At 38.5% G+C, this 288,358-nt stretch overlaps 1 pseudogene; it reads right to left on the reverse strand.

Annotated features, from left to right (window-relative positions):
- Nucleotides 1–130,990: 130,990 nt before the first annotated feature.
- Nucleotides 130,991–133,656, reverse strand: LOC126058082 (abl interactor 2-like; annotated as a pseudogene).
- Nucleotides 133,657–288,358: the final 154,702 nt, after the last annotated feature.

The raw sequence follows: 288,358 nt of genomic DNA on the forward strand, positions 1-288,358 counted from the left end.
CCATGGTCCCCAGACCCCCACTCCTGCTACTCTGTCTCTCCATGTATTTGGCTGTATTCAGGAAACTTCTTAGCTTTTGATTTAGTCCAGTTGTGCTGACTTCCTCTGTATTGTGTGTTGTCCTTCCCTTCACCTAAGATAATTCTTGTCTACTATCTACTTAGTGAATTCCACCCTCGTAACCATCAAAGAATGTTTTCTTCTGTGTTTAAACCTCTTCTTGAGTTCTTACAATAGTGTTCTCTTACAATATTTGTCCTTTTGCAACTAATTTCACTCACGGGTTTGATTTCACTCAGCATAATGCCTTCCAGATTCATTCATGTCGTGACATGTTTCACAGATTCATCTTTGTTCTTTATCATTACGTACTATTCCATTATGTATATGTACCAAAATTTGTTTATCCATTCATCTGTTGACGGGCACCTAGGTTGTTTCCATCTTTTTGCTATTGTGAACAGTGCTGCAATGAACATGGGTGTGCATATATCTATTCGTGTGAGGGCTCTTATTTCTCTAGGATATATTCCGAGGAGTAGGATTGCTGGATCATGTGGTACTTCTGTTTCTAGCTTTTAAGGAAGTGCCAAATCCATTTTAAAAAGTAGTTGTACCATTTTACATTCCCACCATCAGTGTATAAGTGTTCCAGTTGCTCCACAACCTTTTCAACATTTACTATTTTGTGTTTTTTGGATTACTGCTAGACTTGTTGTGGTGAGATGGTATCTCATTGTAGTTTTGATTTGCATTACTCTAATGGCTGATTATGAGCATTTTCGCATGTATCTGTTAGCCTCCTGAATGTCTTCTTTGGTGAAATGTCTGTTCATATCCTTCGCCCATTTTTTAACTGGGTTATTTGTCTTTTTGTTGAAGTTTTACAGTATCTTATCTATTTTAGAGATTAGACACTGATCAAATACAACTTAGCCAAAAATATTTTTTTTTCCCAGTTTGTAGGTTATCTTTTTACTCTTTTGGTGAACTCTTTTGATGAGCATAAGTATTTGATTTTTAGGAGCTCCCAGTTATCTAATTTTTTTCCTGGTGTTTGTTCATTGTTAGTTATGGCTTGTATTCTGTTTATGCCATGTATTAGGGCTCCTAGCATTGTCCCTATTTTTTCTTCTACGCTCTTTATCATTTTAGATTTTATATTTAGGTCTTTGATCCACTTTGAGTTAATTTTTGTGTATGGCGTGGGGTATGGGTCTTGTTTCATTTTTTTGCAGATAGATATCCAATTATGCCAGCGCCAGTTGTTAAAAAGATTGTCTTTTCCCCATTTAATGGACTTTGGGCTTATCAAATATCAACCACTCATAGGTGGTTGAATTTATGTCTCGACTCTCAATTCCCATTGGTCTATGTATCTGTTGTTGTACCAGTACCAGGCTGTGTTGACTACTGTGACAGTATAATAGGTTCTAAAATCAGGAAGTGTGAGACCTCCCACTTTGTTTTTCCTTAGTAATACTCTTCAGTTTCCATATGAAGTTAGTGATTTGTTTCTCCATCTCATTAAGGAATGCTGTTGGAATTTGGATCAGGGATTGTATCTGCAGATGGCTTTGGGCAGAACTGAATCTTCCTATCCATGAGCAAGGCATGTTTTTCCACTTAGGTAGGTCTCTCTTGGTTTCTTGCAGTAATGTCTTATAGTTTTCTTTGTATAGATCTTTTATGTCTCTGGTTAGATTTATTCCTAAGTATTTTAACTTCTTGGGGGCTATTGTAATTGATTTGGTGATTTCTTCTTCAACATTCTCTTTGTTGGTATGGAGGAATCCAACTGATTTTTGTATATTTATCTTGTATCCTGATATTTTGCTGAAATCTATTAGGTCCTGTAGTTTTCCTGTGAATTCTTTCAGGTTTTCTGAGTATAAGATCATATCCTCTGGAAATAGGGATACTTTTACTTCTTCCTTACCAGTTTGGGTGCCCTTTATTTCTTTCTCTTATTGCTCTGGCTAGGACCTCCAGCACAATGTAGAATAAGAGTGGTGATAAAGGGCATTCTTGTTTGGTTCCCCTTCTTAAGGGAAGTACTTTCAGTCTCTCTCCATTTAGGATGATGTTGGCTGTCGGCTTTGCATAAATTTCCTCTTTTATGTTGAGGAATTTCCTTTCTGTTCCTATTTTGTTGAGAGTTTTTATCATGATTGGGTGTTGGACTTTGTCAAATGCCTTTTCTGCATCAATTAATAAGATCATGTGGTGCTTGCCTTTTGTTTTATCATTGTAATGGATTACATTGATTGTTTTTCTAATGTTGAACCATCCCTGCATACCCGGTATGAATCCCACTTGGTCATGGTGATTTATTATTATTATTTTTGATATGTTGTTGAATTCTATTGGCTGGAATTTTGTTGAGGATTTTTATGTCCATGTTCATGAGGAATAGCAGTCTGTAATTTTCTTCTTTTGTGGTGCCTTTACCTGGTTTTAGTATCACAGTTATGCTGGTTTCATAGAATGAATTTGGGAGCATGCCATCCTTTTCTATGCTCTGAAATACCTTTAGCTGTACTGGCATTAACTCTTTTCTGAAAGTTTGGTAGAGTTCTCCAGTGAAGCTATCAGAGCCAGGGCTTTTGTTGTTGTTGTTGTTGAGAATTTTTTAATTACCTCTTCAATCTCTTCTTTTGTTATAGGTTTATTTAGTGGTTCTACCTCTGTGCTAGTTTAGGTAGGTAGTGTGTTTCTAGGAAATCTTCCATTTCTTCTAGGTTTTCAAATTTGTTAGAGTACAATTTTTCATAGTACTCTGATATGATTCTTTTAATTTCAGTTGGGTCTGTTGTAATACAGCCCATCTCATTTCTTATTGGGGCTATTTGCTTCCTCTCCTGTTTTTCTTTTGTAGTTTGGCCAATGGTTTATTGATTTTATTGGTCTTTTCAAAGAACCAGCTTTTGGTCTTAACTCTTTCAACTTTTTTTCTATTCTGTATTTCATTTATTTCTGCTCTAATTTTTATTATTTCCTTTCTTCTGGTGCCTGAGGGCTTCTTTTGCTGCTCTCTTTCTATTAGTTTGAATTGTAGGTTTAATGTTTGATTTTGGCCCCTATTTTTGGACGTGCTCATTTATTGCTATACACTGACCCCTGAGCACTGCTTTTGCTGTGTCCCAAAGGTTCTGGTAGAATGTGTTTTCGTTCTCACTTGATTCTGTGAATTTCTTTATTCTATCCTTGGTTTCTTCCATAACCCAGTAGTTTTTCAGCAAGCTGTTGTTCAGTTTCCATGTATTTGATTTTTTTTTTTCCTTGCTTTTTCTGTTATTGATTTCTTCTTTTATGGCTTTATTGTCAGAAAAGATGCTTTGTAATTTTTGATGTTTTGGAGTCTGTTAAGTCTTGCTTTGTGGCTTAATATGTGGTCTATTCTGGAGAATGTTCCATGTGCGTTGGAAAAGAAAGTATACTTGGTTGCTGTTGAGTGCAGTGTCCTGTATATGTCTATGAGATCAAGTTGGTTGACTTTGGCATTTGGATCTTCTGTGTCTTTTATTCAGCTTCTTTCTAGATGTTCTGTCCTTCACCAAAAGTGGTGTATTGAAGTTTCCTACTATTATTTTGGAGCTGTCTATTTCTCTTTTCAGTGCTGTTAGAGTTTGCGTATGTATTTTGGAGCCCTGTCATTGGGTGGGTAAATATTTATTATGGTTATGTCCTCTTGGTGTATTGACCCTTTAATCATTATATAGTGTCCTTCCTTATCCTTTGTGGTAGCTTTTGCTTTGAAGTCTATTTTGTCAGAGATTAATATTGCCACTCTTGCTCTTTTTTTTATTGTTATTTGCTTGATATATTTTTTTCCATCCTTTGAGTTTTACTTTGTATCTTTAAGTCTAAGTTGTGTCTTTTGTAGGCAGCATGTAGACGGGTCATGTTTTTTCTTTTTTAATCCATTCTGCCACTCTTTGTCTCTTTATTGGTGCACTTAGTCCACTTACATTCAGAGTAATTATTGATAGACAAGAGTTTAATACTGTAATTTTGATGTATTTTGTGTGTGTGTTGTTGACAGTTTCTTTGTTCTACTTAATTTTCTTTGCTGAGTTGTTTTTCTTTATGCATTTTCATCTTTTTCATTGTTGTTGATTTTGTATTTGCTAAGTCTTTATGTTTTTCTTCTTTTTTATTTTGATGTTAGTTATTTGGTTGTTAGTTTCCTTTGTGGTTACCTTAAAATTTACTTCTAATTTTCTAAGTTTAAACATATCATTTACTTCTTGATATTGCCTTAACTTCCTCTCCATATGAAAGTTCTATGAGTACACTATTTAGTCCCTTTTTTTGTTTGTTTTAACGTTGTCATCTTTTACATATAGACGTCTCTGTTTCCCTATTTTCAGTGTTTTAGCTTTGACTTATTTTTGTGACTTCCCTATCTAGTTTGATATCTGGTTGTTCTGTCCTGTGTTCTAGTCTTGAGTTGTTATTGATTCTTTAACTGGAGGACTCTTGTCTTTTTTGTAATTTTGGTTTGTTTTTTACAAATTTCCTTAACTCCTGTTTATCCGGAAATGACCTGATTTCACCATCATATTTGACAGACAGTTTTGCTGGATATATAATTCTTAGCTGGCAATTTTTTTCCTCCAAGTCTTTATATATGTCATCCCATTGCCTTCTTGCCTACGTGGTTTCTGCTGAGTAGTCCAAGTTTAGTCTTATTAACCCTCGTTTGTAGATGATTTTTCATTTATTCCTAGCCTCTCTTAAAATTCTCTATCTTTGGTTTTGGAAAGTTGAATTATTATATGTCTTGGTGACTTTCTTTTGGGATTTACTCCTGTGTGGGTTTTGATGAGCTTCTTGGATAAACATTTTCTCATCTTTCACAATATCATGGCAGTTTTCCGCCAAAAAATCTTCAACAATTCTCTGTATTTTCTGTTACCCTCCCTTGTTCTGGTACTCCAATAACTTGTAGGTTATTTCTCTTGATAGAGTACCACATAATTCCTAGGGTGTCTTCTTTTTTTTAAATACTTTTATCTGATTTTTTCTCAGATATCTTGGTGCTAAGTGCTTTATCTTCAATCTTACGAATTCTGATTTCCATTGCCTCAGTTCTACTCCCTTGACTTTCTATTGAGTTGTTTAGTTTTGAAATTTTATTGTTAATCTTTTGATTTTGTTTGGTGTCTCTCTATAGATTCCTACAGCCTGTTAAATTTGTCATTTTGATCTTCTATGACCTTCTTAAATTCCTCTATTGCTTTGTCTGTGTGTTCCTTTGCTTGGTCTGAATTTTGCCTGATCTCCTTCCTGATCTCTTGGAGAGCTCTCTATATTAATCTCTTGAATTCTACCTCCAGTAAATCCAAGACCTTCTCTTCCTCCAGGAGGTTTCCAGGTTCCTTGTTTTGTTCACTTGCTGAAGCCATCATGGTCTGCCTGTTTATGTGATTTGATACTGACTGTTGTTTCTGAGCCATCAATTACTTATTATACTTGTTTTATGTTTTCTTACTATGTCCTAGCTTCTTGTTTTGTTGTCTTTAGATATGCCCGAATAGGCTGATCATGTAAGCTACTTTGATTATTGAAGTCTTTGAACCTCTCACATCCTGTCACCAGGTAGTTAGAGCTGCTGCTAGGTGTGTGAGCCCAGGCATCTGTTTACTTTTCTTGCATGGATTCAGCTTAGGTGTCCAGGTTGTCAGTCACTGGGTGTGTGGTGCAGGCTCTCACCTACAGTCTTAGATAGGCAGAGCTACGTAGGGGTGATTGGAGCAGACACAGGTATCTCGGTGCAGTAGAGGGTTATGTGCTGAGCAAGGTGGGGGTTGATGGCTGTCCCTAAGTGTCTGGGTGGAAGGCCTATCCTTGTTCCCTAGAGTACGTAGGTGGGTGGGTTTTGTAGCCAGATTCTGGGGGCCCAATGTTGTTGACTGTAAGAACTGGCAGGCACTACTTATTCTCCGACCCCTGTCATGGGAGGCTAGGTGGAGTGGGTGGAACCACCAGTCCTCAGGCCCATGACGTGGGTAGGTGAGGACCCTGCTTGATGGGCAGGGCAGTGTCAAATGTCATGAATCTGCCACTTCCTCTTAGCTCTGAAGTCGAAAATAGGCTTCAGGTATATATCCTGTAGTACCATGCTAATGAGTGCCTATGCTGTTGAAATGGGCCCAAACAGGTTTAGGCAGAGGTGAAAGACACTTGAAGTACATGGATACCTTATGCCTGTGCCTAGGCAAAAGGGCTATGCCTGCCCTGAGGCCCTGGCTTGGGAGAGTTGGCAACTATTTTTTCCTATTTGTTGTTTGTTGGCTTATTTTGTTCCCTCTTCAAAGCTGGGAGACTGGCTCGGGCATGCACAATAGGTCCCACTTCTGGCCGAGAGGGTGCAGCTATTACTGAAGCTGGACCAGGACAGGAGCAGAGTGGGGATGGGATGGGTGAAGGGGAGAAAGGCAGAAGGATTATTTTGATCCCATGCAGTAGGTTAGATGCTTGCACTTAACTTTCACAGATTCAGTGCCACTTCCCCTGGGTCCAAAGGCTTGTGCAGATTCTCCACTGCTCGGTTTCTTCTGATGTGGAAAACACATCCAGAGCACTACTGTTTGCCTCAGCCCACACACCTGCTGACCCAGGCAGTTCTGGCAAATCCTTGCTGCTTCTGAACTGTCTCTCCCTCCCCCTGCCACTCAGTCGAACTCTTCAACTGTGTCTTTGATGTTCAGAACTCTTCGATTGTCATATACAATTGATTCACTTTTTTTTCAGGTCTTTGTTGTAAGAGGGAATGCAGGAAGCATCTGACTATTCCACCATCTTGGCCCCACCCTCAGGGAAATATTTTTGATATATTAACAGATGCTTTTTAATTTCTCCTCCCTATGTTTCCTTTTTCACCCATCCCTTCTTACATTCAAGTAAATCATTAGCTTAGTAATTTTTGCCTTAAGATAAGGATGACCAAGGGAACAAAGCCATATACAGGTTTAGGTCCCCAAAACCTGGTTCTTTTAAGGAGATTGTTCCCATAAAGTGAATGTCCCCCAGATATAATATTTTCCCAAAGTACAGAGGAGTGAAAAGGAAATGAGAGAGAACCCTCACTGGGCCCAGGAGACAAGGGCAAGGGTTTGTTTTCAGGAGGAGCTCTGGGGAGGCAGCATAACAGAAGAGGGTATGAAACCTAAGGGCAAAGGTGATTAGTGCTACTTTCTATATGGAGACCAAAAAAAAGAAGTAGGAAAACTGAGTGAGTGATGGCTATGGGACCAGTCAAGAGGACATGCCATAGACACACTATGCATCAAAGCAGCAGCAAGACCCCCAGACTTAAGGGGGCCACTGGGACAGGATCATCTCAGTAGCAACTGTGTGGGGTGACAGCAGGATATCGGGCAGGAGGATGGACAGGTCAGTGAATGCTCATAAACATGAGTGAAATAAGGACCACATAAGCCATGCCATTGCCTTGACACTGTGTAATCTCCAAGGAGCAAATTATCCGTAATTGTGTAGTAGAATTGTTGTTGTTAGTTACCCATCACATTGACTCTGACTCTGACCTTATGTACAACAGAATTAAATGTTGCCGTGTCTTTCACCATCCTAACAATTTCCCGCATGTATAAGTCCATAAAAAAAAATATATATTTTGTCAATTCTCCTTACCATGGGTCTCCCATGCCCTCCTTTGCCCTCTAGGGATTGATTCCTTCTGATGACGTATCCAAAGCAAACGAATCAGGCAATATTCTGCTGTGATCCATAAGATTTTCTTTGGCTACTTTTCTGAGGTAGACTGCTGGGCTTTTCTTCTTAGTCTGTCCCAGTCCGAAAGCTCTGCTGAAGTTTGCCCTCTTTGAGTGATCCAGCTGGTATTTGAAATACTGGCAGCATAGCTTCTAGCATTATAGCAATACGCAAGCTACTACAGTATGATAAACTGACATATGGGTGGTGGGTAGTAGAGTAGGGGTCCCAAATATAAATTAAGTTGTCTCTTAAGATTCTTTGGTGATATAAGCTGTTATGCTAACTCCTTTTGATAGAAGTAGAAGATACAAATGAGTCACGAAGTGTAGTTTGACAAGTACATCTACAGCCATGTATGACTGGAATAGCAGTCAGAATTCTGTGAAGTATTAAAATGGATTCCCATTTAAAATGAATCCTGAGTCTGTTCAGAGATTTCTGTTGCTTTAAATGAAAGGCAAACAGTAGAGGAGCAGAACAGGAAGAGATAATTCCATTTGCAAGAGAAGAAGGCTAATCTATTTTCATGCCAAAGTGTAGAGAACTTTTCACTTTATTCATGACTTCATTAATCTAATTTCAAAAGGGAAGGCCCAGACTGAAAACAGAGGTTATTTGCATTTCAGGCAAATTCCTTAGGCATAATGAATAAGCAAGCATTCAACTGTTAAACTTTGTTGCTTCTCTACCAGCTAAAGACAAGTACAATGACGGTTGTGCTATTTAATCACACATACGGGGAGATGTATATAGTTTGGGTTGGAGAAGGAATTATTTTGAAAAATGGCAAACAATAGATCCGTTCTGCACTGGATAACATGAAGTACTTCAGTGGTATCTATTTCCATATTGCCGTGTTCTACAGAATAACTGACTGAATGAAAAATTCCATGGTAAATTATGAGAAATAGCTAGAGTCATATATACCGACCACCATTCCGTGACATAACAGAGGGGTTTGGAACGACTGGAAATACTTCCACCCCAGGAATTTTCAGGACATCTGGTAAGTCAACAACATTATCACAAACATTATGGCCAACAATGTGAGTTTTTGCAACAATGTGTTCATTTTCCAAATGTTCCAGCTGAGAAAGCCACACAGAACGTTTCCACCATCTAGCAGATGGCTAATGGGGAAGCCAATATTTTCTGTGGAAACCGAAGTTTCTTCTTCTAACATTAGACATTTTCAGCAGAGAGAACAAAGAGGCATTTGTTTTTGTGTTCTATTCTCCATACTCAGAAGGAGAGAATCTATTACAAACTATTCATTTATATAAAAGTACATAAGAAACCAAGTTTTCCCTTGAGATTACAGAATTAATAGGTTTTCAGATCTAGAAAATTTTGGTGGTGGCAACAAGAGCTAGTGCTCTTTCTTATCTGACATAAAGAGATAGTGCAATTCAACAAATATCCATATCATTCTTGAAAAATATGTTGGTGTTGTTAGCTGCTGTTGAGCCAGCCCTCAACTCATGGGGGGCTGGTGGGACATGCACAACAGGATCAGACCATCATGCTCCATAGAGTTTTCATTGGCTGATTTTTGGAAATAGATTGTCAAACTTTTCTTCCTAGTCCATCTTGGTCTGGAAGATCCTCTGAAACCTGTTCAGCATCATAGCAACATGCAAGCCTCCACTGAGGGTCAGGTGGTGGCGCGCATGAGGTATATTGTCCCGGAATGGAACCCAGGTCTCTCATATGAAAGCTGAAAATTCTACCACTGAACCACCAATCCATTATCTGCTTTCTTCTAAAAACTGCAAACTCTTTGGAGGCAGTGAATGGTGACTCACTCATCTGTGTTTTTCTGGCATCTAGTACAGTGCTTCCACTCAGTCAGTATTTAATACATGTTGTTTTTGGGTGCCATTGAGCCAATTCCAACTCCTACTGACCTCATGTGACAGGGTAGAACTACCCCACAGGGTTTTCTTGGCTATAATCTATGGAAGCAGATTACCAGCTTTCTCTCCCACAGAGCCGCTGGGTGGGCTCCAACCACCAGCCTTTCGATTAGCAGCTGAGCATCTAACTGTTGCAACACCAGGGCTCCATTTAATGCATGCTGACTTTAATTCCTGAAAAGAAAGCATCATTTTCTCCCTCCAGAATTATTCAACTTTTTCTTCATTCTTGCAGCCACTGAGTCTTGACCTTTAAAGTTACACCTGACTCCTCTCCTTTTTTTCCCCTCACATTCATACCTCCCATTGCATTACTTAGATTTTCACCAGAATCTAGTTCTTTGCCACTTCTGCCTTGAACAATGCCGGTGAATTATTCCAACCTCCCCAAACCTGGTGACAGATGAATCTCTCCACACTACACCTTTGACTGTATTGATTGTTTCCAGCTACAGGTACATGATCCAGGTATTTGACTGTTGACTGTATTTACCAAGAAGTTTATTACAAAACAGGCACCAGCCCTGGTAATTCTGATCTAGCAGGTATTACTTAGAACTATTTATTTTAACATTTACCCAGGGGATTCTTATGTGTAGCCATGATTTATGAATAGGACTCTTATCACTCCCCTACCTAAAAACCTTCAGTAGCTTAAAGTAGTTAAGACCATTCACTAGAAAAGAGAATTATGTTTGGTAAAGTAGAAGGTTTGGTAAAGCAGAAGCAATGAGGGAAACCCTCAGTGAAGTGAATGGACACAATAGCCATAGCAACGGACTCAAATATACCAGCAATCATGAAGATGGGATAGGAACCAGCTGAGTTTTTGTTCTGTTGTACATAGGTTGCCATGAGTTGAAGCCAACTTGACAGCAACTAACAATAACAACAACAAATGAGTATTAAATGAATTAGTATTTGTTAAATGCTCAAAACAGTGCTTAACACATCCCAAAACCAAACCAAACCCACCACCATCGAGTCAATTATGACTCATAGTGTCCCTCCAGGACAGGGTAGAAGTGCCCCATAGGGTTTCCAAGGCTGTAAATCTTTACGGAAGCAGACTGCCACGGCTTTCTCCCCTGGAGCAGCTGGTGGCTTTGAACCACTGATCTTTTGGCTAGTGGTTGAATACTTTAGCCACTGAGCCAACAGAGCTTCTTGTTTAGCATATAGTAGGTGCTATATGTGTATTAAATTTTAAAAAAATTGATGAAAGCAGCAATATTGGTTAACATGTTTTCCATGAGGTGATTTTAGAAAGCATGAGTATGAAAATAAATTCTTAACAGATATACATTTATTATAACCTTATTAAATGATAATATATAAATAATGTATTAAACTAAATTGAATATAAGATACTCTTTATACTTTATGGTTTTTATATAAAAATTAAGAATAGAAATAAATTAAATATAAATAATGCATATCGAGCCCACACTTTCTCAGATTTAGGTTGAGGCTAAGATTGGTAGTTCAGTAGTAAACCATTTTATGAAGAGAATTCATCTTAGAGGCCTATGCAAGCTCATTAATCTTCAAACCATAAGTCACTGGAACTTCTGCCATATATTCTTGGGCCATAAAAACAGTCCCTTGAGATGAGTTCATATCAACTGAAGCTCCCTAGGCATCGAAGCATTTCCAGCAGTAACACTTCACTCTTTTTGCTATGTGGATAGACAACAAAGTGAAGATGCTACTCAAATGAATGCAATTTAAGGTACAGAAGCCCACAGAATTAACACGAACAGATACTAACAATGGATGTTTGCCATCTGCCAGGCACTCTGCTAAATGGTTTAGTGGTTTCATTTAATTTCATTCTCATGGAAACTCATGAGGCTATCCCCATGTTACCACAGAGAGAGCTCAAGTTCAGAGGTCTTAAGTAAGTAGCATGCTCTAGAACAGGCAACTTGTCAGTGTGGCAGTGGGATTTAAGTCCAGGTAGTCTGATACCAATACCCATCCTCCTAACCTCTGTGGTTTACTGCTTTAAATAATACACACACACACACACACACATACATAAGTATATCCATAATATATACATACATACTTAAAACCAAAAAAAAAAAAAGCCCTTGCCATCAAGTCAATTCCGACTCATAGAGAGCCTATGGAAAAGTGTAGAACTGTCCCATAGAGTTTCCAAGGAGTGCCTGGTGGTTTCAAACTGTGAACCTTTTGGTTAGCAGCTGTAGCACTTTGCCGCTACACTACCAGGGTTTCCACATACACACATATATATATGTACATATAGTTTTTCTTCTGGAAGATAGCATATATACAGACAAGTGTTAAAACATATGTGTACAAATTAGAGACTACCTATAATTTTTTATAAAGCAGACACCTCTCTAAGTGTCAGATCACCAAATAAAACATTACCAGTGCTCTAGAATCTTCCTCTCCTATGCCACCTCCCCTCCCAGGGATAACACTTTCTGATATTTGTGATGACTGCTTTCTCCCCAATGTGTACTTTTATCACCTATGTTTATAACCTTCCACAATGCTGTCATTTTTACCTGGCATTCAAGCCTCTTCCACAGTTGTTGTTAGGTGCCATCCAGTTGGTTCCAACTCATAGCAAACCTATGGACCACAGTATGAAACAGTGCCTGGTTCTTGCCCATGCTCACAATTGTTGTTGTGCTCAAGCTCATTGTTGCAGTCACTGTGTCAATCCATCTCATTGAGGGTCTTCCTGTTTTTCACTGACCTTCTACTTTACCAAAGTAGAAACTCTGATCTCATTTCCCTTTGTTTTCCTACTTGAACCTTCTTCTATAACTTCCTCTGTGCTTATATGTCCCCCAACATGCTATGTGCATCATTTCTTCCGCATATTCATCCCAGAAAATCCCTTCCTCCAAATCTCCCCGTCCCTAAATTCACCTTTTCTTTTTGGCCCACCTACCCAGGGGTTCTGATGTGTTTGTCCGTTAGGAGTTCTTCTCCCCTAAACTACACTTGTCCTTGTATCTACTCCACCCATTTTATAGCTTCTTCACTACACTGTTTAATGCTGTTCTTTAATAAAGTCTCAATATGGTTGTTACTATTAATCATTATTAATTTATTTATTCAGCATGACGTGTTACTATTATTATTGCTTTTATTCATTATCAATTTTTTTATTCAACATACACTATTAAACACACTGTGTGGTAGTTGTGTGTTTTGCATATACAGTAGAAAGTAAGGTCAACTAAGTTCCTGCTCTCATGGAGCTTATTTTCTGGAGTGGAGAGACAGGTAATAAATACATGAACAAATAAGGAAATGAGATAATTTCAGATTATGATCAACACTCATGAAACAAGTATGAGAGTCATGAGGAAAGGAGGATATTTCTTAACATCTGGCGTAATAAACCAATCAATAGCAAGAGCCCTGGTGGTGCAGTGGTTAAGTAATATGGCTGCTAACCAAAAGGTGGGCAGTTCAAATCCACCAGCCATTCCTTGGAAACCCTATGGGGCAGTCACTATGAGTCAGAATTGACTCAACGGTAACGAGTTAGGGTGATAAACTTCCAGGGAGAAAGAACGGCATGTACGAGGGCTGTGACAGCAACAGTCTCAGCATGGAGGAGGGGTAAGGAAATGGAGGGGGATTAAGAGGATGGAAAAGTGGTTGTGTGTGCATTGTGTGGGGTCTTATGGGCCTTGGTAAGGAGTTTCAATTTCTTCAAGATACAATGGAATGCCTTTGTAAACTTTAAACAATGGAAAGGACATTCTGTAATCTATTTATGAGCATTAATCTCATACCTTATGTTGCTTTTTAACTTTTTATGTATATGTCTTTCCCCCCAATCAGAGTGTTCAATCTTTGCTTTTCCCTGAAATATTTATTACTGACTCTGCTAATATTGTTGCAAAACCTGTGTGCATGCCCTTCCCAGGTTGTAATCGTGCTCAAGTTTTATTTCGTTTTTTAGCAGTTAAACTTTTCTGCGATCCCTGAGTATACTCAAAACCCCATCAATTCAGTAAAGTTTCAATTGGACAACTGAAGTGCCTTCGTGAAGTTATTACACTGTCAACAAACATGACCTACCTCGCTAGCAACTTGAGAAGTGCCAAAACACTTGTTAGTTGTTCAAGCTCTAAAGTGTGTCTTCTTTACGATTAGGGGTAACTTGATGGGACTTGAATTCCTGCTGACCTTTTGTGCACTTCTCAAAGCAAGATGTGCAGAGCTGGGAAGAGGAGCTGAGGTTTCTTATAAAAACTGGCATGTCTAGCCATCGCCTTTCTAGGTACATTTCCTAGGGACTGCCTGCATTTCATCTCCATATGGCATGTGCATCTGAGAATTTTAAACAAGCAAAGCAACTGTCAAGAAGTGAAAATGAACACTAACCAAATGTATCAACTTACACAAAACTGAGATGTGAATGTACAAGGTAGGGAGAGATCTGCTAATAATAAAGAGATATTATTATTATTATTTTGACAGCTGACAGCCTGCATCTGGCATGAAACATTCCATGTGATGGATACTTAGATTGCACTTTATTATCTAAATAAGCAACAATGAACTTCAGAAGCTGAGAGAAAGGTCTGTAATTCTGGGAAAGAAGGCAGACCAGAAGAAAGGCATATGTCTGTTTCCCTCAGGTAGGGTTTTTCAGGGCTGACAAGGGGGGGGTTCTTGTGCTGGCAAGTTGGGATTAGTTATTAGGCAGCAGCCCCAAGGCACCAGGGCCTCAGAGGAAAGCGCTGATGCTCTGATCACACTCCATTACTCCTCAATGTTACTAATGAGCCAGATTTCCAAAAGAGAGTGCTCCCTTTAAGTACATGCAATTTTATACTCACCAAAATGACCTGAAATTGTACTTACAAATGAATTGTACTTAAATGGCTCAACTGTCCAAGTAGCTCATCACTTGACCCTCATGCTAAAGATGTTAATGACTCATTGCTCCAAGAAATAGCCTGAGAAGCATGGGTCAGTGGATACTTTAAAACAATTTCCCTTACAAATGTTTTCCAGAGGTGGAGTTTTTGGAGAAAAGAGTAAGGTTCCAGTTGCCTGGCATGTATTCTTTAATTTCAATATTAAAAGGCTATTATTTCTGAACATTTTGATCAATGATTATATAGAAGAATCCTGATCAAAAGGAGGATAATTCAGTACAGAATTTCAAATTCTCATGGACTCCAGACTTTCTGGGGTTGTGGAGGCTGCATAAACCTCTGAAACTGTTGCCCTGAGATTATCGTTAAACCTCAAACCAAAAATATCCCCTGAAGTCTTCTTAAAACCACACAATAGTTTAACTTAAATAATAAAAAATGTCTGCCTTGAGCAGGAAGAGACAGGAATGGGTTGAATGAACACAAGGACCTGGGGTGGAAACGGGGAGTGTTCTGTCACATTGTAGGGATTGCAACTAACGTTACAACACGATTTAAAAAAAAAAAAAAAAAAGCCTATCTTGAACATTATGCTTGTATAAAAAAAACTATCAAATGGTATCAAAATGACAACAGCAACTCAAAAGGTTAGGTAGGAAACTTAAGGGACAGTGAGTTTTTGTTATTGGGGGAGGAAATCTCAGAAAAGAAGAGTGAGAAAGGCTGCACAACTAGAAGAATGTAATCAATGTCACTGAACTGTACATGTAGAAACTGTTGAAGTGGTGTGCATTTTGCTGTGTATATTCTCAATAACAAGAACTACAAAATAAATAAAAGAAAACCATATGGAGCACAGTTCTACTGTGAGACACATGGGGTAACTATGAGTTAGAGTCAACTTGACAATTGTTTTTTCAGTCATACATGTTGCAAGCATTTTTTCCCAGCTTTTCATGTGCTTTTTCATTTTGTAAATGGTGTTTTATTTATTTTTTTTCCCAGCTATTTTGTGACAGATGTCAAAGTGGAAAATCTCATACTGTTTGGAGTAAAAGTAAAGGAGTTTTATTGAGAAACAGGGACAGTTTGAGCTGGGCAGCACTAAGTAAAAATTTCAAAACTCTCCACTGGGCAGGAGAAAAGGTGGAGTTTTACCACAATTATTTCTATATCAGTTGATCTATTTCTAACATATATTCCTTAAAATAGCCTGTGCAAACAATTTCAAGAACATTTTCATTACGTGCTTCTTGGAACATTCTCTACATGTATTTTCCAAGAAAAACCACTTCTTCTTGAGCCTCCCTCACTTTTGCTTATCCAAAAATGGTGCAGATTAACCTTTGATTGAGAGTTTGTTCTGAAAGCCTATAGGTTCTGAATTTTTGCTAGCACATTCTGTCCTTTTGCTCAAGCCCCCACAAGGGGGCTTCAATTATCCACAATGGAGTAGCTCTTACTCAGCAAGGAATTTAATAATTGCAGAATTGAGATCTAAACTCAAGTTTCTTTATGTCACCATACCAGTGAGCCTCATCTTCAGGGTGGCTGGATTCTTACTGGATTTATGGCAGCAGAAAAGGCAATATTGTAGGAACAGATTCAGAGCATACTCAAGCAACAAGCACCAGTGCAAAACTTTTCAGGGAAACAAAGGTGGGCCCTTGGCATTAGTCTAAACACTGATATAAAGTAGGAAATACGTGCATAGCACATACTTAAAGATCAAATTGAGATGTGAAATCAGTTTTCTTCTAAGGACTTAGTTACCTTAAAATATGTGATTCCCTGCATAGTTGGAGAAGTTTCAGCCTGGTTATAAGCATTAGAAAAACATTTCATACAGTATTTGATCCTTCCTATAATAATTAGAAATTAAAATAATTAGGCCAGACCATTTGGTAACCATCTAATGATATCTAGAAAAGGAGAATCAGGCATAGGTGGTGCTTCTTTGTGCAGTAGCAAGGCTGTCAAGGATCATTCAGTTTTGAAGAACTACTTCTCTCATCATAGTCATCTCATTTAAGGCACTCTGAATATATTTAGTCAGAACTTTGATATGTGCCATAACATATTTTAATCTGCAGACTATTCTGTAGCCAGTATAATGTTATAGTTACTGAAATAGCAGATTCTTACTTTTTTTTTTACTTTTTAAAAAAGGGACAGAAAACATGGTTTCTTATATCTAGAAAACAGAACATTGAACATCAACAAAGTTCTTATATAAACATAGTAATTCTTTCAGTTTACTCAGTCCTGTGTAGTTAATTTTGGTTCCATGAAATTCTGGATCAGCAGCAGTCTGATAAGCTTGCCACCTTCTAGGTAAGAGTTCCAGAAATCTTGATTTTGTCCAATAGTATCCACCTTAGAAATATTATAGTTCTCTTCATAAGTCTGATGTAGTCCATTTTTGTTGAAATATTTTTTGTCAAGTGTTTTCAGTGAATCAACAAAGTAAAAGTTATTTCCAGATGACAATTTAAAACTGTCCATGGTTAATTTCTAATAATTCTTAAAAGTGAAAGACCTGATGGGATTAATTACAAAACTAATGCAAAGCCAAATAAACTCAATTAAAAAATCTTTAGACAAAAATATCTCTTTAAAAAAAAAAAAACCATTGCCGTCAAGTCGATTCTGACTCTTAGCGACCCTGCAGGAAAGAGTAGGACTGCCCCATGGGATTTCCAAGGAGTGGTTGGTGATTTGAACTGCTGATCTTTTGGTTAGCAGCTGAGCTCTTAACAACCGCACCACCAGGGCCCCAAACATAATGATTAACCTTATTTTCAAAAAACTTCAGGTATAATGCATAATAATCTTGAGACATAATCCTAAATAGGATATACCAAGAATATACCAAGATTATCAAGTCTCTAAACAACTGAATAGTAATAAAAACTCCATGGGTAAATGACATGAATTTCCCAGTTAAAACCATTGGCTTTGATGATGTTAGATCCAAAGAAAACAAAGTTACAACCAAGCTAGCAATTGAAATAATGAAATTATGACATAATGTTAAGTGCTTGTTGTTTAATATCAGGCAAACATTACTGACACATGAATTTTAACTCAAAGAAAATTTGGTACTTCTCATGATTTGATAACATATTTCCTGTAACCCATAAAATAAACCTTTTTTTTTTTAGCACTTTTTTGTTTTTAAAAATGAAACAGAAATGAATCTTTTGTGGTTTTCTATCAAGTTTCAAAGTTGTCAGGAATTTATCATAGGTCACCTAGAAATGATACTTGAATTATTTAACCAAATATCTCAAAAGTAAAAACCTTAGTTTTTTTTTTTCAAAGCCACATGGCCTGGTTTTTGACTTTGGAATTTATTCTCTCAAACCCTTGTTTTCGAAGCAGACTGTACAAAGAATAAAATTAATTCTTCAACTAATGAAAGACAATTTCATTATCTTAACAGCAAGAAACCTAATTCTTTGTTTTATATGCTATTAAAGCTCTTAAAAATTCTTATAAATTAACCCATCAAACTTTTAGCTGCAGCAAATAAGACCTTTGACTATATCAAATAAATTCCTTTTAATAAACATTTTAAATTTGTTGTCCTTTTTTATGTATCTCTTATAGTAAAACCCTTTAAGTGGAAAAAAAAAAATTCACACACTACTAGACCCCCCAAATATATATATATATATATGCTATTTCTCTGTGACTTAAAATGTAAACGCATATAAACTTCAATTATAATGAATATGCATTAAGTCAATTTAATATCAGTAAGTTAATTAATAATCTTGGAAATTAATTTAAGCCTATATACTAGAAAACATAATTACAGCTGAAGTAAACTTTGTTTAAATAGGCTATATTCCCATTCAAATTTTTACATTCTAACCTTTTTTTTTTTTTTTTTAAATATTGCGAGTCCACCCAATTTCTGGTAACTTCATTTTGTCAGCTTTTTTTTTTTTTTTTTTTAATGTCTCATTAACGTCCACATTATTTATCTTATTTTCTTTTTTCTAAAAAATGTTTTCACCTGGTTGGTAGAGGTCTTTTCAAAACCTTCTCAGAGCAATGTGGGTCTCAGAGGTTCATTATCAAAAAAGAATCAGTTAATCTCAGTTCATTTAAATATGTTTAAATTGGCCTAAGTATTCTAAAAGGCAAGAGATAACTAAATTCTTTTCATTCTGGAATTAATAAAAATTACTCCTTTTCCTAAAAAATATATTTTCATATAATATCTAGCTTAAATTACTTAGAGAATTTTATTTTAAGATTTTGCTTTCAAGGTTGACAGAAACATAAAAAAAATTTTGTCAAAATGAGTTTATTTTTATTAATTCCTGGAAATGTATATAAGCACTTATTTATCATTAAACTGATGAGAGTAAATTCTTTGAAGAAATATTATAGTCTAATTTAATAACACCATTTGGATGTAAGAAACTATTACATTTTCATAACCTTATCTTTTGCATGCTTTACAGGATCCTTTAGAGATACAATTTAGAATGAATTTGTCTTTTTAAAGTCTGGTTGTACCAATCAAAATAAACAATTCATCCTTTTTCAGTGTACCTTTCAAATAGGCCAATTTATATCAAAGTTTCTCAAATTAGCTACTAAAATCCCAGATCAAAAGACAGGTGTAAGAAACTGTTTTTCTTGGAAAAATCTTGGGATTTAAGGTGGCCTCATGAAAAACAGCAACTTCTAGCCATGGCCTCCAATTTTATACAAGGCAGAAACTCATACATAAGGCACTAGCTCAGAAACAACTCTCAGAATAAGACAAAACAGAAAAACTGCATAAACCTACTGATCTGTGAGGCCAGCTAAAAACCAGGCTTATATAATGCCACACAACACAAACAATCCAGTTTCTTAAAATGTATACAGCAATTCTTAGTAAAATTACCCAATTCAATAGAAAAATAGTTTCTAGATAAAGCTTATTAACTTACCAGAGCCTCAGATGAAGGGATATCAGACCCTCTGATAAAACCTGAGCATCAAACAAAAGTTCACCAGAGGAAGAAAAGGCAATGCAAATGGGAACTCATTTTCCCACGATAAAAGGAAAATGACAGAGAAGATGGAAACTCATTTTTCCAAAGTGATCACTGACATTCCAAATCACTTCTAGCATATTCAGCTTATAGTGTTTTTGAACATGAACCCCAAACCAGCAACTCAGTAGGGGGGAAATCCAGGCTTATTTATCAAGGATGAAACTTTGGTTCCCTAGAGTCAAATAAAATTTCTAGCAGGGGTTCTGCTGTGGGATTTGGTCATTGTTTTGTTTCACAGTGTGCCTATGTTGCATGAGACCATTCTTGCAGCTGGTGGGCAGCCTGATGCTCTTGCCCATCTCATGTCCCAGTTTATCCTTTCACAAGTGTCTTTCTGTTGGTAGTGAGTGCCCTAGAGGCTGTTAAGATGTGCAGACCCATGCCCACATTTTTCTTTTTTGCGGTTTTAAACCTCTGGGATTCCTTCATAACAACCATACAAAACCCGGTTTCATTCTTTCTGAACCTAATTCAGCCTGCTGGTTAAAAACCTAGCCTCTTATTTTAGACTTTAAATATATTAGTCTCTCTAAATGGAAAAGTAGCCTAAAGTGGCCACTGATTTTCCAAGCTGTCTCCAGTGAGGTTATGCCAGTCAGTCAGAAATTCACACATAAGAAGACCAAAGTGTTAGTTCATGTAGTGAGCAGGAGTCCCCGAAGTTGCCTCCAGAACTGCTTTAGATATGTCATTCCTCATTTTATAATGACAGAAAACCAACTCTTGCAAGAAACAACCCAATCCACAATAAAACTTGAAAAGCTATCAAAGCAAGGGAACTGTCATGGATTGAATTATGTCCCTACAAAAATGAGTGTATCAGCTGGGCTGGGCCATGATTCCTGGTATTGTGTGATTTTCCTATATGTTGTAAATCCTACCTCTATGATATTAATGAGGAAGGATGGGTGGCAGTTGTGTTAGCGAGGCAGGACTCAATCTACAAAATTGCATTGTGTCTTGAGGCAATCTCTTGAGATATAAAAGAGAAGAAAGCAGAGAGACAGGGTGACCTCATGCTACCAAGAAAGCAGCACCAGGAGCAGAGTGTGTCCTTTGGACAAGGGGTCCCCGCACCTGTAAAGGTCCTCGACCAGGGGAAGATTGAAGACAAGAACCTTCCTCCAGAGCTGACAGAGAAAGAAAGCCTTCCCCTGGAGCTGATGCCCTGAATTTGGACTTTTAACCTGCTAGATTGTGAGAAAATTAATTTCTCTTTGTTAAAACCATCGACTTGTGGTATCTCTGTTATCGCAGCACTAGATGACTAAGACGGGAGCTTGGATTCAAGAGGTTTTTTACCTTAAACAATTTCTGATAATTTACAGAGACAGATATCCCAAAGTGTCTCAGCTGTACCATGTCTGTGTTCTTGATGTCTCAATGATCATGAAAGATAATGTACCTTGGAAATCCCACTTCTGACACCAAAAATGTCAAACAGGAAAAATTCATACTCTGTTAGGAGTAAAAGAAAAGGAGTTTTATTGAGGAGTAGAAATAGCTTGAGCTGGGCAGCACTGAGTAAAAATTTCAAAGTGCTCCACTGGGCAGGAGGAAAGATGGAGCTTTTATACATGACATTTGGTGTGACCAAAAATCACAATTTTTTCTTTATATCAGTTAATCTGTTTGCTAACATACATTTCCTGAGACAAGTCTGTGTAAGTGATTTTAAGAACATTTTCATCACATGCTTTTTGGAATATTCTTTATACATATTTTCTGAGAATCACCATTTGTCTTTGAGCCCTTTCCCCCTGTGCTTACCCCAAAGTGATGCAAATTAACATTTGATTGAAAGCTCACTCCAAATGCCTCTAGGCTTTGAATTTCTGCTAGCACACAGAGTATGAAGTATGATAGGATTAGGTACCTACAATTTTATGCTGAGAAGTGCAGTTTTTCCTCAATGTATTTATAATGTTATACCAAATAATGTATAGTCTATCAAAACAAACAAACAAAAAAACCAATTGACACTGAGTCGAGTCCAACTCATAAAGACCCTATAGGAACAGAGTAGAACCATCCCATAGGGTTTCCAAGGAGTGACTCTTTGATTTGAACTGCCGACCATTGGGTTAGCAGCCAACCTCTTAACCACTGAGCCACCAGGGCTCCATAGCATATCAAGTGGTTGTGTATTCTTAAACACAAATTTTACTTATTGCCTGAAATGAATACTAACAACAACAACAAAAGATTTTTATTGAATTTCTACCATGTCCAAGTCACTGTACTAGTCTCTAGGGACACAATCCTGAAAAGAGCCCTGCCTTCATGAAGCTGAATTTAATGTGGGACAGAAAACACACAAGTGCAAAATGATACTAAAGGGGCACACCAGCCCAGGGGCAAGGACTAGAAGTTAGGAGGGGACAGGAAGGCTGCTGATAGGGAACCCAAGGTTGAGAAGGGAGAGTGTTGACATGTCATGGGGTTGTTAACCAATGTCATAAAACAATATGTGTACTGAGTGTTCAATGAGAAACTAGTTTTTTCTGTAAATCTTCATCTAAAGTACAATTAAAAACACACACACACACAAGTACACACACACACATAAGGACATACATCTATAAGTGACTGGAAAGTTCTATTTATAGCCCATGGAGGAAAAAGACAAGGGATTTAGATTATAAAACAAGAAAATACTCAGACAACAAAGGCAGTGGTTGACCTAATTTAGGTAGTCAGAAAAGGTCTCAGTGAAATAGTGGCACATATGTTGAGACCTAAAGAAAAAAGAAGGACATAGCTTTGAAAAGGGAGAGGAGAAGGTGAGAGCCTTCTAAGCAAAGAGAAACAGCAGGCCCTGAGGTGGGAAAGACCTAGGCATGTCCTAAGAACTGAAAATGTAGCTGAGTGTGCAAACTGCACAGGGAAGAAGTCAACAGCAAGGCATGCTGAGCAGAGGGTCTGATTAGGCAGGAACTTGTCAGCCGTGGGAAGATATTTGGATATATTCTAAATGCAATGCAAAGCCACTGCACGTTTTTAAGAAGGGGGACAGTATGATCAAGCTTGGATTTTGGAAGGCCTGAGTATTTTCTCTGCATTTCCAAGTGTACCTGGCATATTGATATAACTTGGAGTCCTGACAAAACCAATACTATTCTAAGTATTTTTCCCACTCAAACTCTTTCATTTCCAATATTTATTTTATGTCTACTATTTGCTAGGTGTTAATGTGTTATCATCAATTGTCATTGAGTCAGTTCTGACTCTCGGTGGCCCTATGTGTTACAGAGTAGAACTGCTCCATAATCTTGGCCATAATCTTAATGGAAGTAGGTCACCAGGTACTACTGTGTGGGTATGAACCACCAATCTTGAGAGTAGCAGTTAAGCACAAGATGTTTGTGCCACCTCGGAGCCTAGGTGGTAACTACAGATACATAATGAACATATAAGCTTCTGTGGTTAAGTGCTATGGCTGCTAAGCAAAAGGTCGGCAGTTCGAATCCACCAGGCGCTCCTTGGAAACTCTATGGGGCAGTTCTACCCTGTAGTATAGGGTCACTGTGAGTCCGATTTGACTCCATAGCAATGAGTTTGTTTTTTTGGGGGGGGTTTGGTTTAATGCAGAAGGCCACACAAAAATGAAAAATCATCACACATATGATGCATGCTCTGAAGTTCAAAACCAGTGCTGTTGAGTTGACCCCGACTCATGGTGACTGCATGTGTGTCAGTATAGAACTGCGCTCTGTAAGGATTTCAATGGCTAGTTTTTTGGAAGTAGGTCTCCAGGGCTTTTTTCTGAGACACCTCTGGGTGGACTGAAACTTCTAACCTTTCCGATAGCAGCTGAATGCTTTAACAGTTTGTATCACCCAGGGATTCCTGGAGTTTAGAGATTCTAGGAATTCAATGAGGAGCAAGTTCACGAATCCAGGGGTGAGTAGTGTTGTCCTTGAGGAGGTTGCTCTGTCCACCATCCTCACCCCCCAAGATTCGAGGTCAGTCAGCATATTTTAATACTTAAGTGCTTTGAATGCACTTTTTAGGGGGGGAAAAAAATGCTACCTTCGAGTTGATTGCTACTCGTAGCAACCCCATAGGGTTTTCCAGGCTGTAAATCTCTATGGAAGCAGACTGCCACATCTTCCGCCCTGGGAACCGTTGGTGGTTGCGAACTGCTGACCTTTCGATTAGCAGTCGATTGCTTTAACCACTGCACCACCAGGCCTTCTTGCTTTTTAGAAAAGCCCCATATAAACAATGCAGATGTTGTTATGTATTTTAGTATTGTTTTCCATGGTTAAAGGCAGTTGGGTTCAGAATAACAAACTTCAGATGATTGCATTAAGGACCAGCCTGCTAGCACTGCAGCCTGATGAAGTTACAAGAGTCCTCGTGGCAAACTAGTGCTTAACTTCACGGACAACATTCAGAACTATTACCTCAGAAATGATTTAATCACAGAGACTATGAAGAAACAGGGCAATGAAAGCTAGTCACATTAAAAATGTTGAACTATGTAATGTCAAAAAGTTAAACTGCTAGTTAATTTCAAAAAGGAGTCTCAGAGGAACACAGGGCTTAAACAAGTGGATATTTGGTGTTATTTTTGATGACTGAAAATCGCTTTCTGTTATGTCAACTAGAAAACAGCTTTCTAAAAAGCTAATAGATGGGCTTCCAGCTATCATAAGGTAAAATATATGTGCCTAGAGTATAAAGACTTATTTTCACCTTTATTCTTATCTTGGTAAAACAGTCCACTGACTGTATCGCCCTTTGTCTGGCAGAGGTTTAGTGCTACTATAGTCAACATTAAAGCCAGAAAAAGAGAGGGGGGCACTGGAGATATTTTAACTGCTGTAGGCATAAGCCATTATCTTCACCCTGTGAAAAATTGCCCGATTGCTTCTCTTGATAAAGCTAGACATGAGTTTAAAAACATTACTTAGAAGCATAAACCTCAAATACCTAAGTCCTTACTTCTTTTCCTTTATCACTCACCAGAGCCTTTGAGAATTGGTGGTGGGAGGGGTGGGAGGAGGTAACTACTTGTAGTGAAATGTACTTAAGAGGGGGAAACGTAAGATGTCATTTTTGAAGCATAGTTGATAGAACCATCATCTCTGGAGGGCTTATTCAGTCAGGAGACCGAGAAGCTCAAGTAAGCAGAGAGTAAAGAATGCGAAAAGAGTTCCAACAAGTCATCAAAACAGACTCTGCTGGTGAGGGCTTCTGCCAGCTTCCCTTAGTCCTGGGCCTTCGAGGGTATGCCCTTCCATTGGACCACATGCCATTCGCTCTACTGACGTTATGATTCCCTGAGTGTCCTCCAAGTTTATGCTTTCCACCCTCAGCCCCCAACTCACCTTCCAGAGTTAGTTACTACCTCACTTCCACTGCATACACCGTACATCATATCCATCCCAAACTCTCCATCATTGGGCTGAACCTCTTGAACTTACCTCTATGTCTTTGTTCCTGATGCTCTTATCACATTTTATGACCTGGTTCAAATTTTACTTTTTTTTTTTCATTAAATCATCTCCATAACCCTGTCTAGGCCTTTATTACCTTTTTGTGTTTCCATGCAGTCCCTGAATGATGCAAACAGTTAACAAGCTTGGCTGCTAACCTAAAGGCTGTTGGTTGGAGTCCACCCAGAGGCACCTTGGAAGAAAGATCTGGCAATCTACTTCTGAAAAATTAGCCACCGAGAACCCTTTAGGATCCCTGCTGGTGCAGTGGTTAAAGTGTTCAGCTGCTAACCAAACCCACCAGCTGTTCCTCAGGAGAAAGAAGTGGCAATCTGCTTCCTTAAAGATTTACAGCCTTGTAAACCCTATGAGGCCATTCTACTCTGTCCTTTAGGGTCACTATGAGTAGGAATCCATTTGATGGCAGTGGGTTTGGGTTTTTTGTTTTTTTTTTTTGAGAACCCCATGGAGCAGAGTTCTCCTCTGACACACATGCGGTTGCCATGAGTTGGAGTCAACTCCATGATAACTGACTTTCTGTTCCCATAGTATTTAGCTTCCATCCCCAATTCCAGCATTTTCACCTTCCTCTAGCTGCATTTCCATCCCTACTTCCTTTCAGACTGCACCCTTGAGAACAATGAATCATTTTCATCACTATGTCCTTTATTGAAACTAGCACATCCAATGAACATTTACTGAGCGTATTCTAAGTGGATTCTTCTAGGGGCCAGGGAAACTAAGAGAACAAGACATGCATAGCCCCTGTTCTCATGGAATTTATATTACTGTATTGGAAGAATAATAATAAAGAAGAAACACAGACAAAAGAATTAAAAATGGCAATACGTGCTATGGCAAACAAGTGAGGGATGGGATGAGAGAACATCTGGGGAAGAGCAATGCTTCACTAGATAGGGTTGTAGGAGCAGGTCTCTTTGTAGTCAAGACCTGAGGGATGAGAAAGTATAACCTTTGGGTGGGCGAAGTGGGGCAGGCAGAGTAGAGCCTTCCAGAGAGTATGACCAATAAAATTTTGAGGCAGGAAAAGGTTTGACAAATTTTAGGAATTGTGAGGAAGTCATATTATGGTAAAAGGGAGAGAGGTAGGAGATAGAGTTGAACAGATAGGCAGGATTCAGATCATTCAGGACTTTGAAAGCCAAATACAAGGAGTTTGAACTCTAAATGCAATGGTGAGTTCTCGGGTTTTAAGCAGGAATGTGACATTGCATGATTTATAGTTTTAAAATGAGGCAGTGATGGTTCAGTGGTAGGATTCTTGTCTTCCATGTGGGAGACCCAGGTTGGACTCCCAGCCAATGTACCTCATGTGCAGCTACTACCCGTCTGTCAGTGTAGGCTTTTGTGTTGTTATGATACTGAACATGTTTCAGTGGAGCTTCCAGACTGGACCAGGAGAGAGGTCTGGTGATCTACTTTGGAAAATCAGCCAATGAAAATCAGCCAATGAAAATCACATGGATCATGACTGTCAGATCCACAAATGATCATGCGGATGGTACAGGACAGCATTTTGTCTTTTTGTGCATGGGGCTGCCATGAGTTAGGGGCTGACAACAACAACAACATTTTTTCAAGGATAATACAGATATTTGTTGAATTGAATTATCTGTTCATAAGACCAGGGCTCTAACTGAACATTAATGATCTGTGTTTCTTCACCTGAAGTATTTGCAGGGTCTTTGCAGACTCAATGAGCATGACTAGAAAACCATTAAAAATAAAAGAATACCTAATTCAAATTTTTCATGTTTATTGTCTTGGCCAGTTAGTTTTAATTGGTTTATTTCTACTAATTTATGAAATAGGTTTTGCTAAACAAACTTCTGGTATAAACAGAATACTGGGGCACAGGGTGGTAACTGCCTGTGTAAGTATGGGCACCCCTTTAATCGATTTAAATTTTTTTAAAAAAACAATTAGTGTAATAACTTGTTCCTTTAATGTAACCTTCTCCCTTGAGTTTACCCATCCCTGCATCTAGGATTTCCCCTCATAAATGCAAAAAATCCCCCCCTTTTTCTGTTATTCTAAGCATATCAAAAAAGGGGGGGATTTTTTGCACTTCTGAGAAGAAATCCTAGATGCAGGGATGGGTAAAGCATATACAACTTGAGGGTAATTAATTGAACTTTTTGCTGATTTGTCTGTAATTTGGGACACTTTTGCTGGCTTCCCTTCCAGTTCCAATGAATAAGTGAAGTTATACTGAGTTTCCATCAAGCGATTAAAAAAGAGGATGAGAAATGTGAGGAGAATAACAAATTTTAAGCCCAAGTGGTGAGGAGGCTAAAGAACAGACTTTAACTATGTTTGGAGAGACTCAGTTCTATTGCGTTTTGAAAAGTTTTCTGATGATAGTTCAACTTGGAATAATGCAGCAAGTTTATATTGGTAGCCACTTATTTATTGCTGAAGAGACTGGAAATAGTTCACACAATGAAACCCAGCTCTAAGGAAAACTGACATAAACCAAATGTTCGTGATAGATCCACCTACTCTTCACATACAGAATGAGATCTGCAACAGCAGGAGTCTGGTCTATCTCTAAATTTATTCTACTTTATTGGTGATCATCCCGATTAGGTGGGAGATGGAGTAAAATCTCCGTTACCTTAAACGTACAACTATTCCAGGATGGATCTTGAGGCTTGAGGGCCTCTGGGAAATAATGAACTGTTTCATTTAACGCCTGATTGAGGTGAAATTTATCAGGCAACTGGTCTGCTGAAATTTCTAACATTTTTGGAATGGTAGAAGCTCTGAGAGGTAAAATTATTTTATGTACATTAATAGCCTTTAAGCGTTTTATGAAGTAATCCAATAAAATTGACTTCTACTTGAACCTCACTATACTCACTTTATTGGCAACGTTTCATCTGTGGGTTGTTGTTGAGACATTTTTACTGTTTACCAGATGGGGCAAGATTTTACATAACTTAAAACATCTGCTCTCATTGCAGTCCAATATGATCATCTATTTATATTTTTGAATTATATTATTTTGTTTTCTTTTACATGATCATGAAAATGTTTTCAGAAGGACAAGTTTGCATGGTATTTGCCAAAGACATTTAACTTTTACCTCTCTTTTTTCCTTGTTTATCTTCAATCAAGCAAAGCCATATTGTGGGTCAGGAATATAGTGAAACATTTAGATACATTTCAGACTTCTGAACTATTTGATTTTATAAACTAAGTGTTGTTTAAGTCACCTCTGCTTTTGTCTACACACCTGCATATAATCGTCTCAATATAATATTACTATAATAATCATATTATATCAATATAATATTAAGGAAAGCCATTTTAGATTGTGTTCAAAGTCTGACACACACACACAAAGTCTTGAAAAAATATTGTGAGAATACTGCAGATCCTTAAAGAATGTAAGAGGAAAAACTATGAAAAGTTAAAAAAGAAAATAGGATTGTTTACTTGGAGTATTAGCTAGCTAATATACATTGCAAAACTGAAACTGATCCTGTTGTCATTGATTCCTACTCATAGTGACCCTATAATATAATTTAAGAAGCCCTGCTTGTGCAATGGTTAAGTGCTCAGCTGCCAACTGTAAGGTTGTAGGTTCCAACCTACCCAGTGGCTCCTATAAAGATTGTTGTTGTTGTCCTTGTGTACCATCAAGTCTATACCTAATCATAGTGACCCTATATGACAGACTAGAACTACCCCATGGGGTTTTCTAGGCTGTAATCCAAGAAGCTGGACCATATGAAGAACAGGGCATCAGGATTGGAGGAAGACTCTTTAACAACCTGCGATGTGCAGATGACACAACCTTGCTTGCTGAAAGTGAAGAGGACTTGAAGCACTTACTGATGAAGCTGAAAGACTATAGCCTTCAGCATGGATTATACCTCAACATAAAGAAAACAAAAATCTTCACAACTAGACCAATAAGCAACAGCATGATAAATGATAAAATACTGAAGTTGCCAAGGATTTCGTTTTACTTGGATCCACAATCAACATCCGTGGAAGCAGTAGTCGAGGAATCGAATTACACTTTGCCTTGGGCAAATCTGATGCAAAAGACCTCCTTAAAATGTTAAAAAGTATATAGACAACAGATAAGTGGTAACTTCGATGAATAGTAGGACAGTACACAATATTGGGAAAGACAGCACAACTTGTCCAAGGCAAGGTCACGTAAGCTCCATAGACACATTCAAACTTCCTGAGGGACCAAATTAGTTGACTGAGGGCTGTGGGGACTATGGTCTCAGGGAACATCTAGCTCAATTGGCATAACATATTTCATAAAGACAATGTTCTACATTCTATTTTGGTGAGTAGCGTCTGGGGTCTTAAAAACTTGTGAGCAGCCATCCAAGATACTCCAGTGGTCTCACCCTACCTGGAGCAAGGGAGATTGAAGATAACCAAAGACAGAAGGGAAAGATCAGTCCAAAGTACTAATGGACTACAACCCCCACAGCCTCTACCAGACTGAGTCCAGCACAAAGTAGATGGCACCTGGTTACCACCACCAACTACTATGGGTCGGAATTGACTCAAAGGCAACAGGTATACAGCTACATTTGGCCAATAGTAGATACTAACAAAGTTTTTGTCTTCCTCCATTAAAGTTTTACTTTTATTTTAAATCCATCAAGGGCACTTTGTTATTACGATAACACAATACAGGGTCTCTTCCTAATGACTGACAAGCAGAGCTTCTAAATCTCTTTTTAAATCTTAGTCTTTTTCATTTATCATTCTTTATGGACTCTCTGACCCTGTCTCCGACCTGTCACCAATAGACAATAGTATGTCTGTGTTATACTCTTTTTGATTTATTTAAAGAAAACAATTGCTTAGTTGAATATGCCTTTTTTTCTTTTTCAAACTGTACTTTCGCCACACCCTGCAAACCCCTCAAATTGAAAATCTCTGGACTGTTCTATCAGTGCAAGGACCCTGAGTCCAAAGGATGCACTCTACTCCTGGCACTCGCTTCTTGGTGGTATGAGGTCCCCCTGTCTCTCTGCTCACTTCTCTGCTTCTCTCTTCTATATCTCAGAAGAGATTGATTTAAGACACAACCTAATCTTGTAGATTGAGTCCTGCCTCATTAACATAACTGCCTCTAATTGTGCCTTAATAACATCACAGAGGTAGGATTTACAACACTTAGGAAAATCACATCAATTGACAAAATGGTAGAAAATCACGCCACACTGGGAATCATGGTCTAGCCAAGTTAACAGATATTTTGGTGGACATAATTCAATCCATGACATTCTGGAAGCTCCACTGAAACCTGTCTACCATGGTTGACTTTGCTGATATTTGAAATATTGGTTGCATAACTTCCAGCATCACAGCAATGCAAGCTGCCACAGTACAAGAAACTGACAGACAACTAACTGGTGGTTTTAACTGTCGGTCCTGCTTTTTTTACTCTCTCTCTCTTCTCTATATCATCTCTTTCTTTCTATCATCTATTTGTCTATCAGTCATCTAGTCTATTATCATCTATCTATCTATCTATCTATCTATCTATCTATCTATCTATCTATCTATCTATCTATCTATCTATCTATCTATCTATCTATCTATCTATCTATCTATCATCTATCATCTATTAATCAATCAATATCTATCTATCTATCTATCCATCCATCCATCCATCCATCCATCCATCCATCCATCCATCCATCCATCCATCCATCTATCTATCTATCTATCATCATCTATCATCTATCTATCTTTATTCATCCATCCAACCTCATTGCTTCACCTTATGCCTTTGAATGATTGTATATAACTCCTAGTCTGAGAGTGGAATCTAGGAGGCAGAAGCTATGGACAGCTGACATCCTCTCAACTACATAGTGCCAACCATTATGGTCTATGGCACTGAAGCTGTCAGTACTTTCTAAAGGGTCATTACAGCCAAAGGGTAATGATCAGAAGGAAGGACCAAAATGGGAGAAATACAGGCAACAAGAACATTTTATGGGATGGGTGTGCTATAAAATTTTACTATCACTTATCCCTAACTCTACATTTCTTGAGTAATGCATCTGACTCAAATGTAATGCAATAAAAATAAAATGAAATAATTATAAGTAGAAATTAAAAGTCAGAGGATAGGGAGCTTTTCTAAGTCAAAAAGTCGTTCAAACATATGAATAAATTCTATCATATTTTTGCTATTAATTAACCATTCCATTCAAAGATTTCTCTTGGGTAGAAATACCAGAGGTTTAAGAGCATCATAGACCTTCCTAAAAGGTGAGGAGGTCAGATTCTTTTCCTGTGCTCCTTCTAATCCTCATCCCAGTTAATCTATTGAAAAATTCCAAAACAGAGGTCAGCAAAAATTTTTGTAAAGGACCAGATAGTAAATATGTTAGGCCTATGAGCCATCTGGTCTCTGTTGCAACTACTTAATGCTGCCTTATTAGCAGTTTGAAAACGGCAATGGACATAATGAATAGGTGTGCCTGTATGGTGCAGTGGTTAAGCACTCAGCTGTTAACTGAAAGGTTGTGGTTCAAACCCGTCAGCCACATCATGGGAGAAAGATGTGGTAATTTGCTTCTGTAAAGATTTATGGCCTTGAAAACCCTGTGGGGCAGTTCTACTCTGTCCTAAAGGGTTGCTAACAGTTATAAAAGACTCATCAACAATGAGTTTGATTTTTGGTATAGCAAAAAACTTTTTTATAGAAACAGGCAATGGGCTGAATTTAGCCCACAGGCTGTAGTTTGCTGATGCTTTTCCTAGAGCAAACTGAAAAATCAGAAGGTGGGGTGTGACCCTTGTAAAACCTGGGCTTTTGCTGAACTTAAAATTCAAAGTAAATATGTATATGTGTTGCTCAACAGAGACATTAAGTTATCCCTACTTATTAACACAGTGGATTGACACAGTGGCTGCAACGATGGGCTCAAACATAGCAACAACTGTGAGGACAGTGCAGGACTGGGCAGTGTTTCATTCTGTTGTACATAGGGTCGCTATGAGTAGCAACCAACTAACGGCATTTATTAACATACATAAATACTATCAGCCCACTTTCCATTCTATGTGATTCCAGAGATCTATTTACTCTTCTATAACAGAGTAACGGATCTTCTCAATGTCCAGTCGGCTGTATTGGGGGAATGGAAGCAATTGCAGTTGGAAAAGCACATATTCTCCTCCCTTACCAAAGTTTTAAAATAGAAAGTGGAGAAATAAAAACTTCATTAGTAGCCAGAACTGCGCCTTGGATGCTCATTGATTTTGAAAGCACCAAATAGGTGAAAAAAATGAATGCATCAATCTTTCAGAATCAATGCATCTCTCTGCAAATAGAGCAAACTTTCCATTTCAACCCCATTCTCCCTTCATCTACCATAGATACACCAGAAATCAGATCCCCTCTGAGTTAAACTACTTTGCAGTGCCAAGCCAAGATTCTCGGTACCTAGATTCTCAGCAAAATGATAACCACACTGTGGAGTTTAGAAAATATAACATCAGATCCATAGAGAAACCTACTAAATAGATGGGAGGCAAACAGCTGCGAGCTGTCGCTTTCAGCACCTGACCTCCTGATATGCCTAATAAAATAGCCTGTGAAGAATTATTCTCTCATCAGTGCCAAGAGGCATTTGTGGAGAGATAAATAAAGCTATTTTCCAAAATAGGGAATATTCCGGTGTGCCTGTACTGAAATGACAGTTTCTTTATGGATTGGGAGATGGGCAGGAAAACACCAGCCAGGTAGTTGCCCCTGTGCCCACCACTAGTAGAAGTCTATAATGAGATTCCAAATTAGATTGCTGAACCTCAAAGACAAGGTGCTTCACATCTGTGAGATGTTCAGCTTGACTTTATAATGAGTTCACTGAGCAGAATGAACCACACTTGAAATCAAATGCTTTGCATGCAGGATGAAATAAGTGGGGATCAATCATAGTCAGGGAAGTAGCAATTGCTCTGAATGTAATGATATGCTGAGCCAAAGGGGAAAAAAACCTGAAACTGGAAAATGATGCGTGTGAAAGAGCCAGCTCATGGGCAACACAAATGGGCAATACTTATGCCAAGGCAGAGCCGCATGTGTTAAATTGTAGAGACTGTATCTGAGTGGGTGAGGAGTGAGGATAAAAGACTCACCCTATCTACCCACCCATCTGTTAGTTTGCCATACCTTGGTGGCTTGTGTGTTGCTATGATGCTACAAGCTAGGTCACAGGTATTTCAAATATTAGCAGGGTCACAAATGGTGGACAGGTTTCAGCAGAGCTTCCAGATTACGACAGGTTAAAAAGAAAGGCCTGGTGATCTACTTCCAAAAATTAACCAGTGAAAACACTTGAATCGCAATAGAATACTGTCCAGTATAATGCTGGATTGGGCATTGGGTTTGGGTATAGTGCTGGAAGATGAACCCCCTGGGTTGGAAGGCACTCAAAATACACAGTGGCAGCAACAATGGACTTGCGTATACCAATGATGGTGAAATAGGTTCAGGGCTGAGCAATATTTCATCTGTTGTACATGGGCTCATCATGGCTCATGGCAACTAAAAACAATAATAACATCTACCCAGACAAATCGATATGCCCAGGAGGCAGCCACAAACACCACCATTTTAGGAAGCATTGTCTGAGAGTACTCTTCTCAGAGACTTTTATTTGATGACAGCCTTGACGAATCAGTTGTGACAACAAAGTTGGTTTGTTTTGTTTGCAGCTTAGATTCTAGACGAAGCCAGGCATATTCCACGTATAGCACGAGGGAGCATCAACAAATGCCCAGGGTAAGACTTAGAGGCACTTTCTGCCCAGCAAAATGGCTGAAGAGCTGCAAAGGAATGCAGAGGCTCCCAGGAGCCAACGCCCCTTATTGCACAGGCAGCTTATTTGCAAAGCCACTGAAATCAGTCTCTGCAGAAAGCCCTGTAGGCTGGCGTGGCCACCACCCCAATAATCCAGGACCTTTGATCCCAGCCACTCTGCCATGATTAGTATACCTGCCAGGGCCAGGGTTCCCTCAAGGTAGGGGTCAGCTGCTGGAGGTAATCAGGAATGCCCCAGGTGTGACTCACCTCTCCTTTCTCAGAACCGATATCGTTACCTGTTTCACTGTCTAGTGGGGAAATGTCACTGGAGGCCTCATTAACAGCAGACAGTACAGAGAGTCATAGTATGACTTCTGGCCTTTCTGCAGGATTTGAAGTCTATATCACAGAGGGAAAAAAAAGAACAAGTGTCAGGACTTGTCTTTTTGTTTTCTCATCCTACAACTGTCACTCATACGGTTCCAAACAGAAGGAAAAGAACCGAGAGAGTTGCCTGGCCTGGGAAGTCGTGTTGGTTTGTTGCAGTCACTGTTTTTACCAGAAAGGACAGTGGTCCAGTGTGTCTCTCTCTCCTACTTTTCCTTTTAAGATTTCTCTCTTGACTTGATGCAGGCTTTTGGCCTCTAAACCCCATCTAGATCCCAGCAGGCCCCCCCTCTCTATCAGTGCTGGACATGGCCTGCTGCTGGCCTCAGGCTGCCTTCTGGAATCCTCAGAAAGTTGCAGGGGGGCAAGGGAGTGTGTTTCATGCTTTCTGTTCCTAACTGTGTCTGCTAATGAAAGCTTTCTGCTGTGGAGGGAGAGAGAGGCTGTCCCACATGGTGCTGTCTTGCTCCCTTGAAAGATTATAGGAATAGAGAGGAGATACGTTTTGGACAGTGGTCTCTGGCTTCTGCTATAGTACTTCCTCTAACCTCACCTTGCAATGTGAAGTAGTGTTTCCCAGCATGACAATGGACTAGAAATAGGTATGATAAAGTGGAAGTGTTTCATGGTCAAAGAAGTCATGGACATGCAATATAAAACAAGGTTAAACAGTGCTAATGTGTGAGATGCATCAAAAGGAAAAAATGTGTCCAAAATGGCTTGATCAATTAACCAGTCCTGGAGCATCTCCCAGGAACCCTGATGCCACAGTAGTTAAAGGTCTTAACCAAAATGTCAACAGTTCAAACCCAGCAGGGAGAGAGAAAGATTTACAGCCTTGGAAACCCTATAGGGCAGTTCTACTCTTTCCTACAGGCCTGCTAAAAGTCAGAATTGACTTGATGGCAATGGGTTTGGTTTGGTTCATTTGGAGCATCTCCCAATGGAGTCCACAGGTGACACAAACAGTTACTGCACTTGGCTGCTAATTGAAAGTTTACAGGTTCAAATCCACCTAGAGGTGTCTTGGAAGAAAGAGCTGGTGATCTACTTCCAAAAGATCACAGCCATGGAGCACAGTTCTACTCTGACACACAAGGGGTCACCATGAGTTAGAATTGACTGGATAACAGCTGTTTCTTTGTTGTTGTTTGAACATCTCCCAAGCGTGTTATTCTGAGAGGGGGAGCATTACATTAAGGGCTTAATAAGAGTTCAATAGTGAGGATGATAATTGATGATTATTAGATATACGTACAGAGGTGCTGTAGTTATAACACACACACATACAAAACAATAGCCACTGGTCTCAAGGAAACTGTGGTCTCTCGTTAAGACAAGGACAAATTGATACAGAGTGTTCAAGGGCAAACCATTATAAAAGGTGCCGTTGTTCTGCGATTTGTCTCTCTCTCTTCCTTTAAATTTACTCCTCTCCAATTCATTGAATTTTTTTTCCCTCCATCTTAGACTCTCTTAGGAAAAATTCTGTGCACTTTCCTCAGTGGAAACTAATTCTCTCCCACATTCTAGGTCCTAGGGGAAAAGACATGGCTAGAATTCTTGTGCGTTTGACTGAGAAAGCCTTTAGAAAAAGAGATAATGAGGCAGAGACCAACCGAGACTCAAAGAATATCCAGCATAGATAGAACACAACAACTATGTCATCGCAAAAGAAGTCCTGCCATTAATATGCCGGGAATGGGAGTCCCTGTTGGAATGGTCAGGCAGGAGGGCAGCATTTTTTCACCCAGTGCCTGCAGTGTTGCAGACAACTGTCCCAGTCGCAATGGGGAATGATGTGGGAGCAAGGTGCTCTAATAAGAGGGACAGAACAGGAAGGACTGAAAATACACAGAAGAAAACTTACACTCAGAAACACATGTGTATGGTAATCAGGTACATTGTTAACTGAGTCTAAAGGATTTTGCTACAAGGACAGAAGCCACTAGAGCTTGGGGAGGTTTATCTGGTGAGGCCTCCTGGGGGAAGTGGCCCTGGAATACCAAGACACATTTGTATCTAATAGAAAAGAGTCTAAACAAAGATGATCAGGAGGTTAGAGCAGTGAGAGGAAAGCTATGGGAAGGCTCCTTTTTTGCTTCAGCCTTCAGAGTCTCTTCTTACACATTGTGATGGTTAATTTTATGTGTCAACGTGGCTAAGTTATGATCGCCAGAGGTTTGGCCAAATACTAGACTAGCTGTGGTTCCATAACATAATGTAACATAATCAGTTCCTATTAAAAAAAAAAAAAATTGCAGGCTAATATAATCAATCTATCAGTTGAAAGGAGAGTTTTCTTAGGATGAAGTCTGTTTTCAGACTATAAATAGATATTTTTGGCAGATCTCTCCTTCCCTCTCTCCCTTTCTCCCTCACTCCCTCTTTCTCTTTCTCGCCTCTGCATTCATCCCCTTGCCTGACCTATGAGTCTTAGAATCTAAGCCTGTAGGATTCTCTAGCCTGCTGCCAGACCTACAGATTTTGGATTTGCCAGCACCCCACAATCAAGTGAGCCAATCCCTTGAAGTAAATCTCTCTCTCTCTTATATATATGAAGTTCTGGTGGCACAGTGGATAAGAGCTTGGCTGATAACCAAAGTTCAGCTGTTCAAATCTAACAGCCACTCTTTGGAAACCCTATGGGGCAGTTCTACTTGTCCCGTAGGGTTGCTATGAATCAGAATGGACTCGACTTTTTTTTTTTAATACGTATTATCTATATATGTATCACTGGTTCTGTTTTTCAAGAGAACCCTAAGACATACATATTCTAGCTTAGCTTAGTATAGGCTTTCTGGCAAAGTAAGCTCCATCTCCTGACAATGAGACACAGAGAACTTGAAGCTTTAGAAAACAAAGGTTGCCTTCATTAAACCACAGGTATATTGTTATGTCTTCCTTCTTATGAAATGGTACCTGAAGACTTTTACTTCCCTTTGCTAACATGAGTGCCAATAAGATCAGATCAGTATGTCAGTATTTCCTCTGACCCTTTTAACTTTGCTAGGCAGTTCAAAATGCCATATGGCAGCTGGGAAATAAAAGCCATGGGCAATGAAATTTTTCAAAGCAACTGTCTTGGACATTTCCCCATTTATTTGCAATGTCCTATGTTTGCCATCATCTCCCTGGCTTTGCCATCCTGACTTAATCCAGGTTTCGGGCCTTTTTGTCCTTGGCAAAACTTCGAACTCCATTTGAGTATAAGGCAACTCCTCAGTTCCCAGCTCTGCTCTTTCCCTGATTTCCAGTACAATCCAGGGTGAAAGTCCATCACTGACTGGAGTGATCTCCCTCTCTCCGTCTTCACACTCTCTCCTGTTTAACCCCCATCCTGTACCTCACTGCCCCACCGGTAACCAGGGGAGGAATCTGATATCCTCATCCCATTGATCAAAGTTCTCATACTGATTGAAGAAAGGGTACTGTTAAAAAATTTCTAGAAATGATGAAGCGATTTTTACAAAGGCAAAATACTGATGGAATAAGAAGTAACAGATATAGGGAGAGTTTAATATCTTGTAATTAGCCTAGTGATCCTCAACTGGGGGTGAGTCCTCTGCCTCTAGGGGACATTTGGCAATGTTTAGAGACATTTTTGGTTGCCACAACTAGGGCAAGGGTGCTACTGGCATCTATTGGGTAGAGGCTGGGGATGCTGTTAAGTATCTTTCAATGCAGAGGCCTTAACAGTGCCAAGGACAAGAAACCCTAAGCTATCCCAACCATGACAAAATCATGATACATTTGGTAATTTACACCTGGGAAGAAGAAAAGGAGCCCTGCTGGTGCAGTGGTTAAGCTAACTGAAAGATCAGTATTTTCAACCCACCAGCCTCTCCGCCAAAGAAAGATGTGGCAATCTGCCTCCATAAAGATTCCAGCCTAGGAAATCTTACGGGGCAGTTCTACTCTGTCCTATGGGGTGTCAATGAGTCAGAATGACATAATGGTAATGGGTTTTGGTTTGGGGGGAGAAAAAGACATGCTTTCTTTAGCTAACAAACAGATGTGATTATCTTTAGAACACATTTTTATTCTTGGCTCCACCCCTCCTTCACTTTTCAAGAAATGATCTATGACAGAGATCAGCAAACTTTTGCTGTGCCAGAGAGTAAATGTGTTAGGCTTTCTGGGGTCAAGAGGCAAAATTGAAGATACTTATATCACAAGAGAGAAAACTGTTATATCCCGTGATGTTTGGGTCAGTGTGGTGAGTGCCCTTTGCACGCATTGCTGGAGACATTCTCTGGAGAAGAGCGACAAGCTCAAGGGGGCTAGATTTGCTGTGCAGGCTGCAGTTTGTCGATCCCTGACTTATTGTATATATTTTATTTCACCATTTTCCTTTTTCTCTGGAATTATTAGCTGCTGTCTAGTCAGCCTCCTGACACATGTGCCATCCTCATGATCAGCTGCAGGTCTGACCATTATAGTTAATAGGGTTTTCATTGACTGATTTTTGGAAGCAGATCGCCAGGTCTTTCTTTCTAATCTCTTAGTCTAGAAGCTCTGCAAAAACGTCATAGCAACACACAAGCCTCTGCTGAGGGATGGTTGGTGTCTGAGCATGAGGTGCACTGGCGGGGAATTGAACCTAGGTTTCCCACGTGAAAGGTGAGAATTCTACCCCTGAACCAGGGCTGCTCTCTCGTTTTTCCCTGAGAGAGGGTGATTCTCAGTCTCAGTCTCAAAGAAACAGCCCTAAAATGAAGGTGTTGTTTTTAGTTGCACTTACAGGAGAGGAAGCTAAGCCACAAAGACTTTAAGAAAATTTCCAAGATCATACAGCTAGGATGCCTCATACTTGGAATTTGAAACCAGAAAGCCTGATTCCAAAGCATAGGATTCTGCTCAGCCCCCTCCATCAACCCCAGGAGCAAGCAGGTGCTCAAGAACACACCTTTTTTTTTTTTCTTCTTTGGGCTTCAGTTTCATAAAATTGTTTCATGTTTGTTTTATGACACATTCTCAACACTATCATATATACATATATAGATAATTGTTTCTTTTTAACAATGTAGTAAACACCCAAAACACCACCCACAACACAAGTTACAACCTTGATAGTAACCTAAACCTAAAAATATGATTCATCCGTTTCATCTCACTTCACCTTCTTCCTGAGTTAGCCATCACCTTGAACCTACTTTTATTTATATATAGTTTTATTGCAATCATATGTATTCCTGAAAAGTATGTGTTTCTATTTTAGGTGTGTTTCACTTCAAAAAGGCTATCATGATGTATGGTAGTCTTTTGAGACTTATTATTGCTAAGATGCCACTATATTATTGTGCTCTGACTGCTAAATAATAAGCCAATTTGTGAATAAACTACACTTTATTGATTCACCCTCCAGTTGATGGGCCCTGGAGGGTGTCCAGGATTTTGCTATTGTGATAGAGCTGCTATGTACATTATATGTGCTTTCTGTTGTACGTGTGCGTGAGTTTCTTTTGGACAAATCTCATGTTCTTCATCCTTACACTATACTACTGTCTTCCTGATGACATTTCGAGTCGTTCAATCATTCAACATATATTTGTGGAGCGCCTACTGTATGTCCAGAGGGCAGTGGTGGTTCAGTGGTAGCATTGGTACCTTCCACGCAAGAGACCCGGTTCTGATTCCTGGCCAATTATCTTCAAGCACAGCTGCCATCGATCTGTCAGTGCAGGCTCGTGTATTGCTATGAGGCTGAACAAGCTTCCAGATTAAGATGGACTAAGGAAGACCAGGTGATCTACTTCTGAAAATCTGTCAGTAAAAACCTATGGATCACAATACTCCTATCCCATCGTACATGGGGTTGCTGTGAGTCAGGGGCCAACTCGATGGCAGTTACAATAGCAACAACACTATGTTCAACACTGTTCTAGGTGCTGAGAACAAAACAGATAAACATCCCATTCTCACAGAGGTAAGTGGGGAAGACAGACAAAACATAAATAGTAAGTAAATACGTACGTAAAGCATAGTGTATCTTCTGCCATTTCTAAACTACTTGCACCTGAGGTTTGATTCTTCCAAATCTTTGCTTATACTGCTTGCTTTGCATGAAATATCCTTTGATATCATTTTTCTAGATAGCTTTAGTTTCTTCTTGTTTTTCAAGATTCAGCTCAGGTATTACCTCCTTTCTGCAGCTTTAATCGATATTGGTACCTCTCTGACTGGGATAAAGCCCCTTCCTTTGCATTCATGTGGCTCCTTCTCATGCCTTTATCATGTCTTTTGTCCATTGTCTCTCTCCACCAGAGTATAAATCAACTCTTACTTATCTTCGAATATCTCTAGTGACCGGTGTGATACCTAGTATATAAAAGGAATTCAATAGATTATTAAAAAAAAAAGTGAAATAATTTTTCAACTTCTTCAACTATATCTTCTATGAGAATTCATGTTTCAAATTTTAAGAATGCACTTTAATTCTGCATATGAGGATTGTGAGGTGAGGTTATGATGCGAAAGTGTCTTCACTCAAGAAAAGCAAATGCAGTCTGGTCATGCCCTGACTCAAAGGAATGAGGCGGCCTTATCGTTAATTCATTCAAAAGACATGTTGTTCAAAGGTTGCCATTAAAGCTTGTTCCTTTTGTAGGGGAGAACAACATGGACTTCAAAAAGAAGCTCCAAAAGAGTAGTCTGGAAAGCAATGTCACTTAGTGGAAAGAGTAATGCCCTAGAAGTCAGAAGACCTTAATGGTGTTGTATGTAGAGTGCACTGAGCTTATATAGTGGGAAAGAAAAAAATAAAACCCACTGTCCTGGAGAATGTGATCCGAAGGTCAGGGCAATAGATGTTCTACAGTCACCCTTTGCATTCATGAATGCTCTTCTCATTTAGGAGAAAGCTTTTACTAAATTTTTAAAGCTTAACCAGGCCTAAAGTTGAGAAAGACTGATAAATCTAATCTTTCTATTCCTATTGATTAGTGAAGATATAGGTAATATGTCTCATGTCTTATTTGTGTGTTGTTTTTGTTAGCTTCTGTTTATTTGGCTTCCAACTCATGGCGATGCACAATGGACTGAGCCATTGTGATCCATAGAGTTTTCACTGGATGATTTTTGGAAGTAAATCACCAGACCTATCTTCCTAGTACGCCTTAATCTGGAAGCTCCACTGAAACCTGTTCAGCATCATAACAACACGCAAGTCTCTGCTGACAGTTTGATGGTGGCTGTGCTTGAGGTGTATTGGCCAGGAATCAAACCCAGATTCCCTGCATAGAAGGGCAGAATTTCTATCGCTGAACCTACCTTCACCTTAAAGAAACTTTTGATTGTGAGAGGAATTAGTCCTAGCACCCCACCACCCCTTCCTGACCTGGGATTACATCAAAGAAAACTACACTGAAAGTACCTGGGTGACACAAATGGTTTGCGCTCAGGTTGTAATTGAAAGGTTGGCAGTTCGAACCCACTGCAGAAGAAACAGGCCTGGTATTTTATTTCTGTCAGATTACAGCCAGGAAAGCCCTACAGAGCAGTTCTGCTCGGTAACACATAGGGTCTCTTGAGTCACAAATCAATAACAAAACAAAATCAACAACAACAACAAAACTACACTGATTTGCAAACAACCCAAAACCCAAAGTAACAGGAATTAGGGGGCAATTTCTTGAGACCTCGAGAGGAAGGTGGTTCCTCAGTGCCAGGAAGATGAGGAAAAGAGGAAAAAGTCTAAGAAAAGAAAGGTCCAGAGCGAAATGGATGGGCAGGAGAAATTTCTCTAGTGCCCTGATGGCACAATGGTTAAGTGCTTGGCTGCTAATCCTCCACTGGAAAAAGACCTGGTGATCTGCTCCTGTAAAGATTACAGCCTAGGAAACCATATGGGACAGTTCTATTCTGTCACATGAGGTCTCTGAGTAGAAATCAACTGGGCAACAGCTACTGACAGCAAGAGCATCAATTTGATTTGAAACACACAGCACAGCTTTGTGCGTGTGACTCTTAAAGAAGAAATGGGTTTGTTTTCCATTCTATCTAAAGAAGCGAAGAAAGAGGTGAGTGGACTCAGAAAGCAAAATGAGGGTGAGAATCAGGGAATCAGTAAAAGCAAGAAACTAGGAAAAGATCAACAGAAACTTAAGTGCTCAAAAGATTCCTTGGGGTTTCTGTTGTTGTTGGGATGGATAGGGATGGAGCTGTTTTATTTGCATATTAAAGGGAAATGTGACTCAGGATGACTGTAGTTCTTGAAGACATCCTGGTGGTAGATATTCTGATTACATTCAGAACGTAGTAGGTATTTGCGACTGCATATGCTTAATGAAAGAAGCAAACGTTAAGAGCTTGGCTGCTAACAGGAAGGTTGGCAGTTTGAATCTACCCAGCTGCTTTTCAGGGGAAACACCTGGAGATTTGCTTCTGTAAAAAATTATAGCCAAGAAAGCCCTATGGGGCCATTCTACTCTGTCATGGGGGGTTGCTATGAGTCAGAATGGGCTCAACAGCAACAACATACTAAATGCATTGGTTGTTGGTCAGAATGCTAAATACAAGCAAAATGTTTCAAAGTGACCCTAAAAAGTGTGAGCATATAAGTTTAACGGCATCAGCATCACTCAACTATCCTTTTCATTAAAAAAACAAAACAAAACATCTTTTTGGTTTTAATTATTTTGGAAACATGCTTTACAATATTAAAAAACAAACCAAAAAAGCCATTACTGTTGAGTTGATTTCAACTCACAGTGACCCTATAAGACAGAGTAGAACTGCCCATAGAGTTTCCCAAGAGTGGCTGGTAGATTCAAACCACCAACCTTTTGGTTAGCAGCCAAACACTTAACCCCTGCACCATCAGGGCCTTTTTACAATATTATTAGGTGACCAGAAAGGGTCATTTTGATCAAATGGCAAGTGCAATGGAATGTGCGTTCTTAAGAGGATTCATCATTTGGATTCTGGAAATTCTACAGCCACACAAAAGAAAAGTACATAGTGCACATTTGTATATGTATCAGTTAGGATAAGTTTGGCAGCATGTGACTGAAACCCCAAGATAACAATGACTTAACACAGAGATTGACTTCTCTCTCACATAAATGAAGTCAAGGTACACAGCCACAGGCTGGTACGCTGTCTCCTTTGTTACAGAAATTCAGTTTCTTTCTATCTTATTGTCTCCTTATCCTCAATACATGTCTTCTACCTTATGATCCAAGATGACTTCTTAAGATCCAACTACCATGTTCTCATTTCTGAGCATAAGATGAAGAAAGGGTAAAGGGGTATGCCTCTTTAAGAGCAGTCCTGGAGTTCTTACCATTCATTTCTGCTTACATTCTACCTAATGGAGTATAGGCTGGGATTTATTACTTTATTGTGTTAGCCATATGCCCAGCTTAAAAACCAAGGATTGGAGTAGAACGGTGTGGTCTCTATCACCAAGTTCTCTATAGCCTTAATTCCAGGTCTATTAAGTGCTAGGCTGCTAACGGAAAGGTCGGCAGTTTGAACCCACCAGCCACTCCATTGGAGAAGAGACCTTGTGATCTGCTTCCAAAAGATTTACAGCCTAAGAAACCCTGCTGGGCACTCCTACTCTGTCCTGTAGAGTCACCTCAGGTCAACTGGATGGCACAAAACAACACATTATTCAATGGAGATACCATTAACAAGGAACAACCGAATGGTGCACATAATTGATAGACCTTTGGAAATCCTGGTGGCACAGTGGTTAAGAGCTACGGCTGCTAACCGAAATGTCAGCAGTTCAAATCCATCAGAGTTCATTGGAAACCCTATAGGGCAGTTCTATTCTGTCCTATAGGATCACTATAAGTCTGAATCGACAAGTTTTTTTTTTAGGAACTAGATAGCATCCAATAAACAATTTTAAAAGAGTAACCAAACTGATAACAGTTATCACCATATTTTGAACAGAACTTCTTCACCAGCCCCTACCATTTAAAACTATATCACTCTTGAGCTAAAATTTGGTCATTGAAAGGAGGGGTGGGGGAAGACTTCTTTGTAATTTATGTATTAAGGGAATATTTAAAGAACAAGGCACATTTCTTTCTCTAAAGTATTGATTTTTCATTTTAAGTTGGAGCCAAATATCAATATAGGTAAAATTGGTAGTTCCAGAACTGATGAAAATTCCTAGAGCTTAACAAAATGAATGCATGGCTTGATCTTATTGCAACATATTTAGAGGGATAAGACAGTATCGATCAACTCAGTTTAGGGAAAAGCATCTGTAAATTACTATTGTTTGAAATAACCTTATTGCCAAGAAGTTTATGCATGCTGTATTTTGTTCATCGTAAGAGGTTGCAGACTCTGCTGGATTTGAGAAATGGTGTAATATTAGCAGTGTCAAGAGGATACGTTTTAATATGTAATATACGTGTTCTGGATTCTTGTCTTAGTTGCTGAATCATAGTTTAATCTTTTATAAAATAGTACAATGTTCTGGCCTCAGTTACGGTCTTAGGAACATTAAGGTAGTATGCATTGTTCATTTTTAAGAGCAATGGAAGAGGACGTCATTGTAAAAAATCATCTCATTTTTACACCCTTGATTACCAAAGGGTAAACTCCAACCTTCCAATAAGTAGAATGATTCCCAGGATATCTTTATCTTTGTTCCTCCTTTGACTCCCTTTTAAGCCAGCTTTTATTATTTTGAATCACAGTTCATAAAAGAAAAAACCTGTAGCTGCAACAGTGTCTAAAAGCATTCAAGCTTTAATTGTTTCACATAAAACATTTAGTAATTACTGAGTTGACATACTTCATTTATCTGAATTTACCCAGTTATAATGAAAGCTGCCCACATAATTTTCTATTGTAGATGACAAATACACAGTTCAAACTCCACTTATTTTGGAATGGTCCCCAAAGAAATCTACATCTAGGCTATATATACCTTGAAACTAAAGATCATAATGACTCCTGTCTGTTTGTAGGTGCTGAAGATTAAAAAAATAGAGACAGAGAGTTTGCCTTATTAAGTTAAATTCCATGGGAAAGAAATAGCAGCAAATCCATAATCATGGCTCTAAGTGGGTTGTATCTAGAGTTATTTTGTTTTTGCTTACTCAGTTTTGCCAGAATTTTAAAAAGTTATGTTCAGACAATAAAATTAAGGTATCTAAATGCTTCCAAGAGGAGTTCAAGAAGACATAAAACAGGAACACAATATTCCAAGGCTCTTTTCCAGATATGGAGAATGTAATTAAAAAGAAAAAAAAAATCACTTAATATTAGACTCAGATTAGAAAGAAATAAGTAATCATCTTTTCTACTATGTTCATAAACTGTTTTTTTAGTTTTATTGTGCTTTAAGTGAAAGCTTACAAATTAAGTCAGTCTCTCATACAAAAATTTATATTCACCTTGCTATACACTCCTAGTTGCTCTCCCCCTAATGAGACAGTACACTCCCTCCCTCCACTCTCCATTTTCGTGTCCATTCGGTCAGCTTCTGACTCCTTCTGCCCTCCCACCTCCCCTCCAGACAGGAGCCGCCCGAATAACCTCCTGTGTCTACTTGATACAAGAATCCTATACTTTACTGGTGTCACTCTTTACCCCATAGTCCAGTCCAATCTCTGTCTGAAGAGTTGGCTTTGGGAATGGTTCCTATCTTGGGCTAACAGAAGGTCTGGGGACCATGACCTCCGGGGTCGTTCTAGTCTAAGTCAGGCCATTAAGTCTGGTCTTTTTAAGACAATTTGAGGTCTACATCCCACTGTTCTCCTGCTCCCTCGGGGGTTCTCTGTTGTGTTCCCTGTCAGGGCACTCATCGGTTGCAGCCAGGTACCATGTAGTTCTTCTGGTCTCAGGCTGATGTAGTCTCTGGTTTATGTGGCCCTTTCTGTCTCTTGGGCTCGTAATTACCTTATGTCTTTGGTGTTCTTCATTCTCCTTTGGTCCAGGTGGGCTGAAACCAATTGATGCATATTAGATGGCCTCTTGCTAGAGTTTAAGACCCCAGACGCCACTCTCCAAAGTGGGATGCAGAATGTTTTCTTAATAGATTTTATTATGCCAAATGACTTAGATGCCCCCCGAAACCATGGTCCCCAAACGCTCACACCTGCTACACTGGCCTTTGAAGCATTCAGTTTATTCAGGTAACTTCTTTGCTTTTGGTTTAGTCCAGTTGTGCTGACCTCTCCTGTACTGTGTGTTGTCTTTCCCTTCACCTAAAATAGTTATTATATACTATCTAATTAGTGATATCCCATCTCCCTCCCTCCCTCCCCACTCTCATAACCATCAAAGAATATTTTCTTCTCTGTTTAAACTATTTTTCGAGTTCTTATAATAGTGGTCTCATACAATATTTGTCCTTTTACAACTGACTAATTTCACTCAGCATAATGCCTTCCAGATTCCTCCATGTTATGAAATGTTTCATGGATTCATCATTGTTCTTTATCGATGCGTAGTATTCCATTCTGTAAATATACTATAATTTATTTATCCATTGACCCATTGATGGGCACCTTGGTTGCTTCCATCTTTTGGCTATAGTAAACAGTGCTACAATGAACATGGGTGTGCATATATCTGTTCGTGTAAAGGCTTTTATTTCTCTAGGATATATTCCAAAGAGTGGGATGGTGGATCATATGGTAGTTCTATTTCTAGTTTTTTAAGGAAGCGCCAAATTGATTTCCAAAGTAGTTGTATCATTTTACATTCCCACCAACAGTGTATAAGTGTTCCAATCTCTCCACAGCCTCTCCAACGTTTATTATTTTGTGTTTTTTGGATTAATTCCAGCCTTGTTAGAGTGAGATGGAATCTCATTGTAGTTTTGATTTGCATTTCTCTAATGGCTAATGATCCTGAGCATTTCCTAATGTATCTGTTAGCTACCTGAATGTCTTCTTTAGTGAAGTGTCTGTTCATATCCTTTGTCCATTTTTTAATTGGGTTATTTGTCTTTTTGTTGTTGAGTTTTTGCAGTAACATGTAGATTTTAGAGATCAGATGCTGACTGGAAATGTCTTAGCTAAAAACTTTTCCCCAATCTGTACGTAATATTTTCACTCTTTTGGTGAAGACTTCGGATGAGCATAGGTGTTTGATTTTTAGAAGCTCCCAGTTATCTGGTTTCTCTTCTGCATTGTTAGCATAATGTTGTGTATACTGTTTATGCCATGTCTTAGGGCTCCTAGCATTCTCCCTATTTTTTCTTCCATGATCTTTGTCATTTTAGATTTTATATTTAAGCCTTTGATCCATTTTGAGTTAGTTTTTGTGCATGGTGTGAGGTATGGGTCTTGTTTCCTTTTTTTTGCAAATGGATATCCAGTTATGCCAGCACCATTTGTTAAAGAGACTGTCTTTTACCCGTTTAACTGACATTGGGCCTTTGTTAAATATCAGCTTCTCATATGTGGATGGATTTATGTCTGGGTTCTCAATTCTGTTCCATTGGTCTATTTATCTGTTGTTGTACCAGTACCAGGCTGTTTTGACTACTGTGGTGGTACAATAGATTCTAAAATCAGATACAGTGTGGCCTCCCATTTTGTTCTTTTTCAGTAATATTTTACTTATCAGGGGCCTCTTTCCCTTCCATTTGAAGTTGGTGATTTGTTTTTCCAGGTCATTAAAAAAAGTCATTGGAGTTTGTATCATAATTGCATTGTATATATAGATAGCTTTTGGTAGAATAAACATTTTTACAATGTTAATCTTCCCATCCATGAGCAAGGTATGTTTTTCCACTTATGTAGGTCTCTTTTAGTTTCTTGCATTAGTGTCTTCTGGTTTTATTTGTATAGGTCTTTTACATCTCTGGTAAGATTTATTCCTAAGTATTTTATCTTTTTGGGGGCTACTGCAAATGGTATTGATTTGCTGATTTCCTCTTTGATATTCTTTTTGTTGGTATAGAGGAATCTGGCTGGTTTTTGTATATTTATCTTGTATCCTGATATTCTGCTGAACCTTTTATTAGTTTCAGTAGTTTTCTTTAGGATTTTTTAGGTTTTTCTGTGTATAAGATCATGTCATCTGCAAAGAGAGATACTTTTACTTTTTCCTTACCAATCTGGGTGCTCTTTATTCTTTATCTAGTCTAATTGCTCTGGCTAGGACCTCCAGCACAATGTCAGATAACAGTGGTGATAAACAGCATCTTTGTCTGGTTCTCGATCTCAAGGGGAATGCTTTCAGGCTCTGTCCATTGAGGATGATGTTGGCTGTTGGTTTTGTATAAATGCACTTTATTATGTTAAAGAATTTTCCTTCTATTTCTTTTTTGCTGAGAGTTTTTTTTTTATCATGAATAGGTGTTGAACTTTATCAAATGCCTTTTTTGCATCAGTTGATAAGATCAAGTGGTTCTTTATTTATATGACAGATTACATTGATTGTTTTTCTAATGTTGAACCATCCCTGTATGCCTGGTATGAATCTCACTTGGTCATGGTGAATTATTTTTTGGTATGTTGTTGAATTCTATTGGCTAGAATTTTGTTAAGAATTTTTGGATCTAAGTTCATGAGAGGTATGGGTCTGTAATTTTCTTTTTTTGTGGTGCCTTTACCTGGTTTTGGTATCAGGGATATGCTGGCTTCATAGAATGAATTTGGGAGTATTCCGTCCTTTCCTATGCTCTGAAATGCCTTTAGTAGTAATGGTGCTAACTCTTCTCTCAAAGTTTGGTAGAACCCTGCAGTGAAGCCATCTGGGTCAGGGCTTTTTTTTTTTTTTTTGCTGGGAGTTTTTTGATTACCTTTTCAATCTGTTCTTTTGTTAAGGGTTTATTTAGTTGTTCTACCTCTGTGTTAGTTTAGGTAGGTAGTGTGTTTCTAGAAATCCATCCATTTCTTCTAGGTTTTCAAATTTGTTAGAGTACAATTTTTCATAGTGACCTGATATGATTCTTCTAATTTCAGTTGGGTCTGTTGTAATAGTGCCCATCTCATTTCTTATTTAGATTATTTGCTTTCTCTTCTGTTCTTCTTTTCTCAGTTCGGCCGATGGTTTATTAGTTTTGTTAATTTTTTGAAGAACCGGCATTTGGTCTTGTTAACTCTTTCAATTTTTTTTCTGTTCTCTATTTCATTTAATTCTACTCTAATTTTTATTATTTTTTATTTTTTCCTTCTGGTGCCCGAGGGTTTCTTTTGTTGCTCTCTTTCTATTTGTTCAAGTTGTAGGGATAATTCTTTGATTTTGGCCCTTTCTTCTTTTTGAATGTGTGTATTTACTGATATAAATTGGCCTCTGAGCACCGCTTTTGCTGTGTCCCAAAGGTTCTGATAGGAAGTGTTTTCATTCTCATTGGATTCTCTGAATTTCTTTATTCCATCCTTAATGTCTTCTAAATCCAGTCTTTTCTGAGCAGGGTATTGTTCAGTTTCCAAGTGTTCGATTTCTTTTCCCTGCTTTTCCTGTTATTGATTTCCACTTTTATGGCCTTATGGTCAGAGAAGATGCTTTGGAATATTTCAATGTTTTGGATTCTGCTAAGGCTTGCTTTATGACATAATATGTGGTTTATTCTAGAGATTGTTCCATGTGTACTAGAAAAGAAAGTATACTTTGCAGCTGTTTGGTAGAGTGTTTTGTATATGTCTACGAGGTCAAGTTGGTTGAATGTGGCATTTAGATCTTCCGTGTCTTTGTTGATCTTCTTTCTGGATGTTCTGCCCTTCATCGAAAGTGGTGTGTTGAAGTCTTCTACTGTAATTGTGGAGCTGTTTATCTCGCTTTTCAATGCTGTTAGAGTTTACATATCTTGCAGGCCTGTCATTGGGTGCATATATATTTAATATGGTTATATCCTCCTGGTATATTGTCCCTTTAATCATATAGTGTCTTTCCTTATCCTTTGTGGTTGATTTAACTTTAAAGTCTATTTTGTCAGAAATTAATATTGTCACTCTTGCTCTTTCTTGATTGTTGTTTGCTTGATACATATTTTTCCATCCTTTGAGTTTTGTTTTTGTCTGTAAGTCTAAGGTGTGCCTCTTGTAGGCAGCTTATAGATGGATCATGTGTTTTAATCCATTCTCCCACTCTCTGTCTCTTTATATGTGCATTTTGTCCATTTATATTCAGCGTAATTATGGATAGGTTTTTTTTTTTTTTTTTTTATGAATTTAGTGCTGTCATTTTGATGTCTTTTTGGAGTATTGTTGACAGTTTCTTTTTCCCATTTAATTTTTTTTGTTCTGAGTAGTTTATATATAGTCTTTTACTCTTGTTCTTTGTTGTTGATTTTGTTTTTTCTGAGTCTCTATTTTTTCTTTGTATTTTATTTTGATGAGTAGGATTGTTAGTCTCTTTGTGGTTACCTTAGTAGTACCCCTATTTTTCTAGTTTAAACCTAACTATTTCTTTATATTGCCTTGTCTTCCTCTCCATATGAAAAATCTGTGACTATATTTCTTAGTCCCTCCTTACTGGTTTAGTGCTGTCTTTTACATAGTGGCTTCACTGTTTCCCTGTTTTTTATCTTGATTTACATTTGTGATTTCCCTATCTGGGTTGACATGTGATTGCTCTGTCCAGTGTTCTAGTCTTGGGTTCATATCTGATATCAGAGAACTCCTTTTAGTATTTTTTGTAGTTTTGGTTTGTTTTTTACAAATTCCCTAAACTTCTGTTTATCTGGAAATGTCCTAATTTTGCCTTTATCTTTGAGAGACAGTTTTGCTGCATATATGATTCTTGGCTGGCAATGTTTTTCCTTCAATGCTTTATATATGTCATCCCATTGCGTTCTTGCCTTCATGGTTTCTGCCAAGTAGTCCGAGTTTATTCTTATTGACTCTCCTTTGTAGGTTACTTTTTGTTTATCCCTCACTGCTCTTAAAATTCTTAATCTTTGGTTTTGGCAAGTATGATTATATGTCTTGGATACTTTCTTTTAAGATCTACCTCATGTGGAGTTCAATGAGCATCTTGGATAGGTATTTTCTCATCTTTCACAATATCAGGGAAGTTTTCTGCCAACAAATCGTCAACAGTTCTCTCTGTATTTTCTGTTATCCCTCTCTGTTTTGGTACTCCAATCACTCATAGGTTATTTCTCTTGATAGGGTCCCACATGATTCTTAGGGTTTCTTGATTTTTTTTAAATTCTTATATCTGATTTTTCTTCAAATATATTGGTGCTGAGAGCTTTATCTTCATTCTCACCAATTCTGCCTTCCACTTGCTCAATTCTGCTCCTCTTACTTTCTACTGAGTTGTCTAATTTTGTAATTTTATTGTTAATCTGAATTTTTGATTGCTCTCTCTGTATGGATTCTTGCAGCTTATTAAATTTTTCACTATGTTCTTGAATAATCTTTTTTATTTCCTCAACTGCTTTATCTGTGTGTTCCTTGGCTTATTCTGTGTATTGCCTGATCTTCCTGATGTCTTGAAATGTTCTGTATATTAATCTTTTGTATTCTGCTTCTGGTAATTCCAGTAAGGCACCTTTATCCAGAAGATTTCTTGATTGTTTGTTTTGAGAGCTTGTTGAAGTGATTAGGGCCTGCTTCTTTATGTGATTTGATATTGACTGTTGTCTCCAAAACATGTATAAATTATTGTATTAGTTTATTTTATGTTTGCTTTCTGTTTTGTAGCTTCTTGCTTTGTTTTGTTTTGATATGCCCAGATAGGTTCTTTGAGTGAGCTAGCTTGATTATTTTCACCTTTGAAGCTCTAATGTCCTGTCACCAGGTGGCTAGAGCTGTTATCAAGTATATCAGTCAAGGAGTCCATTCACTTTTCTTATGTGGATTCAGCTCAGGTGTCCAGGTTGTTGATCATCAAGTGTGTGGTACAGGCTCTGTCCTATAGTCTTAGAGGGGCAGGGTGTTTGGTGTGGGTACTAGTTGCAGCAGGGGATCATGCTCTTAACAAGGCAGGGGGCTGACAATCGTCCCCCAAGTGTCTGTGAGGAAAGTGCGTCCCTGTTCCCTAGAGCGTACAGGTGGATGGGTTCTGCAGATAGACCATGGGCACCAAATGCTTTAGGTTGTAGGAACTGGGAGGTACCAGTTATCTCTGGACCCTTGTCACAGGTGGTTGAGTGACCTGAGTGGAGCCACCAGTCCTTAGGCCCCTGATGTGGGTAGGTGAGGATCTGCTTAATAGGGAAAGCAGTGTCAAACATCAAACATCCACCTTTCCCCTGCACAGCTGAAATAGTTGCAGCTTGCCAATAAGGGCCTATTCTTCTGAAATAGGACTACACAGGTCCATGAAGGGGGGAAAGGTATTCAAAGTTCACAGACCATTTATGCCTGGTTAGGAGCTGCTTCTGTCCTGAGCTCTTCAGGTTAGGGGAGCTGGAAGAGTATCTTTTCTCCCAGTTGTGAATTTATTCCTCCTCCAAGGCCAGAAGAATGGCTCAGAGCACTCAGCAGGACTTATCTCAGCCTCAGGGAAATTAACAGCCACTGAAGCCAGCTTGGGGGCTGGAGTGTGGTAAAATATTCACAAGTACTTAGCTTTTGCTGAGAGCACTGCTTTTCTCTGGTTCCAGAGGTGTGAGTAGTCTGTGCATCTGGCTGTTTCTTCCTGAGGAAACTGTGGCCAAATTATACCACCAGCCCATTGCACTTGCTTCCGGGAATGGTGCCTGATGGTTCCCAGGGATTCAGGCCCAGCAACTCCTCTCTGCTTCTGAACCATCTCTCCCTCCTCCTGCCACTCAGTCTGTTTTCTCACTTTGCCTTTGATGTTTGTCATAAATATAATCATTTCACTTGTTTTTTGGGGTCTTTGTTTTAAGAGGATTCACCGGAAGTGTCTGATTCCTCTGCCATGTTTGCCCCGCCTCATAAAATTTTTTCATATAATCAGTAAGAAAAGTATCAAATGAGTACTAAAGATACAAATGCCATAAGAATTGAGGCTAGAAAGGATGGGGATGCCATGGTAAAAGGAACGTCTGCTGTATCACATTGGATGGATGAATCAGGTATAGCCTAGTGGAGGAGCCTGGGAATAGTATTCATGGAGTGTGAAATAAAGGATCAAAAGCTTGAAGGTGGGCATAAGTAAAATATGTTCTGGTATCCATAAAAAATAGAGCATTCAACCTAGAGGATGAAAAAAATGGGAATGGTTAATTTGGTCAGAATGTAATTGATCATGAGCTTGACCCAGTAGCCAATGGATAAGGTTTCAAGTATTTGGCCTAGAGAAGGCATAATAAAAATAATCTGGGAGACAATTAAGATCACAGTGACTTTCAAACTTGAGGAAAGTTAGAATTACCTGAGCCAATTATTAAACATGTAGCACATTGAACAGTGTTTGGCACATAGTAGGCACTCAAATATTTGTTGACTTGATTTAAGTTGTTTTTTCCAATCTTGAGTCTATCTTAGTCCAGGGGTTATTTGTTCAGGTTTCACAAGTGAACATCATCATGTTCTTGCTGGGTGCCATTGAGTTGATTCCGACTCACAGAGCAGTTGTACAGTGACAGAGTACAACTGCTCCATAGGGTCTTCTAGGCTCTAATCTTTACAGGAACAGATTGCCAGGTCTTTCACCTGCAAAGCCACTACATGGGTTCGAATCAATGACATTTCAGTTAGCATCTGAGCACTAGTGGTTCATAATTATAGATATGTTTTAATAAGATTCGCTATAGGACTAAATGATCTGTAAAATTCAAATGGAAAAAGTTATAGCAGTAGAATTCACTCGTCCATATATGTAGTTATTCAACTGATAAATATTGAACACTTACCGTGTGCTTGGAAGAATTGTTCTGGGTGCCAGGGATACAGAGGTAAATGAGACAGATGAGGTCCCTGGCTTCACAGAACTAATATTCTGATGTAGGGGCCACAAATAATAAATATTTTATACACACACATATATATTTATATGTGTATATGTAAATCTACTATGTCACATGGGGTTGCTACAAGTCAGAATCAATTCCACAGCACACAACTATATATATATATACATATATACACCCACCCAAACCCACTGCCATTGAGTCAATTCCAACTCATAGCGACCCCACAGGGTTTCGAAGGCTGTAAATCTCTACAGAAGCAGACTGCCACATCTTTCTCCCACAGAGCCGCTGCTGGTTTTGAACTGCCAATCTTTAGGTTAGCAGTTGATTGCTTTAACCACTACACCAGGGCTTATATATATATATATATATATATATATATAGACTTAATGGCAACAGTGGGTATATATATATATATATAAAATATATATACATATATCAACTTGATGGCAGCAACAGGTATATATATATCTACACCCGGCAATCAACCCCATTGCCGTCAAGTCGATTCTGACTAATAGTGACCTTGACCTTATAGGACAAAGTAGAACTGCCTCACAGGGTTTCCAAGGAGTACCTGCTGGATTCGAACTGTCAGCCTTTTGGTTAACAGCAGAACACTTAACCATTGTGTCACCAGGGCTCCATATACTCACAAATACATATACATATGTTATGTTAGATGGTCATAAGCACTAAGGAGAAAATTAAACATGTAAGTGAGATAGAAGTGTTAAGTGTGTTGCGTTTTAAGATAGGTACCAAACAGTGAGGACGATGTTTAGTAATTTGGGTAGAAATTGACTTGATGCCTTCTCAGATTGTGCCATGTAAAGAGCCACATGGTACACCTTCTTCTATTACTGGCCCTTTGAGGATTGCTTTAAGGAGGAAATAGAACACGAATTAGAAATTGAACAATTGATAATATTTGGATAGGTAGAAAATAAAGAGTAAGGAAGAACCAAAGTAGTAAGAACCCCTTGCAAGCGCTAAAACAGGACTTCTAGATGTCTATTATTTATGTTCTTCAGCTAATGAGTCATCCAAATAGGAGTGGACTTCCTGTTGACTTGAAGTGGTCAAGAGGATATAATTTTGGCTGATTTTGTAGGGGCCCCTGTTGGTACAAGCAGTTAGTGCTCTTACTGCTAACTGAAAGGTTGGAAGTTTAAGTGTGCCCGGAGGCACCTTGGAAGAAAGACCTGACCATTTACTTCCACAAAATCAGTGTTTAATACCCTATAGAATACAGTTCCACTGTGACACACATGGGGTCGCCATAAGTTGGAGCCAGCCTAATGGTAACTGGTTTACTATTACTAATAATGGTAACTCTGACATACCTCCTTTGCTACAGTCACCAAGGCCTTTTATCTGTTACCTCATGATTCTTATAATAACACTCCGAGCTAGATTATTATTTTCTGAATTTTTGCAAATGAGAAAACTGATGTTCGAAGAGGTTAAAAGATTTGCTCATAGTTTTAAAGCTAGAAGGAGACAGATTTAAACTCATATCCTTTGGCAAGAGATTCACAGTCTCTATACTAGACCAAAAGCTTCTCTCTAAAATTAGGGGCCATAGTTTTTGTCTTCCTGCTCTGATTTCCTTGAATCATGACAAAACTCATAGTCATTCTTGACTAGAAGAGCTAATGAGTGCTGAAGGAAGATGGAGACTGAGTTGATAATTTCTCCCCAGGAGCAGTGTCTTGACTCTCCTTGACCAGCCACATCCATTCCATATGGGTCTGAGATAAGAGAATGCCTGTGACCCTGAACACTCAGGGACAGGAATGAATAGGTCTATTCAACAGTGGAAGGTGTTTTATCAGGTATATGTGCCCTTGTGAGTTGGAATCGACTCGACGGCACTGGGTTTTTTTTTATGTGCCCAAACACAAAGCCTACACTGGGCTTATTTGAGACAGTGGCAGAATTAAGCTCCTTTTAAAAGGATAATTCCTCTAAAAAGTGAGCATTTTTTTTTTTTAACCTTGTAAAATGTCCTACAGTGAACATCTAAATTAATATCAACATGCTGAAGGGAGGGGAAAGAAGGAAGCATTGTTTAGGAAGCATTGAGTTTCTGTTCACAGCGATAGGAAACTTGGGGATAGATATTGGTGATAGCTGCATAGCATGATTGATGTAATTAATGTCACTAAATTGTACATGTGAAAAATCTTGAATTGACAGATACTGTGTTATATATCTTTGTTGTTGTTGTGTGCCCTCAAGTTGAAACAGCCACAATTAACAAAAAATGTAAATTTAATGTTAACTGCAAATTAAAGAAAATATCTATTCAAAAAATAGCAATGTAATGAACCTATGAATTTCTATGAGGGATTTTGAAACAGTGGGATCTTGCTGAGTGTCAGGGGTCCCATAGACTTCTGTTGGTTGCTATCAGGAATGACTCCTCTTTGTAACAAGATGGCAGACACCTGTGACATCATCTGTCATTTCTATTAAACGTCATAACAATTTTTCTTTTAAATAATAGCAGTTTCAAATATCTTGATGGTGAACTTTTCTTATTTTCCAAACCTTTTGCTGCTGAGGTGAGGAACTTGGAAATGTTTTTCTTACAGTAGAAATTTACTTCACACTAAACATATACAGGAAAGGAAATTTACTGCTTTCTTTTAGAAATAAACACAGAAGCAAATGAAAAGTGCTAATGTGCTCCCAATTAGCACATTCATTAAGGACTATTTCAAATGCAGTAATGAACTTTTTGCTCCTGACTGAAGATAGAATTCACAATGATAAATTAGTGAGCGTAGCTGCTGAAAGTTGCCAAATTATAGGGCTGAGTGAATATTACTAATAAAATCATTTGCCGCCAACATGAAAATGATGAAGATGAATCTAAAAACCTGAAAAATATCCTTCAAATAAGTATAGGTCTTTCTCTAAGGAAATGCCAGGTAAAAATTAATCATGAACTCTAATGCTGCTTCATCTGGTTGATTTGTCTGCTGGGGTTTGGATTTGAGGCATTAGCCTCCCCGTGTTCATACAAGGGTGATTCCCATTATATCTGGAGGGAAATGAGAGGATCTCTTATTTCAAGTTTATCTGGTGCTGCTTAACTCCCAGGAATCACAAAGCTTTAGGCATGTGAACCAGCATGTATATGAGCTGGCAAGAAGAAATAAATGTAGATCACAGTAGAACACCATTAATGGCTGTCTACTAAGTTTTTTTTACTAAGTTCTGCTCCGTTCCTGGTAGGGAGATAGTAGGATGGAAATAGAAGTAGATGATGAAGCTGTTGATGATGATGATAATGATGGTGATGCTAGTTATTAGTAATGATTTTTGTTTGTTGAGTTCTTACTCCATCAGGCAATGTGTTATACATATTATCTTATATGTCTTGGACAAGTATATGGAGAAGTTATTACTATTCTCATTCCTCAGAGGAGGAAACAGAATCCATCGATATTGTTTTTATGCAATTCAGTAGCTTCCTGGTCAATGACACTCTCTCTCTGTTGTTGTTAGTTGCCACTGAGTCAGGTCTGACTCTTGGCAATCCCAGTACAGCAGAACAAAACCTTGCCCTGTCTTGCACCATCTTCACGAATGTTGGTATGCTCAAGTTCACTGTTGTGGCAACTGTGTATTTAGAGTGACTTTCAACCTAGTGGGCTCATCTTCTAGCACTATATCAAATAATATTCTGTTGTGATGCATAGGATTATCATTGGCTAATTTTCTGAAGTAGATTGCCAGGCCTTTCTTCCTAGTGTGTCTTAATCTGGAAATGTCACTAAAACCTGTCTGCCATGGGTGACCCTGCTGGTATTTGAAATACCGATGGCATATTTTACAGCATCACAACAACAAGCAAACCACCACAGTATGACAAACTGACAGACGGGAGTGGACTCTCTCTATACCTCCCATAATATACCCTCTGCTTGGAAAGCTGTCTTTCCTTTCCATTAATCTATGTGTCTTTTTATATTGGCTACTCCAGAAACGTTCACCACCATGACTGTCTACTATCCAATTTAACTAACTTGCCAACTTTGCTTTAGTTCAGCATGTTTTAAGCATTTTATAATTGTGTTCTCAGTCCTTCCACTTAAAGTTCTTCAAAATCAGAAAAATGTCTTCTATTTCTTTTAAATCTTCCCAAGACTCTTTAGTACAGTGGTCTACATAGAACAGAAATTCACTAAATGTTGTTGAGTGAGATGAGAATTTCTCATGTTTTAAAATACTTCTGGAAAATGAGATTCCTCTGCTTTTTGGTAACCCAACCCAAGGTCTATTAGCATTAACTCTCAGAAATTTGGCTTTGATCCTTTTCTAAATACCTCATGCTATTTCCTCTCTTCACTGAATCTTTTAACCAGCCACTTGACATTTTCTGTGTGATAGCCCTTCATACACTTGAAAATTTGTTCTATGTCTTTCTTCAGCCCCTCAAGACAAAATAATGGGATTGTAATGATCATTAAAAATATAGATTTTTTAAATGAATGTTTTCCATTTAATTACACTCAAGATTTAACATCAGAGGAAACATACAAGACTGAATCGAAACAAAGGTATTATCCTGGTCTTCTTGTATTTTTTGCTTAGAGAAAAGCCATGGCATAATTTATGTTCCCCAAAATAGTTGTAATATTTACTTTTGAAGATAGCGACTTGGTTGCCAGAGTTCATGAACTTGAATTTCCTAAAATTATGTTTTAGATGTTTCATTTTCTCTGTAGAAACTTAGGTTTTACTTTTCATCTTTTTTTTAATAGATGCGGAGAAAATAAATCAGAATGTTTCCAAACTACTTTTAGCCAGCAGTGCTGATCTTTTTTTTGTTGTTGTTGTTCTATTGTAAGTATTTTTCCTTAAAAAGACAGAATTTGTGTTTACAAAGCTAGGTTTTTTCCCAGCAGTAGAGAGAGCTATTGGTGTTTATAAAGGACATGTTCCAGTATTTTCCTTGAGCATACCCATCTCCTAATCTCTGTTTTAAAGTATTCCTTTAAGTGTCACATTGCAAAATTAACCTTTGCATTGGCTTCACTACACACAGCTTAATACTGCTTGACTCCACATAAAGCACCATGACATAAGCTTTAAATAAAAGCCGGATAGGGCTCAGTTGTGTGCATATTGTGTTTGGGATTAAGAAACTAAATTCGACAGGTAATGGAGCCGGATTTAACCACTCTATGATGCTACTCTGTGAGGTGTCCTGTCAATCACCTGTCCTGAAAATATAAGCTATGAAAGCAAAGTGAGATATATTTCAGATGCCTAATCACACAGGCAAAGAGTTAGTTCCTCAAGGAAGGGGAATGTGCAGACTGCTACTCTTCACCTCTCTCCAGGGGACTCTGGGAGTTAAGGCCATCATACAAATAGGCTTATTTGCTTGAGGATTACCTAGGTTTCCTAGGATACATGATAAAGAAACCTCTGCAACATATGGCCAGCCTTTCATATTGAATAAAGGGAAAATAAAACTTTACAGCAGTGAGGGATGAATGTGAGGCATTTAGAGAGCATTTCCTACACATTTAATAGAAAAAAAAAATGTCAGGTATACAAGTGAAATAGATTTTGAAATATTTCTTGCTCAGGTAGGTTATGAATGACGTTAAACACTTCCTCTCAGCCTTCAAGACCAGAGCGGTTTGACCTCATTTTTGTATTCAATCAAAGTTACTGTTGTTTTTGTTATTAGTTGCTGTCAAGTTGATTCTAACTCATGGTGACCCTGTGTGTACAGAGTGGAATCGCTCCATAGGGTTTCTAGGTTGTAACCTTTCGGAAGCAGATCACCAGGCCTGTCTTCTGAGGTGCCTCTAGGTGGCTTTGAACCACCAACTTTTTCGCTAGTAGTCAAGCACTTAACCCTTTGCACCACTGAAGAACTCCACAATATTAGCTTACACAATATTAGCTTAATTTTTTTGATAAATGTATTTGATCTCTGTGCTATTATTTTTTTCCTTCTATTTTAAGTATCTTAATTCTTTTATTGTAATAATTTTTTTTGAAGAAGGTAAGATATAATTAATAAATGACAAATAAAATTTTCCCTAGAAATAAAGATTATCTATGTATTCTAATCTGAAGAATGACACAGTGAGTGCTTGGAACTGAATTGCTAAACTGTATGATTACACATTTAGTCCAGAGTCTCAACCTGATGTGCAGTGCTTTTACGGTGCAATTCCCATTAGCACTGATTGTTCAATTTAGTGCTTCATTAATGAGCCAGAGAGCACTTGTAAATGTCGGACTTATAGAATCAACCACATTTAAAGTTTTATTCTCCTGAAAATGTCTTCACCTGACAAGCTGGTAATAAATACTTTTCATGTTTCCATCCACTTAACCCTTCTCTCATGTCAGTTTTGGTGATTGGCTGTCATTTGGCATCCTCTTTACTTAAACGTGGAGCACTGGTGGTGCAGAGGTTAAGAGCTCGGCTGCTAAGCAAAAAGTTGGCAGTTCAAATCCACCAGCCGCTCCTGGGAAACCCTATGAGCAGTTCTATTCTGTCCTATGAGTTGGAATCGACTTGGTGGCAATGGGTTTTACTTAAAGGTGCCTAACATTTATAGCCATAACAATTATAATAGCAAACATTTGGTGCTTAACGTACTATACGTGCTAGGTTCAGGTGCTGGCTACCATTTATTGACTTTATGATGTTCAGTCCCTGGGTGGTGTGAACGGTTAAGTGCTCTGTTTGGTTCAAGTCCACCCAGAGGCACCTTGGAAGAAAGGCCTGGCAATATACTTCTGAAATCAGCCATTGAAAACCCTGTGGAGCACAGTTCTACTCTGATGCACACAGGGTCACCATGAGTCAGAATCAGCTCCATGGCAACTGCTTTGGTTCTGGTTTTATGGCGTTTCAGATGCTGTTGTGAGTACTCTACATGTATTAACCAGTTAAGTCCACATAACCCTGTGATGTTGCTACATTACCATCCTTATCTTACTGATGGAAAACTAAGAGAGTTTAAGTAACTCGTCTAGGGTTACAGATCTGGTAGGTATAAGAGCTGGGATTTGAACTGGGGCAGTCTAGCTCTACAGTATGATCTCCAGAGCCCTATCTCAGGGACCAAGTATATATTCGTTCTTAGAAAGTAGACAGGCCTGTACAAAGAAACTGATGGGCCTGCTTAAAATATCCAAAGAAGTTGCTCAACAATCGACCTTTACACAAAAGGTTTTGCTCTGCTTTTTTGATAGAACCCTTAGTGGCTCCACCAGCAATTATCCCATTAGCACCAAGACAGCCTTCTGTGTACTATGTCCTGTATTAAGAAAACTGACAATTTTCAGATAAGCACTGACAGAATTTAGCGAAAAAAAAGTAATTGAAATTCTTGTCATTGAAAATCACAGTATTGTCATTTGGGCCAACACACTTTGAAAGCAATTAATACATGATAAATGTGCAAATATCACTAGCAGTTGTGATCAATAAACAGGATGAATAAAATATACAGAAGTATTGGTAAGACCTTTGAGAACTTGACTTTGGTAAGGAAAAAAGGCATAGAACTATTTCCTGCCTGAAGTCAGAAGAAAAAGTAATTCTGTCTGGAATGTGTTTTTGCCCAATCAAAACCATGCTCGTTCTTCAAAGCCCATGTCTTCAGATGTCTTTTCCTGATTCTCAGTCCTCTCACAGCACTTTGCACCTCCTTTACAGTTCCCCCAAAACAGTGCCTTATATATGAGCTTTTTGTATACTCCTTTACACGGCACTGGGTTTACATGCTATATGTAAATTCTCTGAGGGCAAGGACTATCGCTTCTCCACCTTTATTCATGTTTATAGGCAATGGACAAATATGTAATGATTGACTAACTGATGGTCTCAGGTCAGTGGCTTTTTTACATTTGAATCTGGTTATTAATCCATTGGGGAACCAATCCGTACATCAAATTCATTCCATGAGTTGTAATAAGTAACTAGATGTTAAAATTTTCAGAAAAAATTAAAAGGAAAAGCAATCATAAATGGACAGCCTATTAAGGAGAGCTGTCTCACTTTACAAGCCAAGTTGAATGAGCGAGTTCTCAACAGAGCATCAGAAATCATCCATTGCAAGCCATACAACAGGAACATTCTATTTAACATGATGAGTTAAAGATTCTCTCATCTATGTAACCAGAAAGCAACTAACCTAAAATATAATCAATTCCATATCATCTACAAACTTGGAATTATAATATACTAAGAGAAACGAAGTAAAGTGACTTGACAAATGCAAACAAAAGTTCTTCATGTTCTATACTACGATCAAAACCAGAGGGTGAGATATATCACAAATAACCCTTATTTTTCTCAAAAGTGAGGGAGACATTATATGGTAGATAGAAGCAATTAAGTAAGTAGAAGGGCACATTTTTTCTTTTGATTTCTGGTTTAACAAAAATATCTTCGGATTACCAATTTGGCTTTCCGTGTTATTTGATGCTGTTTGTGGGTGTCTGGATTTTAGATTTACATTGTTTCAATTTCTCTTTAGATTTATATTCCATTAATCAATACTCTTTAGGTTTATATCCTGATTTATCAATAATTCTCTTTTAGGGATGGCTAATGTGGGTCAATTAAGAAAATCTGTTTATTCTCAAGTGAACAGAGAAGTGTTGAGTTTCTGAACCTACAAAGCCAAGAATTAGAGCCTTGACAGAAAGGTTTTCACCCATCTGCACATGATGCCTGGGGCCTAGAATGAAATAATTGGCTGGGCTGATAGTTCTGGATTAAATTGTGTCCCCTCGAAATATGTGTTGAAGTCCTAACCCCCTGTGCTTGTAAATATGACACTGTTAGTAAATAGGGTTTTTTCTTTTGATATTTTAATGAGGTTATACCAGTATAGGGTGGATCCCAAACCCAACTACTTTGAGTTTTAAAAAGAGCAGAGGAGACACAGAGACACTTGCAGGGGAAAGAGGAAGGAAGACAGTAGAGACAGATGCATCTACAAACCCAGGAATGCCAAGGATTGGGGGCTACTAGAAGGTAAAGTATACAAAGAACTTGCTCCTAGATGCACGGTCTGAATTTGTGCTTCTAGCATCCTGAACTATGAGAAAATGTCTGTTCTTTAAAGTCACCCACTTGTGGTATATCTGTTATGGCAGCACTAGCACTAGGTAACTAAGGCACCGGTACACCTCTTTACTCTCCAGGTGTCATGTATAGTCCTTTTTTTTTTTAACATCCCATTCTCTTAACTCATCTTTTTAGGCACATACAGACACTTGAGATCATGAACCCTATACTAAATGAGTAAAGTCAACCTAGGGCTGGTTCTCACTGGGGTAGCTTTTGTATTTTTTTCCTCATTATTTCCTCTCCACAGCACTGACATCTATCTTGGTCATGTGACTTTGTTTGGCCAATAAAAGCTTCAAGAGCCATTGGTTAGTTCTGCTACTGTCCTTTTGTCTCTGCCATAAGACTGGGATGTCTTAGATAGGTGCTGGTTCCCAGAGCAGATCCACAATGGACTTGCAGCTATAATGTGAGAGATTGTTATAGACCACTAAAATTTGGGAGTTATTCATTACTGCAGCTTAAACTAATGAAAGCTGGCTAATACTATCACCCCTCCTATAAAATTCATTTGGTATTGTTACAATCTCTTGCAATTTTTGGAAATTATTTACGTCTTCAGGAAACCCTGGTGGCATAGTGGTTAAGAGGTATGGCTGCTAACCAAAAGGTCAGTAGTTCAAATCCACCAGGTGTTTCTCAGAAACCCTATGGGGCAGTTTTACTCTGTCCTGTAGGGTCGCTATGAGTTGGAATCCACTTGACAGCAATCAGCTTTTTTGTTTATATCTTCAGCATATGCTCTTCTTAAGTTTCATATTGAGCCATGTGAAAGAAATAATTCTCAGAGAAGGAAAGCGGTCTTTGGGGATTATGTTCTTTAGGCTTTATGGAAATAAATAGCTTTACTTGGATTGAGATCTTGATAATTTGAAAATTACAGCCTTGTCAGCTACTAATTCAGAAGGGAAAAAAGACTTCGAAAGTGATATCTTCTTTGGTGGATGATTGGGGTGAGACTACACCAATCTTATTTGAGAAGAATTAGTGCTTTGCTATAGTTCAGAGGAGAGGTGGAGCTCTGAATCAGAGATTGGTCGTTGTTGTGAAGAACCGTAATGGCAGCTCTCCTTCCCAGAGAAACTCTGTGTTAAATTAGGCAGACAATTGAGGACATGCATTTCAGGAAGAGTGAATGAATCCCTGGCCTGGCACCTTTATTCCTAGAGCTGTGAGCACTACTTAGAGGAGCAGTGAGCTCTGACAGATTCAGGCAGAGATTTAGAATTCTTTTGCTTCTATTCAATGTATGCAGAAAGACCAGGAATTCACTAAATGGCCAGGTAAAGGCACATGGCTAGAACACAGTGGACAATGCAAGAAGACAAAGAGAGTCCTTGGTCCATGCTAGTGGAGAATGGGGAGATTAGGCATGCTTTGAGCATATCCTTGCACAAATGGTACAAAAACAGCAAGATATACTGCAAAATACCCCAGAACACTTCCACAGAATAGCTCCCATGTCCAGAAGCATTCCTGATCCAGGCACTTTGACAATCAGAGGAAAATACTGCTAATGGAACACTTTTGGGGTTTTGGTTCCTATATTTTACCTGTAACAGAGCAAAGCTCACTAAATTATCTTTTCATTTTTAATACCCTTTGGTTTTGCTATATTGTGCCTAATACAGATCCAAGTTTGAGAGTAGATTCCAAATTAAGAAATTCGTTAATGAAGAGATAATTCTAGAATTTATGGATGGAAGTTAGGGCTAAGGGAGATGTGGAATTCTTTGACGATATAACTGGTATTACTGAGAACTCCCCTACAATGATAATACAGAATTAATAGAAGACCTGGAATTTAGGTCACGTAAGTTTATTAAAAAATATTATATTCCCAATATTAATATCTGACACTTAACCTTGGTTGTAATAGAAATTTTCTTCCATCTTTAGCTAGGAGACAAATTCAAAGTGATATATATATATATATATATTTCATATATATACATGTTATTTTCATACATATAGAAACTCCCATCCTAGGCCAACCCTCTTGCCACAATGCTTGCATGGTGCACCATTTCTGGGATATAATATAAAACACAAAACACACACACAGATGCTCTCATGGGCTTCCTCTATACTTTTTATGCATATTCAGCCAGACCATAATAGTAATTCTCCTTCGGGCAGAGTAGTCGCCAGATACTGCCATTATGTTTGGGCTGAACATTTGGGTTCTCTGAATACACTCTCTAAATATTCCTTTGGCTTTTCCTCAGCTAGAGCTAAATTGATGCATCCTTCATTTCTGCCTGTCCAGAAATCGCTTTTGTCATATCTCCTTACAAGAACAACAGAGCTGTCCTCCAAAGTTAAGAGCCTGTTTCCAATGCACACTTATGTACTTTGGCCAAAGTTTCTCTTAAATATAACATGGAACGTGTACATCTCCTGAGCTTATATATATGTAAAACCCAGTGCCATAGTCGATTCTAACTCATAGTGACCCTATAGGGCAGAGTAGAACTGCCCCATAGAGTTTCCAAGGAGTGCCTGGCAGACTAGAACTGCCGACCCTTTGGTTAGAAGCTGTAGCACTTAACCACTACGCCACCAGGGTTTCCCTTATATATATATATTTATAATATGTATATTTTCTCTTCTTTCTGAACCCTCTTAATTACTACCATTGATAACATTTCTTGATTTTAATATTAAAAGAGTATTCCATTAAAATCCTAGGCTGCAGTCGGTAACAGTTGAGTAGCCAGTACTTGATAAATGACTTATGCAATGGTAGAACCAATATGAATAGCCCCTGGGGCTATCACATGAGACAGAGAGAGTCATGGAGAATCATTTGAGTATACCTGACAAAGGGTCACAGTTCTTCTTAATGAGGGAGAGGTTAGTTCCAGGAGAAGTGGGAATCTCTAAAGGGCATCCTTCCATTTCTAGGTTGCAGCAGGTATGGTAAAAGGCATTGTACTGGAGCTATTAAAATTTAGATTGGTTATGCGATTTGCACAAACCCACTGCTTTTTGATTTGAAAATCCTTTGGGAATAAGTCCAGTGCCAGGAAAGATGTGAAGCTTAGAAACAGAAAGGTATATTTCCTCCCTTGGAAGGAGTGGAATAGAGAATTTTTAAAACTGCCTTTTTGTATTTACATCCATAGGAAGTAGGAGAAAAAAAAAAAATCCAGCACTCCAATTTTCTTGTCTGGTTCATTAAACATATTAGCTATGTTTAGGGAAAACACAAAACAGAAACGAAATACAATTCCAACCGGCACAGTGCAGCATTTAGGGTTTCTAGAATACAGTATAAGACTAAAAAAAATACTCCGCAAAAAGTTTCTAAGAAGCAACAAACCTTGAAAATTATACAAAATTCGGTGGTTTCAGCTTCTGAGTTCATTTTCAAGAACACGAACTTGCAAAAGCATGTGGGAGTAGAACATGAATTGAAATTTTAATAAATGTATTATATATGCAACAAACTATGGAATTATTGATTAGAGGTAGTGAGGTAGAAAGGGAGAGTTTTTGCTTAGGGGTCATTGAGTTAATGTTAATGGTGGTAAAATGATTTGGTGGCACAACAGGAAGACTGTAACCAATGTCACTGTATTGTATATGTAGGAATTGTTGCACTGGCATATGTTTTGATATGTATATTATTACTACAATTAAAAAATGGCTTAGCAAACAACATTAAACAAATTAAAGTTAATTACTTGAAAGGTAACATGTATTGCATTTATGACAAACAAACAAACAAACCAACCCATTGTCATCGAGTCAATTCTGACTCACAGCGACCCTATAGGACAGAGTAGAATTGCCCCATAGTTTCCAAGGACAGCCTGGTGAATTTGAACTGCCGACCTTTTCATAAGCACCCACAGCCCTTATCCACTGCACCAACAGGATTTCCGCTTTTATGACGAGTATGATAACCTTGTCATCTGATTCTTGGCTTTGGTTATCAGCTTTATGTTGCTCGTCACCAAAGCTATATTTCTAATCTGGCCTTTCATTCAGGACTCAGGTTCCTGTTTTCTATTACTGCCTCGCTTCACTATTTCTCTCATCTCAAAGTATAACTCATTATTGTTTTGTAACCTCAAATGTCCTCCCTTTCTAATTTTCTATGTCTGGAAATGACCAAGTCGTTGTCTGCATTCCCCAGGCTTGGAAACCTGAGGTTATTTTTGACTGATGACTTCTCTTCGGCTCCGTCTTCCAAACCAGTCACCGGGGGCGGATAACGCAATAAGCAAGGTAAGCAGGGCCTTACTTGTGCAAGTGAAGAGTTTCTATGTGAACAGTAAGCCGTATACAAACTGTAGTGGACAGTTTCTAAATGAACATAAGTTTTACTAAGGCTTTTCAAAGTATAAGATCACTATAGAATATGACTTCTGTGTTTGGGGGAGTAGTCTTGTACCAAACCAAAAACCCACTGCCTTCGAGTCAATTCTGACTCACAGCGACCTATAGGGCAGAGTAGAACGCCCCGTAGAGTCTTGTACAGGAGATATAAAATACATGCATTAAAGATAACTATACAAAGCAGTCAAAGAAGTATGAAAGTCAGGAAAATAATTTAGGTGATAATTATCCACACAATATAATTTGGGGGAGGGTAGAATGAAGCCCTCTTGCCCTGTTAATATTTTTTTCTATCTGAGGCAGACCTTTTTATTATTTATTTATACATTGCTTTATTGTTTTATATTATTATCTATTTCATATATGAATGATTTGAATTCCCAATGAAATGTAATGTGTTTGACACCATGAATACTAAATAATACTAAATGTTCAATAAATAAATTCTGAATTGCATTACAGGGTAAAAACTATGATCCATGAAAGATAATATCAATACTTAAAAAAGATATAACATAAATATTAATTTATGAAAATTGACATCATGAGTCTTTAGCACAGACTGAAAAACAGTCTGGACTGTAATGGATGAATTATAAATAAAGTTATAAGCAAGGCCAATGGAGCATCTATCAAGGTTTTTAAGATTATGTTTATACTTTTCTCTGATAATACATTGAGGAGGTTTAAAAATGTATCAGTGGATGTTTGGGGAAGATTTTGGGAAAATGATGCAACACGGTGACCCTTTTAAGGGTGCTGACACATATATGTTCCTGCTACATTTTCTATCCCTGGAGGTTTATTGCCAGACATTTGGGCCACTTTAGTATGTTCTGGCATCATGGTGGATATTGGTCCAACTGCCTAAAAAACAAGGAAGTTGGTCTGCACCACATTTGAGTGTTGAGAGCCATTTGTATGATGGAATGCTTCCCAGAGGAGTGCTTGTGTGAAACTTTTATGTCTTTTGGCTCCTGTACAGAGAGATAAGGCTTGCAAGTTATTTTTACTATTTCCTTTGTGTTATTGGGAAGGTATGGCTACTGGCATTTGGAAAAACTCAAGTAAATGAGTTATTTTTGGCATGAAAACAGTTTGTGATGCAATTCCTGAGCCATGGTACTGATACACACCACGTATGATGTGCTTTATGGAGCATGGGACTAATATGGTCTGCTTGCATTGGTCACCTTCTTGATGGCATCTTTTATAAAGTACTCACCTCCCCGGTGGAGAGCATCTCCCTGTGAAAACAACCAGAAGGTGACGCAGAGAATGCAGCCTTCAGAAAAAGGACACACAACGGTTATGTGCAGAGTGAAAAGTGCCTTTATGTGTCACCCCGTGTTTTCTAAAGTTTCACTCTAATCCAACTGATAAAAATTATGTACAGCAAGTACAGGGCTTATTTAATATTTCATGTGGATTTTTAGAAAGTTGAGTAAGATATTTTATGCCTCAGGGGTAACCAAGAAGTGTGATGCACTTCCCAGGCCACGGAAACGATAGGTACTGCATTTGTGAAGCGCTTTGTGGAACGTGGGACTGATATGGCCAACTTGCAATTGCCATATTTTTTCAAATAATAAAAAAACTACCAGCAAACAATGATTCAGCATCCATTCCATTAGTGAAAAAACATGGCATTGCCAAAAAAACTTAAAAAAAAAAAATTCATCCTTTATTAAGAGTACAGAGTTTCGAGTTAAAAATATCCAGGTCCCATGTTTGCCTTCTAATAATTGTGTGATCTTGGGCAAGTAGTTAACTTATCTAAACTTTATTTCCTCACCTGCAAAGATGAGATAATAATAGTATGTATTGGTAGCATATGTTTGCTAGAGCAATGTACATTGTGAGTAATTTATTTTATTATTGTTCTTAGATTATGTTTAAGAATGTCTACAAAAAAAGATAAAGTTGTTATTAAGAGAAGAGTGATTAGAAACAGCTAAGTCATTATTTTTGCAGTTATAATTTCAATCCATGGCTGTTGTTGTTGGTTGACACTGAGGTGATTCTAACTCATGGCAACCTCCTGAGTTCAGAGTAGAACTGCTCCATAGGGTTTTCAAGGCTGTGACCTTTTGGAAGCAAACTGCCAGGCCTGTCTTCTGAGGAAACTCTGGGTAGGTTTTTACCGTCAACTTTTCAGTTAGTAAGTGCTTAGCCATTTCTGTCACCCAGGGACTCCTCTAGGTCTATTACATGTGAATGGATAAGAAGAAAATTAGGAAATCCGAATGGAAAGAATGTAGTTGTTAATTTTTAATGATGTTTTTGATTCGTTAAAGCACCTTATTGGAGGATTAAAGACTGAAGAATTGACGCATTTGAAGTATGATGTTGGTGAAGGCCACTGAATATACTACGGACTTCCAGAAGAATGAACAAATCTGTCTCAGAAGAAGTACAGCCAGAATGTTCCTTAGAAGTGAGGATGGCAAGACCTCGTCTCACATACTTTGGACATGTTGTCAGGAGGGACCAATCCCTGGAGAAAGACATCATGCTTGGTAATGTGGAAGGTCATCAAAAGAGAGGAAGACCCTCAATGAGATAGGTTGACACGCTGGTTGCAGCAATGGGTGCAAACATACCTACTATTGTGAGGATGACAGGACTGAGCGACATTTTGCTTATTATGCATAAGGTCACTGTGAGTTCAAACAGACTCAATGGCACCTAACAACAGCAACAACATAGGAGGATTATTGCTTTAGTGGGTAAAGCCTACTTTTTCAAGTATTTCATTCATATTTATTCATATACCTTCATAAACATTCATTGATTTAAAAAAAGTTGTGTAAAACAGCACCTGCCTTCAGATAGCTTGTAATTGAGCAAATGATTGTCAAATAGCAATTTTGGTTACTGTATGAAGCAGAAATGATAGGTGCTATGAGAATAAATAGCAAGAGGACCTCATAGTCTGAGGGGAATCAGAGCAGCCTTCCCAGAGGAAGTAAAATTTAAGTTGAAAGGAATGTAAAGTTTGTATTGGGAGATGGAAAAGGGTTATTTAGGAAGCATGTACAGATCATGCAACAGCCATGGGCAACAGAAGACTCAGAACTTTGAGGCACTGACAACTGCGAGACTGGAGGGACAGAGTAGCAAGCATGATAGGAGATGAGTGAGAGACTGAGGCAGGGGCTGACCCACCAAGGCCTTGTAGTCCAAGTTAAGGATTCTGGACTTAGTTCTAAGAGCAATTAGAAGGCATTGAAGAGGAAAGACCAGACTCATCTTGGTTCAATGTTTACTAAATGAATGAATGAATTGTTGTGTTACTTTGGATAAGTTATCTTGAAATGGAGGTAATGATAATGAATTATGGAGTTCTTCCAAGGGCGGAACAGGGAAAATTACTGGAAATATTTGAAAACAAAATACATTGAGTGAGAGAGAAAAGGAAACCCTGGTGGTGTAGTAGTTAAGTGTTACAGCTGCTAACCAAAGGGCTGGCAGTTTGAATCCACCAGGCACTCCTCGGAAACCCTATAGGGTTCTACTCTGTCCTATAGGGTCGCTATAAGCCTGAATCGACTCGACAGCAATGGGTTTTCAATAGGACAGAGAAAAAGACAGAGAGAATGTGCAAAGCACATGAGGTCCATAGCCTTAAAGTATTCAAAATCCCTTACCCTATTGGGTAGAAGCCATGGATTGTATAACATTCCCTGTTTCATACTGTTAAGTATCTGCTCTGGCTGAACAGCCTCTCTAGTTTTATTTGTTTTTTCCTAAGTATACATTTTTATTGAAGTACAAAATACATATAGAAAAGTACACATCATAAAAGAATGTCGTAAAGTAAACTTAATGAATGTTGCAAAGTAAACAGACCTGTGTAACTACCACCTGGGTAAAGAAATAGACCGTTGCCAGTACCGTAGAAGTCAGCATCCCTCCACTCCCAGCTATTATATCCCCTTAAAGGTAATCTCTGTTCTGACTTTTATCACTATAGATTAGCACAGGTTGTTTTTTGAACTTTATAAAAATGAAATTAAACTGCATGTACTCTTTTATTGTCTATTTTTTTTAAAAAGCAATAATCTTATTAACAAAAGTTAAGTGCCCAGCTGCTAACCAAAGGGTTGTTTGTCAAGCCCACCTGGCAGCCCCAAGGGAAGAAGACCTGGCAATCTGCTTCTGTAAAGACTATAGCCAAGAAAACCCTATGGGGCATGTCTACTCTGTCGTATGGGGCATGTGAGTTAGAACTGACTAGGCAGCTCCCAGCAACAACAATAGCAATGTTTCATGTAGCAGTAATTTGCTCTGTGATACATGGCGATTCGTTATAGGAATGTCCTACAATTTATTTATTTTATTGACAATGAATATTTGGGTTGTTTCCAGTCTGTAACTTTGTATGTAAACATTTTTGTATGTGTCTTTTGGTATGACATAAGCACTCATTTCTCTTGGATTTATACCAAGCAGCGCAAAAGCCGAATCAAAGAGTATTAGTAGTTCAGGGTTTAAGCAATCCTGTCCAACATTTTCCAAACAGCTTGTATCACTTTCTATTCCCACCAGCAGAGAATGAGAGCTCTGTTGTTCCATATCCTTATTAACACTTGGTATTGTCTGTCTTTCATATTTTAGCTATATTAGTGAGCATGAGGAGCCCTGGCGGCAGAGTGGTTAAACATCTGACTGTCAAACAAAAAGCTCAGTAGTTCAAATCCACTGGCCCCTTCTTGGAAACTCTATGGAGCAGTTCTACTCTGTCCTATAGTGTTGCTATGAGTTGGAATCAGCTTGACGACAATAAGTTAGTGAGTGTGAACACACTCAACTTAAAATTGAATCAAAGAAAATAAGAACACTGCCCATTTGCTCAAGTGTAACAATTTTGAAAAAAAAGAAAACATCCACAAGAATGGCAGTGAAATGATTTGTTTCCTTGAAAAGGCGAGTGACAGTCCAGATAATCCCAACACATGGGCATTTCCTTGGAAATTCTCTCTGGAACTGGGTTTGCAAACACAATCTCATCAGTGTTCCATAACTGACCAAATGTGAGGATGTTAATTAGAGACATAAAAACTTACAAGAAGAATTTGCCAGTGAACTCATCTGATACTGGATTTTTTTCCATAGAAAAATGTAATGCACATTAAATTTCTCTACTAGATACTAGATTGTACGTTTTTTTCTGTTTTCTCTTGTTTTCTTAAAGTCTTTTAGTCATGTCTCTTGACATTGCTATTTTTTGTTTGTTTTTAATGAATGTTGGACCTAGTAAATAAACTTTTTAGGAGCTCTGGATGCTATTTTTCTCTGGAGTATGTGATTTCCATTAAAATGGAATGACTATTGGAGTAGGGTCAGACCACTTTGTTCCAATCAGGGATTGTGATACTTCAGGCTGGGTTAAACTTTGTGGGGGCTGGTCTATTTTCTACTCACCTTTTTTCCTAGGGACTAGTGTTCACTGGTCTTAATGGAACGCCAGAAATGGTTACTCAGTCCCCTTATTCATTCTTGTCTCCCTACCACCATGAGACTCTGAAAAAGCCCTAATTTCGTATTTTAGCTTCTTCTCTGCTTGGTTTACTGGCCTCTCACCATGACAGATTAGAAATCCGCAAATGGCTTGAGTGAAAAAGAATGATGTCCTCACTTCCCTGAGCTTCTCTTTTCTCTCAGGTCTTGCCTCCTCCATTCCTATTTGTTTTCGGGGCCCTGAACTTAAATTTTTGTCTCCACAGCCTAGGAGGAAAGGCAAAGTTTCAGTTGCTGCTTTCTGCTTAGCAGTCCTGTCTGTGCCACTGAGAAATCAGCAAATGCCTTTACAAGAAAAAATGACTGAGAATTTGGGTTCAGCCCAATGCATTTGCTTTTTTTTGTGATCTTAGCACCTCAGGCCTACGTTGTCTGTCTGCTCTCTGATCCCCTTAAAGAGCTGTTTTCTTTTTCTTGGTTTTGTTTTTTATTTAGCATTTATAGTTAATCTCAGCAGAAGAGTTGATTGGATACAATGTACTCTATCATACTTAGAAGCTAAGTCTTGTCCTTTCCTGTTTAACCATTTCATCTATTTGGAAGCGGAAGCTAGTATTTCCATTTTTAAAATAAGTTTTTCCATTTATCAGTTGCCATGGAGTCAATTCTGACTCATGGCTGGACTCCCTGGATGGTGCAAATTCTGCTAAATGGAAGACTGGCAGTTCAAACCCACTCAGAGACACATCAGGAAAAACGCCTGGTGATCTACTTCTGAAAGGTCTCAGCCTTGAAAACCGTACGGAGTACAGTTCTTTTCTGGCACACACAGGGTCACCGTGATTCGGAATCAACTTAATGGCAACTTTTTTTTTTTTTTTTTCCTACTTAACATGGTTTATTTTTTTGGTTTCTCTGTTCCAAACCCCACTATACTCATGTAAGAATCTTGGATATCTCAGTTCACAAATATAATCCAGGAATGCCTTCATTTTGTTAAATATGAGGCACTTCTCTGCTTTAGGTTGGCTCACTACTATTTGTGTATGTATGTTTCCTTTTTTTTTCTGCTCTTGATTAGGATAGAAATTTTATTCATTTTTTCAACTAGGGTTATAAACCATAACATTGATTTAATAGAAGTATAATTTTTCCAAAACTAATTCTTATTCATAACCAAATAAAAAAAAAATTCGAAACCCGTTGCACTAAATCAAGTTGATTCCAACTCAAAGCGACCCTATAGGACAGAGTAGAATTGCTCCACAGGGTTTCCAAGGAGCAGCCGGTGGATGTAAACTGCTGCCCTTTTGGTTAGCAGCTGGGCTTTTAACCACTGCACCACCAGGGCTCCATTCATAACCAGATAAAACTTAAATTTTCATTTGTCCCTGTAACTTGTATCCACATTTTGAACCAGTGTTCATTCTTTTCAATTTCTGGTTTATCTCTATTTGAAATATTGAATGTATTTATGCCTTTACATTGATATTCTGCTCTACAGGCATAGATTTTACTTTATCTGTTGTTTTCACCATTATTATTATGCTCCTGGCTAGATAACGCAAGCAAAAGGTGAATGATTTAAAAAACATATATATCTAGAACAAATAAAATAAAGAGTAATTCTCTATTTTTCTACGAATTCCTGTTTCCCAGCCAGAAGGCAATCACTCTTAATAGTTTTTACTGTATCCTTCCAGAGAATACAAATATGTGTCCCATATTTTAAACATCTAATAAAAATTTTGGTATGCATATACATTGTTCATCACTATTATGGAGTGAACCGTGTCCCCTCAAGAGATATGTTGAAGTCCTAACCCCCAGTACCTGAAAATGTGACATTTTTTGGAAATAGGGTCACTGACAACATTATCAGTTAACATTAGGTCACACTAGAGTAGGGTGGGTCCTAAGCCAATTTGAGTGGTTTCCTTGTACTCACACAGAGGGAAGACAGCATGTGAAGACACAAGGCAGAGATTTGGGTTATGCTGCCAAGAGACAAGAAATGCCTAGGGCTACCTGAAGCTGGGAGAGACAGGAAAAGATTTTACCCTAGAGCCTTCAAACAGAGTACGGCACTGCTGGCATCTTGAATTCAGACTTCCTGTCTCCAGAACTGTGAGACAGTATTTTCCTGTGCTTTTAAGCCACCTCCTTTGTGGTACTTTGTTACAGCAGCTCTAGGAAACTAATACAATCACTTTGCCCTTTTTTTTTTTTTTTCTCCACTTAATACTGTGCGTTGGAGAGAGTCCCATGTTGATACATATGTGTTGCCTGTTCATTCTAACTGCTGCAGGGCATTCTATCACATATACATGATTAATAGGACTTATTTAATCAGTTTTTTACTGAATGTTTAGATTGATCCTAATAGTCTGTCGCTTTAAAATACTCCAATAAATACTCTTAAATGTGCATTTTTGTGAACATATGCAGTGCATCTGCAAAATAAATTCCTGCAGATTAAATTTTGGGGTCAAATATTCTGCTTATTTACTTTATTCTTTTATTCCTATGGAGTCTTTACCTAGTTTCTCAGAGCTGAATGACTTGATAAATCTGCAAAAGTTCTGAACATTATTAAGCTTATATCAAATCTTATTTCTAAAAGCTTGTAATCAGGAAGTCTACTTTATTGAGGTTTATTTAAATTTTTTTGCAAATCACAGGTAACCTAATACCTTTTTTTGCTAAAACTTCAAATAGTATAAGAAAAATTATTATACAGAATAAATGTAACTTTATTAGCTTTATCATTCCCATTTTAAGAAAATTACCTTAAGTTTAGGTATATTTTAAGCTGAAATAAATTTTGTAGGCTAATTATAATCCCACATGGCAACGCTGTTATCTTCTAAAACATTCTTTAACTATCCAATATTTTCCAAGTCTAGTTCCTCATACCCAATACTATTCAATTTTGACCCAAATAAAATTTTATTAGGTAGGAATTGGAGAAAGTAATTACCTAGTGATTGGAAACATGCCTAAGAAGAATATGGTCCAGCAGATCTGTATACCTCACCAAAAATTCGGGACAATTTATTTCCAAGGTCCTTGAGAGACAGAAATCCAATCAAGAAATGCACCCTTGTTTAGAACCCCCTGATAGACTTTTAGCTTTCAATTGTGTGACAGCCTGCAGACAAATGACTGACTGCCTTTTTTTTATGGTGTTAAAATGCTATGGCTCTTTAGTAAGTAGAGAGTTATCAAAGGGAAAAAGAGCAAGAAGGGAGTTGGCTGTGTGCTACTCAGCATTTACTACTAGGATTTCTCTATTACAGGGCATTCCTGTCTCTTCACTTGAATAATAAGAGTGTGTGTATGACTCTTATTATGGTTTTTCATTCATCTTTTTATGAATTTTCATTCATTCAGCAAACAATACAGCATTTATTGTGTGGCTATCCTTTGTCAGAGTCTGCCAGTTGATGTGTATACGGTATTATGATAAACATGAAAGATGTTCCTGCCCTCAGAAAGTTAACTTCTAATGAAAGTCAAAGTGGTCAACAAAGAAATACAAGAGCTACGACTGAAGAATTCGAGTGTGCTGTAGGAATGTATAAGGGCCCCAAGGGGCTCAGTTTCCCTAAGAGATTTTTATTATTAATAAATTAAAATAGTGTAATTATAATTATAATATGGAGCTTCAGGTCCAGCCTAAGTGTCCTGAGTAGAAATGGGCCCCACACAATTCAGGACTAGAACAGTCACTCGCTTGCTATGTAATGTTTGCATGTGCACAATGGCTGGAGTCTGTTATCATTACCAACTCTCATCTTCATCTCTGAAAGGTAGCCTTGACATTGCCAAGGGAACTGGTTGTAGACATACTGATGTACCAACTTGTTGTTGTCTGATTTGTAAATTTATTTATTTTCCTTTTCATGGAGATGTGGCACTCAAATAGTATAAAACCAGTTGCCATCGATTTCAATTCGTGGGGATCCCAGATGTGTCAGAGTAGAACTGTGTTCCATGGGGTTTTCTTTTCTTCTTCTTTTTAATAATGTATTTTGTTGTTGTTGTAGAAGATATACAGAGCAGACTGTACATCAATTCAAGAATTTAAACATGTACAATTCAATGACATTGGTTATATTCTTTAACTTGTGCAACCATTCTCACCCTCCTTTTCTGAATTATTCCTTCCCTATTAAGATAAGCTCACTGTCCCCTAAGTTTCCTAGATATAACAGCTTTTTGGAGGCCTGGAAAACTCTTAAAACCCCACAGATGCCTACCTACTGATGATACAAGCCATGCCAAGACCTACCGATAGCCATGACTGTACCTACATCCCATACTATAAACTTACATAGCACATCACTTGTTTATACAGTTGACTATCCTGAAATATTGAAGGACAGGAGGAGAGGCCAGTTGCTTTCAAGTAGAATAGGAGCCTGGACTTGTATACTAGGGGAAGCATGAATGTTTGACTCTATGCAGCTTCTTTAAGCCCCTTCAAATAATTTATTGATAACATCTGGTATTATCTTCAGTTTTTTGCTAGACTTTCTTCACATTAAAAATGAATTTTGCTTGGAATTTAGTAACATTTTACCTGATTCATACAACTAACCTATTTCTATCAGTGAAAAATAGTAAATTCTTTCTATTCTAAGTTTTGTGCTGGAAAAATCTTTAGATTTTCTTTAGTAATACGTGTAATAGTTTTTCATCACAAATGATTTATTCATCATATATTTATTGAGTGCTTACTATGTGATAGATGTTGTACTAATATCTTAGTTTGGGTTCTCCTGGAAGCAGACCCTGAGATAAAGATTTGAGTGTAAGTAATTTATTCCAGAAGTAGAGGGTAGGTAGAGCCTAATCCTGTGGGGAAAACCTGGGGCAAGGTATAAAACCTAAACCTCAGAATTATTTCACTCAAAAGGTGAAGGACTTGGGTCATCTATCCACAACTCCTGAATCAATGACTGAAAGGTGCTGTGGAGGGTGGGGAAGTATGATGGTTAAGGTTGTGTGATGACTTGGCTGAGCCATGATTCTTGGTGGTTGACAGTTATGTAATGATGTAGTTTGGCAGTTGTGTAATGATGTAATTTGGAAGTTATGTATTGATGTAGTCATCTTCCATGATGTAAACTGACATGATCAGCCAGTCAGTTGTAAGCCCCACCCAATGTATGTATGGATGTTCTGGCAAAGTTCACTTGCTTGCTCTGGATCCTGTATCCAACTTGTTATCATCTGACCTCCAGTTCTTGGAACTTGAATCAGTGGCTTGCCATTTGACCTGCTGATTTCAGGTTTGTCAGCTCCTGTAGCAATGTGAGTCAGAAGAAGCCTCCAGCCTGAAGTCTGACCCATATACTTCAAACTTGCCAGCCTCTACAAATGTGTGAGCCATTTCCTTGAGATTAATCTGTCTGTCTGTCTATTTCTCTCTCTCTCCATCTGATAAGGTTAAACCAGTGGGGCCTGAAGAGTCTTTATTTGAGATATCACTTGAGGCTGTGCCTGGGACATTTTCTGGGACATCATCTGAGGTGGAACATTGCTGAATGTTCCCAAGACTCATCCACATCACCCATTTTTGCTTCTAGACCTATAACTAAACTTAAGCCTCTGACAGCCCCAAAAGGTGAAGTACAAAGTGTGACCCAGGAGAAGGTACACTACACTACAAAAGGTATGCTACACAAAAAAGAACTGCTTGACGTTTCTAATAGGTCCAGCAGAAACCTGGGAAACGTGCCTGGGGGTGGCTATTAAGGATGTGTGATAATGGTGCAAGTTGGATCAGTCTTAGTTTATTGATATGGGCCCACTAAGCACAAATTCTTCGTTCAATGTTTCAGCTTGAAAGGTAAAGAAAGGAGCTAATATTTTACTTGATTGGTTTGCTGAAGCATGTTTTATGTGGTAAACCCACTAGCCTGCACTAAATCAAATTGAAGTACCAGATTTGCCTTGGTGTACTGTAAAAGAAGGTATCTGAGGGCTTAGGGAAATTGCGATGTTAAAGTGGATTTATAAGGTTAGACCCACAGACCCACACATGGAGTACCCAGAGGACACATCTTTTACCACAATGGTGAGCAACAAATTTATGAAGGAAGTCCCAGCATCCTTGAAGACTGATGTGATTACTATTTTATGTAACACAGATTTGACAATGGGAATTTCCCTAAGTGAATTAAAACACCTAACTATAATGGGGCAGATTGGATACTGTGGTGGTAAGGGCCAAGTGGTGGCACTCAGGCAACAAAGACAAAGTGGGTGTAGCTACCATAATGGACAGCAGAGTCAAAGCAATAATTGGAATAGTCTGATTCATATGGAATTATGGCATTGGCTACATAGTTATCATGCCCCTAGGAGTGAAATAAGTGGAAATACTAAATATTTACTTGATCTATACAGTGGATGAATTCTAGGTCAAGTGAATCACAGGCTAACTCAAACTGCCAGAATAGAGTTACAGCCCCTAAATCAATTCCCAGACTTGAACAAGTTCAAAGACCCATAACTCCTTGGATGAAGGGAAGGCTGGATCTCCTTGAGGAAGAATTCCACTACACCACCAAAGATTTATACTGTTAATCTCTCTCCCAGCCTTTCCCGAAGGGACCTACAGCCTTTCATGAAAGTAACTATTCTTTGGGAAAGGAAGCAATCAGACTTTTCAGGGATTACTGGATACTGGCTCTGAACTAGCACTAATTCCAGAAACCCAAAATGTCACTGTGACCCATCAGTTAAAATGAGGGGTGTATGGAGGTAAGGTTATTATTGGAGTGTTAGCTCATGTTTGTCTCACAGTGGGTTCACTTGGTCCCTGAACCCATCCCTACTGATTTCCCCAGTTCCAGAATGCATAATTGGAATAGATATACTCAGCACCTGGCAGAACCCCCACACTGGGTCTCTGACAAGTGGAGTAAGGGCTATTATGGTAGGAAAAGCCAAGTGGAAGCCATTAGAATTGCCCGTACCGAGGTAAATAGTAAACCAAAAGTAATACTACATTCCTGGAGGGATTTCAGAGATTACTGCTGCCATCAGGACCTGAAGGATGCAGGGGTGGTGATTCCCAACACATCTCCATTCAACTCACCTGTTTGGCCTATGAACAAAACAGTACAATCTTGGAGAATGACAATGGATTATTGTAAACTTAACCAGGTGGAGGCTCCAGTTGCAGCTGCTGTTCCAGATGTAGTTTCATTTCTTGAAGGAATAAATACATCTCCTGATACCTGGTATACAGCTATTGATCTGGCCAATGCCTTTCTCTCAATTCCAGTTTTGAGGGACCACCAGAAGCAATTTGCCTTTAGCTGTAAAGGCTATCAATAAATCTTCAATTGTGCTACCTCAGAGGTATATTAACTCTTTAGCCCAATGTCACAATTCAGTCTGAAGGGACCTTCATCACCTTTCCTTTCCACAAGACATGACACTGGTCAATTACATTGATGACCTTATGCTGATTGAACTTAGTAAGGAAGAAGTGTCAATGTCATGGATTGAATTGCATCCCCCAAAATGTGTGTCAACTTGGTTAGGCCATGATTCCCATTATTGTGTGACTGACCACCATTTTGTCATCTGATATGATTTTTCTCTGCATTGTAAGTCCTATCTCTATGATGTTGATGAGATGAGATTAGTGGCAGTTATGTTAATGGATTGTGTCTTGAGCCAATCTTTTTTGAAATATAAGAGAGAAGCAAACAGAGAGACATGGGGATCTCATACTGCCAAGAAAGCAGTGCCTGGAGCAGAACTCACCCTTTGGACCTGTGACCATAAGTGGGAAATTAATTCAACAAAAATTCAGGCACCTTCCACCTCAGTGAAATTTCTAGGAGTCTAGCAGCGTGGGGCATGTCAAGATATTCCTAATGAAGTGAAGGATAAGTTATAACATTTGGCCCCCATACAACTAAAAATGAGACGCAACACCTGGTGGGCCTCTTTGGATTTTGGAGGTAACATAGCCCTCATTTCGGTGTGCTATTCCAGCATATTTATTATCACTCAAAAAGCTGCTATTTTTGATTGGGGTACAGAACAATAAATAGAAGGCTCTGCAACAGGTTCAGGTTGCTGTGCAAGCCACTGTGCCACTTAGGTCATATGGTCTGGCTGATTCAATGTTGCTCGAAGTTTCAGTGGCAGATAGAGATGCTGTTTGAAGTCTTTAGCAGGCACCTATTTGGAAATTGCAGCACAGACCCTTAGTATTTTGGAACAATGTCCTGCTAGCCTCTGTAAATAACTGCTCTCCCTTTGAGAAACAGCTTTTGGCTTGTTACTGGGTCTTAATACAGACTGAATGCTTAACTGTGAGTCACCAAATCATCATGTGACTTGAACTGCCCATCATGAACTGGATATTGTCTCACCCACAGAGTCATAAAGTCAAACATGCACAGTAGTACTTCTTTATTAAATGGAAGTGATATACAGAGATTGGGTCCAGGCAGAACTTTCTTGGGAAGGAACAAGAAATTTGCATGAGGAAGTGGCCCAAATATCTATGGTCTCCATTCCCGTCCCATTACCTGCCCTCTCCAAGTATGCACCTACAGCCTCATGTATAGTTCCTAATGATCAATTGACTAAGGTAGAGGAAATTTGTGCCTTGTTTACAGATGGTCCTGCACAATATGCAGGCACCACTTAAAAGTGGACAGCGACAGCACAACAGCCCCTTTCTGGGTCCTCCCTGAAGGACAGTGATGAAAGCTCCCAACGGACAGAACTTTGAGCAGTGCACCTGGTTGTTCACTTTGGAAGGATAAATGGCCAGATGTGTGATTGTTTACTGATTCATGGACTGTGGCCAATAATTTGGCTGGATGGTCAGGGACTTGGAAGAACATGATTGGAAAATTGGTGACAAGGAGTTATGATGAAGAGATATGTGGATAGAACTCTCTGAATGGGCCAAAGAAGTGAAGATATTTGTGTCTCATGTGAATGCTCACCAAAAGGTGACCTTGGCAGAGGAGAATTTTAGCAATTTATTGAATAGAATGACAGTTTCTGTGGAAACCAGTCATTCTCTTTCCCCAGCCACTCTTATCATTGCCCAATGGGTTGATGAACAAAGCGGTCATCGTGGTAGGGATGGAGGTTATGCATGGGCTCAGCAACATGGACTTCCACTTGCCAAGGCTGACTTGGCTAAAAAAAAAAAAAAGCCATTGCTAAATGCCAAAACTGCCAGCAATAATAATGGATACTAAGTCCTCGATACAGCACCATTCCTTGAGGCTGTCAGTAACCTGGTGGAAGGTTGATTCCATTGGACCATTTCCATCATGGAAAGGGAAGTATTTCATTCTTACTGGGATAAACACTTACTCTGGATACAGATCTGCCTTTCCTGTACACAATGCCACTGCCAAAACTACCGTCTATGGACTCACAGAATGACTTATCCATTGTCATGGTATCCCATTCGATACCACCTTGGATCAAGGGACTCACTTCACAGCAAATGCAGTATGGCACTGGGCCCCTGATCATGGAATTTCACTGATCTTACCATGTTCCCCATCATCCTGAAGCAGCTGGCTTGATAGAATGATGGAATGGCCTTCTAAAGACGCAATTAGAGCACCAGTTAGGTCTGGGGCAATGTTCTCCAGCAGTTTGTATATCCTCTAAACCAGCACCCAATATATAGTGCTATTTCTCCCATAGCCATGATTCATGGGAGTGACACCATTCACTATTATCCCTTGTGACACAATCACAAAATTTTGCTTCCTTTCCCAATGATCCTATGCTTTGCAGGTCTATTGGTATTACTTCCAAAGGGAAGAATGCTCCCACCTGGAGAAACAAACATGGATTCAATTGAAATGTAAGTTAAGAATGCCACCTGGCCACTTTGGGCTCCTTATACCTCTGGATCAACAGGCAAAGAAGGGAATTACAGTATTGGCTTATGTGATTGACCCTGACCACCAGGTGGAAATTGGCTCAATGTTGCGTAATGGAGGTTAAAAAAAAAAAAGCATATCTGGAATACAGATGATCCCTTAGGGTATCTCTTAGTACTACCATGCCCTATGATTAAGGTCAGTGGGAAACTACAGCCACCAAATTCTGACATGACTACTAATGACCCAGACCCTTCAAGAATGAAGGTTTGGGCCACCCCATCAGGCAAAGAACCACAACCAACTGAGGTACTTGCTGAGGGTAAAGGAAATATGCAATGGGCAGTGGAAAAAGTTGTTCTCAATACCAATTATGACCACGTGACCAGTTACAGAAATGAGAACTGTAATTGTTTTGAGTGTTTTTTTCTTGTATGTGTATATCAAATATATATAAAATACTTATAAAATATAAGATGTTATATTTATAAACATCTTATGTAAGTATAAGATATAAGGTGTAAACAAGGCTAGTGCTTTTTTAGTTGTATCCATGTAACTTGTATCATGTTAGGTGCAAGTATGACTTTGTAATTGTCTTTATTTAGAGATCATGTATGGTTTAAGGAGATATGTATGGGTAGCAAATTGACAAGAGGTAGACTGTGATGGTTAAGGTTATGTTTTAATTTGGCTGGGCCACGACTTTCAGTGGTTTGACAGTTACGCAATGATGTAGGTTGTCAGTTATTTAGTGATGTAATTTGGCAGTTACGTAATGAGGTATTCATCCTTCATGATATGATCAGCCAATCAGTTGTAAGAGGAGTTTCCTTGGGTGTGTGGCCTTACATTGGATATATGTATGGATGTTCTGTCAAAGATTACTTTCTTGTTCTGGATCCTGCACCTGGCTTGTCACGACCTGACCTCTTGAGCCAGCGGTTTGCCATTTTACTTGCCAATCTTGGGTTTATCAGCCTCCACAGCCTGTGAGCTAGTGGCCTGCCATCTGACCTGCTGATCTTGGGTTAGTCAGCCCCTGTAGTTATGTGAGTTGGAAGAAGCCTGATGCCTGACCTTTGAGCCAGGGACTTGGCACTTGTCTGCCTCTGCAACCATGTGATCCAATTCTTTTAGATAAATCTCTCTATATGCATACATATGTATACATAAATATGTATATATATATAAATATATATATTAACATATGCTTCACCGGTTTTGCTTCTCTAGAGAACCCAGCTTAAGAAGGAGGTATAATTTTTCATGGGCAGAGTGACTTTCCAGATTTTGGAAAAAGCCCTCAGGCACAAGATGCAGGTTCTGCAACTGGGACTCTGTTGGCTGACACTGATGAGTATGAGGGATTTTAGTACAGCACCAACAGCATCTACTACAGCAAAGCACTTTACATATATTATCTCATTGGAGCCTCATAACAATTCTATGAGGAAGGGGTTATTAGCTCTGTTTGTATAAAGAGAAAAACAGGTTCTGTTAGCTGTGTAGTTTTCCCAAGTTTATGTACTAATAAGAGTCAGAGTTACGATTTAGACCCAGGATTCATTTAGACCCAGGATTTAGACCCAGTACTGTGCTCACAATCTATTAACCCCAGAGAGAGTAATGACTTTCTAAATGTCACCCAGCTGCTACTAACGGAGCCAGGACTCTGGCCCCAGTCTCCTAATATGCAGCCTCTCTGGTCATTCGCATTCTTCCAACCCTATACCCTGGGGGTTTGATCCCATTGGTTTAGTTTTTCTAATATTTCTTCCTTTAAGATGTTCAACACTACTGGTTTGTTTTGATGCTCTGGAAATCACCAAATGGAAATCTGTAAATGTGCCTTTTCAACTCGGATTTCTGTTAGCAAAGCCCAGTGTTGCTTCTGGGGATGTACATTCTGGTGGAAGACATTTTATTATGTTTATTTATAACTTTATAACCTTGAAATTGCTTTGCTTCCTCCCACACAGTGTCTCTTTACACGTTGTTCCCTCTTCCTGAAGACTCTTCTTTGTCCTTTGTTATGTAGCTAATTCCTATATCTTCTTTGGAGTTCCTGGATGCTGCAAATTGTTAATGTCCTTGGCTGCTAATGGAAAAGTTGGAAGTTCAAGCCCACCCAGAGGAGCTTAGAAAGAAAGGCCTGGTGATCTGCTTCTGAAAAATCTGCCATTAAAAACCCTATGGAGCACGGTTCTACTTTCACAACTGACTCCTATGCCTTCTTTGGATCTCATCTTAAGTATCATTTCCCCAGGAAAATCTTCTCTGACCTACCTGTTGTTGGTGGTGGTGGCGGCATTAAGTCTCTTCATAGAGACCCTGTCTGAGGCTGGGTTCTCTAGAAGCAAAACTAGTGAAGAGAGAGAGAGAGGGAGAGAGAAAGAGAGAAATTTATATCAAGGAAATGACTTACGCGGTTGCAGAAGCTGGAAAATCCCAAGCCCATGGGTCAGGCATCAGACCAGAGGTTTCTCCTGACTGCAGGGACTGATGAATCCAAGATCAGCAAGTAAGATGGCAGGTTGCTGGCTCAAGTCCCAGGAACCAGAGTTCAGATCATGATGAGCCGAATCCAGAGCAGAGCAAAAGCCACTGAACTTTGCAGAAAGTCCATATATATTGGATACAGGCCATATCCCCAAGAAAGTTCCTTTCAACTGATTGGCTACACATTGCAGGCCTCATCAAGGAGGAGATTGCATTATATCAGATATCCTCATGGGAGTGATTACATAACTGCCAAACTGTGTCATAACTGCCAAACCACTGAGAATCATGGCCCAGACAAGTTGACACACAACCTTAACCATCAAAGATCCCAAGTGACAGAGAAGAACTGCATTGTAGGGTTTCCTAGGCTGTAATCTTTATGGGAGCAGATTGCAAGGTCTTTCTTCTGCAGAGCTGCTGTTTTTGTTGTTGTTGTTAGGTGCCATTGAGTCAGTTCTGACTCATAGTGACCCTGTGTACAACAGAACAAAACGCTGCCTGGTCCTGTGCCATCCTCACAATCATTGTTATGCTTAAGCCCATTGTTGCAGCCACTGTGCCAATTCATCTCATTGAGGATCTTCCTCTTTTTGGCTGACCCTCTACTTTACCAAGCATGATGTCCTTCTCCAGGGACTGATCCCTCCTGCCAACATGTCCAACGTATGTGAGATGTAATCTCACCATCCTTGCTTCTAAGGAGCATTCTGGTAGTACTTCTTCCAAGACAGATTCGTTTTTTCTTTCGGCAGTCTACAGTATATTCAATATTCTTCTCCAGCACCACAATTCAAAGGCATCAATCCTTTTTCAGTCTGCTTTATTCATCGTCCAGCTGTCACATGCATAGGAGGCAATTGAAAACACCACAGCTTGGGTAAGGGCTCACCTTAGTCTTCAAGGTGAAATCTTTGCTTTTCAACTCTTTAAAAGGCCTTTTGCAGCAGATTTGCCCAGTGCAATGTGTCTTTTGATTTCTTGACTGCTGATTCCATGGGTGTTACCTGAAGATGCAAGTAAAATGAAATCCTTGACAACTTCAATCTTTTCCCCATTTATCACGATGTTGCTTACTGGCCCAGTTGTGAGGATTTTTGTTTCTTTATGTTGAGTTGTAATCCATACTGAAGGCTATAGTCTTTGATCTTCATCAGTAAGTGCTTCAAGTCCTCTTCACTTTCAGCAAGCAAGGTTGTGTCATCTGCATATTACAGATTGTTAATCAGTCTTCCTCCAATCCTGATACCCCATTCTTCTTCATATAGTTCAGCTTCTCAGATTATTTGCTCAGCATACAGATTGAATAGGTATGGTGAAAGGATACAACTCTTATGCACACCTTTCTTGACTTTAAACCATTCAGTATCCCCTTGTTCTGTTTGAACGACTGCCTCTTGATCTATGTACAGGTTCCTCATGAGCACAATTAAGTGTTCTGGAATTCCCATTCTTCACAATGTTATCCATAATTTGTTATGATCCACACAGTCGAATGCCTTTGCATAGTCAATAAAACACATGTAAACATCCTTCTGGTATCCTCTGCTTTCAGCCAGGATCCAGCTGACATCAGCAATGATATCATATCCCTGGTTCCCTGTCTTCTGAATCCGGCCTGAATTTCTGGCAGTTCCCTATCGATATACTGCTGCAGGCCCTTTTGAATGATTTTCAGCAAAATTTTACTTGTATGTGATATTAATAATTTGGTAATTTCTGCATTTTGTGGGATCACCTTTCTTGGGAATAGGCATAAACATAGATCTCTTCCAGTTGTTTGGTTATGTAGCTGTCTTCCAAGTTTCTTGGCAAAGATGAGTGACTACTTCCAGTGCTACATCTGTTTGTTGAAACAATCTCAACTGGTATTCCGTCAATTCCTGGAGCCTTGTTTTTCACCAGTGCAGCTTGGAGTTCTTCCTTCAGTTCCTCTGGTTTCTACTTATATGGTACCTTCTGAAATGGTTGAACGTCCACCAATTCTTTTTGGTACAGTGACTCTGCGTATTCCTTTCACCTTCTTTTGATGCTTCCTGAGTTATTATTTTCCCCATACTATCCTTCAATATTGCAACTCAAGGCTTGAATTTTTTCTTCAGTTCTTTCCTTCAATATTGCAACTCAAGACTTGAGTTTTTTCTTCAGTTCTTTCAGCTTGAGAAATGCAAAGCATGTTCTTCCTTTTTGGTTTTCCATCTCCAGGTCTTTGCACATGTCATTATATTTTACTTTGTCTTCTCAAGCCACCCTTTGAAATCTTCTGTTCAACTCTTACTTCATCATTTCTTCATTTCACTTTAGCTATTCTGCATTCACAGCAAGTTTCATACTCTCTTTTGACATTCATTTTGGCCTTTTCTTTCTTGTTTTTTTAATGATCTCTTGCTTTCTTCATGTATGATGTCCTTGACGTCATTCCACAACTCCTCTGGTCTTTAGTCATTGGTGTTTAAAGCATCAAATCTATTCTTGAGCTGGTCTCTAAATTCAGGTGGGATACTTTGACTCTCGTGGACTTGTTCTAATTTTCTTCAGTTTCAACTTGAACTTGCTTATGAGCAATATGATCTGTTCTGCAGCAGCTGCTGGTCTTGTTCTGACTGATGATATTGAGCTTTTCCATCGTCTCTTTCCACAGACGTAGTCAATTTGATTCCTGTGTATTTTATCTGATGAGGTCCATATGTATAGTCACCGTTTATGTTGGTGAAAAAAGGTATTTGCAGTGAAGAAATTGTTGGTCTTGCAAAATGTATCACTCCATCTTCAGTATCGTTTCTATCACGAAGGCTATATTTTCCAACTACTGATCCTTCTTCTTTGTTTCCAACTTTCCCATTTCCATCACCAGTAATTGTCAAAGCATCCTGATTTCATGTTCGATCAATTTCAGACTGCAGAAGTTGGTAAAAATCTCTAATTTCTTCATCTTTGGCCTTAGTGGTTGGTGTATAAATTTGAATAATAGTCATATTAACTGGTCTTCCTTGTAGGCGTATGGATATTACCCTATCACTGACAGCATTGTGCTTCAGGATAAATCTTGAAATGCTATTTTTGATGATGAATGCAACACCATTCCTCTTCAAGTTGTTGTTCCTGGCAGAGTAGGCCATATGATTGTCCAATTGAAAATGGCCAAAACTAGTCCATTTCAGCTCACTAAAGCCTAGGATATCAATGTTAATGTGTTCCATTCCATTTTTGATGACTTCCAATTTTCCTAGATTCATACTTTGTACATTGCATGTTCTGACTATTAATGGATGTTTGCAGCTGTTTCTTCTCATTTTGAGTCATGTCATATCGGCAAAGGAAGGTCCCAAAAGCTTGACTCCAACCATAACATTAAGGTTGACTCTACTTTGAGGAGGTAGCTCTTCCTCAGTTGCCTTTTCAAGCTGATGGGCTCATCTTCTGGCACTATATAAAACAATGTTCCACTGCTATTCAGAAGGCTTTTACTGGCTAATTCTTTTCAGAAGTAGACTGCCGAATCCTTCTTCATAGTCTATCTTAGTCTGGAAGCTCAGCTGAAACCTGTCAGCCATGGGTGACCCTGCTGGTATTTGAATACCAGTGGCATAGCTTCCAGAATCACAGCAACACACAAGCCACCACAGTACAACAAGCTGACACAGGCACATGGGGTCAAAGTCACTGGGTGGTTCAAACCCCATTCTTTCACTTAGCAGCCTAGCTGTGATTATTAAGGTCATGTGCCAACTTGGCTGGGCCATGATTCTTCATAGTTTGGCAGTAATGATGTAATTTGGCACTCATTATAAGATGTGATCACTTCCATGGTAAGATTTGCTATAATTGATGAACTCCATGATGTGATATGCTGTGAGTAGCCAGTCAGTTGAAAGGTAGTTTCCCCAGAGTAGAACTGCCCCATATGGTTTCCAAGGAGCACCTGGCAGATTCAAACTGCCAACCTTTTGGTTAGCAGCCATAGCTCTTAACCACCATGGGACCAAGGTTTCTGAATCTAATATAAGTAGATATATTGGCAAGGCTCGTGGACTTTTGCTTGCTCTGGTTCTTGGAGCATGAGCTAGCTGCTTACCTGTGGTCTCACCTGCTGATCTGGGAATTCATTGATCTTCACAGCCTGTGAGCAAAAGCTCTGCTCTCTGACCTACCAATCCTGGGTTCACCAACCCCTGTGGCTATGTTAACCTACAAAAGCCTGTATCCCACAGACTTGGGATGTTCCAGCCTCTGCAACCACATGAGCCATTTCCTTGATATAAAGCTCTCTCTCTATATATATTTACATGCTGTACTGTTTTTGCTTTTCTAGAGAACCCAGCCTAAAACACCCGCACTTAACCATTTGTGCCACCAGGGCTTCTTCCTACCTACCTGACCACATTAAATTGTAGCACAGGAATCTCTTCTTTATAGCACTTGCCATAGTTATAATTTTATACTTGTTTGTGACAATTCTACTACTGCCTAAACACTCCACCTAGATAGAGACCATGTCTATGTTGGTTACCATTGTACCTTCATCACTTAAAACATTGACTGGTGCCTAGAATGTGCTTTGATATGTATTGTTGAATATCAATGAATGAATGAATTAATAAATGCATTTGAGTTGTAGATAGAGCCCAAAGCACCCAAAATCCTTCTTATAGTAGAAAATAATCTTAGATCCTGCTTCAGTCCAGACTTAACTTTTGGTCACAGTCTACACATTCAAAAAAAAAAAAAAAAAAAAAAAAACTGCATCCTTTCCAAGGGTCCACACCTTACCATCTCTGCAAGTGTACTTATTCTTTAGTTAAAAACTACTCCAGGATGCATTAAGCTAATTAGGCAATTAACTCAGGTGAATCTGTAAATTTTTAACAGGGTAAATACTCTGCCTGTTTGAATTGCTTTCTTCATATTACCAGGGACATGCATGGGAAGAAACAGAGTTATCATACAATACACATCAATTAGCAATAAAACTAAAAGGAAGGACAGCGGAAGGTTTCTTAACCACCCTCCATTTGAGTTACTTCATTACTGAGTTTCTGAAATGCTCAGACTGATGATAGAGACTAGAAAGTCACTTTTATCCACCAGTTGAAATTTTATTCCGTCAAGAGTCAGTTGAGCTCATTCTAAGAGTCTTAGTTACCTAGTGCTGCTGAAATAGAAGTACCACCAGTGGATGGCTTTAAAAAACAGAAATTTATTTCCTCATATCTCTGAAAGCTAGAAGTGCAAATCAGGAACTTGGCCATGTGGATTCCATTCTTGTAGGTAGTTCTGGGCATTGCTTCATTCCTTGGTGGTTCTCACATGGCATCTGCCTTTCTTTGTGTGTGTGTGTGTATCTTTGTCTAATCTGTTCTTTTTAAATGTGGAGTTGATTGTATTTAGAACCCACCTTACTAGTGTATGGAAACCCCAGTGGTGTAGTGGTTAAGAGTTCGGCTGCTAACCAAAATCTTAGCAGTTCAAACCCACTAGGTGCTCCTTGGAAACTCTACAGGGCATTTCTACTCTGTTCTCTAGAGTCACTATGAGTCGGAATCAACTTGACAGATATGGGTTTGGTTTTTGGTTTTACTAGGGTATGATCTAATTAGCATAACAAATGAAACCCTATTTCCAAAGACGACTACATCCACAGATGTGGGGGTTATGATTCCAAACATATTTTTGGTGTCACTATTCAATTCATAACAGCAACCCTATTCATATCAGTTATATATATATTTTTGGTACATTCGTCTGTTTTAATTAATCATCATGCAAGACTTCGAAATATAAGTCCAAAAGTTGTTTCCATAAACACTAAGTTGAAGGCTTTGAAAAGATGCAGTAAAGTCCAAGTGGCTAATTTTTATTAAATGTTGTTGAAATAGCTACATTGTTCTTTTTTGTTGTTAGGTTTCCTCCTGTCGGTTCCAACTCATAGCAATCTTATCTATATTCAACATGTACTTATGTAAAATAGGAATAATAAGACTTAGAAAAGAGTTTTGAATACTAGATATAGTAATGCTTGTCAAGTGTTCTATCCCGTGCTTGGCTTGTAGGCAAGTGCTCAGTCTATTTTGCCTCTTATTGCCTGCCGAAGCCCTTTGTAAATGCTGATGCTGTATGATTGTCAGTTGTTGTTCCAAGGGCCCAAGGGAGACGCAGCCAGGAAGGGAGCCAGATTTGGAAAGACTGGAGTTCAACCCAAAGAGAGAAATAGGGTCATTTGCAAATGTTCTCTAACATCAAGACTGAAATGACATAAGGGAAGAACCTGGGTTGGGCTCATGTGGACATGAAATTGCTGGGAGAGAGGCTGAGGAGAGCTCCGAACTAAGAAGCTGATGGCAGATGGGTTTGATCAGGCTCACCAGAGGAAACCAATGGTTCCGGCCCTCCAGGGTGTGTTCTCTGTAAAGGCTGTAACCATGACAGCTTTTATGTGGAAGATAAAGTGCAACACCTAGCTCTGAATATAAAAGCTGAGAAGAAGGGTGGCGATACAGCAGATAAGACAACTCAAAAACCATTGGAGAAAAACTTGGAAAAAAAAAAAAGTTTGAAAGTAAATTTAACAAATTCCTGTGGGTCAAGAGCTCATTCCTAAGCACAGATTGTCAACTGAAGAGGTTTCACTTTTTGCAGTCCTACTTATTTCTAGATTCTCAGTGGCGAACAGATCTTATCTGCTGTTCCTGCTAAGAGCATTTAAGCACTCAGCGGAAGCAGAACATTTTGGCATGAACGTCACAAAATGTAACCTCTGGAGTATTGCAAGCAGCAACATCGGGGACTGAACATTTCCGCTTAGTGCCTACTATGGAACATCAACCATTTAAAAAACTGCCAACAGTGTTGTCTCTGAGGAGATTACGGATTGTGGGCAGAACAATGACACTTTGATGGTTGTGCCTGGCTTGTCGGTGCAGTGAAGAGGTTAAATCCTGTGAATACATAAATATGAGCATGTCACTGACTGGTTGACTGTTATGGGTGCCATTAGGGTTGTATGGGGGGGGCTGGTAAATACATCTGGTGGTCTTCCTTGAAAAATTATTTTTATATCTAGTTGACTTAAACATTTCTTGAGGACTTTCTTAATGAAAGCAGGATTTTAGTAGCAAATAATGAGGAAAACTAGATTTCAAAGAATCCACACCCAATGGAATTCTTGTTCTTTAATATCTTTGATGTTTTCCTCTCTCTTTCATCTTGTCGTTTTTGCCTCAGCAATGGATTCTTCTGCTACATTGTGAGGGATTTTTGAGGACAGGAGTGGTGTTTTACTTACTCATACATACCCCATACCCACTAAGCTACCAGCAGACAGTTGCCCCTCAATTAAAGAAGAAAATAAAAAGAAAAAATTATCAAAGTAACCTTAAAAAAAGAATAAAATAAAAATTCAAGCAACAAGGGAACTAAGTACAAATTGTTTGTAAATCAGTTGTTTGGAATTCACTGGACACAGTTCGTTCTGTATACTAATCCTTCTTCAATGGCCTGCTTTGAGAATATCTTCTCTAAGTCTGTGTCTTCTCTCGTAAAACAATTGTGTGTAGAAATACTGGTGTAAGCTATATTGACTCCAAGTTTGGTACCCAAAGCATTACTGACCCTTATGTAACTGAAAACTGATGGCAGGGACCTAAGTTCTGTGACCTGCTGACAAGGGCCTGCAGCTCAGTAGTCAGGAGGAGAAAGCAAGAGAAAGACACTTTCCCCCCCTCTTTTTAATATCTGGTCTGATATTAAGGCAAAATTTTTTAGTAGATGAAATATTTGTTTTTTCCTTTTGGTCTCTAGTTTGTCTAATATTCTATTACTTTAATTTCTCTGTACATTCACTTTCCTTTTTTTCACATTCCACAATTATCTGTGTCTAGTCAACCCGCTCCTGCCCCTTGTGGTGTGAATAGTAAGACCTTTCATCATCCCAGACATTTTTGCATGTTCAGAAGAGGAGGTTTCACAACCCAGATGAGTCTCTGCTGATTGGAATTTTAAGATGTGAGCTCAAGTAGAAAGTGTGTGTGTGTGTATGTGTATGTGTGGTATGTGGGGTGTGTGTGTGTGTGCTCTGTGTGTGGTGTGTTATGTTTGGAGTGTGTGTGTATGTGTGGTACGTGGTGTGTGTGTGTGGTGTGTTACATTTGGAGTGTCTGTGTATGTGTGGTATGTGGTGTGTGTGTGTGGTGTGTTATGTTTGGAGTGTCTGTGTATGTGTGGTATGTGGGTGATGTGTGTGTGTAGGGTTTGTGTGTTTGGTGGGTTATGTTTGGGGTGTGTGTGCATATGTGATATACGGAGCATGTGTGTGTGCGTGTGTATTTGTATGTGTGACTTTGAGCAGAGGATTTGAGGGCATGTCAAGTCAATCCTGGCTAAAACACTGTCCTAAAATTCATTTTTCTTAAAGGCCTTTTGATTTTTTAATATTCTGTTTATTCATTCGTAAATAATTTAACAAGCATTTAAAGTGTCCAAGTAATATTTATTCAAAATATTTACCTTCCTTCTTCAAATTCTGCAACTACAAATTTTCTAAATGTTCTGCCTGTTTTCTCACAATGGCCCCCCAAAGCGAGGGAATTTGACTGTCTGGTAACTGGCATTAGCAGCCATTTTTGCGTATAAGTCACTTCCATGTCCAATGTTTGGAAGTTGGGGACTGCTTGTAATATCATTTCGGAAGAAAATGTTCCACCGCTGAATCCATAGTTAAAGTAACCAGATCTGAAAAATGCTGCAGTGGGACCCGAAGGATGGGGCCAATGTAGTAACTGGGAGATGGGTGTAGAGCCACAAGAGTGCGTTGCTGGATGAAGAGTTGGGGCTTCATCTAGGCCAAGAGGAGTTGCCGAGAGAGGGGTGAACAGAACCAAAGGCAAGAGAAAAACTGTGTCATTTTACAGGGATGGCAAAAAAAAAAAAAAAAAAAAAACTATGAGAATCAAGTTTAAAAATGAAATTTGATTCATTTAAGAGGAATCGATAAGGGGTGTGTGTGTGTGCTTGAGAACAAGAGGGAGAAAGAAAGAGACAGGCAGAGAAAGGGAGAGCATCAGCACTTGTACTTCCTACCCCCTGGAACCTGGCTTAAACCAGGCCTCTGGGAAGTAGTATGGTGCGGCGCCGCAGTTCTCAAAGTGTGCTCTCTGGACCTCTGGGTGACCCTGAGGCTATTTCAGGGAGTCCATGAGGTCCACCGCCTGTTTGTCAGCTTGTTGTACGTGGTGGCTTGAGCTTTGCTGTGATGTTGGAAGCTATGCCACCAATATTTCAAATAACATCAGGATCACCCACAGTGAAGAGGTTTCTGTAGAACTTTAAGTCTAAGACAGACAAGGAAGAAAGGCCTGGTGATTTACTTTCAAAAATTAGCCAATGAAAACTGTATTGATCAAAACAGAATACTGTCTGATACAGTACTGAAAGATGAGCCCCCTAGCTTGGAAGGCACTGAAAACACACAGTGGTTCCAACAATGGACTCAAATATACCAACAACCACAAAGATGATGCAAGACTGGGCAACATTTTGTTATGTTGTATGTCGGTTGCCACGACTCAGAATCTACTCCATGGCCACCACCACCAACAACATGAGGCCAAAACTATATTCTTAATAATTCTTAGATGCTAGTTAGTATTGTCTGTGTCTATATTTTGTGCTTATAGTGGAAAAGCAATGGTGGATGAAACTGGTAAGTACCTTATGACAAATCAAAACAGTGGCACCAAGCAGTACTTGGCATTGTACTTTTCACAGTCACATGCTTTCAGACATAAACAAAATAAAACAAAAAATAGTTTTACTTAAGAATGTCTTTGAAGAAGCAGCAAAATTTATTAAATCTTGACCCTTGAGTACATGTCTTTTTAATATTCTATGTGACAAAAATGATATGTTTGCATAAAGTACTTCTGCAGACTGAAGTCTAGCGTTTGTCTCAAGGAAAAGTACTTGTGCAATTGTTTGAGTTGCCAGCTGAACTCGTGGCTTTTTTCCTGGAACACCATATTTATCTGAAAGAACAAGTGGCAGACAAATTATGGTCATTCAGGCTTGTATTTGGCTGACAGTTTCTCAAAAATGAAGGAAATGTGCCTGTCACTTCAAGAAAAACAACTGGCAGTATTTGTTGACAATTATAAAAATGGAGCTTTCAAGGGAAAAATTAGAATTTTGGACAATGTGCATGTAGCAGTGTGAGCTCTCAATACTTAAGACTTTTCTGAAGAGATGGGTAATGATATTAAAGGCTGTGATTTTTTTGATCTATAATAAATTGTTTCAGCATTTTCCAGTTGACCAACACATGATCCTACCAAGTGATGCATTAGTAAAATATCTGTTCAAATCTCAAGAGAGACTGATGGATTTTAATGTAGCAGAGCGTAAAGGTTCACTGATAACTTTCACTGAAAGTTAGTTCATATTCCACATTGCAACTAACCTTTAAGAAACTACTACTTGTTGAGTTTTAACGTCTGGAGATGAAGGGACATGAATGGATCAGGGACAGGAACAAAAAGGGATTCATCACTATAATATTTCATTTCTAAAAAAATAAAATAATGTTTTTCTCCTTAAAATCTATTTAATCTTATATCAGTAATGATACACAGGCATTGTGTTAGCAATTTCCTTTTTTTCCTTTATTTTCAACTTTTTTATTTATTTGATTGACATTGTAAATTTTAATAGATGGGTATAATCCAGTTACATTTTTAAATTACTGAGGTATTTTAATTATTTTATATTGGTTCTCTTTTGGTTTGCACTTTTTCTCTTTTTTTCCCCCTTTCTTCTGTTTGACTAATAACATTTCTTTTGATCCTTTTTTTTTTCCTTCCCTTTTGGCTTGGAATATGTAGATTCTATTTTCATTTTCTTGGTGATGACTATTACATTTTAACATTTATACTTAATCTTTTATTCAAACGATAGCTAAAGGTACTCAACATCTCTATCCTGCCAGAATAAGACAAAGAACTTAACATTTCCAAATTTTTGTCATCCAGAATTCTATTTCCATTTTTAAAGCAGCTAAATATAATACTATTTTCAAAAAGTTGTAATTTAATATATTTTTCAAACCAACATTTTCAAACCAGTGGATTTAATCACCATTTTTTCTTTCATCCAAATATTTCCTTATATAGTTATTATTATTTTATTGTATACTCTAAGAAAGGAGCCCTGGTGGTAGAGTGGTTAAGGGCCTGGGTGCTAACCAAAAAGTCAGCCGTTTTTGAACCCACTAGTGGCTCCGAAGGAGAAAGATGTGGCAATCTGCTTCCTTAAAGGTTTACAGCCTTGAAAACTCTATGGGTAGTTCTCTGTCCTACAGGGTCCCTAGAAGTTAGAACTGACTCCACGGCAGTGGGTTTAGTTTTTGGTTTTTATACTCTTAAGTCTCATTCCCTTATCTTTTTCACCTTGTTCCTACACTTTCCCTGTAGGTGAACTTTTCTGTTTGTTTCTTTGTTTGTGTTTTAATCTGCTCTGGATTTCTTTCTGCAAAAATGAACATTTGTATGTGTGTGCCTTGTGTGTATCTTTATTTCCCCTTTTGTTCTAACACAAAACATCATGTACTATTTATACTCTTTTATGATTTTTTTCACATAACAACGCATCCTGTCAATCACTCTATACCAATTCATAGAGATCTTTTTTTTTTTTTTAACAGCTACATTGTATTCCATTTTGTGGATGTACTTTGTTGTTGTTGCTAGTTGCCAGACAGTCAATTCTGACTCACAGTGACCCCAAGTGTGCAGAGTAAAACTGCTCCATTGGGTTTACAAAGCTGTCGAGCTTTTGAAAGCTGATCACCAGGCCTGTCTTCCGAGGCACCTCTGGGTGGGGATGTATTTCAGATTATTCAGTTAGACTTCTAGGGATGGGTATTTAGGATGTTTTCAGTATTTTGATATGGCAGACAATTTACACCATTAATAAGTTTGTGTGTATATACATAGCTTTTTTTTTTTTTTTTTTTTGATTTGTTGATGTGTATGCCCTGAGTCAGTTGCTGGATCAAAAGTAAACGCATATTGTATAGGTTTATCTATTTTATCCATCTAAGGTCTCGTTGTGCTTCTTGAATCAGAGAATTTGTGTTTTTCTATCTTAAACACTTTCTGTCGTTATTTCTTCAAATACCGCCACTGCAGTATTTATTCTTGAATTTATAGTTTGTTGGAATATCTTAATACTATAACATGTCTCAGCTTCTCTTTTCTATTTTTGAGCCTACTAGTATTCTGCACTGCATTTTAGGTAAATTCTTTATGACTATCTTCCAATTCAATCATTTTCTTCCAATTGTGTCAGTTCTAAACTAAAACCCCCCAATTTTTTTTTTTTTACTTTATTTTCAGAATTTCTAATTTTTTTTTTCCTGTCTCCTTGCATTTGAGTCATATCTGTCTGTTTTGGTTCATAACCTCATATTTTTTTGTTCATTATGTATTTTAGGTTCTTAAAATGCTTATTTCAAATTTATTTACAAGTTGTTTCAATATTTTCATTTCCTAAGGCATATATTCTTCCGTTTGATGAGCATTTTGGTTGTCTTTTATATAGTTAGTTTCCTTCTATACTTTGAAATATCTGTTGCAAGATAATCTTAAGTAGAAGTTTTACAGTAAGGTGAATTCCTTTTATATGGCCTTTCAAGCCATGGTCATGTAACTCCCACAAAATGAATGGCTGGGGCTATGAAAATAAGGCAGATAAAACTCTTACAGGGAGGGGACAGTTTTGTATGCAAATAGGGTGATTATGGCCTAACTAGGAGATTGGCCAATTTTGCCATCTTGCTACACTTGTGCGGTGGTTGAGAGAGACATCACTACAATCAAGAAGAACCTGGAGCAGAGAGCATCCTTTGGACTAAGGATCTGGAGTCTTTGTGCTGAGAACCTCCTATACCTAGAAGAAACAGTGAATGTGGAAGATGAAAAGAGGCAGCAGCAGTGGGCCTTTCTGGCCCATGGAGCAATAGCTGAGAGCCTTCAGGCAGGAGGCTTGCTGGTGGAGCTAAAAGTGCTGTAACACTTGCCCGTGCAGGGCAGAGGCCTGAGTGTACCCTGTGCAGGGGTTGCCTTGGAGGATCTTGTGCAGGGTCTTCCTACAGCAGGGCAGAGCTGGACACCTCTGTGTAGGAGCTGCATACCCCACCTCTTCCGGGCAGCAGGGCCCAGGTAGTATGGTGGTGAGAGAGCCCTACAGGGTTTGGTAGTATGGTGGGAGCCAGCAGCAAAGGCTTAGGAGGACCCAGCACCAGAGGCTCAGGTGATCCTATGCAGGGGTCTTCCAGCTGCCAGTGAGGTTCAGCGAGGCCCAGCAGCATGGCAGAAGCCTTGGGAACCATGCAGGCCCCATGAGCAACATGGTGGTAGCTGGAAGCAGCAGTGACGTCAACATAGTATCTCACCTGAACCACGGCATGCCTGCCCAGAGACATAAAAATGGACGTGGGGAATTTGGGGGAGGGTAAGCATTTCCTCTTTTGGAATCTGTTGTTATTGTTTAATGTTTACTTTCCATAAATAATAATAGTGGGTTTCACTTTTTGAACACTGTGTGTCTTGTGTGACTGATGCCAGTGAGTGTATGTGTCTCATTCCTAGCAGTCTAATGGCTGCTTGGAAGTTGGAGGCACAGTCTGTCTGCATGTGCAGTGTGGATAGACAGACATGAATATATAAGTTCTATTATTTTTACTATTACGGTGAAACCTGTGGGAGCTGAATCTCGACGTGACTTCCTTGTTTTTCTGGGTCTCACAGTTTTTCTGCCTTTGACAATGAGCAGTCTTACCACTTTTCTACTGCTTTCTATTAGTGGAAAATACTTCAGTTTTCCTCCTCTAACAGGTTTCTGCCTTACACAGATTCTGGTTTTCCCAGATTTCACTGTATTTGCTTTCTCTTCTTACCCACCTTTGTCTGGCAGAGATTGTATCACACAAGTCCTTTAGGTTTGTAGGCCCCCTCTAGGTCTTATTCTGTAAATCAGGGGTGTTCATCATGTAAGGATATTGCAGAATGCGTCCCTATACCCATCAGCGTCAAATTACCCAACCTCTTTCAGGTTCTCTTTTTTCATCTGTAAAATATAGATAATAATAGTATACAGCTCATAAGATGATTATAAAATTCAATTTATTAATATGCATAAATATCTTCAAACAGTGACTGCACAGAGGTTGTGCTATATAAATCTTGGTTATTATCATTATTGTTTATTACAACCACTGGTATATTGCTGGTGTATAGTAGATGATTCACAAGTGGGAGTTGTGGTTATTCTCATAATTTCTTGGACTAATGATGTTTTTCTAGCTTCCAGGTCATTTCAGTGTACCTTTTAAAATTCCTGTTGCCACATATTCCCTCTGTTCCTCTATGAATTAGTCCTGAGGAGACAAATTAAGTGGTGGATGAGTGGACTTATCCCAGGGGCATTATTCTCTTTCATAAGGGAATCCTGGCTCAAGGTGTTGCACAATATTTTTTTTTTTAATTTATTTGTTTATTGTGCTTTAAGTGAAAGTTTACAAATCAAGTCAGCCTCTCATACAAAAAGCAATACACACCTTGCTATGCACTCCTAGCTGCTTTCTGCCTGATGAGGCAGCATACTCCTCCCCTCCACCCTGTATTTCCATGTCCATTCAACCAGCTCCTGCCCCCCTTTTCCTTCTCATCTCAACTCCAGACAGGAGTTGCCCACACAGTCTCATGTGTCTGCTTGAGACAAGAAGCTCATTCCTCACCAACATCATTATCTAACTTATAACACAAATTAGTCCAATCCCTGTCTGGAGAGTTGGCTTTGGGAATGGTTCAATCTTGGGCTAACAAAAGGTCCAGGGACCATGACCTCCAGTGTCCCTCTAGTCTCAGTCAGACCATTAAGCCTGGTCTTTTATGAGAACTTGAGATCTGCATGCCACTGTTCTCCTGCTGCATCACGGGTTCTCTGTTGTGTTCCCTGTCAGGGCAGTGATCAGTGGTAGCCATGCCAATTATGCCAATTGACCTGATGTCCCCTGAAACCATGGTCCCCAGACCCCTGTCCCTGCTACTCTGGCCTTTGAAGCATTTTGGTCATATTCAGGAAACTTCTTAGTTTTTGGTTTAGTCCAGTTGGTAGCACGATATTCTTAACCCTACTCAGTAAAAAACCTCTTGCCCTCTGAGACAGCATAAACCAGGAGCCTTTGAGGCACTGGTGAAAGAAGCAAATGAAAAGCAGGTGATGGTAGCTGGAGATGGATTCAGGTTGGCTTCATGTATTTGGAAGTGATGACATAGCACCTGTTGTATCATTAGAACTCAATACAGTTTCCATGAAAGAAAGTAGTAGGGATCAGAAAACCAAAAGTCCAAAATCAAACATTTGGCCTTACTAACATTGTTAGGCTGAGAAAATACTCTGATGAGGTATCATATACCAAAAACAGTGAGTTTAATGGTTAAGACATTATGTTTTGGAGCCAATCATCCAGGGTTCAAATTCATCTCTTCTACCTATCAAAGGGACTATTTAACCTCTCTCTCACTCCATTTCTCCCTAGGAAAATGGAAATGATAATAATATGGTTATCTTGACTTAAAATATGATTATTTTGAGTTAAAATATGCAAAACAGCTGGAAAAAGCTACTTAGTAGATATTGACCATTATTATTGAGCCAAAAGAGAGCTTTGAGAAAAATGTCAAGCTTGGAAGAGGAGTTCCAGGGATAAGGGCTTCATTGATAAGAAACATAACCTGTCAGGTTAGATCAGTTGTAATTAAGATCATGAACTTTCAAGGTAGGTGCATAAGACCAGAGCTGATTCAACACAGTAAGTACTGCTTTCGGATCAAAGTATATGAGACAGATCTTCACTCACAGGGAGTGGGGATAGGAGTATTAACTGGTGCTGCTCACATCTGGACAGCCTCTAGGATTTTTGTCTTCCATCCCCAATTTCTTTCCTTTTCTGAAGTTAGCTCTCAAGGTCTAAAGTCTGAAATCCCTTGTGTGCTGAGACATTGTTGCTTTTCCCAAACTATGAAAATGACTATGGACCGGGAATACCAGATGGGTGAGAGAACAATTGAACTCAGTTTACAAATCACAGACTGAAAAAGATAAAGATGGAGGGGTCCCTGGTCAGCTCTTTTTAGGACAAGTTGCACAACTCCTTTTCCTTAGTTACAGTGTCTTTGGGGGCAAACAGTGTTTTCTCTATTTGTCTTTAAATTTATGGCATGGGAAAATTTGTCAAATATTTATAAATGCCAATTTTCTACACATCTGAAACCTTTCTACAGACTATAACTGATAGACTGTAAATTTTAATATATAATTTACATACCTCCAAGGGTAAGCTGAATTATATTAGGGTACTATATTTTTGGCACTTTAAAGTTTTCAGCATCAGGATTTAGTTTGGCTTGTTCAACAGTCAGTTTGCTTTCCAACTGGAAGGCATAAAATGGAGGAGATTATGCATTAATCAGTCCGACAACACTGTATGAGAAGTGTCGTGGTGAAGAATGCATGAAAACAGTTCAGTTTAAATAATTCCCTAATTTGTTGGCTGACCTTGGAGTTTCAAATACGAAGATACTGAAAACATGACACAGGTCCAACCTCCTCATTCAAACTTAAGTATACAAGTACATTCTAGGGCTAATTGGAAGTGGTTTTAGATTGCTCTCTCAAACAGAGTTGACCAAGCTTTTCAAACTTTCCTGGGCTTGATAATGCTATTGAAATAAAATATCCCTTTTCCAAATACTCTAAATCCCAGATTGTGTTTCCGGAGTTAAATAACCAAAAGGACACACAAATGGGTCTAAAAAGGTATGAAAAGTCACCAAAGAGCTCATGCTGAAAAACTGGAGTTCGATTTCTTATTCAAGAAGGAGAAACAAAACTTCTTTTAGCAGCTTTGGCTTTAGCTCATCAACTGGAGAACTTGGTGTCTTTGCCAAAGAAATAGGCAAATATGTGTTTTATTAAATAAGATGAAAACTTTATTGCTGAGATATGGTTTTTCTTCCCACTTCCAACTTTATTCATTTCATGCTCAATGGAACAAGCCTAGGTAAGACCTCCATGCTTTTCAATTGAACAGTAACCCTCTGTTTCTAAACAAACTCTTCTGGTGCTGTGAGTTCAAGATACAGTATTAATGGGTGGACCTTCTATCATTCTCTAGTGTGGAGAGGGGTGGAATGGTGTAGTGGCGGTGTTTGGGCATGGATATGTGCAGAGGAACACTCTATGACAAACAGAAAAAAAAAACCTCTCAAAATTGCATGTGCTGAAGCTTTATCACCATGATTACACTGAGGTTTTACTTTAGAGTTCCCTGGATTTTAAGTTGAAATTCAAATATAATTTGTCACTAGAAACATGAAGTAACTGACTAGAAAGCTGTTAGCAAGGCCCCACATGACAAATTGGTATCCCTGTGATAATGAACCTTGCTAGGTGGCTCCAACCCATAAGGTAGAAGTAGACTGTTCTGGGTTAGTGAAAGGATTGGTCCAAAAGGTGAGATGACTAAAACCAGACAGACTCCATTCAGTTATACTGTCATTGGGTGATAGCACCTAGAGGCTGATATTTTGAACCCATCCAGTGGCTCCGTGGGAGAAAAGACCTGGTGCTCTGCTTCCCTAAAGATTACAGCCTAGAAAACCCTATAAGGCAGTTCTACTCTGGGGCTGCTGTGACTTGGAATCGATATGACGGCACCCAACAACAACAGTAGCAGCGCTATTGTAACTCCTATGCTGGTGTGCAAACTTTGTGTAACTATAATGCAAAACAAACGGTGCATTTTGAGGAAGAGAAGTAATACTTACGAAGTGTTAATCTTGTGCCTGGGACTATGATAGGCACTTTACACATATTTTCTTATTTAATACACTAGATTTTATTATCCATATTTTACAAATGGGAACCCTGGTGGTACAATGGTTAAGAGCTCTTGGCTGCTAAGCCAAATGTTGGTATTTCAAATCCGTGGGCTCCTCTAAGAAACCTCATAGGCAGTTCTGCTCTGTCCTATAGAGTTGCCATGAGTCAGAATCCACTCAAAGGCAATAGGTTTGGTTTTTGGTTTGATTTATTTCACTAATGAGGAAACTGATGCTCTGAGAAACTGAGTGATTCACAGAGGTCACATTTATAGCAAAGTGAAAGAAAGTAACTTCCACTGAGCTTAGACCACATGACTCCATGTTGTGCCTGGTACATGCATGTATAATATCTCAGGTTCGTTCTTATACAACCCTTGGAAGTAGGTATTAGAATCGTATTTTAGAGGTGAAGCAACTGAGTCTCAGAGAAGATAGGTAAACTAACCCTAGGGGAAAGAAGCCAGTCAGTGGCAGAATTAGGCTTTGGACCCATCTTTGCTTGATGCTGAAACCCATGGTCCTTCTACTTCCACCTCACATTCAAGAAGGAGAATTGGTAAACTGGGGGATGGACTAATGTTCAGAGAGAAAAATATACCTTTAAGGATGCTCAAGGGGTCTCTATCTTCTTATATCAAATGACTAGACCCTTTCTGATCCTTCCTGTAGAACTGTCTCACCATATAGGCTCATCCTGTTGCATCAGACTTTTATAGTATGTCTTGACTTGACCCTAATATAGAAAACAATAAGACATATTACAATAGCAAGCTTTATTAAATTTTCCCTCAGGTCACCTTGGAAGGCAAGCAGTAGTACTATACTGCCAATTTTTGCTCACTTGCTGACCTTTCCCAGACTCCTGGCAACCCATCAATTGAAATGGCCTGAAGCCACCTGATTCACATACTGAATGTTCAAAGAAGATTTGCAGTCATATGACCAATGCTCAAGTGACGGGGTGTATAGTTACCCTGGTCCCATGTAAGTTATTTGAAAGGCTCGGCTATGCATCAGTAAGGATGAACACATGCTGTTTGCTGTGTGCCTTGCAAGAGGCCATCTGGGAACACTGCACATAAACACAAATCCTCTCTAATTTTGGAAGCTTCTTAGTGGGATTTGTCATAGTGCTGCAAGCTACAGGTTTATGCCTCACTTGTGGTTGTGGAAAATTCAGCAGGACCTTTGGTAGGAGTCATTTAAAAATGTATCTAATGACAGATGCAGAGCTCCAGTAATAAAAGTAACCAAACAGGTGAGCTTTATCATTGGCTGTCCCTTTGGTTTGAGAACAATATTTGACTCTTTTATGAAACTAGGCTCCATCTCCTCCTAAAAACTCAGCATAGCTTCTACCTGCCCCTGGAGGGGAAACATAGGAGACAGAAAAACCCCAAGCATTTGATTTAGAGACCCCTGGGTTCAACTTGGACTTCTGAACTTCCTGGATTGGTTGCATTTCAATAACCTAGTAACTTCTCTGAAATGCTATTTCCTCATCTGGAGAGATACACCATTACGCCTTTCTCAAAGGTTAAGAATTAACATGACACATCAAATGCACATACAACTAGAAAAAGGCTTAACATCTATTAAAGGTTGCATGAAAGCACTCTTGTTTGATGAAAGCTTCCCTTGCAAACTGTGTGACTTTGGGCAAGTTATTTAACCTTTCTGAGTCTCAGATTCCTCTTCTGTAAAATAGGGAAAATAATACCTACTTTTTTTTTTTTTATATGGAAACCCTGGTGGTGTAGTGGTTAAGTGCTACGGCTGCTAACCAAAAGGTCGGCAGTTTGAATCCACCAGGCGATCCTTGGAAATTCTGTGGAGCAGTTCTACTCTGTGCTGTAGGGTCCCTATAAGTCGGAATCAACTCGATGGCAGTGGGTTTGGTTTTGGGTTTTATACCATACAGAAACCTTGGTGATGTAGTATTTAAGAGCTACGGCTGCTAACCAAAAGGTCAGCAGTTTGAACGCACAAGGCACTCCTTGGAAACCCTATGGATCAGTTCCATGGCAATGGGTTTTGTTTTGTTTTAGTTTCTAGGGTAGTAGTTGTCAGGATTAATGGCACAGCAAAGGTAAAGCACCTGGAATGGTAGGCACTCTTGAGTGGTAGGTTTTATAATTAAAAATTTTGTTTGGGCCAGTGTGGAAGGGGATCAGGTATTACTAGCATGATCATGCACCACAGGTTGAACTACACACTGCCTGTTTACACCTGTTGTTCTGGCAAAATTATTGATAGCATGGTCTCCATTCATGTTTCATTTTGTTTTTAACTGGTTATAAGCTTTAATAGACCTTGGAAGCCAATTAATTTTTTGTGGTGGCTTAATAAGTTAGGATAATGGCAAATTCACCTTAGATTATAATTCACCACAGTCAAACCTATGAAATTTCCTGGTATATATATATATTTTTTTTACTGGAATTTTTTTTTAAATTGTGCTTTCTGTGAAATTTCACAGCTCAAGTTAATTTCTCATACAAAAATTTATACACGTATTGTTTTGTGACATTAGTTGCAATCCCCACAATGTGACAGCACACTCCCCCTTTTCACCCCTGGTTCCCTAGATTCATTTGACCAGTTCCTGTCCCTTCCTGCCTTCTCATCCTGCTTTTGGACAGGAGCTACCCATTAGGTCTCACGTATCTGATTGAACTAAGAAGCACATTCCTCACTCGTATTATTTTTTGTTTTGTAGTCCTGTCTAATTTTTGTCTGAAGAGGGGGCTTTGGGAACGGTTTCAATTCTAGGTTAACAGTGCTTCTGGGGTCCACAGTTTCGGAAGTTCCTCCAGTCTCTGTCAGACAATTAAGCCTGGTCTTTTTATGCGAATTTGAGTTCTGTTCTACATTTTTCTCCTGCTCTGCCTGGGACTCTGTGCAGTGTTCTCTGTCAGTGTGATCATTGGTGGCCGCCACGCACCATCTAGTTTTTCTAGTCTCAGGCTGGTAGAGTTTCTGGTTCATGTGGTCTCAGTCCTTTGGGCTAATATTTTCCTTGTGTCTTTGGTTTTCTTCATTCTCCTTTGTTCCAAGTGGGACAGGACCAATTGATGCATCTTAGATAGGCACTCACAAGGTTTTAAGACTCCATATGTCACTCACTGAAGTGGGATGTAGAACATTTACTTAATAAACTTCGCTATGGGTTGTTTGTGGCACTACTAGGGCTGACAGGGTGGGCCTGGAATCAGTGCTGGGCAGGGTCCAGTAGGTGGTGCCTGCACTGCTTCTGGGTGTGATGTTCAGCGCACGGTGCAGGTAGGCAAGGAATAAGGGGAAGGTTGTGATGTGTGGAGCTGATAGGGGTATGGAAAAGAAGAGAGACAGAAGAGAGAAACAGGAGCCAAAACCAAACAAGCAAAGAAAGGGGAAAAAAAAAAAAGAGTGCTAAGGGAGCTTGCCTTTGGAGTAGAGAGATGAGAGACCAAGAAATGGAGAAACGCAAAAAGGAAAAAAAAGGGGAGGAAAAAAAAAAAAAACTAGACAAAAATTTGAAAAAGCAAAAAAGAAAAGCCCCCAGGAGTCCTGGAGTCCCACCAGTGGGGCTGCTAAGACTGGAGAAATGGCTCCCAGGCTGCTCAGCATAGCCTGGCTAGAGGGGATATAGCTGTCACACAGCACCAGGTATTCAGGAGACAGGAAAAGAAGATAAGTGTAGAGTGACGAGAACTGAGAAATGAAGAAAGACAGAAAGGGAAAAAGAGAGAGAAAAGAAGAAAGAAAAAGAAAAAAAGAAATGCCCCCAGGGATCCCATGTATGTTGCTACGCAGATTGGGGAAGTGGCTCCTAAGCCATGCAGTGCAGTTTGGCTAGAAGGGGCTCCAAACTTTGAAAAGAAAAAGAAAACAAACAAACAAAGCAAAACAAGGAAAACCAAAACCCCAGGGATCCCACCAGCCTGGTGTCGTGGGCCGGGGGGAGTGGTTCCCCAGTCGAGCATGGCTTCATAGCCTTTCAAGAAGAAGCAAAGATGGCACACTGAGCCAGGTGTTCCAGAGAAAGGAGGGGAGGTGGTAGGAGGCACAGAAGAAACCAAAAGAGATGGAAAGAGCCAACACAAGCTCAGGAGTCCTGACAGTGTGGGCAGGGCGAACCCAAGCAGCCTGAGGCCAAAACAGTTGCCTCCTGGCCAAAAGATTGTGGCTGGCAGGAAGCAGAGGAGGCCAAAGAGGGGGGAAGAAGGCAGGTGCTAGGGAAGCATATATCACTATTTACCAGGTGCTCTGTTTCCTGCTGGGAACTTTGTGAAGTTGCTTTCCCATACTTCCTGTCCACCCATCTCCCACATGGGTGGGGCGAATCCAAGCCACATGGACTCTGCACTTCCCGGCCAGTCAAGCCACCATAGCCAGCCAGGAAGCTTGGAGGTAGAACAGCAGGGAAAGAATAAGGAGTGGGAAAGCATGTATCGCTGGTTACCGGGTGCTCTGTCTCCTGCTGGGAGTTCCAAGAAGCTGTTTTCCCGTGCTCCTGGTCTGCTGATCCTGACAGGAGTCCAAGATGGCTGATCTGTGTCAGCTGATGGGCCTTCTTCACATATCTCTCCTCGCTCTCTGTCCTCGGAAAGTTTCTTATTCCATTCAGTGCTGAACTGAGTTTTTATCTCTTCATTTAACACTTCAGGTTCCAGGAATGACGTTTGCCTCTGCTTTACTTTTTTGTGTCTTTGCTGTGGAGGGATGGCGTGGTGCTTCTGTCTATGGCACCATGTTGGCCAGAAGTCTCCAAGGCTGTAATCTTTACAGAAGCAGATACCACATCTTTCTCCCTTGAAGCGGCTGATGGGTTCAAACTATCGACCTTTTTGTTAGCAGCCAAGTGCTTAACATCTGTGCCACTAGGCCTCCTATAGAAGATAGAAGTACATTATAAATCAGGGGGTTGGCCAATGTATTTGTAAAGGTCTGGATAGTATATATATTAGGCTTTGCAGGTCACATACGATCTATGTTACACAGTTTCCTGCTTATCTTAGTCATCTAGTGCTGCTATAACAGACATATCACAAGTGGAGGGCTTCTCCAAGCAGAGGTTTATTCTCTCACAGTCCAGGAGGATAGAAGTCCAAATTCAGGGAGTCAGCTCCATGGGAAGGCTTTCTGTCTCTGTAGGCTCTGGAGGAAGGTCCTTGTCATCACTCTTCCCCTGGACTAAGAACTTCTCTGTGCAGGGATTGCAGGTCCAAAAGGTATGCACTCTGCTCCCGGTGCTTCTTTCTTGGTGGTGTGAGTTTTCCCTGTCTCTCTGCTTGCTTCTGTCTTTTATATCTCAAAGAGATTGATTTAAGACAAAACCTCATCTTGTAGATTGAGTCCTGCCTCATTAGCATAAATGTCGCTGATCCCACCTCATTAACATCGTAGAGGTAGGATTTACAACAATAGGAAAATCACATCTGATGACAAAATGGTAGACAATCACACAAAATTAGGAGTCATAGACTAGCCAAGTTGACACACATTTTTGGGAGACACAATTCAATCTATAACACTGCCCTTATTTTTCTTCTTCCTCCTCCTGCTCCTCCTCCTCCTATGTCTTTTTTCTTCTACTTTTAAACAGAGCTTTAAAAATGTAAAAATGTAAATACCATTCTTAGCTCATGGATCATGTATAAGCAGACTGTGGGTCATATTTCACACATGGGCTGTAGTTTGCCAATTCCTAATATAAAGGATAATAATAAAAAAGACATCAAACTGCCCATCACCAGTTTACAAAACAGAATAATACCAATAATATTGAAATTCGCTCTATGCCCCTCATAATTTTATCCCTTTTCTTTCCCCCAAGAGTTAACCCTGAGGCCAGGGTAGGTCTCAATGCTCTACAATCCTTGTCTATCTGCCACAGGTGTGGTGAAAGGTGATTTCCCCACCTTCAGTCTGATTACTGGCCTCTCAGTGTTCATTTCCTATCCCAGGGTGTGTCTCTTCCTCTGGTAACTGAGCATGGGAATTTCTACTTCTTTAGGGGAAATCCTGCCTCTAACCATGAACTGTGGCTGAGTGCTTTGGCTCTGAAAGTATAATTATACAATAGTCTGCAAATAAAAGTCTAATTTTAGGATGCGTTAATATGTCTGGTCTTATACAACATGAAACATATTGAACACATTGCATTATAATTTGGTCTGGGTTGAGCTTTGAACAAGCTAAGTTCCATTCTCTTCCTTTTTACAGTTTCTCCTGGGATATGAAATGAAATATCAGGTAGACATGACTTTTTTATGTATATCACCATCCTAATACTGCATTGTTTTAAATTATCATAGCTATATGACATAATAAACCCTGGTGGCGCAGTAGTTAAGTGCTACGGCTGTTAACCAAGAGGTTGGCAGCCTGAGTCCACCAGGCATTCCTTGAAAACTCTGCGGGGGTAGTTCTACTCTCTTCTATAGGGTCACTATAAGTCAGAATCAACTCGGATGGCAGTAGGTTTGGTTTTTTGGTATATGACTTAATACTAAGCAGGTTGAGTCTCTTCCTACTAGCCTTCTTTTAAACTGTGATATCATGTTTTTTTGAAACAAACTTTATTCTTTTTGTTTTCAAAATCTATCAACATTGGTATTTCAGTGAACTTATAAATTTATTTTCCTCTTGTAATATACTCTTTCTGCCCTTCACATTTTGTTCTGCCTGGTGGATCTGTCTTCTCACTCTCGACAATTACATTTTCTATTCCAGAGGCTGTTTCCTATACCAGAAATTATAGGTCTCATAGTCTGAGACTGAGGATTGCCCCGTTAAGAAGGTCTTATGCTAAATGATCAATGCTGCCGCCTAGTATTGATGGACTCTGACCCCTCTGTTTTACTGAACTCAGAGGGGTCAGACCCATGCAATCAGTTTCTATTCAATGGCTATTTGATTTCTCTTTTTTCCCAGAAGACTAGATAGGAAACATTTTTGGCCTGGGCGATCTTGGAATTGAGAACTCTATGTACACCCACAGAAACCCTGTGGCGTAGTGGTTAAAAACTACGGCTGCTAATCAAAAGGTCGGCAGTTTGAATCCACCAGGCGCTCCTTGGAAACTCTATGGGGGCAGTTCTACTCTGTCTTATAGGGTCGCTATGAGTCAGAATTGACTCGATGGCAACGGGGTTTTATGTACACCCACTAAGTATATACTAGGTGAATTTTATGTTGTTATAATTCCAATAATAAACTCTGCCTAAGATAAGATTTTTTGGAGCTCTGGTGGCACAGTGGTTAAGAGCTATAACTGCTAACCAAAAGGTCAGCAGTTCAAATCCACCAACAGCTCCTAAGAAACCCTATGGGGCAGTTCTAGTCTGTTCAATAGTGTCGTTATGAGTCAGAATCAATTTGATGGCAATGGGGTTCAGTTTTAAGATAGCATTTACTCTTCTACAAGCCAAGACAAATGTTTAATTTTTGTTAGGTCCAAGTTAATACCACTCCACCTCATTTTCATGTCATTTCATCACTGTGACATGTACTGTCTAAAAAGTTAGGGAGGGAGGTGTGAAGGTCTGAGATGCTCACAACTCCAAAATCTTCAAACCTTGGGATGTCACAGTTACTTAGCAAGACACTTTTCTCCAAACATGGGAAATCAGAGCCCCTACTTACCTCATCTTATGCTTGTTACTGTTTGTATATTTTCTATAACCAAGATAACTGTTGTCATGATAGTCTGAAATTCAGTTCTGCATTAAAATAATGCTGATTAAGAAACAGACAAGAGTGAAGTAAATATGTACTTTTTTTTTTTTTTTAAATTTACTTTCCAAATTTAAGGTGCTTTGTTTGTTTCTTTGGTATTAAAATTTAAACACCTCTTTTGGGCTTGACCTTGCCTAGTACTAGCAGTGGAAAGCCTGGTGGTGTAGTGGTTAAGTGCTACAGCTGCTAACCAAAAGGTAGGCAGTTCGAATCTACCAGGTGCTCCTTGGAAGCTCTGTGGGACAGTTCTACTCTGTCCTATAGGGTCGCTATGAGTCAGAATTAACTTAATGACAATGGATTTGGGTTTTGGTTTAGTACTGGCAGTAATTCAAACATGCAATCTACTTCAGCAACCACAGAATAGGCCAGTGCCTGCTATTATAGTAACTACATATGAAATCCTGTCCATTGCAACAGCTTATTAACATTTAAAAAGAACTAGATCCATTTATACTCCGACTATAGAGTCCAACGCCTGCTGAGCAGAACTCACTGTCTGTCATTCTCAACCTTTTCCCCTCTTTTGCATTCACTAAAGTCCTTAAATATCAGCAGCACACTAAAAATTCTCATATAAATGCACCAGATGAAATCCCATCTTCGGCTCCAGCCCTCCCAACCCATTTTCCCTGCATTCACATAACATTGAGGGGCTAATTTCAGTAGATTGTCAAAAGCAAAGGTAACAGTCCATTTAGCAGCCAGCTAGTTGCTAATTTGTACCCAACTAAAATGCATCAAAATTTAAGCACTCCCAATTGTACGCTTTGAAAGATAAGCATTCTATGAATTCAACTCTGCTGTAGGTTGAGCCCTGACTGATTTCTTCCACAGCAAGATAAGCCATGTTCCAGTGCTTTCCAACACTGATTCTTAGCCTAAAGCCAAAAATCCTATCTCATCAGCATGTTGATTTTTGTCTTTGGTTTCTTGCTGCATGGGGCACAAACCTATGAGACTGTATGCAGCTGGTTGTCACACTCCGGCACAGAACTAAAAAAGGATCTTCTTGTCCCTTTTTAAGAGCCTTTCATATTAAAAAACACTCAGAGGTAGAGGAAGGTATAGACATCAGATAGACATAACTGTTTTAAGATTATCAAAGTGCAGATTTGTCGTCAGGAGAAGCTGAACTTGGCTTGGTCTTCCTGGCGATAGTGATGCCCCTTCTCATTCATTGATGCATTCAGACTGGGGTCTGTATTTGTCACTGGAACAAGGCACAAAGCGGTTTATAAAGAATCATACAGAACTTGACCAGTACTTGAAGTCATTTTACTCTAATGACTTGAATTAGTACTTTCCCAGTGCTTAATGCAAGAAAAAAAAAAAAAAAAGGAGAAACATTTTTAAGCACTTACTACTCACTGTGGTCAAGAGCTAGAGCTGCTAACCAAAAGGTTGTAGTTCGAATCCACCAGCCGCTCCTTGGAAACCCTGTGGGGCAGTTCTACTCTGTCCTATATGGTCACTATACAGTCACTGTGAGTCAGAAATCAACTTGACAGCAACAGGTTTGATTTTTTTCTTTTTAATTATTACTATTATTTATTAAACACGTGGAGCCCTAGTGGTGCAATGGTTAAGAGCTATGGCTGGTAACAAAAAGATTGACAGTTAGATCTACCAGCTGCTCCTGAGAAACCCATGGAGCAGTTCTACTCTGTCCTATGAGGTCGCTATGAGTTGGAATTCACTCAATGGCAATGGGTTATTAAATGCATTTACAAAATGGTTATAAATAGTACCAATCTTGAGACAGAGGTAGTGGTGTGCCTGGGAGCCTAGATTGGCACCATGTACTGTTCCTCTGGTTCCCTTGCTCTTTCTATGATCCCACACCAAACTCTCCAGCTCTTAGTGAGGAGAAACCCAAAACTACCAATGGTGTCTTGGAAGAAAATAATCTTGTCCTGATTTTTCTAAAAAGAAAAGGAAAATAGGTCAAAACGAATCTTCTAAAGACATTGAGTTGTAATTATTCAAAGGTTTTTGAGAAAGTATGGAAAAAGTACAGACTGAGCTAGCTTTAATAAGGCTAAAGTGACCGTGCAAATCTAATTTGCCAGAAGTATTGTAACTGATCAAAGAAAGGTACATTACACTCTTGTAGCTATGGTTCTTTCATGCCACAGCTGCTGTGGCAACATGGTAGGGGTGAGGTAGGAAGGCAAGGCTTTTTGGTGAATTACTAAAATGTATATTTTAGCAATGTTCTATTGAGGCTCTTTGGCACTTTAGGGTTGCTAGAATAGGTACCTGGTGAAGGAAGATATGGCACATGTGAGAGGCAAAATCTTAGGAGACTGAGAAACAAAACCAAACTTTACCTTGATCAGTTGCTTACTTCCTAATTTTGCCTATGGTTAGCTTTGGAAGGGAGAAATAGAATAGGGTTTCAGAAGCAGCTGGATTTAAATAATATGAGTATACAACGTCCTTTTTTTGACCCTACTCTTTCTTTTCAGAAAAGATTTCTCTAGGTCTGACAGTCAGGAGACCTGGATTCTATAGCTCTCTGCAGACATTAAAATGAATTCCTTTACTTCTCCATGGTTCCACTTCTTGTTTATTTAATACAGGGGTTCAAGCATACGATTTCTATTCAGTTATAAACTGCTGTGATTCTCATTTCCTATTAGAATATTCTACTCTACAGAGGATAGTATAGGCTTCTAACATATGACACATAGTTGGTATTCAATGAAAAACAAAGAGTTGAATGAATGGGTTAATGATAATTTTTGTCTGGTATATTCATTTTTTTATGTGTTTCCTGTGCACACAGTGCATTGTATGAGATAGACTGAGGATAGTTGTTGATTAATTCCTGATTCCAAAGTACTTATGTATAGTTTTCAGAAATGTCTATAGGCAGCCATGACATAGTAGAATTACCCTTGTAGATGACCTTGACCATGGAACCTCTATTCAATGATGCTGAAAATTCCAGGGAAAGTGTTCCAATAATTCATTTAAACTGAGAGTCATGAAGGTGAAATGGGCTGCCAAGAAGAGTGAGGGATGCAGCATGGCAGACAGAACAGAGTTTAGGCTTGATGCCACCAGCTAGATGGGTGACCTTGTACCCATCATAATCTGCCTGTGTTCACATCACTCATCCTAATATTACATCATTTCCACCAATCTGCCTTACTTACAGGGTTTTTAATTGATCATATTGAGAGTATTAACCTGTTTGCATTGGCTCTATTTCCTTCTTGTTGTGTTTAGACCTTTAGCACTCTGCAGTGGCCTCCTCAAGTATTTCTGGAGGTTTCAGGGAATGTCTGAAGTGTTCATGCACAGCACCATCAACTGCTACTTGGCATCTACCAGGAACTGCCACCTCTCATATATACCTCTCCTTCTGTTGTGCATCACGTCTTCTGGTGATAGTACCTACTACTTCCCTTGGCCACTACTGGATCAAGAAATAGAGCTGTGACTTCTGCTGATTATTGACTTAGTCGTTAGGCATTGGTATCTGTGCCCTGGCTGGACACTCTCCCTCCACTGCTAGAACTCTTGGAGTAAGAAAGCTACACTGTGTTCTCTGAAGCCAAAGGATGCTTTGAAGTGAACACTTCTCTTTTGTGTGACTCTTTGTTAGGGGTCTAGCCAAGAAGTGCCATTGAAGTGAGATTGTTTCTCTGACTTTTTATTCTCCCTTCTCTATTTTCTTAGGGTCCAACATGTGCCTACATGATTGATTGGAAGATATATTAGAATGCCATATACCTTGTGGTAAGCCCTTCATTTCTGACACTGAAGTTTTGTAACTGTCCTGTCTCTTCTCCTTCATGGGTTCTCTGCCAGGATAGGCTCCTGAAGAGCTCACTTCACTAATCCATCAAGCATACCCAGCATGGCTAAATCTCAATGGTTCATATAATGCCATTGCCTAAACTGAGATTCTGGCTACATGTAAAATAGGAATTGGTATGAATATGTAAAATACACCTTATTGAGAGAATAAAAGAGAAAATGCAGAGAAACGTTTCAATAGATAAAAGAAAAGTGATAAAAATCATTGTCCTTTTTATAAACAAAACAAAAATTAACAAACTAGGAATAGAATATCCAAGAGCAAACATTATATTTAAGGGAAAAAATAGATACATTTTCCTTTGAAACTGGAACAAGACAATGATGGTACTATCATCACTTCTATTTGACTTAGTGCTGGACTTCCTAGCCAATGTAGCAAGGCATGAAAGAGAGAAAATGTATAAGGAAAAGAGAGGAAAATGATGATGCTATTGTTTATAAATAATGTGATTGTATGTATAGAAGATTCAAAATAATATGAAATTTTTCTGAATACAAGGCAATATTAAAAATATATATTCTTATACATCAACAAAGAGTAGTTAGGTGATTTAAGAAATACCATTTAGAACAGAATTGGAAACAAGATATGATTAAACCAAAAAAACCCACTGCTGTAGAATCAATTCCGATTCATAGTGACCTTATAGGACAGGACCCATAGAGTTTCCAAGGAGGGCCTAACGGATTTGAACCACCAGCCTTTTGGTTAACAGCCATAGCACTTAACCACTACGCCACCAGGGTTTCCCAAGATATGACTAGGAATCAATTCAACAAAGGATATGCAGGATCTCTATGAAGATGACATTATTGAAAAAAAAAGATTTAAATATATTATGTTCATGGTTGGGAAGACTCATTATTGTAAAGATGTCAGTCCAATTCATCGCAAACTGATATCTAGATTTAGTGTAATGCCAATCAAAATTTAGGCATGTTTGTGTGTGTGTGTGTGAATGCGTGCTCTCATGAGACAGAGAGAAAGAAGAGAGAGAAATGAACAAGATGCTTCTAACATGTATTTGAAAATGCAAAGGGTCAAGTGTAGCTAAGACACTCTTGAAGGCAAACAAGGTGGCAGAAGACTTGTACATCTAAATATTAACACTTAACTTAAAGGTACCACAATTAAGACAGTGTGGTCTGGGTACAGGACAGAAAAATGGGCCACTTGAATAGAGCCAGTAAGTGGCCCACACATCTATGGGCCCTTGGTTTATGACAAAAGTGAAGATCATTGGGAAAGGATGGCCTTGATTAATGGTGCTGGGCCGGTTGGACATCACAGTAAAAACTATTAAATATGGCCCTTATCTCACACCATAAAGAAAAATTATTTTCAGGTGGACTGTAGACTTCACTGTAAAAAGCAAAACAATAAATATTTTAGAATATCGTGTAGTAAAACATCTTCATTATCTTAGGTAAATTCATGGTTTTTAAACAGGATAACTATATTGGAAAAAATTGATAAATTGGACTACATTAAAATTATTAATTTATTTTTTTAGAAGAAATAATTAAGAGAGTTAAAAGGTAAGTTACGGAGGGTGAGAATATATTTGAAATTACATGTATGACACAGCATTGCATGAATCCAGAGTACCAAAAAAAAAAAGAATGCCTACAAATTAATAAGAAAAAGACACAACCTGTTATAAAGATGGACGTGAGACTTGATTAGGCACTTCAAACATTGGATATCCAAATGCCTAGTAAACATATGAAAAGATGTCAGCATCATTAGCAATCAGAGAAATGAAAAATGACATACCATGATACATCTATCTGAATGACTAAAATGAAAAAGTCAGAAAATATCAAGTGTTAGAATGTGAAGGAAGAGAAACTCTTATGCACTTTATGCACTACTGATGCATATTGGTGCAATCATTTGGAGAACAGGCTTCCATTATTCATTAGTTTGAAGATGTACATGACAATGACCCCCAGTCCTACAACTAGGTATATTCCTAACTGATATACATGTCCATGTGCCTCAAAAAACATATACAGGTATGCTTATAGCAACGTTATTCATAATAGTTCAAAACCAAAGTACATCGACCCTAAACTCCATTGCCATCCAGTCAATTCTGACTCATAGCAACCCCATAGGACAGAGTAGAACTGCCTCATAAGTTCTCCAAAGTCGTAACCTTCATGGAAGCAGGCTGCTACATCTGCGTTCAGGTAGCAGCCGAGTGCTTAACCATTTGTACCATCCAGGGACTCCTCAACTAAAATATAATGTTTAGAAATGCATGTTTATGTGGAACACCCATAAAACAAATAAGAAGAGCATTACCAGAGAATCCCAGTGGTGCTAACCTGTAGGGGACAAGGAGGCAGTTTTGAGGAGGTTGGGGTGGGCAAAGAACTTCTGACTTCCGGCAACATTCTATTTCATGACCTGGGCAGAATTACAAAGGAGTTTCCTCTTCTGTACCTGTCTATAATGTGTGTAAAATTTCACAATAAACCTGTGTGTGTGTTTAAAGGAATATATGTAAATTCTAGGCCCCTATTAGGTGCTACATACACGGTAGCTACTTACTCATTCCATCTCTCTCTTCTTCCCGATTAGCTCCGCAAGCCTCAAAGAGCAATGAATCATCTTGGTGTGAGTGCACCCCACAGACACCCGCCCCCAGAAGGGAAGGTGCCTGGAGCGTGAGCAGACTGCAGAGGCACTGGGTGCTCATTCCAGACTTGTCTGATTGCCTCTTACGCCAGCACCAGTCTTGTCACACCGGCGATGATGTGTTTCAGGACCACTGAGCACCCCGATGATTCATAATTACTGAAACACATGTGCTAAGTCACTTCTTGCTAAGCCACGATGAGAATTCTCAGTGCTCAATCGCCCTCAAAATTTCTCATTTCTTCCCTGGGGTGAGGTGCTTTGGTTTAGCAACTGCACATGGGGATTGCATTTAAATCACTTAGGGTCTGGAGTTCAATATCTCCTGAAAGCAGCCTCTTTTCCTTCAGAGTTCCTCTTCAGGCACACCTGTATGTCTTTACTTCAAAGTCAGGGATACCCTCCTCACAGGCAGGAAGCATTAGAAATGCATTAACTCTTTCAGTGCACAGGTGTGCATCCTGATGACTTCTGCTTGCCTCTTCTGCACTGTTAATCCCTCCTTGGTAGTAGCTCTTTTCCGCCATAAGCCATCCATTGCTGCCTTTTAGCAGCAGAAGCCTCGACACAGTAAACCAGCTGTGCAGAAAGCTGAAGGTCAAAAGAGTAGTAAATGAGTTAGGAGAACAGAGTACATAAAACATCAAGGCCAATTTTACCTTCCGATAATGTTCTATTGTTGGTGTTAGCTGCTGTCAAGGCAGCTCACGGAAACCCCATGCACAGTGGACCATTGTGATTCACAGGGTTTTTATTGGCTGATTTTCAGAAGAAGGTGACCACACTTTCATCCCAGTCCATCTTCGTCTGGAAGCGCCACAGAAACCTGTTCAGCATCAGAGCAACACGCAGGCCTCCACTAACAGATGGGTGGTGGCTGTGCATGAGGTGTGTTGGCCTGGAATCAAACCCAAGTCTCCTGCATGGGAGGCAAGACTTCTACCACTGAACCACGAATGCCCGTGTGAGTTAATGCCCAGATTCTCCCCATGTGTTTCCCTAGCTTTTGAAATGTTTGCACGGGTGGTAAGTTTTCATGACATAATTAGAGTTATGCCTTTGCTGTTGTTTGGATGCCATGAAGTCAATTCCAACTCCTAGTGACCCCATATGTGTCAGAGTAGAGCTGTGCTCCATAGGGTTTTCAAGGCTGTGACCCTTCGGAAGCAGATTGCCAGGTCTGTCATCCAAGGCACCTCTGAATAGGTCTCAACAGCCATCCTTTTGGCTAGTAGTGGAGTACTTAACTATTTGTGTCACCCAAGGACTCCGTGAGTTATGCCTTAGGAGACACATTTCCTTGGGATCATTTCACATTGACAAGCTAAGGCTGTGTATAGACGAGGGCTGTCAGAACCTATTCTGAAAGCAAGATTTTGCAGAGATGAGAGAGAACAGCTGATGGCATTGGTAGCTGAAGCAGAAAGGAAATATTTTAGATGCCCCAAACAAATGTCATCATTTAATGACCATACTAAGGTCTGCCTCTGTTGCTGTTAATTCTAGAACTTCCCATTACCCCAGCTGTGTTGAAAGTTATCAGAAGTCAATTTTAGTTAGCTCAGAATTAAATCAGGAATTTGGGACAACAGAAGGGTAGCTGGAACAAAGGACACATGCAGACTGAAACAGATACAGCTTTTTATATTTAAAAAGTCTTATTTTATCTTTTCATAAGAGCTGTCTAGAGGTGAAAGAACAAGCTCCCATCTGTATTTTTCCATGACAGAAGTGAATGACTTTTCAGGGCAATACGTTTTGATGCATATTTTTCAGGCACCCACTGTGGAGCAGGCCTGCGCTGCTTTATTTTAGAGAGACTTCTAGGATGGGCGAATGTGTCCGAGCCACTGCCATCGCATCTCTAATCAGTGTTTACTGAGTACCTAGGAGCTCTGAGGCTGTGCAGCACTAGGCTCCGCAGGCCTGTGGGGAGTTTGGATGGAGATTGTTAGAGAGCAGCGAGGAGGCTGGATGCTCCCCAAAGTGAATCTGCTGGCCTACCTCCCAATTTGGACAGACAGCTCATTCATCTCCGGCAACTCTTTTGGGTATAATTTGCCAGTCATTGAGGCCACTGATTTTTTTTTTTTTCTTTCTACACAGCCATTTGCAACTGATGAAAAATGACCCACTGAAGATGGCGCACGTTTTCTTCTTCGTTTTCTCTGACCTCACACAGCTGTGACAGACGGTGCCCCAGCAGGGTCTTCCCAGCTCAGCTGCAGGGTGGGAGCACTGTCGTGATGGTCCTGACTTCAGGTCTGGGGCCTGGATTCTGTTTGTTCTAACCACCCCACACTCACCCTCTGGAACTGCACACGGTAGGAAGTTGGCAACAGAAGTTATTGACTGAAGGACTGGCGATTCTTTTACTGCCAAAGTTACAGATCTAAAAGGGGCTAAATCAGTCCTTTTATTTTATTTAGAGGGAATCTAAGGCACAGAAATTTATGGTCATACAACTAGTTGGAGAGGAGTTAAGACTAGGGACCAGGTCCCTGTTCACTGCTATTTCCGTTCCTAGCATGTTCCTCACTTTATTAGGCCATGTGTTTTATTGGTTACCTAAAAAATTTACAGGAGTACCTGGATGGTACAAACAGTTAACACACTCAGCTGCTAACCAAAAGGTTGGAGGATCTAATCTACACAGAGGCACCTTGTAATAAAGGCCTGGAAGTTGACTTCTTAAAAATCCGCCATTGAAAACCCTGTGGAGCGTACTTCTACTATGGCACACATGGGGTGTCCATGAGTTTGAATTGACTCGATGGCAACTGGTAGGTACTGGTATAGAATTTGCTAGGGGAAAGGGTATCTACTTTTTGAAAACTTTTTGTTTAGTACTCATCTTGTCTGCTATCATTGGCCTTTGATATGTTGAATTAAGAATATTCTTAGACTTCTTTTCATGTGTGTGTTGTGTCTTTCCACCTAGGCTACCTTCCAAAACCAATCAAATCCTGCCATTGAGTCCATTCTGATTCATAGTGACCCTTTAGGACACAGTAGAACTGCCCATAGCATTTCTAAGGCTGTAAACCTTTTATTTTAATTATTTTTTATTGTGCTTTAAATGAAAGTTTACAAATCAAGTCAGTCTCTCATACAAAAATTTATATACACCTTGCTATAAACTCCTAATTGCTCTCCCCCTAATGAGACAGAACTCTCCTTCCCTCCACTTTCTCTTCTCGTGTCCATTCAGGCAGCTTCTGTCCCCCTCTGCCCTTGATTTCTCCTCCAGACAGGAGATGCCAACATATTCTTATGTGTCTACTTAATCCAAGAAGCTCATTCTTCACCAGTATCATTTTCCATCCCATAGTCCAGTCCAATCCCTGTCTGAAGAGTTGGATTTGGGAAACGTTCCTGTCTTGGGCTAATGGAAGGTCTGGGGATCACGGCCTCCGGGGTCCTTCTAGTCCCAGTCTGACCATTAAGTCTGTTCTTTTTACAAGAATTTGGGGTCTGCATCCCACTGCTCTCCTGCTCCCTCAAGGGTCCTCTGTTGTGTTCTCTGTCAGGGAAGTCACCAGTTGGGGCCAGGCACCATCTAGTTCTTAGGCCTCAGGCTGATGTAGTCTCTGGCTTGTGTGGTTTTTTCTGTCTCTTAGGCTCATAATTACCTTGTGTCTTTGGTGTTCTTCATTATTCCTTGCTCCGGGGGGGTTGAGACCAATCGATGCATCTTAGATGGCCGCTTGCTAGAGTGTAATACCCCAGATGCCACTCTTCAAAGTGAGATGTAGAGTATTTTCTTAATGGATTTTATTATGCCAATTGACTTAGATGTCCCCTGAAACCATGCTCCCCAAACCTCTGCCACTGCTACACTGGCCTTGGAAGCATTTAGTTTATTCAGGAAACTGCTTTTGGTTTAGTCCAGTTGTGTTGACCTCTCCTGTATTGTGTGTTGTCTTTCCCTTCAGCTAAAATAAAACTTATCTATCTTATTAGTGAAAACCCCTCTCTCTTCCTTCCTCCCTCCCCCCTCTTGTAACCATCAAAGAATATTTTCTTCTCTGTTTAAACTATTTCTCCAGTTCTTATAAAAGTGGTCTTATACAATATTTGTCCTTTTGCAACTGACTAATTTCACTCAGCATAATGTCTTCCAGATTTCTCCACGCCATGAAATGTTTCATGGATTCATCATTGTTCTTTATCAATGCACAGTGTTCCATTGTGTGAATATACCATAATTTCTTTATTCATTCATCTGTTGATGGGCATCTTGGTTGCTTCCATCATTTTGCTATTGTACGCGGTGCTGCAATGAACATGGCTGTCCATATACCTGTTCGTGTAAAGGCTCTTATTTCCCTAGGATATATTCCAAGGAGTGGGATTGCTGGACTGTATGGTAGTTCTATTTCTAGTTTTTCAAGGAAGCACCAAATCGATTTCCAAAGTGGTTGTACCATTTTGCATTCCCACCAGTACTGTGTAAGTGCTCCAATCTCTCCACAACCTCTCCAACATTTTTTATTCTGTGTTTTTTGGATTAATGCCAGCCTTGTTGGAGTGAGATGGAATCTCATTGTAGTTATGATTTGCATTTCTCTAATGGCTAATGATCGAGAGCATTTTCTCATGTGTCTGTTAGCTACCTGAATGTCTTCTCTAGTGAAGTGCCTGTTCCTATCCTTTGCACATTTTTTAATTGGGTTATTTGTCTTTTTGTAGTTGAGTTTTTGCAGTATCATGTAGATTTTAGAGATCAGGTACTGATCGGAAATGTCATAGCTAAAAACTTTTTCCCAGTCTGTAGGTAGTCTTTTTACTCTTTTGGTGAAGTCTTTGGATGAGCATAGGTATTTGATTTTTAGGAGCTCCCAGTTATCTGGTTTCTCTTTGGCATTTTTAGTAATGTTTTGTATTCTGTTTATGCCACGTGTTAGGGCTCCTAACATTGTCCCTATTTTTTCTTCCATGATCTATATCGTTTTAGACTTTATGTTTAGGTCTTTGATCCATTTTGAGTTAATTTTTGTGCATGGTGTGAGGTATGGGTCTTGTTTCATTTTTCTGCAGATGGATATCCAGTTATGCCAGCACCATTTGTTAAAAAGACTGTCTTTTCCACAATTAACTGACTGGGCCTTTATCAAATATCAGCTGCTCATACGTGGATAGATTTATATCTGGATTCTCAATTCTGTTCCACTGGTCTATGTATCTGTTGTTGTACCAGTACAAGACTATTTTGACTACTGTGGCTGTATAATAGGTTCTAAAATCAGGTAGAGTGAGGCCTCCCGCTGTGTTCTTTTTTTGCAGTAATGCTTTACTTATCTGGGATCTCTTACCCTTCCATATGAAGTTGGTGATTTGTTTCTCCATCTCATTAAAATGGAGATGGAATTTGGATCGGAATTGCCTTTATCTGTAGATAGAATAGACATTTTTACAATGTTAATTCTTCCTATCCATGAGCAAGGTATGTTTTTCCACTTATATAGGTCTCTTTTGGTTTCTTGCAGTAGTATCTTGTAGTTTTCTTTGTATAGGTCTTTTACATCTCTGGTTAGATTTATTCCTAAGTATTTTAACTTCTTGGGGGCTACTGTAAACGGTATTGATTTGGTGATTTCCTCTTCAGTGTTCTTTTTGTTGGTGTAGAGGAATCCAACTGATTTTTGTATGTTTGTCCTTGTATCCTGATACTCTGCTGAACTCTTCTATTAGTTTCAGTAGCTTCCTTGAGGATTCTTTAAGGTTTTCTGTGTCTAAGATCATGTTATCTGCAAACAGAGATACTTTTACTTCTTCCTTGCCAATCTGGATGCCCTTTATTTCTTTATCTAGCCTAATTGCTCTGGCTAGGACCTCCAGCACAATGTTGAATAAGAGTGGTGATAAAGAGCATCCTTGTCTGGTTCCCATTCTCAAGGGGATGCTTTCAGAATCTCTCCAAGGCTGTAAATATTTATGGAAAGCAGACCGCCATATCTTTCTCTGGCAGAGCAGCTGTGGGTTTGAACTGCTGATCTTTTGGTTAGCAGTCAAGTGCTTCACCACTGCACCACCAGGATTGCTTTAGATTACCTTATCCAAGAGCAAATGCCAGAGGGCTTAACATACCCTTTTTTTGGAATTCTAGCTTCCCATTTACCAGATGTATGATTTTTACCTATCTTTTAAAGAACTTTCTTTTTTTTATTTTGTTGAAGTCCATTTTGTCATTTTTTTGTTTCTGTTTTTATTTTATTCTGTTTGTGTCCCAAGTAAGAAACCTTTGCATAACCCAAGGTCACAAAGATTTTCTCCTGTGGTTTATTCTTTAAGTTCAATATTTTCAGTTTTTATTAAAGGTCTGTCATTAATTTGGAGTTAATTTTGTATGTAGTGTGAGGTAAGGGTCAAAGTTTATATTTTTTATAGAGATATCCAGTTGTTCTAACACTATTTGTTGAAAAGACTATCATTTCCTCATTGAATTATCTTGGTACCTTAATTGAAAATCAATTAACCATAAATGTGTGGGTCCTACTTTGGACTCTCTACATTGGCTAATGCCACCATATCATGATTTCTGCAGCTTCGTGGAAAGTCTTGAAAACAGTTAGTTTAAGCACTTCAATCTTACTGTTTTTGTGATTTTTTGGCTATTCTAGGTTGTTTCCTTTTTTCATATAAATTTAAAAATTAGCTTGCAAATTTCTTTAAAAAAAACTTATTAGGATATAATTGAGATTACAGTAAAGCTATATATCCAATTTTCTACAATCCAGTTTCTGGAGAATTGCCTTCTTAATAGTGTTGAGTCTCCTGATCCATGAGTATCTCTCAATTTATTTAGATCTTCTTAAATTTTTATTTGCAGTGTTTTTCAATTCCATTATTACTTCTTGTATATTTTTGTTAAATTTATTCCTAAGTATTTTTAATGCTATCGTAATAGAGTTATTTTATTTTTCCTAATTTCTTATTGCTGATTGTTGTTGTTGTTCGGTGCCTTCAAGGCTTTGACTCAAAATGACCTCATGTATAACGCAATATGTTCACCAGTCCTGACCCATCACAGTTGTTACTATGTTTGAGCCTACTGTTGCAACCATTGTGTCTATCTATCTCATTGAGGGCCTCCCTTTTTTTTTTTTTTTTTGCTAATATACTACTTTACCAAGCTTATCTAGTGAGTGGTCCATCTTGACGACATGCCCAAAATAAGTGAGACAAAGTCTCACCATCCTTGCTTCTAAGAAGCATTCTGGCTGTACTTCCTCCAAGACAGATTTATTCATTCTTCTGGCAGTCCATGGGTTATCCAATATTCTTTGCAAATACTGCAATTTAAATATGTCAATTTTTAGGTCTTCCTTTTTCAATGTCCAGCTTTCATGTGCATATTTGGCAGTTGAAAATACTATGGCTTTGATCTGGCATATTTTAGTCATCAAAGTGACATCTTTGCTTTTTAAGATTTTAAAGACATCTTTTGCTGCAGATTTGCTCAATGCAATATGTCACTTGATTTCTTGACTGCCGCTTCCATGGGTTTTGATTGTCAATCCAAGTAGAATGAAATCGTTGACAATTTCAATTTCTTTGCCACTCTTCGTGATGTTGTTTATGAGCCCAGTTGTACAAATTTTCATTTTCTTCACATTCAGGTGTAATCCAAACTGAATGCTGATGTCTTTTACCTTCATCAGTAAGTGCTTCGAGTTGTCTTCATTTTCAGCAAGCAAGGATGAGTCAGCTGCATATTGCAGATCATTAATGAGTTTTCCTCTAATCTTGTGCCATGTGCTTCTTCATAAACAGTCATGCATTACTTAATGTCCACGATATACTCCGTGAAATAGAACGTTATATGATCTGGATATTGTGTGAACACCCTATTACATACAGGTACTCCCTAGATTACAAACAAGTTCCATTCTTAAGTCTGTATTGAAGTCGAGTTTGTACTTAAGTCAGAAGAGTCAGGTATGGTTTGTGTCTAGTATCAGTTTGTCAAATGTTTATCTGGTGGGGCAGTGGTTAAGAGCTTGGCTACTAACCAAAAGATCTGCAGTTCAAATCCACCAGCTGCTCCTTGGAAACCCTATGGGGCAGTTCTACTCTGTCCCATAGGGTTGCTCTGAGTCAGAATCGACTTGATGGCAACAGGTTTGTTTCTTTTGTATATATGTACCAAAAATATTAAGAAACATTTCCAGATACACTAAAACATCTTTAACATAATAGTATGGTAATAGTAATAATAATAATATTGCTTTGGTGCACACTGGGAAGTAGTGCCCATTTGTTATTGCAAACAATTTTATGTACCTCAAATTTTTATTATAATAGGCCTTATGGGGGCTGGTCTGTAACTACGGGTTGTGCATAAGTCAGACTTTTACAACCTTGGACCAGCCTGAATAACCTTATGGGACCCCAGACATATATGCTGTCAGAAGTTGCCTTTATGGATGTTATACAGCACATGACTGTAGTCCAGCTTCTCGGATTATTTGATCAGCATACAGACTGAGTAAGTAAGGGGAAAGAATATAACCCTGTTCCACACCTTTTATGATTTTAAACCATATGTTATCTCCTTGTTCTGTTCAAATGAATGGCTCTCGAACTATGTATAGATTCCACATAAGCACAATTAAATCTGGAATTTCCCATTCTTCATAATGTTATCCATAATTTGTTATGATACACATAGTCAAATGTCTTCTCATAGTTGATAAAACACAGGTAAATATCTTTCTGGTATTTTCTGCATTCAGAAGAAGATCCATCTAACATCAGCTTCATATCCTCTTCTAAATATGGCTTGAGCTTCTGGCAGTTCCCTGTTGATGTATGGCTGCAGCCATTTTTTGAATTATTTTCAGCAAAATTTTGCTAACATGCTAAATTAATGGTTTGTTCCATAATTTTCACATTCCATTTGATTCTGTTTCTTTGGAATGCACATGAATATGGATCTCTCCCAGACGGTTGGCCAAGTCGCTGTCTTCCAAATTTTTGACATAGTTGAGTAAGTGCTTCTAGTGTTGCATCTATTGATTGAAATATCTCAATTGATATTTCATAAATTCCTGAAGAATTTATGAAAAGAAGTTTGAACTTCTTCCTTTAGTACCAATGGTTCTTCATCATAAACTGATTCTGCTATATTGATATTATATCCTGAGACAGTATGTCATAAGTTCTAGTAGATTTTTTAAATGAACACTACCATGTCCTTTGTAAATAGCTTTATTTTTTCTTTCCAACCTTTACTTTATTATTATTATTGCTTTTTCTTGCCTTGTTTTATTGACCACAGCTTTCAGGGTAACGTTAAAAAGAAGTGGGGGGAACAGACATCCTTGCTTTATCCCTGACTTTGGCTACAAATCATTGAGCTTTTCATATTTGAGGATGATGTTAGCTGTATGTTTTCCTACTTGCCCTTAAATAAATCGAGAAAAATACCTTCTATTCCTAGTTCTCAGAGAGTTTCTATCATAAATGTTGTCAAATGCTTTTTCTGTATCTACTGAAAGGATCATGCGGTTTTACTCCTTTATGTTATTTATATGTTGAATTACTTTGATTGATTTTCAGATGTTAAACAATGTAGCATCCCTGGGATAAATATCTCTTGACCAGATCCATTCTACTTTTTTAAATTTGTTAGGTTTAATTTATTAAATTCTGTGCAGGGCTTTTGCATTTGTGTTCATGATGGATGTTGGATTCTAGTTCTCTATTTGTGTTAATTTGGGTTCTCTAGGGGAGCAAAATCATTGAGAAGTATAGATAGATAGGGAGACAGAGAGAGAGATTTACTTTAAGGATTGGCTTATGCAATTGTGGGGCTGGCAGGTCCAAATCCAAAATCGGTAGGCCAGATGGCAGGCCAGAGGCTTCTTTAGGCTTATGTCCCTAGATCTGTGGGTCAGATGGTGTAATAAGAATGCAGGGTCAAAAAAGAGAAAGACTTGTACAAGAATACTCATTTAGATTTCGGAGGCAGACCACACCCAAAAGGAAAGTTCTCTTTCAATTGATTGGTTGATCACATCAGATCACATCATGGAATTGTATCGTATTGCATCCCATTCCATTCCATAACGGTAACCAGTCCAGTGTCTGACCAAACCACTTAGAATTATAGCCTAGCCAAGCTGACACATAAAATTAAGCACCATACTACTGTATTTTTACACAAATAATGTGTACCTTCTACGTTTGTTTGCCAACTGCTTCCTCCCCTGTGAGGTATTTTCATAAGTGCTACTATGCCATTGTTTTGTTTTTACATGTTACAGTAAAAAAAAAAAAAAAATTAGCATGGCACGCTCACGAAATACCTTACAGAGGGAGGGAGCAGATAGTGAACAAACATAGAAAGCACACGTTATTTGCATAAAAATATAGCATTCTTATAATGATTTTTGTCTGGTTTTGGTATCAGGTAATACTGGCTTTATAAAGGAATTTTGTAAATGTTTTTCCTCCACTATTTTCTAAGAGAATTTGTAATTAATTGGTATTATTTTTGTTAAATGTGTGATAAATACCAGTGAAGCCAATTGGACTGGGGTTTTTCTTTGTGGTAACATTTTAAATTTAGAAAGTTAATTCCTTAATTGATATAGGGTATTCAAGTTTTATATTTCTTTTTGGGTCAACTTTAGTATTTTCTGTATTGTGTGACTTTGTTCATTTCATTTATGTTGTTAAATGTATTGTCATAAGTTATTTATAAAATTCTATTGTTATCTTTTCATATATGTAAGATATGTATATTCTCTTACTTTGATATTTCTCTTTTTTCTTGGTTAATGTGGATAGATGCTTATTAATTTTATATATCTTTGTGAGGACTAGGTTTTGGTTTTATTGAATTTTTATATAATTTTTTTATGTTTCAATGTTTGCTCCTTATATAATTATTTTCTTCTTTCCACATAATTTTGATTCATTTAGTGCTTTGTCTAATTTTTAAAGATGGAAAGTCAGATATTAATTTGTGTATCTTTTTTTTCTAATAGGCATTTATATAGATATTGTTGTTGATTTTGTTGCATGCCATAAATTTTGATATCTTGTATTTGAATTACCGTCTAGTTAAAAATATTATAATTTCCCTTGATTGACTTCTTTGACCCCCTGATCATTATGAAGTATGTTGTCTAGTTATATTATTGCTATATGATTTCTAATTTAATCTTATTGATGTCAGAGAACACAGTCTGTACAGTTTCAATATTTTAATAGATATTGAAACTCCTTTTATGTTCTGTCATATGATCAACCCTGGGAAAAGCACCTTAAGTACTTGCTGTTGGAGTGTGGTGTTTTCCTTCCTTTCTTCCATCCTCACTCTCTTCGCCCATTCTCTTTCTTTATCCTTTCTATATATCTCTCCATCAGTAAATTAAATCAAGGAGGTGGATACTGCTGTACAGATCATCTATATTTTTGTTTATTTTTTTGTCTAGTTCCTCTAACAAGGTAAGGAGAAAAAAAAGGAGAGAGGTGTTTAAATGTTCAACTATGATTGTGATTGTCTATTTCTCCATTAATTTCTATAATTTTTTTTACTTACGTATTTTGAAGATTGGTTATTTGGTATATACATATTTATCGTCCTGTTTTTGTCAATTAATTGACCTTTTACCATTATGAATTATCCCTCTTTTCTTTCTTTTCTGGGAATACTTAAAAAATGACAGCTTTATTGATATGTAATTCACATTCCATAAAGTTTACCCTTTTATAGTATACAATTCAGTGATTTTTAGTATATTCACATGCTTTTGCATCCATCACTGGCCTCTAATTTCAAAACATTTCATCACCCTAAATAGAAACACCATACCTATTAACAGCTATTGATCATTATTCCTCTTCTAAATCCTTAGAAACTATAATCTACTTTTTCTCTATGGTTTTGCCTATTCTGGGCTTTTCCTATAAATGGAACCATACACTATATGGCCTTTTGTGTTTGGCTCTTTTCTTTAGGAATACTTTTTCTTTTTGCCTTGAGATATATTTTATCTAATATAGCATAGCTCACCCACTCCACCTTTCCTATGGCTACTGTTTGCATGTTGTATCTTCTTACATTTTACTTGCAGTCTATGTCTTTGTATTTAAAATATATCTGTTATTGAGATACATTTTTTCTTTATTAATCCATTCTGAAAATTTATGCCTTTGAATGAGTGCGTTTAGTCCATTATCATTTAATATCCTTATCAATACGTTTGATTTGTAGGTCTACCATTTGTTACTAGTTTTCTATTTGTCATTTTTTATTTTGGTCCTCACGTCCTTGTTCATTTCCATTTTAAAAAATATTTAAATCTATAATTTGACAATTTTGTTGTCAAGGATTTCATTTTACTTGGATCCACAATCAACAGCCATGGAAGCAGCAGTCAAGAAATCAAAAGATGCATTGCATTGGGCAAATCTGCTGCAAAGGACCTCTTCCAAGTGTTGACGAGCAAAGATGTCACCCTGAAGACTAAGGTGCGCCTGACCCAAGCCATGGTATTTTCAATCACATCATATGTATGTGAAAGACAGACAATGAATAAGGAAGACTGAAGAAGAGTTGATGCCTTTGAATTGTGGTGTTGGCGAAGAATATTGAATATACCATGCACTGCCAAAAGAACGAACATATCTGTCTTGGAAGAAGTGTAGCCAGAATGCTCCTTAGAGGCGAGGATGGTGAGACTGTGTCTTACATACTTTGGACATGTTGTCAGGAGGGATCAGTCCCTGGAGAAGGACATCATGCTTGGCAGAGTACAGGGTCAGCAGAAAAGAGGAAGACCCTCAACAAGGTGGATCGACGCAGTGGCTGCAACAATGAGCTCCAGCATAACAATGATTGTAAGGATGGTGCAGGACCGGGCAGTGTTTTGTTCTGTTGTGCATAGGGTTGCTATGAGTTGGAACCAACTTGACAGCACCTAACAACAACATATATATTTCAGTTTCATTTTAATTTTTATATTGGGGTTTTTAGTTCTGTTTCTTTAATTTTTAATAGTCATCTTAGGGATTACAATATATATCTTTAATGCTTCACATTCCACATATAGCTAACATTGTATCACTTTCTGTAAATATATTTAAAAAAATTTTTTTTAACCTTGTAAATCCATATTTCCTCCCCCAGGTTTTATGATAGTCTTGTGAGGGAGGCAGAATAATGGACCCTTAAAGATGTCCAGGGGAGACCTGGTGGTGCAGTGTTCTTTTTTAAATTCAGAAACAGTCACTTTATTTCAATCCGGACTGCTTAGCATAGTACAAATGATGGAGAAAGATCCATTTGTTCAGATTCCTCTTGCTTCTTAGCTTTTGTCTTAGTGCTGGGGGATAAAGCAAACAATAAATAAATAAAATAGCTTTTATCATTTACATCTTTCATTCATTTCACTGGAGGGAAATCCCTGGGGCCTTCTGACAATCTGGGAAGATCTGACTATTTCTGTGCAGGAAGCATAGCCCTGCTGATATTTACTCAGAGTAATGCATGACAGACTCAACCTTATTCCTGGAAAAAAGCCCAGTCACTCCATTCACAACTCCCTCAAACTAACCATGTCATTCTTGATGACATAAATAATGGATCCTCCATGAAAGGACTGTTCATCATCATAAATGGCCATAACATTTCTTAAGTAAGATCTTGGAGCCTATGGAGGGTCTTCTTCAGCAAAGGATCACTATACTCAACCACGGCTGCTTCCTCTTTTTCATAATCTTCTAGAGGAGGAGGTGGAAGGGGGGTTCATCAAAGACTGGTTCTTCCACAGGTGGTAGTGGAGGTGGTATATCTGAAACTGGATTCTATAAAAAGGTTCTCCGTTCGTCTGATTCTTAAGGCTTCTTTGTAAAGTTATGGAAAGAGGGCATCTATAGGACAATAAGCCCCTGATTGTTGGGGGAATATGGTGAGAGGAGGGTCTATCCATGCTGTAGAACTGAACAGGATGACCTGGAAAGACACTGGGAGGAGATGCGGCAGAAACAGCAATAGAAGCCCCACACTCCCATTTCCACTGTTCTCCCAACTGCTCCTCCAACTACTTGGGTGGCTTCCTATACTACTCCTACTGCTGCTGTAGGTTCTATTTCTTTGATTCACAGAATCACAGAAGCTGTCCTCACAGGGCTCTTCTGCAAGGGAGCCATATTATGGGTTGGGCAAGGTATGCAATTATTTGGTACCACTGGAGGATGTATTGGCTCTGGTGTATGATAGGGGAGAGTGTTGCCCAAGTGTCCCATTCCCTAACATAAGGGGGCTGGGTGTTGTATGAGTTTGTTCTGAGTTGGAGGTATTGTATGCAGCAGCCCACCCATTTTCATAATACTAGGAACTTACCTTTACTCCACGTCCAACATGTTCAACAAAAAAATGGTGACTATACACATGGAAATCACCAGATGGAATACACAGGAATCAAATCGACTGCATCTGTGGACAGGCAAGATGAAGAAGCCCAACATCATCAGTCAGAACAAGGTCAAGGGGTAACTGTGGAACAGATCATAGATCGCTCATATGCAGGTTCAAGTTGAAGTCAGGAACCATCTAGATGATCTAGAGATCATATCAAGAATAGGTTTGATGCAGTGAGCACTCCTGACCGAAGACCAGATGAGTTGTGGAATGACCTCAAGGACATCATACATGAAGAAAGCAAAAGGTTATTAAAAAGACAGGAAAGAAAGAAAAGACCAAAATGGATGTCAGAAGAGACTCTGGAACTTGCTTTTGAACTTAGAGTAACAAAAGCAAATGAAAGAAATGATAAAGTAAAAGAACTGAACAGAAGATTTCAAAGGGTGGCATGGGAAGACAAAATAAAGGATTATAATGAAATGTGCAAAGACAGGGAGTTAGAAAACCAAAATGGAGGAACATGCTCAGCATTCTTCAAGCTGAAATAATTGAAGAAAAAATTCAAGCCTCAAGTTTCAATATTGAAGGATTCTATGGGCAAAATATTGGAGGAAGACTCATTAACGACCTTCAATATACAGATGACATAACCTTGCTTGCTGAAAGCAAAGAGGACATGAAGCACTCACTGATGAAGAACAAAGTCTACAGCCTTTAATACAGATTATACTTCAACATAAAGAAAACAAAAATCCTCACAACTGAACTAATAAGCAATATTATGGTAAATAGAGAAAATTGAAGTTGTCAAGGGTTTCACTTTACTTGGATCTATGTTCAATGCCCATGGGAGCAGCAGTAAAGAAATCAAATGACATTTTGCATTGGGCAAATCTGCTGCAAAAGACCTCTTTTAAGTGTTAAAATGCAAAGATGTCAACTTTGAGGGCTGAGGTGCACCTGATCCAAGCCATGGTATTTTCAATCGACTCATATGCATGTGGAAGCTGAACAATGAATAAGGGATACCAAAGAAGAATTGATGGATTTGAATTATGGTTTTGCCAAAGAATACTGAATGTACCACAGACTGCCAAAAGAACAAACAAATCTGTCTTGGAAGAAGTACAGCCAGAATGCCCCTTCTAAGGGAAGATGGCAAGTTACTTCATCTCACGTGCTTTGGACATGTTAACAGGAGGCACCAATCCCTGGAAAAAGACATCATGGTTTATAAAGTAGAGGATCAAGAGGAAGGCACTCAATGAGATGGACTGTCACTGTGGCTGCAACAATGGGCTCAAACACAGCAACAATTTTGAGGATGATGCTGGACTGAATGGTATTTCATTCTATTGTACCTAGGGTCCCTGTGAGTCAGAAGTGACTCAATGGCACCTAAAACAACTATGTGTGTGTGTGTGTATATATACACACACGTACATATGCATATATATGTGTATATACATTAAAATTTCATCTTAATTTTTCTGTTGGCTTTTTAGCTCTGTTTCTTTGCATTAATTTTTAATAGTTGTCCTAGAGATTACAATACATATCTTTAATATTTCACATTCCATTTACAGTAAATATTGTATCACTTTCTTAAGCAGAACAGTGATGGTCTGGCCACGTTAGGGTGGACGCGTGAGGTGTTGGATGAAAACAGGCACCTTAAAGGACAGCCTCATCCGAGCCCTCCTGCTGCAGGCTGTCCTCTGAACCAGGGGTCCTTCAGGTAGGGGGTCCTGGGTTACTTTGGATACTCCCGCATACTCGGCACAGAGTGCTAGGTTCTGGGCCTGCTGACTGTTCTTTTCTGAATGAGACCTCTCTGCAAATATGCTCCACCAGAAGCTGGGCCAGGCCAAGAAGCCCTCCAGCGTAAGTTTGCGACCCCATTCCTGGTGCCCCAATTGTCCAGATTGTGTCGGAGTGTGACTGCCTCTGTCCCCGTGGGAGCTTCTTCTTTCACAACCACCTGCGGTGTGTCCGCGAGTCTGAACCCCGTGTTGCCTTGTGCTGCTCTCCACGTTGCTCCCAGGCCCTTGAGCTCTTTCTTTTTTTCTCAATATTTTGGAACCGAGGTTGGTTGAATTTACGGATGCCGAAAGTGTGGATACAAAGGCCTAACTCTATGTCCAGGTTTTATAGTTTTCTGTAGGGGAGTCATTTGGTTGTTTTTAAACCATTATTTCTACAACCTGAAGTTAGTGATAGGCTTTTTTTTTTTCCTTATAAATTTAGTTCTTTTGTTGTTGAAAATATAGACAGCAAAACACACACCCATTCAACAGCTTCTACATATACAACTTAGGGACATTGATTACTTCCTTTGAGTTGTGCAGCCATTCTCACTCTATTTGAGTTGTTCCTCCTTTATTAAAATAAACTCAGTGCTTCCTAAGGTTTCTGCTAATCCTTTGAGTCAATTTGATCCCATATACAAAACCAAACTCACTGCGGTGGAGTCAATTCTGACCTACTGCAGCCCCATAGGACAGAGTAGAACTACTCCAGAAGGTTTCCAAAGCTGTAATCTTTAGGGCATCCAATTGCCACATCTTTCTCCTAGATCTCATATAGAGAGCTCTTAAAAGAGCATAATACTCAAAAAAAAAAAGCCCACCCAGTGTCATCGAGTCGATTCCGACTCATAGCAACCCTATAGGACAGAGTAGAACTGCCCCATAAAATTTCCAAGGAGCACCTGGTGGATTGGAACTGCTGACCCTTTGGTTAGTAGCCGTAGCACTTAACCACTACGCCACCAGGGTTTCCATAATATTCAAGGCAGACCTTTTTTACTAGTTAAGCTAAACTGTTGTTCAGTTTTATGATAATTTCAGGGGATATTTTTAGTTTAAGATTTAAATATTATCTCAGGACAATAGTTTTAGGGGTTCATTCACCCTCCGTGGCTCCAGAAAGTCTAAAGTCCATAAAAATATGAAATTCTGTTGTTCATTTTCCCACTTTTGATCAGGATTCAGCTGTGGAACCTTTGATCAAAATGTTCAGTAATGGTAGCTGAGCACATTCCAGTTCTTCTGGTCTTGTGGCAAAGAAGGCAGTTGTTCATGGTGGCAATTACAACACATTCTGTATCCTCCTCCTGTTCCTCACCCTCCTTCTTCCTCTATTGCTGCAGGTGAATATAGACCAATTTTTGTGCCTTGGATGGCCATATGCAAGCTTCTAAGACCCCAGCCACTACACAATGAACTAGGAGGCAGAATGGAAGACTAAACACATTATAAGGCCAGGTAACTAGAATGTACCATGAAACCATGACACCAAAACTCCAAACCAAGGAACCAAATCCCTTGAGGTGTGTGTTTGTACATAAGCAGCCTCAGCAGCTAATTCTTTTTTTCTTTTTTGGTCATTGTTGTAAATACATCTATCACACAACTGTTGCCAACTCAACTTTCTACAGGTGTACAACGTATTGACAGAAATGACAATTATTGGCTGTGCAACCCCAGCCTTAATCTGGAAGATTCTATGATAAATTAATGTGCTAAATGAAATCGTCCTGGGCTTTTTCAGTCAGACTTTTGTTTGGCATCCGGCTATGTTACTCTTGAGCTGTATGACTTTGGACAAGTTAATTAATCTTACTGGGCTTCAGTTTTCTCATATATGTATGATTAGCTTCCAAATACCAGGTTGTTATGCAAAAATCAGTATTATGCAAAAATCAGTATTATGCAAAAATGAAGGATGACCACATAAGATCACAAAGGGGAAGATGACTACATAATTACATAAGTACCAAATTATATCATTACATAGCTGCTAAATGACTGAGAATCGTGGCCCAGCCATGATTAGGTTGGGCCAGTTAGGTTGACACATAACTTTAACCATCATAGCCAGCATTACTCTTGGCTCACACCTAGGCGTTCTTTACTGCCAGACATACATTGTTAATGTGCAAAATAGTCAGTTGGTACTTTTTTCACTATCATCATAGCTGTGAATGGATAATGAGATAGTTGATAAATGAGGAGTGGGTGTATATAAGGAGCAAACATTACCTCCTGGTAGTATTGTTGGGAGGATTAAAATAAGATCTCAGTTTAGAGTTCACTTTCTGTAGGAAGCCCTTCATAACTACTCCCCTACTCCCATCCCTCTTCCCAGCATGTCTTGGTTAGCTGTTTCTTCCTGTGTATTCCCATAATATCCAGTACTTGTTCTATGAAAACTTACGTAGTATTTTTATTGTATTTTTCACTTTACTTGTCAGTAAATTCCTTAAGAGTAGGAAACCTGTATTGTTCATCCCTGTATCTCCTATGTCTAGAACATTGCCTGATAAAGAGTAGGTAGTCAATGCAACTTATTAAATAAATGAATTAATAAATGCACCTAGCATAGAGCCAGGAACAGAATATACCTCCATTATATGTTAGTTCCTTCCTTCTTCCTTTAGTGGAAATAGACATTTTGCAATTATTTATTAATACCAATAAACTTCTCCCCTTCCCTTCTCATGTTCATATGTCAGTCATTAGATTAATCTCTAAATAAAGTAGGTAACTGGCTGAGTGCGTGTTTATTTAATATCTGACATACACACAGCTGGTTTTATTTTTGGTAATTGCAGTAAGAGTAGTCTTGTGCCTTTTCGAAATTAGAGCAAAAGATGAAAGAAAAATAAAAGCATGTCAAAAGGCAACAAATTTATAAGTTTAGAGCATCTCTAACTAATCTCTCACATCAGTCTTCTGAAACTTTCGGGCTCCATGTGGGAGACTGGATTATTGGGAGACTATGGAGAGTGACACACATTCAAAGTGGCATGCACTGGGCCACCATCTTTGAGCAGGGCACCACTGTTTGTTTCCTAAACCAAAACCCATTGCTGTTGAGTCGATTCTGACTCATAGCGACCCTATAGGACAGAGCAGAACTGCCCCATATGGTTTCCAAGGAGCACCTGGTGGATTTGAACTGCTGACCTTTTGGTTAGCAGCTATAGCTCTTAACCACTATGCTATCAGGGTTTCTGTTTGTTTCCTATTTGGGTCAAAATCGATGGGCAACAGATTTTGTTGCTGTGCAATACGTACACTGCCCTCATTTACGTCGGTAATTACTGAATCGTTCCAAATCAGTTCAAAGCCCTAGTTGCAGAAGCAAGTCTCAACATTTGATGTGCCTTAGGCCAAAGTCTATAGTCAGAATCAACATGTTAAGTTTTCTCCCATATGAACAAAGCTGACCAATGCAAACCACAAGCCATTCTATTTTAAAAATAGAGATATATATGTGAGATAACATTTTGAAAGCACTTTTCATTCAACTATAAATATTTTCTTTCTCCATAGATTTCTTAATAGGGTTGAAAGAAATTTTATAATAAATACAGTAAAACTGAGGCATTAGGGTAGATAACACAATGACATTAGACTTAATATGTATTTTATTTATTTGTATGTTAAGCTAAGGAGCATTTTGAAGATAACTAAATATAGTTTTCAGCTTCCTGGAAATCGAAGAAATATGCAGCAAGTTATGAAATCCTCTTTATCTGAAAAAAAGGAAGCATAATGTATCCTGTTCATCTCAGTCTGTGAAAAAGTGAATCTGACTTAAAAACTCATGACAAATGTGATTTCCTCAAGAGTGATTTTGGTTTGTTTGGGAGACATTATAATCTATATTATCTTAGTATGAATTTGCCTAAAACATGTTCAACAAGATGGTGAAAGGAGATAATGGGTGGAGGACTTACAGAAGCTGGGCATGTCAAAGAATAACTCAAATACATTAAATTGTGCTGTGTGATGTTTGATTATTTTTACATGCAAATTCCTTTCTCACACATTAGAGTCAGCTGGTAGGCCAAGTCAAAACAAAAAGCAAAATGAGATTTATAAGAGAAAAGGTATCTGGGGGAAAATCCTGCAGATATTCTGGGAACAATGAAACTTTACTCTTTGCAGTTTTGGGGGGTATAAACTAATTACCTGTCACCTAGTAGAAGACTCAACCTGTATATTCTGTCATTGAACAGGATGATAAGAGGAAGCAGAAAAAACATTTCAGCTTTTTGTGGAATCTCAGAAAATGTTGAGTCTATCTGGCTGTGGAGTATAAATAATAAGCTGTCTCTGTATGACATCTGCTGGGTCTTCCATCAGCACCTCCACCTTGTTTAGGCCAGGTCTACATTACTTCCCTCATTGAATGTCTCATGAGAGTCTTCTAAATTCAATGAAGTAGGCCATAAGATGATGAATCTTTTTCCTCAGCACCAGCCAATATTGAGGGGTGAAGAGAATTTCCACCAGGCATTACCTTCTTCCCTTTAAAGAAACTAGAAATCAGTACTGTTTAATGTATTGCAGAAGATCTTTGTATAGAACTCAGTTATAAACAATTAATGAATACAAGCATGTCACAAAAGTCAATTGGAATACAGTAAAAACGAAGATGGTATGGAAAGGATGTGTGCTGTCTGCCATTCACTGGTAAATGGGCTTCTATTGCACTGCCTAATGCCAACTGAGAACTGCAGTGTTAGCCTTTAATAGGACTTGCCACACATACAGACTGTGTTATTCAGGAGAGGGTAGAATAGAATTGGAATGGTTGTCCAAATCTGGGCATCAGAACTATATTGTACTGTTGTTGTTGTGCCCTGTCAAATTGATTCCAATTGACAGCAACCATATAGGACATAGTAGAACTGCCCCATAGGGTTTCCAGGGAGTGGCTGGTGAATTCGAACTGCCATCCTTTTGGTTAGTAGCCTGAGTTCTTAACCACTTCAGCATCCAAACCAAAAACTCATTGGCGTCTAGTCAATTCCGACTCATAGCAAGGTTTGAACCCTATAGAATAGAAGAGAACTGTCCCATAGGATTTCCAAGGAGCACCTGGTGGATTCGAACTTTAACCTTTTGGTTAGCAGCCATATCTCTTAACCACTATGCCACCAGGGTTTCCAATTCACCACCAGGGCTTCAGTACTGTACTAGTAGTATTCATTTGTCAAGAGGAACACCATAGGATTTAGCTCAGGAGTAGTTTATTAGAGTATGTTATGAGTATTATAACATATAAGATACTAGAATATCTGCATAAACCATAGACTTCCAGAAGAATGAACAAATTAGTCTTAGAAGAAATAAAACCAGATTGATCCTTAGAAACAAGGATGGTAAAACTTCTTCTTGCTTACTTTGGACACATCATCAGGAAAGACCAATTGTATAGAGAAATACAACATGTTTAGTAGAGTAGAAGGACAGCAAAAACAAGGAAAACCCTCAATGAGATGGATTGACACAATAGCTGAAACGGTGGACTCGAACACACTAGTGGTCGTGAAGATGGCGCAGGAGCAGGCAACCTTTCATTCTGTTCTATGTAAGGTTGCCTTGAGTTGAAGCCAACTAGACAGCAACTAAAAACAACAGAATATCTAAAAGTATGCACCCCACAGGCAAACAGCTTGACCACTACCTATGTGATGATGCTTAAGACATTTGACATCTCTGAGCTTTAATTTTCTCTTCATACAATGGGGACAATGCTTTCCATACTATTGCTTGAAAGTTTATGATATAGTTTAGATACTGGATATGTGTAAAATTACTCTTTTGTTGTGGACATTTCCAAGTTCAGTTTTTATACTTGTCTGCTTGTAAAACCATCCTCACTCTTCAGAGTTCCTCAGTGACTATCTCTTTAGAGGTAAATCCACAATGATACACTCAGGAGCGAATTGCAAACTCAGAAGGCACAACATTTGGTTACACTTCAAAAAAACAGAAGTTTGTTGGAGCCATTGGGGGATTTGCATTGTAGGAAAGCAGTGTGTCCTTGGGGTTCAGAGCAGGGCGTCTAGAGTAAGGTTTGAAGCTGCGTCTGTGTGACCTTGCACAATTTATTTATTCTTTCTGTGCCTCAGATTGCTCATCTGTAAAATGAGGACAATACTGTTATTTCCCTTATTAGATTGTTGTAGGATTAAATAAATTAATATGTGTAAAGCAGTTAAATTAGTGCTTGGCACGTAGTAAGTGCTTTATAATTGTTAGATTTGATGATGATGATGAAATTGCTATTGTCTAGTTTCTTTTTATACATACCTCTTTCAAATGTTCAGCTACTTTTTTTTTTTTTTCCCAATAAATTAGACTATAACCCAGACCTGGTGCCATGGAGACTATGGGTGAAGCAAATATTAAGAGAAACCCAGGGCAGTTTTTAGAGAAATCCTTGACTCTTCTGGCAGATGAGATTTGAGAGTGAGTAAAGGAAAAGAGGGGCACCGATGGTGTGGAGTGGTCTGTCCTGACTTAGGAGGTGGGAGGACGGCAGCTACAAATGACACGTTCAAAACTAAGATTGGTAACAGAGCTGGGATATGTGAGGCAGCTTTAATACTAGTTGAGAAACCCTACTGAGAGAAGAGACGGACGGGCTTTGTTTGCTGTAGCTCTCACTATCCCAAAGAGAAGAGCTGGGAAAAAAGGTGAAAAGGCTTTCTTTCTCCTATTCCTGATGGGTCCAGTTTCCTAGTAAGCTTTAAAGTCTTGGGTCTTGTGCAATGCTTGGCCTTGAGACTCAGCAGAAAATCAAAGTCAGCTATGCCTGTGGAAATAGACAGGAGCTACAGACCCTCACAGAGGCATATGTTCTTATGAGCTTCACAGAGCCACAAATCATTTCTGTAATTTGGAGGAGAGTCAGAAACCTTTATAAGAATTAATGAACCAAGACAAACCTTGCAGTGACAGGCTAAGTCAGACGCCGGGGCAGAGAAACTGGCAGCAGCATTCTGGGAGAAAATCAACAAACTATGATAATCATTGGTGAAAAGAAGAGGGAGCACAGAATGTTAGACATTAGCTTATTCAACCACAACCATTGCTCAAATTGTGGATGTTTACATTGACTCAGGTATTAGTCTGTAGATAGTTGTTACATTGCTGTAAAATTGGTTTCAAAACTTATTTTCTTTTAAAGTTGAACACAAATGTGAAAAAAATATGTATAAATATTTATATTATTATAATAGAAGTTTGTTTTTGTTTTTGTTTGGTAAAAGCTAAATTAAAAGGGAAGAATCTACAAGTGAGATTTTCTTGAAGAAAGAATTCAACTGCTTGGGAAGGTCCATCTCAGGTGGCTTACACTCATTTGGGGCAAGATATGTTTAGAGTAAGATGAAAATGAAAAGGGAAAAGCAGCACCCTGATAGGGAAGAACAGTCATCTTTCTCAGCTCTATTGCCTCACCGTTGTTGTTACTTTGGAGCTTCACTGGAACATGAAGATGAGCTTCTGTTAAAAGTAATGGGAAAATATGGAAATGGGTAATGGTGATGGTGGTACAACATAATGAGAGTAATTAATGTCATTGAATTATATGTGTAAAAAATGCTGAAATGACAATTTTTTGTTATATATAAACTCACGACAATAAACAAACTTAAAAAAATGTATAAGAGGTTTTTCTACTGGTGTTATGGATGGAAGGATAGGACAACCTGCTTTGCAATCCTACATGTGGGCACCTGGTATATCTGGAGATTAGGTTGGTCCTGCCATCTGTGTGTATTGGAGTGAAGATAGGTATATCCCAATATGGTGGTGCTAATAGACAGGGTCCGTAGTTGGACCTTGATTCCATTCACCTTTCCCTTGGATAGCATTGCCAGGAAGTATCATCTGAAATAGGAGGTCAGCTCCATCCAACTTCCTATAGGTAAAGGCACATTGTATGAACTTTAGATCTCTAGATAGTGATTCCATTTCAGCAAAAGAGAAAACAGAACTTTTGTGTGTTTACTGTTTTCCATGAAGGATTGAAGAAAGTCAAATGGAAAGAAAAATAGAGCTTCTAAACTAAGTCTTCAAGCCTAGGATGTCAGGATAGATTGTCGGTAGTGAGGAAATACTTTCAGATTTTTACTATGAACCCTATAATATTATACTTGATGGTAGTCAGGTAGTCAACACATGAGTCTTCCTCTTAAACTGTGGATCGAAAGAGGCAGAAGAAAAAAATTAATGACATAATTGTGTGAAACCATGTTGGAAGTAGGTATGTCCTGTCCACTGGGCTAGAAGCTAAGTGCTTCAAGATGAGTAGAAGATGCATGCTGAAATTATTTTCAATTACAGATATTATGGGAGTAATACAGTTTGAAATATATTAATGCACTTTTCTTTTTTATACTTCGACTGTCTCCTGATTCGGCCAGATATATATCCATTGCCTCAAAAAGTAATGTTAAGCCAGGGACACAAAGAGAAACATTTGCTATTGACATTTTGAATTGAAAATGAGGGGGATTTTGGGTCCGTTGTGAGACAACATGCCAGACTTTTTCTGAATTTTAAAAATCTCCCCGTTACGTATCCAGAGCCAAGCCTAGGCAATGTAGATTGTAGAATTTTCCTGAAGCCATGGTATAGAAAGGATGGAGGAGCGACTTAAGAAAAGGTGATAGAAACAGGAAAAGGAGGGAGGAAGCCTCTCTCTATTCCTGGGTAAACGGGTAGATGAGAGAAGGAAATACCTGGGTGAAGTACTCCTTAGGTCCTTTGAATGAGACTAGAATTTCCACCTACACATTTCAGCCACAAGATGATGAAAACATGATCAACGTCCCAGGCCATTCTCTTCCTTGTACACAGTGTAGCCAAGCCACAGTAGAAGAGGAAGAGAAAGGGATATATAGATGGATGTACCTGCAAAAGTACCCCAAACACCCATGGCCTGCACAGGCTTTCAAGAGACCTGAGAGTTCCCACATGCTCAGGGATGAGGGTGAACTGAGGCTTTGGGAAATGTCAAAGGCACCAGTCATCAACAGAGAGACTATATGTCAGGATGAAAAGGCTACCGAGCACGGGACCTTACAGCTAGAGGCATGTATGTGAGGCTGTAGACTTCAGCAGCAGGACCAGCAAAGTTCCTCCAAAGATCAGGTGGGATTAAGACTACTTGGACTGATAGTAAGTAGAGCAGCCAGGGTCCATACTGGATATACACTTCCGTGGACATCAGTGCAGGCTCCCCAGGAATAAAATAGACCAACCCTGTGATAGGAGACTAGTGAGACCCAAGTCAAAAGCCTGTCCCATTACTCTAAGGAGTCATAATATGCAATTTTCCAGTGAACCAATCTGAAGAACAGAGAAGGGGAGAAGGGAAAAAAAAAAATTGGGAAATGATGAACCAGCTCTTATATACAAAGTTTGAATTTCAAATTAGGAAATGATTTAACCAATGGGATCAGTGGTTTTCAATCTAGGGATCACTTGGAAGCTTTTAAAACTCTGGAAGGCCAAGACCAATCAAATTAAAATTTCTGGAGGTGAGATCCAGGCATTAGTATTTTCTTAAAGCTTGCTAAGTGATTAAGAAAAGCAGTCACATTCTAAACCCATTGCCATCGAGTCGCTTCAGACGCATAGTGACCCTATGGGACAGAGTAGAACTGCCCCGTAGACCCTTAGCCTAGTGCCTGACAAATAATACGTGCTCAGTGTGTATTATCTTTTATATTTCCTAAACAGAGCAGGGCTGAAAACACTTTAACTCAGCAATGACTTTGGTTTGGTTTTGGTTTTGGTTTTGGTTTAGACTAAGTTAGTCCCTAGGTGCACAAGAGGTTTGCAGTCAGCTACTAGCCTGAAGGTTGGCAATTTGAACACACCCATCGGTGCCATAAAAAAAAAGTCTTAGCAATCTGCTTCTGTAAAGACTATTGTTGTTAGGTGCCCTTGAGTTGGTTCTGATTCATAGCGGACCCTGTGTACAACAAAACGAAACACTGTCCAGTCCTGTGTCATCTTCACAATTATTGCTATGCCTGGTTATCATTTTCTTTGTTACTAATATTCTTCCTCCTTTCAGAATCCGTCATTGTTACCTGGCATCAAGTTAGCCCCTGACTCATGGAAAGTCCATGCGCACCGAAAGGATAAGAGCTGCCCAGTCCTGTGCTATCCCTGTGATGGGTTGGGGAGCAAATCACTATGATCCACAGGGTTTTCATTGGCTGATTTTTCTAAAGTAGATTGCCAGGCCTTTCTTCCTAGTCTATTTGTGCCTGGAAGCTCTGATGAAACCTGTTTGATATCATAGCAACACACAAGCCCCCACTGACAGGTATCAAACCTGGCCTCCCATATGGAAGGCAAGAATTCTACCACTGAACCTCCACTGCTCCCACTTTCAGAATATCCCTCACCAACTTTAGAGTCTGTTGAATCTACCTTCTACAGGACACCTAGGTCAAAGCCCACCTCATATTTGAAGCCTTTTCTGATCCTGTAAAGGGCATATCTCTTTGCTGTGTGGACTCACATAACACTTTGCTTTTATTTCCTTTACCACATCATACTACAGCTCATGTTATATAGCTATATTATATTATTTATTTTACCATCTCTCCCCTTCTTCTATTAAGTTCTTCTACTAAGTATTCCTTTGGGCAAGAATGGCCTTAGCTTTGTAGCTCTTGAATTATTAATATAGTGTCTTGTTCAGGCTCAAAACCATATATTTTAATAAAATTTGATGTAAATGGTCATGATTCAAACCTAACAGATGTGAGGAATGGTTGCCCCCAAAATTAATAAATACTAGAGATATGCAGAATGAGTGGAAACCCCTAATTAAATAAGAGAAAGGTAAGGTGAATATGCAAAAATACAGTGAAACCCGCGAAAACCAGAACCTGTGTAAGGCGGAAGCCTGTAAGGGAAGGAAAACTCAAATATTTCCCATTAAAACAAGTGATTGAAAAGTGGTAAGAATGAACCCTGTCAAAGGTGGCAGAAAAGTTGCAAGACTCAGAGAGACAAGGCAGTCCTGGCAAGTTCCAGCTCTCACAGGTTTCGCTGTACATCTTTCTACATTTCTCATTTCTAGAATAATTTGAGGAATCTGCAGTTACTTAAAAATTGTGTATCTCTCAAAATAATGTGCTTAAGACCATTTGTCTTAAGCTGCCCATATGGGAAAAGACAATTTTAGTTGAAGTTTCTTGTCCTTCAATGTTCTCATGATATATTGTCCTTCTGGGTTTCCCAGGCAGCATTGTAGAACTTCATAAGTAGTCAAATACATATTTAAAAGGAGTTATGACAAACAGAAAGTGTTTTTTTTTTTTTTTTTTCAGGATTTAAAGGGTCGTATCTTTAACTGACAGATGATTTGCTACTGGCATACTTGTTGGGTTTTTGTTCATGAACATTTTGTTTGAGGTTTTCTTATGGAAGAAATGCTATTCTTGGTGTTTTCTCTATGCCCTTTTCCCCAAGTGGTAAAATACAATTCTTCCTATTTATGCTTCCTGGAAGTTTGCTGCTTTTAAGAAAGTAACACAAGGAAGCATGCTTTTCCTTTTCTTTCCCTTGTGGCCTTTGAAATGAATGCCAAAGTGTCCTATAAGGCTTAGCAGTCATTTCTCTGGCTTCATTGTGCTTTATTAATGGGTAAACTGATAGTGAATTGACTGGCAATGAACTGCCTACGAAAGAACACATTTCAAATTCAGTATCTACATGAATTGACAGATATCTGGTAAAAAGATAGATCAAGGGTTGCCAGTTAGCTTAAAGGTCACATTTGTCCTCATGACTTTTGGTCCAAGCCAAGAATAAATTATTTCAAGTTGTGTAAATCTCATCACTTTAAACATTTTTAAATATTCCTCTAAGTTTTTCTTGTACTATTGATGTGCCTTTCAGAAACAACTCTGCTGAAGTTTGAGAAATATTTGCTGACTCTCTGAGGAGAGCAAGGGCTCAATGGTCTGTTTTGAATTCTAGTTCAATTTCTTTCTGATAAAGGATTTTCTTTATTCACAAACGAGTGGTGCTGGTTGAAGGTGGAGTTCAGCTGTTTATATACTAACACGCAGCAATTATGATGAAACAAAACTCATTCTAGAACTCTACTGTAACTATGGCAACTAGAATTAAATGAATCCCATTAGAAGTACGAAAAGCCACCCAGTGGGAGAGAGTAAATATTATCTCTTATTGATTTATGAAGGTTCCAGATGATGAAAAGTGGTTAATACATTTCTGTCATGAAACACATTTGAGAGGGATTCTTTTTATTGATAGAGCCATTGCCTATTTAAATAATGCCAGCCAGATATCATTAATTTTTACGTCTTCTTTCAATCACTTTTGCCTTCATTACAAGAAGCTACCACCCTTCCTATTATGATCTGTATTTTATTTAGGGGTAATAAGGAGGAGACTTGACTTAAGGACCATTTCTGATTATGTTTGGCTAAAATTTGACTAGACCAAAAATTGTAAGTATAAATGGATTGCACATTTATTTTGAGGGAGAATTAGTTGATTCGGCATTTCACTTGCACTTGGGCAAAAACACTCAATAATCCTCTTGGCTTCAGGTGGCTGGTGCTGGTAGTAGGATTCGTTGGAATAGGAAATTTAAACTTTGGGTAATTTGTTCTTTAAGTGGACCAATTTAAAATTTGATTCAAGTAATAATTTGAAACTAAATGGAACAGCATTGTGTACCAAGATTAAAGTTTTTGTGTCCCAGAGAATTTGGTGTTCAGGTGTCAGTGTGGCTCTGCATTCAAAATGTCACCATGTGCTGTACCCACTTCCACTCTCTCCCTAAAACCACCTCAGCACTTTGTATTTTGATTCAAATAAAAAGGTCATTGTGACTCTTTTCCTCTAAAATACCAACAGCAGCTAGAAGAATGGAGCATCTAACTAAACACCAGGCTGAAGGACACAGACTCACACTGGGCAGTGGGTGCAGGGTTTTCATCCTTTGCATGTTTCCGTGATTATTTTTAGTCACTTTGTGTCTCAATGGGAATATAGTTGTAGTGAGTTAGGAAGTACATTTTTCTAAAACAAAAGGAGTGTTCAGTTGCCAAAAAAATCAGAAAATTATGAGAGAGATAGAAGACCTGAGGTGACACTTAGGTTCTCTTAAGGGTGATAATAGTGATGGTTGAACAACATGATACACATAATTAAAAAAAAAAAAGGAAGGGACAGAGGTAGAAGCTTGATAATCACAGTGAATAGTATATAAAACTCCTTTGATAAGTCATTGTAGCCCATGTAAGTCTTGAGTCCAAGATGTTCTTGAAAAAAAAAGTTTTTTTTAAAAAAAAACTAATTTTCTGGAGCCCAATTGTTAAGAGCTTGGCTGCTAACCAAAAGGTCAGTAGTTTGAATCTACCAGCAGCTCCTTCGAAACCCTACGGGACAATTCTATTCTGGGGTCCTTATGAGTCGGAATCAACTCAACGGCAACGGGAACTAATTTCCTACTCTACTGTTCCTTTAATCCGCAGAACTACTGAATTCTAAGGTTAACTTCTGGCTGTGTTTATATATACAGTGAAACCTGTGAGAGTCAGAACTGAATGAGGCCACCTTGTTTTTCCAGGTCTCACAAGTTTTCTGCCTTGGACAGGGTGCAGTCTTACCATTTTCTATAGCTTGTTTTAGTGGAAAATATTTGAGTTTTCCTTCTCTGACAGGTTTCAGCCTTATTTTATTTTTTTTTTCCTAGCTTCGGACTTTTACTGGTTTTACTGTATTAATAGTTGGGATTTACACAGCTTGTATACTCAGTCTTATTTCTGATGAGTTTTGTTCTGTTATTATAGATATTGAAATTCCTGAAATAAAATACAGCCAATCCAAGTACTTGCCTGGGTAATGGGAGCAGCAAAGCCTTACCTAGTCTGGCCGTGATGTGCTGCTGCTCTCCAGTCCCATGTTTTACCGGGGCCTCCAACCGATGTGTCAAAGTGGGCTCCTAAACCCCTATGCAGCCTGATCCCTTCTGCTTGCTGTCCGAAGGTTCATGGAACTCCAAGGTTTTCTAGGCATTTTTATTACATTTCAGAGCGTTCCCATGCCAGATTGACATTCTGCTTCGAATCAGAAGATATGAGAACTGGAAGGGATTTAAGAGATCATCTCATCTAAATAGATAAGAGACTGAGACTCAGAGAGGTGAAGTGAGTTGTCCAGGGTCACACAGCTCATTATTGGCACAGCGGGAGGTGAGACCTGTGGTCTGCGAACTCCTGATTCGAGCCTCTTTCCATTATACCTCATGAGCTCATGCTTTCTCTTATGTCCAGAGGAAGGCACTTCCAGGTCTTTCTTAGCGTATGAGCCACAGGCAGAAGGCAAGTTACCACTCCCAACCTAGTGTTCATTACTGACCACTACACCTGTTCTCAGTTTTAAACCAAACCAGACTCATTGCTATTGAGTCAATTCTGACTCATAGTGACCTACAGGACAGAGTAGAGCTGCCTCATAGGGTTTCCAAGCTATAATCTTTACGGAAGCAGACTGCCGCATCTTTCTCTCATGGAGCAGCTGGTGGGTTCGAACCACCAACCTTTCAGTTAGCAGACAAATGATTAACCACGGCACCACCAGGGTTTTCTCAGTTCTAAAGGAAGCAAAAATAATTATCCTGAACATTCTGCTTTTATATTCATTACCTACTCTGTGCCCGTTAGTTGCTCTTTTTTTTTGGTAATGCTTTTCCTGATTAACTTGGTCTCTGCAATATAAAATGGTGAAATGCATTATCCTGGGTAAATGTGATGTTATTAATGTGTTTTATTCTAGTTATGGGTCATTATTTCCGATAGATGTAATCGTCCTAGCACTGAGACCTAGCAGGTGGTCTCACTAGAAGTTATAACAGTTTTCTTAACGGTCTGGTAAGAATGTCATTTTCAGGGCAGTAAGGGCAGAGAGAAATTGGTCCCAGAGCTAGTTTGCCTCTGCGCTCACTCCCAGGCTTGAGCAAGCAAAAATAAATACATTTTTTCTTACTGATCAGCTGAGTATTTTGTCCTGCCTATTCATTTTCAGGAAAAGTGATAAGGACCCCTGCATATTTATTTCCTATTTATGCCCTGCCCCCCCAACCCCGGTTAATACTGCTGATGGCCCTGCAATGCTTTGCTTTGCTAATTCTTAGAGGAAAATGGCCTTTTTGCCTCCAGAGAGGAACCGACACCCATTCATGCAATCAGAGGTGATTAAAGCCAGTTGGTCAGGCAAAACACAGAAACCACTGGGAAGCAGAAATCAAGAGACACTTTCCGTTAGAGAGATCTCACTCTTGAGAGCACGTATGATAGCAGTATAATGGGAGGAATAGATACCATGTATTCAAATGTTAACATCTTAATATAGGTAAGAAATAACTTCGTGGTTAAGAAAATGATGCACATTTGATGGTTTTTCCAAAGTTTTTCTTGCACAGTGCATAACTGGCTTAGTGTATGATCACAGGCATTAATCCCCAGAAGAAACAAACTGACTAAATTGATAGACGTGTTCCCCAATGTTAAGAGTATTGCTTGCACATATCCCAATTCCCGGTTTATTTAAGGCATGTGTGTGTGTCTGTGTATGTTTGTGTGCATGCATATGTGTGTGTGTGTGTCTGCCCATGGCTGTGTGTCCTGAGCCTTAGTTAATTGGTGCAACTGCTATGGAGTTTGGGTTAGTAATTTATATACCTCACTGATTGTTCATTGCTATCGTTGTATTTCACTAATTCTAAGATGATTTTTCCTCCACATTTTAACTTTTCTTAAGTCAAGAGTCTTTTCTAACTGGTGGTGCAAGGGGACAGTTTTGCTATAGTTGCCATTGCTTGTGCATGCTTGAACTTCATGACATGACTGAAAAGCTGCAACCCTGTGAGACTTCCGTCAACACACTGTTTAAGAAAGATTTTAGCAAGGAATATGAGGTTGTAGTCTGAAACCCTTACACGAAAGCACCAATATGAAATCTTGCAGAACGGGTGCAAGCACATTGGGAGAAAATCCCGGATACAATACTGGAACACTGTTTTAAGAACACTGCATACCAGTGCTCTTGTGGAATCAGAAAGTGGCTCAAAAAAGTCAAATTCTGGATACAAAAAAGTTTTCAAATACCTTTACCAATTTATTTGATTTACATTTTCCTTTTTAATGTATGTACCATTGATCCAGCCGAATGTGGAAATTATAGAACAATATCATTAATATCACACATAAGCAAAAATTTTGCTGAAGATCATTCAAAAACAGCTGCAGCAGTATATCGATAGGGAACTTCCAGAAATTCAAGCTGGTTTCAGAAGAGGATGTGGAAACAGGGCTATCATTGCTGATGTCAGATGGATCCTGGCTGAAAGCAGAGGATACCAGAAGGATGTTTACCTGTGTTTTATTGACTATGCAAAGACATTCGACTGTGTGGATCATAATGAACTATGGGTCACATTGCAAAGAATGGGAATTCCAGAACGCTTAATTGTGCTCATGAGGAACCTTTACATAGATCAAGAGGCAGTTGTTTGGGCAGAACGAAGGGATACTTATTGGTTTAAAGTCAGGAAAGGTGTGTGTCAGGATTGTATCCTTTCACCATACCTATTCAATCTGTATGCTGAACAAATAACCTGAGAAGCCGGACTATATGAAGAAGAATGGGGCATCAGGAGTGGAGGAAGACTCATTAACAACCTGCAATATGCAGATGATACATCCTTGCTTGCTGAAAGTGAAAAGGACTTGAAGCACTTATTAATGAAGATCAAAGATCACAGTCTTCAGTATGGTTTGCCCCTCAACTTAAAGAAAACAAAAATTCCTCACAACTGGACCAATGAGCAACATCATGATAAATGGAGAAAAGATTGAAGTTGTCATGGATTTCGTTTTACTTGGATCCACAGTCAACTGCCATGGAAGCAGGAGTCAAGAAATCAAAAGACACATTCCATTGGGTAAATCTGCTGCAAAGGACCTCTTTAGAGTGTTGAAAAGCAAAGATGTCACTTTGAAGACTAGGGTGCACCTGACCCAAGCCATGGTATTTTCAATCACATCATATGCATGTGAAAGCTAGACAATGAATAAGGAAGACTGAAGAAGAATTGATGCCTTTGAATTGTAGTGTTGGTGAAGAATATTGAATATACCACAGACTGACAAAAGAATGAACAAATCCATCTCGGAAGAAGTACAACCAGAATGCTTCTTGAAGCAAGGATGGCGAGATTGCGTCTTACATAGTTTGGACATGTTTTCAGGAGGGATCAGTCTGTAGAGAAGGACATAATGCTTGCCAAACTACAAGGTCAGCAGAAAAGAGGAAGACCCTCAATGAGGTGGATTGATACAGTGGCTGCAACAATGAGCTCAAGCATAACAAAGATTGTGAGTATGGCCCAGGACCGGGCAGTGTTTCGTTCTGTTGTGCACAGAGTCGCTATGAGTCAGAACTGACTAGATGGCACCTAACAACAACAGCAATGTATGCACAAGAACACTATATGAAAATAACAAAAGAACACCAAACTCATTGCCGTCATGTTGATTCCAAATCATAGCGACCCTATAGGACAGAGTAGAACTGCCCTGTGGAGTTTCCCAAGGCTGTAATCTTTACAGGAGCAGATGGCCGCGTCTTCCTCCCATTGAGCGGCAAGTGGGTTCAAACTGCTAATGTTTTAGCTAGCAGCCAAGGGCTTTAACTGCTGTGCTACCAGGGCTCCTATATAAAAATAGCTAAAAAGTCTAAACAAGATCTTTCAATAAGTTTTGAAATAAAAATCCTAAAGTGCAGAAATGTATATTGTCATCGATTAACTGTTAACGTTTATTCTCTTACAATCAATGGCATTTTAGTCATCATATCTAAATATATCTAAAGCCAAGAGAGGTTTAGCAAATGACTAGTCCAGCCTTTTTATTTTGTACTTGAAAAAATAACGCTCATAGAACTTAAATGAGTTTCCCATGATTACACAGATCACTGGCATATGATGGTACAAGTTTCCATTTAGATAAGCTAGGTTTTCAAGAGGTCACCATTGATGACTATTGTGAACGAAGTTTCTTTAGTTGTAATAGCATGTTACCTTCTTTGACAACACAATGAGATTACATTGTTCCTCTCAGTATGTGAGTATATAGTATGATCTAACAAAGTAAAGTGATAAAGAATTTCTTATACTGAGGGACCTCCCATAAAAACATGACTCCTTACAATGGAATATTATTCAGCCATAAAAATGAATGTTGATTCGTGATACAACTTGGAGGAACCTTGAAAACATTATGCTAAATAAAAAATGCCAGCCACAAAATTTCACATATTATGCAAATCTGTTCAAATGAAAGTCTAGAATGGGAAAAGCTATAGAGATAGAAAGTGGATTAGAAGTTTTTTAGGATGGAGGGGGTGGTGGATGGGAGATAGGGAAGTAACAGCTAAAAGATATTGGCTTTGCTAAAAGATATTGGCTTTCCTTTTGAAGTGATGAAAATATTCTAAAATTGACTGTAAAATTGGCTATGATGGTTACATATATCAAGGACCATTGAATTTTGCACTTTGAATGGATGAATTGTATGGTATGTGAATTATATCTTAATAGCTGTTTAAAAATAAATGAAATAAATTAAAAAAAAAAATGGTTCTTCCACCAAACACACTGAAAGTTCTTGTGGGATAGAAGTGTTTTCCTAAAATTTCAGGAACTATTGTTTCTGGAATAAAAATGATAGTGTTCCTTGAACATCTGGAGAGTTCAAGTGGTTTGCAGAATAAAACACAGTTTAACTTCAGACGGTCTAAACATCTTTCCCATATTTCTAGCTAGTCTTTCTTAGTTCTTTTTTTTTTTTTTTTTGGACATTACCATGGTTTTCAGCCTTTACAGTGCATCAGAATCAATTGTGTACTTCTTGTCTTCATAGTTACTTTTATTTTTATTGAAACAATATAATATGTATAGATAGTTTTGGAATCAAAAGCTGTAGAAGACCTACAATGAAAAATAGCAGGCCTTTTTTCTCTACCTTCAACTCCAGTAACTCTATATTCAAACATGCTTGATGCTTTCCAGCCATTTTCCTTGACATTTCTAAATGATACATATTAAGTGAGACAGTATGTCATGTGTGACCATATTTTTTTTAAACAACTTTACTGAGATATAATTGACCTGTGATAAATTGTACAAATTTAAGTTGTTCAGTTTCATAAGTTTTGACTCATGCCCACACCTGTAAAACCATTAAGATAATGCGCATATCCTTGCCACCAAAAATTTCTTTGTGACTTTTTGTAACGTCATCCTCTCATTACTCCTTGTGACACTGCCTTCTCATGCTCAGTCAACTGCTGGTTTACTTTCTGTCACTGTAGATGAGTTGGATTTTCTAGAATTCTATATAAAAGAAACTATATAGTAAGTACTCTGTTTTTGTCTAGTTTCTTTCACTGAGCATAATTATTTTCAGATTCATGTATGTTTTTGCATGTAACAGTGGTTTATTCCTTTTTATAGCTGAGCCATATTCAATTGTATGGATACACTAAAGTTTGTTAATCTATTAAATTTTGATGGACATTTGGATTATCTCCAGTTTTTGGCTATTGCAAATAAAGCTATTATCAACATTTTTGTGCAAGTCTTTCTGGGGAAATATACTTTTATTTCTCTTGGGTAAATATCTGAGAGTGGAAGACCTTGGTCATATGGTAGGTATATGTTTAGCTTTTTAAGAAACAGTTTTTCATTCCCATCTGCACTGTATGAGAGGTCTAGTGTCTCTATATTCTCACCAACACTTGGAATAATCAGTCTTTTTTAATCTTAGACATTCTAATAGTGTATGGATATATTTCATTGTGGATTTAATTTTCTTTTCTCTAATGACTAATGATGTTAAGGATAACCAAGACTATGTTGATATTTTAATGAAATAGTTTGAATAATTTAAAAAGTTGAAATCTAAATGTGAATATCTACACTGAACAAAGTATCAAAACTTTAAATATAGTGTAAATATTATTGATTTTTCCTTTTGTTTCAGACCTATATGGTGCTTGATACAACAATGACATTAGGGATCTTTTTCATGTGCTTATTTGCCATCTGCATACTGTCTTTATGAAGTATCTGCTCAAACCTTTTGCTCACTTTTTACTGGGTTGTTTGTTTTCTTATTGGATTTTAGAATACAAATCCTTCATAAGATATATGATTAGAAAAATGTTTTCTCTGTTGTTTACCTTTTCTTTTTCTTATTAGTGTGTTTAAATGAGTAATTTCTTAAATTTAATGAAATCAAATTATCAATTTTATCAGTTCTAAAATTTATGGGTTGCGCTTTTGGTGTAGCAAATTAAGATTTGCTTAACCAAAGTCTCAGATTTTCTGCATTTCTTCTTCTAGAAGTTTTAGAGTTTTAGGATTTATATTTAGTTGCATTATCCATTTTGAGTTTATTTTTGATATGGCAAAAGATATAAATAAAAGTTAATTTTACTTTTTTTGGCTTGTGGATATTCAGTTGTTCCAGCACCATTTTATGAAAAGACTGTCTATTCTTTACTGAATTGCCTTTGCAACTTTGTTGTCTTTTAAAGAACTTTGTTCTTCTCTTTCACAGATATTTTGGCTATTTTAGATCCTTTATCATCATCATCATGTATGAATTTTAGAATCAACTTGTCAATATCTACAGAAAAAGTCTGCTCAATTTTTATTCAGCTTACATTAAATATATAGAACAATTGGGAGAATTGATAACTGTAATGATTCTTCCCATCCATGAACATGGTTTATCTCCCCATTTATATAGATGTTCTTTAATATTTCTCAGCAATGGTTTGTAGCTTGAATGTACAGGTCTTGTATATCTTTTGACAATGTATCCCTAAGAATGAGTTATGAAGTATTTCCTTTTTCTCTACTTTCTGGAAGAGTTTATTTAGAATTGGTATTTTTTATTTTATAAATATTTCCTATAATTCGTAGGTAAGGATATCTGGGCCTGGAGCTTTTTTGTGTGTATGTGTGTGTGTGCATGTGGGTAGAGTTTTAAAGCACAAATTCAATTTTTAAAAAAGATACAGAGCTATTCAGATTCTGTTTTTTTCTTGCTTGATCTTGTTAGTTTTTCTCTATGAAGTCACTTGTACATTTCATCTCAGTTGTCAAAATTATTGAGCCCAAATTATTTATAGTATTTTCTTATTATTCCCTGAATATCTTTAGAATATATATTGTTGCCACTTCTTTCATTGTTCACATTGGTAATTTGTGTCTTCTATCTTTTATTTCTGATGTCTGTTTGGAGGTATACTGTTTTACTGATCTTCTCAAATAACCAGATTTTGGATATATTTGTTCATCTATTGTTTTTCTATTTCCTATTTCACTAATCTCAGTTCTGATCTTTATTATTTCTTTTCTCCTATTTTCTTTTGATTAATTTACTTATAAAATTTAAGGTAGAAATTAATGTCATTGAGTTGAGTCCTTTCTCCTATTGAAATACAGCCATTTGGTGCTAAGAATTTCCATCCTTTTTACTCCTTTGGCTGCACCACACATTTGAATATGTTGAGTTTTCATTTTAATTCTGCTTGAAATACTTTATTTCATTTTTTACTTCCTTTTTTCACCTACAAGTTATTTTGAAGTGTATTATTTAGTTTATAAATAATGCCACTTATCTCTTTCATTTTTTATTTCTAATTTAATTATATATATATGTATTTAATCAAGGAACATAAGGAACATACTTGTTTTGATCTGGACACTTTCAACTTCCTGAGACTTCTATGGTTCAGAAGGTAGACTAGCTTGGTAAATGTTCCATGTGCACTTGAGATGATATTCTTCTGCTATTGGGTGAATTTTCAATTAGGTCAAGTTGGTTGATAGTGATTTTTCAAGTATTTTTATACTTACTAATTCTCTGCCTACTTATTCTCTCAGTTAGTGAGAGATGAGTTTTGCAATCTCCCATCATAACTGAGGAATCCAGGCTATTTCCATCCTGTGTCTCTGGTATTTCAACATAAGACCTCTAATATCCTATGCCTAGGAAAAATGAGTTTGGAGAACACAAGCCATTGCTAAGAATCATGGACTAGAACTGACATATGTGGTGCCTGCTACTAAACATTGGGCAGAAATAATTATTACATGGCCCCAATCTAAATACAAGGAAAGCTGGGAAATATGGGTGCATGGAATATTGGTAAGGAATGAGCATCTTTTCTACAATTAATGTGATAGAAAATTAGGGATGGAAATACTCTGTAGACTTGTTTCATGCCATAACTTTTAAAACATTTCCCAAATCACACAGCTGACATTTTGGATCTAACAAGTATCCTATCACTTTTTAAAAAGTAAAGCCCAGTTTCGTTCATGAAATCTTTGGTATGGCACAGGTGGTCCCTGTCTGAAGAAATGATATAGTATAGTAATTAAGAATTTTGAGTGTTCATTATATGCCAGTGTGTTGATTACAATACGTGAATAATTTTATTTAATATTTACAGAAACCCTATGGGATACTTTCCATTTTTATATCAATTCTGAGATGATAAAACTGAATTGTAGAGAGGAGATAATATACACTGACAGACAGGTAAAAAATTGGCACAGCTGTTCCTTGGACCTTGATACTCAGTCCGCCTGACACTGAAGTCCATTCTTTAGGTTTTTGTTACTATTCAGGAGAACCTGTTCTGTCTCCAACTTTTGACAAGCAGATTAAGGAGAAAAGGGTGAAAACAGGTTAAAAAAGATGAATGACAGTTGTCTTTATTTTTATTGATGAATATAACCCAATGCCATTGAGTTGATTTTGACTCATAGCAGCCCTATAGGACAGAGTAGAACTGCCCCACAGGAGTTCCAAGGGAAGGCTGGTGGATTCAAACTGCTGACCTTTTGGTTAGTAGCTGGGCTCTTAACCACTATACCACCAGGGCTTTATTGATGAATACAGTAATAAGTAATTCCAGTATCCCCCCGAAATAATTATAAGATAATTTTACAATTATATAAATATATTTTATTGTATAGAATATATAATTGGATAATATAGTGTATTTTATTATATAAATACTAAAATATTAAATATTTTATACAATTATAAAATACATGTGATACATCATAAGGATGTTAAGATAGCTATCTTCAACTCTTTGGAGCACTATCATGAAGAAAAGGGATTATATTGATTCTAAATGACCTCATGGTGTAGAATGAGAGAAGTTATGTGGACACTTTCACTCAAAAAAAAAATGATAATAACTACGATTTTTTGAACAGAAAATAACATTTCAGTCATGATGCTGTACAAACATGTTCTCTTTAAATTCTTCCAATAACCGTATCAGGTAGGAATCTTCATTTTAAGAGATGCAGAATGTTAGTTTCCTAGACCTGCCATGCAAATTGCCACAGTGGCTTAAAATACCAAAGTTTGTTGTCTCACAGTTCTGGAGGCTGCTGGTCTGAATTTAGGTGTCAGCTGGGCCATGTTCTCTTCAAAGCCCCTAGGGAAGGATCCTCCCTAGTTTCTCCTATTTCACGGGTAGCCCCAGGCATTCTTTGATTTGTGGCAGCATAACTCCAATCCTTGCCTCCATCTTCACCTGGCTGTCTTTCCTGTGTCTCGGTCTCTGCATTTCTTCTCTCTTTTTTAATAAGGACAACAGTAATATTAGATTAGGGCCCACCCTACTGCAGTATAACTTTATATTAACCTAACTAATTATATCTCCAAAGACTCTTTTTCCAAATAAAGTCCAACTCACAGATACCAGGTGTCAGGATTTGAACATATCTTTTTGGCAGACACGAAATCAACCCAAACCACAGGAACTAAGGTTTAAAGAGGTTAAGGAATTTCTTTATGGTTTTATGATTAGAAGGTACTGGAAAATGGACTTGAACTTAGGTCTGATTACAAAATTTGTGGCTTAAGTATTATACTATCTTTTTTTAATGAATCAGAGATGTTTAATAATGGAATGACCCATTTTAGGACATAATGTGTTTGCCATTTAAGGATTTTTTACTTCAGTGATAACAGAGTTGATGTCCACGTTATTTCAGCATGATATGGGTGCTTGCTCCACATGATTTTTAAGACCCTTTCAAATCCTGGGCAATTTATAATTCTCTACACGTACCTCTTGCCATCAAGTCAATTCCGACTCATAGCAGCCCTATAGAACAGAGTAGAACTGCCCCGTAGAGTTTCCAAGGAGCACCTGGTGGATTCGAACTGCTGACCTTTTGGTTGGCAACTGTAGCACATAACCACTATACCACCAGGGTTTAGGCACTCTAATTCTGTGATCAAGATATTCTCTAACAGAAATGGAGAGGTATCATGAAATTTTCTGCTTTTAACATACTTTTTATTCAGTATGAATCAACTTTTTACCTAAAACAGTAATGTCTTGACACACTCTGTAATATCTCAAGTCCCTAGGTGGGGTTCAAGTGGTTAACATGCTTGACTACTAACCAAAATGTTAGCAGTTGGAAACCACTCACTCAGAGGTGCCACGGAAGAAAGGCCCGGCAATCTGCTTTTGAAAAGTCACAGTCTTGAAAACCTAATGGAGCAGTTCTACTCTGACACGCCTGGGATCATCATGAGTTGGAATCAATCTGATGGCAACTGGTTTGGTTATTTGCTGGTTTTCCTTCTCAAAAACAATATTTTTCTTATGGCTAATAAACCCTTCTGTTGTTCGTTTAATAATGTAATCCCCAATTTTACGTGTTTCCCATGGTAAGCTGATTCCTCAGTTTCTCAATCACTGAACTGCTCTCTGGAAAAAAAAAAAAAAAGACTTTTCCTGAGGAATTGGCATCCAGAAGAATTTCGAGCTGCTGCTTCTGATCTTCACTGGTGGGTATTCTGCCAAGAGGAACTGGGACTTTGCTTGCCATTCACAATTCCAGAATGTATATTGTATGAAACATGGTTATTATGTTTCTGTCATGAAGGTGAAAGACCCATAACTCAAAAAGCCTCAGGCATAAGGGAGTTACTAAGATCTTTCAGCTAAGTGATGGAAACATAATTATCACTTCTTGAAGGTGAGACTGAATTTATTTTTATTTCTTTTCAAGAGTAGTGAGTAAAGACAGTGAAATCATATGAGTCACAAATTAACCTCATCAACATAAATGGAAAAGTCAGCAGGAATGGACTAGGTACTATTCCAAAATGAACTAAACTCTCTTTCCAATGTTTGGCAAAGTTTTGCTTAATTTTTGTTTACTTTTTAAACAACCAACTTTCAAGCTTCTGTGCCCTTGGAAAAAGTTTAAATAAAGTAAGGAAATTTTAGGGCATTATAGACCTGTCAGAACAATGAAGTGTTAAGAATTACAGGAAAAATACTGACTTCTAGTATGTTTCAGTCTCATTTCTTAACTTTCTATCACGTATATCTCTTTGAAGTATTTAATTTCCTTTTTTCCCTCTGATTTGATATTTTATTCTTTTCTTCATAGTCTATTCAGATATTTTCCCCTTATTTCTATTTTATGCAATTAGCACTTGGGCAAAGCCATGTATGATACTCTGCAGTTTTTTATTATGAGTAGAATGAAAATATGTCTGCTCTTTCAAGCACTGTTCAAGAATTTACACTTGGTTTTAAGCTGGATGATCAACTTTCAGCAACTCTTTTTTTCTAAAGGTAACTCCAAACAAATATCAAGTCTAGAATCGAGTCTACAATATCCACTATATAGTAGGTTATAAGGCAATTAATTAAAAGTGGTTTTAGGAATATGTTCTTTAAGGGGGTTCCAAAAATATTTCATTAATGGGATATTCATGACCCTTTTTCACTAGTCCTTTGCTGAGACAGGTGTGTGAGATAACACGAGATTTATATTGCATTTACCTATAATAATGTCTGTCTCCAATTTCAATCTATAGCTCCATCTCATATCTATCTCTGTCTTCTGAAGATGTGTTGGTATATAGGACCCTTGGATGTGAATTCAAACCAGTTCAATGACTGCAATCATATTAACGAATCAAGAATAAGTAATTTGACTATCTCTACAATCTATGTAGGACTGACATTTTTAAAGGGCTGAAGTTCAGGTCCAAACTAATGGAGCTCTAAAGAAAGATGCACACATTCATAGCCACAGGCTATGTTCTGTGTTGTTGAATAATGCTGATTTAATTCATTTAGGGTCATGATCATATTTTCTGTGATATCTGGCTGCTTTTCTGTCTTTAAGGACAGAAGAGGATAAAGGACAATTGGAAACGTGGATGTATTTTGGTGGCATTACTATTTTTAAAAGAAAAAAAACGCTTTAGGTAGTAAATAAAGGTGCAGTTTAAAAGACTGTATCAGTGATCAATGAGTTATAGGTGCTGATATTTTGGTTTTAGCAGATTTTCCAGCCATTGTGGCACCTTAAAGACGTGTCTAACTGGTGGATTTCTTTTAAAAAGAAAAAAAAAATGCGTATCCTTTGCTCATGGACTTAGCTGTGTGAATTAGCTGACCAATGAATTACACAATTTCCTCATTATGCTGTTCTTTAGAAGTCACTGTGTAGTGCAAATGGCTAATGTGATCGGCTGCTAACTGAGAGGTTGGAGGTTTGAGTTCACCCAGACATGCTCGGAAGAAAGTCCTGGGGATAGACTTCTGAGGAATCAGCTACTGAAAACACTGTGGAGCACAGTTTTACTCACACATGTAGGGTCACCATGAGTCGGAATAGACTCAGTGGCTATATATATATATATATATATACACACATATATATATATATATGTATGTATATTCCTTGTGCTTATTTGCTCCCTCCACAGCCCCTGACGAGCCTAGGTGGTGCAATGGTTAAGCATTTAGCTGCTAACCCAGAGGTTGGTGGTTTGAATCCACCCAGCGACTGTGTGGGAGAAAGGCCTGGGTAATCTCCTTCCATAAAGGTTACAACCTAGGAAACCCTATAGACCAGTTCTACTCTGTCACATGGGTCACAATGTGTCAGAATCTACTTGATGGTACACAATGGCAATGACAATCACAACCCCTTCGCCAAGACTTGCAATGGCTGCCTTACTCCTCACCAATAGTGCTTTCACCACAGGCCAAATTTAGTCTAACCGCTTCTTCAACCCTCCTGCCCAGGCCCTTACTTTGATCTGTATTTTCTCCTTTGCCATCTAAAGCCTTGACTATTGTCCTGACCAAAGCATTTGCTATCTACTTTTAATAACAGCCCCAAATACTATCCAGATATGCCTGAAGAAATAGGAACAGTTGACCTGTTTAGAGGAGAGCATTATGGCATCCCTGATTGACCAGATGTGTATACAATGCTGACATCTCAAGGATAAAAGAATTCTGTGGTATTTTTTTTAAAAATTGGTACAACAGAATAATCAAACATATTTCAGAACTTCTCTAAAGAGAACACAGGTAATAAGAATTGAAGCCCTGACTGATCCCTGAGAATTGAACGTAATAATGAGAACTCTCGCACAAAAGGATCTCGACTAGAAACCAGGCTAAAGTGGGAAATACCCAGGAGTCCTCACAAATTTATGGTGCCTATCTTATCAGCTCAGATTGGATTTGGAATTAAGGAGCTTCTGATAAATCACTTTGAAATATTCATTTAAAGATGGGAATAAAACTTGGACAGAGAAACACAAGAAGCTGACAGGATGACTTCTGAGTCTGATTAGTAGAGACGGGATTTCCCAGGGGAGAAATTATCCTTTTAGTTCCTGAGGGATGGCCATGCTGCAGTGTAGCTTTTCAGATTATGCACCCAGATTATTTTTTATAATGTTTTTGGAAACATAGTCTTTTTCCTCAGTTATTGTGTTAGTCTGACAGCGCTGAGCATTAGGGGAGATCCAGGATGCCAAAGGAAAGAAAAAGACACTGATTTTTCAAGCATCTCTTATGTGCCAGCACTGTGCTGACTCCCACATTATCACAGTCTTCACACCAACCCTGCAAGTGGAGTATTACTGTCACTGTTTAAATGAGGTTCAGAAGTAAGTACATTTCCAGTGGGGTTAGTCACCAAGCCACTGAGATGAGATCAGGCTGACATCGCAATCCACCAGAGTTTATTTAAGACCATGTCTGAGTGAGGGCAGTGGGCCAAGCTTCTTTGTGGTTGTATTTTGTTTTGACCTATAGCACATGGATTATCTCAGCACTAACTTTGTAATGAAAACTTCGCAAGTTTAATGACTTGCAAAATTATTATTATTATTTACAAATAACTTTGGATTCAAAAGTAAGGAATACTCTGAAAAAATGCAGGAAGTAGCATTCTAATTTGCTGTTTGTAAACACGCTAAGGATCATAGCAGAACAATAAGGTCATTGCGTATGAACATAGTGGGTTCAATATGCTTTTTCTTCTGGTTGACTATCTCTTAACTATTGTCTTGATTCATCTATTTCCTATAACCAAAATGGAGTTACTTGAGGAATATACCCTAGGCTCAGAAAGCTGAAGACTGGCAGGCAGGTCTCTGTGATTTTCTTCACTTCCATGGGAGCCTGGGCCTAGTTCCCAGTGTGGAGTTGCTCAGTATTGGTTCAGTGAGTTTTTCCTCTCGACTTTCTATAAAGCACCAGATGTGAGCTGCTTGAATTAAAGTGGGTTGGAAGTGGAGAAAAGCAGAAATAATAATGTAGCCAAATCACATCCTTTTCTCAAATCTTTGGATTTATTCTGTTTTATGTTTCTGGCTTTGGTACATCTCTTTCTATTCAAATAATTAGAGGATGTTTAACTGCTGAGGAGTTCTAGGCTTGGCTTTATTTTCATTCTGCTAGTCTTGGAGAAGAGAAAATCCTCCCTTTTGGCTCCTTTGATATTCTTGTTAACTAAGTGTTTGGCAAGTTCAAGAATAGAATGACTTGAGCCCGATGAGTCCTGCCTCTTGTTCCCACCTGTCCAGGCACTTAGCTGCACACATCTCTGAGATGTATGCAAATAATACAGGTGATTCTTCTCACTTCAGAAATGACTTGGGGCAAGTTACCTATTTATTTGAGAATACGACCGTGATACACGGAGTGCATTAGACCCTTTTGTTCCTGGAAGGGTGAGAGTCTGAGGAGGGAGGGGTGGCTGTCTTCCTCCCCCATTCTGTAGACTCACCTAGGCTTCTCAAGTCTTTGGTCCGTCTGATGGGAATCTCAGGTGAGGTGGGAACAGGTGTATATAGATAGCTGTGGCTGTGCTCCTGGGAAGCTTATGTTTCATCTTCTTTCCTGACTTGATTTGAAGGCATTTCCAACTGGACCTTTCAACTTCTGCAAGAATCTATTTACTTTCTATTTCCATTTGCCTACCATTTTCTCACTCTTGAACAAAACGCGATGGGTAAATGTGAAGAAGACATAAGCTAGTCATTTCAGTGATTCTATTTCGTGAAATCAGAACTTCTTCCAATTCCTGGGAAAGGAAGAAAATCTGTGGCCTTAATAAATCTCCCCTACTTGTTAAGCCCAACACCTGCCTGCCAGTTTGTCCTACTGTGGTGGTGTGCATGTTGCTGTGATACTGGAATCTATCCCTTCCGTATTTTAAAATACCAGCAAGGTCACCCATGGTGGATAGGTTTCAGCAGAGCTTACAGACTAAGGCAGACTAGGAAGAAGGCCTGGCAATCTTCCAAAAATCAGCCAGTGAAAACCTTATGAACCATAATAGAACATTGTTTGATAGAGTGCTGGAAGATGAGCCCTTTAGGTTTGAAGGCACTCAAAATACACAATATTCACAACAATGGATCACATAACTCTTGTGAAGATGGTGTAGGACCACGCAATATTTATTTCTGTTGTATACTTTGTTGCCGTGAACCAGACTGATTGGACAGCAACTAACAACAACAACTTGGTGAGCCTAAAATTTTGTTACAGCTGTGACTATTCCACGGCTCTAGGTAACCATAATGTAGCCCACTTCTTCAGTGATGTACAAAGATTTATGACATTGAATAGCCTTTATTATTATAAAATTATTTTGAATTTGGAAAGCACTTCACAAATTACAAAGCAACCTCCTAAATATGTTCTTATTTATATATGCACATACACAAATTTATGGATATGAGCATATATGCATGGCAATGGTTCAGGGAAATAGAGCACACTTTTGAAATAGAACACACCTATATGGGCATCTGTTAGGATGCTTGGAAACTAAGCAATTTTCATAGAAGTTGGCTGGGTTGACTAGTGGGAGCTCTCTCATTTGGTGCCAAACCTTTCCCTGGGTAACTCACATATTACTTCCATTACTTGGTATTTTTGTGTAAACACCGGTCAGAATTTGGGTAAGAATTTTCTCAGAGAGTTAATGGTGATGATCAAGAAAGAATCCAGCCCATAGAGATGTGGGAGTGGGTTGCTGAGGGCAGAACTTGGCTCTGATTTTGTAGAAAAAAAAAAAAAAGGGATTAAAATGTTGTTTGGGTTTAGTTTCCTCCTTGGCAAGGCAAATCAGACAGAAAGAAAATAACTTTTGGACTAGGGCAGAATCTTAATAAATGCCACAATAACAATGAATTGGAAGCAGAGTTTAATTATTGTTTTTTCTCTGCATGATTTGCTCCTTGCCTTCTTTGTAAACTTCCTAGCACTTAGTTTTGATTCGTCTTTTATCCTTCATCTGCTGATGCTATTTACATACAGAAATGTGATGTGTTTACTGTATTATTAAAACAGAACTGGATTTTAATTAAATACCAATTCAAGATCCCAGCTTCAAGCTACTTGCCAACACTGATGGTGATCAATAGGAGATGTTGAACAAAGAAGATAAATAGATTTTCCAAGTCAAGTATTTTTCATTTCCCTCTATAGCTCCTTCTTCTCTTTCCCTGCTTTGCTACTCCCTCGCAGACTAGTTCACTCCTTTCCCTTCTCTGATCCTCCACCTGCATCATTTTTCATATAGTGAATATATTTAATTTCCTGCTTGCTTTTCGCTCCTTCTATAGAGTGCATTCAGACACTGGAAACCGGAGATGCTGACTGCCAGATCAGCACGTTTGCTAATTCACAAATCTGCTTCCAGTTGCCAGTGGCCTTGGATTAGGCATCTCTGAAATGGTTTATATTATGTGCTTGTTTCAGAGCTAGAAAATATTATGTGCTTGATTGTGTATTTATGTTACAACAATTAATTCACCTTGAGTTTTTATTTGGAAAAAAAAAAAAAAACTCCTGCAAGTAGTAAACAGTTCTAAGTATTCTAGAATATGATACCTAATTATCCTTTATTTTTGTAACTGTACACCATTCCATCCCAACTTTAGCATTTTGGTTGATTTAACTGTTGCAGAAATTAAAGCTCTTTGTGAGAACTGTTGCTTAGAAAAATCCAGGTTTGTGGATTTGAAGGGGCTATGCCGAATCGGACACCCACTTCAAGGAATGAGATTTTTGCCGGTATGCTATACTTAACCTAGTTCTGGACATAATAATAATAAAGTCATGATGGGTTTGTTCGTTATGTCCTCATTTACTCCTTTTCTTTATGCATGCATGTGTTTTTGCAAGATTGATCATCGAGAAATTTAAAAGCAAATCAGTGTCACATTTCGACAAGAGTAATGCACTGTTCCATCAAGCCATGGATCTGAGTTGACTGATAGCCTGAATGTATAATTTCCACAAAATATATTGAAACACTAACCTGAATCATGGAGAATAATGAAGAATAGTCTGTATTCTTATCTTCCTCTGCATAGCCACATACACAAATACATACGCATTTATGTATGCATACATAACTTATATGGGTAAGGTGGTTGTGGATTTCTAATTTTCTTCTCCTTTTTATTAATAATATGTATCCTTTAAAATTGCCTGTATCCATTTCACCTGATTCAACTTTATACCTTCACCTGACTTTACTTTCTTGACTCAGTTTTATTCTTTGTTTTCTTCTTCCTCCTTTACTTGCTTAGCAAGATTCACAGTTACCCTCATCTTTATACCGATAATTTCCAGAGCAAATCGCTGACTAATCCTATGTACTTCTTTTTCTCGTGACTCTTTGTACACATGTACTATCTTTTTAAGGGAGCTAGCCATTTTATCTCTCAGAGTGTTACAAATGGTTAATGCTTTTTGGTTGCTAACCAAAAGGTTGGAGGTTCAAGTCCACCCAGACGCACCTCAGATGAAAGGCCTGGTGGCATTGCTTTCAAAAGGTCACAGTCATGAAAACCCTAGAAGCAGAGTTCTACTCTGACACACATGGGGTTGCCATGTATCAGGAACGACTCATCAACAACTGGCTTAACCATTCAGTTGGGTACATGACCCATAAGAATAACTTTCCTCCATCAAGCAATGAACACTGAATTAAGTTCATAATTTCTTCACTAGTCTATGTCTGCTACTGTCAATCTGCTCCTTCACTATCCTGACATATAATGACTGATAATCTTCCCTCTCCCTTCTCCTTCCTTTTTGCTTGGGATGAATGTTGGGAAACATGACACTGGAGCATTTTCATCTGGGACTGCTCCGTGCTGCAGGAAGTGATGTTATGTGGACTGTGGCTGATGTGTACGGATAGAGATTATTCATGAACTTTCTTCTCAAGTCAGTTTGTGTCTTGTTTACAAGGTAAGTCCTTGTCTTCCATCCCCACTGACCTCTGGTATGTTTTAAGAGTTAATGGAATGAAATAAAGTATGAATGAAATATATATTTATAATTCTGAAGGATTCATTTCAGATATAAAACAGGTACTTCACTAATACACCAATGGATATATTTAGTAAGGATAAAGTCACAGGATAAAAATAAAAGTAGAAATTGAGGTCTCATATATAGGCAGGAAAAATAAAAATCATATTGAGAGAAAGCAATCCCTGAAAGAGTAGAAGACGAGGAAAGACATACTGATTGAATGAGGACATTCAAAAAATGAAGTTTTAAAAACAAGTCATAGAGGAAAGTTTTGAAAGTCCTGGAGACAATTTTTCTGCTATTGTGGCTTTCGAAATCATAACTAAATTGCATGAAATATTATAAATCAATAAATGGTAGAAGCCAGACAGAAGAGGGAATGGATGGCAGAGGGAAGGATAGAGGGGAAATAGTTTAGAGCGTTTAATCAATTTTAACAAAACAGTTGGCCAAAGGAAATAAATGGTCAAATTGCTACCTAGAGGAGTTTGTGGGGTAGAAGTCACTCTGGCAGTGTTGCTGCTGTTCTTTGTGCATTTGCTGACCAAAGAGTCTGACCCTCTGAAGTCACAACTGTCTTCTGTCCAGCCCATATTGACTAGTTGCCAAATCAGCTCCCAGTCACCATCTGCTTCTCCACACAGTTCTGGGGATGTCAAGAGGTTAATGGCAGTAGGGGACTCAGTTTTTTTCTAGAGGAAAATTTTACAACCCTTGGAAAACAGTGTATTAAACTTTAATCAATTAACAAATTATATCTTTTTATTTTGTTCTTGCAATGGAATAAGAGTTCCCTATGGCAGCGGTAAGATGCTATGGGAACACTTGAGGGAAATGCTCCTAGTTCAGCATTCACGTCAGTGTTTTTGTACTCCCGTGTCTCCCATTGTTGTAGGAGTTCACTGTTAGATTGATGGCCCACAATGGCCATTTTGAGGCAGAACATTGTGTAAACAAAACACAACTTGTTTAAACATTACCAGCATTTTTTTTTTTCAAAAATGGAAAAGTGGGGGTGAGAATGTATTACCTTATAAAATGAGTCACTGTGTAGCAGGTTAACACTGTTATTTAGTAACGAGCCGATGTAGCTTTAAATACGTGAAAGTACTATATTTCTGAATCCTTCCACATATCCCTACCTTATAACCGCCCCCCCCCACACAAACCCACACACACACATTGCATACAAAATTCCGGGTATAAAAATAGTCAGGTAACATTATTCTAAACAGAAAAAAAAAAAAAAAAACAGAGAAAAGATAAATTTTCTAGGTATCTAAATGATGACTTTTATTGGTTGACATTTAAGAGGATTATGATAGGTAAGGAAGTATTTCATCTGGTAGCTGATTGAGCTATTTAGCTTGCCTGCTTGGAAAATTAATTTTGCGCTCTCTTAACACCAGAAATGATAACTGTTTGCTACATAATACATTTTCCCTCCCTTCTCTTCTCTGTAACCCCTAGATTTAAATGAACTTATTTACTAGACAGAGCATCAGTCACTGTCTATGGACAATAAAAAACAGATAAATTGTGGAATTATGAAACTCAGTCATTTGGTCCAGTCCATTAACTCCAGGTAAGTTGTTAGTCAGACCTTCTCAAACAATTATTTATCAAGATCTTCATGGAGGGTGACTCTTCATTCAACCTGTTACACTGATTTTCAGGCTGTATAGCAAGAGAGAGAAAGAACAACAGAGAGACAGAGAGAATGTGAATAGTCAAATTGTAGTCCTATAAAAAAAAAAAAAAGATTTTCAACTTTTCCACACTTGAAATATTCTATCCTTGAGCGGAGTAATTGTCCTACTTTATTCAAAGAAAACTGAAGTAAAAGGTTGGTGCATTAATATTCCAGATCTCTATTGTGGATAAATTGGCATGCCAAATCTTTCCAAGATGAGGGTTATCCTCTTTATCAGTGTGAAATAATACAGTGTAAAATACATGGTTTTGGTTTTTCTGGGAAAATCTCATTATAGAAACTACTCAGATCACTGGGATTGAGGATGTTTGTCTCCAAATGTGTACGCCTTGTATATGAGGTGCGATCACGCATCTGTGTCAGCCTCACTCTATTCATGAGCTATCCTCGTCTCAAAACATTGCCCTAAAGTTTGCCTTGGTACTTGGAATGCTTATCATTGTTGTTGTTGTTAGGTGCTGGCCATTCTGACTCATAGCAACCCCATGTACATCAGAGTGAAACACCGCCTGGTCCTGCACCATCCTCACAATTGTTGCTATGCTTGAGCCCATTGTTGCAGCTACTTTTTGAGTCTATCTCGTTGAGGCTGTTGAGGGTCTTCCTCTTTTTCACTGACCCTCTACCTTACCAAACATGATGTCCTTCTGTAGGGACTGATCCCTACTGGTAACATATTCAACATACTTGAGATGAAGTCTCACCATCCGCACTTCCAAGGAGCACTCTGGTGGTAATTTTTCCAAGACAGACTTTTTCATTATCATTAGTCACTTTTTTTTTTTTGCATTTAAACTCCAGAAAGCTCTTCTTTAAATGCAAATATGTGACCCAGGAGAACTAATTTAATAGCTCACCATATGTTCATGAAGAACAGGACATCAAGGGATGAAAACATCACGTCGGTACCAGAGAAGGAAGCTTTGTCAGGCATTGTAGTAACTTGTACAATCTCATTCATTCCTTCACGCAATTCCCTGGGATATTATTGTTCCTGTTTTACAGATGAAGAAAACCTGAGCTTAAATATCTTGCCTGAGGTCACACAGCCATTAAGTCTGATTTTTTTCCTTCCACACTGCAGTGCAATGAGTGCTATATTTTATATAAATATGGCTAAAAAGAAAGTTCTCTTTATTTTAAAACCTATCCCCATACTAACAGCCTATGGAGAAAATGAACCCTGCTGAGGATGGTGCATTTGGTTCAGGTAACCTAAGTTATATTTGGAGTCCCTGGGTGGTGCAAACAGTTAATACTCTCACCTACTAACTGAAAGAGGTTCGGGTCCACCGAGAGGCCCCTCGGAAGACCTGGTGAGCTACTTCTGAAAACTCAGCTGTTGAAAGCCAAATGGAACACAGTTCTTCTCTGACACACATGGGGTCGCCATGAGTGAGAGTCGACAGCAGCTGGTTTTTAAGTGATATTTGGAGTAGCAATCTTGTCGGGGCTCCTAAAGAGCTTTTCCTTAAGATGCTTTCCAGTTTTAGCATGTGAGGGGGTGGAAGCCGAGAGTGAAAGGGGACTGGGAAGTAAGAGTCACACAGGTTTAACTGAGAACTGCAGAGCATTCGTGGGAGGTTAATGGAAAACCTGAGTTCACTGGTAATCCTATGCTGTAAGAAAGATAAGGCTATACAGCGGGAACTCATTCCTCAAGGCAGTGTGTCCCTTCTCTTGTTTCTAGAGGAAATGTATTTACATAACAAGCAGAGTTTACAGAGAAAATCTGTATAATAACATTTTCATGTCCAAAGCTATGGCAATTTTTTGATAATTTGTGTTAAAAAGGAATTTGAATTTCTCGAAAAGAGAAGGCTGAAAGGATGACTTAATTACTATCTTCAACTGTATGAGGGATTGTTACAGTATTTGGAAGATGACAACCAGCTGTTCTCTGTCTCCAAAGAGAAAAACAAGAGAAAAATGAATTCACCAAGTGGCAAGGACTTACACTGAAGACAGAGAAGAACATGATTATCAGATATTTTCTTAACCCTTAAATATTGAAAAGGATGACTTGGAGGGAAGGGGTTCTGAACTTTCATAAACGGAAATGTTTAGGGTGAATGGTGCCTGGTCCACTCCTCTTCCTCTGGGCCAAAGATGTACAGTTTTGAGGACAAAAGGCATAGGAATACATTTAAGAAGGTTTTAACATATAACCTTTATGGTTCCTTTTAGCTCTTCTTCAATAGTTAAAAGTCTATTTTTAAAAAATAATTGCAGTTAAAAATTAATTTTTACAAGCCTGATCATGATCTGTTTTAAAAACAGAATTTAACATTTACTTTTTTCTTCTGTAAGGTACCATTTTGAATATAAATGTTGATATGGTTAGGTTCCAAAAACCAGGTCATTATGCAGAAATCAACATTATGTGAAAATGGAGGATTAGCACATCAGACCACAAAAGGGAGGATGACTATACCATTACATAACTGCCAAACCACTGAGAATCATGGCACAGCCAACTTGACACATAACGTTAACCATCACAGCCAGTGTTACTCTCGCCTCATACCTCAGCATTCGTTACTGCCAGACGTACACTGTTAATGAGCAAAATAGTCAGATAGTACATTTTTTACTATTGTTGTAAATGCAAAAAGTTAGATAACAAGATAGTCAGTAAGTGACAAGTAGATGTAATTACAAAAGAATGCCGTAAAACCAAAAACCGAATCAGTTGCTGTTGAGTTGATTCTAACTCATGGCCCTATGTGTTTCAGGGTAGAATTGTGTTCTATATGGTTTTCAATGGCTGTGATCTTTTGGAAGTAGATTGCCAAGTCTTTCTTCTGAGGTGCCTCTAAGTGGATTTGAGTCGTCAGTCTTTTGGTTAGTAGCTGAGAATTTAGCCATTTGTGCCACCCCAGGACTTCAAAGAATGTGATAAAAACAAACCAACAACAACAACAACAAAAAAATCTGTTGCCATAAAGTTGATTCTTACTCATAGTGAACTGCCCCATAGTGTTTCCAAGGAGCTACTGGTGGATTTGAACTGCTGACCTCTTGCTTAGTAGTCGAGCTCTTAACCACTGCGCGACCAGGGTTCCAAAGAATGCCATAGGAGTCTCAAATTAGTAATGTGCCTCCAAGGCCTGTCAATCCTTCTGGTTGATCATCAATGATATGGAGATAATATGTGAATAAAAGGAGTTCTTGTAATAATAGTTCTGTTTATTATTTTATTAGGGCACTTAAGGATTTTTAGTATGAAATTTTCTTTGCAAGTTTAAACTCAGAGCTGTAACTCTTCTACCTAGAAAAACAAGGATTCAGAGGTCCTTGATCGTTTTGTATATGTTTGTGGGTGTTTAGGCTCTAACTAATTTTTTTTTTTTTTTTTAATAAGCTGTAACTATGCAAAATCACCTTGGGAGACTTCAAACGGTAAAGAGTAACTTTGACACTCTTGTCAAAGTAACCAACATCTATATTTTTAAAGGCTGTAAGAATAAGAATTAGGTTGCCCTGGTGGCATAGTGGTTAAAGTGCCTGACTGCTAACCGAAAGGTCAGCAGTTCGAAACCACCAATGGCTCCACTGGAGAAAGATGTGGTAGTCTGCTTCCATAATGATTTACAGCCTTGGAAACTCTATGGGGTCTCAATGAGTCTGAATCAACTCTAGGGTAGTGGGTTTGGTTTGGGTTCTGGTATGAATTTGAAACTGTTGAAATTAAGCATAAGATCTTGTGTTATCTTAAACTCGCAATTTCTCCACATATAATTTTACATTTTCCTTTTGTCTGTTCTAATAGAAATAGAACTACATAACTAGTTATGCAGTTATAAGAAGTACCTAATAACTGCACACATACATTTACACACACATATGGATTCTAAATAACATAATCATACATCAATTCTTGATCATCTTTGATCAAAAGACAAAGTTTCCAATAGTGGTTTAAATTTTTAAAGCGTAAATGATAGAATGACTTAATTCCAACTGAATGGGATTTGTGGCTTATCCTGCAGCTTGCACTGTACTTAAAAAACAGGAGGTGCTATAGTCCTTAATAATTGTCTCCAAGGATTCTTTTATTCCTACTTATAGGAGGAGGAGTAACATAGTTGTGTAAAGACAGTAGTTTTACTTTTTTTTTTAAGAAAACCTACATTTCACTTGACACTATAAAATGGCCCTCCATGCACTTTTTGATGCCCATATGAGCTGTTTACCTGTCTGCTAACAGCAATAGATTTCTTGTTAATGACTACTTTGTAATTGAATGCTGCTAGCTAGTCATTAAAACCCAAGGGATCAGAGGAAACAATTTCTCAGGCTCATGGCACTTTGCTCTGGAGGTTTTAAAAATAGCTCCATGCATATTTTTCCCCTTTAAAATGTGCTGGTAGAGTAGAAAGCTAGTCAGTCACTGATGTTTTATTCACTGTACATACTTCATTAAAATAATTCCTTTCCTCAGGCAGTTTCCATTTTAAGATAGCTGAAAGAGATGACAACCCTATGGTATGTCCCGAAAACAAGGGGAATCCCTGCATGTTTTAAATGTAATTACAGTAGTCTCCCCTTATCCATGGTTCTGTTGTCTGCGGTTTCAGTTACCCCGCTGTCAACCACTGTCTGAAAATATTAAATGGAAGATTCTAGAAATAAACAGTTTATAAGTTTTAGATTACTGCCATTCTAAGTAGTGTGATGAATCTCACACCATCCCTCTCCGTCCCACCAGAGGTGAATCATCCTTTAGTCCAGCATATCTACACTGTATGTTCTGCCTGCCCATCATTCACTTAGTAGCCATCTCAGTTATCAGATGGTGGTATCACAGTGCTTGTGTTCAAATAACCCTTATTTTGCTTAATTATTGTTCTGTTTTGTTATTCATTATTGTTAATCTCTTTTTGTGTCTAATTTATAAATTAAACTTTATCATAATTATATTTGTATAGGAGAAAACATAGTACATATAGGGTTTGGCACTGCAGTTTCAGTCATCCACTGGAGGGCTTGGAAAGTATCCTCCCCGAATAAGAGGGGAGAAAAGAATTTTCTTTTTTTTTTTACTGTATACCTATGCTAAAGCACTCTAATGTTTATCCTAGGTGTGGAGTTCCATAGGGTAGATAGTAGATACTGTCAACATTTCCAACCACCTTTTCCTAGCAAATTGGATTTTTTATTCTCTAAGATCATTGACCCAAGCCAGGGTATTTTTAATCACATCACATGCATGTAATTCTGGACAATGGACTAGGTAGGCCAAAGAGGAGCTGACACCTTTGAATTGTGGCGGTGACAAAGAATATTGAATATACCGTGGACTGCCGAAAGAACCAACAAATCTGTCTTGGAAGAAGTACAACCAGAATGCTCCTTAGAAGCAAGGATGGTGAGACTGTGTCTTACATACTTTGGACATGTTGTCAGGATGGATCAGTCCCTGGAGAAGGACATCATGCTTGATAAAGTACAGGGTCAGTGAAAAAGAGGAAGACCCTCAATGGGGTGGATTGATACAGTGGCTGCAACAATGGGCTCAAGCATAACAACAATTGTGAGCATGGCGCAGGACAGGGCAATGTTTTGTTCTGTGGCACCTAACAACAACAAAATGACAACATCTTCAAACTGTGGTTTTCTCCTCAGTGTTTCAACATCCTATTCTCTCTGCCATGACAACATAAAGAGAAAACTGAGGCAATAAAAAGAAAAGACCTCATCTTTTCATTGCAAAATCCATGGTCTCTGAACCCACATACTGTCTCCTCCTGCCAGAAATGCCCTTGCACCTTTCTAAAGCCAACTCTTCCCCTTATACTCTGAGTCCTACTATCATCTATTAGCCATCATCTATTAGCCACGGGATAGAGGACCGTCAATAGAAGTCACTTACTTGATGGTGTAACACAATACTCTGTTTCTCAAACAGTGTCACTTTGCAAAGTAGGTTGTTTCATGATATTTTTCCAGTTAATCACTGACTGAAATGTAGCACACTCCTTAGATTTGATCTGAGAGAGAAGATATGAAAAATTGCACTATAAGTAGATTTGATAGAGATAAGATTTAGACAAAAAGGAAGGAGTAGGGGAGAATTTCGATTTCAGAGACCATTTTCATCTACTTTCAGATTAAAGTGGGTCTATCAGACTCTGACCTTGTCGCCTTAAACCTGTCCGCTGACCCAGCTCTGCAATATCTGTCTCAGCTTTTCTTCTTTAGCTTATTTGGTGAGTATACTGTCCTGTACCTCCAGTCTTGGATGATTTTACTGGACTATGGACCAAGAATATTATCTGGATTTTTGCTGATTCTTCTTCCTTCTGCACTCAGAATACCACTTAAATTTGACCCTAGCCTTTCCCAAACTCTATTACTTATTATCATGTATTAGAGGATAGTTGAGCGTGGCCCTAAGCTGCAGCAGTTGGTGCTAGGAAATGAACCAGAGCTACACAGTGGAGTGGAACAAAATTCCAGACAGTCTAGAGATACAACCATGAGTAACTGAGCCTTGCACAGAGAGAACATGGCAATAGATAACTGATGAACAAGGAACTGACCTTGAGGACTTCAACATGGAGATACAGCATGGAGAGTGGGGATATGGAGATGGGGAATCATAGGAGCAGAAAAAAAGTTGGCATCATGGAGGTTTATTAGTCAAGAATAAGTCTAAAATGGAACCCACATCTCAGAGAGTAAGAGGGCTAGGTAGGAAGAAGGAATGAGGAGGAGGGCAGCTTATAGAGCTAGCAAGGATGAAGTCCAGAAGTGCTTAACGTACTCGGAAAGTTATCAGGTGAGAACCCAAACTCAAGGAGGGGAAAGGAGAAATCTGATCATTGACACATAATGTGAGTCCTGGGTATCTTGACAGAGAAGAACACATGCTCAGAAGTATGTGAAAACCTAAGACTTAGGCTGGAAGCACAGGCTATCTGTTAAGGAGCGTTAGAAGTAAGATAAGAGTAGCTACTAGTACTGTGGGTGGGATGTGTTGTGTGTATGTGTCTCTGTGTGTGTAATGTATATACAGTGATGATGGGGCATCAATTAGCCCATCTGTGGCAAAAAGAGGAACATAAGGACCAGAAATGTATTAAGGCCTGATCAGCTAGCTATCTCTCTCTCTGGATTTTGATAGACTTCTCTTAGTTAAATGCCTAACTGTTGCTTTTCTTTCTGGCATATTAGGAAAGCCTTGAACCTTCAGTGGGAAATTTAAGAAAAAAGGCACCTGTGGGAAAAGAAGTATAAAAAACCAAAACCAAACCCACTGCTGTGGAATTGATTCCAGCTCATACCAACCCTATAGGACAGAGTAGAACTGCTGCGTAGGGTTTCCAAGGCTGTAAATCTTTACGGAAGCAGACTGCCACATCATTCTCCCATGAAGCTGCTGTTGGCTTTGAACTTCAGATCTTTTGGTTAGCAGACAAGCACTTTAACTACTATACCACCAGGACTCCTGAAAAAAAGTATAGGTTGAAAAAACCATGGATGGAAGCCTAAGACAAACTAGCTATAAAAACCAAACCCATTGCCTTCCAGCACTATATTGCACCAATTCTGTTGTGATCCATTTGGCTTTTATTGGCTGATATTTGAAGTAGGTCTCCAGACTTTTCTTTCTCGTCTGTCTTAGTCTGGAAGCTCCTCGGTAACCTGTCCACCATGGGTGACACTGCTGGTAATGTAATTACCAGTGGCATAGTTTCCAACATCATAGCAACATGCAGTCCACCACAACACCACGAACTGCCAGAAGGGTCGTGGGTTTGTTACGCAGCAATAGCTAATTGATACAATTTACTCCCCAATGTTTCTGGTCTAGAGTTAAGTTTCAGGCATAAACCCATTGCCATCCAGCCAATTCTAACTCATAGCGACTGAAAATAGCTTATAGCAGAGAGGGGAATCCCTGAATGAGTCTCAAGCACAGCAATGATAGGGGAGGCTGACTGAGATGGATGCCTTCCCCAAAGCACTCTGGACAAATTTCCATAGTGACAGGGCCTCCATCCTAATTTACAGAATTGGCAGGGCCCTGCTGTTTCCTACCCCCTTGGCCAGCACAGAAAGTGCCTCTAATTTGGCAACCGGAATATATCAACAACTCTCTTTAGGAATTGTGCCCTGACTCCCAAACACCTGACTTTAATCCCCTTTGCTATTTTGCAACGCCTGCATTTGGTTGTCCAAAGGTAAATATGCTTCCTATCATATTTCATAAACATCCTAAATGCATACATATGTACTGTTAAAATTAAACAACTCCCCAGAAGCCTGGATGATTCTCCAAGCCTTCTGAGCATCTTATCATTAAATATACTCCTACAAACCAACCTCATTAATCTCTCAAAAGTGCCCCTTGTTTTCCCAAGGACCCTGCTCACTTTAACAGATGGTAGATATTTAACCTAAAAGTTTCTTTTTCCCAAGACCTGTACCTCTAAGATTTTGTGTATTCCATGTGACTTGTTCTTCTGCGCTACCGTATAACCTTCAAAGAAGCAATGTACGTTCTTTCTTTATCCCAGGATTCTAAGTGGCATGAAAGCAAAAAGCGCTTTGCGATAGTCAAAGCAATTTTTCTAGAACTGAACTGACTGCCCCTTTGCAAACGTCTCTCTCTCTCTCTCACTCTGAATAAATACTTGATGTTTTTGTCAAACCCAAACCCAGTGCTGTTAAGATATTATTATTTTTAACAGTAAAAAATTTTTAACAGTACAACCCCCAAAACACAAATGCACATACACAGACATATATCAACGTAGAGTATGAAACTTTAGAATTTCTCAGGGCACTGGGCTCTGTTTTCAGAAGCTGATAAGAAAATTCCTCATTTTGCTCCAGCCAATAAAGCAATGAGTTTTCTCGAGCCTTCTCAAGGGCTGATTGCTAGGCAGAATAAATTCTCACAAACTTTTTTGCCCTTTAACTTTATTAAATGCTTGACATTTAAGAACATTAGCCGGTGGCAGAAGATGAGCCCTGCTCCGTGTGCTATATCCTGGAACATGATGCAAGACATAAAAAGAAATCTGGACGGAAATGTTGCCATTAGTTTGGAAGTGGCTGTTTAATCTGAGTTATTTTGGGGAAGAAAATGACTCATAGAAGCTAAGTGTTCATGCAGATTGTGATATTGTAGGAGGCTGGCACAGCTCTTCATTAATCTTATTTCAATTAGAACTCTTCACAGCCTGCAATTAGAATGTTGCTGCTGTGATGGGTCCATACTGTACATGTATCAGTGACTGTTTTCTAATGAAGAAGAACAGGCCACTTGGCATTTTAAAGACAAATTTTCATTTCGGGTAATTCAATAAATGCTTATGCTATGCCTACACTTGCTACACCCTTCAAATTGTCCCACAAAGCTAGAGACATTTTCGATTAATCCTAATCACGTCAAACACAACTCTTGCACATCTTCTAGAATTGTCCTAACTGGGATAAAACATCCACATAATTTGATATCTAGCTGAGACTAAGGCTTGGCAAACTTTTTCTTAAAGAGCCAGATAGTAAATATTTAGCTCATGGGCCAAAAGGCCTATTCAACTTAGGCGCTGTAGCTCAAAAGCACACAAAGACACTATGTAAACACTTGGGTGTCGCTGTGTGTCAATAAAACTTTATTTTAAAAAGCAGATAGCTGGACTGTGGGTCATAGTTTTCTGACCTCTGGTTTGCTTGTTTTCTGGGGTTGGAACTGAGAAAAAACTTCATCACTTTCAAATATGCTACCTGAATTACGTATGTCCTTTAGTCAAATTCATTCTCATAGGTCACTTTTTGTACTGCTATTTGCTGGGTGATCCTGGAGGACTGTGCTTGCATATATATATATATATATATATATATATATATTATTTATAATTAATATTCCTTTTTTAATATTGTACTTTAGATAAAGGTTTACAAAACAAACTAGCTTCTCATTAAACAGTACACATATTGTTTTATGACATTGGTTAACAACCCACGACATGTCAACACTCTCCCTTCTTGACCTTGGGTTCCCTATTACCAGCTTTCCTGTGTGTGCCTTTAGTCTCATTTTTTATGGGTCTGTCCAATCTTTGGATGAAGGGTAAACCTCAGGAGTGACTTCATTACTAAACTGAAAGGGTGTCAAGGGGCCATACTCTCAGGGTTTGTCCAGTCTCTGTCAGGCCAGTGTCTTTTTTTTTTTTTTGTGTGTGAATTAGAGTTTTGTTTTACATTTTTCTCCAGCTCTGTCTAGGACCCTCTATTGTGATCCCTGTCAGAGCAGTCAGTGGAGGTAGCCGGGCACCACTTCGTTGTACTGGACTCTGTCTGGTAAAGGCCATGATAGTTGTGGTCCATTAGTTCTTCGGACTAATCTTTCCCTTGTATCTTTAGTTTTCTTCATTCTCCCTTGCTCCCAAAGGGGTGAGACCAGTGGAGTATCTTAGATGGCTGCTCACAAGCTTTTAAGAACCCAGATGCTACTTACTAAAGTAGAATGTAGAACATTTTCTCTATAAACTATGTTATGCCAATTGAGCTAGATTCCCTGAGATCATGGTCCCCACAGCCCTCAGCCCAGCAATTTGGTCCCTGAGAGAGTTTGGATATATCTATGGAGCTTCAATGACCTTGCTTTGTATAAGTTATAGTGGCTTCCCCATTGTTGTGTACTGTCTTACTCTTCACCGAAGTTACTACTTATCTATTGTCTATTTAGTGTTTTTCCATTCCCTGCCCCTTCTCTCCCTTGTAACTATCAAAGATTGTTTATTTTTATGTGTAAACCTTTTCATGAGTTTTATGGTAGTAGTCTCATGCAATATTTGTCCTTTTATGATTGACTTATTTCACTCAGAGTAGTGCCGTCCAGATTCACCCATGTTGTGAGATGCTTCCCAGGTTCATCATTGTTCTTTATTGTTGCATAGTATTCCATTGTGTGTATGTACCATAGTTTGTTTATCCATTCCTCTGCTGATGGACATCTAGGTTGTTTCCATCTTTTTGGTGTTGCGATCAATGCTGCAATGAACATGGGTGTGCATATGTCTATTCGTGTGATGGCTCTTATTTCTCTAGGATATATTCCTAGGAGTGGGATTACTGGATCATATGGTATTTCTATTTCTAGCTTTTTAAGGAAGTGCTATATTGTTTTCCAAAATGGTTGTACCATTTTGCATTCCCACCAGCAGTGCCAAAGAGTTCCAGTCTCCCTGCAGCCTCTCCAACATATGTCATTTTCTGTTTTTTTGATTCGTGCCAGTGATATTGAGGTGAGATGGTATCTCATTGTGGTTTTGATTTGCATTTTTCTAATGGCTAGTGACTCGAGCATTTCCTCGTGTGTCTGTTAGCTACTTGAATGTCTTCTTTGGTGAAGTGTCTGTTCATTTCCTTTGCCAATTTTTTAATTGGATTATTTATCTTTTCATTGTAGAGGTGTTGGATTTTCATGTAGATTTTAGAGATTAGACCTTTGTCAAATTTGTCATAACCAAAAAATTTTTCCCAGTCTATAGGTTCTCTTTTTACTCTTTTGTGAAGTCTTTTGATGAGCAGAAGTGTTTAACTTTTAGATGGTCTCAGTTATCTAGATTATCTTCTAGAGTTTGTGTGTTGTTACTAATGGTTTGTATCCTGTTAATACCGTGTACTAGGGCCTCTAGTGTTGATCATATTTTTTCTTCTATGATCTTTATAGTTTTTGATTTTATATTTAGGTCTTCGATCCATTTTGAATTAATGTTTGTGTATGGTGTCAGGTATGGGTCCTGTTTCATTATTCTGCAGATGGACATCCAGTTTTGCTAGCACCATTTGTTAAAAAGACTGTCTTTTCCCCATTTAATGGACTTTGGGCCCTTGTTGAAGATCAGGTGACCATCAGTGGGTGGATTTACATATGGGTTCTCAGTTCTGATCCATTGGTCAATGTGTCTGCCATTGTACCAGTACCAGGCTGTTTTGACTACCATAGCTGTATAGTAGGTTCTGAGGTCAGGTAGTGTGAGTCCTCCTGCTTTGTTTGTCTTTTTCAATAGTTTTTTACTTATCTGGGGCCTCTTCCCTTTCCATGTAAAGTTAACAATAATTTTTGCGTCTCTTTAAAGAATGTTGCTGGTATTTGGATCAGGATTGCATTGTATATGTAAATTGCCTTGGGCAGAATTGTCATTTTCACAATGTTGAGTCCACCTATCCATGAGCATGGTATGTTTTTCCATTTATGTAGATCCCTTTGATTTCATGCAGTAGTGTTTTGTAGTTTTCTTTGTATAGGTCTTTTACATTCCTAGTTAGATTTATTCCTAAGTATTTTCTTTTTTTAGGGGCTATTATAAGTATTGTTTTTCTGGTTTCCTTTTCATCATTCTTTTTATTGGTGTATAGGAATCCAGCTGATTTTTGTATGTTTATCTTGTATCTTGGTACTCTGCTTAATATTTCTATTAGATCTAGTAGTTGTCTCTTGGAGTCTTTTGGGTTTTCTACATTTAATATCATATCAGCTGCAAATAGGGAGAGTTTTACTTTTTCATTACCAATTTGAATGCCCTTTATTTTTCTTGCCTTGTTACTTTAGCTAGGACTTACAGCACATATCAAATAGGAGTGGTAATAAAAGGCATCCTTGTCTTGTTCCTGCTCTCAAGGGGAATGTTTTCAGCCTCTCTCCATTAAGAATGGTGTTGACTGTTGGTTTTGTATAGATGACCTTTACTATGTTGAGGAATTTCCTTTCTATACCTATTTTATTGAGAGTTTTTATAAGGAATGTGTGTTGTATTTTGTCAAATGCCTTTTCAGTGTTGATTGAGATGATCGTGTGTTTTTTTTTTTTTTTTTTAATGTGATGGATTACGTTGATTGATTCTCTTATATTGAACCATTCTTGCATACCTGGTATGAATCCTACTTGGTTGTGGTGTACTATTATTATTATTTTTATATGATCCTTAATTCTATTGGCTAGAATTCTGTTGAGAATTTTTGCATCTATATTCATGAGAGATATTAGTCTACAATTTTCTTTTTTGTGTGTGGTGTCTTTGCCTGGTTTTAGTATAAGAGTTATGCTGGCTTCATAGAATGAATTCAGAACTATCCCTTCCTTTTCTATGTTCTGAAATAGTTTGAGTAGTACTGGTATAAGCTCTTCTCTGAATGTTTGGTAGAATTCTCCAGTGAAGCCATCTGGGCCAGGGCTTTTTTTGTTGGGAGTTTTTTAATTACCTTTTCAATCTCTTCTCTTGTTATGGATCTGTTCAGAATTTCAACATCATTTTGTGTTAGTTTGGGTAGCGAGTGTGTTTCTAGAAATTTCTCCATTTCCTCTAGGTTTTCGAATTTGTTGAGTGTAGTTTTTCATAATACTCTGATATAGTCCTTTTTATTTCAGTTGTGTCCATTGTAATGTCCCCTGTTTGATTTCTCATTTGGGTTATTTGTGTCCTCGCCTGTTTTTCATTTGTCAATTTGGCCCGTCAATTTTGTCGGTCCTTTCAAAGAACCAACTTTTGGTTTTGTTGATTTTTTATATTGTTTTTCTATTTTCCATTTCATTTATTTCTGCTCTGATCTTTATTATTTCCATTCTTACGTTTGCTGTGGGGTTCTTTTGCTGTTCTCTTTCCATTTGTTCAAGTTGTGTAGATAATGTTTTGATTTTATCCCTTTCTTCTTTTTTGATGGGTGCATCTATTGCTGTAAATTGACCTCTGAGCACTGCCTTTGCTGTGTCCCAAAGGTTTTGTTATAATGTGTTTTCATTCTTGTTTGATTCTAGGAATTCTTTGACTCCATCTTTGATTTCTTCTATTACCCAGTGGTTTTTAAGAAAGGTGTTATTCAGTTTCCATGTAATTGACTTTTTTTCCTTGCTCTTCCTGTTGTTGATTTCTACTTTGATGGCATTGTGAACAAAGAAGATACTTTGTATTATTTCAGTATTTTGGATTTTGTTGAGGGTTGCTTTGTGGCCTAAGATGTGGTCTATTCTGAAGAATGTTCCATGTGCATTGGGAAAGAATGTGTACCTTGCAGCTGCTGGGTGGAGTGTTCTATATATGTCTATGAGGTCAAGTTGGCTGATTATGTCCTTTAGATCTTTTGTATCTTTGTTGAGTTCCTTTCTAGATGTTCTGTCCTTTACCAAGAGTGGTGTGTTGAAGTCTCCTACTATTACTTCAGAATGGTCAATTTCTCTTTTCAGTGCTGTTAAAGTTTTTTTTTTTTTTTTTTAAATGTATTTTGGAACCCTGTCATTGGGTGCATAGGTATTTATTATGGTTAAGTCTTCATGATGGATCATCCCTTTAATCATTATGTAATACCTTTCTTTGTCTTTTATGGTGGATTTTGTTTTAAAGTCTATGTTATCTGAGATTAATATTGCCATTCGAGCTGTTTTTCGGTAGCTGTTTGCTTGATACATTTTTTTCCATCCTTTGATTTTTAAAAAATTTACGTGTTTGTTTCTAAGGTGTGTCTCTTATAGACAGCATATTGATGGACCCTGTTTTTTTATCCATTCTGTCACTCTTTGGGAAACCCTGATGGCATAGTGTTTAAGTGCTATGGCTGCCAACCAAAAGGTTGGCAGTTCAAATCCACCAGGCACTCCTTGGAAACTCTATAGGACAGTTCTACTCTGTCCTATAGGGTCGCTATGAGCTGGAATTGACTCAACAGCAGTGGGTTTTTTTGGGTTACTCTTTGTCTCTTTATGAGTGCGTTTAGGCCATTTACGTTTAGTGTAATTATTGATAGCTGTGAGTTTATTGCTGTCATTTTTAGTGCTTTTTTGTGGTGCTGTAATTTTCTTTGTTCCTCTTCTGTGATGAATTTTGTTTGTGAATTTTTTTTCATTTCTTTTGTTTTTGTAGATTTTGTTTTTGCTGAGACTTTCTTTTTCTTCTTTATTTTGATGTTGCATTTATATCTTAATATACAGACTGAGTTATCCTTGTTCACACTGATGCAATGAACCAAAATTGGCAAATTGTTATTTTCCTTTCCGTTTCATGATTTCATGACTTCCATCAGCAGAGAACGACTTTTATGAGCCATTAAAAATGTCAAGGTACAACAACATGAACATTCCATCCTCATATATTAATGCCACCACTACTCTCAGAGCCAATTTCCCTTGTTCCCTGGCACACTCGTCCAGATATTCAAGTGGTCAGCAAATATTTGCTGTGCCAAACAACATGGCAGCCATCGTAAATGAAAATGTATGTATCTTAGTTCTGTGTAGAAACATAGATATAGACTCTCAAAGAGAGTGTCAACTCCTTGCAGTTGCCATTGGGTCAGTTATGACTCACAGAGCCCTCATGTGTTACAGAGTAGAATGCTCCACAGTTTTTTTTTTTTTTTTTTTTGGCTGTAGTCTTTATGGAAACAGATAACCAAGCTTTTCTTCCATGGGGCCTCTGGGTGGGTTTGAACCACCAATCTTTACTTTAGTAACTGAGTACAAACTGTTCGCACCACCCTGAAACCTAGCATGGATTAGAGGCCTTCTATTCAAATTTCTCATTTTTAGGCTCACAATTTTATTGAGAATGCTAGCCTTGCAGTTGTATTAAACAGCAAACAACATAAGACTCTTTGTAAATAAGTATTAAATAATGATGTGTAGGTGCTACATACTATATATATAAAAAAAAAAGCAATTCCAAAAAGTTATGAAGATACCAAGTACACAAATGTAGGAGCCTTGCTCTATCATGAAAAGAGCTTGGAAAATCCTATCAGATTTCAAAGATGCCATCATCAAGCTGCTGACTTCCAAATCTCTCCTATTATTGACAAGACCTTTCAAAATTAATTCATGTATTTTGTATACTTCTATTAGGTGCTGTGGGGGCATCAAAAAAGATGATTTAGATTGCAAACTTGAGGGACATATGGATTAGGAGAAAAATAAAGTGTATGCAATTTATTCAATATAAGGCAGAATGTGAGTGGAATAAAAAGTCTTTAGGACTCAGAGGATGAGAACATAGTGATGTTAATTTATCCTTTGGAAATTTCAATAAAATTATCCTATAGGGTGATGCATTTGCCAAAACTCATTCACTTACTCATTTATTCATTGTTTCAACAATTCATTCAAGGATGTCTCCAAAATCATTAACCATGTTTGAGGCACAGGCATGGCTCAATGTGCTGGAATAAAAGAGGACCAGAACAATGACTTACAGCAGACAGTGTATGTTTAAGGCAAAGAGGACAAGGGGGGAGAGCTTATTAGAGTCTGCAAAGGTCAAGGAAGATTTGCAAGAGGAGATGTTTAGCTTCAGTCTTGGCAGTCAAACAAAAGGAGAATATAACAGCTAGGAAGTCTGGGAAAGAGTTGAAAAGCAACTGCAACTCAATCCTAATACAAATGCAATGGCAGAAATATTTTACACCATGTTGTAGTAGAAAGATCAATGGACTAGGGTTTATAAAGCTTGAGATCTCAATTTTGCTCTAACACAAACTTGGCTAGAAGCAATAAAGAATGTTGGAGAAAACATTAATTTCAGAATGAGGGGGATCCAGAGATACATCCTGATTTTCCCACTTACTGTTACCTTAGGTAAGTTATCAAACCTCTGAGTGTCATTTTCTTCATTTGTAAAGTTAGATAACTAATAACTACCTCTGTGCTTAGGCTGTTTTTAGATACAGTAACTACACAATGGATCACTTCAAGAAGGCCAGATGGTTGCAGCAGTTCAGTCATTACATTCAGACATGATAATGTGGAGAGGAACAAAAGAGGTGATAACTTCATGTGGCTTGCTTTAGAGTGAGGCCATTTCCCCCAGTTATTCATTGATTTAACAATTCATTCAAGGACTTCTCGAAACTCATTAATCATCTGTGATGCACAGGCATGGCTCAATATGCCATCTCACTAGATTTTTCTTTATATTTCATTGGTCAGAATTTGAACACATGCCCATTCCTGAACCATTCATTTTCAAGGAGAAAAAGACAGCCCTTGGACCAAGTAGTCCCACCATGGGAGCTGACAGTTGAGTCAGGATTTCCTAAGGCACCTGGCTCTGTGGGAGTGTGCTAGAACTTGAATAAAATAAAAATTCTGGTAGGAAACAACTGGGCATGAAGCAGTCAATGCCATTGTCATTATTAGGATTTAAAGGTACCATATTATGAAAAACCATAAACCAAACCCGTTGCCACTGAGTCGATTCCAACCCATAGTGACCCCATAGGACAATGTAGAACTGCCCCATAGGGTTTCTAAGGAGCAGCCAAACTTTTAACCACTGCACCACCAGGGCTCCTGTATTGTAAATGGGATAGGATAATACTTGGTACATAGAAACCAAATAGATGACATAATAAATGATGGCTAAACTTATTGTTAATTTTATAACTTCAATTCTTGGAAATTCCATTTTCTTAACTGTAAAATGTTTTTTAAGTTTTCTTTCAGCATTATTTCTATGCCAGCTTTACTCTTTCATGTTCTTTATATGTCATCTCTTTTTTTAAACTAACTTTTATTGAGGTATAATTCATTACAGCAAAATACTTAGATTTTAACTATAAGGCTTGATTATTTAGACAAAGGTATATATACCCTTGCAGTTATCACCCCAGTAGAACATTTCCATCATCCCCCAAACTCTTTTATGTCATTTCTGGTAACCACCATAAAAGTTACCATTTTTTAAATAATTTTTATTATGCTTTAAGTGAAAGTTTACAAGTCACACAAAAACCCATATACACCTTGCTACATACACACTCCCAATTACTCTCCCCCTAATGAGACAACCGTCTCTGTCCCTCCACTCTCTCTTTTTGTGTCCATTTCGCCAGCTTCTAACCCCCTCCACTCTCTCATCTCCCCTCCAGGCAGGAGATGCCAACATAGTCTCAAGTGTCCACCCAATCCGAGAAGCTCAGTCCTCACCAGCACCCCTCTCCAACCCATTGTCCAGTCCAATCCATGTCTGAAGAGTTGGCTTCGGGAATGGTTCCTGTCCTGGGGCAACAGAAGGTCTGGGGGCCATGACCACCGGGGTCCTTCTAGTCTCAGTCAGACCATTAAGTCTGGTCTTTTTACGAGAATTTGGGGTCTGCACCCCACGGCTCTCCTGCTCTCTAAGGGGTTCTCTGTTGTGTTCCCTGTCAGGGCAGTCATCGGTTGTAGCCAGGCACCATCTAGTTCTTCTGGTCTCAGGATGAGGTAGTCGCTGGTTCATGTGGCCCTTTCTGTCTCTTGGGCTCGTAATTACCTTGTGTCCTTGGTGTTCTTCATTCTCCTTTGATTCAGGTGGGTTGAGACCAATTGATGCATCTGAGATGGCTGCTTGCTAGCATTTAAGGCTCTTCAAAGTGGGATGGAGAATGTTTTCTTAATAGATTTTATTATGCCAATTGACTTAGATGTCCCCTGAAACCATGGTCCCCAGACCCCTGCCCCTGCTACGCTGGCCTTCAAAGCATTCAGTTGGTTCAGGAAACTTCTTTGCTTTTGGTTTAGTCCAGTTGTGCTGACCTTCCCTGGATTGTGTGCTGTCTTTCCCTTCACCTAAAGTAGTTCTTATCTACAATCTAATTAGTGAATGCCCCTCTTGCACTCTCCCTCCCTCTCCCCTCTCATAACCACAAAAGAATGTTTTCTTCTCAGTTTAAACTGTTTCTCAAGTTCTTATAATAGTAGCCTTATCCAATATTTGACCTTTTGCAACTGACTAATTTCACTCAGCATAATCCCTTCCAGGTTCCTCCATGTTATGAAATGTTTCACAGATTCCTCACTCTTCTTTATCAATGCATAGAAAAAAGTTGCCATTATTTCGATACCTATCACCATAGAAGGTTCCTGGGTGGGTCAGGCAGTTTGTGATGGGCTGCTAATCTAAAAGTTGGAGGTTCAAACCCACCCAGTAGCTCTGAGGAATAAAGCCTGGCAACCAGCTTCTATAAAGATTACAGCCAAGAAAACCCTATGGGGCAGTTCTACTCTGTAACATATGGGGTCGCTGTGAGTTGGAATTCAATTTGAATGCAATGAGTTTATTTATTAACTTTTTTTTTTTATTTTACCATCATAGCTTAATTTTGTCTGTTCTAAAATTTCATATGAATGGAATTTTTCAGTATGCACCCTTTTGTTTCTGGCTTTTTTCACTCCACAAAATTACTCTGAGATTCATCTTTGCTGTTGCTTGTATTAGTCGTTAATTCCTTTGTATTACTGAGTAGTATTCCACTGTATAAAAGTTATCATTTCTTTATCTATTCACCAGTTAGTGGACAACTGGGTTGTTCCTAGTTTTTGACTATTGTGAATAAAGCTGATTTGTAGATTTGTGTTCACAATATATATGAGTAAGAATGACAGTCATTCCATGTCATTACCAGCACTTGGTATTGTCGGTCTTTTTTTTCATTATAGTGGGTGTGAAGTAAAGTCTCATTGTGGTTTTAATTTGCATTTCTCTGATTACTCATGATGCTGATTACCTTTCATGTACTCATTGCATGTTAATTTACCTGTTGTAAATTGTCTTTTCAAGTTGTTTGCCCATTTATTATTTTTAATTATCATTGATTCGTTGTTGTTAGGTGCCATGGAGGTGGTTGTGTGTAATAGCAACTCTCTATACAACAAAATGAAACACTGCATGGCCCTGTGCCATCCTCACAATCATCATTATACTTGAGCCCATTATTGCAACCACTGTGTCAATCCGTTTCAGTGAGGGTGTTCTTTTTTGCTGATGCTCTACTGTACAAAGAATGATGTCCATATGCAGGGACTGGTCTCTCCTGATAACATGTTTAAACCATGTGAGACTAAGTCTTGACATTCTTGCTACTAAGGAACATTCTGGCCATACTTTTTCCAAGTCAGATTTGTTCATTCTTCTGGCAGTCCGTGGTATGTTCAATATTCTTCACCAACACCATAATTCTAAGGTATCAATTCTTCTTCAGTCTTCTTCAAAAAGAACATCATTGAGTTAGCTATGTTCTTTTTTATATTCTGGAAACCCTGGTGGCATAATGGTTAACAGCTATGGCTGCTAACCAAAATGCCGGCAGTTTGAATCCACCAGATGCTCCTTGAAAACTCTATGGGGTAGTTCTACTCTCTCTATAGGGTAGCTATGAGTCAGAATCAACTCGATGGCCACAGTTGTGGTTTTTGTTTTATATATTCTGGATACAAGTCCTTTTTCAGATATCTGTATTTTATCCCAGTCTATAACTTTTCTTTTTCACTTTCTTAACAGTAGATTTTGATGAACCTAAGTTTTCATTTGAAGTTCTTTTTTTTTTCTTTTTCTGTTATAAACAGCATTTTTTGTGTCCTGTCTATTACAAGGCTGCAGTGCTATTCTCTTGTTTTCTTTTGCAAGCTTTGTAATTTTAGTATTTTAAGTTTTGTGGCAAGTTTTCTAGGTAGCCCTTCTAAAATGTTTCTCAACTTAGATTATTGGTTTATTCATGTTTTCTCTTTCTTGAGTCAATTTTAGAAATCACCTGTTTTTCAGAAAAAGACATCCTTTTACTGAAGTTTTTATGCTTTAATTTATATGTAACCACACAAATATAATTTACATTAATAAATAAATGTAATCAAATGCATGTATTTTAAAAAGAATACATCTATTTTATTTCCTTCTTGATTCTCTTTACCTCCAGCAACATCCCTATATACCTGCTATTAACAACCTGATATCATAGTATCTATGCCTGTCTGTCTACCCATCTATCCATCCATCCATCCATCTCTGAATAGGTTTCTGTCATTCTAACAGATGAATTCCATTCATCCATCTCTGAATAGGTTTCTCTCGTTCTAACAGATGAATGCTCTCTAGGCTTGGTACTATATCCTTGAGTCACAGCCTTTTCTTCTCAATTTGCACTTACTAATCATTTTTTTTTTTTTTTAGTTGCCAGTATTGTAGGTGAACAATTTGATGCCATTTTGATATTTTATTGCAATTTCTCCCATTAGTTTTACAGTTTTATTTTTCTCTGGTGACCTTTGTTTCCTCTTTTTTATCTCTAGTTATTTGGAAGGCATACATACCCATTTTATTCTATTTATTATCACATTTAACATAAAATATTTTTAAATCTCTATTTACATTATTACAAATTGTAGGATTGCTATTATATGTACCCAGGGTAAGATAAGAAATATTTATACTTTATTCCTTCTCTTCCTGCTCATATTTTCTACGGCTCACCACTTATTTATTTATTTTAAAATAAGCTGGGTTAGTTTTTCTTGCTTTAATGTTTATTGACTTTAAAAAAAAATTAATCTTTAATTCAGAAGTTTTGCCAAAATAGGTCTAGATTTGGGTATTCTACTTTGAATTTTAAAGGCCTGTTTATCTCTAAATTTGCAAACTCAGTTATTTCTTTTACCAGTAGATTTTTTTTTCATTATTTCCATTATTTGCTTTATTGTTTTTCTTTTGAAATTCATGCTAAATGTATAATGGATCTCCTGGCTCTGTCCTCAAAGACTTTTCTCACATCACTTTCATTGGTACCATTTTTCTCTCAATTTTTAAAAGACTTTTTTAACTTGATTTTTTAATTCCCTGATATGTGTGTGTGTGTCTGCATATTTTGGAGGGTGCATGTATGGAAAAAAGTTTATTGTATAGACACAGCCTCAGATTTCTCTGCCCCTTGTTGCAGCCTCAGTTGGATATTATACCTCTTCTGTGTCCATGTATGCAGTATCTTACATTCCAGTGGTGCCCAATAATATTTCTTCATTAATGACTTAGCATACATTAGCCTAATCATCTTACAAATTATTTTCTCTGGTATTTGAAATATTCTTATATCCTAAATTATTTCAAGCCATAACACATTAACTTCAGTAAAAAAAAAAAAAAAAAAAAGCTGTGAGTAGAATTCTCAAAAGCCTATCGTACCAGTTTCTGTATTATTCATGCTCCCTTCCTGGTGGTCAGCATATCAACTTCAGCTATGAATCATTCCATATAAATATTAAAATACTTATGTGTGCTCTTACTCTGAGTATTTTATTGTCACTGGGTTTTATGATCACAACATGCCATGTAAGGTGGAACATGTTTTTTTCTCTCTTTTAATAGAGGAACAGGACATTGTTGAGAGTTTGGCGACTAATCTAAAGTTGTACATCAGTTAAACAAGGCATTCCATTTAGAACTCAGCCTTCCTGACAGTCACTGCTTTAGGTCCATGCTGCATTTAAATGTAGCTCTTAAATATGTATGATATCATCCCTAGCCTTGCCATGCTGTGTTGCTTGTCCAGAGTCTCCATTCATCTCAGTCTCTTGCATGCCTGATGTCCTATCATTCTTTCTCTAAGTTTCAGCTTAAAATTATAAGCAAAAATGCATTATACATTTTGGACAGAATACATTATCAGATGTGAGTAAGTGACTGATAGGATCACTTCTTTTTTTTTTTTTGCATGTTAGGGGTCTATGGTAACCCTTAGCGATACTTACTCTTTTGGATACTGGATTCCTGGTTTGTTGTTTGCCTTGACTATTTGCTCCCACACATTGTATTGTGAATACTTTCTCATTATTCACTTGTGACTGATGCCATTAAGGGAATAATTGACTTATATTTTTAGAATCTTAATGGGCAAATTATATTTCCACACATTATAAAGCTATTTTGTATTGTCAAGCAATAATTTTTAGTGCTAATTGTTACAAATAAATTTGCTCCCAAACATATTTCTAATCTAATGGAAAATCTATACTCCACCAACATTGGATATGATGTGTCCATATCCTAAATTCCTGTAATCACTGACAGTTTTTTGCTATGTTTCTAGCTGTTAATAGTACATTTAAGAAATGACTTATTCAGCAAAAAGCCCATAAATTAAGACATGATATATCATCCAAAACAACAACAAACAAAAAATTATAGCCTATAGAACCATAGAATCTGGTTCTAGATTGTACTGTTTGAATTTCCAGCAAAAACTGACAAAAAAAGATATTAAATGAAAACCCACAGCTCTAAGATTCAAGATTCTATTACTAGGGGATGGGTAACTAACATGTGGTAGAAATTTACTATGAAATAGTATGCAATGGTTAGAGATAATGAACAGGAAGTACGTGCAGCCCTAGGCTCAGATTGTAAAATGTAGTTCTTTAGGAAAAGAAATAGGAATTTTATCCAAACCACTTAGGTAAATTAAAAACACATTTATACACACTCACACACGTACACACAAAATGTAAAGGACATTTATATATTCACGGTCATACATTGGTTACATTTGAATGGGTTCCTATGTGGAGGAAGGGGGAAATGTAGTGGGGATCATGGATGAAGGGGACAAATTAAAAAAAAAAAAAAGGAAGAGAGAAAGAAAAGAAAAGAATTAAGACCTTTCTATGGGTCAAGAATGACAGTGTGACAATCACTGAGGATTATGATTAACTCAACTCTCTGGACTAAAATGATATGCCCAGTATTACCCTTCTGCAATAACTATTGAACTGAATCAGAAAACCTGATTCTGGTATTTACCCTGTCATATTTGCTATGCTACTCCTTGAATGAGTCATATCAACTTTTTGGACCCAAATTTCAACTTCTATAAGTGTGGGTGCTCCATAAAGTTTCTTTTGGCTTTTATGCTTTGCATACATATATTCATCCTGTTTCAAACAGTGAGAGTAACATACATATGTTCAATTACTAAAAGTGAAATACTTAATTTTAAGTAAAAAAAAAAAATTTGGATAAAAGAACTTTACCCTTTTAATTAATATTAGGAAAAAAACTTTCCTCTCCTGTATACTACATGACTTCTGTCAATGGACATTTTGGGAGCCTGGACTCTGACTCATAGGACCCTATGTACAACAGAAGGAAACACTGCCCAGTCCTGCACCATCCTCATAATTGTTGTTATGCCTGAGCCCATTGTTGCAGCCATTGTGCCAGTCCATCTCGTTGAGGGTCTTCCTCTTTTTTGCTGATGCCCAACTTTGCAAAGCATGATGTCCTTTTCAGGAACTCGTCCCTCCTGATAATGTGTCCAAAGAATGTGAGATGAAGTCTCGCCATCCTTGCTTCTAAGGAGCATTGTAGCAGTACTTCTTCAAAGACAGATTTGTTCATTCTTTGAATGGGCTTTGATAATTTTCTCTGATATTTTAAATACAGTGGAAGCAATAAAGCTCATGATGTTGAGGTAGGTTATGGCTGTGTGCTCAGAGATTAGGTATGCCCCATTCTAAGCACTGGAATGTAGTAGAACTTCAAGATTTCTTCACCATAGCGAATAGGTTACAGAACAGATTTGCCTCCAGACACACTCCTTCTGTCTGGCTGCTCCCTGCTTTGTCACTCATGCCTAGAGTCAGACTCTGGCTTCCTCTTACCTGCCTTGCTCTTTGATTTGTTACTATTGTCTTGATGTGACTCTGGCATAGATAAATCTTTGACATCTTTGATGGTAGTTGACTCCAGCTGTCTACTCCCTGACTGCTTCTATGAATAAAAGGTTGAGATCCTAACCCAGTGCCCTCTAGTGCTTCACTGCCCCATAATCCTTTGTGGCTCCATGCTAACCACTGCATTTAGGCATTCTGGCCTCTGTTAGTATCTTAGTCTCCTAGAACTGCCACAACAAAATACCACAAAGTGGGTGCTCTAAAGAAAGTAATTTATTTTATTACAAGCCTGGGGGCTAAAAGTCAGAATTCAGGACATCATCAGGGCTATGTTCTCTGTTGGCTCTAGGAGAAGATCCTTGCTATCTCTTTCAGCTTCTGGCAGCCTGGAGCATTTCTTGGCATTCCGTGGCTTGTAGACAGATCCTCACATGCTGTCTTGTGTCTTTGTGACTCTGTGTCTGTTCTCTCCTTTGGTAAGACACCACTCAGGTGGGATTTGGATTAGGACTCATCTTACTCTGGTATGACCTCGTTTAACTTAATTGATTTAAAAAGAATCACTTTCAAACAAGGTAACATTCACAGGTACAGGAGTTAGAATTTCAGCATATCCTTTTGGGGAACATAATTCAATCCATCACAGCTAGTTTAAAGGATTGTATGATAGGCACTCAATAACACTGATGAAATTTCCATTTTTAGTACAAATCTTGGATTGGACTAAACTATATCAAGAATATAGTAGCATATGATCAGGATCCGATGATACTAAAGGAAGAAGTCCAAGCTGCTCTGAAGGCATTGGCAAAAAACAAAGCTCCAGGAATTGACGGAATATCAATTGAGATGTTTCAACAAGAGGATGCAGCACTGGAGGGGCCCACGTGTCTATGCCAAGAAATATAGAAGACAGCTTCCTGGCCAGCTGGCTGGAAGAGATACATATTTATGCCTATTCTCAAGAAAGTTGATCCAACTGAATGCAGAAATTATAGAACAATATCATTAATATCACATGCTAGCAAAATTTTGCTGAAGATGATTCAAAAACAGCTGCAGCAGTATATCGATAGGGAACTTCCAGAAATTCAGGCTGGTTTCAGAAGAGGATGTGGAACCAGGGATATCATTGCTGATGTCAGATGGATCCTGGCTGAAAGCAGAGAACACCAGAAGGATGTTTACCTGTGCTTTATTGACTATGCAAAGGCATTCAACTGTGTAGATCATAACAAATTATGGATAACGTTGGGAGGAATGGGAATTCCAGAACACTTAATTGTGCTCATGAGCAACCTTTACATAGATCAAGAGGCAGCTGTTCAGACAGGAAAAGGGGATACTGATTGGTTTAAAGTCAGAAAAGGTGTGCGTCAGGGTTGTATCCTTTCACCATACCTATTCAATCTGTATGCTGAGGAAATAATCCGAGAAGCTGGACTGCATGAAGAAGAACAGGGCATCAGGATTGGAGGAAGACTCATTAACAACCTGCGTTATGCAGATGACACAACCTTGCTTGCTGAAAGTGAAGAGGACTTGAAATACTTACTAATGAAGATCAAAGACCACAGCCTTCAGTATGGATTGCACCTCAACATAAAGAAAACAAAATCCTCACAACTGGACCAATGAGCAACATCATGATAAATGGAGAAAAGATTGAAGTTGTCAAGGGTTTCATTTTACTTGGATTCACAGTCAACAGCCCTGGAAGCAGCAGTCAAGAAATCAAATGATGCATTGCATTGGGCAAATCTGCTGCAAAGGACCTCTTTAAAGTGTTGAAGAGCAAAGATGTCACCTTGAAGACTAAGGTGCACCTGACCCAAACCATGGTATTTTCAATCGCATCATATGCATGTGAATGCTGGACAATGAATAAGGAAGACCGAAGAATTGACACGTTTGAATTGTGGTTAGTGAAGAATATTGAATATACCATGGACTGCCAAAAGAACGAACAAATCTGTCTTGGAAGAAGTGCAACCAGAATACTCCTTAGAAGCAAGGACGGTGAGACTGCATCTTACATAGTTTGGACATGTTGTCAAGAGGGATCAGTCAGTCCCTGGAAAAGGACGTCATGCTTGGCAGAGTACAGGGCCAGAGGAAAAGAGGAAGACCTTCAGCGAGGTGGATTGACACAGTGGCTGCAACATGAAAAAGTCAAGCATAAAAATGATTGTAAGGATGGTGCAGGATCGGGCAGTGTTTTGTTCTGTTGTGCATAGGGTTGCTATGAGTTGGAAGCAACTTGATGGAACCTAACAACAACATCAACGTATCAAGAATCTACACCTGGTTCACTGCCAGGGCACTAATGTTCTCACCTCCTCTTTGGAAGAAAAACATGTCAATTATATGGCTGGTACTACATTTAAATAAGAATTTTCTAGACAAGATTTTATTATACTCATATTTTCTTTTAATTTTTCCAGTTGCTATCAAGTCAACTGCAACATGGTGACCCCTTGTGTATCAGAATAGAACTGTGCGCCATAGGGCTGTCAATGGCTAATTTTTTGGAAGTATATCCCCAGGCCTTTCTTTTAAGGAAACTCTGAGTGGACTTGAACCTCCAAACTTGCAGTTAGTAGCTGAGCACATTAACCATTTGTACTCAGGGACTTCTCTTATAATTTAATAAATGTTTAAATACTTAACCATGGTAATTTTGAATAAAATATTGGGGAGTTTCTCTTTCAATTTTGATTTTTTTTTCATGAAAATCTGTCCTCCCCTATCAGCAGATGGTAGAGGAGGAGACCTGTGATTTTATCAGTATGGGAGACTGATGTAATATGGACCTCCTCCTATTCCTAACAAAAATATAAATGCAAAAATAACGAAATGGGATATCTAAAAAAAAAAAAAAAAAGATTAACATGCAATAACTGAGCTTGATAATAAGAAAAGAAGATATTCAAATGTCCAAATCAGAGATTAAGCTAGAGCAGTGAATGTTTAGGTGATGTCACAGTGAATTTTCTGGCCAAGAGGGGAGAGCCTGACATCATACAGAAACTTTGGCTTTCATGGGACGGGGAGGGAGTTGGAATTGGGACTCATGCATAAAGCTGGGCCTCTGAAAGTTCTTTCTGGCTCAGTGAAATTTAGCGTACTCGGCCTGGGAGTGGGGGAGTCTCCCATGAGCAGTCAAAGCTGCAAGTTGTGTCACGTTTGGATTATATGACCAAATTTGTATTTTGGCATGGTGGGGAAATGCCCAAGCCAAGAAATTAATTATAAAAATTGGTTCCATACTGGTAAAACCCATGGATTGTTCTGCAGAAGCAAATGTATCACCACTCAGTGGGAAATCTTTTACAACCCAGGCTGTACAGAACTCCCAGAGATAAAACAATTCCCAGTAAAAATTACAAACCATAGGAGGATGTGATCCACTACGGAGAGCTGGAAGTTAACTATCAAGAACTTGCGAGGAAATCTGAAAGAGATTATAAAACAGATAAGCTTGAAATAATCGAAGACTAAAACAAGAAATAAAAGCCAAAATGAAAGGACAGAATATTATAAGATTTAAACCCGGGAAAGGCCCAAAGGAAAAAGGAGGCTCTGAACCTTCACATATTATACTGTTTTATTCTCTTCCTCTTGTTTCTCCATATATTACTATGTATTTGTGTTTTTAAAAGTCTCTAGTTAAGTGCCTGACTACTAGCTGAAAGGTTGCTGGTTCAAAACCACTCAGAGATGCCTTCAGAAGACAGGCATGGCTATCTGCTTCCAAAAGGTCACAGCCTTGAAAACCCTGTGGAGCAATTCTACTCTGCACACATGGGGTTGCCATGAATTAGAATCACCAGAACAACAACCAACAACAATGCTTATGCTTCTATTATAATCTTTTTCTCATTAGATACACTATATGTCTCATAAGGGGTCAAGTTCCTTCTAACAAATGTCATTAAAATCAAATATCTGTATAACAATTTTTTTTCCAGTTCCACCCAAATAATTGCAAATAATCAAATTAATCAAATCCTTTATTAAATTTTTTCTCAAAAATATGTTACTTGTACTTATGAAAAGTTTCGTAGAAAAGTCTAATCTCTTTAAAGACCCAAGTTTTCTCCATTTATTTCTCTTTGAATAAATAAAATTCACAGGTAAGAAGTGCTTAATCAGAGGCTATGTGTTTACATTCTGTAATACTACAACATAATAAAGTGCTTAATATTTTATTAAGTATTAAGATTAAGTATTTATTGCAAATTTGAAGTACCTGATGTTTTAGGTATTTTAAAATAAACTGTATCATAGAGAAGATGGTATTTTTTTTTAAGGCCCATCAACTACAAGCTTGACCTTTAACGGTCTTTAAGTGAGTGTTCTCGTATTTTATTTCATATTCAGCTCTTTCATTGTAAATTCAGTGCTGTGATTACTGCTTGTCTCGGTTGAATTTCAATGCTAGCCTTTCCAGTTGTTTCCTAGATGCTCAGTTCCTTACTTATAGGCAGCAGATTCCTCATATCTTATAGAATTCCAATCAGCATTCCTCAGGGCACTTTGCATTCTTTCAGAGTCTTCTCTCCCCAAGTCAAAAATGTTTGCATTGTTTCTCTTCATAAGCAGCATAATCTCTTGAGCATTTCAAATCAAATAATAAGTTGATAACTAGATTCGAGATGCTCCCAAGCTTCAATCTGATTTATCATACTTGCCTGAGTTTTTAGGAAAGATTCCAGAAAAAATAAAAAACAAAAATACCTCCTTAGAGACTAGGCCAGAAAACTCCTTGAGACAGGAAACAACATGCCTCTGAGGATAGAACCTTTACTCTTCTTTGTAATTACATTGCCATTATCACAATCAATATCAGTGTAATTAATATCTTTCATAGTCAATATTCCAGGCTTACCATGGCGGTTCACTGTTAGTCTTAAGAAAAGTTACGCCCTTCAGTTTCTGTACAGGTTGTTTATACATAGGAAAATGAAGTGCCACTTCTAAGACTGAGTGAATCTCAGCCCCTTGGAGAAGGAGATAAAGAGACAAAGGGAGAGAAAGAGAGAGAGGAGAGGGGAGGGAGGGAAGGGAAGAGAGGAGAAAAAGAGGTTAGACGGTGCAGCTAAGTTTGATTGTGAACATGCCCTGCATAAATTGCTCAATTCACCAAATATTTTCCTGAGTAAATATAAAAAAGAAGACTGGTTTAGTCCATTTTTAAAGTATTTCATACATTGCATTTATAACATGCTACTAAAAGCTCAGGAAGAAAGGCCTGGCCATCCACATCCAAACATGAGCCAGTGAAAACCACAGGTATCAAAACTATCAGCTCTCAGATCATGGGGATGCTGCAGGATATGACAGCATTTTGCTCCATTGTGCATGGGGTTACCATGAGTCAGGGCCAACCTGACAGCAGCTAACAAGAACAACAACAATAAATGTTGAATAAATGTTCAAGGGTGTATTCAGGGTTAGGGAAGGGAAATTACTACAAAGAAGCCAAATGTACTTCCTGGCTTCCAGACACACACTAAACGGAAGTGAAGATAAAAATATCAACAGGAAAAGTAAAAAACTACACAAATTATATTATCTGTAGGATGTCAAGAAACAGAATCAGTGTAAAGATCAATGTATTCTTAAAGGACTTAGTTTATTTGTCATATAACCTTTTTTTTTTTTGGTTTGTGATCAGAGCACACAAGCTCGTGGCTCATAGATATGTTTTGTTGGATTTAGAGAATATTGCTTAAGGTTTTGAACTTATTGCCAATGGTTAAAAATTGGGAAATTTGTCAAAAATTTCATATTTCTGAATTTCCTCAAACATACTAAATTATCCACTGAACATTCATTTCCACATGGCATTCATCAGCCCTGGTTCACTATGGCAGCTAACCAAAAGGTCAGCAGTTCAAATAGACCAGCAGCAACTTGGAAACCCTATAGGGCAGTTCTACTCTGTTCTGTAGGGTCACTATGATTTGGGACCGACTGGACAGCACCTAACAACAGCAAGCAGAGTAGGGGCTGCTCTTTCAGATGGGGCGTGCATTGTCCAGTTCGCTGTAATTCCTACCTGTTGTTATTAGCTGCCAACGAGTTGGTTCCCAAGTCATGGGAGGTTTTCATTGGCTAGCTTTCAGAAGTAGATCACCAAGCCTTTATTCCTACTCTGTCTTAGTTTGGAAGCTACTCTAAAATCTGCTCAGCATCATGGCAACACACAGGTCTCTACTGATGGTTGGGTGGTGGCTGCAGGTGAGGTGCATTGGCTGTAGTCAAAACTGGGTTTCTCCCTCCTGGTCTCATCCCTTCAGGAGCAAGGAGAATAAAAATAAAGAACACTAAAGACACAAGGGAAAGGTTTGTCCAAAGGACTAATAGACCACAACTACCACGGCCTCCACCAGACTGAGTCCAGTACAACTAGATGGTGCCCAGCTACCATCAGGACTGCTCTGACAGGGATCACAACAGAGGTTCCCAGACACAGCTGGAGAAAAATGTAGAACAAAATTCTAATTCAAAAACAAAGGCCAGACTTACTGGCCTGACAGAGACTGGAGAAACCCAGAGAGTATGGCCCCCGGACACCCTTTTAGTTCAGTAATGAAGTCATTCCTGAGATTCGCCCTTCATCCAAAGTTTAGAAAGGCCCATAAAACAAAACAAGACTTAAGGGACACACTAGCACAGGCGCAAGGACTTGAAGGCAAAAGGGAACAGGAAAGCTGGTAATAGGGAACCCAAGGTCGAGAAGGGAGAGTGTTGGCATGTGGTGGGGTTGTTAACCAATGTCATAAAACAATATGTGTACTAAAAAAACAAAACAAAAAACCGGGTGTCTCCCACATGGAAGGTGAGAATTCTATCACAGCACCACCACTGCTCCCAATCCATTTCCTACCTATTGGCTTTATTTACTCATTTACTTTATTTGCCTGCAGACCATGGATTCACAATTCTGGCTACATACTAGAGCCCCCTGGAGAGTATTATAAAGTATGGAAACCCAGGCCTCCCAAATACTGGGCCCCATCCAAGAGATTTTTGGTTTTATGAGTCTTACAGAACCTACACACTGGTGTATAAATTAAAAACAAACAAACAAAACCCAGGCAGTTCTACAGTGTAACCACAATAGGGAACTATTGCTGTGGCTTTTGAGGTTCTATTTGCTATTTTACATTCTCAAAGAACTAAATATTAAATGAGAGTGTTGATTTCTCTTCTGTTCCCTTTTGGATTTTAGTTTTGTAGTTCACTTTTAGAACACAAAACATACTGCCTAGTTTTTCGCAAGGAATGGAGAAATCATGCCACCTTACTTAATCCAGGTTTGGTCAGTTTTGTAGTCCTGAGCCTTATTCAGATTTGTCATTGTACCCAAAGATAACCAGCCTCAAGTGGACTGATTCTCATTAATCAAACTCATGGAAAATTGATATATTTATTAATTTATAATAAAAAATTAAAGAGACCACTTGTATCAGTGGAATGGTAAATCCTCATTAGAGGATGAAAGGCCTACATCAGAAGTACACTTTCAAACAACATTATACCAATCCACTTTTAGCTCAAATAGCTCTAGCAGAATATTCTTAAGTCCCCGCCTTGTTCCTTATTACATTGAGTACATTAATTTCACTTATACATAGCTGTAATCACCCAAAATATTGTTGGTATTATTATTTTGAACAAACTATTATCTATTAGATCAATTTAGATTAAGAAAAAGAAAAGGTTTTATTTTACTTTCATTTATTCCCCCTCTAACATTTTTCCTTTCTTTACGTAGATCCAAATTTCTGACTTAGGTAATTTTTCTTCTCTCTAAAGAACTTCATTTAACATATCTTGCAAGGAAAGTCTACTGGCAACAAATTTCCTCAATTTTTGTTTGTCTGAGGAAATCTGTGTTTCTCCTTCACTTTTGAAGGGAAATTTTTCTGGATACAGAAATCTTGGGTCCCCCCACCCCCAGCCCAACTTTAAATATTTTATTCAACTTTCTTCTGGCTTGCATAATTTCTAAAAAAAAGTCTGAAGTAATTCTTATCCTTGTTCCTGTATACATAAAATGCATTCTCTGTCTTCTTTCAAGGCTTTCTATTTGACTTTCTACTGTTTGAATATTATATGCTTGTTGTTATTGTTATTTTTAGGGGCTGTGAGTCAATTTTGACACATGGCAACACCATGTGACAGAATAGAGCCTTCCCATAGGGTTTTCAGGGAGCAGATCATCAATTCTTTCTCCCATGAAGCTGCTGGATGGGTTCAAATCACAACCAAGGTATAGATTTATGTGTGTTCATCCTCCTTAGTCATTAGTATTCGATGTGTCAAATCTATTCTTGAGATGATCTCTTAATTCAGATGGTATATGTTCAAGTTCGTACTTGGCTCTCATAGACTTGTTTTAATTTTCTTCAGCTTCACATTGAGATTGCGTATTAGCAATTGATTGCATTGGGTAAATCTGTTGCAAAAGACCTCTTAAAAGTGTTAAAGCCAAAGATGTCACTTTGAGGACTAATGTGTGTGCCTTACCCAAGCCATGATATTTTCAATCACCTCGTATGCATGTGAAAGCCTGACAATGAATAAGGAAGACCAAAGAAGAATTGATGCATTTGAATTATGGTGTTGGCAAAGAATATAAAATATACCACAGACTGCCAGAAGAACAAATTCATCTTGGAAGAAGTACAGCCAGAATGCTCCTTAGAAGTGAGGATCAAGAGACTTTGTCTCATGGATTTTGGACATGTTATCAAGAAGGACCAGTCCCTGGAGAAGGACATCATGTTTGGTAGAGAGTCAGTGAAGAATAGGAAGGCCCTTAAGGAGATGGATTGACACAGTGGCTGCAACAAGGGGATCAAGCATGGCAATGATTGTGAGGATGGTGCAGAACCAAGCAGTGTTTTGTTCTGTTGCACATAAGGTTGCTATCAGTCTGAACTGACTGGATGGCACCTAACAACAACAACCCTGCTTGATTTTCTCTAAACGTCCTGGAACTGTGGTTTGGTGTCTGTCATTAATTTTGAAAAATTCTTGGCTATTATTACTTCAAATATTTCTTCTGTCCCTTTTTTCACCTTCTGTTAGTCTCATTAACTATAGTTACACCTTTTGTAATTGTCCTGCATTTCTTGTATATTCTGTTTATTTATCTACTTTATTCTTTGCTTTTCAGTTTGGAAATTTTATACTGATTTATTTTCAAGCTCATTGATTCTTTTCTTGGCTATGTCCATTCTAGTGGTGAGCCCATCAAAGGCATTGTTCATTTTCATTGTTTTTGATTTGTAGCATTTTCTTTTGATCCTTTCTTAGGGTTTTCATCTCTTTGCTTACATTATTCCTCTATTCTTGCATGTTATTCACTATTTCCATGAGCATTCTTAACAAAATAATCATAGTTAATTCCCAGTCTGATAATTCCAAAATTTCTGTCATATTTAAATCTGGTTCTGATGCTTTCTTTACCTTTTTAGACTGTGTTTTTGCCTTTTAGATAACTTGTATTTTAGTTGTTGTTGAAAACTACACACATATCTCAGGTAAAAGGAACTAGGTAAAGAGATTAATATCAGATTCTATGTTTTTTGGACCAGGAGTTATGCTGTGTTTACTGTTTGATGTAGCTGTAGGTTTTGGAGGCTAAAGTTTCTCTATTGTTTTTGTTTTTGTCTCCCTTTTTGTGTTGGGTTTTCCCTAGAGACTCCTTCTTAAAGAAAGACTGAGGCATGCAGTTCTTTTAGCTATAAGCCCTTGTTATTATACAGGGACCCTGCTGATATAAGTTAAGCTCTGGGGAAAGGAGAATCACTCTATAGTATTATGATGAAGTCTCAGTGTTTCAGTGACCCTGTGTCCCTTGACTGTGACTTTCACATGTGCTTCTCAGCTCCCCACACCCTTAGATGAGACAGGAAGACTAGAGAGAGTGAAGTTGAGTATTTCCCTTTCCCTATGTCAAAGACTATAAAAAGGCCATTGCCATTGGATTGATTCTGACTCATAGCGACCCTATAGGACAGAGCAGAACTGCCCCACAGGGCTTCCAAGGAGAAGCTAGTGGATTCAAACTGCAGACCTTTCTGGTTAGCAGTCAAGCTCTTAACCACTGTGCCACCAGGGTTCCGTATATGCATATGCATAAAAAGAAAACTTTAGATCAGGACATTGTATATAGATAATAAAACTTTCTATCTATATACAGTTTTATATATATTTTCATGTGCTGTTTATAGTGATTTGGGGATTGGGGTTGGTTTTAATTGTTTCAATCATGTAACACTTCGAGGTCTTATAGTAACTGCTCAATAAATACCTCATGTGGGAAGAAGTGAAAGGGATTATAGGGAAATTTCTACTCTGTAGTTAGACGAGGTACAAATAGCTAAATGTGGATTCAATACTTTGCCCTTTACTTGAAATGTAAACAATATAAAAACATATTTAATATAGAGGTATTGCTACATGAAAATATCTAGAGTAAGCATTTGTTGTTTAAAATGATTCAATGCAAATAGATCAGGAAAAAGGGAGCATTTTGTGTAGTTTTAAAAAAAAATTTCGGGGCAGTGAAACATTTCCCTTATAAAGTCAATGAGTAGATGCAGTCACCAATATCACTCTGAGCAATTTCAAATCAGGCAACTCAGAAAGCACACCAGTTGGGTGTATTTGGGCTCAACTATGCGTTTTGCCTGAGCCAGTATCTTACAGCCTAGCACTAGGAATCAAGTAGGCTGAGAGCAAAGGGCAGCAAACTGCAGGCTTTTCTATCCTAGAGCAAGCTGGTTCTGAACAATTGGAGAGAAGTCTTTAAAAGCACTCCTGCCACCAATGTGGCTGACATCCAGAGCCAGATTATCCCATAGGCAAGGAAAGCATGGTGCTTATCTTCCTTACCAGGTCATACGATCCGTAGTGAGCAATTTCACATTTTTTCACCACGTCAAAGATTCTGCTTCCTGGTATGGCTGCCATCTGTCTCTCTCCCAACCTCACAGCACCTTCCTACAGAATCAAGGCCTCTTTTCAAGTTTATAATCCCTAATGGGGCAGATGACCCAGGAAGCAAGGTATACAAGGGCTTATTTGTTCTTACTTACATATCTGTAGTGTACTTGTTCTTACTTATTAATGTGAAATCGTTCACTACAGATGATCTGGTAAGCAAGGCTAGCACTGTGTTTACCTTGCATATTGGATAATCTATTCCTGCTGACATCCCACAGGCAGTCTTTCTGCTTTCACCCTGGCACTCTATTTGAAATGTCTAATGTAGAAACTACAAGTTACTGCCCCCAGACGAAACTGGGTGATATTTGGAAATTGAACCAAGCTCTTCCAATATTCCATCTTATACTGAATTTCTTTAACCAGTGTGTACCCTTCTTTCCCCAGCACCCCACCTACTGAATTTCAGCAGTCATTTGAAACTCTTTTTGAGTAATAAAGACATCATGCCCTTATTTAATGAAAAATTGATGGCAATACATCCCTAGGAGTTTTATTAATTCTCATTTACAGTTGTATTTTTACAGGTGTTTGTTTTCCATATTTGGTGCTGACTACAAATGTTCAGTTCTGCGTATGTCAAAGTGATATATTTTATTATCTATACACAATGTCTTCTTCTAAAGTTTTCTTTTTCCTAGCTATTCTGAAGGCAGTTAATTAATTTGTAAGAATTGTTCTCAAAATATCGCGATCCACTTCTTTAATTTTAATTTTCTGTTCATCTTATTAAGCTTATTAAGCATTGTCATTGAAAAATATTCTAAACACTATAAAGAACTGATGAAGAAACTGATTATTGGTCTGTGCTGTTTTTATTACAATACGTTTTCAAATGTTTCTCCCACAATTGCTATTAAATTGATATTATCTGTTGTCAAGAAAGGTCTACAAACTAGCATTTTTAATCCAGTGAATTGGATATGTCTTATCCAGATAATATTGCTGAAGAATTTAAAGCTTTTAAGTTGAGGAAAGAGCTAACATGTGTTAAGTGCATACTAAGTAGAGACTCCCACTTCACATACATCAGTCCACTTAACAGACTCAGTTCTGTGAGGCAGGTGTTAATATTTCCATTTCACAGACAAGGACAAAAAACTTCAGCTATATTAAGTAATTTACCAGGTTAAGACACTGACTCTAAAGCTAATATTTTTTGCCACTATTCGCTTACTATTTCTGTAAATATTTTAACACGTGATTAAAATATTTATAAAAAGTTACTATGTCATATATTCTCTAGATACAAATTCTTCTCTGCTTTTGTCTTCATGTTCTGTAGATTTGTAACATTTTGATATATAGTGTGATCTTCTAACTCTCCTTTAATACATTCAACATCCACCATTACTATTAAGTTGTCATTTCAATTATCATCCATTATATTTGTTCCTTTCTCTCAGCATTTCTTTATGCACTTTTATTTCTATTATGATTTTTCTCAAAAGGCAGCCAAGAAAAACTTACACTAATGGTTTTTATGCATTTTAATCCCATAGTTGAGTATTCATCATGGCCCAAATAGCCCTACAGTTAGTTTATTTATTTATTTTTAATTTAATAAATGGGAATGAGTATATTGAGAATGTTAGCAGTAAAGCTGCTTTGCTCTCTTGCAGATGGTCCAAATTCTGCTTAGATCACACTGTTCTCAGGTAAAATTGCCTATTGATGACTTAGCATGAACCCAAGAAGGGATATTCAGTTTAGTTCACTAGTGGCCTTTGTCATTAGATCTGAAGGGAAAGGGATGATAATAATATAACCACTACCACCACCAATTCACATCAGTAAGGTAATGACCATTTATTAGGCACTCTTAGCATGCCAGGCATTATATAGGAAGTTCACATATGTATTTGTTGTTTTCGTTGTTAGCTGCCATCAGGTTCGCCTCTGACTCTTAGTGGCCCCTGAATAACGTTATGAAACACTGCTTGATCATGCGCTAGCCCCATGATCAGCTGAGGATTATACTGTTGTGACCTCTAGGGTTTTCTTTGGCTGGTTTTTGGTAGTAGGTCACTGGTCCTTTCTTCCTAGTGTATTTCAGTCCGGGATCTGTGCTGAAACCTGTTCCTCATCATACTAACATGCAGCCTTCACTGAAAGATGGGTGGTGGCTCTGCATGAGGTAGATTGGCCTGGAAGTAAATCTGGGTCTCCCACCTGAAAGGCGAGAATTCTATGACTGAATCTCCAATGCCATTGTTTATACATATAATGTTTCTTAAATAATTTGGCATGGGGAAGACACTTAGAACAGTGTCTGATAGCGAGTGCCACACGCTTGTTTGCTTTTAACATTATCATTGTCATCATCATCATCATCATTGTTCTGTCACTTAAAGCTTTCAGTGCTTATTGGAGGTGGGTATCATTTTTCTGTTTTATGGCTATGGAAATTGAGTTTCAGAAATGGAAATTTCTTGCCTAATTAATAAATGGGAGAGACTGAACTTTAACACACACACACACACACACACACAAAAACCGAACCTGTTGCTGTCGAGTCAATTCCTACTCGTATAGTGACCCTACAGGACAGAGTAGAACTACCCCCTTAGAGTTTCCAAGGAGCACCTGGTGGATTTGGACAGCTGCCCTTTTGGTGAGCAGCTATATCACTTAACCACTATGCCACCAGGGTTTCCAAGTTTTAACACAGGTATATTTAATTTCTAAGCCCAAGTTTTCCTTGCCTAACTACACTGCTTCTCATGAATGGAAATGGCCACAAGGAAAAAAAAAAAAACTCCCTGCCTCTGACCTTCACCAGGTGGGAATGCTTTCCTATCTTCCTGAGAGAGCATGTCACACAGGGGAGGCTAATCCAGAAGCCACGGCCGATGTTTGCACTGCACAGACTGCTGCTCTGGGAAATCAGTATGGCCTTGAGGAGGAACTGGCTGGGCTCCTAGGGGACGCTCTGAATATCTATGATGTTTTGTATGCCCTGCTTATCCCAGGAAAGATAACCTCTAACTCCTGTGCTCCCCAGAGCATTCTTATTTTCCATACTGAAGTGGACTCTGGTTCTATAAATGCTCATCTTGTCCTCTCCTTTGTCCCTTGTCATCATTTCTTCTGAACCTGACACCAGCTGTGTTCCATCTATTAACCTGTCATATTCATTGATCTCCCTAAGAAATCAAACTGTCCTCTAATTCCCCTGTCTGATTTCGCTTGCCAGAGCTTACTGACAAAATTGTCCCCTTGCAAAAGAAAAGTATAGTCTATTCACTTCAGCCCCAATAGCCTCAGATGTTATATAGTCAATACACGGTTTTCTGTACAGTTGGAGCTTTATGGCCTCATTGAAAATGAAAACTGTTTGCAGATAACTCTGATTTGACCTCCAAAGTCTGTATGAAAATATAGCTAAAGTAAACACAGGGATTAAGGAAGCTTATAAAAAAAGTATAAAATCTTTCCTTTGACATTTTCATTTTTCAAGAGAAAATATTTTGGGTATGCTTTGGAACCCATAATATCCAAATCAAAACTAAAATTTTGTCCCCTCTTATTTGTTGGAGAATGATGATGAAGGACTGGAAAATCTCCAGTATAACTTAATACGCTTACACCAAAACTCTGGTCATTTCTTTTTTTCAAGTATATTAGGAAATTCTCCATTCATTGATGAAGCTGTTCTTCATTGACGATGACATTGTAAATGCGTGACTTGCTGCCAAAACTCGAGTTTGATTTTACAGTACGTACATCTTCCTTAATTCATCGTTTATCCATCCACCTCTTCATTCTCCCATCTACTCACTCCCTCATCTATTCAGGGCTCACACTGTGCAAGGAGCTTGTATTAGTCAATATTCAATCAGGAGAACATAGGTGCTTCCAGCCCTTTCAATCAAAAAGAATTCAACACAAGAAATTGATTAAGAACATATTGGAAACCACTCTCAGATGCCTCCCATCAACCAAAGACATAGTGGCTCATAAAATAATATCACCCATGAGTTTGTGCTCCTCTAAACAGTCATCTAAAAGAGATCTAGTAGTCCACATTTACCCTAGACCACAGATGAACAGGTAAGGGGAGGGGGTGCAAGGAAACTAGATTAATGGAAATAGAGCAAGAACAAAAATCATGAGAATGCTGACACATTATGAAAATGTAACCAGTGTTACTGAATGATATGTGATTGTTAAATGGGAACCTAATTTGCTATGTAAATTTTCTCCAAAATCATAATAAAATATTTTTGAAAAAGAACATATTGGAAGGGTCAAAAGAGCAAAAGAGAAAAGCAAATGATTACCAATAGAATAGCGGCTAACAACAGCAATAACCCAAAGATCAGAAGCTGTTGCTGCCTTTGGGCAGAAGCCCAGGAGCTCAGCTGCCGATACGCAGAAGGCACTGCCACTGCCTCTGCTCAAGTTGGCATCAAACTGCTGCCACATAAGCTAGGAACCCCCACTCCCTCCCATGCCCCTGAAGCCACTGGAGATGGAAGCTTCTGGTAATCTCTCTCCAGTGGCATCACTAGGGATGCGGCTGGGGTACAACCTGAACTGGGCGACACTGACAGAGGGGGTGACACAAAAATGACTGTCCAGAAAATATTTTGTGCAGTGTTTCAGCAGAAATTTATTATTTCTTTACAAAAATACCCTTCTTGTTGTTAGGTGCTATCCAGTCGGCTCTGAGTCACAGTGACCCTATCTATGAACAACAGAACAGAACACTGCCTGGTCCTGCACCATCTTCACAATTGTTGCTGTGTTTGAGCCCATTGTTGCAGCCACTGTGTCAAGCCATCTCACCAAGGGTCTTCCTCTTTTTGCTAACCTTCTATTTTACCAGGTATAATGTCTTTCTGCAGGGACTGGTCCCTACTGATAACATGTCCAAAGTACGTTAGATGAAGTCTCGCTATTCTTGCTTCTAGGGAGCATTCTGGCTGTACAGCATTCTGGCTGAATGAAACAGATTTGTTCATTTTTCTGGAAGTCCATGGTATATTCAGTAGTCTTCACCAACACCATAATTCAAAGGCATCAATTCTTCTTTGATCTTCCTTATGCATTGTCCTGCTTTCATATACATATGAACACCCAGTGCGAGACAATTGAAAATATCATGGCTTGGGTCAGGCTCACCTTAGTCCTCAAAGTGACATCTTTGTTTTCTAACACTCTAAAGAGGCCTTTTGCAGCAGATTTTCCCTGTGTAATGCATCTTTTGATTTCTAGACTGCTGCTTCCATGGGCATCGATTATGGATCCAAGTAAAATAAAATCCTCGACAACTTCACTATTTTCTCCTTCATTATGATGTTGCTTATTGATCCAGTTGTGAGGACTTTGGGATTTTATGTTGAGGTGTAATCCATACTGAAGGCTGTAGTTGTTGATCTTCATCAGTAAGTGCTTCAAGTTCTCTTCCCTTTCAGCAAGCAAGGTTATGTCATCTGCATATTGCAGGTTGTTAATGAGTCTTCCTCCAATCCTGATACTTCATTCTTCTACATATAGTCCAGCTTCTTGGATTATTTGCTGAGCATACAGATTGAATAAGTATGGTGAAAGGATACAGCCCTGACACACACCTTGCCTGATTTTATGCCACATAATTTCCCCTTGTTCTGTTCTAACAACTGCCTCTTGGTCTGTGTACAGGTTTCGCATGAGCAGAATTAAGTGTTCTAGAATTTCCATTTTGAGCAATGTTATCGATAGTTTGTTATGTTCTACACAGTTGAATGCCTTTGCGTAGGCACAGGTAAACATCTTTCTGGTATTCTTTGCTTCCAGCTAAGATCATCTGACATCAGCAATGGTATCCCTCATTCCATATCCCCTTCTGACTCCATCTTGAATTTCTGGCAGTTCCCTGTCAAAGTAGTGCTGCAGCTGTTTTTGAATTAACTTCAGCAAAATTTTACTTGCATATGATATTAATGATATTGTTCCATAGCTTCTGCATTCTGTTGGATCACCTTTCTTTGGAATGGGCTCAAATATGGATCTTTTCCATATTTGGCCAGCTAGCTGTCTTCCAAATTTCTTGGCATAGACGAGTGAGGACATCTATTGTTGTATCTGTTTGTTGAAACATCTCAGTTGGTACTCTGTCAGTTCCTTGAGCCTTGTTTTTCATCGGTGTCTTCAGTGCCGCTTCAACTTCTTCCTTCTTTACTATCCGTTCTCGATTATACGCTACCACATTAAATGGTTGATCATCAACCAATTCTTTTTGGTATAGTGATTCTGTGTATTCCCTCCATCTTCTTTTGCTGTTTCCTGCATGGTTCAATATTTTATCCATAGAATCCTTTTGATAGCAACCTAAGGGCTTGAATTTTTTCTTCAGGTCTTTCAACTTGAGAAATGCTGAATGTGTGCTTCCCTTTTCGTTTTCTATTTCCAGGCCTTTGCACACTGTCATTATAATACTTTATTTTGTCTTCTTAAGCCTCCCTTTGAAATTTTCTGTTTAGCTCTTTTATGTGATCATTTCTTCCATTCACTGTAGCTATGCTATGTTCAAGAGCAAGTTTCAGAGTCTCTTCTGACACTTATTTTGGTCTTTTCTTCCTTTTTCCTGACATTTTGCTTTCTTCGTGTATAATGTCCTTGATGTAATCGGACAACTCCTCTGGTCTTTGGTCATTAGTATTTGATGCTTCAAATTTTTTCTTGAGTTGGTCTCTCAAGAGGTGGGGTACACTCAAAGTCATACTTTGGCTCTTATGGACTTGTTTTAATTTTTTTGAGCTTCAACTTGAACTTGCTCAGGAGCAATTGATGATCTGTTCTGCAGTCAGCCCGTAGCCTTGTTCTGATTGAAGATATTGAGCTTCTCCATCATCTCTTTCCACAGATATAGTTGATTTGATTCCTGTGTTTTCCATCTGGATAGGTTCACGTGTATAGTCACCGTTTATGTTGTTTGTTGAAAAAAGGTATTTGCAATGATTAAGTCACTGGTCTTGCAAAATTCTATCATGCAATCTCAGATTTCATTTCTATCTTCAAGGACATATTTTCCAACTACCAACCCTTCTTTGTTTCTAACTTCTGCATTTCAATCACCAGTAATTGTCAATCCATCTCGATTGCACATTTGCTCAATTTCCAACAGCACAAGTTGGTAAAAATTTTTAACTTCTTCACCTTTGGCCTTAGTGGTTGGTGTGTAACCTTGAATAATAGTTGTATTAACTGGTCTTCCTTGTAGGTGTATGGATATTATCCTATTACTGACAGTGTTGTACTTCAGGATAGATCTTGAAATGTTCTTTTTGACAATGACTGTAACCTGTCCACCATGGATGACCCTGCTGGTGATTGAAATACCAGTGGCATATCTTCCTTTTATCTTCCAGCATCACAGCAACATGCAAGCCACTACGATATGACATACTGACAGGCAAGTTAATTATAACTAGACAAGTAGTTGATTATGGCAAAAACACTTTTTGAAAGCTCAGATTACCTGTATCAATATACCTCCAAGGCTAAAACTCTACGCTAATTTACTTTTTGAACTTTCAAATTCACGCCAGCCAGAGCTGTTATTACCCGATTACAATGATGCTTTGAAGCAAGTGGTTTTGTCTACACGCGCTACAAGCACCCACTATTGTTTTCCTTGCTGCTGTTTTTTTATAGTCACTGATTTGGTCAAATTTTCTGGTGTTTTAGCTACAGTATTGTGGTCACTAGTATTTGTGAACCTGTATCAGTAACTTTTTTGAGACTGAAGTTGTAATTAAAGGAAAAGAAGAGAAAAATCAAAAAAGACTTCTCAGTTACTAATAATATTGTTACTAATAATGTTGTAATTCAATATAGAAAGATTTTACAAAAACAATTGTTAGTATCTGTATAATCTATATTATAATCTAAGTAATATTATATTTAAGCAATTTGCAACTGTATCACATATTATCCTGTGATTAAAATTGATAATAAACTTACATGTATAACAATTATTGATTATATTACTCTGATGACTAAATAGAGAAATTGGCAATTTAAAACATGTAGTGGGGGAAATGCTATGTTTCTTAATACATGTTTAGAAATATAGCTTACATCTTAAATTCAGCTTTAAAAAAATTTTAGCCTTTTAAAATTTTTCTTTTAAAACATCACTCTATTGCAGATACATATATATATACACACACATGTATATGTCTGACTTTAATGAAATTTTTAGAGTTTAAGTTTGAATTATGGTTCCAAAATAGTGACACATGAAATTTTACATTTGATAAAACTAACATATCCAATAGATTTAGATTTTCTTATTTTTTTCATATATTGCTAATTTATTATTATTTTTTTTTATTGTGCAGGGAGATGGTATTAGGCCATATGAAGTGTATAGATCAAAGAGGCCAAGTGGATGTGAGCAAAGAAAAGTGAAAGGGGCAAGAATTAAATCACTCAAAGCATTTGCTGGATCCATGCTTCAATACGTCAAAAGACCAGATGATTGCCGGGGTTCAAGATACTGCTCTTCAGTCTCTAATTGGTAAAGAGAATTCTTCTCATGCTAGCATGCATTCTGCAGAATAGCAAAGAGTGGAAAAAGCAGAACTTGAAGCAGAAGAGTGTTGAAAGAGACTCTAACCATGATACTGTAAATGAGATGAGTGGCATTAAGGACAAAGATTTGCAAATTTTGTGTGATGTTTCTTTCTGGGTGTTACCAGATCCAGATCATTTTTGGGTTGAAATCATTAAAAGGGGAAATACTTTCTTCCAGAACAAAGATGGGCCTTTCAGTGTTGCAGCAAAGCAAGATGCAAAAGCAAAGGAAGACTTGCACCAGCTTTCAAAAGGGTGATGCCAAATGGTGAGAAAGTTCTGCGGTCAGGGATGGCTTGCTCACTCGTCAGCAAGAATTTATACTCTTTTTTGCTGCCAACTGGTTGCCATTCGTGCTATAGATATGACATCCAAATTTGTGACTGGGTTTCAGAAGTGGTAGAAATTGAGCCCCAAACTACATAACCATGAGACATCCAGAGAGCACCTATGTTGCCTTGAAGAGTGGAAAACACTGGCAGCAGGACTGAGGCTGCACAAGCCCATTGATGCCAAAACTATCGCTTTGATGGAAATGGATAAGAAAAAGTGGAGGGACCTCTTGCACAGATTGTTTGATATCACATTGTTTCTTGCCAAGCAGAATCTGGTATTCCATGACACAAGGGAAGTGAATCTTCATTGAATAAAGGGAACTTTCTTGAGATGGTTGAGATGCTTTCAAAATATGATGCAGTGTTCCAAGAGCACCTAAAGAGATTAAAATAGAGCACATGCAAACTTAAAGTATTAGCCTCTTCACCTTGCACCAAAAACTCACAATGATTTCCTAAGTAGCACTGCAAATCATGTGGAGAAGCTTGTCGTGGACATAAAGCCTGTGAAGTATTTTGGGATCATGTGGGACAGCACACCTGACATGTTACATACTAACCAGATGCCTGAAGTGATCAGATATGTAAAATCAACAGTAGGAAAGTTGAAGTGAAAGAAGACTTTCTAGGATTTTTCCCTTTAAAGGGGAAAAACCTGCTGCCTCAGTTGTGACATTCTTAAAAAACTGGAAAGTGATGGACTAGACATAATGATATGCTGTGCTCAAGGTTATGATAATGTTGCCACTATGGCTGGACTCCGTGGAAGTCTACAAGCCATTCTTAGGGGAAAGAACAAGAAAGCCTTTTTTAATGGATGTGTGGACCATTCACTTAACTTGTGTGTTCAGCATTCTTGCTGAAAATGCATTGTGTGTGACATATTTTGGAACTGTTGAGACAATGCTTTCTTTCTTTGCTGCTTTCACCCATCGAAGGGATGTGTTAATTGACCATACCGGAGTGTCAGTGAAAAGGCTGTCAACAACACACTGGATTACTTGTGTTGCAGTTAAGCCAGCTAGAGAAAAGTTCGGTAAGTTCGTGGCAGCAATTGAAGCTCTTTGTGATCCACATGAAAATCTGGACACGAAGAACAGCACACTCTTGCCTGCTGTCTGTGATTTCATTTTTCTGTGCTACCTGTACTTCTGGTGTGATGTACTTTGATAAGTTAATACTACACAGCAGTACCTGAGACTAAGGGCTTGACTCTCAACAAGGTGGTGACAAAGCTGGAGGCACTAAGGCTTTTTTTATTGCACAAGGGATGCAGTCAACTAGTGGGGCATGCAATTGAGCAGGTGCTTTTAAAATCAGATGAATTGCAGTAGAGAGAAGAGCCAGGTTTAAGAAGAGGGTGGCAGGGGATGGGAGCAGGCAAGTGATGCTTGACTCACTCTGCGAGAAGAAAATAAGAGGGCAAAGCTTAAGTGCATTGATCGCTTTCGTTCTGAACTCCACATAAGATCAAGAGCCTTCAAGGAAATAGCAGCCATGTCTGAAGCTATTCAAGCAAAGCGTCTCAGATCTGCAACTGAAGAAGAGTTGAAGGTATTCACTCCAAAATTGACCACTTTCTGTGATAAAGTATCTGAGTTTGACCTTTTAATAAAAATACTAAGGCTGAGAAGGCACCTGAAGGCAGCAGAGACTGATCTGGAAGAGGCCAAAAATCGGACAACATTAGACATTTTGACATTCTTTGCTGAATGGGACTTCATAGAATTTCTCCTATTGCTTTCATTCTGATGATCTGTGTGTCTGTGGCTTCATTTCAGAGGAGCTTTTCAAAGCTGCAACTTATAAAGAATTATTTGCAATCTACTATGGGCCATGTCAAGGCTTTCTGATCTTGCGATACTATCAACTGAAAGTGATTTCGATGAAGCCATTGAGGATTTGAAGGCCGGGAAAGGAAAGTTCTCATTTACTCAAGGTGTTCACTAAGTGCTGAAATGATTGGGTATTTGTTCCTGTTTATTTTTATGCTCTTATTTCATTCATGAACATATTTCCATATACATTTATCTGCAACTTACAGTATTTGGGCTGTTACTGATTTTGCAAACCTAATCCACTAATGTATCGCATATCAAGGTAAAGTTTAATGTTAAGATGAACATAATTTTGATGTAGTCCTTAAGTGTTTTTACTTCTAATTCTATTGTTTTCTTAGCAAATTTTCACTTTAGCCACATGAAACTACGTAAATGTAAATACATTTAGGCTGTACGTGTGATAATGTAATTTAAAGGTCCAATTTCAGTTTTTCTAATTGTGTCACTACCGAAAAAATTACTAAGGATTCTGTATGGTATGGTTTGGGAGGAAGTCCATGGGGAGGGTAATACCATGAGTCACCACACTGGGTGACACCAACCCCAGTGACACCACTGTCTGTCTCCAAAACTTTAGATAGGCTGTTCCCTGTGCTTGGTTGGAAGACACCCTTCTTTCCCCCCATCAGCCTCCCAACTGCCCTGCTCACTAGTTGGGCAACTATTCTTTCTAGAAAAAATCACTTTATGTTTAACATTGAGCACAAGATTGTGATACAAGGAAATCTTTTTTGACCCCAACTTCCTCATTCTCTTCTCTGTCCCTGGTATTATATTTATTATTGCATATGACATGGTGTATTTTAAATTTTTGTGGACATATTAGTCTATCAAACTGAAAGCTCCTCAAAACTATCTTTTTTTCCCTCTATATTCCCTGCAATGAGCAAAGAAGCAATTAATTCTCAAAGAATACTTGTCCAGCTTATTTAAACTGAAATATGTGAAGACTCAGAATGATGATACAGTTTAAAGGGCCTAGTATCCTGGATCAGAAGTTGAAACTTTACCCTGCAGACAATGGGAAGCCTCTGGTGGTTTGAGGGCCTTGCAGTAACATGATATAATTCAGTGAGTCTGGGCTGCAAGAGGAGTCCCTGGGTGGTGCAAACAGTTAACATATTCAGCTGCTAACCCAAAGGCTGGAGATTCAAGTCCTCCCAGAGGAGCCTCTGAGGAAAGGCCTGGAAATCTACTTCTGAAAGATCAGCCATTGGAAACCCTATGAAGCACAGTTCTACTCAGACACACACAGGGTCTGATGCCGTGAGTTGGCATTGACTCAATGACGGTGGTAGGCTGGGAGATGGTAGAGAAAGGCAGCATGGAGGGCAGCTCTCTGGATGTCTAGCAGACAACAGGAGCTGAGTGTATTTATTTTAGCCTGACTCTTTGAGGAACGCTGTTCTTTTCTCATTTGGGACATGGGGATGCCATTTTAGCCTACTATATTGTAGTGGGGCTTTTTTTCTAGATTAAAAATTATAATTTTTTTTTACGGCTTCCAAAGCTATCTGCTGATGGGCTGGCTGAGGTTTTAAAATCAAACATTACTAATCACGCAATGTTCTAATTAAAAGTAATGTAGTCAGACATTCTAAATTATGTTCCCATCCACTTTGCCAGGTACTTTTTCAAAACCTTTTTGCTCTGGCATCCTACCTTCGTTTTTCATAGTTTTCTTTTTACAGCTCAGACAATTGAGGAGAGCGCTAACTTCAGAGGCAATATAACTTAGAACAAATTTTAACAGTCATGAGTGCAGGTGGCCCAAGGTAAACCATGATCTAATACTCTGCCTCCCAGATCTACATCAAGTTTTTCTAGGAGCCTCTTTCAAACACCAGAGCTAGACGCTTGTATGGCTGAAAGTAAAATGATAGTCATGAACTAGTACTCTTTCCTGAATTAAGGAATGACATTTTTTTCCTTCACACAAAGGGTCATTCTCGATGTGACCTAGACCAGTAGATTTCAAACCAGGTTCTACAGATTCTCGATGATACCTAAGGGCCACCATGTTGAGGCAATGAAAGACAGAGCAGGCAGTGCTCCGTCTGCCTCCTCTTCCCCCAGCCTCACCCAGCCTCATCTATCTTCAATCTCAGCAGATCCACTCATTTTTATACATTTTCATTCTTTACAAAACTTTCATAAAATAATTTAACTGTTAAAAAAGTGAGAAAAATACACAAATATTACAAATGTATACAAACGCAAAAAAGGCTTTGTGATGGAAAATTCCATAAATCTCGAATGACAGAACCTCTCCTTTGAGTTTTTTCTTTCTTTGCTGTTTCATTGAGCTGTGTGACCTTGAGCAAGTTACTTAAACTCTCTAAACCTTAATTCCTTCCTAATGAATATTGTGCTAATTAAATTGCAGTAAATCTTCTAAAAAGTGCTTAGCAAAGTGTAATATTCTATTGAAACATGAGTTATTATTTTCCAGAGATTGGGTCATTAAACTAATGAAATTCTATAGAAACAGTACAAATATGCCATTATTGATAAGCTTTTTTGAATGCCTACTGAAGTGATTTTGAAATATGTTCAGAAGTTTTCTACATGCCTCCCTCCAAGAGATGGAGCCCAATTCCCCTGTCCTTTATTGTGGGCTGGACTTAGTGATTTGTTTCTAAGGATAGAATATGATGGAAGTGACAGAGTGTGGCTAGGTCATAAAAGGCATGTGGATTCCTTCATCTTTTTTTTCTTTGATCCCTTTCTATGGGGGAAGCTAATTGCCAGGTCTTGAGGGCACTGGAGACCTGATGAAAAGGTCAGTTAGTTCACATGATGAGGAACTGAGGCCTCCAGCCTCCAGCCACACTAGTGAGTTTGGAAATGATCCTTCAGTACTTTTCAAGACTTCAGAAGACTGAAGCCCCGGCTGACATCTTGGCTGCAACTTCATAAGAAACCTTGAACCAGAACCACACAAAAGCTGTGTGTGATAATAAAGGTTTATTGTTTTAAGCCACTTCATTTTAGGGTTTTTTTTTTTTTTTTTGGCAGCAAAAGATAACTAATATGCCTACTGTGCTGAGATCATTCCCTGGGTCTTCTATTTTTCTAGACTCAGAATTGTGAATAGTTACTGGGTGAGGTGGAGAGGTGGTGAGAAAAATGTTTATTAAATTTTTAGCTTGTACCAAAATATGGGAGAGGGGCCAACATCCAGCAAGTCTAGATCAGAATTCAATGTGCCTTTGGTGATCTGAACAGGAAGTCAAATACAGCCCAAATGAGGGTCAGTGAGGGCAAGGGCATGGTGGTGGGCCTTGGAGGGAAAACTGAATCTTTCATCAGCACCACAGTTGGCTGTGTAAAAAGGAAGGTCAATCTCACTGTGCACTTAAGATAGATGTTCAATACACATATATTGACTGGTGTTGATTTATTTTGAATGCCTGACAGACTGTGAGTCATTAATGTTGCAATGCAGCTTAAAAAATGTGAGCTATCCCTGGAAAATAGTAATAGAGCAGCGAGGATCAAAAAGCACCATTCATTCAGTCTCTCGCTGCGTAACTTTGCCGTCCTGTGCTGCAAACCTCTGTCTGCAGAGAGGAAGGGGTTTCCCAGCTGGAAGATGAGTAATGCTTTGAGGGTGAAAAGAAGGAGACTCTTCAATGGGAGGAGTCCTGGGAGGTGTAAACAGCTAATGCATTCAGCTGCTAACTGAAAATTTGGAGGTTCAAGTCCATCGAGAGGCACCTGTAAAGAAAGTCCTGCTGGTGTACTTCTAAAAATCAATTGCTGAAAACTCTATGGATCACAGCTCCACTCTGATACATGTGGGGTTTCCACGAGTCAGAATTGACTGGACAGGGATTGGTTTCTTCAATGGGAAGGCCTTTGGCAGGGGAGCCTGACTGATAGCTTTCAGTGAGAACCTGGATCGATTTCTCTATAGATGGATGAGTGGCATGATTCGCAAAGATGCTCAGAAAGGTTCTCAGGGGATTAGTGGTGGGAGAGGGCAGGATGATGGGGTTGACTGCAGGTTGGTAAACCAAAACCAAACCCGTTGCTGTCAAGTCAATTCCAATTTCTGGTGACTCCATGTGTGACTTTAGCTCCATAGGGTTTTCTTGGCTTTAATCTTTACAAAAGCAGGTTGTCAGGCCTTTCTTTCTCAGTGCCACTGGGTGGGTTCCAATAGCCCACTGCTAGGTTACTACTCTCGCACAACCCATTTGCATCACCCAGGGACCAGTAGTGGTTCTGGTTTAATTTTTGTTTTCAGTGGGCTGAGATTAAATATTTGGCACCAGTGGAGTATAACATTTCTCTGTATTTTTAATAAAAATCCAGCTCAGTATTGGAAATATATTATTCTGCTGCTTGCCTAGTTTCTAGACTTAATATTGATAGATCTGTACCTACTATGCCATCTTGGGAGCCAGTCCGATGTCAGTTTTCCCAGCACCATTATATCCTGACTTTGTTTTCTGTCTGTGAAATTTGATACTTTACGTTGAGCTTCTCAAAAATGTATCAAACTCTTGCTTAGACTCTGGTTCCCATCTGTAAAGTGTGGAGAATAATATATATCAGGGCCCTTGTGAGGATTAAAAGTAATTTATGTGATGTTCCTATCCTACTGGGACTGAGCCATCATAGATGCCCAAATACTCCTACTACTTGTCCTCCCAATAATGATAATAGAAATAGTAATACCAATCATGCTGGTCCCAATAGCATGATCACTTGAAATTGTGAGGCTGTTATATTCTACTAAGTCAATATTCAGGTTTGTTAATATTAGTTTGGAGTCCCTGAGTAGTATAAATGGTTAACACACTTGGGTGATTATAGAAAGGTTGGAGGTTCAAGTCCACCCCGAGGCACCTTGGAAGAAAAGCTACTTCCAAAAAATCAGCCACTGGAAACTCTGTGGTGCACAGTTCCATTCTGACACACATGGGGTCGCCATGAGTCAGAATTGACTTGAAGGCAACTGGTGATGGTTATGATTAGATTACCATGGTCACCTAGGGTAATATGTGTACCAAGGATGTAACATTCATATGTGTACCTAGGACATAGAATGTGCCCCTCGCAATGCCAGTTCCTGTCATTTACTCAAAGAGAGCTCAACCTGTTGTTCTGAGAAAGGATGTGATTCACATAGACAAGCATGCAGAGAACATTTTACTTCTTTTTTTTTTATTAACTTTTATTGAGCTTCAAGTGAACGTTTACAAATCAAGTCAGTCTGTCACATATAAGTTTACATACATCTTACCCCGTACTCCCACTTGCTCTCCCCCTAATGAGTCAGCCCTTCCAGTCTCTCCTTTCGTGACAATTTTGCCAGCTTCCAACTCTCTCTATCCTCCCATCTCCCCTCCAGACAGGAGATGCCAACACAGTCTCAAGTGTCCACCTGATATCATTAGCTCACTCTTCATCAGCATCTCTCTCCTACCCACTGTCCAGTCCCTTTCATGTCTGATGAGTTGTCTTCGGGGATGGTTCTTGTCCTGTGACAACAGAAGGTTTGGGAACCATGACCGCCGGGATTCCTCTAGTCTCAGTCAGACCATTAAGTCTGGTCTTTTTGTGAGAGTTTGGGGTCTGCATCCCACTGATCTCTTGCTCCCTCAGGGGTCCTCTGCTGTGCTCCCTGTCAGGGCAGTCATCAGTTGTGGCCGGGCACCAACTAGTTCTTCTGGTCTCAGGATGATGTAGGTCTCTGGATCATGTGGCCCTTTCTGTCTCTTGGGCTCTTAGTTGTCGTGTGACCTTGGTGTTCTTCATTTTCCTTTGCTACGGGTGGGTTGAGACCAATTGATGCATCTTAGATGGCCGCTTGTTAGCATTTAAGACCCCAGATGCCACATTTCAAAGTGGGATGCAGAATGTTTTCATAATAGAATTATTTTGCCAATTGACTTAGAAGTCCCCTTAAACCATGGTTCCCAAACCCCCGCCCTTGCTCCACTGACCTTTGAAGCATTCATTTTATCCCGGAAACTTCTTTGCTTTTGGTCCAGTCCAATTGAGCTGACCTTCCATGTATTGAGTGTTGTCCTTCCCTTCACCTAAAGCAGTTCTTATCTACTAATTAATCAGTAAAAAACCCTCTCCCTCCCTCCCTCGTAACCACAAAAGTATGTGTTCTCAGTTTATACTATTTCTCAAGATCTTATAATAGTGGTCTTATACAATATTTGTCCTTTTGCCTCTGACTGATTTCACTCAGCATAATGCCTTCCAGGTTCCTCCATGTTATGAAATGTTTCACAGATTCGTCACTGTTCTTTATCGATGCGTAGTATTCCATTGTGTGAATATACCACAATTTATTTACCCATTCATCCGTTGATGGACACCTTGGTTGCTCCCAGCTTTTTGCTATTGTAAACGGAGCTGCAATAAACATGGGTGTGCATATATCTGTTTGTGTGAAGGCTCTTGTTTCTCTAGGGTATATTCCGAGGAGTGGTATTTCTGGGTTGTATGGTAGTTCTATTTCTAACTGTTTAAGATAACGCCAGATAGATTTCCAAAGTGGTTGTACCATTTTACATTCCCACCAGCCGTGTATAAGAGTTCCAATCTCTCTGCAGCCTCTCCAACATTTATTATTTTGTGTTTTTTGGATTAATGCCAGCCTTGTTGGAGTGAGATGGAATCTCATCGTAGTTTTAATTTGCATTTCTCTAATGGCTAATGATCGAGAGCATTTTCTCATGTATCTGTTAGCTGCCTGAATATCTTCTTTATTGAAGTGCGTGTTCATATCCTTTGCCCACTTCTTGATTGGGTTGTTTGTCTTTTTGTGGTTGAGTTTTGACAAAATCATATAGATTTTAGAGATCAGGCGCTGGTTGGAGATGCCATAGCTGAAGATTCCTTCCCAGTCTGTAGGTGGTCTTTTTACTCTTTTGGTGAAGTCTTTAGATGAGCATAGGTGTTTGATTTTTAGGAGCTCCCAGTTATCTGGTTTCTCTTCATCATTTTTGGTAATGTTTTGTATTCTGTTTATGCCTTGTATTAGGGCTCCTAAGGTTGTCCCTATTTTTTCTTCCATGATCTTTATCGTTTTAGTCTTTATGTTTAGGTCTTTGATCCACTTGGAGTTAGTTTTTTGCTTGGTGTGAGGTATGGGTCCTGTTTCATTTTTTTGCAAATGGATATCCAGTTATGCCAGCACCATTTGTTAAAAAGACTATCTTTTCCCCAATTAACTGACACTGGGCCTTTGTCAAATATCAGCTGCTCATACATGGATGGATTTATATCTGGGTTCTCAATTCTGTTCCACTGGTCTATGTGCCTGTTGTTGTACCAATACCAGGCTGTTTTGACTACTGTAGCTGTATAATAGGTTCTGAAATCAGGTAGAGTGAGGCCTCCCACTTTCTTCTTCTTTTTCAGTAATGCTTTGCTTATCCGAGGCCTCTTTCCCTTCCATATCAAGTTGGTGATTTGTTTCTGTCACCTTAAAAAATGACATTGGAATTTGGATCGGAAGTGCATTGTATGTATAGATGGCTTTTGGTAGAATAGACATTTTTACTATGTTAAGTCTTCCTATCCATGAGCAAGGTATGTTTTTCCACTTAAGTATGTCCTTTTGAATTTCTTGTAGTAGAGCTTTGTAGTTTTCTTTGTATAGGTCTTTTACATCTTTGGTAAGATTTATTCCTAAGTATTTTATCTTCTTGGGGGCTACTGTGAATGGTATTGATTTGGTTATTTCCTCTTCTATGTTCTTTTTGTTGATGTAGAGGAATCCAAGTGATTTTTGTATGTTTACCTTATAACCTGAGACTCTGCCAAACTCTTCTATTAGTTTCAGTAGTTTTCTGGAGGATTCCTTAGGGTTTTCTGTGTATAAGATCATGTCATCTGCAAATAGAGATAATTTTACTTCCTCCTTGCCAATCCGGATGCCTTTTATTTCTTTGTCTAGCCTATTTGCCCTGGCTAGGACTTCTAGCATGATGTTGAATAAGAGCAGTGATAAAGGGCATCCTTTTCTGGTTCCCGTTCTCAAGGGAAATGCTTTCAGGTTCTCTCCATTTAGAGTGATGTTGGCTGTTGGCTTTGCATAGATGCCCTTTATTATGTTGAGGAATTTTTCTTGAATTCCTATTTGGTGAGAGTTTTTATCATAAATGGGTGTTGGACTTTGTCAAATGCCTTTTCTGCATCAATTTATAAGATCATGTGGTTTTTGACTTTTGTTTTATTTATGTGGTGGATTACATTAATGGTTTTTCTGATCTTAAACCAGCCTTGCATGCCTGGTATAAATCCCACTTGATCATGGTGAATTATTTTTTTGATATGTTGTTGAATTCTATTGGCTAGAATTTTGTTGAGGATTTTTGCCATCTATGTTCATGAGGGATATAGGTCTGTAATTTTCTTTTTTTGTAATGTCTTTACCTGGTTTTGGTATCAGGGAGATGGTGGCTTCATAGAATGAATTGAGTAGTATTCTGTCATTTTCTATGCTTTGAAATACCTTTAGTAGTAGTGGTGTTAACTCTTCTCTGAAAGTTCGGTAGAACTCTGCAGTGAAGCCGTCCGGGCCAGGGCTTTTTTTTGTTGGAAGTTTTTTGATTACTGTTTCAATCTCTTTTTTTGTTATGGGTCTATTTAGTTGTTCTACTTCCGAATGTGTTAGTTTAGGTAGGTAGTGTTTTTCCAGAAATTCATCCATTTCTTCTAGGTTTGCAAATTTGTTAGAGTACAATTTTTCGTAATACTCTGATATGATTCTTTTAATTTCAGTTGGGTCTGTTGTGATGTGGCCCTTCTCGTTTCTTATTTGGGTTATTTGTTTCCTTTCCTGTATTTCTTTAGTCAGTCTAGCCAATGGTTTATCAATTTTGTTAATTTTTTCAAAGAACCAGCTTTTGGCTTTGTTAATTCTTTCAATTGTTTTTCTGTTCTCTAATTCATTTAGTTCAGCTCTAATTTTTATTATTTGTTTTCTTCTGGTGCCTGGTGGGTTCTTTTGTTGCTCATTTTCTATTTGTTCAAGTTGTAGGGACAGTTCTCTGATTTTGGCTCTTTCTTCTTTTTGTATGTGTGCATTTATTGATATAAATTGGCCTCTGAGCACTGCTTTTGCTGTGTCCCGGAGGTTTTGATAGGAAGTATTTTTATTCTCGTTGCATTCTATGAATTTCCTTATTCCCTCCTTGATGTCTTCTATAACCCAGTCTTTTTTCTGGAGGGTATTGTTCAGTTTCCAAGTATTTGATTTCTTTTCCCTAATTTTTCTGTTGTTGATTTCTAGTTTTATTTCCTTGTGGTCTGAGAAGATGCTTTGTAATATTTCAGTGTTTTGGATTCTGCAAAGGTTTGTTTTATGACGTAATATGTGATCTATTCTAGAGAATGTTCCATGTGCGCTAGAAAAAAAAGTATACTTTGCAGCAGTTGGGTGGAGAGTTCTGTATAAGTCAATGAGGTCAAGTTGGTTGACTGTTGTAATTAAGTCTTCCGTGTCTCTATTGAGCTTCTTACTGGATGTCCTGTCCTTCTCCGAAAGTGGTGTGTTGAAGTCTCCTACTATAATTGTGGAGGTGTCTATCTCACTTTTCAGTTCTGTTAAAATTTGATTTATGTATCTTGCAGCCCTGTCATTGGGTGCATAAATATTTAATATGGTTATGTCTTCCTGATCAATTGTCCCTTTTATCATTATGTAGTGTCCTTCTTTATCCTTTGTGGTGGATTTAAGTCTAAAGTCTACTTTGTCAGAAATTAATATTGCTACTTCTCTTCTTTTTTGCTTATTGTTTGCTTGATATATTTTTTTCCATCCTTTGAGTTTTAGTCTGTTTGTGTCTCTAAGTCTAAGGTGTGTCTCTTGTAGGCAGCATATAGACAGATCGTGTTTCTTTATCCAGTCCGAGACTCTCTGTCTCTTTATTGGTGCATTTAGTCCATTTACATTCAGCGTAATTATAGATAAATAAGTGTTTAGTGTTGTCATTTTGATGCCTTTTTATGTGTGTTGTTGACAATTTCATTTTTCCACATACTTTTTTGTGCTGAGACGTTTTTTCTTAGTAAATTGTGAGATGCTCATTTTCGTAGTGCTTGACTTTACGTTTGTTGAGTTGTTACGTTTTTCTTGGCTTTTATCTTGAGTTATGGATTTGTTATACCTCTTTGTGGTTACCTTAATATTTACCCCTATTTTTCTAAGTAAAAACCTAACTTGTATTGTTCTGTAACACATTGTATCACTCTCCATATGGCAGTTCTATGCCAGGTGTATTTAGTCCCTCTTTTTGATTATTGTGATCTTTCACATATTGACTTCAATGATTCCCTGTTATGAGCATTTTTTTTTTCAATTAATCTTAATTTGTGTTTGTGATTTCCCTATTTGAGTTGATATCAGGACGTTCTGTTTTGTGAACTTGTGTTGTGCTGGTATCTGATATTATTGGTTTTCTGACCAAACAATATCCTTTAGTATTTCTTGTAGCTTTGGTTTGGTTTTTGCAAATTCTCTAAACTTGTGTTTATCTGTAAATATCTTAATTTCACCTTCATATTTCAGAGAGAGTGTTGCTGGATATATGATCCTTGGCTGGCAGTTTTTCTCCTTCAGTGCTCTGTATATGTCATCCCATTGCCTTCTTGCCTGCATGGTTTCTGCTGAGTGGTCTGAACTTATTCTTATTGATTCTCCCTTGAAGGAGACCTTTCTTTTCTCCCTGGCTGCTTTTAAAATTTTCTGTTTATCTTTGGTTTTGTTGAGTTTGATGATAATATGTCTTGGTGTTTTTCTTTTTGGATCAGTCTTAAATGGGGTTTGATGAGCATCTTGGATAGATATCCTTTTGTCTTTCATGATGTCAGGGAAGTTTTCTGTCAGCAGATCTTCAACTATTTTCTCTGTGTTTTCTGTCCTCCCTCCCTGTTCTGGGACTCGAATCACACGCAAGTTATCCTTCTTGATAGAGTCCCACATGATTCTTAGGGTTTCTTCATTTTTCTTTAATTCTTTTATCTGATTTTTTTCAGCTATGTTGGTGTTAATTCCCTGGTCCTCCAGATTTCCCACTCTGTATTCTAATTGCTCGAGTCTGCTCCTCTGACTTCCTATTGTGTTGTCTAATTCTGTAATTTTATTGTTAATCTTTTGGATTTCTACATGCTGTCTCTCTATGGATTCTTCCAACTTATTAATTTTCCACTATGTCCTTGAATAATCTTTTTGAGTTCTTCAACTGTTTTATCAGTGTGTTCCTTGACTTTTTCTGGAGTTTGCCTTATTTCATTTCTGATGTCTTGAAGCATTCTGTAAATTAGGTTTTTATATTCTGTATCTGATAATTCCAGGATTGTATCTTCATTTGGGAAAGATTTTGATTCTTTTGTTTTGGGGGTTGTAGAAGCTGTCATGGTCTGCTTCTTTATGTGGTTTGATATCGACTGCTGTCTCTGAGCCATCACTAAGATATAAAGTGGTTTATTCTATAATTGCTCACTGAGTCTTATCTTGTTTTGTTTTCTTTCAATATACGTGGATGGGCTACTACATTGTGCTGTCTTGTTTGTTGTAGCCCTTGACTTACTTATGACCTATTACCAGCTGGTTTGGGCTGTTGCCAGATATATATGCCTGAGTCTATTCACTATTCTTGAGTAGAATCTGATTTTGGGTCATCAAGTGTGTGCTGCACCCTAACACCTATCCACCTCGAGAAGTAGTGGTGATAGTTGTGTGCACCAGATTCTGTTAGCAGCTGGGGTTCACCCTCTGGGGGGGGCAGGATGCTGACAGGCTTCCCCCAAGTGTCAGTGAGATTCGCGTGTCTCTATTCCTATAGCACCTTGGTGGGAGGGCACTGCAGCTGTACCTTAGGCCCCCAATGCAAGTACCTCTACTGATTGGTAGGTGTCACCCTCCTTAGACCCCTAAGGCAGGAGGTTAGGTGGTCTGGGGGGAGCTTCAGCCCTCAGTTCCCTGTTGTGGGTCAGTTAGGGCTCTGTTGAATAAGCAGAGATATGAGACCTGGGAAACTTGTTTTTCCAGAAAATCCACTAAAAAAAAATGCAGTCAGATCCCTATCAGAACTGCCTTTGGATTATAACCGCCACCTTGTTCCCTGTAAGGATGAAAGTCCGAGATTTGGATCATATATGCTTGGGTGTAGCTGGTTCTGTGTTTTTAGTCCAATTAGGGATGGATTTTTGGTCCCTGGCTTTTTTGTGGTTGCTTCTCTCAGGCCGGAAGAATGGGTTAGGAAAAGACCAAAAAAAAAAAAAAAAAGGGAAAAGCAAAGCCGCCGCAGAGCCGGAGCCGTCCTCCCTCTGGCTCAGGAAATTCCAATGTTAATGAAGCCGCCTGGGAAGGGTGGGGGAGGGTTCAGAGAGATAGGAGAGTAGCACCTCGGAATACAGCCAAAGTTGCTTGTCTTGCTTGGAATGACTATTTTATCTGAGATTTCCGAGGGGCGTGTCGCCTACGTGGTCTGGCCCACTGAAGCCACTGTCAGATCCTCCGCTGCCAGTCCAAAGCCCAGCGTCAAGGTTCCCCTGCTGGGACGCTGCACTCCCGGCTCCGAAATCAGTTGCTGCCTCCCGGGGACTTCTCGTCCCACCAGCCGCGTTGCCGCGCCGCCTCCGCGGACCAGCTGGGCCCCCTTCCGGGGTTAGTTCAGGGGAGTAGAGCTGCGCCCTGTGCTTGCACCGTGACAGCGCCCAGTCAAAAGCCCGGCGCCAATGTTCCCTGGCTGGGACGCTGCACTCCCGGCTCCGAAACCAGTCACTGCCTCCTGGGGGCTTCTCCCACCAGCCGCGTCACCACGCCACCCACACGGACCGGCTGGGCTCCCTCCCAGGTTCAGTTCAGAGGGTTAGGGCTGAGCCCCTTGTTTGCACCATCACAAAATTTTTGAGTTCATCTCCCCTGGGCCCAGAAGCCCGGTGCCAAGGTTACCTGACTGGGGCACTGGCTCCAGGCTCCGAAAACAGTCGCTGCTTCCCTGTATTTGTTCGTTTTCTGTCTCTAAATCTGTGTTTGTTGTTCAGGGTTCGTAGATTGTTATGTATGTAATCGATTCACTTGTTTTTCCGAGTCTTTGTTGCAAGAGGGATCTGAAGTAGTGTCTACCTAGTCTGCCATCTTGGCCCCTCCTCCATTTTACTTCTTAAAGAGCACATTTCCATACCTATCAAGGAAATGAAAGCTTTTCAAGAAAATTCCTGTGAAAAGTTTAAGATTATTAAAAGAATAACTATTGAGAAAAAGAAACAAATTGTTTAACCTTTTTTTCCTGTAAAAGTCAAAGATTGTACTTTTCAAAAAGTTTTTGAGAATTTTTTTTTTTTTTAAAGCCTCTGCAACCTCCAATTTTATTCAAGAGCTAAAGTAACCAGCAGTCCCCAAGGCTCCAATATTTAATTTCCATTGCATAGATTGCCCCTTATATCAGAATTAATCAGCCTTCATTTCCACCGTCTCATTTTCTTTCAGGAATCCTACAGGGTAAACCTTGAAGGTAAACCACAAATACTCTTCTGTTCACCTGTTTTGTAGAGCCAAAGATTGGGGTGACATAAGTCGTTGACAGTGAGGGTCAATGATTTGAGCACAACACATCTTTTTTTGTCTAAATGCACAAAGGGGTCCCTCCAGTAGCTCCCCTACTTACAAAAACAAGTGCTTATAAAGATATCAAGATCTCAGGCCAAATGAGTGTACATTCATTGAAGGTTTTCTCTTCCTGCTTCCTATAAGCAGATGGGTAACCATTGGGTGGCCCAAATTGTAAAACTCTCAACTACTAGCCAAAAAGTTGGTGGTTCAAACCCACCCAGAGGCACCTCAGAAGACAAGCCTGGAAATCTGCTCCTGAAAGGTCTTAGCCTTGAATACCCCATGGAGCAGTTCTACTCGGCACACATAGGGTCACCATGAGTTAGAATTGACTTGATGGCAACTAACAATAACAAAAACATAAGCAGATGGAGCAAATCTTGATTTTTTTTTTTTTTTTTTAAGAAGAAGAAGAAAAAAAAAGCCAGACAGATGAAACAGCTTTTACCTTTCTTTAGATTTACTCCTGGTGGTTCAGGTAACATTATGCGGGTATTTAGTTGGTTCTACTTTCTACAAATAGTCATTATTTGACATCCTAGAGCTATAAGAAATTACCTCCGAACTTATAGTTTTCTGTTAACAAGTTGAACATTTATTCATCTGCTGTCTTTGGTTGTCTGTTTCTTGGTAGAGATTTCCTTTATCCTCAGAAGAATAGTGGATGTCGACCCAAGCACAAGGATTGTGATTTGTTTACATAACTGGGTCCTTGTTTGTTTGAGGAAGGGTTTGGTGTTGCGAATCCACAGTGACACAGGTTTAGTCTGTGTGCATGCTTTTTATTCCTGTGCTTGCAGCTGTACACTGTGGGACAGAGGAAGGAGTTTCTCAGAGTGGCTTCTATAGCAATAAAGGACTTAAAGTCTGTTTCTTGCTGTTTCAACCCCTAGCAAACCCAGGTAGTTGTTCCATTTCAAAAAGTGGACAAAGGGCAGGGCAGTGCTCATTTTTCAAATCCCTCTTTTAGGAGAGATTGTTGGGAAGCAGAGAGGATTCAAGTGTGGCTTTGGAACCTTTCCTTCCACCAAGGCAATTAGCATTCTCTTCAAACTCATTGATCTCTGGGGGATTTGTTTTACATTTGGGTTTACTCCAAAGTATACGCAGGCATTACAGGCAGAGAAACTCAAGGGTGTTTGGGATGTGGCTTCAGAGCATAATAAGTAGCTTAAACCCTCTTACTTACAGAGTGCTTACTTAGTCCTAAAGGGTTCAGGAAGTTTTTGAAATTATATGTTGTTTTGCTTCAAATTTGGTACAGAGGGTACATTCCTTGAAGTTATTCTTGTTTTTAGCTCATTTTGGATGTACAAATAACAATTTCAGGACAGTATGATAGCTTGGCTTTTTGTCTGTGAGCTCTGACAAACAGGGAAGAATATATCACACCTGGTTTGTTGCTGGAGACCAGTTTAAGGAAGAACCTAAGTCACCTACAGAGATTACTTTTGACTTTGTGCCAGATAACAGAACTCCAAACGTGCTGATTTATTGTTTTCTCTGTATGTTATTGTTCCTGGGCTTTAAGTCTATATAAGTCCTAGAGACAGTAATGTCACAGCAAGCATAAGACTCTGTGCAGGACCTTCGATAACTAGAAACCCACCAACTCCTCTAAACTAAGTGTGTCTAACTGAAATGAAAGCACTGGAGAAAGTGTGTTCATATGAAAATTCCCTAGAATAGAATGGGTTACATGTGTCTTCTATGTCCTTCAACAATTCGTACTGACATCACCAAAACTTCCCTTAAAATATGGCCTTGAAATTGCCTTTGCACTTACTTGCTTCCAGCTAAACCGTAAGCTCCTGGAAGGCAGGGTCTTAGTTTTACTCACTTGTGAATAGCCAAGGCACAACTTTCCAGTATCTGAATGAAAGTGAGCTTTCAAAAAAAAAAAAAAAAATATTTGTTGAATGGATGAAGTGGAATTCTTGTGTGAAAGTAAAATCTGACTTATGTTCAGCTGGCATTTTGCTAACTTATTAGAATTATTACTAACAATCATACCATTTGGTTATTTTCTGACACTGTACTCAGCACTTAGCATATCAACTCTTTAAATCCTCATAAACCTATGGATGTTTGAACTAAAAAAGGTCAAAGTAATGAGGCTTCGGAATCAGAAAAATCTGGGTTTAAATTTGCGCTCTGACCCTTGGAAGCCCTTTGAACTTGGGCAAATTTATACAAGGCAAATCAAACACAGTTGTTTCTGTTGAGTCGATTCTAACTCATGGCAATCCCATGTGTACCAGAGTAGAACAGTGCTTCTTAGGGTTTTCAAAGGCTTATTTTTCAGTAGGTCTCCAGGCCTTTCTTCTGGGACACCACTGTATGGACGAAAACTGCCAACCTCAGTTAGTACCCAATTGCATTAACCATTTCCATCACCGAGGAACTCTGCTAAAAATGGTTAATAATAATTTTGTCAATGAATGCATTTATTTTTGCCTAGCACAGAGCTTGAAACCTTTAATTGTTATCTCAATGTTAAAGATCTTTTTATTTGAATCAATAAATACTGGAATGATTTGTCAGTCTGGAACAAGGAAGGAAAATAAATATTTTCTTTCAGTTCACTAGCCTCTTGTTCTTGCATTTACCTATATGTCTAACCATTCCTTTTAATATTGGTATAATTTAGATGCTTTTAATCACTTTGAGCCTACTACACCCACACTCCAATTAATAATACATCATATTTTCCTTTGAGCTGAAGTCCTTTTGGTTATTTTGAGAGGTCTACTTATTCAGTCCAGGGAGCCCTGGTGGTGCAGCAGTTAAGAGCTCGGCTGTTAATTAAAAGGTCAGCAGTTCGAATCCACCAGCCACTCCTTGGAAACCCTGTGGAGCAGGTCTATTCTGTCCTATAGAGTCACTATGAGTAAGAATCGACTCAAGGACAATGGGTTTGCTTTTTCATTCAGCCCAGGATCTTTGCCAGTTTTTTTCTTTTTAATTCGCCTCCATTATCTCCTTGTTTCTCAATACACTGTGAGAGAGTTAGTTTAGATAATACATTGTTGCAAGAGATCCCAACATGATGCATCCAAAGCCCTGACTGTCCTCCCCTGAACAAAAAAAAAAATATGTACTGTGGTAGCAATGACAAAAGATAGTATGGGTACTGGACCAGTCAGGAGAGATGCCAGCTGTAAACAGCTGGTACAGGTGTAATGTAATAGATGAAACTACACACAACCGACACGTCCATGTGTCTGTGGACTAGGTGAGTGTCAGCCTGATGGCCAATCCCTTTTGCTTTCCCTCCGGCCTATTTTAAATGATTGAAGTTGACTTAAAACTGTGACAAACCCTACCTTAATCCTTTTAATAATGAGACTTGCTGATTACTTATATACAGCAGTTCAAAGCTCTTCTTCTAGGAACCCAAAATTCAAAGGAAACCAGAACCACTGTATAAAACCCATTCACTCTAAAGAACCCCTATACAAAACCCACTTACTCTATAAAGAACCCCTATACAAAACCATTCACTGTAAAGAACCGCTGTACAAAACCCATTTGTCCTAAAGTTATCACAATTTTTCTGCTAAAACTAAAGGCTTTACCTCCTTAGGAACAGATTTTAAATATCAGTGAGCCTTGAAGAAGGTAGACACATCTGATGTTCAGAAATGACTTCAGCATGACATCAAACTCTGTGAAATATCTGAGATTTTACCCTATTTGCAAGTTACCAAGTGAACCTGACACAGGGTCTTGGATGCTGGGAGGAGACATGAGACTCCTGGGACAGAGCAAAGGACTTTGTTGCTCATAGCACGGCAGGCAGAATAAGCTTTATATTTCCACTGGCTCTCCACGTTCCTCAAGTCCTACTGGGTCACACAGGTGGACCCAGATAAATGTTATGGACACATTGTGATTGTGTTACAGCTGATGAACCCCAAATTTAGGGAACCTCCATCTTTTATACTAGGCTACAAACAAAGCTGCTCAGCCTTTGCCCCGTTATCTTCAGTGTAATGGAAAGCAAACAAAACTTCCCCTACTTTGGAAGGAATCAATTCTCATTCTCCCATGGCTGTTTGCTATACATATATGCTTGAAAAGATAGTCTAGAACAAAACTTGCCAGGGCCTCTGATTGCAAGATATGCAGAAATGCAAGAGACCCTTGGAGAATTTTCTCCCAGGAACCAGGTAGTTGTGAATTAATACTGAAAAGAAGATTTGAACTTCTCCCTATCTAATCAGACTACTTAGTATGTGCTCTCTTTTCCTCTCTCTCTTTTACTTAATGTCCTGATAACAATTTTTATCTGGGAGGAATTAGTGCCGAGGGCTCTTCTGATGGAAAGTGAATCTCTGAGATGCCAATTAACATTGCATTGCTGAGAAGAGTCAATTTATTTGTTTTTCTGGCCAACTTTGTGCATTTGAACTTTAAAGGTTCTGTTTTCATGGTCTATAGCCCAGGGGAAAAATGACAAAACCAGCTAAATCCTCTGTAAGCAAAAGAGAAGGGAAAGCAAAAGCTTGTTGTTGAACCAATTTGATCTTCTTTTTCTTGTTTTCAAGCCCAGCTTATTTACAACTGTTAGAGAAATCTGAAGAAGAAAGACAAGCAAGACAGAGTGGAAAAAGCTGGAAGGAAAGACACCAAGGAGTTAAAAAGAGAGCTGAATTATATCAGTGCAAAAGGTATTCAGAAAGAACTTCAGGGAATCAAGTAAAGAAAAGGTTATGCTATGATATTTCTAAGAAACTAGAAGTTAGCTACTAATGTGTCTTTATTACATTGCTATTTGTGAAACATTTCTCATTATTTCTTAATTATTTGTTTTTCACATAGAAACTTGGTTTTATTATTTCAGCCAACTTGAAATCATATTGCTGTTTCAAATGAGAAATATATTCATCTTAAATGTAGGCTTTGGCACATTAGCTCATTATATTTGAGCCATGTCAAATGTCGACCTGCAGTAGAAAAATGTTGTGGTGACCAGTTAAATTTAAGTAACCAATTTTTCTCTGGAATTTGAGAATCCCTATGAAAACATATTACATTCCATCTATATACCTAGAAACCTTTAGCATTAAAGTTATTTGAAATATTCTGAGAAAAATTGTTGTAATGTCAATATATTGGGGGTCATTTTGAAAAAAAATACATGTACAAGCTGATATCACTTTCAGTGTATATAAAGAAATAGAGACAACATTGCTAACAATATTGTGGAGACTTTCTATGTGATATTCTAGAGTGAAAAAGATTGTCTAACTGTAGTGTGTATGAAGAAGAACATGGCATTCGGATTGAATGAAGACTCATTAACAACCTGAGACATGTGAGTGACAAAACTTGCTTGCTGAAAATGAAAACAACTTAAAGAACTTACTAATGAAAGTCAAAGACTATTGTTTTCAGTATGGATTACAGATGGACATAAAGAAAACAAAAATTCTTACAACTGGACCAATAAACAATATCACGATAAATGGCAAAGAAATTGAAGTTGTAAAAGTCATTTTTCTTGGCTCAACAATCAATGCCCATGGAAGCAGCAGTCAAGAAATCATATGACATATTGCACGGGGCAAATCTGCTGCAAAAGACCTCTTTAAAGGGTCAGCTAAAAAGAGGGAGACCCTCAATGAGAAGGATTGACACAGTTGCTGCAACAATGGGCTCAAATATAGCCAGGATTGTGGGGATGGTGCAGGACCGCTCTGTAAACAGAGTCTGCTATGAGTCAGATCTGACCTGAGGGCACCTAACAATAACAATCTGTGTTTATCCATTTATTTGCCTGACAATGTCTTTCAAAGAGCAGTTTTTATTTTGTTGAAGTTCAATTTATGAATTTTTTTCTTTGCTGGTTCATGCTTCTGTTGTATCTAAAAGGCCTCTGTCTGAGCCAAGGTCACAAAGATTTTCTCCTATGGCTTCTTCTAAAATTATTAGTTTTAGGTGTTACTTTCAGGTCTATGATCCACTTGAAGTTTATTTTTGTAAATGGTGCAAAATACACCCCTTGGTTGAAGTTCACTTTTTTCGAATATGAATGTCCAATTGTTCTAGCTAAATTAGTTGAAAAGAATATTCTTTCTCTATCAAATTGTCTCTGCATTTTGGTAAGAAATCAATTGACCTCACATGTGTGGATCTACCTCTGGACTCTATATTCTTTATCCCACAAACTGGGTTGCTGTTGTTTTGTGTGCTGTTGAGTCAATTCTGACTTATAGTGACTCGATAGAGCAGAGTAGAATTTCCCCATAGGATTTCCTAGGTGGTAATCTTTATAGAAGTAGACCACCAGGCCTTTTTCTCCAGTGGAGCTGATGGTGGGTTTGAACCATCAACCTTTTGGTTAGCAGCCAAGCCCTTAATCATTGTGCCGCCAGGGCTTCTGTAGGCTATGGAAAGCCTTGAAATCAAGTATTGTAAGTTTCCCAGCTTTGTTTTTCTTTTTCAAAACTCAGATTATATTAGGCCCTTCGTATTTACATATACATTTTACAATTAGTTTGTTGACTTTACAAAAAAAAAAGTACTCTTTTGATTGTGATGGTATTAAAACTACAGATCAATTTGAATCTAGTGAAATCTCTCCGTGGTTATAATTTACATTCCCTTGATTACTAACGAAGTTGAATATCTTTTAATGCGATTTTTCCCATTCATGTATTTTGTTTCCTGAAGTGTCTATCTAAATCTTTCTTCCATTTTATAATCAGTTGTTTTTCTTAATATTATTGTCTTGTGAATTTTTATTTTTGAATTTGTTCTAGATGTAAGACCTTTTTCAGGTACATATATTTTCAATATATTTTCCCAATCAGTGATGGCCTACGCATTTCCTTAAAAATGTCCTTGGAAGAGCAGAAATTTTTATTTTGGATGAAGTCCCAAATACATAGTTTCTTTTCTTTCTTTCTTTTTATTTTATTTTTAATTGTTCAGCCTATTTATTTTCTCTTTAAGAAATCCATGCCTACTTCAAGGTCATGAAAAAATTTCTCCTATGTATTCTTCAAGAAGATGAATAGCTTTACATTTAAATTTAAGTCTACTATCTATTTTTTTTCTTTTTTTTTTTAGCTTACTTGAGTCAAGATAGTAAAAAAAAAATCTGTATATGTATTCATAGTGAAAGAAGTATGATAATGATATCTTTTAAAGCTTCGTATCCAAAAAATTTAAATGTCAAAAACAGCATATTTGGGTTCTAGATTTTATTTCAAAGAGCGCTAGAACACAATTTTATAATCTCTTCACAGTAGCTGTCACCCCTTTTCAAAACACATACGTCTTTGATAAAAGACGTTCCTGTTCCATCAGGTGCAGTTCACTGCTTCTTTCACCTCCAAATCTTTTAACTTTGAAAATAAAATAAAGTTCAGGAATGCAGATAGTGAGTCCAAAAAATGTCCTTAGCTCATTGGCATTCCCAATGGAAGTCTACTGTTGAAATGATTTCTTAGTTAACTTTTTTTTTATCAGCTTTTTTTTATTTTTTTATTTTTAATAACTTTTATTAAGCTTCAAGTGAACGTTTACAAATCCAATCAGTCTGTCACATATAAGTTTACATACATCTCACTCCCTACTCCCACTTACTCTCCCCCTCTTGAGTCAGCCCTTTCAGTCTCTCCTTTCTTGACAATTTTGCCGGCTTCCCTCTCTCTCTATCCTCCCATCCCCCCTCCAGACAAGAGTTGCCAACACAATCTCAAGTGTCCACCTGATATAATTAGTTCACTCTTCATCAGCGTCTCTCTCCCACCCGCTGACCAGTCCCTTTCATTTCTGATGAGTTGTCTTCGGGGATGGTTCCTGTCCTGTGTCAACAGAAGGTCTGGGGAGCATGGCCGCCGGGATTCCTCTAGTCTCAGTCAGACAATTAAATTTGGTCTTTTTATGAGAATTTGGGGTCTGCATCCCACTGATCTCCTGCTCCCTCAGGGGTCCTCTGGTGTGCTCCCTGTCAGGGCAGTCATCGATTGTGGCCGGGCACCAACTAGTTCTTCTGGTCTCAGGATGATGTAGGTCTCTGGATCATGTGGCCCTTTCTGTCTCTTGGGCTCTTAGTTGTCATGTGACCTTGGTGTTCTTCATTTTCCTTTGCTCCAGGTGGGTTGAGACCAATTGATGCATCTTAGATGGCCGCTTGTTAGCATTTAAGACCCCAGATGCCACATTTCAAAGTGGGATGCAGAATGATATCATAATAGAATTATTTTGCCAATTGACTTAGAAGTCCCCTTAAACCATGTTCCCCAGACCCCCGCGCTTGCTCCGCTGACCTTTGAAGCATTCATTTTATCCCGGAAACTTCTTTGCTTTTGGTCCAGTCCAATTGAGCTGACCTTCCATGTATTGAGTGTTGTCTTTCCCTTCACCTAAAGCAGTTCTAAACCCTCTCCCACCCTCCCTCCCTCCCCCCTTAGTAACCACAAAAGTATGTGCTCTTCTCAGGTTTACTATTTCTCAAGATCTTATAATAGTGGTCTTATACAATATTTGTCCTTTTGCCTCTGACTAATTTCACTCAGCATAATGCCTTCCAGGTTCCTCCATGTTATGAAATGTTTCACAGATTCGTCACTGTTCTTTATTGATGCGTAGTATTCCATTGTGTGAATATACCACAATTTATTTACCCATTCATCCGTTGATGGACACCTTGGTTGCTTCCAACTTTTTGCTATTGTAAACAGAGCTGCAATAAACATGGGTGTGCATATATCTGTTTGTATGAAGGCTCTTGTATCTCTAGGGTATATTCCTAGGAGTGGGATTTCTGGGTTGTATGGTAGTTCTATTTCTAACTGTTTAAGATAACGCCAGATAGATTTCCAAAGTGGTTGTACCATTTTACATTCCCACCAGCAGTGTATGAGGGTTCCAATCTCTCCGCAGCCTCTCCAACATTTATTATTTTGTGTTTTTTGGATTAATGCCAGCCTTGCTGGTGTGAGATGGAATCTCATCGTAGTTTGAATTTGCATTTCTCTAATGGCTAATGGTCGAGAGCATTTTCTCATGTATCTGTTGGCTGCCTGAATATCTTCTTTAGTGAAATGTGTGTTCATATCCTTTGCCCACTTCTTGATTGGGTTGTTTGTCTTTTTGTGGTTGAGTTTTGACAGAATCATGTAGATTTTAGAGATCAGGCGCTGGTCGGAGATGTCATAGCTGAAAATTCTTTCCCAATCTGTAGGTGGTCTTTTTACTCTTTTGGTGAAGTCTTTAGATGAGCATAGGTGTTTGATTTTTAGGAGCTCCCAATTATCGGGTTTCTCTTCATCATTTTTGGTAATGTTTTGTATTCTGTTTATACCTTGTATTAGGGCTCCTAGGGTTGTCCCAATTTTTTTCTTCCATGATCTTTATCGTTTTAGTCTTTATGTTTAGGTCTTTGATCCACTTGGAGTTAGTTTTTGTGCATGGTGTGAGGTATGGGTCCTGTTTCATTTTTTTGCAAATGGATATCCAGTTATTCCAGCACCATTTGTTAAAAAGGCTATCTTTTCCCCAGTTAATTGACACTGGTCCTTTGTCAAATATCAGCTGCTCATACGTGGATGGATCTATGTCTGGGTTCTCAATTCTGTTCCATTGGTCTATGTGCCTGTTGTTGTACCAATACCAGGCTGTTTTGACTACTGTGGCTGTATAATAGGTTCTGAAGTCAGGTAAGGTGAGGCCTCCCACTTTCTTCTTCTTTTTCAGTAGTGCTTTGCTTATCCGGGGCTTCTTTCCCTTCCATATGAAATTGGTGATTTGTTTCTCTATCCCCTTAAAATATGACATTGGAATTTGGATCGGAAGTGCGTTAAATGTATAGATGGCTTTTGGTAGAATAGACATTTTTACTATGTTAAGTCTTCCTATCCATGAGCAAGGTATGTTTTTCCACTTAAGTATGTCCTTTTGAATTTCTTATAGTAGAGCTTTGTAGTTTTCTTTGTATAGGTCTTTTACATCCTTAGTAAGATTTATTCCTAAGTGTCTTATCTTCTTGGGGGCTATTGTGAATGGTATTGATTTGGTTATTTCCTCTTCGGTGTTCTTTTTGTTGATGTAGAGGAATCCAAGTGATATTTGTATGTTTATTTTATAACCTGAGACTCTGCCAAACTCTTCTATTAGTTTCAGTAGTTTTCTGGAGGATTCCTTATTGTTTTCTGTGTATATAATCATGTCATCTGCAAATAGTGATAACTTTACTTCTTCCTTGCCAATCCGGATACCTTTTATTTCTTTGTCTAGCCTAATTGCCCTGGCTAAGACTTCCAACATGATGTTGAATAAGAGCGGTGATAAAGGGCATCCTTGTCTGGTTCCCGTTCTCAAGGGAAATGCTTTCAGGTTCTCTCCATTTAGAGTGATATTGGCTGTTGGCTTTGCATAGATGCCCTTTATTATGTTGAGGAATTTTCCTTCAATTCCTATTTTGGTAAGAGTTTTTCTCATGAATGGGTGTTGGACTTTGTCAAATGCCTTTTCTGCATCAATTGATGAGATCATGTGGTTTTTGTCTTTTGTTTTATTTATGTGATGGATTACATTAATGGTTTTTCTGATATTAAACCAGCCTTGCATACCTGGTATAAATCCCACTTGATCAGGGTGAATTATTTTTTTGATGTGTTGTTGGATTCTATTGGCTAGAATTTTGTTGACGATTTTTGCATCAATGTTCATGAGGGATATAGGTCTATAATTTTCTTTTTTTGTAATGTCTTTACCTGGTTTTGGTATCAGGGAGATGGTGGCTTCATAGAATGAGTTGGGTAGTATTCCGTCATTTTCTATGCTTTGGAATACCTTTAGTAGTAGTGGTGTTAACTCTTCTCTGAAAGTTTGGTAGAACTCTGCAGTGAAGCCGTCCGGGCCAGGGCTTTTTTTTGTTGGGAGTTTTTTGATTACCGTTTCAATCTCTTTTTTTGTTATGGGTCTATTTAGTTGTTCTACTTCTGAATGTGTTAGTTTAGGTAGGTAGTGTTTTTCCAGGAATTCTTCCATTTCTTCTAGGTTTTCAGATTTGTTAGAGTACAATTTTTCATAATAATCTGAAATGATTCTTTTAATTTCATTGGGTTCTGTTGTGATGTGGTCCTTCTCATTTCTTATTCGGGTTATTTGTTTCTTTTCCTGTATTTCTTTAGTCAGTCTAGCCAATGGTTTATCAATTTTGTTAATTTTTTCAAAGAACCAGCTTTTGGCTTTGTTAATTCTTTCAATTGTTTAGTTCAGCTAATTCATTTAGTTCAGCTCTAATTTTTACTATTTGTTTTCTTCTGGTGCCTGATGGATTCTTTTGTTGCTCACTTTCTATTTGTTCAAGTTGTAGGGACAGTTCTCTGATTTTGGCTCTTTCTTCTTTTTGTATGTGTGCATTTATTGATATAAATTGGCCTCTGAGCACTGCTTTTGCTGTGTCCCAGAGGTTTTGATAGGAAGTATTTTCATTCTCGTTGCTTTCTATGAATTTCCTTATTCCCTCCTTGATGTCTTCTATAACCCAGTCTTTTTTCAGGAGGGTATTGTTCATTTTCCAAGTATTTGATTTCTTTTCCCTAGTTTTTCTGTTATTGATCTCTAGTTTTATTGCCTTGTGGTCTGAGAAGATGCTTTGTAATATTTCGATGTTTTGGACTCTGCAAAGCTTTGTTTTAAGACCTAATATGTGGTCTATTCTAGAGAATGTTCCATGTGCGCTAGAAAAAAAAGTATATTTTGCAGCAGTTGGGTGGAGAGTTCTGTATAAGTCAATGAGGTCAAGTTGGTTGATTGTTGTAATTAGATCTTCCGTGTCTCTGTTGAGCTTCTTACTGGATGTCCTGTCCTTCTCCGAAAGTGGTGTGTTGAAGTCTCCTACTATAATTGTGGAGGTATCTATCTCGCTTTTCAATTCTGTTAAAATTTGATTTATGTATCTTGCAGCCCTGTCATTGGGTGCGTAAATATTTAATATGGTTATGTCTTCCTGATCAATTGTCCCTTTTATCATTATATAGTGTCCTTCTTTATCCTTTGTGGTGGATTTAAGTCTAAAGTCTATTTTGTCAGAAATTAATATTGCTACTCCTCTTCTTTTTTGCTTATTGTTTGCTTGATATACTTTTTTCCATCCTTTGAGTTTTAGTTTGTTTGTGTCTCTAAGTCTAAGGTGTGTCTCTTGTAGGCAGCATATAGATGGATCGTGTTTCTTTATCCAGTCTGTGACTCTCTGTCTCTTTATTGGTGCATTTAGTCCATTTACATTCAGGGTAATTACAGATAAATAAGTGTTTAATGCTGTCATTTTGATGCCTTTTTATGTGTGTTGTTGACAATTTCATTTTTCCACATACTTTTTTGTGCTGAGGCGTTTTTCTTAGTAAATTGTGAGATCCTCATTTTCATAGTGCTTGACTTTATGTTAGTTGAGTCGTTACGTTTTTCTTGGTTTTTATCTTGAGTTATAGAGTTGTTATACCTTTTTGTGGTTACCTTATTATTTACCCCTATTTTTCTAAGTAAAAACCTAACTTGTATTGTTCTATATCGCCTTGTATCACTCTCCATATGGCAGTTCAATGTCTCCTGTATTTAGTCCCTCTTTTTGATTATTGTGATCTTTTACCTATTGACTTCCATGATTCCCTGTTATGTGTATTTTTTTTTTTAATTAATCTTTATTTGTTTGTTTTTGTGATTTCCCTATTTGAGTTGATATCAGGACGTTCTGTTTCGTGACCTTGTGTTGTGCTGATATCTGATATTATTGGTTCTCTGACCAAACAATATCCTTTAGTATTTCTTGTAGCTTTGGTTTGGTTTTTGCAAATTCTCTAAACTTGTGTTTGTCTGTAAATATCTTAATTTCGCCTTCATATTTCAGAGAGAGTTTTGCTGGATATATGATCCTTGGCTGGCAGTTTTTCTCCTTCAGTGTTCTGTATATGTCGTCCCATTCCCTTCTTGCCTGCATGGTTTCTGCTGAGTAGTCAGAACATATTCTTATTGATTCTCCCTTGAAGGAAACCTTTCTTTTCTCCCTGGCTGCTTTTAAAATTTTCTGTTTATCTTTGGTTTTGGTGAGTTTGATGATAATATGTCTTGGTGTTTTTCTTTTTGGATCAGTCTTAAATGGGGTTCGATGAGCATCTTGGATAGCTATCCTTTCGTCTTTCATGATGTCAGGGAAGTTTTGTGTCAGGAGTTCTTCAACTATTTTCTCTGTGTTTTCTGTCCCCCCTCCCTGTTCTGGGACTCCAATCACCTGCAGGTTATCCTTCTTGATAGAGTCCCACATAATTCTTAGGGTTTCTTCATTTTTTTTAATTCTTTTATCTGATTTTTTTTCAGCTATGTTGGTGTTGATTCCCTGGTCCTCCAGATGTCCCAGTCTGCATTCTAATTGCTCGAGTCTGCTCCTCTGACTTCCTAGTGCGTTGTCTAATTCTGTTATTTTATTGTTAATCTTTTGGATTTCTACATGTTGTCTCTCTATGGATTCTTGCAACTTATTAATTTTTCCAGTATGTTCTTGAATAATCTTTTTGAGTTCGTCAACAGTTTTATCAGTGTGTTCCTTGGCTTTTTCTGCAGTTATCCTAATTTCATTTGTGATATCTTTAAGCATTCTGTTAATTAGTTTTTTATATTCTGTATCTGATAATTCCAAGATTGTATCTTCATTTGGGAAAGGTTTTGATTCTTTTGTTTGGGGGGTTGGAGAAGCTGTCATGGTCTGCTTCTTTAAGTGGTTTGATATGGATTGTTGTCTCCGAGCCATCACTGGGAAACTAGTTTTTCCAGAAAATCCGCTAAAAAAAAAATGCAGTCAGATCCCTATCAGAGTTCTCCCTCTGGCTCAGGCTATTCAGATGTTAATGAAGCCGCCTGGGGAGGGTGGGGGAGGGAACAGAGAGATAGGAGAGTAGCACCTCAGAATATAGCCAGAGTTGCTTGTCTTGCTTGGAAAAAAAAAAGAATGACTGTTATATCTGAGATTCCCGCGGGCGCGTCGCCTATGTCTGCTGGCTGTGTGGAGATTGCCCCCGGGGGGTCTGGCCCACTGGAGTCACGGTCAGATCCTCCGCTTCCAGCCCCACGCCCAGCGTCAAGGCTCCCCTACTGGGACGGTGCACTCTCGACTCCAAAATCAGTCGCTTCCTCCCGGGGACTTCTCGTCCCTCCAGCCGCGTGGCTGTGCCGCCTCTGAGAACCAGTTGGGCCTCCTCCTGGGGTTAGTTCAGATGGGTGGAGCAGCTCCCCGTGCTTGTGCCGTGACCGAGTGTCCCGGCTGGGACGCTGTTCTCCCCGCTCCAATACCAGCCGCTGCCTCCCGGGGACTTCTCCTACCAGCTGCGTCCCACGCCGCCCACGCGACCCGGCTGGTCCCCTTCCCGGGGTTAGTTCAGGGGGGTGGAGCAACTCTCCGTGTTTATGGTGTACCTGCGTCCAGTCCAAATCCCTGCGGGACGGTTCCCCGGCTTGGATGCTGCTCTTTCTGCTCCAAGACCAGTCACTGCCTCCCGGGGACTTCTCCTACCAGCTGCGTCCCACGCCGCCCGTGGAACCGGCTGGTCCCCCTCCCGGGGTTAGTTCAGGAGGGTGGAGCAGGTCTCTGTGCTTGTGCCGTACCTGACTGGTACACTGGCTCCAGGCTCTGGAAACAATCGCTGCTTCCCCGTATTAGTTCGTTCTCCATCTCTAAATCTGTGTTTGTTGTTCAGGGTTTGTAGATTGTTATGTATGTGATCGATTCACTTGTTTTTCCGTGTCTTTGTTGTAAGAGGGATCCGAGGTAGCGTCTGCCTAGTCCGCCATCTTGGCTCCGCCTCCTACTATCTATTTTGAGTTGATTTTTACATATGGGATGAGGTAAGTTTCAAAGATTACTTTTTTTTTTCATGTAGAATATTGATGTCAAATTGTTCCATCTTTATTTTTTTTAAAGACCATTGTTTCCTCAATGAATTACCTTGGCAAATTTGTGAAAACTCAGTTGACCAAATACATATGTTTATGTATATCAGACTCTGTATTTAGTTGTAAGTTTGGATTAACATCTTAAAAGTTACTTGAAGCAATTTATCATGTTAACAGTAAAACAAAACACATGACCATCTCAATATTTGAAGAAATATTATTTATCAAAATTCAATACCCATTTGTGATAAACTCTCAGCAAATTCGAAACAAAAGGATGTTTCCTCAATCTGGTAAAAGACATCAACATAAAAATGTACAGCTAACATTTTACTTAATATTTAATGGTGAATGACTGAACACTTCCTCCCTACAAATAAAACAAAAAGAAACAAATGAAAACAGCAAGTGTATCTGTTTATCACTTCTATTCATTGTTGCACTATAAGTCCTATCCTGTGCAATAAGGTAAGAGAAGTGAATAAAGGGCAGCCAGAATGGAAATAGAGAAGTAAAATTCTATTCTCATTTGATATGATTATCTATATAGAAAATTCAATGTAATCTGTAAAAACGGAATTGAAACTAATAAATGCATTTCAGCAAGGTCACAGGATATAAGATCTACCTACCAAAATCAATACCATTTCTATATACAAGCAACAGAAAATTGGAAATGAAAAAAACATTTTTAATAGCATGAAATAGGGATACATTTGAAGATGTAAAAATATGTACATTGAAAACTACAAAGCATTGCTGAGAAAAATTAAAGACCTAAAGAAATCAATATATATATTGCATTTCTTAGAACACTCAATACTGTTAAGAGGCTAATTGTCTCTAAATTGATCTATAAACCAAAAAATTCAATAAAATTCCAGGCAAAATCTCAGCATGATTTCTAGGTAGACATTTACAAACTGATTCTAAAATCATATTATAATGCGCAGGACCTAGACTAACCAAAAAAAGAAAAACAGTAAATTTGGAGGACTAACACTACTTGATCTCATAATTTAATGCAAAGTTAAAGTAATCAATAATATCTGGTGTTGCTGTCAAGAAAAGACAAATCAATGGAACAAATTAGAAAGTATTGAAATATTCCCACATGTAAGTTAAATGACTTTTGACAAAGGTTTAAAAACAATTCAGTGAAGAAAAGTATTTTTTCAACAAATGGAGCTAGAAAAATTAGGCATCTAAATGCAAAAAGCTAACTTTGATCCATAATTCACCCTATATACAAAAAATAACTCAAAATTTATCATAGACCTAAATGTAAATCCCAAATCTGTAAAACATCTAGGGGAAATATAGAAGCAAAACTCTGTAACCTTGGGTTTAGTGAAATTTCTTAGATAGGAAGAAAAATTTCTTAGATACAACTCCCAAAACATGATCTACTAAAGAACAAATCAATAAATTGTACTTCATCAAAATTAAAGTTCTGTGTTTCAAAAGACAATGTTAAGAGAATTAAAAGACAAGCCACAAAGTGTGGAAAAAATTTCTGAAAATTATCTACTGATGACATTAATTTATACAAATTATACAAAGAACTCTAAAAAAAATCAATAATAAGGACACAAACAATCAAATAAAATAATAAGAAAAAAATTGAGTGGACATTTCACCAAGGAAGAGATTCAGATAGCAAATAAGCACATGAAAAAATTCTCAGGCTCATTAGCTATTAGGCAAATGCAAATTAAAACCACTGTGAAATACCACTACATCTATATCAGTACAGCTACAAAAAAAAAAAAAAAGTCCGTGACCATATCAAGTGTTGGTGATGATACTGGGCAGTTGAACTCTCATACACTGCTGTTGGGAATGTGGAAGTTATAACCTCTTTGGAAAAGAATTTGGCAGTGGTAGTTTTTTAAAAAGTTAAACATATATGTACCATTTGACCCATCTATTCCACTCTTAAATTTTTGCCCTAAGAAATGATAGTGTATATCCATCCACAAATTTTTAGCAACTTTATTTGGAATAGCCAAAAGCTGGAAAAACCCAAATATCCATTAATAGGTGAATGGATTATCAAACTGTGGTATATCCATTTAATGGAATACTACTTAGCCATAAAAAAGGAATTAACTATTTATATATAATACAACAAAGGTGAACCTCAAAGCAATTATGCTGCATGAAAGAAGTCATACCAGGAAGAACACATACTGGAGAACTCCATTTATACAAAATTCTTATAAATGTAAACTGATATAAATTACAGAATACAAACCAGTTGCTGTGGATGAAGGGAGGAGATGGTGAAGAAGGGCCAGAGCTGTGGGTGATGGATATGTTCACTATCTTGTCTGTGGCAATGGTTTCATGAGTGTATATATATTTCAAAACTTATCAAATTATTCACTTTCAATATGTGCAGTTAATTTTATGTTAAGTGTACCTTAATAAAGCTGTTATAAAAAATAAAATACAAATTAAGGTACTCAAGATAACATCACAGTAATTTTCCAGCATGTCTTGTTTGAACATTATAATTACAGCCATAATTTATATTTTTAAAAAAAGAGAGAGAGAAATTTGTAAGGTTAATATGTTGCTTGTATAAGAAAAGGGGAAGGGATAATCTACCTTTAAGAAACTTATACCCAATTTCCATCCATAACTTTTTAAAATATATTTCTAGAAATGAACAACACTTTCATCACAGAGAAATATTTCGACATGGAATAAATTCAGAGCCTACATGCTGAAAATGTGTAGGTGTTAATGGTGATCAGGTAAAGTCAAGTTGTTCTAAGGAGGTGTCTAGATGTGAGTTTTCCTCTTGTAGTAGAACTCTTTTTTAGCTCCAGGCTCTCCAGCCTCAACTAGATACAGCACATCAAGTAAGCAACCGAGTGTAGTGCTTTAGTGGTAATTCCATGCCTCATTCCCCAGGAATGCCTCTGGGTATGTCCTTATGGTAGATATAGCAGAATGCAGGGTGGTCACTCTTATCCTGTATAGATTTTATTCTTCCTAAATAAGTCCTAGTTTTAGTCTGCAAAAAAAAAAAAAAAAAAGCAGCATATCATTGCTTCATACGTTCCTTTAAAAAAAAAAGAGTAAAAAAAAAAAGATTTATTTATATTCTAATGGAGCCCTGGTAGTGCAGTGGTTAAGAACTCGGCTGCAAACCAAAAGATCAGCGGTTCAAATCCACCAGTTGCTCCTTGGAAGCCTTGTAGGGCAGTTCTACTCTGTCCTATAGAGTCGCTATGAGTCGGAATCAACTCGATGGCAATGGGTTTGGTTTAGTTTTGGTTTAGATTCTAATAATAATACAACTAATATTTATTGAGCACTTTTTATATACTAGCCACTTTGCCTGTATTATTTCTTAATTAATCCTCACATTCTTTTGCCCCAATTGTTAAGAATTGGTTTATTGGTGTGAATCTTTCGTTTTTACTTATGCGTAGTGTTTTCAATTAAATTTCAAGGGCAAATGCATTCTTCATTGACAAAGTTAACAAAAAAATTAATGTTATATAGAAATTTATTGTGATACAATAATAAATTCTTATACATTAATGGGATAAACTTGAACTCTGGACCACCACAACCTGAATCAGAATACTGTGTGAAGTTCATTTCCCCATAATATCAACATGTACTAGATTATCCTACACAGAGTATGCAAATTAATTTGCATAAGAACTATCAGATTCAGCATAAACAGTTTCAAAATGCATTAGGGTTAATGCAGCAGAGAATTTGGTACGAGGTAGAGATGAGCAGTATTGAAATGCCTATTAACTGCCTCTTTTCTTAGGAGGCACTACTGCACATGCTGTTAGGATGCTTTTTAGCACAGTAAATCTATTTCTATGGTTCAAACATAATGTAACAAGAAAGACCACGTGCTTTGCTTTGAACTTAAGAAAACATGAGGGTGTGATGCTGGGTGTGATGATCCATTCAACCTGGAGTTTAGCCTAGACACGACTCACTAAATCTTAGATTGAAAAGAAAAAAACACATCCTCCACAGACTGGGGTTACATTTTGCTTTAGAAACAGATGGCAAAGTAGAAAAGCTACTTGGAAATTGATTGAATTTTAAAAATTACATGTGGAAAAATCAAGTAATTCAACCTGTCCCATAGATGGTTTTGTGATTGCAGGATGATTCTTGACAACACACTCTTGAGAGTGTTTTGTCTAATGTAATTAAAGCAACAGATGATTCCTTTTTTTTTATTTTAAATTACTTCCCTGGGACAATCTTTATTTCTTATTCTAAAACTCTCCATTTTCCAAGGTATTTCCAAAAACCAAAGCATATATTTTTCCTTCTCTTAACTTCATGCCTTGAGTTCTACTTGGAGATTCTTCTCACTTCTTAATATGCTTGCCTTACAACATTTGTCCATAGTTATCATGTCTGTCAACTTTAGTCATTGCTTAGCCAAACTGCATATATATATACATCACTTCTCTTCCAGAGATTCATAAATGGAAACTATTTGTGTAATCTGTCTTTTTCCTTTGCTGGATTCCTTTTAGTATTCATTCCAAGGTTTTACATTTTGTGACCACCTACCTCTTTTCAGACCCAGTTTTCTGGGCATATTGCAGTTCAATTTGATGAAAACTTGTGAATTTTAGGATAAGAGAAATGCAGAATGAAGTCACAATTTGGAGCAAATGGAAACCAATTCAAAAAATAAAATAGAAGACTAAAGAATGTATGTTGGTGTTAACTAAAGATCTGGGAGTGTTTGGGCTCATGAGTGGCTAGAATGATGTATTAAAACCAATTCATCTTTTTTTTTTTTTTTCTGTAGAGCTCTAATGTATGGAATAATGTACAGAGGTAAACCCATGTATATAATCTTCATGTTGACTTTGTGTCTGTCAAGAGTGGAAAAACAGTATGATGACCCTTGAAAAGACACATTTTTACAGAGAGTCAATAGATAGTGCTATCACTTCCCCTCAGTCACTAATGGCTCTTAACACACTTCCCTGAAGATGTGGTGATTGAGAAAAGAGCTACAGGAAGGGCCTCCAAAGTAGAGATAATATTCTTTAGACTGAATCCAAAGCACTCTATTGGGGGACCACCAAGATAATACTTGTTGTTGTTAATTGCCATCATTGACTTCTTGAACAATGGTAACCCAGTGTTCAAAAGAAGAAAACATTGCCCAGTCCTGCACCATCTTTATGATCATTGGTATGCTCAAGTCCATTGTTGTGGCCACTGTTTATTTTCAGGGCCTTCCAACCTAGGGGGCTTATCCTCCAGCACTATATCACACTATATCTGTTGGGATATATAAGGTTTTCATTGGCTGATTTTTGGAAGTAGACCACCAGATCTTTTTTTTTTTCCTACTCTTTGTGATTCTGGACACTCCACTGAAACCTGTCTACTATGGGTGACCCTGCTGGTATTTGAAACGCCAGTGGTATATTTTCTAGCATCACAGCAACACACAAGCCACTATAATTCTACAAACTGTCAGACCTGACAATCTACTTCCAAAAATTCAACCATTGGAAATCCTGTGGAATACAGTTCTACTCTGACAAACATGTGGTTGCCATGAGTTGGAGTTGACTCTATGGCAGTTGGTTTTACTGATTTTGTGTTCATTCTATGCCTTTTTCCTGATGCTCTCTCATAATATTACAGTAATTACAGTATCCTTCTTAAATTAAGATAATCTTCACAAAATAAGTGTGTTGCTTGAAAAAAAAAGAGTATATATAACAGACTAAAGAATATACCAATAATACAAGAGAATAAACAAGAAAATGGCAGAGCTAACTCCCTCACGCCTACATTGAGCTCCTACTAGGTCATCTGATGAGATAAATCAAATATAACTCACTCATGGAGTACTGTATAGAGAATTGATGAATTAACTAATGATGCTAGGCAGCCTAAGAAACCAAAACAGGAAGAAAAACTTCTACATTGTTTTCAGTTATATTTAACATTTTCTGATACCCAACACTGTACTCCATGAGTCTTCAACTAAACATAGGGACAAGTTTTTAAAATCTTCTCTTGAGATTCTTTGTTTATTAACAGAATTAAAAATGCCACTTTCATTTCATGACATAATAAAAATGGCTGAAATCAGATATGGAGAACATTAAGACACAAACTAAAATATATTGTCAGTAAACACTGAAACAGAGAAAATATTGTTTAATATTTGAAGAAACAAGTATTAGAACAAATTCACCTCGTGGGAGGTTTGTTGTGTAATTGGATGAAAGAAAAAATGTTTATGACATGCCCGAGCTTATGGTATTTGCAAGATCCTGTTTTAATAATAAAATATAAGAGTAATTACTTTTCAAGAGCCATTGTTTAAAGAATAGGTGTTTTGGACTTATGACTTCTTTAATTTAAACACTAGAAAAAGTATGGGAGGCGGAGCCAAGATGGCGGAATAGACAGATGTTTCCCTCGAGCCCTCCTTACAGCAAAGACTGGAAAAAACAAGTAAAATGAGTATATTTGTGACAAGCTGGGAGCACTGAGCATCAAAGGTAAGCTTAGATAATGAACTGAGGGGCAGGGGGAGGAAGAGGCCATTCAGAAGTGGAGAGGAGCTACCGGATCTGAATCGCGGGGAGCCCTCAGGCACCATTCCCGGAGTGACGGCAGCGGCAGACTGGTCCTAGCATTCAGCCACAGTTTTCTCAGGGGAAACGCAGCCAGCCACTCAGCCCACTCACACCTCCAGAACCTGAGGAGAACGGCACGCTCTCAGCAAAAGCTAAGTATTTGCGTATATTTTACCACCCGCCCCCCCACCCCCCAAGCCAGCTTCAGCAGCTGAATCCCCAGGCCTGAGATAGACCCTGGTGAGCACCTAGAGCCATCCTCCCTGCCTTGGGGAAGGAAAAAGTTTGCAACTGGGGGGAAAGATAATTTGCTAGCTCCATTAACTGGGGGAGATCAGGACAGAAGCAGCTCCTGTCCAGGCATAAAACACCTGTGGACCTTGAGCACCTTTCCCTTCTGCATGGACCTGTGTGGGCCTACTTTGGGAGAATAGGCCCTTGTTGGCAAACTCCAACCATTTCAGCTGTGCGGTGGAGAGGTGGATGTTTGGCATTTGACATTTGACATTGCTTTGCCTATTAAACAAGGTCCTAACCTACCAACAACAGGGAGCTAAGGACTGGTAGCTCCACTCAGGTCACCCAGCCACCTGTGACAGGGGTCCAAAGATAACTGGTACCTCCCAGTCCTTACAACCCAAAACTTTGGGTGCCCATGTTCCCTCTGCAGAACCCACCCACCAGCACACTCTAGGGAACAGAGATGCATTTTTCTCAGAGACACTTGGGGGTTGGTTCTCTGCCCCCTGCCTTGTTCAGAGTGTGACCCCTCTGCTGCAATCAGATACCAGTATATACACCAATCACCACTGCCCCTCTAAGACTGTAGGACAGAGTCTGTACCACACACTTGATATCAGCTACCTGGAAACCTGAGCTGAATTCATACAAGAAAACTGAATGGACTCCTAGACTGATATACCTGATAACAGCTCTAGCCAGCTGGGGACATGACACCAGAGCTCCAAAGGAGAAAATAATCAAGCAAGCTTACTCAAGCAACCCATAGGGGTTTACCAAAACAAAACAAAGCAAGCAGCTACGACACAGTAAGCAAGCATAAACTAATACAATACCTTATAGATGGCTCGGAGACAACAGTCAATATCAAGCCACATAAAGAAACAGACCATGATAACCTCAACAGGCTCTCAAAACAAAGAATCCAGGGATCTTCCAGATGAAAGTGCATTCCTGGAATTACCAGTTGCAGGATACAAAAGTTTAATATACAGTAACCTTCAAGACATCAGGAAGGAAATGAGGCAATAAGTAGAACAAGCCAAGGAACACACAGATAAAGCAACTGAAGAAATTAGAAAGATTATTCAGGAGCATAATGAAAAGTTTAATAAGCTGGAAAATCCATAGACAGACAGCAATCAGAAATTCAGAAGATTAACAATAAAATTACAGAATTAGATAACCCATTAGAAACTCAGAGGAGCAGAATTGAGCAAGTAGAAGCTAGAATTTCAGAACTTGAAGATAAACCACTTGGCACTAATATATTTGAAGAAAAATCAGATAAAAGAAAAAAAAATGAAGAAACCTTAAGAATCATGTGGGACTCTATCAAGAGAAATAACCTACGAGTGAACAGGGAGGGATAAAAGAAAATACAGAGAAAATTGTTGAAGATTTGTTGGCAAAAATCTTCCCTGATATTGTGAAAGATGAGAAGATATCTATCCAAGATGCTCATTGAACTCCACATAAAGTAGATCTTAAAAGAAAATCACCAAGCATATTATAATCAAACTTGTCAAAACCAAAGATAAAGAGACAATTATAAGAGCAGAAAGGAATAAAAGAAAAGTCACCTAAAAAGGAGAGCCAATAAGTTCGGACTACTCGGCAGAAACCATGCAGGCAAGAAGGCAATGGGATGACATATTAAAAAGAAATTGAATGAAAAAAATTGCCTGCCAAGAATCATATATCCATCAAAACTGTCTCTTAAATATGAAGGTGAAATTAAGACATTTCCGGATAAACACAAGTTGAGGGAATTCATAAAAACCAAACCAAGACTACAAGAAATACTAAAGGGAGTTCTTTGGTTAGAAAATCAATAATACCAAGTATCAACTGAAGACTAGAACACTGGGCAGAGCAAACAGAAGTCAACCCAGACAGGGAAATCCAAAAAAACAAAGAATAAAAAAAAAAGCCCAACACAGGCTCAGGGTCACGGCGATGTTATTACATAAAAGAAGACAACAGTAAAATAATAAAGAGGGATTAAGAAATCTAATCATACACCTTCCTTATGGACAGGAAGACACGACGATAAAAAGAAATCAAAGTTAGTTTTAAATTTAGAAAAATAGGGGTAAATAATAAGGTAACCATAAAGGAGACAAACTATCCTACTCATCAAAATAAAATACAAAGGAAAAATACAGACTCAGCAGAAACAAAATCAACAACAACAATATATGAGGAAAGGAAAATATGTAAAGAAAATCTACTCAGCACATAAAATCAAGTGGGAAAAAGACACTGTCAACAATACACAAAAAAAGATATCAAAATGATAGCACTAAATTCATACCTATCCATAATTACCCTGGATGTAAATGGACTAAATGCACCAATAAAGAGACAGAGAGTTGCACAATAGATTAAAAAACAAGATCCATCTATATGCTGTCTATAAGAGACACATCTTAGACTTAGAGACACAAACAAACTAAAACTCAAAGGATGGAAAAAATATATCAAGCAAACAACAATCAAAAAAGAGCAGGAGTGGCAATATTAACTTCTGACAAAATAGACTTCAAAGTTAAATCCTTCAGAAAGAATAAGGAAGGACACTATATAATGATTAAAGGGACAATACACCAAGAAGATATAACTATATTAAATATTTGTGCACCCAATGACAGGGCTGCAAGATACATAAAACAAATTCTATCAGCATTGAAAAGTGAGACAGACAGCTCCACAATAACAGTAGGAGACTTCAACACACCACTTTCCATAAAGGACAGGACATCCAGAAAGAAGCTCAATAAAGACACAGAAGATCTAAATGCCACAATCAACCAACTTGACCTCGTAGATATATACAGAACACTCCACTCAACAGCAACCAAGTATACTTTCTTTTCTAGTGCACATGGAACATTCTCTAGAATAGACCACATATTAGGTCATAAAGCAAGCCTTAGCAAAATCCAAAACATTGAAATATTCCAAAGCATCTTCTCTGACCATAAGGCCATAAAAGTGGAAATCAGTAACAGGAAAAGCAGGGAAAAGAAATCAAACACTTGGAAACTGAACAATACCCTGCTCAAAAAAGACTGGATTTAGAAAACATTAAGGATGGAATAAAGAAATTCAGAGAATCCAATGAGAGTGAAAACACTTCCTATCAGAACCTTGGGGACACAGCAAAAGCGGTGCTCAGAGGCCAATTTATATCAATAAATGCACACATACAAAAAGAAGAAAGAGCCAAAATCAAAGAATTATCCCTACAACTTGAACAAATAGAAAGAGAGCAACAAAAGAAACCCACAGGCACCAGAAGAAAACAAATAACAAAAATTAGAGCTGAACTAAATAAAATAAAAAAACAGAAAAATAATTGAAAGAATTAACAAGACCAAAAGCTGTTTTTTAAAAAAAATCAACAAAATTGATAAACCACTGGCCAAACTGGCAGGAGAAAAACAGGAGAGGAAGCAGATCACCACCCAAATAAGAAATGAAATGGGTGATATTACAACAGACCTAACTGAAATTAAAAGAATCATATCAGATTACTGAGAAAAATGATACTCAAACAAATTTGAAAACCTAGAAGAAATGGATGAATTCCTAGAAACACACTACCTACCTAAACTAACGCAAACAGAGGTAGAACAACTAAATAGACCCATAACAAAAGAAGAGATTGAAAAGATAATCAAAAAGCTCCCAACAAAAAAATGGCCTAGTCCGGACGGCTTCACTGCAGAGTTCTACCAAACTTTCAGAGAAGAGTTAACACCACTACTACTAAAGGTATTTCAGAGCATAGAAAAGGATGGAATACTACCAAACTCATTCTATGAAGCTGCCATATCCCTGATGCCAAAACCAGGTAAAGGCAGCACGAGAAAAGAAAATTATAGACCTTTATCCCTCATGAATGTAGGTGCAAAAATCCTCAACAAAATTCTAGCCAGTAGAATTCAACAACATATCAAAAAAATAATCCACCATGACCAAGTGGGATTCATACCAGGTACGCAGGGATGGTTCAATATTAGAAAAAACAATTAATGTAATTCACCACATAAATAAAACAAAAGATAAGAATCACATGATTTTATCAATTGATGCAGAAAAGGCATTTGACAAAGTTCAACACTCATTCATGATAAAAACTCTCAGCAAAATAGGAATAGAAGGAAAATTTCTCAACATAATAAAGGGCATTTATACAAAGCCAACGGCCAACATCACCCTAAATGGAGAAAGCCTGAAAACATTCCCACTGATATCGGGAACCAGACAAGGATGCCCTTTATCACCACTCTTTTTCAACATTGTGCTGGAAGTCCTGGCCAGAGCAATTAGGTTAGATAAAGATATAAAGGGCATCCAGATTGGCAAGGAAGAAGTAAACATATCTCTATTTGCACATGACATGATCTTATACACAGAAAACCCTAAGGAATCCTCCAGAAAACTACTGAAACTAATAGAAGAGTTCAGAAGAGTATCGGGATACAAGATAAACATACAAAAATCAGTTGGATTCCTCTACACCAACAAAAAGAACGTTGAAGAGGAAATCACCAAATCAATGCCATTTACAGTAGCCCCCAAGAAGATAAAATACTTAGGAATAAATCTTACCAGAGATGTAAAAGACTTATACAAAGAAAACTACAGTATACTTCTGCAAGAAACCAAAAGAGACTTACATAAGTGGAAGAACATACCTTGCTCATGGATAGGAAGACTTAACATTATAAAAATGTCTATTCCACCAAAAGCAATCTATACATTTAATGCAATTCCCATCAAAATTCCAAGGACATTCTTTAATGAGGTGGATAAACAAATCATCAATTTCATATGGAAGGGAAAGAGGCCCCAGATGAATAAGGCATTACTGAGAAAGAACAAAGTGGGAGGGCTTACTTTACCTGATCTTAGAACGTATTATACCACCACAGTAGTCAAAACAGCCTGGTTACGGGTACAACAACAGATATATAGACCAATGGAACAGAATTGAGAATCCAGATTTAAATCCATCCACATATGAGCAGTTGATATTTGACAAAGGACCCAAAACAGTTAAATGGGGAAAAGATAGTCTTTTTAATAAATGGTGCTAGCGTTAACTGGATATCCACCTGCAAAACAATGAAAAAAGACCCATACCTCACACCATGCACAAAAACTAACTCAAAATGGATCAAAGACCTAAATATGAAACCTAAAAGGATAAAGATCATGGAAGAAAAAATAGGGACACCATTAGGAGCCCTAATACATGGCATAAACATTATACAAAACATTATAAAGAATGTAGAAGAAAAACTAGATAACCGGGAGCTCCTAAAAATCAAACACCTATGCTCATCCAAAGACTTCACCAAAAAGAGTAAAAAGACTACCCACAGCACAGACTGGGAAAAATTTTTAGCTATGACATTTCTGATCAGTGCCTGATCTCTAAAATCTACATGATACTGCAAAAACTCAACTGCAAAAAGTCAAATAACCCAATTGAAAAATGGGCAGAAGATATGAATAGATACTTCACTAAAGAAGACATTCAGGTAGCTAACAGATATTTGATCATTAGCCATTAGAGAAATGCAGATAAAAACTAAAATGAGATTTCTTCTCGCTCCAACAAGGCTGGCATTAATCCAAAAAAACACAGAAGGGTAAATGTTGGAGAGGTTGTGGAGAGACTGGAACACTTATACACTGCTGGTGGGAATGTCAAATGGTACAACCACTTTGGAAATCAATTTGGTGCTTCCTTAAAGAGCTAGAAACAGAACCACCATATGATCCAGCAATCCCACTCCTTGGAATATATTCTAGAGAAAAAAGAGACTTTACACGAACAGATATATGCACACCTGTGTTTACTGCGGCACTGTTCACAACAGCAAAAAGATGGAAGCAACCAAGGTGCCCATCAACGGGTGAATGGATAAATAAATTACGGTATATTCACACAATGGAATACTACGCATCGAAAAAGAGCAGCGAGGAGTCTCTGAAACATTTCATAACATGGAGGAACCTGGAAGGCATTATGCTGAGTGAAATTAGTCAGTTGCAAAAGGACAAATATTGTATAAGACCACTATTATAAGAACTTGAGAAATAGTTTAAACTGAGAAGAAAACATTCTTTTGTGGTTACGAGAGGGGGGAGGGAGAGAGGGTAGGAGAGGGGCACTCACTAATTAGATAGTAGATAAGAACTACTTTAGGTGAAGGGAAAGACAGCACACAATACAGGGGAGGTCAGGACAATCGGACTAAACCAAAAGCAAAGAAGTTTCCTGAATAATCTGAATGCTTCAAAGGCCAGCGTAGTGGGGGCAGGGGTCTGGGGACCATGATTTCAGGGGACATCTAAGTCTATTGGCATAATAAAATCTATTAAGAAAACATTCTACATCCCACTTTGAAGAGTGCCATCTGGGGTCTTAAACTCTAGCAAGCAGCCATCTCAGATGCATCAATTGGTCTCAACCCACGTGGATCAAAGGAGAATGAAGAACACCAAGGACACAAGGTGATTATGAGCACAAGAGACAGAAAGGGCCACATGAACCAGAGACAACATCATCCTGAGACCAGAAGAACTAGATGGTGCCTGGCTACAACCGATGGCTGCCCTGACAGGGAATGCAACAGAGAACCCCTGAGGGAGCAGGAGAGCAGTGGGATGCAGATCCCAACTTCTCATAAGATCAGACTTAATGGTCTGATTGAGACTGGAAGTACCCCGGTGGTCATGGCCCCCAGACCTTCTGTTAGCCTAGGACAAGAACCATTCCTGAAGCCAACTCTTCAGACATGGATTGGACTGGACAGTGGGTTGGAGAGGGATGCTGGTGAGGACTGAGCTTCTTGGATCAGGTGGACACTTGAGACTATGTTGGCATCTCCTGCCTGGAGGGGGGATGAGAGGGCGGAGGGGGTAGAAGCTGGTGAAATGGACACGAAAAGAAAGAGTGGAGGGAGAGAGAGGGCTGTCTGATTAGGGGGAGAGGAATTGGGAGTGTGTAGCAAGGTATATATGGGTTTTTATGTGAGAGACTGACTTGATTTTTAAACTTTCACTTAAAGCACAATAAAAATTATTAAAAAAGAAAAGGCATGGTGTCCCTGGGTGGTTCAAGTAGCTAAGCAATTGTCTGCTAACTGAAAGACTGGTGGTCCAAGCCCACCCAGAGACACCTCAGAAGAAAGGCCTGGTGATCTGTTTCTGAAAAAATCAACCATTAAAAGCCCTATAGATAACTAACAATGCACAAACACCAAAGGAGAAACTAGATAGCTCCTAAAAATTGAACATTTAATGCTCATCAAAAGAACTTCGCCAAAAGAGTAAGACAACCTACAGACTGGGAAAAAAATTTTTGGCTCCAACATATCTATTCAAGAGCCAATCTCTAAAATCTACAAGAAACTGCAAAACTTCAACCACAAAAAGACAAATAACCGAATTAAAAAATGGGCAAAGGATATGAACAGGCACTTCACCAAAGAAGACATTCAGGCGGCTAACAGATACATGAGGAAATGTTCACGATCATTAACCATTAGAGAAACGCAAAGCAAAACTGCAATGAGATACCATCTAACCCCCAAAAGGCTAGCGTTAATCAAAAAAGAACAAAATAATAAATGTTGGAGAGGTTGTGGAGAGATTGGAACACTTAGACACTGCTGGTAAGAATGTAAAATGGTACAACCACTTTGGAAATAGATTTGGTGCTTCCTTAAAAAGCTAGAAATAGAAGTAAAATATGATCCAGCAATCCCGTTCCTTGGAATATATCCTAGAGAAATAAGAGCTGTCACATGAATAGATACACACCCATGTTCATTGCAGAACAGTTCACAATAGCAAAAAGATGGAAACAACCTAGGTACCCATCAGCAGACGAATGGATAAACAAATTATGGCATATTCACACAATGGAATACGATGCAATGATAAAGAGTAAGGATGAATCCTTGAAACATCTCATAACACGGAGGAATCTGAAAGGCATTATGCTGAATGAAATCAGTTAGTTGCAAAGGGATAAATGTTGTATGACACCACTTTTATAAGAACTCAAGAAAAGGTTTAAACACAGAAGAAAACATTCTATGATGGTTACGAGGTTGGGGAGGGAGGATGAGAGGAATTCACTAACTAGATAGTAGACAAGATTTATCTTAGGTGAAGGGAAGGACAACATTCAATACAGAGGAAGTCAACACTACTGGATTAAATCAAAAGCTAAGAAGTTTCCTAAACACAACCAAACACTTCAAGGGACAGTGTAGCAGTGGTGGAGATCTGGGGACCATGGTTTTAGGGGACCTCTAGGTAAACTGGAATAACAAAGTTTATTCAGAAAAATGTTCTGCATCCCACCTTGGTCAGTGGTGTCTGGGTCCTTAAAAGCTAGAGATTGGCCATCTAAGATGCATCAATTCATCCCAACCTACCTGGAACAAAGGAGAATGAAGAACACCAAAGACACAAGGAAAATATTAGCCCAAGAGACAAAGAAGGCACATAAACCAGAGACTCCATCAGCCTGAGACCAAAAGAACTAGATGCTGCCCTGTTCCACCAATGACCACCCTGACAGGAACACAACAGAGAGTCCCTGATGGAGCAGGAGAAAAGTAGAATGCAGAACTCAAACTCTAGTAATAAGACTGACTTAACGGTCTCTCAGAGACTTGAGGAACCCCAGAAGACATGGCCCTCAGACTGTCTGTTAATCCAGAACTAAAACCATCCCCAAAGCCAACTCTTCAGACAAAGAACAGACTGGACCATAAGACATAAAATTATACTTGTGAAAAGTGTGCTTCTTAGTTCAAGTAGATACACAAGACCAAATGGGCAGCTCCTGTCCAGAGGCAAGATGAGAACACAGAAGGGGACAGCAGCTGGTTGAATGGACACAGAAAATCCGGGGTGGAATGGAGGAATGTGTGGTCTCATTACTGGTATAGCAACTAGGGTCACATAATAATGTGTGTATAAATTTTTGTATGAGAAACTGACTTTAGCTGTAAAGTTTCACCTAAAGCACAATTAAGAAAAAAAAAAAAAAAACACAGAAGTTAAGTAAAAACCCTGTAGAACCCAGCTCTACTCTCACACATGGGGTCACCATGAGTTGGAATCAACTTGGTGGCAACTGGTTTCACTGGCATAGACAAACTCTTGTGCTATAAACTTCAATACAGTGACTTCTTGGCTAAAATTTATAAGAATGATTACAAGGTAAGGATACAGGTTTATCATCATATTTAAAATATTTTCATCGTAGGATAATTTATGGGAAAGCAGAGTTTAAGCCATAAACACACAGAGAGCAGTGGGATGTCCCTGATTTTATAAATACAACAATAAGGATAGGGAGCATGTATAAAATACTCCCTCCATGCCAGCTTCTGGTTTCAGTAAATTATACATATTCACTCATTTAATCATTACAACTCATTTCCAAATGAAAAAACTGAGGGCACAGAAAAATTAGGAAACCTTCTGAAGATCGCATAGCTAGGAGTTGGTTAAATCAGACTTTGATGGCTAATGCTCTGTCAACTTGGCTAGACTATGAATTCTCAGTGATTTCGTAGACATTGGGCAGATTAGTTTTCCATAATGTAATATAATGTAATCACTTCTATGATGTGATCTGATGTGATCAGCCAATAGATGAAAGAGGAGTTTCCTTGGGGGAGTGGCCTGCCTCCAATATGTAAATGGATGTTCAGAAAAGGCTCCTGCTCTCTTCGTCCCTGCATTCTTCTTACTGATCTCAACTGCCCCCAGTTTTGGGACAGAAGTTACATTAATCTTCAGCCTGGCACCTGACCTGCAGATCTTGGATTTGCCAGCCCCTAAGCCAGCAGATTTTTTTTTTTTTTTTTTTAAGCCAGCAGAAGTCTTCAGCCTACCACCTGAACCATGGATTTGGGCCTTGCCAGCTCCCTCAATTGGTGTTAGCCATTTCTTTGAAGTACATCTCTCTCTATGAATTTATATATGCACTTCACTGGTTTTGCGCCTCTAGCAAAACCAGACTAAGAGACAGGCTAGTCTCTTCTGCCTGGCCCTAGAGCTCATCCCTCAACTCTACTGCCTCCCTGATCTGTGTCCCTTTGTGAAGTCTTTTTTCAGCTATCACAACCATTAACATGAAGAATTAAACACATTTTAGAAGCAGACTTTGAAATCACTGCATATGTAATTGTACTTTCTCAATAAAATATTATTGGAAAAATTATTTCTAGTGAAGAAAAGAGCTTTGTAATCATTAGTAAGTGCAACTAATATTTCTAATATTTTTATCTTTTAGTATATCCTTTAAATTTTCTATTTTTATGTATATTTCATTAAGTGTGTAGCATATTTGTACCTGTATATGATTTCGTGTGTGTGTGTGTGTAGGGGGAAGGTTTGCACTTAACTACTAACCTAAATGTTGGCTGTTCAAACCCACTCAGTAGCACCATGGAAGAAAGGCCTGGCTTCCTTAAAAAGGTTACAGCCAAGAAAACACAATGAAGCAGTTTTACTCTTTAACATGGGGTTGCCAAGAGTTGGAATCAACTCAGTGGCAATGGATTTGGTTTTTGGTTAGTATATTTTTTAAATTTTCTATTTTCAGGTATATTTCATTAAGCTCATAGTACATTTGAACCTGTGCATGATTTTGAGTGTGTACTTTTATTAAGCTATGAATTAAAAAAAAAAAATTTACTAATATGGCACAATTAAGAATGTTTGAGAATCAGTGAGCAAAAGAAATAATTCATGCCAAATGAGAAAGGCATGGGAGAAAGAGAGCGAGAATGGGGAGAAGACCACAAATGTTCAGTGGTAAGAGTAAGGACAAGGAGTTGGTGGAAATGCAGAGAGGAGGGTATGTATGAAGCATGGAGAGCAACGAAGGGGTGGAGGGCAGAGTGCTAGATGAGGCTGGAATGAGTGTTGTAAGAACACATCAGAGAAGGGCCAGAGGGGATGGATGGAGAGCAGTTCTGAGGCTAGGGGAGAAGAAAGCCAGTGGGAGATGATGGACTAGGTAGGTGGCAGTAGGAAGGGAGGAAAGGTAAGAAATTTCATAGATCCATAAGAGGAAGTGATAGCAATGGTGATGAGAAGAGGCCATGGAAGGTAAAATAGGAAGAATTTAACTCTTTAACCAAACAGCTTTTTATATGTCTACCAAAAGCCAAACCAAACACATTGCTGTTGAGTAGACTCTGACTTTTAGTGATCTTTTAGGACACAGGTGAACTGCCCCATAGGGTTTCCAAGGATCCCGTGGAGGGGCTGGTGGGTTTGAACCACCAACCTTTTAGTTACCATCTGAATGCTTTAACCACTGTACAACCAGTGCTCCTTATTTTAATCGTCCAGTACATTTTCTTTCTTCCTTCCTTTTTTTTTTTTTTTTTAGGTGTATTTTAGGTGAAGGTTTACCGAACAAACCAATTTCTCATCAAACAGTTAGTACACATGTTGTTCTATGGCATTGGTTAACGACCCCATGACAGGTCAACACTCTCCCTTCTCAACCCTGGGTTCCCTATTACCAGCTTTCCTGTTCCCTCCTGCCTTCCAGTCCCTGTCCCAGGGCTGGTGCACCCCTTTAGTCTTGCTTTGTTCCAGGGGCCTGTTCAATCTTTGGCTGAAGGGTGAACCTCAGAAGTGACCTCATTACTAAGCTGAAAGGGTGTCCGGGGGCCATACTCACAGGGCTTCTCCAGTCTCTGTCAAGCCTGCCATACTGAACTCAGTCTGGTGGAGGCCGTGGTAGACGTGGTCCATTAGTCCTTGGGACTGATCTTTCCCTTGTATCTTTAGATTTCTTCATTCTTCCTTGCTCCTAAAAGGGTGAGACCAGCTGAGTATCTTAGATGGCTGCTCACAGGCTTTTAAGACCCCAGACTCTACTCACCAAAGTAGAATGTAGAACATATTCTTTATAAACTATGTTATGCCAGTTGAGCTAGATGTTCCCTGAGATCATGCTCCCCACAGCTCTCAGCCCAGCAATTCAGTCCCTCAGGGAGTTTGGATGTATCTGTGGAGCTACCATGACCTTGCCTTGTACAGGTTGTGCTTGCTTCCCCAGTATTGTATACTGTCTTACCCTTCACCAAAGTTTCCACTTATCTATCGTCTATTGTTTTTCCATCCCTACCCCTCCCCTCCCTCGTAACCATCAAAGGTTGTTTCTTTTTGTATGTAAACCTTTTTACGAGTATTTATAGTCGTGGTCTCATACGATATTCATCCTTTTGTGATTGACTTATTTCACCCAGCATAATGCCCTCCTGATTCATCCATGTTATGAGGTGCTTCACAGATTCATCGTTGTTCTTTATCATTGTGTGATACTCCATTGTGTGTATGTACCACGGTTTGTTTATCCTTTTATCTGTTGATGGGCATCTACGTTGTTTCCATCTTTTTTGCTATTGTGAACAATGCTCCAATGAACATGGGTGTGCATAAGTCTATTCATGTGACGACTCTTGTTTCTCTAGGATATATTCCTAGGAATCGGATTGCTGAATATAAGGTATTTCTATTTCTAGCTTTCAAAGGAAGCATCATATCGTTTTCCAAAATGGTTGCATCATTTTTCATTCCCACCAGTAGTGCATAAGAGTTCCGATCTCCCAGCAGCCTCTCTAACATTTGTTATTTCCTGTTTTATCGATTTGTGCCAGTAATGCAGGGGTGAGATGTTGCCTCATTGTGGTTCTGATTTGCATTTTTCTAATGGCTAGAGATCGTGAGCATTTCCTCATGTGTCTGTTGGCTGCCTGAATGTCTTCTTGGTGAAGTATCTGTTCATTTCCTTTGCCCATTTTTTAATTGGATTATTTGTCTTTTTGTTGTAGAAGTGTTGAGTTTTCTTGTAGACTTTAGAGATTAGACCTTGTCTGATTTGTAATAGCCAAAATTGTTTTCCCAGTCTGTAGGTTCTGTTTTTACTCTTTTGGTAAAGTCTTTTGACAAGCATAAGTGTTTAATTTTTAGAATATCCCAGTTATCTAGCTTATCCTCTGGAGCTTGTGTATTGTTGGTTGTGGTTTGTATTCTGTTAATGCCGTGTATTAGCATCTCTAGTGTTGATCCTATTTTTTCTATGAGCTTCATGGATTTTGGCTTTATATTTAGGTCTTTGATCCATTTTGAGTTAGTTTTTGTATATGGTGTGAAGTATGGGTCCTGTTTCACTTTTTTTGCAAATGGACACCCAGTTTTGCTAGCATCATTTGTTAAAAAGACTATCTTTTCCCCATTTGATGGACTTTGGGCCCTTGTTGAAGATCAGGTGGCCACAGGTGGATGGATTTACATCTGGGTTCTCAATTGTGCTCCATTGGTCAATGTATCTGTTGTTGTACCAGTACCAGGCTGTTTTGATTACCGTAGCTGTATAGTAGGTTCTGAGGTCGGGTAGTGCGAGTTCTCCTATTTTATCTTCTTCAATAGTGCTTTCAGTATATATTTTTTAAGGAGCCCAGTGGCACAACGGTTAAGTGTTGGGCTGCTAACCAAAAGACCTGCAATTAGAACCCATCAGCGGCGTGAGCAGAAGAAAAGACCTCGCTATCTGCTCTTACAAAAATTAGTGTAGGAAACCCTTTGTTGTTGTTGTGTTGTTAGGTGCCATCGAGTCTGTTCCAACTCATAGCGACCCTATGCACAGCAGAACGAAACACTGCCCAGTCCTGAGCCATCCTTACAATCGTTGTTATGCTTGAGTTCATCGTTGCAGCCACTGTGTCAGTCCATCTCCTTGAGGGTCTTCCTCTTTTCCGCTGACCCTGTACTCTGCCAAGCATGATGTCCTTCTCCAGGGACTGATTCCTCCTGGCAACAGGAAGCCCTATAAGGAAGTTCTATTCTGTCATATAGTGTTCTTATGAGTGGGAATTGACTCAGTGGAACCCAACAACAGTATTTCTTTTTTTTTTAATTAAAAATAAACTGGTAAATATTGTTTTGTTGTTATAATTTAAAACTTTCTTTATCATAATTTTAATACTTAAGACTGACTTGAAATGATTCCACATGCAGTTTCACGCTTTACTGTGGTCTTAATGATCTGTAAACAAACACTTCAAGGGACTCAGGAGTAACCTTTGTATTCAGAAAAATTTCACTCCCTAATTTATGTGTTGCGAGACCTGTTAAGTATCCTTTTTAATAATATGAAAGGCTGTTGCGTCCAGTGACACATCTCAAGAGAAAGATACAGCTCCTGTACGCACAGCACACACATTCATTCATTTAAACAATCTGCACAATTTCTCCTCTCCTTTTTTTGGGAGGGGGAATGAAGGGGAAACATCTATGGTTCCTTTTGCTTCAGGGATTTCGTTTTTAATTGCTACCTCTTCACTGCTCTAAACTGAAAGGAAACATTTTTCTGCTTTGTAAGGGGGAAGACAAGATGCTGTGGCAATGGGAGTCGCTGATACAAGGTCACCATTGAGTGCTATGTTCTGCTGATGGGTGAATCCAAAACTCCAGAACCTTGAGAAATCGGAGGTAGGGCTGGAGGAATTGTATTCCTTATCAAAGTCACACTACAAATATTATGGAAGATTACCAAAGCTTTGATTATAATATAAAAATACCCAAAACCAAAGCCCACTGCCATTGAATCAATTTCGACTGATAGTGACCCTATTGGACAGATTAGAACTATCCCCATAGAATTTCCAAGGCTGTAAATCTTCACAGAAGTAGACTGCCATGTCTTTCTCCCATGGAGCAGCTGGTGAGTTCAAACCACTGAACTTTCAGTTAGCAGCCAAACACTTAACCACTGTGCCATCAAGGCTCCTAAAAGCACCCAAGATACAGACATTGAGAGCAATGATCAACAATTATCAGGGAAAAAAAAAAAATTAAGTAAGTAATGATTTACTGTAATGATTTACAGTAAAACCTCTGAAAGCTGAAACATGTTTAAGGCAGAAACCTGTCAGAGATGGAAAACTCATACATGTTCCACCAAAACAAAAGTGGTATGACTGCATTGTCAAGGTGGAAAACTTGCAAGACCTGGAAAAATAAGGCAGCCCTGTCAAGTTCTGGCTCTCACAGGCTTCACCATACAAAACAGAATAAGTGATGCAATCACAATGAGAGAGGGTTTTCTGAGTTTTGCAGTATTGGAAGAAATTAAAAAATAGGCTTTGCAGTAACAGATATTAACTTGATGTTTAAAATGATGGGGATTCTGTGAATTTTGTGAGCATGGTGTACCTCAGCTGAAAACTTTTCGTAAACTTCTTATACACAAGATGAACTTAAAAAAAAAAACAAAAAACTTTAAAGATTAGTTTGATAATGAAGGGTATATTGCCATCTTTTAGAGAAGCCAAGGGTACAGGATCCATTAGTTCAAATTTATCAGATTCCTTTGACAGGATGTGTTAATACAAAACACATTAGAATTAATAGCTATTTCTCCAGACCTGGTGGGTCTGGGTGTTAAGAGCCCTTAACCAGCCTCTGTCCCTTTAATGGTCCGATATGGGACTAAAACATGAATGTAAGGAATGAGAAGGTATGAATCTTTGCAATATAGTAGAGGATAGCTAATTAGGGGGAGGATTTTTCAGTTAGGTATTGGGAAATTTCAAGTGCCCACTGTCCTTTTTGCTTTATCTTTTTTATTTTATGTCTAGAGGTATTCGTGCTAAATTTATATTAAGGCCACAAACCAAAACACCCACGGCCTTCAAGTCGATTCGGACTCATAGCAACCCTACAGGACATGTTAGAACTGCTCCATAGGGTTCCAAGGTTGGGATCTTTACAGAAGCAGGCTGCCACATCTTTCTCCCACAAAGCAGCTGGTGGGTTCAAACCACCGACTGCTAACCTGTCCTATAGGGTCACTATGAGTCAGATTCAACTCCACAGTAATGGGTTTTTGGTTTGACCCCCTCCTAGGAAAATGGCAATCCTTGTTAGTAAGATCTCAACCTTGTTTCCTGCTGAGCTTCGGTTTCCTTCTCAACACAACCATCTATAGCAGAGTTAACATATGAATTCAAATATGTCTTCTGTTCCTTATCGCCAATGGGAAGACTATTGACTAAAATTTGTTCAAGAAAAAGGGAGGCTTATGAATGTACAGGAACCCCATTAAAGAGCTTAGTGGTTGAGAGCTCGATTGCCAGCCAAAAGGTCAGCAGTTTGAATCCACCAGCTGCTCCTTGGAAATCCAGTGGGGCAGTTCTTCTCTGTCCTGCAGGGTCGCTATGAGTCAAAATCCCTCAGCAAAGGTTTTTTTTTTTTTTTTGGTGTGAATATACAGAAGCATTCATCGTAGGGACCTGTAACACAGCAAGCCCGGGGATGGTATGTGGTGCAGTGCTGTGGAACAATTTGACTATCAAGTCTTGCATCCTAGTGATTGCATTGCTCTCACTGCCTTTCCCTTTTCATTTTCTGTTAAACCACGATCAGGGAGGTGAAAAGTTGATGAGAAAACCTGATTTGAATCCACTTGGAAAGATCTTTTGAGCGAAATATCAGTTGGGAATCGCGAGTGGTATTGTTTGGACTACAAGAGTTTATTTACATTTTCTAGAATTTTTAATTTCCTTTTTAATTTAAATCAGCAATATCATATTTTCTCCAAAATTTGCCATGTCATATTAAAATATAACTTAATTAGAAAAACAGTTCTGAGTGGTGAAAAGGGAATAAACAGTTAAAAAAGAAATCATTGCCAAACTATGTTCACCATTATTTAATTTTTTTTCAAAATATAAGACAATGAAAATGGAAACAGTTTGGTAGCACCAGCTTGTAAAGCCACTATAAAGGACAATGAAATAATGAATTTCTTAGCGCTAGGATTAAAAAAAAAGATTAGAGCCTACCAAACTTGGTAGATAAAACACTCATAATTTGAGAAAATTCCTTCAGACTCAGAAACAAGGTAGCCAGTCCAAGCCTGAAAAACTGTGATAAGGACTCCCTGAAAAAGCCTTGCTTGAGGGCTTCCAAAAGGCTGCTACCACCATTGTCAAAGCAAAGCAAGGGAAGCCACCCTTTCCCATTGTTTCTGTATCACTTAGGCTTCAAATTTCCCGGTGTCTGTGTTTCTTCTCCCTCAGTCGATATCTTAGCTTCTTAGGGCTGACACAATGAAATACCAAAGAGTTGGTGGCTTTAAGGGAACAGACATTTATTTTCTCATGGTTCTGGAGGTTAAAAGTTCAGTCAGAGTCTCAGCCATGTTGATTCCTTCTGTGGGCCTTTTTGCTAGCTTCTGGTGGCTGCAGGTAATCTTTGGCTTTCCTTTGCTTGTAGATAGATGATTCTTTAGATGTTCTCTTCCTTTTGTGTATCTGTCTCTCCATGTCTGGTGTCTTTTTTTATGAGGCACTACTCAGAAAGAATTAGGTTTACGACATAACTTACTCTGGTATGGCCTCATTAACATAACAAAATCCCTCTATTTCCAAACAGGGTCATATTTACAGGAACAGGGGTTAAGATTTCAAAATAACTTTTGAAGGAACACAATGCAATCCATAACAGGCTATTTTTTTTTTTTTTACTATGGTTTCTAAAAGGTTTTATTTTTACAAAAATGTTTTGTGCAAATGTTTCCATTGGGGATGAAAAAACACACACACACACACACAAAAGAATTCCTTCCAGACACCAAAACTTCCTAAGGATGGGAGAGAAATATAATGTTTAGATGATGTATTAATTATTTACTGCTGCATAACAAATTACCCCCAAATTTAGTGGCTTAACACAACAAACATTTTCTCTGTCAAAGTTTCTGTGGGTCAAGAATCTGGGCATAGTTCAGTTGGTTGTCTCTGGGTCAGGGTTCCTTACAAGGTGTTGGCTGGATTGCAGTCATCTCAGGGCTCAATGGAGGAGAATCTGCTTCCAAGCTCACTGAGGTGGCTAATGGCAGGTCCCAAGCCCTCCATGGCTATTGGCCAGTTCCTTGCCAGAAATGTGTCTCCATAGGGCAGCTTGTAACATGGCAGCTGGCTTCCCTCACAGTGAGACAGAAAAAGAGCAAGAAAGGGCAAACAAGATGAAAGCTATAGAACTTTTGTAACCTAATCTGAGAAGTGTCATCCTATTTTTGGTACATTCTATGCCTTAGAAGGGAGTCAGTAGTTTCAGCTCACACTAAAAAGAAAAGGATTATAAAAAATCATGCATGGATAAATGGGGGCCAGTTTAGAGGTTGTCTTCCACAGTTGATACAGTAATTTACTTTGATTTTTTATTTTAACAGATTAATTTTTCAATCTCATCAGAAAATTAATGATTATTTTACTTATTAAAGCTAATTGGATCCTGTGGGAAGCAGATTATCTAATTCAACAATTAATTTTGGGTATTTGGGAGACATTTTCACCAGTAAATTTAAGAGGAGGAGGGGAAAAAAAAAACTATCATTATTTTTCTTAAAAAGATATGAAATGGGCTTTCATTATTTCTGTTTATTAATTGTGGAGCTATTAATTCTGAAACTTTTATTCAAAATTAATTACTTTTTTTAGCATTTCAATATTTTAAGACAGTCACTAAAGTAATAAGAAATATTATTTGTCGACCAACTCCATTTTGTAACTTTTAACTATCAGTTTCCCTCTTTCTCAGGTTTTATTTGCACAAAATAAATAAACATCCCCCACCATGTTTATTCAACTCCTGGAAGAGAAAGTGGTTTACTGCTTTTTTTCCATTTTTAAGTAATTTCTCAAATTAGAATAAAATTGCTTAAAAATAAATATCTTTTTTTAACTTCATAAGAAACACAGTAAACATAGTAATTCTGAAAGAATAGAAAATGATGAATGAAAGTTTGACAGCAAAAATCATATATTTTGAGGATGCATCATCCTTCAAAAGAGAAATCAGTATAATAGAATAGAACAAGCATATTTTCGCTTTTTCACAAACAAGACCTACTTAGTCAACCATTATTCAGTGTGACATCTAAAATGTATCTGTAATTTTGCATAAACAACTTTACCAGATTCCTGGTAGCTGAAAATCAGAATTCTCATGTTTTCAAGAATTTTTTTAATGTTAATATGTGCTATTTTTTGTTATATTCAAATATGATCCATTCAATAACTTCAAAGCAAGTTCCTTCTAAGATGTATTTGAAGAGTAGCTCTCTATGTTTCACTAAAGTCTTCTTCATGGACAGGCATATCTTGGCTGCTTTGTTCTCATATAGTGTGGTTACCTATCTTGCTCACATATTACTGTTGTCGTTAAGTGCTGTTGAGCTGGTTCTGACTTATAGGGACCTTATTTACAACAAAATGAAACACTGCCAGGTCCAGCGCCATTCTCACAATCGTTGATATGTTTGAGTTCATTGTTGTAACCACTGTATCAATCCATCTTCTTGAGGGTCTTCCTCTCTATTGCTAACCCTTTACAAAGCACGATGTCCTCCAGGGTCTGGTCCCTTCTGATAACATGCCTGAAGTACATGAGACAAAGTCTCATCATGCTTGCTTCTAAGGAGCATTCTGGCTGTACTTCTTCCAAGACAGATTTGTTCGTTCTTCTGGCAGTCCAGGGCATATTCAATATTCTTCCCTAACACCATAATTCAAAGGCATTAATTCTTTTTTGGTCTTCCTTAGGGTCACCATGAGCTGGAATTGCCTCGATGGCAACAGGTTTTTGGAAATTCATTGTGTAGCTTTCACACGCATATGAGACAATTGAAAATACCATGACTCACTTGGGCCAGGTGCACCTTACTCCTCAAGGTGACATCTTTGCTTTTAAACACTTGAAAGAGGTCTTTTGTAGCAGATTTTCCTAATGCAATATGCCATTTGATTTTTTGACTGCTGCTTCCAAGGACGTTGATTGTGGATCTAAGTAAAATGAAATTCTTAATTCAATTATTTCTTCATTTATCATGATGTTGCTTATTGGCCCAGTTTGTGAGGATTTTTGTTTTCTTTCTGTTGAGGTGTAATCCATACTAAGGGCTGTAATCTTTGATTTTCATCAGTAAGTGCTTCAAGTCCTTTTCGATTTCAGTGAGCAAGTTTGAGTCATCTGTGTATCACTGGTTGTTCATGAGTTTTCCTCCAGTCTTGATGCTGTGTTCTTCTTCATATAGCCCAGCTTCTCAGATTATTTGCTCAGCATACAGATTAAATACATTTGGTGAAAGGATACAACCCTGACGTACACATTTCTTGATTTTAAACCAGGAAGTATCCCCAAGGTCTTTTCGAACTACTGCGTTTTGGTCTATATACAGGTTCTCATGAGCACGATTAAGTGTTCTGGAATTCCCATTCTTCATTACTAATAATCCTCTTTATTACTAATAATTTAATATGCCCTTCTCAACTCTTTAGTCATTTATTTGAACCTTTTTCTTTTACAAGATAGTAAGAGCTTGATTCTATTTAAAACTACATCTATTTTTTCCTAATTTTGTTCATGTACTCACCATAAATCTGGAAGGAAAGGTAGAAATTGGATTGCTAAATTTGAGATTTGATTCTGATATAAAATAATATTAAGCCACAGATTATTTCAGGAGACTAAATAAAAGCTAACCCATTGTTCAAGCTTTCTTTGAATACTAATTTGTGACTCAGGAAACCAAATGCCTCAGCGGTCCCAGGGAAATGGAGCAAGGAAAGAGAAACATCCTGTTTTTTTTAATTTTTAAAAAGTTCAAGATCTTTGGTATTTTTATCAAGTCCAGATTAAAAAAAATAACCACTAGAAAGTATGGTTTGTTTGTATACAAAGTAAACCTGTCATAAAAATGTTGACTCAGCTTCATATGTCTAATGTTGTTATGGCATGTAGCATCATATTCTATAATAAAGTCTTTCTATTTAAAATGCAACCAAAAAACCTACAGAGAATGGAACATACCTCACCATGTTATTAGAGTGCAAAGTTTCTATTTCTTGGGATTCAGAAAAGTTTATGGTCATTAGGTAATCTCCACCTGTCCCCTGTGAGGAATAAGGGAATCATTACCAGCTGGATAATGAGGAGTGGGGATCTCACTCAGGTAGATTTCTTCTGAGAGTTCTCATGAAGCGATAGCCTCAATGTGCCCTTCTCTGAATCCCAAAACCAGAAGAAAGCCACAGGGCTAAAATGTTTCAGAAATGCTTTTGTGTGCTTTTATGCAACTTCATAAATTTCTAAATGTGTTGTGCTCAAACCAAACAGAATATATTTCTAATTTACAATTGCTGTTCTGTGAGATGGTGGCCAGTTTTCCGTGCAATAAAATGGTACATCAAGATTTGTAGGCAGTTCTCATTGTGAACACAGTGTATTGGGACGAACATAAACGATACCATTAAAGATTCATCCCCACAACCCTCACTAGAGTTTTATACAGCTACATGGTGTTACTTTTAATACAGATTTAGAATATGTTTTTTCTTTCCTTTCATTTTACAGCTTATATATTTGTGGTTTATTTTGTATAGTACCTGGCTCTGTGTTAGTCTTTCAGGATGGAATGCCTTCTATGATGGTTTCTTCTCAGCTATTTCTGTACACTCCCTTTAAGAGAAATGTTAGTGAGAATTCCCTTAACGGTAAGTATGCCTCGTCTTCTCTCCTCAGGACCTTCTCTGAGAATGAGACCAAACACCTAGCTAAGCTGGTCTGCCCTTTCTCAATCCGTTCCTAAAGAAATTCATTTAATGTTTGTATTTAGTGAAAGATTTTTGGTTGGGATAAAAAAATCTTCTATAGAAAGAAAGTTTCAGATGCCAATCATATTAATAAAGCTCTATTTGTCAAAAATAAGTAACTGCATTTAAGACATAATTTATCAAATACTTTTCTGTTGTTTTTGTTGTTATTGTTAGTTGCCTTTGAGCTGACTCTGAAGACAGCTTGTACAACAGAACAAAACATTGCCTGATCCTGCACCATCTTCATGATTATTGGTATGCTCGTGTCCACTGCTGTGGCCCCTGTGTATTTCGAGTGCCTTCCAAACTGTAGGGCTCATAACCAGCACTATATCAGACAATATTCTATTGCAATCCATAGGGTTTTCATTGACTGTTTTCAGAAGCAGGTCACCAGGCCTTTCTTCCTTGCCTACCTTAGTGTAGAAGCTCTGCTGAAACCTGTCTACCACGGGTGGCACAGCTTCCAGCATCATAGCAACACACCAGCCACCACAGAACGGCAAGATAACAGACAGCTGATGGATTAAGTACTTTAAGGGATGGCACATATATCAGAAAACTAATTTTGCTTTGGCTCTTCCCCACTGTAACTTAGTCATCTTTGAGCTAGCAGAGGATTGCCTGAATATATCCAGCGCTAAGCACTTTAGGGTCTTTCAAAGCCTCTATTTATTTTTAATGTGAATATTCTCTTGCTCAGTATAAAACACTATTAGCTCCTCTCTTGTTTGTATTTTTAAAGGTTCTACTGACCTTTTTTGGGTCACAGAGCCATCATTATTTTATGATTAGTCCATTCATTCAACAACTTTTTAAACATGTATGCCAGAGACCTTTGAAAGATAACCATCTTCTCCCCAGAGAAACTAATTTGCCCACAATAGTAGAGACACAATCCTTTGTCTACAATATCTGGGAGTTATGAATCCCTTGCAGACTATCCAGGCATTTCTCAAATTAAGAACTCCTGTCCTACTTCTTCTTCTTCAGCATATAAATATATCCCAGGGTGACTCTTCCTTAGTTAAAAAACAAAACAAACAAAAAACACAAAACATATCTCCTTAACTTGAATATTTCATATGCTCTCATGGTTAAAATATGCACTCCTCTGTGACCATGCATTATCTTCTAGCTTGTACTCTTTCCTGTTCCTCTCTTCGACAGCATGCATACAGTCATTATCTCCAGTTTCCCATGGCTCATTCATTCTTCAGTCTACTGCCTTCTGGCTCCTAATCAACTGAAATCTCTCCTTCTAAGGTCACCAAAGAACTTCCTAATTTTGATACTAATAAACACTTTTGAAAAAAAAAAAAATCTTTATCTTACTTTTCCTCTCTCAGTTCTGGGCCCTTCCATAGGAAGAGAGAAAAGGAGAGCATAAAATACTCTCCAGGTTGTCTCAAGTATTCCTTCTTGAGTTTCCTTTTGTGCTCCTGATCCTTTGAGGTCATGTTTCCTGGCGTCCCATCATCTTTTTTTTTTTTTTTTGCTTCCCATCTTTCCAGATGAATGCATATAGGTTGATGGGCCCTTATACCTCAATTCCTAACCAAGACTATTCTGAGTACCAAATTCATAAATCTAACAATTATTGTGTGCTTTATCTTGGCTGTCTGACAGATATATCAAAATTGACATTTCAAAATTGAATGCATCTTCTCTCAAAAACCTATTCTTCTCTATTTTCTTTACAGAGACATCTCTGTAAGCTCAATTATCTAATATAAAAACCTGGGAGTCCCTTATCCAGCACAACTAATTGGTGACCAGGTTATGTGGACTCAAACTCTTTCATATCTTTCTAATTTCTCCTTTTCCCCTCATTTTGGAGACATTTACGAAGTAGAGCTGACTGGATTGGATAAGGAGTTAAAAGGCAAGGCTTTCCAGAAATTATTTCCAAGTTTTTTTTTTGGGTATGGCTGGTACTGCTGAAAACTGAATGAAACAGAGAATCTCTGAGTTTTAGGACTCAGATTACAGTGAGAGGGATTTTAATAACATACCCCCTCTTTTTGCAATTATAAAATTGTACTGCAACAAATGGTTTATCTATCTCTGTCTCCTACTATACCTTTTTTGAAGACATAGGCTGTGCTGTTCATCTTTGGTATCCCCAGTGTCTAGCAAAATGCTTGGCATATGTTAAACACACATTACATGTTAGTTGATTGAGAAACATAAATTCAGTACAGCCAGAATGTAAGGTGAAAGCCTAAGGAGTTATTATAGAAGAGGTTTCACCATGTTGTGAAAATTCATTGTTTTATAAATTAGAATATAGATTTTCTGCTATAACAATGGCCAAATTAACAGTGGCCTAAGCAAGAAAGTCTGTCTTTCACATATTAGTCTAAACATAAGAAGCCCAGCGCATAATAATTCAAACATAAGTGCCAGTGTTGAGGGCTCGTGACTCTTCTGTCTATACTATATTTAGATGACTTCTATCTCACAGTCTAAAATGGCTACTGTAACTCCTGTCACAAAGTATATATTCCACCAGTGGGAAGGGAAGAAGAAATCAAATGTCTTTCTGAGATACAAACTCAAATTCCACACATTATATTTGCTCACTTTATGACTGGCATCGATGCTGTCATATGGATACACATCCCAGCATGGGAAGGTAGGAATTGTAGTCTATAACTACATATTTAAAACTTCCGTTATTATAGAAGAGGCCACCTGGATGGTACAAATGGTTAAGCTGCTAACGGAAAGGTTGGCAGTTTGAACCCACTCAGAGGTGCTTTGGAAGAAAGGCCTGGTGATCTACTTCTGAAAGGTCACAGTCATTGAAAACCCTATGGAGCACTGTTCTACTCTGATATACATGGGGTTGCCATAAGTTGAGAAGCAACTTGATGACATTTTTATTTTTTGGTTCTTTACAATAATAGAGGGAGAAAGTGAGTATGCTGGGGAACAAATATTGGAAAGACATCTACTCGTCTCCACCAGTACCTGATTCTGTCTTTCCTCACTTAACCCCTCCAGATATTTGAATTTAATGAACCATATTCTCCTCTGGGACATGTTATTGGAATAGGCTGCTCAGCCATAACTTGAACAGAACCTACGCCATTTTTCCCTTCCCTAGCCTGCCTCTATCTCCAAGTACGAGTTTGCTGTGTAGTTCCTCTAAAAGTTATAAGTTAAGCAATGTTTCCCCTAGGACCATGGAAAAACAAGTCATATCAATCTAAGCCTATCAGATAGGACAATGCACCAGTCTTGTGACCAGGAACCAGGATGGTGCCAGTTACCTCCCAGGCTGTTGGGAGAATGACAGGAAAAGATCAACATGCTTGAGACATGACCACTGAAACCACACAGAAAGAGAATGGACATTCCACACGTTCCCAAAACCCACGTCCCCTTTCCCTATAAAACCTCAGCTGACCTCCAGTTCGAGGAGACAGGTTTTAGGAGGGGATTATACCCCTATGTCTCCTGTACATTGATATATAATAAAGCTCTTGCTACCCACCTCATCCCTGTCTCAAGAATTTACTGTTTGCAGCAGGTGGCTCTAACTCTTTAAACTGCAGGAACATTGTCAGGAGGGATCAGTCCCTGGAGGAGGACACCATGCTTGGTAAAATAGGGGGTCAGCAAAAAAGAGGAAGACCCTCAATGAGATGGATTGACGCAGTGGCTGCAACAATGGGTTCAAGCATGACAATGATTGTGAGCATGGTGCAGGACTGGGCAGTGTTTTGTTCTGTGGTACATAGGGTCACTACGAGTCGGAACTGACTCGATGGCACCTAACAACAGCAACATTCTCCTTTGTTCTTAGAATTAACGGTTGTTATTTTTTTTTTTTTATGAAGAGGCATACATCTCTTCTCTGTAACTTCACACAGACATATGCTGTGAAGGAAACATAGCTCTTACCCTTTCTGAGACATGGATCCAGACTTCTTCACAGTAAGTCTGAGCTCATCATTACCTATGCTTCATATTCTCCAATGTATGTTTACTCAGTACAAGCTGGGATCCAACAGAGAAGAAGCTGTTTGCAACACGACTGGAGAGATGGAACTAGCTGGTGACTAGCTAAGAGTAAGAATACAGTTTCCAGCTTCCAGCACATATTGGAGCTACCTGGGGTTGCTATGTTATCATTTCTGATGGATTCTCACTTGTTCTCCTGGGGGAAAAAGAGGGAAGATCTAGGAATGGGTTTGAAGGTATAGCCCCTAAAAACAGTTTATGATCATTTGCTTTGCCATCACAGTCTCCAAATAAAACAACCTGATTAATGAATTCCCATGAAAGGACTTGTCCCTGCATGACTTAGTCTCATTAAAGAGTATTTGCAGCATGGGAGACTAGCAGAGAGCAAGGAAGAACTCTGAATACAACAATTGAAGGATTTAACAATAGACTGTTTTGCTTACATCCCAGTGGCCATCTACTCTGCCTACACAAGTGGCTGAGCTGGTGGGGCACACTCATCTCCTCTCCAGACCCCTCAAAGCTCAGAGGGACATGCCAGTGGCCTCATGGGATAGAAAGAAGCCCAGACTGTTGTAAATGATAATGATAGTCATGGTCATTAAAACCCAGAAGTAAACGGATAGTTGGCCATCAGCATGCTACAAGTAAAGAAGAAACAAGTTGAAAACAATGGTGCAATAAAAGAAATGTGCAGCTTGAAGGATGTGGTGATGATTACATTCAGCCCATGATTTTTTTGTCAATTTGTTTGACTTTCCTTTTTTCTCCCCCTGGCAGTTGAATTGTCTGCTTTTTCCTTGAAGCCGTTAAGGCTTGAGGAAGAAAACAACGTAGGCATTTTAATTAACTTAGATGCAGTGTTTGCTTGAAAAGTAGTCACTCTGAAATAACGTGGTGTCCTCTGCCTTGGCAACAGCGGTTTCAAAGGGCCTACTGGAAGAAAAAGAGAGGATTAAGTTTAAACTAAATGTAACACAACAGTTACAAGCTCTGCATTCACACTGTGTTCAAAAGCTTCTTCTATTTCAATTTCCTTTCCTTTTAGAATAAGTAGGGAGGAAGAGAATAAATAATATCTTGTAGAAAGTTTTCTCTGGTGGGACTTCATCTTTCTGTAGTGAGCTACTGCACATTTCTTAGTCAAAGGACATAAATGCAGACCTCCAGGGGAATTAAAAAAAAAAAGATCACCAGAAAGGTGACACTTCTAGAAATAGTATCATGGTGTTCGCTCATTAGCCTTGGCTGATGCTGAGCTGCCCCTCTCAAAGAATCCCTCTTAAAATGCTGTACTTCTAAACTTGGCATCTTAAAAGGGAGTGGAAACTCTTCGCTCAAAAACAATTGATGTCCTCTTGCTATTCAACCTGCATTAGGAGTAACAGATCTGGAAATTATAGAACCTAATTTTATCTTACTAACCCAGTATTTCCAATTGTTCTTTCTTACTCACTTCCTATTAATTCGTGTGGTACAGCCTCTTAGATGGCCCCCAATAATCTTACGTCCTGGTACTGTATTCACACCATAGAATAATTCCCTACCCTTGTGTGGGAGGTGGACCTTGTGACACTCTCCCAGTAAAAAGAAAAAGGGTTAGAATGTCACTTCCAAGTTTAGGTTGCAAAAAGACTGTGGTTTCTGTGTTGTGCACCCTCTCTGGATCTCTCACTGGTTCACTTTGAGGGAAGACAGCTGCCATATTGTAAGCTATCCTATCAAGAGGTCAGTGTAGTGAGGAACTGATATCTCGATCCCACAATCAGTGTAAACCTGAGGCCTGTGAGCAGCCTTATTAGTGATCTTGGAAGTGGATTTTTGTAGGCTGTCAATAGCCACATAAGTGAAGTTGGAAGTGATCCTCCCCCAATCAAGCCTTGAGATGACTAAAGTCTGGGCACCATCTTGAATGCAGCCTTGAGAGATATCCTGAGCCAGAGAACCCAATTAAGCTGTCCCTGGATTTTTGACCAATGGAACTGTGAGACAATAAATATTTGTTATAAGCTGTTACATTTGGGGACAAATTTTTATTAAGCAGTATAACATATTTACTCGCAGTATAATTTATTCAGGCCCTTGAGTGGCACAAATGGTTTGCGTGTAACTGCTAACCTGAAGTTTGGCGGTTTAAACCCACTAAGTATCACTGCAGAAGAAAGGCCTGGTGATCTGTTTTAGTAAATACTACAGCCAAGAAAATCCTCTGTAACACATGTGATCACCATGAGTCAGAACTGACTTTATGGCCACAGTTTGGTATTTAGCAGATAAATAATACAATCTATATTGATTTTCTAAGAAACTCATTGTGTTTGCACTTACCTGGCACAAAGAGGAAGAGAAGATGGGCAGATAACCCAATTGTTTGATAAATGTAAATAGGCAGGTTATTTGGCCTCAAAGAAGATGCCGTTTAAGGGTCTTCACTGATAAAATTAACTTAATGATAGCCAGATTTTTTGCTTCACTTCTTTCTAGTCTATATAAAGAGGGTATATAGTGCAGAGGATTTTTTTTTTTTTTTTTTTTTTTGCCATTAGCTTATGTATTGTCTTAATCATCTAGTGCTGCCGTAACAGATATACTGCAAGTGGATGGCTTTAACAAAGAGAAATTTACTTTCTCACAGTCTAGAAGGATACAAGTCCAAATACAGGGCATAGGCTCCAAGGAAAGGCTTCCTCTCTCTGTTGGGTCTGGAGGAAGGCTTCCTGGTAGAGGAGCTTCTCAGGCGCAGGGATCCCGTGTTCAAAGGACGTGCTCTGCTCCTGATGCTGCTTTCTTAGTGGTGTGAAGTCCCCATCCCAAGTTTCAGGATCCCATTTCTTCCCAGTCAACGCCCTCACTTTAACTTCAGACACCTCTCTAGGATGGCAATAGAGCTGGTGTTGTAATTCAGCCACCCTTACAGTAGGAGTCTGAGTTTGGCTTTCGGCAATATCAGCTCTGTTACTACAAGAAATAAGGCTTTCTTTCAAAGCACAAGTGGAAGATTTGAGGTCATTTATGTGGCACTTGAGCTTTGACTCAGAAGCTCTGAGCGCATCTCTTCCTTTTACCACTTTGTCTAGTGAATGTAGGACTCACCAACCAGTTTCCTTATACTTCTCATTTTGACAAAACTCTAGAAAGATATCACACATGTGTTCACCCAGAGCCTCACCTTTCACCAATGGTGACCTACTGGTGGAGATATTTTGCATATTTTTATTGCCATCTCAGCCCATAGTGATATTTTGCGTATTTGTATCACCACCTCAGCCCATGGTTTAGCAGTGCCATTTTTACTATTGGAAGCAGAGTCATCAACATCTTTAAGACTACCCAGACTTGAGAACCAATTTAGAATATTCATCCTTACAATGTTTCTCTAGAACCACTCTCAGTGCCATTTTCTGTCTTGGTTATCTATTGCTGTCATAACAGAAATACCACCAGTAGATGGGCTTTAACAAAGAGAAATTTATTTTCTCACAGTCTAGTAGGTTACAAGTCCAAATTCAGGGCATCAGCTCCAGAGGAAGGCTTTCGCTCTCTCTTAGCTCTGGAGGAAGGTCCTGGTCCTCAATCTTCCCCTGGTTGAGGAGCTTCTCAGGCACAGGGACCGCGTGTCCAAAGGACATGCTCTGCTCCTAGTGCTGCTTTCTTGGTAGTACAAGGTCTCCAACTCTCTGCTTGCTTCTCTTTCCTTTTTATCTCTTGAGAGATAAAAGGTGGTGCAGACCATACCCCAGGGAAACCCCCTTTTCATTGGGTCAGGGAGGTGACCTGAGTAAGGGTGGTGTTACAATCCCACCCTAATCTTTTTCACATAAAATTACAATCACAAAATGGAGGACAACCACACAGTACCAGGAGTCATGGCCTAACCAAGTTGACACATATTTTTGGGGGGACACAATTCAATCCATAACACATATTTAGAAAAAAACAGAAGCTTGTCAGTAATATTGACAAAGACTGTTAAATGAATGTTAAATAGATGTCATTGCCACTAATTTCTTTTTTGGAATGAAACATTTGAATATTAAAATCAAGAGTAGAAACACTTTCAAAGGCGAGCAGAGTTTCCAAAGGAGCCATTTGTATAAACATATGTTAGTTAGCATAAGCCTGAGATATGGCACATATAATAATGCAAGTGAAGAATATAAAGGAGAACTGAATTATTAGAAATTATTACCGTCATGGTGACATAAGTGATGGAAACTGATAAGGAATTTAGTAATATTTACGTAGTACTGTCAATAAGAATAGTTGGTACTTTTGAGCATTTATTATGTCCCAGTCATTGCCATTCTTAGTCTGCATAATAAACCCTTGAGCCAGGTACTATTATTATTTTCATTTTGCAGCTAAGGGAATGTTCTCTTAAAAAAAAAAAAATTGTTCTCTTAGGGCATACTAAAGCTAGAGTGCAAATTCACATTCAGTTGTAACCAGAATCTTCTGTAATTGTTTCCTTAGTCCCTGAATGATGCAAAAGGTTAACATGGTAGGCTGCTAGCCAAAAGGTTGAAGGTGCAAGTTCACCCAGAGGCTACTGGAAAGAAAGGCCTGGCAATCTATTTTTGAAAAATCAGCCTCTGGAAACTCTATAGAGCACAATTCTACTCTGACACGTATGGGATGGGGTTGCCATGAGTTGAAATAGACTTGATAGAAACTTTTTTTTGGGGGGGGGGATTGTTTATAGATAGGTCTGTAATCTTCTTTTCCTTTCCATATTTGCCCATTCCTAACCTTGTGTATTATAGGTGAGTTGAGTCCATTAAATAAGATTTCAGTTAGCCAATGATATTGTCATGTTTGACACAGGGCTGACCTCATTTTCTTCTGGAGGAAAGGTAAAAGCAGCTGAGAATTATGAGCTCTGAGATCAGGAAAGACAGGATATGTGAAATCACATCCATCTTTTTTAAGACAGCTTTTAAAAATTTAAATTATTCTTTTGAATAAATTCATATGCTCATTAAAACACACACACACAAACAAAACAGCAAGTTTATCTAATCTGGTATCTCTGTTAGGAAAATACCACCAACCAGCCCCCCAGGCCCCCAAGAGCTTTCCCATTCTAGTGATGAGAATATTTTGCTCAATGTTTAAAGCTTCATTAGCTGAGGCACCAAATATTCTGTTGGAAAATACCTGGATTTAAAGTCAAAAGCCCTGCGTTTGATTTTTGGCTCTTAGGCAAGTCAGTTAGAAACAATCAGTGCTTAGATTATGTGGTTATTGTGAGGTTTAAACGAAATAAGGAAAATAAAAGTCCTTTATAAACTGTCCAGTGCTTACTGTCCTTATAAACTGCAATCTTCTTATACATTTGTGAAAATGCCTGAAATATCTTTAAAAAAAAAATCGGAATCAGAACATAGAAACAGAAAAGGTATTGCTTCTTTGGTTGACTCTACTATATGAACTCCAAAAGTAAAAAAAAAAAAAAAATTATATTTTAGAAAAAATACTTAAAAAATTATGATGGAAGCAGTTCATCTGTATAAAAAAAATAGGTAGGTACAAATTTTTATTGGTAAAATGATTGAAAATTTAGTGAGATGGACTTGCGGTGCTTTAGACCAGTGGTCCTCAACTGGGGGTGATTCCCCCCTCCACCAGGAGACATTTGGCAATGTCTGGAGACATTTTTAATTGTCATAACTGGGGGTGGGGATGCTACTGATATCTAGTGGGTGGAGGCAAGGGATGATGCTCAATGTCCTATAGTGCACAGAACAGCCCCACACAACAAAGAATGTTGTTGTTAGCTGCTGTCAGGTTGATTCTGACTCGTAGCGACCCCATGTGTGCAAAGTAGAACTGTGCTGCATTGGGTTTTCAAGGCTGTGACCCTTTGGGAGCAGCTCACCACACCAGGCTTGTCTTCTGAGAGGTGTCTCTGGGTGAGTTCAAACCACCAACCCTTTAGCTAGTAGTAAAGCACTCAACCATTTGTGCTACCCAGGTACTCTGCAACAAAGAATATCCAGTCCCAAATGTCTTTGTGTCATTGTTGAGAAATCCTGCTTTGGATAACACTGTGTAACATGCTCTCTTTTCAATTAAGCTGCTGTTGGGCCCTAACCACTGAAAGGCTATAATGACTACTATGGTACCCTGTCCTTTGCTCCTCTGGCTCCCTTTCTCCATCTAACTTAAGGGACTTATCTCCAGCATCCCAAAAGGCTACTCCATCCTTTTATGTCTTAAGTCAAAATTTATAGGAAGCCACTGAGGAAACTCATAAGACACCACAGACCGCAAAGGCATTAATATGCTACTGACACCGGCTGTAAATCTTCATCTTGTCTGCTGCTGATAGTGCTATCTCAAAGATTTCAAAGTGCCTGAAAGAAGTAGACTCCTGAGTGGGAAAAAAAAAGAACACAGCCGTCTTAGGATCAACCTAAGTGATATAGAGGGAGTGCTGCCCTGTAGAGGAAGGCATTTGGAGAGCTTATCTACTGCCGACTTCGTCTCCGGTGGAAGTTTGTGCTGTCCTCTTCCTCACAGATCTCTTTTACTTATTTTTACTCCTAAGCCTTACCACCACGCATGATCTACTTGTTCTATTATAAATGTCAAGGTGAAGTGGCAGTAATATTGCACATGGTGACTCACATTGTTGGTGATTTTCAGACTCGTTATTTTCCCCAAAGCTACATTAACCAAGGTCATGGGGAGATTTTTAAACTGATGACAATTAGGGCATATCTGAAACCTTAAAGTGGAAACCCAGTGATCTGGACCTTCTTCAGTTCTTTCGTTTTTATCCATATCAGTCCAACCTCTGAATGAACCTGACCAAGGGGTTCTACAGTTAGAGAATGTGCCACAGGAGAAATGGCGGATGAAGGCATGTTGTTGCCCTTGTTGTTAGTTGAAGACCAGCTGTTGGTTATGGTCCAGTTGATTACAACTCATGGCTGCTCCGTGTGTTACAGAGTAGAATTGCTCCATAGAGTTTTCTTGCTGTAATCTCAATGGACAAGCAGTTCTGGTGGCACAACTCTTAAGTGCTCTACTGCTAACCGAAAGTTTGGCCGTTGGAAACCAACAGCTGCTCCACAGCAGAAAAGACCTTATCGATCTGCTTCCATGTGAAGACTATAGCCTAGGAAACCCTTTAAGGCAGTTCTGCTCTGTCCCATAGGATAGCTATGCATCAGAACTGACTCTACAACACATAACAACAACAATCTTAACAGAGGGAGAGCCCCAGACACTTTCTTCTTCTTTACTGCTGGGTGGGTTCCAACTGCCAACCTTTAGGCTAATAGTCTAGGGCAAACCTTTTCCACCACCTATGGGTATGTTCAAACTGTGTTTCCCCCATGCTAGCTGCATTCATAACTGAGGAGGAGTGTGGAGAAAAACTGTTTTAACCATATTCTCTGTAGTTTCATTCCAAGGGAAAGAAAGCTTGAGTACTTGGGGACAAATAATAGTTTAGAAAGTTAAATAAGTTAGTGCATGCCTGATTGAGTTTATCAATAAAAAGGGTTCTCATTGCCATATGGAAAGTCTAGGTGAATGACTCGACTCTTAAAGCACTCCCACATTTACAGAATGTTCTACAGGGGAACAGGCAGTGATTATCTTCATGATTATGATCTTTTGACGAGGTTGCCACTGAGCACATTCACGCATCCACTTGACCAGTTGTATGGTAGTTCTCTGAATGTCAAATAGGTCTGAGGAATAGGGATTAGTGTTATTTTAAATGAATACTTAAATGAGAAAAAGAGATTTTGGCAACTGTATCTACTTTTGAAATTTACATTTAAAGGGTGTACTGTGTAATCAGAATTCTAACAAGGAGTCAACATCATCCTCCCAGAGAAAAAAATGACTTTTTAAAATTTGTTTGCTGAAGCTGAACAGTCTTGAAAGAAGATGAAAAGGTAGCCAATAAATTCAGTGTCTTACTGAGAGACTCAGCAAATACTGAATATCACTATCCTAACAAATCTTAATGAAAAGCTAAATCTACCTGTGAACAGAGGGAATTGATTGGGAATAAATTTACTTCAGAAAGACTAAAATCAAGTGGTCAGACACTACTGTCTTGTCAAGTTTGGAAAAGTGTCCTCATGAAAACAAAGAGAATGCTGTTGTACTTTATCTTCCCCACTGTACGAGTGTCCTAAAAAGATTTTGTTACCAGTGGCATGACCTGGATGTCTCCAAGTAGAGAAAAAAAAAAAGAGAAAAGGCAGGTGTAATTGCAACTTGGAGCTAAACACATCTCACCTTTTGCACAAAAGCTGGTGGTAGAAGTGAAAATTGCCCCAGGAGACTTCCCACACTACAGTGCCCCAAAGAATTAATTAGTGTCTGGCTTAAGGTTGTCTTGGGGAAAACAAAGAGCATCCTTTCACATCTGTGTGGTCTCAGAAGCATATTAGTGCTTAAAATGGAGTTTTGTACTGCTATATTTTAGCGGAAAAAAAATGTGTGCACCTGCATACAACACATTTGTAAGCAAATAATTTAGCATCTTCTCTGGACTAAGGAGGAAATTGTTGATCCAATGGTCGATGTTAACTTTGCTTTCTTTGCTGGGGTTGGGTATTCTGTGACCTAAAGTTCATAGATGTCTATGTATTTTAAGATTCAAAACATCATTAAACTGAGCTCTCTGCATTTATGTTTTGTAAATATCCTTATTACCTTCCAAACGGCATAAAATACTCATTTGTTTTGGACACACACATTAAAAAAATAAGTAATTTTAGGATACTTTTTGGCCTTTGTCACATACAAAATTTTTTTGTTATATAAACTGAGGGCTAGATGGGTATTAAATGGAAAAAATGAAAACCAGGTAAAAAAAAAAAAAGGTTACTAAAAATTTAGCATGCACGGGACATGGGATCTCTGAGGGGTGGGCTAGCAAATTGACCTCCATTTCATATCTGGTTTATGAACAAGTTGAGAAACAACAAGTAAATAAGAAGGCCAGGTTTGAGGGTAGAACTCTGAGTCACCTAGCAAAGTGGAATTACTCATATCAAACCCCCAAATCAGGCAGACCCCCACCTCCATGCTCCTAAATAGCTGGACTCAAGGCTTAGATCTGTAAAGAAGAGATTTACTCTCTGCAATCAGGGTTGTTCCCAAAAGGAAGAAACATAATGCTAAATTCAGTATGCCTAAGTAATCATTCTTTCCAAATGTACTAAATCATAAAAGCCAAGCTACTTCCCTAAGAGTGAATAAAGACTAGGGGCAGAGAAAGGGCCAGGAATGTATTAGGGAAAAGTATGTATTTACAGAAAATATGTGTGTATACACACACGTGTATATAAGCATTTATGTATGTGTATTTGTGTGTGTGCACACACATACCTGTTTATGACTTTTTCTGAATGAAGGAAAACATTCCTGTTAGATGGCTAATATTCTTAAAACACATACACAAACACACCAAGGTAACTATCACGTCAAAACAAATAGTCACAGGAAGTAGCCAAATGAGGTAGGAGACAACCTCAGTTCCTACTGGGGGACTCCAAAAGTGCCACAGAAATTTTGGAAGGACTAAGGGCCTGCCCAGGTAACAGGGAGTAGGCATTGAGCAGCAGAACCTTTGTTTTACCCTGGTAGCATAGTGGTTAAGTGCTATAGCTGCTAACCAAAAGATGGGCAGTTTGAATCCACCAGGCACTCTTGGAAACTCTATGGGGGCAGCTCTGCTCTGTCCTATAGGGTCACTATGAGTCAGAATTGACTCTACCACAACGGGATTGGAGAAGCTGGAAGCATTCAATTTGCACACCTTATCTCCTCTAGCCTTCACAACAAACTCATGAGGTATTGTTCACCTAAATTCAAGTTTTTACCCAAGAATTAGAATGAAGGAAGTAAAACTATAAAATCAATAAATGGTAGATCGGACTAAAGAAATGCAAAATAGAAGTAAGGATACTTAATTATACTCGGAATTGAATATTCCAATACAATTAAAAAGTATCCAATAGAAGGGGGGCTCAGCTAAGAAAGGAGGGGAAGACAGGAAGGAAGGGAGCAAAGGAGAGAGGAAAGAAGGAAAGAGAGAGTTCTCCTGTCTGCTTGTCTTAGTTATCTAGTGCTCCTATAACAGAAATACCACAAGTAGGTGGCTTTAACAAACAGAAATTTATTTTCACACAGTTTAGGAAGCTAGAGGTCTGTATTAAGCGTGTCAGCTCTAGGGAGAAGATTTTTCTCTCTTTCAGCTTCTATTTCCTGGTTTCTTGGAGATCCCCATGTGGCTTGACATCACTCTTTCCCCATTTCTGTCTGCTCACTTGTTTAATCTCTTTTATATGTCAAAAGAGATTGATTCAAGATACACCCGAAACTAATCCTGCCTCATTAACATAACAAAGACAACTCGCTCCCAAATGGGATTATAATTACAGGCATATAGGTTAGGATTAACAACACATACTTTATGGGGACATAATTCATTCCGTAACGTTCCATCCTTTCCCTTCGACCCCCCAAAATTTATGCCCTTGCCACATGGAAAACATACTTAGCCCATCACATCATCCCAAAAGTCTTAAATCAACTTCAAGTCCAAAATCCATTGTCTGAATCCTCTAAATCAAATATGGATGAGATAAAATAGTCTGAAATCCAAAAATTCTTCTTCTGTGAAATCTAGAATACAAGTTATCTGCTTCCAAAGGTACAATGGCAGAACAGGCACAAGCTAGACCTTTCCATTACAAATGGGAGAAACTGGAGGAAAAGAAGGGATAACAGGTACCAAGCAGGTCAGCAGAACATATTACATTGGCTCCCGTCTTGAAAATAATTCTCTGTTCTCTGAGATCAATTAGGCAATGGCACTACCCTCCAGAATCTGGCTACTCTCCAGATTCTGGGCGGAGGCCCCTCAGTCCTAGACTTTAGCTCCACCTTCCAGTCCCACCTGGACAGCAACTCTGCTCCCTCAGATTTGGGTGCCTCATTCTCCTAGCCCAAGTGGCAAACCTACCCCCTTAGCCCCAGCAAGCTCCACTCTTCTGCCATCTTGGGAATGGCAGTCCCACCCCCTCCATTTTGGGGCAATTGATTCGGCCTCATTCTGCTGGCACTCCTGAGTGGCAACACCACACTCTGAAACTGAGTTGGTGAAGATCTGACTTTCTGAAAGCTAGGAGGCTATGGCCGTACCCTTTGAAGCCCCAGAGGGCATGGCCCTACCATTTGATACTGAAGCAGCTCTGCTTCCTGTGTCCCTTGTCTCCTCAGCTTCTGTTTCCTGGTTCCTTGGTTTCAGTGCCCCTCATGCCCTTGGGCTAGACCAGTTTCTTCACTGCTCAGGCAAATATTCCAAAGCTCTTTAGCTCTATCGATAAATGCCTGAAGGCACCCCACTCTGCCAGTAAATCTTAGCAGGAAGGTAGCCAGCCCTCTTGTCCATGGGTCCGCAAGCTTAGCTCCACTGATAAATGCCTGGAGGCACCTCACTCTGTCAGAAAGCATCCTGTGCAAACACACTCAGTTCTCTTGCTCTGTGGGTCAGCTTCCACGCCATTTCACACCAGTATCCTGGTTCTGCTGCTGCCATTTCTCTGCTGCTGCTTGTGTCTGTGCCATCTCTGGTGTCTCTTCACTTCTCAGCTCTCACCAGAATTGTCTTTGATGTCCATAATTCCACCAACAGTCTCTTCAAGGCAATCTGGGCTTTTACTATTAGTCACCTTAAAACTCTTCCAGCCTGTACCTATTCACAGTTTCAAAATTGCTTCCACATTTTAGATATCTGTTAGAGCAGCACCCTACTCTCCCGGTTCCAAACTCTGTCTTAGTTGTCTAGCGCTTCTTTAGCAGAAAAGCCACAATTGGGTGGCTTTAACAGACAGAAATTTATTTTTGCACGGTATCATGGATTGAATTGTGTCCCCCCAAAATATGTGTCCATTTGGCTAGGTCGTGATTCTCTTGTATGATTGTCTACCATTTTATCTTCAGATGTGATTTTCCTATATGTTGTAAATCTTATCACTACGATGTAATAAGATTCATTAACACGAATTATACTGATGAGGTCTATGAGATTAGGTAGTGTCTTAAGCCAATCTCTTTTGAGATATAAAAGAGAAAAGCAAGCGGAAAGACATGGGAACCTCATACCACCAAGAAAGCAGCACTGGGAGCAGAGTGCGTCTTTTTATTTTTTAACTTTTATTGAGCTTCAAGTGAACGTTTACAAATCAAGTCAGACTGTCACATATAAGTTTATATACACCTTACTCCATACTCCCACTTGCTGTCCCCCTAATGAGTCAGCCCTTCCAGTCTCTCCTTTCGTGACAATTTTGCCAGCTTCCAACTCTCTCTATCCTCCCATCTCCCTTCCAGACAGGAGATGCCAACACAGTCTCAAGTGTCCACCTGATACAAATAGCTCACTCTTCATCAGCATCTCTCTCCTACCCACTGTCCAGTCCCTTCCATGTCTGATGAGTTGTCTTCGGGAATGGTTCCTGTCCTGGGCCAACAGAAGGTTTGGGGACCATGACCTCCAGGATTCCTCCAGTCTCAGTCAGACCATTAAGTGTGGTCTTTTTGTGAGAATTTGGGGTCTGCATCCCACTGATCTCCTGCTCCCTCAGGGGTTCTCTGTTGTGCTCCCTGTCAGGGCAGTCATCAGTTGTGGCCGGGCACCAACTAGTTCTTCTGGTCTCAGGATGATGTAAGTCTCTGGTTCATGTGGCCCTTTCTGTCTCTTGGGCTCATAGTTATCGTTTGATCTCGGTATTCTTCATTCTCCTTTGATCCAGGTGGGTTGAGACCAATTGATGCATCTTAGATGACCGCTTGTTAGCATTTAAGACCCCAGATGCCACATTTCAAAGTGGCATGCAGAATGTTTTCATAATAGAATTATTTTGCCAATTGACTTAGAAGT

Source organism: Elephas maximus, chromosome 14, assembly GCF_024166365.1.
Source record: "Elephas maximus indicus isolate mEleMax1 chromosome 14, mEleMax1 primary haplotype, whole genome shotgun sequence".
NCBI lineage: Eukaryota > Metazoa > Chordata > Mammalia > Proboscidea > Elephantidae > Elephas > Elephas maximus.